This window comes from Carettochelys insculpta, chromosome 2, assembly GCF_033958435.1.
Source record: "Carettochelys insculpta isolate YL-2023 chromosome 2, ASM3395843v1, whole genome shotgun sequence".
Lineage (NCBI taxonomy): Eukaryota > Metazoa > Chordata > Testudines > Carettochelyidae > Carettochelys > Carettochelys insculpta.
The window spans coordinates 25,573,856-25,827,957 of NC_134138.1; the positions used below are offsets into that span (position 1 = coordinate 25,573,856).

General features: G+C 44.0%; 3 protein-coding genes and 2 long non-coding RNA genes across 10 annotated transcripts; 3 read left to right on the plus strand and 2 right to left on the minus strand.

Annotated features, from left to right (window-relative positions):
* Positions 1 to 46,181: 46,181 nt before the first annotated feature.
* On the minus strand, positions 46,182 to 111,463 carry FAM91A1 (family with sequence similarity 91 member A1). 2 transcript variants are annotated; one of them, XM_074986691.1, is made up of 24 exons: positions 111,324 to 111,463; positions 106,036 to 106,120; positions 103,727 to 103,878; positions 101,951 to 102,008; positions 98,824 to 98,891; positions 97,350 to 97,463; positions 95,717 to 95,807; positions 90,424 to 90,486; positions 89,164 to 89,270; positions 87,211 to 87,249; positions 86,945 to 87,057; positions 86,213 to 86,331; positions 85,614 to 85,726; positions 85,263 to 85,349; positions 84,243 to 84,375; positions 71,046 to 71,194; positions 69,038 to 69,172; positions 67,024 to 67,137; positions 62,968 to 63,040; positions 61,315 to 61,464; positions 60,501 to 60,608; positions 59,900 to 60,023; positions 57,797 to 57,866; positions 46,182 to 49,588 (listed from the first exon to the last, which is right to left on the minus strand). In XM_074986691.1, exons 1-24 carry the CDS (start codon positions 111,393 to 111,395, stop codon positions 49,397 to 49,399), a joined length of 2,529 nt encoding a protein of 842 aa, XP_074842792.1. In that variant the 5' UTR covers positions 111,396 to 111,463; the 3' UTR covers positions 46,182 to 49,396. The 2 variants fall into 2 exon arrangements, with proteins under 2 accessions (XP_074842792.1, XP_074842793.1); XM_074986692.1 differs by lacking the exon at positions 46,182 to 49,588 and adding an exon at positions 52,510 to 53,727.
* Positions 111,464 to 111,668: 205 nt separating this feature from the next.
* Positions 111,669 to 118,694, plus strand: LOC142008434 (uncharacterized). Its single transcript, XR_012644143.1, has 4 exons — positions 111,669 to 113,791; positions 114,320 to 114,405; positions 116,341 to 116,493; positions 118,037 to 118,694. It is a non-coding gene; the product is annotated as an uncharacterized LOC142008434 (long non-coding RNA).
* Positions 118,695 to 118,738: 44 nt separating this feature from the next.
* Positions 118,739 to 204,184, minus strand: LOC142009134 (uncharacterized). Of its 3 annotated transcripts, XR_012644356.1 has the most exons (6): positions 203,631 to 204,184; positions 172,099 to 172,194; positions 171,279 to 171,383; positions 168,202 to 168,324; positions 121,808 to 121,930; positions 118,739 to 119,532 (listed from the first exon to the last, which is right to left on the minus strand). It is a non-coding gene; the product is annotated as an uncharacterized LOC142009134 (long non-coding RNA). The 3 variants fall into 3 exon arrangements; XR_012644354.1 differs by lacking the exon at positions 118,739 to 119,532 and having other exon boundaries at positions 120,968 to 121,930; XR_012644355.1 differs by lacking the exons at positions 118,739 to 119,532; positions 172,099 to 172,194 and having other exon boundaries at positions 120,968 to 121,930.
* Positions 130,618 to 162,095, plus strand: ANXA13 (annexin A13). Its single transcript, XM_074986635.1, has 12 exons — positions 130,618 to 130,675; positions 131,220 to 131,368; positions 143,469 to 143,544; positions 150,011 to 150,105; positions 151,188 to 151,358; positions 152,769 to 152,802; positions 152,895 to 152,974; positions 154,947 to 155,015; positions 155,591 to 155,692; positions 158,760 to 158,835; positions 159,539 to 159,651; positions 161,595 to 162,095. The coding sequence occupies exons 1-12, from the start codon at positions 130,618 to 130,620 to the stop codon at positions 161,712 to 161,714; spliced, it is 1,143 nt and encodes a 380-aa protein (XP_074842736.1). The 3' UTR covers positions 161,715 to 162,095.
* Positions 183,837 to 201,867, plus strand: KLHL38 (kelch like family member 38). 3 transcript variants are annotated; one of them, XM_074986694.1, is made up of 4 exons: positions 183,837 to 184,388; positions 184,751 to 186,391; positions 190,996 to 191,101; positions 195,228 to 201,867. In XM_074986694.1, the coding sequence occupies exons 2-4, from the start codon at positions 185,042 to 185,044 to the stop codon at positions 195,512 to 195,514; spliced, it is 1,743 nt and encodes a 580-aa protein (XP_074842795.1). In that variant the 5' UTR covers positions 183,837 to 184,388; positions 184,751 to 185,041; the 3' UTR covers positions 195,515 to 201,867. The 3 variants fall into 3 exon arrangements, with proteins under 3 accessions (XP_074842795.1, XP_074842797.1, XP_074842798.1); XM_074986696.1 differs by having other exon boundaries at positions 184,795 to 186,391; XM_074986697.1 differs by having other exon boundaries at positions 183,838 to 184,388; positions 185,325 to 186,391.
* Positions 204,185 to 254,102: the final 49,918 nt, after the last annotated feature.

The window sequence follows — 254,102 nt, forward strand, 5'->3', positions numbered from 1 at the left end:
GGCCAGAGATCAGAAAACCTGGCACCATAAGGGCTGCTCTTTTGAAAGAGTGGCTCGCAGAGAATCCACACGTTTTCTTTTGAAAGTGTCTTTCAAAAGAAGGAGCTGTTCCTGAAACAGGAGTGGAAGAGCGCTTTCGAAAGGGAGCACTGTGTTCTTTTGATTTAATTTTGAAGGAATGCATTTTGTGTGTAGACACTCCACTAGAGTTTCAAAAGAGCCCCTTCTTTCGAAAAATATTTTGAAAGAACTTGCCAGTGTAGATGCGACCACCCTGTTTAGGCCAATTTGACATTATAACCTTAACAATCAGCCCTGCCTCCTTTATGCACTGGAAGACAGCTTGGAGGTGCTCTAGGTGTTCTTCCCATGCATCAGAGAATACAGACACATCATCAAGATAGGCTACAGCAAATTTGCCAAATCCAGCTAGTAGATTATCTACAAATCTTTAGAAGGTTGTGGGTGCATTGCACAGCCCAAAAGGAAGAATATTAGTCGTACAGCCCCACATGTGTAATGAAGGCTGACCTTTGCTTCTCTGATTCATCCAGAGGTACTTGCCAGTATCCCTTGGTTAAGTCTAAGCTGCAGATGAACTGAGCATGTCTCAGTTTCTCCAACAGGTCATCTGTACATGGTACAATTGCCTGGGTGATTTACAGCATTTAGCTTATGCAAGTTTACACAAAAGCAGATTTCTTCATGTGGTTTGGGAACTCGGACTACTGGAGAAGTCCATGTGCTCTCAGAAGGGTGAATTACACCCATTTCTAACACGTCTTTGATCTCCTTCTCTAAAGCCACTTTGGCTGAAGGATCCATTTGGTAGAATGGGGCTCTGACTGGGTGAGCATCACCTATGTTAATGGAATGGAATGCCCATTCAGTCCATCCTGGGGTGGCTGAGAACACTGGTTCTTATCTCCACAATCTGCCATCATTGCTCACAGCCAAGGTTCATGGAGAGGGTTACCTCGCCTACTGCATCCTTGCCTTTCCCATCATAGTAGGCTCCTTCAGGCTATTCAGCATCTTTCTTCTTCTGGGCAGTAAACTGAAAAACTTTGAATTCTTGGGAACAAAAGGGGTTAAATTAACGTGATATACCTTAGGCTTAAGGTCAGGGTCTGGGTAGGCCATGTGGTTATTATCTGCGCCTATGTGCTCTTGGGCTGTGAATGGTCTGTCTCAGGATGCGTCCATCTTTTTGGCCTGGAGCACCTTCAGCCATAGATCGTTCCCCCACCATAATAATTGCTGTCTGGCATGTTGACCATACCAAGTCTTCTGCACTTGCTGAGCATTCTGCAAATTCTCTTGAGCAAAGTTTGAAGAGTCTCTGATTTTATTTTATATATGTTGTACACAAAATGCAAAATGTAGCCCCCTTCCATTGATGCTTTACTAACTGCAAGAGGCCCTTAACCTCATGTCCATACACAAGTTTGAAAGGTAAGAATCCCAAGCTGGGATGTGGGACATCTCTATAGGCAAACACTAACTGTTGCAACACCAAGTCCCAATCATTGGAGTATTCGTTCACTAATTTACGCATTGTGGCTTTCAGAGTTCCATTAAATCTTTCCACCACACCATTTGTTTGCTGGGGGTAGGGGGTGGCAGCCAGGTGTTTCACCCCATGAGCTTCCTGAGGACATTTCATAGTCTCTGCTAGGAAATTAATTCCTAAGTCCATGAGAATCTCTGAGCAACAACCTACCCTGGCAAAAATATCTGTTAGTGTCTGGAGCACATTGCTGTCCATAGTGCTTCCTAGAGCTACTGCCTCATGTCATCAGATGGCCAGATCCACAAGAATCAGTATGAACTGTTTCCCTCTTGAGGTCTTTTTAGGGAAAGGACCCATAATATGCCCAGCTGCACTCTGAAATGGAACCTCAGTTATGGGGAGTGTCTGGAGAGGTGCCTTGACCTGATCTTGAGGACATAGCTAGCCACAGCCTTGCCCATTCCCTCCCAGTGGAATGACTTTCCAAGTTGGTGTTTGGTTCTGTTCACCCCAGCATGGCCACTAGGGATCACGGGTTAAGCTCAAGAGCTTTTTCCTGTACTTAGCTGGAACTACCAACTAACTCTAAGGATGCCAATCATTGTGCCCAAGAGAGATAGTCTCTTTGTATAGAAGCCCCCTTTCTACCACAAAGCTGGACTTGATATAAGAGCTAAGAGGCAGTGGGTCATTTCTGGCCACCATCCAAGCTCCCTTGAGGCTCTCATTGGCTTCCTGTTCTCCCTGAAACTGGTCCCTCGATGGTGGATACATCAGCTCCTCACTGGTTTGTGGGCTTGGGCTTGGTCCTTCTGGAAGCGATGCAGGTGAGGTGGATATCTCTGCTGATTGGGAACCACTTTCTGCTATGGGTGACCGTTCCCACCCTCTAAAGTCCAAGTTCCTGACCAGCTCTTGTATGTAACGGGCAACTTGGCTGTAAGCAGATCAAAAGTATCCACCCTGAAAGGTCGAATGGTGACTTTGGCCACGGGGTCGATGAGTTTGGTATCCACTAGGGTGCTCAAGTGTCCTGTGCTCCAGTGTCTCTCCATGCAATAACCTTCTTCCTGCCCACACTCACAATTTCCCTTTGCTCTGGAAGTATCTTAGGGGCATCTGGGCCTGAGGACTCGTATTGTGACTTCCTTCCTTGCAAGGTGGATTCTTAGGCTGCACCAAACACAAAATAAGAAAATAACCTGATCTTGTCTGACTAAACATTTCCTTCCTTCTTACTTATCTGTATTCCCAGATTTCTTTTGATATTACTGAAACCCTCCAAGCCTGACGTTAGGCTTGCTTCATCTTTGTGTCTCTCCTCTGACCACACAAAAGACTCTCTTATCATGTAAATGCGTCAATTCAAAAATCTCCCTCTCTCTTTCCATTGGCTCATGCAGCTGCTTGCCACCACAGAACCCACTATCACTGGGTTTAACCCTTTACAGCCATTCATTCATGACAAAGACAATTTACAGCATTCAAGGGTGGATCTAATGGCTAGTTATATGACTTGTTGCAATATCTCACACATCTAGAATTATGTTATCCATCACAGGCTGTGGCAAATACAATGTCCCAGCCCAGGCTGTTACTGTGTGATGAAGCGGCTTTGAGTCTCCACACTATAAGAGCTTGATCTTGCAAGGCACTGAGCACTTCCTACGGTCATCCATCACCATGAGCTGTCTTTCCTTACAGTAGGAACTGAAAGTGCTCATCACCTGGCAGGATTGATCCCCAAGTGCCTGCAGGTGCAGGCACTGATGTGAAGCATCAACGCTTTTGCCACAGATGTGATTCTAATCTGCTGACTTTACGTCCTTAAGTGCCGTGGTTTGTCATGTAGCCTTGAGTTACTGTATTTAAAGCACCTGCAAACCAAAGAAAATCAAGCATGGCAATGATCTAGTCGATTGTAATTCCTAAGAATGCTGGTGTTTCCTCCCATCTAATAACAGCCCAGTGAATGATTGCTTTTACAACACAAGCACTTGCCAAGCTGCTAACAGCATTGTTGTAATACCTGGCTACAGGAGTCCATTGTTTTCCCAAGCACAAAGACATTTTTGTATCCGTCTGGCTTCTCTCATCCATCTCCACTTTGGCATGATCCACTTCTTTTCTTGCCCACGAATATATACTCTTCTTAGAAAGTGAAGAACCAGATCAGTACAATGTGCTGAACCTGTAAGGAGAAAGAACCTAAACCCATGCCAGGGCTTCTGCTGCTTTCTGCCCTATTTCCACTTTCTCCAATCCTTCACCTCATCTGTTGGCACTTGTTAGCTAATCATGTAGCCTAATGTAGCTGGTGAGATCCTTTGGCTGTGATACCTTTTAACTGTGGCACTAAACACATGGCAAATAGCAACCAGTGCAGCAAAAGGTCTACAGAAAAACTTTCCAAAAGTCATAATTCCATTGCTATTATCAAACCCACAAGTTCAGGTATATTCACTATTAATGAAGCCTTCATGTAGCATATTAGCAAAAGATGCATAAGAACAGCCATAGAGGGTCAGACCAAGGGTCCATCTAGCCCACTATCCTGTCCCCCAAGAGTGCCCAATGTCAGGAGGCCAAAGAGAATAAGCAGAAGAGGTAGTTGTTAAGTGACCCATCCCCACATTAGACCTTCACAACATTAGGCTTCTCACATCAACGGAACAGGATATCAAGAAAAAATGCAATAAGTTTGAACAAGAATAAATAATCAAACATTCACTTAAGACTGAGTGCTCACAGGCAGGAGCATGTTTTACAGTATGATCATAAGTACTTCGTCCAGGCTGCTTTACTTCACAGTTTACTCTGCTCTAGGGAGAGGACACTCCTTACTTTCTTTCAAGATGACATCATTTGTTCATCTTACTTTATACAACTGAATTAATGTTTGGACCCCATTGCTTATGTCTGAGCACTCCAATATTATGAACTAACACTTTACAGTATATTTTTATTTCCTGCACCTTCAGCTTGCAGGAAACTGGGCTTTACTTAGTTTTCTGCTCCTAAGTTCCACTTATGCAAAGACCACTGAAACTAAGGGTACATCTACACTTATTGGAAGATTGACATACTGGCTCTTCTGGGGTTCGATTTAGCACATCTAGGCTACACCTACACTATCCCAAAACTTCAAAATGGCCATGCAAATGGCCATTTCAAAGCTTACTAATGAAGTGCGGAAACACATATTCAGCGCCTCATTAGAATGCTTGCGGCCACGGCACTTCGAAATCGCCGCAGCTTGCCACCACACAGCTCGTCCAAACGGGGATCCTTTTCGAAAAACCCTGTCCCACGAAAGCTCACCATCTAATAAACTATTTTGTTAGTCTTTAAACTGCTACTTGACTGCTTTTTTTGTTTTGCTAGTAGATAGACTACCATGGCTTTCTCTCTGTTACTAAATTAATTTAGTCTCCCTGACTGTTCATGAACTAGTATAATTTTTAAAGAACATATTTGCAAAATGATTGCCAGTGACCTGGATTGTTCATATCCTCATCTGTGTGTCTATACATATATGTTTAAGGAAAATGCATAGAAACATAGCTCTGTTGAAGCACCTGGCCTGATAAAGGTCTAACTTCATTAGATTTCCTAGATCAATGGTGGGCAACCTGCAGCCCATGGGGGTTCTAAGTGTGACCTGTGAAACACTTTGTTGCATGTTGGCCGTGCACAGGGCTCCCAGATTCTGCTGGTTTCCATCTGCAAAGTTTTGTTTTGTTTTTTTTTCCCCCTACAGGCATTACTCATGTGACACGCACGTAAAGCAAGGGCACATGAAGTGAGGGCATGTGAAGTGAGGTATGTGCTGATTGCACACAACATCGATAGTGAGAACCATGTGCTCCCTCTGCATTCAGAGTACTGCTATGGTTCCATCGGCACGTCCCAGAGATTCTAGGTATACGAGTGCAGTTAGCAAAACTACCCTATCCCAGGAGACCATCTTGGTTACAACAATTTTGTGGCCCACTGAGATGAGATTATGTCTCCACTACTGAACTTTTAGCAACATGGCCAAGTTGAGACAGCTGGGTTGCTAAAAGTCAGGCATGTGAACACAGTTTTTCAGCGCTTTCACAGACAAAAAGCTCCCACACCCATCGAGCGGTGTTTTCTGTGTCTGCAGGAGAGCGCTCCTGCAGACAATGCGCTGTTTATACTGGTATTTACCCTGGCAAAGCTTTTGGCATTCTGGGGTGTGGGGGCGGGTTTAAGAGCCTGTGAACGACAAAAGCTTTTTTCCTTCTTCCAATCTAGGCAAAGCCTCAGTTCAGAAGGTCTGATGAAAGCAACTTGAAAACAACAGATGAAAAAGACCAAGTAAATTCTCATTAATTTTAACGTCATTTTAGACACAATAGCACTAAGGCTCAGTAAATGCCAAAAAATAGCATGGGGCCAATTATTTGTTTCAAAATACTAATTTGGTTAACAAGCCGTTTGCAGAATAGTCCCAGTTCCACACACTAATTCATTTAAGCATTTGCCATACAGCTTCAATTAAGCATTTTCAGTCATGGGATAGTTTTGCCCAGTGGTGTGAGAACATATTTGCTTACAATAGGGGACCCAAAAGCTACTGAGCCCCATCACCAAATGTTTACCTCACCTCCCCTTGACTCCTGTCTGGGCTCCCCTGTCCCTCAGAGCCAGGAGCGAGGGCTGTTGCTCTGAGAGAGGTGGGATGCAGACAGGTCTAGGGTGGTCAAGGCTAGGCGTCTGTGTATGGCGCCGCAAAGAGAACCCTCGGTGCGGTGCCAATGGCAATCAGGAGCAGTGCTGGGCGCAGGGCCAGCAGGAGCCAGGACTCCACATGCAGGGCCGAGAGCAGAGCCCCAAGTGTGGGTTCAGTGGCAGCCAGGACCCCATATGCAGAGCCAACAACAGATCCCTGGGCCTGGATCCTGCATCTGGAAACCCAGAGTGCTGGAATCTTGGGCACAGGATGGCAGCTGGGAAGCTGCATAAAAACTAGGGCTTCTGCAGCACCCTCCAAGCCCCCGGCTGCTGCACTTATGGCTTTGCCCACTGTTCACTTGCACTATTCATTCATTTTTGTGTAGCTGGTCACCTAAGTCATGTGAGATTATTTCTGCACACTGACTGGATAATGTTTTCAATGAATATTCAATTAAATCAGCATTCAAGGTACCGTTTGTGACTCTTTCAAGACTTACAAACATTTGCACAAAAGTATTATGATCATAGAAGTACTCATTAAGGACTTCTCCAATTCCTAGTGGTCCAGTTCATGGAAGTATTTGTTTTCCCATCTATACACTCAGCTCAAATAAAAGGTTGGCGAGCCATTCGTTTTCCAACATCAAACCAACAACAACAGAGAGGGATATGTTCCTTCCCAATAGCAAAGACATTTGGGGCTGTGACAGGTTTTGCTAGAGGTTTTTTACTGGTATTGTCATGGCCAGATGATGACAGTGTTGCCAACGCTCATGATTTTATGGCAAGTGTTTCAATATTGGGGCATATTTTGTACAGGCCTACCTACTGGTATAACAAGAATTCAGGAGAATGTCAGCTGTCTTTAAAAAACAAGCAGTCTCTAGCCCTTATGGTTCCAGAGAAAAGTTTGCAAATATGAAGCAAATGAACCTTAATAGCTGATAAACAAGAAAATAACTGGAGGGCCCCATAGGCAAGCTGTATCTAGGACTGACCGGCTATGTTATTTTTAAGGCGGTTTACCCTAAGCAACTTAACTGTTATCGGGTCTGTATTGGAAACGAAATTGATCTGAAGAAGTGGGTCTGTCCCATGAAAGCTCATCACCAAATAAATCATTTTGTTAGTCTTTAAAGTGCCACATTTCTGCTGCTTTGTTTTGTTGGAGTACAGACTAACACCACTACCTCTCTGTTATCAGCTCAATGAATCAAATTCAGTGTTTGTAATTTAGTTCTTATGAAAATCAGTACTTTGACCCAGCCACGGTGGTCTGAAGAAGTGGGTCTGTCCCACGAAAGCTCACCCAATAAACTATTTTGCTAGTCTTTAAAGTGCTACTTGACTGCTTTTTGTTTTGACAGTTTGGGGGGTATGTGTTATGCAAATTTCATCATGCAGGTCTCAGACTGTACCTCTGGTTTCACCTGCCTCAATTCTGTTAGCTAGGGTCAACTAATTATTGCTGCTCATTTGTTTGGCTTTGGTAGCAAGCATTAAGTGATAAGTCTTATGCAAACACAAAAGGGTGCCCAACAGTACAGTGGTGAGTGCTGTGTGGACTGCAGTGACAATGGACCTGTTCCATGCACTTTTACCAGTCTAACCAAGTTTTAGAAAAAACTACTCTTTGATGGAGGTTTCATGGTCTCAGAACCACAGTCGAAGACTTCTCCTTATTGTTGATAATTGTTTATGCAAACAACAAAGCTCTGATTCTCAAATTCTAGCTTGAATGCGCATATCCAGATGCTTTGTAACCATCTGGGTGAATTCACCATCTGTGCATGAAGAAGACTTGCTCTTTATTAACTGTTCCCTAATGAGGTTTTCCGAATTCTGTCTTTGTTCTTTATACCCCTTTTCAGTCACTCATACATTTCTTTCCAAGTAAACAAGGCTGACAACCCTGCTGGTGCAGGCCCATGGTTGGGGGCTGGGGGCAAGACAAAGGGGGGCCTGGTGTTATGAAAGTGCTACCTTTTGCTTCATGCTGCTGAAGCAGCAGCCGGAGCCCCAGGCCCTTTAAATCACTGCTGGAGAGCTGCACTGCACATTCTGGGCATCTGAGTGCTGGGGGAAGGGACACACAGCATTCTCATGGGCTGATGGCTGCCTAGCTTCAGCCCCGCCCTTTCTGCCCAAGGCCCTGGTGCCTTCCAGGGCATGGAGCGCCCACCCCTGCCCCACAACACCTTGCCCAAGGGCCAGTGAGGCTGTTGGCCCCACTGGGTTGGTCTGATCACATGACCCTTGCTGTCTAACGGGACTTTGTGAGCTATTGTTGAGTGCTGGTGATTCTTCTGTATTAGCCAGCACCAATAGCATTGTGACAAAGCATTTGCTATCTAAATAAATAACATAGACAGTGGAAAAAAGGAAATAAATATCCCTATTTTATTGATGGAAGACAAGCAAAGAAAATTTACTTAGGAAATAGCAAGGTCACATAGGAAACCTGTGGCACAAGCAAAACCTGAACCCACATCTCCGGGGTCCTAGGCCATGCAATAACCACCACATCAACATCCCTCTTCCTCCAATCATATCCACTGCATCTCACCTGATCTAACAGACAGCTTTACCTGCCTTACCAGCCCCGGCTGAGGAAAGAGCAGAAACACCAGTGGTACCTTTGTGCTGCAGTATATGCAGATTCTCCCTAACAAGTCACAGCCAAAGGACCTTGAAATGCTGACACTGATGATTTTGCTCAGTGTTCTGTTCCCAGACTGTGAACTCTCCCGAGTTAGGCTTGTCTTTTTGTGTTATGTTTGTACAGCGCCTAGACCAATGGGGCCTTGTCCTCTGGGAACTAGGCTAATGCACATAGCAACATCCCTGTTCAAGTCAGTTCCATACAGGAATGTCACACAGTTGATTTACCAGCCATTTCAGGACGTAACCCTGTGAGGATCTGAGCAGAGCTGGACAAAATATAAGTCAGCGTTTTCATGAAACTTTTATCTTTGTGTGTGTGTGTGTAATTCAAAAGTGCCAAGGGACACCACATGCTTTAAACAAGGAAGCCATGTTCAAGTTACACCTAAATCCAGGAGCTGCCAAGCATAAAGGTAAGAGAGACAAGGGAGCTATTTATGGTGATGTCCATGCTGCTTTTAGTAATACTGCTACCAGTGTGCGTGGCCACAACTTAACAGGCATTGTATATGTATGGCATGCCCGCACACAGAGTACCTGCCTCAAAGCGCTTCCAATCTGAGGGGACGGCTATACTAAGAAATTAGGTCAAATTTGTTCAAGCCGATTTTTAGAACATGATTTTGTAAAGTTCAGTGTATATGTCCCCGCTGGCAGGTGAAGTTAATAAAGTGCATCCCCATTAGGGTAGGCAGCTTTGACTTGACAGCAATGTGTTGCGGGTGTCTATCCCATAGCTCCTGCTGCCCTGTTGGATTGGGGTTAAGCTCCCAGTGCTGCAAAGATGTGCACTTCTCTCCTCCCGTTCCCCTTGGAAAGCAACAGCAAAAAGTGTTTTCACACCCTTCTATTACATCCTATTTAGACACCATTACTAGCTAGCATAGACCCTGTCCAGCTTCAACTGTTATGGCATGTATTATGAGCACCTCACGCATTGTGCTGCAGTACATGCAGAGCCTAAGTAGCTGTCAGAGCAATGAAGATGCTGAGAAGGATGCGGACAGACGTGAATGTGAAGTACTAGAGAGAAGGAACAGGAAGACGCTGGCTGCACTCAATGCTTTGTGTGCAGTGGAGCCCTGGTTCTGATGCAGTGAAACAAGCTCAGACTGCTGGTATGAGACAATCAGCAGTGACTACAAAACTTCGGCATGTGTCAGGCCACTTTCATGAAACTTTGTGAATTGCTGTCAACTTCATCAAGCACAGCAGTGCCAAAGTGAGACCTGCTCTGAAAGTTCAGAGGCGAGTGGCAATGGCTCTGTGGACGCTTGCAGTGCCAGACAGCTCTTGGTCAGTGGCAAATAAGTTCGGAGTGGGAAAATCTACAGTGGGAACTGCTATGATCCAAGTAGCCAAAGCAATCAACATCCTTCTTCTGCCACAGACAGTGACTCTGGGAAGTGTGCTGGACACACTTGAACACCCACCTCTGAGTGCTCTCCTGTCCTCTCAATCCACCCGCCTGTCTTCCCGACCCACCCTCCTCTCCTCCAGCCTGATTCTCCATCTATGCATTTAACTGTGCCCTGTCCAAGCAGGTGGTTTGCATGTCCTCTAGGAACACATCTTCCCACGTTCATTTTCTCCTTCAGATCTGTGCCAGTCTAACAGCTGGAGTGGTGGTCAATGAACCCACTGTTAAACACACTGCAACAAAATATAAGGGAAGGCCAGACGTTAGTGAGATACATTTACTGGAGATGAGCTAAGTTTTACAATACACAGAGGAATTTCATGAAAAAAACCTCTGTGGAACATAATGGGGGATGTGTTCTGCGCAAGGAAAAACGTTGGCCTTAAAGCACCCTCTGTGCAGCAAGTGTGACGCAGAGATCTTAAGGGACCTTCTTGACTCAGTTTGCTTCCAGTCATGGAGAGGCACAGACTGGGGCATGCACTTTCAAGCCTGTGATTCCAAAAGCAGCATGCTGCAAGCAATTGGGTTGTGGGGAGCGGGGCTCCAGGGTGTGGCAGTTGTGGTTACTGCATGCTTTTCCTCCTCATTTTGCTGGGGCACTGAGCCTTTCTCTTTCTCCAGGCCTTAGGGAAAGAGGGGAGTGGAGGCAAGGCATGGCAGTGCAGCTTGTGCTGTGGGGCGGTGTGGCTCTCACAGTTGCCGCCTGCTTCTTTTCCCTGATCTGCTGGGACAGTGAAAGTTTCCCTTTCTCCAGCAGCCCAGGTAGGTGGGAGAGGGCCAGGGCATGACAGTGCAACTTGTGCTGTCTTCATGTGGCTGTGTGTGAGGCTCTCACAGTTGTCTGCTCTCTCCGCTCTTCAGCTCTGATATGGAAAATTTCCCTCCTTCCAGCAGCCTGTGGAAGGGAGCGGGGAGGCTAGTCCAGGCATGATGGAGCAGCCTGTGCTATCATAATAGCTTAATGCTCCTTCCCCCTGCTTCCTCTAGCTTGCAAAGACAGAATCCAGCCTCCTTAGAACACCATGGTTAAGGAATGGATGCTGACTGAATGTGGTCAGAAGGCTGGTCAGTATGATGCACTTTTCTGAGGTGCAATGACACCAGATTTCTTATTGGTGGCTGGATGTGGAATGGTGTCCTCTCAGGGAGGCCGGAACGAGACAGGCCTCCCCAGAAACCTCGTGAGAAGAATTAAAGAGTACCTGTCTGAGAGCTTTATGGAGATGTGCAAGGAGGATTGGCGCTCCATCCCCAGACACATTACCTAGTTGCTCCAGGGGCCACAGGCTGTGTAGGTACAGTGGCCGCCACAGATCATAACCAATTGCATTAGCCCACTTGCCGCATGATTAAAAAGAACTCACCAGAGGTGCCCTCCCCATCATCAGGGTCTGGCTGAGAAATGTCCTGGGAAAAGGGATGAGGTCCAAAGTTACAAAAAGTTCCTGGTTGTCAGAGAGATCAGCTGCTCCATTCACCTGCTGAGCATTGCCATTCTCCTCCTCTTCCTCATCCACCATGTCTTCCCTGCTGTTGTCGGAGCCTGCCTGAGAAATCTCTTGGGTGGTATCCACTGACTGGGGACAGTGGTTGGGTCCTGCTTAGAATCCTATGAAGCTGCTCATAGAAGTGGCATGTCTGCGGCAATGACTCAGAAATGTCCATTTGCCTCCTTTGTCTTCGGGTACAGCTGCCTGAGCTCCTCTATTTTCTTTTGGCGCTGCTGGTCACCCAGGTGTACCCTTTTCCCACCAGCCCCTGAGAGATCTTGGCATAGATATTTGTACTTCTTTTGCTGCTTTGTAGCTCTACCAGCACAGCTGCATCCCCCACACAGCAATAAGGTCCTGGATGCTCCATGCTGGAGCTCATCTGCAACCCTGGGAATTCATGACCAGATGTGCTGCTGAGGTGTGCTGCCTGCTCCACTCCCATATTTTCCAGGCTGTTTCCTGCACACCTCAGCTGTGTCTACACTGAAGAGTTCTGTCGATAGAAGGGATCTTCTGTCAACGGAATTCAGGGAGCATCTACATTCATGGGCTGTGTCTACACTGAGCCCTAGTGCTGGCAGTTTGATGCAAATAAACAGTCTCGAAAATGCAAAATGATGGGTCATTTGCATATTTGTGTGGCTAACGTGCATATTTGCAGTAGACAAAAAAAACCCGTTTTCAGCAGAATCACATCTATGGTGCTTGATATCTGCTGCAAATATGCAAGTTAGCCTAATTAATATGCATGTTAGCCACACAAATATGCAAATGAACTGGCATTTTGCATTTTCAAGATTGCTTATTTCCATCAAACTGCCAGCACTAGGGCTCAGTGTAGGCACAGCCATTAATCCTTCTGTCTACAGAGTTTCAAAAGAATTCTGCTTTTGCCTCAAGAGAGTTATCCCTCAAAAATTTGAGGCATAACACTGAGTCAACAGAGTTCTGTCAACAAATGTTTAGTGTAGACACTTCTGTCAACAGAGTGGGCTTCTGGTTCACCGGGCAGCCCTGTTTGCAGAGTTTCTGGTCACCCATTGTGTCAGCAGAGGGCAGGGCACCCTGGCTATTCTCCATCGACAGAATGGATTGCTCTGTCGATCTGCTTTTGTGTGTAGATGCACTCTGTTGACAGATGCTTCTAGTGTAGATGTAGCCCAGAGATCAGCTGAGCTGAAAGCAGTGGCCAGAGTGGTCACATTGAGGTACGCTAGGATACCTCCAAGATGCCAAGAACATCAAATTTTGCAGTTCTCCCACTACACTGACCTAAAGTCAACCATGCAAGGTCAATTTTGACTTTACTACTCGACTATTGCAGCAGATATCTACACTACAGGCATCTGTCTACAGAAGTTACTGTCAGAAGAGATAGAATCATAGAATCATAGGGCTGGAAGGGACCTCAGGAGGTCATTTAGTCCAGCCCCCTGCTTCAACAGGTTCAACCCCAACTAAGTCATCCCAGCCAGGACCTTGTCAAGCTAGGACTTGAAAAGCTCTAGGGATGGAGAATCCACCACCTCTCTAGGCAACACATTCCAGTGCTTCACCACCCACCGGATAAAGTAGTTTTTTCTAATATCCAACCTACTCCTCTCCCTCTTTAACTTCAGACCATTGCTCCTTGTTCTGATATCTGACAACACTGAGAACAGTTTTTCACCATCCTGTTTAGAGCCACCCTTCAGGAAGTTGAAGGCTCCTGTTAAATCACCCCATAGTCTTCTCTTCTGTAAGCTAAACAACCCCACATTCCTCAGCCTCTCCTCACAGGTCATGTACTCCACCAGCTTAATCATTTTTGTTACCCTCCGCTGACTCTGCTCCAGCACATCCACATCCATTTTATACTGGGGGACCCAAAACTGGACACGATATTCCAGATGTGGCCTCACCAGTGCTGAATAGAAGGGAACAACCACGTCTCTAGATCTTCTCAAAATGCTCTTCCTAATGCACCCTAATATGCCCCTAGCCTTCTTGGCTACAAGGGCACACAGTTTACTCATATCCAGCCTTTCACCCACCATAACTGCTAGATGCTTGTCCGCTGTACTGCTGCTTAGTCAGTCGGTCCCCAGCCTACAACAATGCTTGCGGTTCTTCCATCCCAAGTACAGGACTCTATGCTTCTCCTTGTTGAACCACATCAGATTTCTTTTGGTCCACTCCTCCAATTTATCCAGGTCACTCTGGATCCTCTCTCTGCACTCTAACGTATCTACCTCTCCCCCTAGCTTAGTGTCATCCACAGACTTGCTGAGGGTGCAATCCAGATCATCATCCATGTCAGTAATAATGATGTTGAACAATGCTGGCTCCAGAACACAGCCTTATGACACTCTGCTTGAAACCGACCGTCATCCAGATATTGAGCCCTTGACCATTACTCATTGGGCCCAGCCATCAAGCCAGCTTTCTATCCATCTTATAGGCCATGGATCTAATCCATACTTCCTTAACTTATGGGCAAAAATGTTGGGGGAGACTGTATCAAATGCTTTGCTGAAGTCAAGGTATATCACATCCACTGACTTCCCCATGTCCACAGAGCCTGTTACCTTGTCAAAGAAGCTAATCAGATTGGTAAGGCAGGACTTGCCCTTGGTGAATCCATGTTGGCTACTTTTGATCACTTTCCCTTCTTCCAAGTGCTCCAAAATGGATTTCTTGGGGATCCCCTCCATGATTTTCCCATAGAAGCAGATCCATCTTTTGATCTTCTCTGTCAACAAAAGGGCCCCCTGCAGCATCTACACAGCTTGTTTATTGATGGTTTCTATCAACAAAATCCATTTTGTGTGTAGACGCTCTGCGAATTTTGTCTAGAAAACCCCAGTTTTGTCTACAAAACTCTCTAGCGTAGATGTAGCCCTTGTGAAAAGCAGGAGTACAAAAGTAAACCTTAGGAGCCCTTAAAGTTGGCAGAGTAGACCCTGTAGTGTGGACTGATTACTTAGAAAAATCTATCTAAATTTGACCTAATCTAGTGTAGACCAGGCCTAAAAAAAGAAACAGCATAGGGAGAAGAGGGGGTTTTCCAAGAGAAGCGTTTAGTCTGACTCATGGTTTAGCAAGAGGCTTTTGATTTGTAAAGGGGAGGAAATGTGCCTGTGCTAAATTGTATTCCCACACTAAACACATGCTCAGTTACACCCCTTATTAAATAGAGAGGAGCACAAAAAACCAAATATCTGTACTTGTCAGTTACACCACACACAATGAAAGAGATAAAATGTCTGCACAGTGTTATAAACAAGCAGAAAACACAACTGGGCTGTGAATTTAATTACTTAAACAAATCAACATTCTGCCAGAATCAATGCAAACCCAGCTTACCGCTTCACAGTATTATTGTGGTTTAGTGAAGCACAGAAGAGCAAATTCACTCTTTTCTGGTGTGGAAGCAAATTCGTGGACCAGGAGGAGGGAAGATGTTCTGCTAGGCAGAAAAAAGCTGGTGCATTAGGATGCTTGAAAGCTACAGAAAAATTGACCTCTGGGAATGGAAAATGCAAAAATAAAAAGCTAGTGGCTCTGATATCAGCTTTTGGATTAAAGGTAAATTAAAGCATTCTTCCAAAATGTTTCACTGGGTTGGCAAATCTTACCTATACTGTACTAGACATGCACTGGAGTTGCATTTTTATTTAAATACTAATTTTAAACAACATCTGTCTGCTGCTTTATGCACACTAATACCTCATTAGTGCTACAACAAAACGCCAAGAACATTCAACTAACCAAACTGGAATGCTGGCAGACAAAAAAGAAAAAAAAAAAAAGCCCACTTCTCCATTCTGGGAAGCTCTCTCCCCTTAGCTGTCTCCAGAATTTCTGTGAAACTCGTACATGGCCACCACCTGAGAGGAATAGAGTTCCTGGTCCACGGGGCTGGTTATCAAATTATTTGCAGACAGTGATTAAGAAGACCCACAAAGTCTGAATACAGATTCAAACTCCCCAACGTTTGATGCAACTGGATGCCCTTCCCCGCACTCTATATGGATTTATTTTCAACAAATAGCTAATTAGCCATATGAAGAAAATCAGTCTGGAAATTTGATTCATAAAATGCCACATATATTTTACACACTTTGGTGCCAAATTATGCTCCAAAGCAATTAAGTAGAAAAACTCCTATTCACTTCATTGGCACATGACACATTTTTAAAGGGCTTCCTAAAATAAGTCAGTAATGTTTGTGTGTAAAAGTATGGGCCATTGTATCTACAATGCTCTGTGGACATGGGGAAATCAGTGGATGTGATATACCTTGACTTTAGCTAAGCTTTTGGTACAGTCTCCCACAATATTCTTGCCCATAAGGTAAGGAAGTATGGATTGGATCCATGGACTGTTGGGTGGATAGAAAGCTCGCTCAGTGGTTGGGCCCAACGGGTAGCAATCAATGGCTCAATGTCTGGTTGATGGTCAGTTTCAAGTGGAGTGCCCGAGGGATCAGTTCTGGGGCCAGTATTGTTTGACATCTTTATCAATGATCTGGATGAGGGGATGGATTGCACCCTCAGCAAATTTGTGGATGATACTAAGCTAGAGGGAGAAGTTGGTACATTGGAGGGTAGTGATAGGGTCCAGAGTGACTTAGACAAATTGGAGGATTAAGCCAAAAGAAATCTGATGAAGTTCAACAAGGACAAGTGCAGACTCCTGCATTTGGGACAGAAGAATCCCAAACATTGTTTTAGGCTGGGGACTGACTGGTTAAGCAGCAGAAAAGGACCTGGGAATTACAATGGATGAGAGGCTGGATTTGAGTCAACAGTGTGCTCTTGTAGCCAAGAAGGCTAATGGCATATTGGGGTGCATTCAGAGGAGCATTTCCAGCAGATCTATTCAGTACCGGTGAGGCCACTTCTGGAGTACAGTAGGGTCTCAACATTCATGAACCTAAGGTTCGTGAATTCAAGTATTTGTGACTGGCCCAGAGCGGCCACTTCCCCATGACCCCAGGCAGGAGCGCCAACAGTAGCAGCTTCCCCCAGGTTCTGGGTAGGAGCCCCAGCAGCTGGGTTCCAGGTAGAAGCGGCTGCCACACCCTACTGTATTGGCAAAATTCAACATTCATGAAGGTTCTGTACACAGAAGCCACAGAAATGTTGAGGTCCTACTGTATTTCATCTAGTACTGGGCCCCCAGTATAGAAAGGATGTGGGTGCATTGGAGCAGGTCCAGCAGAGGGCAATGAAAATGATTAAGGTTCTGGAGCATGTGACCTGTGAGGAGAAGCTGAGGGATCTGGGCTTATTTAGTTTGCAGAAGAGAAGACTGAAGGACAATTTGATAGCACCCTTCAACTCCCTGAAGGGGGGCTCTAAAGAGGATTGAGAGAGGCTGTTATCAGTAGTGACTGATGGCAGAACAAGGAGCAATGGTCTATAGTTACAGAAGGGGAGGTGTAAGGTGAATATTAGGAAAAACTACTTCACTAGGAGGGTGGTGACGAACTCGAAATGTGTTACCTAGAGAGGTGGTGGAATCTCCATCCCTAGGGGTTTTTAAATCCCAGCTTGACAAAGTCCTGGCTGGGATGATTTAGTTGGGGTTGATCCTGCTTTAGGCAGAGGGCTGGACTCCACCTCCTGAGGTCCCTTGCAGCCCTAGGATTCTATGATTCTATGAAATCACATACCAGATAAGGAAGTTGTGTGTACAAACACAGTGCTGCTCCAGCAAAGACATCACAGGAAATCTCACACTTTTTGAAAACCCATCCTTCCACATATGAACCATATTTACTATAACATTTAAAAAATTTCTTCACCTGAAATGATTATTTTCACACGAGCAAAATATTAGAGTGCAAGGGAAGCAGCACACTGATTTTGCAACAGATTAACAAATGCAATGGATTTTTAGAGAAAAGGACAATCACAAACACATTCCAGTTCATGGAGCAGTTGATAACTGCATATTGAAAATTTCTAGGGAATCTGAACCCTCTAGTTCTTCCCATTGAAAACAGGCTTAATCCAGTTTCTCCATGATTCATTTCCATTACATTCACCAGCAGCTTACATTCAAAAGAGAAATCTCATCTACAACAAAAGAAACTAACAGAACTGAAAGCCTGTTATTTATGTACCAGCTGCAGCAAGTGCAGAGTTTTGAGAGATGCATGAACCCAAAATTATACTCCTTATGATGAGGAAACAAATATCAGTCAGCCTTCTTCAGCAGCTGGTTAAAGATGTTTAAAGACTAGATTCTGAAATAGTTGCATCTATAGAGTTTCAAGAAGCCACTAGTTTCTAGAGTTGCATTTATAGAGCTTCTAGAGCCATTGTGTGATCATAATAAATTTTCATATAGAAGAGTACTGCAGAATCCCATGATCATATCCTCAAGAGCTATCACGGTGTCTCCCGGTTCAACAGCTCATCAAACAGTTAGCAGGAGCAAGGAGAACTAGGGCTACCATTGAAGGAACACTAGTACCTGGAGATCAATTTTGGAAGGAGCTATCCTGAGCAGCACTAGCAACCCCTTTAGAACTATTGGGGCACTGGGTAATATGAATTTATTTTTGGCTTGAAGACAAAGGAGAGGACTTTAGCACACAGAAAGTGGACGTATTTTCAGTGGCTCAGTTGGTGGATCAGATTATGGGGCAGTGTGGGGAATTCATACTTACAGGAACTTTGGAGAGCTTTCTGGATTTAACCCATGTGAAAAGGGTTTGGGTCTCCAGGTATTTTGTCTGTCATTAAAACTGTGTAGTGACATGCTTGGCTGTACATGCACATTATCCCTGTGTGCTGCCCTAGCTCTGTGCAGACACTTGGCACAACAGACTACAAGTGAATCACCCAATGACCACACGATGCATGAAACTACAAAAGCACCCGGCCTGGTTTATTGTCAGCAAAGCATGGTAATAGCAACCGGCAAACTCTGCAAGGGTACTAAGACATGTACGCCCATAACCATGGATGTGGCTCAATTAGTGGTTAGACTTTCCACTGCCCCCTAGGCTGAACAAAACTATTCCCTCTGAGATATATCTTTATACCTTAATACCTGTCATCCTAACCTTACCTTGAAGAAGGGGGGTCATTGTGTTTGTTACCCTGGCCTGAAAGAATGGTTTTTTGGTACCATCCTTAATATTGGATTGTTTTGGTATCATTTAATATTGGAATGTGTTTGCGTAAGTCCTCTGTATTTAGTACTTCTTAAGAATGTGTATTTTTGCAATATTAGCCCTGTTCTTGCCAGGTTCTGTGAGCAGGTCCTGCCTCCTACCAGGCCTTTGATAGCTTCAGACATAAGCTGTTGTGTGTCTACACTAGCAAAAGTAAGTTGATGGCAGATATGCAATTCTAGCTATAGCACTCATGTAGCTAGAATCGACATACCTGCAATCAACTTACCTGGCTGTCCTTGTTGAAGAAGGTCAATGGGAGAGTTTCTCCAACTGACCTCCCTTACTCCTTGCATTTTGCAAAGAGTACTGAGGTCAACTGCTGATAGGCCAATTTTTCCCATCCCTCGCAGACGTGCAAAACTGAACCCCGTTGACCCTGACTGGGTCAATGTTTCAGGGTAGAGTAGACATAGCCTCAGGCTCTTTTCCTACTAAACGGTACACAATCTGCAAGGACACGGACGCCAATTTTAAAATCTCTAAGGTATCCACCACCATCATTTTTCCCAGGAACATCATAATCTAGTGCATGGTCTTATGGGGTAGATGGAGTTTGAGCAGGGGGTTTGGTGTATCTGGTCCCAAATGTTATGACTACACACATGTCTGAAAACCCCATCGTGTGCTGGCTTTGAGTGTATAAGTGAGTCAGACAGGTGGCAGTTAAGGGTGGGTCAGCTCTTACTGACAGCTATAGAAATACTTCTTTAGCCTAAGTGGGTGAGACTGTGGCATCTGTGTTCATGAAGCTGAAGGACAAGTGTGTACCAGTTACAACTCTGGTTTCAGGACATGGATTTCTTTGCACATCATTGGGTAACTGAACATGAGTCCATTGCTAGAAGTCTCAGAGAAGGTACGAAATCTTGTTCAAAAATATTTTCTGCAGGTACACAACCCAGAAAAAATGTAATAATTATTTCTCATTATATAATATCATTATTTATGTAATAAGATAAGATAAGCTAACACACACACACACACACACACACACACACACACAACAGCTGGTGCTTCTGCCTTAGAGCTGCTACATTATCTTTGTCTCGTACAATTCCCCTGAATGCAGTAGAAAATTAGGGCAGTGACCAAACTCTCAGAGTGATCATAGAACAGTCACTCAAGTGGAGCTCCCCCACCGTACATAACCGTCATAGAGTTTGAAAAAAGCCTCTGACAGCATTGATACAGGCTGTTTGTGGAAACTGCTGCAATGCCATGGCATCCCATCCAAAATTAGTAACTTGATTCATTCAATATATGAACCATCGACGCGCCAAGTTGTTCACAACGGTGTCTTGAGAGAATCCTTCAGCATACTGTTGGGAGTGCGACAAGGGTGCCTATTGTCACCTTTCCTGTTCCTGATCACAATGGACTGGATTATGAACAGGACAACCGATGGCCATCAACGAGGCATTCAGTGAGATACTTTTCAAACAGGTAGAGGACATTGCTGATGAAGTTGCCCTCTTTTCACACTGACGTGAAAGAATGAAAAAAAAATGTCACAACACTAGATAAAACTGCCTCAATGACTGGACTGAGCATTAGCAAGGGAAAGAGCAAGACAATGAGGATCAACCAGTTCAATAGCACCACCATCGAACTAGGAGGAAATGACCTGGAAGATGTAGAGCAGTTTACCTACCTGGGGAGTATTATGGGCATAGATGGAGGAACAGATAAGGATACCAGTGCCAGGATAGGGAAAGCAACACCTGCATTCAAGACTCTCCACTCACATATTGTATCTACGAAAACAAAACTGCAGATCTTCAACACAAATGTGAAGAGTGCGCTCTTGAATGGATGCAAGACCTGGCATACTAAAATGTCTCCAAATCACAAGCTACAAACATTCATAAACAGATGCCTGAGGTACATCCTTCACATCAAATGGCAAGACTTCATCACAAATGAGGAGCTTTGGAACAGAGCAGGACACGAACCAATTGACATTGAAATCAAGAGAAGGAAGTGGGGATGGCTAGGCCACACTCTCAGAAAACCATCATCCAGCATAGTCTGTCAAGCTTTCACGTGGAACCTGGAAAGAAAATGCAAAAGAGGAAGACCTTGGACAATGTGGAGAAGATCTACTGAGACTGAAGGACAACAACGGGGTTACTCCTGGAGCCAGCTAGAAGTTTTGTCCCAAGACAGAGTGAAGTGGAGGAGACTTATAGAGACTTATGCTCCACACGGAGTACAAGGGTTAAGTAGTAATAGCAGGTCATATATTCAGCAGCTCATGTGCCTGCCTCTAACTACACTGTGCAGCAACTGCTGGGTACTAAATGCAAAGTACAAGTGCACATGTATGATTCTGTTTCATCAGAGGATAAACATCCTCATTGCTGTACTACCTCCTGATAAGCAACTCTTCAGAAGTAATTTGCATGGAAAAGCAATTTGTCAGCTCTCAAAGGTGAATACTTGCTAGATTTCTGAATGTTTTCTCTAACACATTACTTCCTACTTAGCTATTTTTCAAAGATAATTTGCATCTCCTCTAGCACAGTTGTCTAGGTTAATTTATTTAACCATATGGGAGGCAGCATGTCCTAGTGGAAAGTGGAGTGGACTGTGACTTAGGTGGCTTGAATTCTAACACAGCTTTACAGGGGCACCTTGAGCAAGTCATGTCTGGCCCTGTGCCTCAGTTTCTGCAAATACAAAATGGGATTATTGATCATGACTTCTTTTGTAAAGCACCTTGATTCCTAAGGATGAGTATGTAAGGGTCAGGTATTATGATTTATTATTTTAACCTTCTAAGTTTTAGAACTCTCCAGTGGATTAATCCCACCTTAAGGACCTTAAGTAATGCCAGCTTCTGCCAGAGTAATTCAGGCCCCAAGGCCACCAGTCGTGTACGGTTACCTCCACGGAGGGAAGCTAAGGCAGCACAAGGACTTGCCATTCCAGTTCTCCTAAAAGGCTGCCAGTGCAGGCCCAGCATGAGAGGTGGTCACTAAAGGGACATGATAGCTGAGGACACATTGATTCAGTTTAAGGCTGCCCTCCATTGACAGAACCTCAAGGTACAGCCCAGCCTTCCTTGGCACAAACTCCTCCTTTCCGCCCAGTTCTTAGGGTTCCCTATGGAGCAATAGGTGCTATTTGCACCTCCTGTTGCCAACGGGAGATGAATCAAGTTCTTTGTCTTCCCACATCTCTTTTCTGGGGCCTGCTTCCAAGCTGCCAGGGGAGCACATTTGCATCCAGAGTCTCTATTGTATGGAGCTGGCTTTCCCTTGGATATCTGTGATGTGGTGGGTGGTGGGGGGGTTCCTCTGCCACCTGTGGCGGTGGCAGGAGAGTCTCTCTCAAACAGAGATCTGCATGGATCGGAGGGTGCCAGTTGGGACTGGGCATCTTATGCAGATTTGATTCCTCTGCCCTGCTCCCTGGGCTCCTGTGCCTTCCCTATGACGGGGTGGCTCCACCATACCTGAACCTGCCCCTCACCACTGGCTGCATGGAGATTCCATTCAGAAAATGGTTTGCAGGAGTCACTTTGTGTTCCCAGCAGGAGCTGCCACATCCTCCCCTGTTCTGCCTCCACCCTGCCCTCTGAAGCTGAAGAGCTCCTCTCCCTTCTCCACGACCTGGGAAGGATGGGGGAGAATACAAGGAGAATATAAGGCAGCTGTTATGCTTCCTCACTACTTTTGATGAAAGAAGGGTAGAGGGAGGTTGAAACGTCACTACCCTGCTGAGCGCAGAGCACAGAGTGTGAGGTAGTCCTGCAGTTATTCTGCCAGTTGTCCAGTGTTCCCAAGGCTAGCTTGTCCTGATCCACGCTTGATCTCAAGTCACTAGGGCTGGATCTACACGGTGCTCTGCCCAGCGCCGCTGCCAACAGAGCTATGCAAAATGAGCTTCGCGGGATTGCAAATGGCATGCCATTTGCATACTCCTGAAGCTCATTACCATAGCCACACAAGAGTTCAGTGTCAGAAGTGGACGTGCCTCTGCCCGCTAAACCCCTCTCCTATCATTAGTCCCTTATGCCTCAAATGTTTGGGTGGCGGGGGGGTTAGCGGGCAGAGGCATGTCCACACGGCCTCTGCAGTTCCAGCACCCACCTCTGCTGACGCCGAACTCTCGTGGGGCTATGGTAGTGGGCTGTGGGAGTATGCAGATGGCACCCCATTTGCAATCCCGAGAAGCTCATTTTGCATGGCTCTGCCAGCAGCGGCACTGGGCGGAGCGCCGTGTAGACATAGCCCAGTAACTTTAGAGAATACTGACAAAATTCTACTCTGAGGCTTGGTCTAAACTAGGCAGGTAAGTCAACTGCAGAAACGCAGTTCTAGCTACCACAATTCTGTGGCTAGAATTGATATATCTGTCCAGCCTCACAGAGGGAGGATGACAGGAGAAACTCTCCCATTGACCTTCCTTACTCCTCATGATATTGAGGATAACAGGGGTCAACTGCCAATCCCACGTAGTTCAGTTTTGCGCTTCCCTACCAGGTGCACGAGATCGAACCCTGACCAGGTTGAACTTCTGCATCAGTAAGAGTCACTCCAGTGAAGTCACCAGAATTGCTCCAGCTTCACACCAGAGAGAGGGTTTCTTCCCAGGGAGTCATTTTCAAATCATCAGACAGCACAATTCTCATATTTTCACACACACTCTCTCTCTCTCCCGCAAGACTTAAATAAAACAAGCATTGTGGTACTAGCATGCGCCTGGAAGAAAACACTGGAACCCTCACAAGAAATCAGTAAATGCAAGGAAGCCCAAAATCCAATTATCCTCATTCTTGTCTCAGCTCAGATTATAGCACTAGTCTGCACTCAGCTGACAAGCAACATATTCCTCTACATTTCCTTTCACCTTGTTGTGCATGCTGGAAAAACAGGCATGTGGTTCCTTTTTTCAATCTCCATTTTAGTTTTATTGGGACAAAGTGACTAAGACTAGTCAGGCAGGGCCACATGGTTACTCAGTTATATCTGTCACTCATGCATGTGTACCGAGTCCTTACCCCTCCTGCATTTTTCACTCAGATCTGAAAGTGATGGACACAGGAAAAAGACTTGCTACTAGAATGAGTTTCCCTCTTGGTTGGCAGGAGATGAATTAGCTGTCTTTCCTTTGGACTGGAAGTAGCACAGGTCATTTCAGCTGAATGTTAGCTTTGCCATGCGCGTCTCTGAAGCTGGCCGGACAAAATCACGGTTTGAGCTTTTCTTTGGTTGCAACTCGTGAGGGGTTCCAGGGTATCTGTCTCCAGATCATCAGGGCTTTCAGAAACTAAGGTCAGAATTTTGATTCAAGCCCTGGACTTGTATCCGATGAGACTCCTGGTGTAGTTTTTCTCTCCACTCCTGTGCAATGATATGTTGCCAGTTTGTATAAATCAGGGCACAGGCTGGTGCACGTCGGACAAGGTGGTGATTTTGGTTGGCCTCAATTGGCAGCCCAAGGCAAGTGGGGAGCAGTAGTGGAGTTTAAAAATGATGAAAATATGAAACATGACTGATAGGTCTGAGGGACTGGGTGAGCTGCAAGGGTTTGAGTGAACACTTAACATTTGATTGTAAGATAGCAAAGAAGGAAAACATTAAGTGCCTGTCTGTAAAGACTGTGCCTGGTGATCACAGCTGGTCAGTTACCCCTTTTAAGAGGCCAGGTTTGTGTTTTTCCTCAGCCACTCAGTCACTTCATTAGTTTTTTTTTTTTTAATTTATGCTGGACTGAGTCCTGCTGCTTGCACTCTCATTAAAAGCTTCCTGCTAGAGTCTCTCTTATCCATGACACCCTAGTGCTCTAACTGAGGCTGCTTGGAGCATTTCCTCTTTCCCAGCAGCAATGTGAACTTCCACAGACCACCCCACTAATACGCATTAACCTTGATCCAGATGCACCACTGCTGGGGGAGAGAGGCAAATGAGTCTTCATATCATCATTCAATCCTAGGCTGATAGTAGATAGAAGATTCAAAACTTCAGCTAAGCAGAGGTCGTTTGAATTGAAAAACTAAAAGTAAAAGCCCCTTTCAGCATTGACAGGTCTGCAGCTCTAGAAAAAGGCAAGGTTATTAGTTTTCAAAGGCAAAACCCTCTTTGGTGTCAGTCAAGCCAGGAATTCTGAAGACAGAAATAGACTGGAGATAGCCAAAAACATGAAAGAAAAAGACTTCTGAGAATGTGAAATTAGTGAGAGTGAATTGAACTCTAAGAAATACTAAAATACTAATAAGACTTCAAACATTTACTGAACAGAGAAACCTAATTTGCTGTTACTAGGGATAAGAAATTGACAGAGGTACCTTCAGAGAGGCAAATAAGTTCAAAGTTGTTGGTGCTGATCAGAGCTTAACACCACACAATAAATGTCTCAGGATGATCAAGCCAACAGGACAGAGTTTGAAGTTTTAAATACACTATTCTTAAAGTTGCACAGTTCAGAAAAAATCCCTCAAGGCTAGAAAAAAGATCATCATAAGGTTAACAATTTAGGAAGTCCATGAAAATCACCCACAAAATTACATACATTAGTGAACACTGCGGTAAGTCTATTCAAATAGACCAGAATCTGGAATACTACTATATTTATAAAGGAACGATTTGATTAAAGAAAGCCAGTAGCTTTAGGGCCAAATACTAGAAGGTGGCAGGAAGCAGGACAACCACCTCCAACAGGGATATGCAAAGGTTGCAAAAGGATAGACTCTAGGAGTGGAAAAGACAACATTGGATCATCCATTCCATCCCCTGCACGTACAAAATGTTTCTGGTGTTACAATTAGAGCACGATAGTGTTTTTTATCCAATCTAATTTTTGAAACTGCTGCCCTAGGGAGATGATTTCACAAATTAATAGAAGTCACTGACAGCAAGTTTTCACAGTATTCAGCCTAATTTTTCCTTCTCTCAGTTTCTTCCCATTTCTTCTAGTTATACCTCGTTTCATGATGCTAGATAATTCCTCTCTCCCCTTCGTCATCATCATCATCAATCATCATCATCACCATCAATAACCATGGGCTCAGCGCCCGTTGGTGTCTGATGCCTCTCTCACTAGTTCCTTCCATCTTTCTCTATCCAGTGCAGAGTGGCTTAGTTTCTGTTCTCTACCCTTGGGGTTTGCTGTCATCCTTTCAACATTTATAGGCTATTTGGTCTTGACCATTAATTTCTTAGCCAATTTGTACCTATTTAGCTCTTTTAACTGTCCTTCACAAATCAGTTCCTTCCTTGCTTGTATTTGAGTCCCTCATCTCTGTTAATATTTTTCAGTACAAACGGGTCTCAAAATGAATGCCACACTCAAAGTAGGGTCACCACAGAGCTACACAGAGATAAATTATCTCCTCGTTCAGTCACATGTTGTTTCTGCAAATGCAGCCCAGAATTGCATAAGTCTTTTTTTAGCAACTACAGCTCATTGCAACCTCAGAGCCTGCTCTTATTAGGAAGTGTGATGATTTTGATTAAATATTAAAGCTGTTATCACACAGTAAATCAGTGGATCTCAAAGTGTAGTCCATGGACCATGACCATCTTGCAGTTGGGCCACAGGCTTGGGGCTTGACCATCCCAGCCCTGCATCTGGGAGCCTGCCTCCATGCCCCACTTCATGTGGTTAGAATTCCAGCTTCCTGCTGTGGGGGGTGGACCCCAAACCTAAAGGACCAGATCCAGCTCACAGGGGGAAGAAGTGGCTGCTCCTCTTTCCCCCAGCTGGTGGAACAGCAATGTAGGAAACTGCTCACCTGGAGGCTTTTCCCTGATTCTCCTATTGGCTGGAACCATGGCCAATGGGAGCAGTGGGGAGGTGGAGCCAGATAGGTGCCCTCCATCCCCCTCATACTCCACTCCCCTCATGCAGCAGTCCTACCAGGACCCCACCCCACCCCCACACACACATCCCCATCAAGACCCCACCCCACTCCACTCTCCCTCCCATACTCTCCCATTCCCAGCCCACTCCTGCACTCTCTCTCCTAGTCACAGCCCCACCACCATCACCACCTCAAGTTAACTCCTGTACCCTCCCTCCCAGGCAGTCCCCCCAACCTCCAGCCCTTTCCTGCAGCCTCCTTCCTGGCCAGACCGTCCCACCCACACTCTGCCCATTCCTGTACCCAGCTGCCCATCCAGACCCCAACCCACTTCCTGCATCCTACCTCTTCCTCTGACCCCACAACCTCAGCCTGCTCCTGCACCCTACTCTCCCGGACCCCGGGTCCCCACCCCCTACCATTCCCCAGCTGCACCCTCCTGCATACTGAACCTCTCACTTTTGACTCCACTGCACAGCCTAGGGAGCCCACAAAATCTCCTATCTCCAGGACCCCAGAAAAAATGTGACCTGTGGGAAGTCCTGAATTTTGGTCCTCTTCTCACTGTTGTGTGGCCCCCAACTGATTTCTCTGTGCTCAGTGGCTCCCACCCCTGCCATAAAGACAACGTAAAAAAATATGGACATAAGTTAATACTTTATTTAAAACAAAGTTTGATAAACTGACATGATATATGCAATAAGATCTATACATAACGCCCCCTTATGTTACAGCTGCATATTTACTGTTTGTATGTTCTAGTAGCCTAATATGTATAATTTAGTATTTAAGGTATTTAGAGATAACCAAAGGCATTTTGTCATCGTGGGTGGCTGGCTGGTAGTGTATGGAAAGGTTTGCATTGAGCAGGGTGGGACGCAGGTCAGAAAAGTTTGAGAATCACTGTAACAGAGCATACATCTGCAAGCCCTCCTCTGCACTGAAGTTTAGGAAAGGAGCACTCTGCTGCCACCTAATGGTAATGTGGAGAAAAAGATGAAATGAGCTGCACCTTATTTGTATATTTGTTATCCATCATGAATCAGCACAATATCCGACAGCCCACTAAACAAAGTGTACAAGGCTGTAGTCCTGACCAGTCTCCTGTATGGCTGTGAAACCTGGACCTCATACAGAAAACATATAAAACTGCTGGAGCGCTTCCACACACACAGCCTGAGGTCAACACTGCCCATTCGATGGCAGGACAGAGTTACAAACCTGGAAGTCCTGGACAGAGCAGGAACCACGAGCATCGGAGCCAGGATTCTGAAAGCCCAGCTTCGCTGGACAGGGCACGTCATATGAATGGAGGAGTCAAGAATCCCTAAGCAACTCCTCTACGGTGAACTCTCTGTGAATGCCCATGCTGTTCAAAGCTTGGCCTCCTCAGCCACGTGCAAGTCCACAACCAATGAGCCTGTGCAAGCTCAAGATATCATCGTCAGACATGACGGACATGTTCACAGTGGGGGCAAGGAAATTGTCCTGGTCCTGTTGGTGCGGCTGCTGCTGTTGCTTTCTTCCTCTCACGAGCATCAATGAGGTGTACGCATTGCTGCTCTTCAACGTTGTCATACACGTGTCATACAAGAGCACACCAGCCTGTTCGGTCTTTTGCATGCTGCTCTAGCTGATCTGGTTTTAAACCAGCAGGAGCAATGTTGGCCTTCAGGCACTCTTTATACCTCTTGCAAGGCCTGCCTTGATTCCTTTTGCCCTGGGAAAGTTCACCATAGGGGAGTTGTGTAGGGATTCTTGACTCCTCCATTCATATGACGTGCCCTGTCCAGCGAAGCTGGACTTTCAGAATCATGCTCCATTTATTTAAGGGGGACACATCAGGCAATAGCAGTGCTCAGAAAAGGTATGTAAATTTTCCCCAGGTTTCTGGGTGTGGGTTCAAGCCAGTGTGCTTGTTAATTTCAAGAACCCACAACTATTTCAACCTGAGCTTTTTGGCTGCTAATAACATCCAGCGCAATGGTTTCATATTCAAGTGTACACACACACACTTACACATGCATGCACACAGTGCTATTCTGAAAACACATAAACCTAAAGATAATGGAACTCATAGAAGAGCAATTGCCCATGTGAAGTTTTCTGACATTTGTGGCTAAATTCTAAGGACTATAGCTAGAAAGATTTGAGCACCAGTTAAGCTGAAGTCTCCTCTGATTCACCCCCAAGTTCTCCATCCTAAACTTAACTCAAGATCAAATCCAGGCATCACCTTCCTGACCCATCTCTACCTTTGTCAGGGACAAAGAGTCAACTTTCCATCTGACTGACTGGCTGACAGAAACTCTCTCTGGTTACAAAAAATGTCTCAGATTATACATCCTGGCTATGTCTACACTACATTCCCCTTTTGAAAGGGGAATGCAAATGAGGGAGATCAAAAACACAATTGAAGCACTGATTTACAAATCTCACACTTCATTTGCATAATCTTGTGTGATCATGCTTCCAGAAGTGACTTTTTGGAAAGCAAAAACAGCCAGGTAGATGGGGTTCCTTCAAAAATAAACCCTGTCTTAAAAAGAACCCTTCTTCCTATTTTGTTTCAGGAAGAAGGGTTCTTTAGAACCCCATCTACATGGCTGGTTTTGCTTTTGAAAAAGTCTCTTCCAAAAATGCGCCCACCCTTCTGTCAGCTGATGCAGGGAGTTCTGACTTCTGCTTACCACAGTCCCACAGGAGCAAGGGCTGAGCACTCTACAGCTGGATGGGGGTCTCTTACCCTCCTTCCGCACCTCTCAGATTCAAAGCAAAGAGGGAATATAACCCTTCTAAGTGAAAACGAGGGGAATTCCCCTCCATCCTCACTCCCCACCTGTACTTAGGTGTCTGGTGGCCCATAGGACCCAATTTAGAAAGAAACAGCTGTAAAGTACAAAGGAGACCAAAACAATCTCCATAGGAATTTGAGAGCTGGCAGCTGGCTGGAGCTGGTTCTTTCATCTGCCACTCATCTGGAGCGAATTTACACTGGACAATACTACTGGCCCTGAGCCTTAGATTCCTAACAATTAGCAGAAACACAGGACAGCTCTCCTGTCTCTGCCTCACATCATTCAGGCTTGGCTCCATACTTAACCCTCTCCATTCAGCTCACCAGATTGCTTTCTTTTAAACCTGAGAAAATAAATGTGGTTACTATCCAGTCTGACTATTTACATATAATCTGCTCAGAAAGAACCATATTTATATAAACAGGAAGAACACTGATCCATTAGTATTAGCCTAATTTTCCCTTTCTGTTGTTAAAAGTGCCTAAACTTTGTTCTGTTTCTTTTCAGTTTTAATTGCAAGCTTTCCTTTGGAATAGATGGGTTTTTGGGCTAGGTGGAAAATCCCTCTGACTCACACTTTTGAAAACTCAAGAGAACAAATTAGACATTAGTACAGGGAAGAATTACCAATACTATATACCAGTATTATACAGGTTGCGCGTCTCCAGTTTGGCACCCTTGGGAACTGACTCGCACCAAACAAGAGGTCAATATTGTTTAGCAACATTACCAACTCTTCCATTGGTTACTGGGCTCTGACAAGACATTTAGGGGTACATTAGAGGTAAATAACAGCACAGAACGCAGAGACAGGACTGGTGGTTGTAAACAAACTTTATGGGACCATGGAAACCTTAGTCACACCTGTGATAAGCGGTCATGCTGCTAACTAAATTCAAGCCAGGTTGCAGATGTCGCCAGACAAGAGAGTACCAGGCTAGAGAGGTTCAACCTATATTTTAGAAGTATGGGACAGACCTCAGATCCAGTTCTAGACTTGACCCTACAAAGACAATTCTCTTTCTCATCAAACCACATTTCCTAGAGTTTGTCTCCAGTTCTACAGAGAGCTCCTGGCCTCAAGTCCTGGGTCAGCAGCCACTGCAACTCCTGTTCAGGTTTTACTCAGGTGCCAGGAGCTGACTTGGAAGCTGCAGTTGGTGATCTCCACTTTCAGCCCCACCCTGACCTTTGATTGCAACCCAGTCTGCTTTTTCCTGCCTCAACAGCATGGAAGGGACAGAGTTGGGAGGGAATGGAAAGCTGTACCTCTGAGTACTGTCCCCTGCTGCTGAAATACAGAATAAAAGGCATCCTGTACTGATCTAGTATAGGACAGGCAATTTTCTGCTAAAATAAAGGATGCCCCTTGCAATATGGAACTGTTGGCAACCTTAGCATAGGCATGAGGGTTTTTTTTATGCAGTTTAGGAAACATATATAAAAGAATGGAAACAGAGTGGGACTGCTAATTGGCTTGCAAAATATAAACAATGCGAGTGTGAAAGCTTTAGAGAACTAAGATCACCATATAATGCAGCCCTGTTATTTTTCTTATCTTCTATTGCATATATTCATTCCAAGCAGAAGCTGACAAAAGCACAGCCAGCAGAACATGCCTGAAAGAGACGTGCAGCAGGATGAAAAGACAGTTTTGTAGAGCACAGATAACCAAATCATTACCTCCTAAATTGGTTGCACAAATTAAAGGATTGCATTTCAGTTCCCGAAAGCTCTTTGAAAATAAATGGTTCTCGGATGAAATAAAACATGGCTGCCTCGTAGCCCTAGAGCCAGATATAAAGGAGAGTTTTATACTGAGAAGAGTGAGTGAAACACACAAATATAGACAAATCACCAAATCTAAATCTTCTGGGCTGTGCTTCCATTATAGCATTTATAAAACAGCTTCTGTATAGCAACTCATTCATGAAATCCCATAAGTAAGCAGCAAGCTGTCGCAGAAAGCTTAAAAGTGGGAAATAGAATTTCATAGCTCGATAGATTCCAAGGTTAGTAGTGACCATTGTGATCATTTAGTCTGACCTGAATAACAAACCCATAGAACTTCCCCCAAGTAATTCCTAGAGCATTTATTTCAGAAAAAAAAAATCAATCTTGATTTAACAATTGCCACATTGGAGAATGAACCAAACCTCCTGGAAAATTGTTCCAATGGTTTATTGCCCTCACAGTTAAAAATTTACACCTTATTTCCAGGCTGAATATGCTTGGCAATCGTAATATCACCATGTAGTTGTAAGTCCAATGTGCATTGAAATGTTGCACCTAGAGCAGAACCTTGAATTCCAGCATGCCCTCAGTTTAGGCTATGTCAGTCTCAGATCTGCACTTTCTGCCTCAGGCCCAGCCAATTACAAGATTTGTTTCTGAGGTCTGAATTTAACACAATAAGCTTCCGGTCGACCAAGCTGCCATCCCTTTAATAACGGGTGATTTTTCATCCAGCAGACTTTTTCCAGCTGACTGCATGACGGTGTTGTAGCCATATTTGTCCCAGGTATTCTTGTGACAATAACAGGCTGCTATCTTTTAGGATTCACCGATCATTGCCTAGAAGGATAAAGCAGAGAATTCTCAGTCCTGGACACATTTGAGAAGACTGTAGGCTTAATCCTTCCCTTCTTCTGGGCACCTTGGGGAAGCGGGGACGGGAGCAGGGATTGGTGTGGTACATTAGGGAGTTAGGGTAAAATGACCTATTGACAATCACACTCATAAAACTGACTAGCAGATGTACCCAGCATTGCTTGGGTCCATGTGGGGGCTCAGGGCAGGGTGTGGCGGAGGGCTGTAGGAATTAGGGCAGGGGATGGGGGATGCAGGAGTCAGGGCAGGGGGTTGGGGGACTCAGGGCAGGCAGTGAGGCATAGGAATTGGAGCAGGGGCTGGCAGGGGCTGAGGGTCTCATGGCAGGAGATAGCAAGGTGTGGTGGGGCTCAAGACAGCCGTAAGCAGACTGGAGCTGTGCTGACCAGCTGGCAGCCGCTTCCTAGGTCAGCAGGCATTACGCTAAGGCTGGGAGGGAAGTGGTTTGGGTTGAGGCTTTGGAAAGTGGTGCCCTCCAGCTCCCCTGGCCATTGGCCTACAACATGCAGAGCCCAAGCCCCAGCTGGCCACTCCCTAACTGGTTCGACTACCCCCTGGTCGTCAGTCTGCAGTAAAACTGTCCTCTGCACTCTCTGCCCCCCGTGGCCACTCTGAATCATAAATGTCCCTCCTGTCAGACCCCTCCTTTTCTGTTTAATGAGAAACAATCAGATTCCAGGCACATCCCATTGTCCTGGCACAAGGAAACCCTGACCTTGCTTTAAGTTATGATCAGAAGCTGCATACCAAACGTAATGGCTCTGTTGTTTAGGAGGCGTTCTTGAACAAACGGACTCACAGATGGACAGACACACCAACACACACTTCTAAAATATATAGTAGATGAGCAAAACAAAAAAGCAGTCCCACTTCTTCAGACCATAGCCACACCAGAACACTATAGTAGATGAGCAGCTTCCCTTTGAATCTGAAACTTTACACTCTGAAACATCCACATGGCTGCACTGGTAGCATTCTTAATGCTGTGGGTTCCACAGCAGGTCATGGACTCGTAGCCAATGCCCATATAACAATGCAGTCATTAGGACAGCAAAAGGTTACGCTAACATGCTAACATGTTAAAATGCCTTTCCCCTCTCAAGTAGATTTCAGCTGGAGGTGAAAGGTTCCCAGGAAATAACTCAATATTACACTCACCCACCTTCCCCAATAACCATGTAAACCTTTGCCTTATCTTCGCTTTTGTTCAAACTCAGAGCTGGCCCATGTTTGTCAGAAATTTAGTTAAGGTTTGTGGTACCACAAACTCAAAGCAAAATTAAGAGATGCCAAACCACATAAACCAGAGTGGAAGCAAAGCTTTTCAGGAACGCTCTGTAAACTCACGCCAATGAGTTTCCCGTTGAGACTGTTCTTATGTGACTTAGCTGCTGGTTCATTTGTCTTTGGCGCACTGTTGGTACACAAGCAGCCGATCCCGTGTTATTTAAGTTAATTGACATTCTTCTATTGAGTTGAAGAGAAACTGGACCTCAATCTGACCATACTCCATAAAATCAGACTGCATTGTAAATCATCGACATAGCCAGAGAGCATTCAGCCCTTAATGAAAGTGGTATAAGGGATGCAGTGGGAGAAAGCAAATACCAAACAAAGGTTACAGTCAGATGGGAAATGCAAATCACATACTTTTTCTAAAAACCATAAACAGAGCCATCCCGTCCCATCCTGTGGATGGGACCCATTTGGCTCAGGGGTCATCCCTCTACAGTCACCTTTGTGGAAGCCAGAGTGACTCAACAGCCTGCTCTGCTCCACCCCACCCACTGCCTCTCTCAGCCTGCTGCACTCCACTCCACCACAGCAGCAGAATGCAGAAGCTGCCCAGACCCAGGGCACACCACTTCCCACCACCACAGCAAAGCACAGATTAGCAGGCTGGGAAAGGGAGGCAGGGTTGTCGGGAGCAGGCTGCTGGATCTCTGGCTCCTGGCACCACAGTGAGTGTGGGGAAGAGGCAAACCCTGCTGCTGTCCCCACACCAAGCATTCACTAATGCCCCAGCTCGCATTTTTTATGGAGGGGGCTTCAGGCAAGGGGGCCAAGCAGGAGTGGGGCAGTGTGGAGCATGGGTGGGGCTTGGAGAAGTTGTGGAGTAGATGCTGGGTAGAGGTGGAGCAGAGGTAGGACAGGGCCTCCGGGCAGGGGTGATGGCCTAGGCCTGGTGTTTCCCTAGGAATGGCCACGACCATAAAACAGAATTTCTCCCAAACGTTCAGTTGTAACCTCTGCTTCCACAGGGCAAATTTAAACCTCCTGAGCCAGCCTGGCCCTTTAACCCACTTTAACAAATGAGTAGCCAGTGTTGCACCTTGCAGATTCTGTCAGCCATTGGCTACTTCAATTTCTACAGAGGGACTAAGGAGAATGGACAGCAGTTGTGTGTATTACTGTACATAGAGAGAGAATCAGAGGACTGAAAGAAACTTGAGAGGTCATTAACTCCAGTCCCCTGCCCCCATGGCAGGACCAAGCACCATCAAGACCATTTCCAACAGGTGTTTGTCTAACCTGCTCTTAAAAATCTACAGTAACTGAGATTCCATAACCTCCTTAGACAATATATTCCAGTGTTTAACCACCTTGGCAGTTGGAAGTTTTTTCACCTTAAAATCTAACCTAAACCTCCACCACTACAATTTAAGCCCATTGCTTCTTGTCCTACCCTCAGATGTTCAGGACAATAATTCTTCTCTCCCGTCCTTGTAAAAACTTTTTATACACTTGAAAATTATCATCATATCTCCTCTCAGTCATCTCTTTTCCAGACTAAATAGACCCAATTCTTTCAATCTTCCCTCATAAGTAAGCATCCCTGCAAGCTGCTATACAAATGCAAATTATTATTTTAATATTAAACTTTGGAAAATAGCAACTTAACATGGATTGTGCAGAAGTTCCCTTCCCCGATGTTTGCTGTGGTGTTAATTCCTGACTGGCCTGAAAGGAATTTCATACCGTCATAATGATTTCATGAAAACGCCAATATGCCTCTACAGAGATTCCTTTACAATCAAGCAAAGCAACTTCTTCTCCAGTGAAGGTCACCAGGCCACATACTGCCCAACCACAACCTAAAGGTTCAAAAAAATCAAAGAAAAAATCCAAATTCATTGTTTTTACAACATCTGATTTTCAAGACGCTCATCATTTCAGGGGCCTGACTCATGATTTTTGATCATGTAGGCTTGGCAGAACTGATAACGTATGAGAGTTATTAGACCAACTACAGCACATGTTAACCTAACCTTTCAGGTGCATTTGATGTCATCAACTTTGAAGTGTTGTGTCACCTATAGTAAAAACTCAGGCGAGCTTCTGCACGATTAGTAGATTAAGAAATTAATTAAATCAGCAACATCCAATAAAATCTATGGGTTCCCTCCTGTACATTAATATTGCCAATGGAGTTTATGGATTGCTCTCAGAAGGTCTAAGTTTGGGCCCTGGGTGCTTTGATTTTAAATATACAAGGCATCTCTTTCTCTCTCTCTCTCTCGGACAGACATGAAACATTTGACCTGAATCCCATAGGTAAGCTTGTGATATCGCTTTTCCAATGGGATGAATCCCCAGGTTCTAGCCCTGAGGAGTTATGAGCTAAGAGACCTTCCCTCACCCCCGTTGCTGGTGTAGAGCAGAATATTACCCTGTTTGCTGGACCTTGTTAATTAAAAGATAAATATAAATCTCTCTCTCAACCTAGATAAGTATAGTTGCGTATGGAAACGCATGTCCCCCTCCCAGCTTCTGATGAAATTGCTTGAATAATTCATGAAAGTAATGCTCATAGATGTGTTCACAACAGAGTTATGTTCTTTTGGATCTTCCTAGACATCTGGGCTACATCTACCCTTGAGAGTTTTGTAGACAAAACTGGGGTTTTGTAGCTAAAATTTGTGGAGTGTCTACATATAAAATGCATTTTGTAGAAAAAATGCCAACAAAAAAGCTAGGTAGGCGCTCCTGGGGGCCTTTTTCTTGACAGAGCAGATCACAAGATTGATCTGCTTTTATGTGTAGACAGGATACATTGAGAGAAGTTTGGTTGGAACATCTCTTCCAACAGTAACTTCTATAAACAGGTGCTTCTATTGTAGACATAGCCCTAGAGGTGAGATTGGTGAAATGGGCTCAGTGCCTGCAAGAAAAAGTGTTGGAGACCCAGATTTTCTTGTTCAGGAGGATAAAAGGATGCAGATTATTGATGCCCACTGCAAGCCTGTGGTTTTCAGAGACGGAAGATTTATTTTTAATGGAGCAGGTAGTTAAGGAAGTCATCTGCAAGCACTTGGAAGGTAGTAAAGTGATAGGGAACAGCCAGCATGGTTTTGTAAAAAACAAATCATGTCAAACCAACCTGATAGCTTTTTTTGACACGATAACGAGACTCGTAGATAAGGGAGAAGCAGTGGATGTGGTATACCTAGACTTTAGTAAAGCATTTGATACTGTCTCGCATAACATTCTTATCGACAAACTAGGCAAGTCCAACTTAAATCGCGCTGCAATACGGTGGGTGCATAACTGGCTGGCTAATCGCACCCAGAGAGTAGTTGTTAATGGTGCTCAATCCAGCTGGAAAAGCATAACAAGTGGGGTTCCGCAGGGGTCTGTTTTGGGACCAGTTGTGTTCAATATCTTCATTAATGATTTGGATATTGGCATAGAAAGTACGCTTATTAAGTTTGCAGATGATACCAAGCTGGGAGGAGTTGCAACTACCTTGGAGGATAGGGTCATAATTCAGAATGATCTAGATAAATTAGAGAAATGGTCTGAAGTAAACAGGATGAAGTTTAATAAAGATAAATGTAAGGTGCTGCACTTAAGAAGGAATAATCTGTTTCACACATACAGAATGGGAAAAGACTGTCTAGGAAGGAGTACAGCAGAAAGGGACCTAGGGGTTCTAGTAGATCACAAGTTAAATATGAGTCAACAGTGTGATGCTGTTGCAAAAAAAGCAAACATGATTCTGGGATGCATTAGCAGGTGTGTTGTGAACACGGCACGAGAAATCATTCTACCGCTCTACTCTGCGCTGGTTAGACCTCAGCTGGAATATTGTGTCCAGTTCTGGGCACCCCAATTCAAGAAAGATGTGGAGAAATTAGAGAAGGTCCAGAGAAGAGCAACTAGAATGATAAAAGGTCTGGAGAACATGACTTATGAAGAAAGGCTGAAAGAATTGGGCTTGTTTAGCTTGGAAAAAAGAAGATTGAGGGGGGACATGATAGCGGTTTTCAGATATCTTAAAGGGTGTCATAAGGAGGAGGGAGAAAACTTGTTCTTCTTGGCCTCTGAGGAGAGAACAAGAGGCAATGGACTTAAGCTGCAGCAAGGGAAGTTTAGGTTGGACATTAGGAAAAAGTTCCTAACTGTCAGGGTGGTCAAGTACTGGAATAAGTTGCCAAGGGAGGCTGTGGAATCTCCCTCGCTGGAGATATTTAAGAACAGATTAGATAGATGGTCTATCAGGGATGGTGTAGATAGTGGTCGGCCCTGCCGTCGGGGCAGGGGACTGGACTCGATGGCCTCTTGAAGCCCCTTCCGGTCCTAGTGTTCTATGATTCTATGATTCTATGATTCACCTCTCCATACCTGTCATAATTTTATATACCTCTATCGTGTCCCCCCTCAGTCTCCTCTTTTCTAAACTGAAATGTCCCAATGTTTTTAGCCTCTCCTCATACGTGACCTATTCCAAGCCCCTAATCATTTTAGTAACAAAGAGAGAACTGTGCTAGTCTATATACTATCAAAACAAAAAAGCAGTCAAGTAGCAGTTTAAAGACTAACAAAATAATTTATTAGATGGTGAGCTTTCATGGGACAGACCCACTTCTTCAGACCACAGCCATACCAGAACAGACTTGATATTTAACACATAAAGAACCAAAAACAGTAATCAAAGCTGTCAAATCAGAAAAAAATTATCAAGGTGAGCAAATCAGAGAGTAGATGGGCGGTGGGGGGGGGGTCAAGAATTAGATTAAGCCAAGTATGCCAAACAGCCCCTATAAGGTCCCAGAAAATTTGCATCCTGGTTCAAACCACAAGTTAATGTGTCGACTTTGAATATGAAAGAGAGTTCAGCAGCTTCCCGTTCTAAAGCACACTGAAAATTCTTCTTCAATAAGACACAAACTCTTAAGTCATTAACAGAATGGCCCACTCCATTAAAATTGGCTTTCATGGAGTGGGCCATTCTGTTAATGACTTAAGAGTTTGTGTCTTATTGAAGAAGAATTTTCAGTCTAACTAATTTGCCCAGAACTGACGTTAGACTAACCGGTCCGTAATTGCCAGGCTCACCTCTAGAGCCCTTTTTAAATATTTGTGTCACATCAGCTATCTTTCAGTCATTAGGTACAGAAGCTGATCCAAAGGACAGGTTACAAACTAGTGTTAATAGTTCTTCAATTTCCATTTGAGTTCTTTCAGAAACCTTGGATGAATGCCATCTGGTCCCGGTGATTTGTTAACATTAAGTTTATCTATTTGTTCCAAAACCTCCTCTAATGAAATGCAATTGCCTGTTAAAACATAATTCAGTTAGCTGGTGAAAACATGGAAAAGCTGCATTTGTCATTTCACAGCAGAAAGAGTGGTTGATATTTCTCTAATTACTTTGAGTGATTTACCTTAGTCAGATCATATAATCACAATTGACCAAGACAATATGAGACCATGACAACTAGCTGTCGGTTTGTCCTTGGGATTCAAATGTGCAGAATGTTAAACTCTTTGATTCAATTAATATCAGAATACAAAACACATCAGAAGACAAATATATTCCTGACCCTGTCTACCTCTTCTTCTCTTTCTTTGTGCTCTCCCTTAGAGGATGATCTTAGATAGGCCAAATGATCTTATTACATGGCTGTATCACTTCAGCTTGCACTTCTTCACTGTCATCAGGAGATCTTCATATGACCCAAAGCACTGGGGGATGATGCTGTAGACCCTGTGATGGTTGATGTGGTCAAAAGAGGAGATATCCAAATCTCATTACAGCCTTCCAAATAAAGACCTAACTACTTAGCCCTTAGCTCTTTTCTTCTGTGAACTTTGAAAACATTACGGTTACCCTGATACCCGCACACACTTCAAAACCCTCAGCCCCAGCCTACAGCCCCCTCTTGCACCTCAAACCTCTCGTTCCCAGGCCCACCTAGTCTACACCCCAGTTGCAGCCCTCATCCTGCCCCCAAGTACCCCAATTTCCTGCCCCAGCCCTGAGATCCTCCCACACTCTCAAACCCCCTAGCCCCAGCCCAGAGCCCCCCTCCTGCTCCCTAAATCTCTCAGCTCCAGTCCGACACCTGAGTCCAAACCCGCAGCTGGAACCCTCACCCCGTTGCACTCCAACCTCCTGCCCCAGCCCTGGCCCAATGAAAAGGATCAAGTGTGTGAGGGTGGGGAGGGTGAGTAACAGAGAGAGAGAGGGATGGAGTGAGCAGGACCGGGGTCTTAGAGAGGGGGCAGGGCAAGGCTGTTTGGTTTTGTGCAGGGAGGAAGTTAACAAGCAAATAGGAATTGTCTGAACCACAGCAACAAACATGCATCAAAAATATTGAAGGATATAGATACTATACATACTAATAGCAGATCCTCAAAAGTTATTGAAGTTAGGCACCTGAATACCTTTGAGGCTCTGAGCCTAGAATCCCAATCTTATAAATGCTTTCTTGTGTGAGTAACCACATCAGCCAGAAGCCTGAAAGAGCAGACCCTGGGTTTTTTGTCATATTTGTATGTGTAAATACAAGCAATTACTGAGTAATTCACACGCAGCCAAACCCATTTTAAAATATTTGAGGCTTCCTTGCACTCTAAATGTCAATACAATTTGATCTGCTATTTTAAAGTTTGCTAAGAAAATGACATTCGTTTGTTTGGCTTGTAGGCCACAGTTTATGCCAAAGCAAACTTTAAACTGATGAGATACTGTAAGAACCAGTAAGGGCTTGTTTACCTGGGGAAATTGACTGGCATAGCTATTGAGCAGAAAAATAATTCCACTAAATCTAAGTGAGTTTAACTCCCCCCTGTGGACACAGTGTTCCAGAATTATTGCTTTATAGCAATGCTAGTCAATTTCTCTGTGAAGACAAACCCTGAGAAATTAAGGTCTTTAGGGAAATGCTTGCAGCACCTTCATTTTCGCAGCACAATCACATCACTATAGTTAAAAAGGCTTTTGGAGATTAAAACAATTAGAACTTTTTAAAAAAAAAATCTTTAAATCCTAATGCTAAGATTTTGCTAGCTTTCACAAATGGGGCGGGGGCTCGCCTCAAAAGAAAGAACACAGACTGCAGCTGTCACAAATAGCTTTGTAGCTTTGAAAGACATGATAACAAATACATATGTTTCCACAATATATGATCATCTTGTTAAAGAATCACCCTAATTCTAATGTAGTTATTAGTCCTTTTTGCTTTCTGACTGGCTGCCTAAACATAATAGATATCTCTGCAGCAATCTCAGATTACAGAATTTCCAACAAGTGCAGCTGAGATTCTTTTAAGATCCATCTATCTGGACACAGCAGGGGTTGGCAACCCCCGGCACACGCCGCTCTCAAACGTGAACCAATTTACAGCAGCATGGAGAAGAGCCCCATCCCCGCTCCTCCTCCCCCACACAGCTTGGAAGGAGGCAGGAGCACAGTGCCAGGCCTGGAGCAATACAGTGGAGACAGTGGCACAGGGCCAGGGCTAGGGTTGTAGCCCCACCCTGGAACCTATGGTGTGTGGCCAGAGCGTTAGCCGGGGCCTCTGCCAGAGTGCCGCAGAGTCCCCACCCCACTGCTGCATGGGGCTGGGGTTGGAGCCCACGGGGCTGGGGCCCCACTGGGATGTGGGGCCAGCCCCAGATTGCGGGGTGCCCACTGTGGCACAGGGGCCACTCTGTGGAGTCCCCCCCCCCCACAGCAACTGCACTCCACCCCAGAGGGCAGGGCAGTACTCCTAGGAGCGCAGGGCCCCAGCCAGACTTTAAAAAGTATCACTGGCACTTGGATCATACATAGAGATCAAAAGGTCAAATTTCGGCACTCTGCCTCTGAGTAGGTAGGTGGAGAACCCTTAGATGTTGAACCTGGGCCTGGCTGCTGCTGGCTCCACCTGGCAGAAGGGTTACACAAGCAACATGCAACTAGAAAAACTCCTGCAGCAGATGGATACCTTGTGGCTTCCATGGGTGATCCCTGTGTAGATGCTGTAGATATAACCACAGGAGATGGAAGCCGATGGGCTTCTCTTTGTTTACTTTTTATTAATTTGGTTCCACAAAAAAGCTCAGCTTTCTTCCAATGCGAAATGAAACCAATTTCAGAAGCTTAAATATTTTGGCAAAATAGAGTTCTAGAGTTCTAATTTTCCAGATAGACTTCCTCACAAAGCCAATTTTCCCCAGAAAGGGGACAGTTTGACTTTTTACAGTAATTGTAAGCACCATGTGGAAAAGCTTTGGACATGAGCTGGCCACAGTACCTAAGGAAATTTTCTATGTAGTGCACCTAACACACTGTAGTACGATTTCTGTGTTAGTTTAGAAATTAAATTCCATATCTGGCTGAAAGTATAGGTAATCTATAAACCTGCAGTGCACCCATAATAGTCATGATTGCTTCCACTATCATATATTGGATTAATGTCATCACTCACCAGATAAAATATCTGACAAAAAATCAGTTGCATTATTCACCCAGTTTTGCACTCGTAAAAGTGCAATACTCAGCAATGCTTAATTTAGCAACTATATTATCGAATAAATTATTATATCCAATAATTAAAGAGCTCTGTTCATTAATTACATGGTTATCTCAGATCAGCAGGACATTGTGTAAAAAAATGAATTTGACATATCATTATCATCATCAACCATGGGCTCAGTGCCTGTTGGTTTCTGATGCCTCCCTCACTATTTCCTTTCGTCTTTCCCTGTCCAGTACAGAGTGGCTTAGCTTCTGTAGACTAGCTCCGCAACAATCTACTATATCATCTACCCATTCTCTGTGGTGTCTGTCTCTCCTGTTCAAACCATCCATTATGCTGAATACTCAGGTCTTATTTTTTTTTGTTCATTCTGCAAATATGCCCAAATAGCTGTAACGTCCATTGTGTAACCTTCTGCAGTAGGATCTCGTTTGGCTGTATCTTCCTATATAATTCCTCATGGGTGACCTTCTGCATCCATCCTGTTCTCAGGATCTTTTAATGACAACTCTTCTCAAATGCCAATATTCTTCTCTTCAAATCTAATTTGACATATTTGAGGAAGAGGGGGCTTCTGGAAGGAGGGTTTCCTTCTGGAAGATCCCCATGGATCGCATGTCTGCACATGTATTTTGGAGGGAACTATGTGCCCATATGCTAATGAGGCATGGGACATTTACATCCACATCTCATTAGCATCTTCTGGACAGCTCATTACCATGCCGCTTCCGGAAGAAGTGGCACATGTAGACACAGCCTGAATGTTGTACTGTCCTGATGCTCCCTCATCTTATGCCTGATCAGCGAACAAACTTGCATTCCTACTGCAGGCACAATGGTTTGTATCAAAATACTATTGTTTCTATGCAAACATTGGAGGGACAGTTGGACTCAGGCAGCCTTCTGCTCCCTGCAACCCTGAGTGCTTGGGGAAAGAAAGACCGTGTCGGCATGGGTTGACATCAGTAACTGGATGTGGTGAGGCGTCATTTCTTGGGAGACAGGATTAGGTAGACAAATGGGTCAGAAGGCTAGAAACAATGTCTGCACTAGCTAAGAAAAAGGGAACATCCATGGAGCCCTTTACAATGGAAAAGATAGTAATGGAGATAATGAGTGAGGAAGACTCAGACAAGGTGAAGATTACATCATATGTGAACCCTACAAAGTAGCCAAGCCCATCCCCAATAGCGTGATACAATGTACAATAAATGATGTGCATTGTGTAAGTATATATAAAGAAAAAGGTCTGCTATGAACATTTGAATGTGTAGAAAGCCCTATCCCCATCCCCTAGGCTTGAGTCTGAAGAACTCAGCATAGCTTTGCTGTGTGATGATTAAAGATACAAGTTTGACAAGCCTGGAGCTGGACTGAATCATTGGGGACAAAGTGGAAGACATCTCAAGGGAATCAGGAAAGGAAGGGAAGCAAACAAGAAATAAACTACCAGGGCAGAGCCAACTTGGGGGAAGAGACTCAGTCAACAGGAGCAGACAAGCGAACAGCTACATCATGATGTGGAAGATGATGATATCCAGGTAGACTACACACCTTCCTCCCAAGCTCAGAATCTGACAGGGACTCTCCTCCCTACCCGTGAGGAGCCAGCTTGGGGCACAGATTTGGGCATCAGAAGCAAATAAACTAATTTCCCTGGTATATTTCATGAGAAACACGGCAACAAAGCGCAGCGGAACTCAAAATCACCTCTCTCACTAACAGAAGTTGGTCCAATACAAGATATTATTTCCCCTGAGGCAAACCTCAGCTGCACTCACTCAGCTACAATGACTCACATCATCTGGGCTGGGTGGGACACAAGGGTGTGGAAGTGAAGGTTGTGGTACATGAGCATGTGAAGCTGTTTCCTAGCAGCAGTCTGGAGGTGGGCTGGCAGCAGGTCCGCTGCTCAGATGACGTGGAATGAGACAATGGGGTGCTCACCATGCCATGAGCCCTGTTGCCCAAGTGAAGGAATCTCCACAATGTTTGCAACTGGAGTCCCACCTCTCACCTCAGCTCAGACTATAAGATCTTAACCAAGGCCATCTTGCAGTCGTCCATCCCAACCAGACCTGCAATGCTTCAGGCCCATAACATCTTTAATGACCCCTCTGGACTGGGAACTCCTCCAGTTCAGGTGTGTTGGGACAGTCTGTCATTCACCATCTTGAGGCATTTGATGGGATGGATCATGGACATCTCTGTGGGCAATCAGCTTGAGGCCCCATTTTGCAGTCTTTGTTCATGTATCAAATGCCTCTATGGAGTGTTTATTCAAGTTCAACTGGACCCTGACTGATCCCATTATTTTCAGTCAAGGACTGCATCAGGGCTGCCTGCTGTCACCTCTGCACAAGATTAACAAGGTTGGTGCACGTCAAGCCAGATTTGCAGGAGGTCTTGTTAGTATATGCAATAAAATGCTTCTTACCATAGGGTTCCTGTTCAACTTGTTCATCAATGATCTAGAAAATGAGGTAAGCAGTGAGGTGGCAAAGTTTGCAGATGACACCAAGTTGTTCAGGACAGTCAAAACCAAAAGGGATTGTGAAGAACTACAAAAAGATCTCAGCAAACTGAGTGATTGGGCAGCAAAATGGCAAATGAAATTTAATGTGGGTAAGTGTCAGGTAATGCACATTGGAAAAAATAACCCAAATTACACGTACATCATGATGGGGTCAAATTTAGCTAAGACAGATCAGGAAAGGGATCTTGGAGTTATAGTGGATAGTTCTCTGAAGACATCCACGCAGTGTGCAGTGGCAGTTAGTAAAGCAAATAGGATGTTAAGAATAATTAAAAAAGGGATCGATAATAAGACAAAAGAGATCATACTTCCCCTATATAAAACTATGGTACGCCCACATCTTGAGTACTGTGTGCAGATGTGGTCTCCTCACCTCAAAAAAGATATATTGGCATTAGAAAAGGTACAGAAAAGGGCGACTAAGATGATAAGGGGTTTGGAACAGGTCCCACATGGGGAGAGGCTAGAGAGACTGGGACTTTTCAGTCTGGAAAAGAGGCGATTGAGGGGTGATATGATAGAGGTATATAAAATCATGAATGGTGTGGGGAAAGTGAACATAGAAAAATTATTTACCTTTTCCCATAATACAAGAACTAGGGGACACCAAATGAAATTGATGGGTAGTAGGTTCAAAACTAATAAAAGGAAATTCTTCTTCACACAGCGCACAGTCAACCTGTGGAACTCCTTGCCGGAGGAGGCTGTGAAGGCCAGGACTCTATTAGGGTTTAAAAAAGAGCTCGATAAATTTTTGCAGGTTAGGTCCATAAATGGCTATTAGCCAGGGGTAAAGTATGGTGCCCTAGCCTTCAGTACAAGGGCAGGAGATGGATGGCAGGAGATAAATCACTTGATCATTGTTTTCTGTTCTCCTTCTCTGGGGCACCTGGCATTGGCCACTGTCGGTAGACGGGATACTGGGCTGGATGGACCTTTGGTCTGACCCAGTATGGCCATTCTTATGTTCTTACCATATAGGACTGAGCTACTTGGTACAGTAGGAGACCTGCCAACCCATCTAATTGGTGGCTTCCTCCAACCTGGTCAACTAGGTCAGGAGCTCCAGCCCAAAGGTCAGGAATGGGTGGCAGGTGAGCTCCAGGTTATTCAGTGGAGCACAGGCCCACTGCTCTATCTGGGTGTCTATCTTTCCACCAGCCATCCCCGTCCCAGTATGATATAATTAGGTGGGAAGAGTGACAGAGGGACATGGGAATGCTCCAGTGCCTTTCCCTGCACTCCACCCCACCCATCACTTGCAAGGCTCACCAGCCACCCATTCCAGAGCACCTCAAAAGGCTACATAACCTGCTGCACTTTCCCCTCCAGACCACACTCAGGAAGCATACCAGGGAATTGGGAATAAGGGAATTCCAAAGTCTGGGGTTTATTTCGAAGCTCCTGCACCTACATGGACAGTTTGCGTTTTGAAAGCAGCACTTTTGAAGCATGACTGGCTGCCATTATGCTAATGAGGCACTGAATATTTATACCAATGCCTCATTAACCAGTTCCAATCTGTGTCATTTAAATACCCCTTCCAAAAGGGAGCAGTAGTGTACACATGGCCCAAGTGTTGAAGATACACTGATAATATGATAGGGGGATTACTATAACTAGTTTCTGGTGCATCCGTACATAAGGACCACATTTTACTGCCATGTCTAAAAGGAACACACCTGAAAGAGAAAAGCATTTTGCCTTGTTTTGACCTACAACACATTTTATTCGTAAACATATATGTGCCAATAATTTAATTGAACACCGGATTTTGTACATTTCCATGGATACTATTAACAATGTTTAAACAGAAAAAATCAACTGTGTTGAGTTACTACTGTACTTTAAAACCTTCAGAATAAAAGCCACGTCAGACACACTGAGCAAGAAAACAAAAGGTTTCAGAACAATGCCAGAGAGGATTTCTGAGAACTGCTAGGTAACAGGAACCACAATGAAATCTTCTTAGTTGGCTCCTATATCTCAAGATAAATCCAATTAAAATACTGTTTAGGTTGACCACACTATTCCCAAACCACAGAACAAACCACTTTTTTTTCTTAACAGACTTCTTAGATGCCTAAAATAAATTTAAAATGTTATTAAGTTGATTCTCAATGATTAATAAACCATTTGAAGAAAAATTTATTATATTGTCTATAATCTTAATATAAAAGGTCATTTTGGTTTGAAAAGAGGTCTTGCCTTTGTTTAGTCAACATTTAAAGCACAATGTTCTTTGAACAAAGCCTCTGGACCATACTCAGTATTATAGCTACAGCTGAGTTTGCTGTTTTAAGGTTTTTCTTTGGTTGTCAACTAGTCAATAAAATTTCCAAGCTTGTGAGTCTTCAGTTAGGCTCCTAAATTAATCTTAAAGCACCTAAATAAGAGTGGCTTGATTCTGAAAAGCTAGCAAGTACCTCCAGTTCTCAATGTTAATAGGCAGACGTATAGCTGCTCAGCAATTCTGAAAATCAGGCTACTTTTATTTAAGAGCCTAACTTCAGGCATCCAAGTATGAGTATTTAAGCCAATAATATTGAAAAATAAAAACAATTGTTTTTAAAAAAATTCTGAAGATGCAAATGACAGACGTTTACATGAGGTACCATAACTGTACATATCTGTGTATATATACAATATACAGGTGACAGCTGACAAAGTATGTTGCTAACTGTCCTATGAAAGCTTACCACACTATTTTAAATATCTATGATATTGAAAATGTAAAGCATCACCTTCAGTATTGCTCTTCCATTGTGCTAGCTATGGATTAACTTCTATTCATGTAGGATATTAATTCTCAGATCAGTCTTCTTTCTATGATATTCCTCCCACTAATATCCATAAAGAACACATAGCATTCTTATTTTTTTATTTTTAATTTCTTTTGAGGGCAATAAGACAAACCCATACCCACTGAAAAATTATGGATACATCGTACACTTCATTGTAGTGTACACACTAATCAATCCATGAATTCAAACTCTGTAATATGTGCAGAAAAAGCTAGTTCAACTGCTGTTGGTAACATTTGGAAAGAGAAGAGACAAATGTGAGATAAGTGATGCACCGATCATGCTAAAATACTTAAAACTTCCAGTTTCTCACCCGGAGAGAAAGCTCCACATTTACACTTAATACAAACATTAACCAAATAAGAAAAAAAAGAAATAACTGAAGATTCCATTCTAATTCAAATCACTGATCTATCACGTTAGGTGCATTTTCTCCCCTTAAAACACATCACATCAAACATTTTCTTGTTAACCTTTAATAGAACAAATACAAAAACTAAACATTACTTTTTACCACATACAATTTCCACCACTGCATGTTGCACAGGTTCTTGGTCCAATAATTCCTAAAACAGCAGGCAGGTGGTGACAGCGTAGTTCAATTTCATTTGAAATATATTATATCACTGAATTCCAGTAAACAAAAAGTTATCAGAAATTGTTAGACACTAATCTTCAAAATATTCCAGAAACTTGTTGTTTTCCCAGTGCAGGTAACTGGATCTGATGTATTTCAACTGGCAGGAAGCCACCTTGTAGTTAGCATAAAAGGAAGCAACATGGCATTAACTCTTCCCACTTCTAGGGAAGAAGCCGTCTAAGCCAAGAAATGGTTAATTTGATATTTGATGCATGTAATTGATGGCCTGAGAAAAACAATGACATTTTTGTTTCTATCTGCCTATAGATTTTCTGCATTTTTTTCTCTGAGGGCACCTACATAAAACCCAAAAGCTTTATTGTTTTAGCATTAAGTCTTCTTCCAACTGTTTATTCTACCATTAAAATCTTTGGTTTGTGACATCAGTCTTTGCCATGGTGATGTTACAAACATAGATGAACAGGTTTAGCTGAGGAATAAGTAACAGACGCAAAGACGGGTGAATGAGGTAATATCTCCTATTGGAGCTACTTTTACTGATGAACTTTCAAGCTTCCACAGCGCTCTTTTTCAGATTTACTCTTTGTAAGCTCAAAAGTTTGTCTCTCTCATGTACAAAAAGTTGCCCAATGAAAGGTATTACTTCACCAATCTTTTCCCTCTAGTACCCTGGGTCCAACATGATCATAACAACACAGTATATGACAGACGCACACATGCTTAAGGTGCAAAGATCACTTTGCAAAGATTACTTCATGTAAGTGCTCCAATAAAACACGGAGCAAAAGAAATAAGCTATTATATATGTAAACAGGCTTCTATGAATAGAGGAAACCAAATAAATCCCTGGTGCAATTCCATTGCTCTCTGTGAAATTATACTGAGGATGAAACTGACCTAATCTTTTTCCAAGATTTCTGAGAGGCATCAGCAGGATTTTATGTCTTCAGAACTTAAGAACTCAAAAAAGTATCAATTCATTATTGTTATGCTGATTTATCAAACCAAATCATTATCAAGCTGACCTACATAATATACAGACATCAGCAATACCATTAATACCACCATGATACCCCAGATTTTTTTATTGGAATATTACTGAGCCTTTGCAGAGCCATGTCTGATGTCGCCAAACAGAATTCAGTAATAAAATACAAAATTAAACTGGATTTACGTCTCAGCAATGAACATATAAAATTACTATTGCAATTCTGCGGTGACAGAATAGAAATTTAACAATCATCAGAAAACCTAAAAAGGCTTGTTTACAATTATAAAAGAAATTGAGATTGTCTGAAGATAGAAACATAGTGCTGATAGCAGAAGATATTTCTGTTGCAGCAGGAAATGCACCAATGAATAACAAGTTGAATACAGTCTGTTTTCCACCGACCGCAACGTAACGCTACTTTAATATGGGCTATGCTGCAGCAGCAATACATTTCATGGTCAGCACTATAAATTAATTGTAATAGACAGAGAAAAAAGGCATTAAGTGAGCAATGCATGGTGAACCCAAACTATTTGACTTGTTCCTTAGGTAAGTTTGCAATAAGAACTGGGGAAGGGGATCGTCCATTCCATTCAGATAACATGCCCTCTTTGAATATTAGATTCTTGGCAGGAAGTGGAACACCCATGTCAGCAGAAGTAGGTTGTGAAAACAAACTTGAACTGGTGTCAGAAAGCAGATCCAGTGTTGAAATACCTTCCTAAAGACAAAAGGGAAAAAATACAATGTTTATAAACAGAAACAAAGATCAAAAAAGGTGGTTTAGTATAAATTGGAGTTGAGGGCTGGGGACAGACTTTGCCAGGCCTTGGGCAATGTGGGGAGGGGTCTGGGCTTGGCTCCAGAAGGAAGGGGCATAGCCTTGTGTGAAAAGTGAGAGCTAGGGGTAACCAGCCTTCAGGGCTCCCCAGACAGCCCCGTGCCTCCCCCAGACAGCCCTCAGCATCACCCAGACCATGCCATGTGGGGCTCTGGCAGCAATTCATAAGGACCCAGGGTCGCAGCTGCCACTGTGGCAGCATCAGTCCAGAGTCCCAGACCCTTTTAAATTGCCAGGTCCCACAACAACTGCCCCTTGGTCCCCATTGGTGGCCCTGCTAGAGTTAGTGTTGAATTTTTATATAGGTAAGAGCATACACCACTGAATGTGTCAAGCTTTACTTAACACTTCTGATACGTCTGCTTACAAAAACATAGCTGGAGCTGGTGTTTGCCCTGGTATATTTTATAAATACAAAATCATTTGTACTTTATATGCCAGATTTGTGATACATCACTCAGTAATATTCTCCATAATTTAATACTCGTAGTTCTTGCTAGTTTCCAGTGCTTCTTGCATTTGGATACAGAACTTAGAATGTTATGATCCTTCAACGTTTTGTCTCAAATTTTATCTTCTGAAATGCTACATATGTTGGAATTACGTTGAAGGACATTTGAATTAAGCAAAAAGCTCCCTCTTGCCTCCTTTTCTAATGAGTTTAAAGTAGGACCTGTGTAGGAATTCAACACCCAAATAGGTATTCTTCACAAATGGAATTTCTTTGTCCATGAAGTCAGTTCACCAGTATCAATCTTCTCATGTGCACTACAGGTTCCTAAAGGATCTCAAAGACAACTTGCACTACTGCCATCTGTGTCTGGATTGAAGCCAATTCAATGCGCGTAGTTATAACTAGTTTGATGCTCCAGCAGGAACATGCTTTAATGAGAAATGAAGGTTACTTACATAGGGTTACTTACCATCCACAACTGCTAAAAGCAAATATCTCCATCAGCTGGAGATGGACCTTTAGATAGGGAGGTTTCAAAGTTATCACAGTAAATTCTGTTCAGTTGCTTGGCTGGTAGGTCTTGTCCACATGCTCAGGGTCAAAACTGATCACACTATTTGGGATCAGGAAGATTTTTTTCCACGCCCACAGATCAGACTGGCAGAGTGGGAGGGGGAGCTTGCCTTCTGCAGCATGGGGCACAATTAATTTGCTCTTTTGAACTAAAGTAAATGGGCGATTCTCGGTAGCTTTAAATCATGATTTGAAGATTTCAGTAATACAGTCAGTGACTGGAGGTCTACTACAGGGGTGAGTGCGTGGATGGAGTTTTACGACCTGCAATGTACAGGCCAGGCTAGATGATCCCAATGATCCCTTCTGGACTTAAAGTCTAGGAGTCCATGAGATGATTCTGCATATCCGCATTTATGGATAATGCCACCCACCGGTGCAGTCCAATAGCACATCATTCCGCAGGTACTGCCTGTTACGAGCACACACGTACCCTCTCCTCATCCTTGAACGTTCGAGGGCAAGGCTATAAAAGATGAACTGGCCCTTTAGAGACTTAGTTCCAGAGAAAGGACAGAACTCCCAGAAAGTGTGTAGGATATATGAATATGCACAGTCATATTGAAGAACCCTGGTTATTAGTAAGTATCCTTAATTTCTCCTTTGAGTGGCTCTGGACATTCGTACTTTCGGGTATTTTGGAAAACAATGCTGCAAACTCAGGAGGCAGCAACAGAGTGCTAATTACATGACAAACACTGCTCTACCAAATCTAGCATCCTCTCTTGAAGCTGAATCCAATGCATGTTTAATAAACATATGGACATCCAAGTAGCAGCCTTGTAGGGTTCCCTAATATGAACGTGTTTAAGATAAGCCCTAGAACCTTACAGGCGCGCAATGTGTCATTTTTCTTGTCTGAGAGCAAGGTCTGGCCATTAAAGGGCAAATTAATTTAACTAGCTTTCTCATCTTTGTGTAATTCCTCCATTTTGAAATATTTAATAATAAAAAAAAACCCAAAAACTATGGTGCATTTCTTTAGTACTTTTCCCCAGCAGAATGTTAAGTTTAATGACATTATGGCTACGTCTACACGTGAAGCCAACATCAAAATAGCTTATTTCGATGTAGCAACATCGAAATAGGCTATTTCAATGAATAACGTCTACACGTCCTCCAGGGCTGGCAATGTCGATGTTCAACTTCGACATTGCGCGGCACCACATCGAAATAGGCGCTGCGAGGGTACGTCTACACACCAAAGTAGCACACATCGAAATAAGGGTGCCAGGCACAGCTGCAGACAGGGTCACAGAGCGGACTCAACAGCAAGCCACTCCCTTAAAGGGCCCCTCCCAGACACAGTTGCACTAAACAACACAAGATCCACAGAGCCGACAACTGGTTGCAGACCCTGTGCCTGCAGCATGGATCCCCAGCTGCCGCAGCAGCAGCCCTGGGGTAAAGGCTGCTGCCCACGGTGACCATAGAGCCCCACAGGGGCTAGAGAGAGAGCATCTCTCAACCCCCCAGCTGATGGCCGCCATGGAGGACCCGGCAATTTCGACGTTGCGGGACGCGGATTGTCTACACGGTCTCTACTTCGACGTTGAACGTCGAAGTAGGGCGCTATTCCGATCCCCTCATGAGGATAGCGACTTCAACGTCTCGCCGCCTAACGTCGAAGTTAACTTCGAAATAGCGCCCGACGCGTGTAGCCACGACGGGCGCTATTTCGAAGTTAGTGCCGCTACTTCGAAGTAGCGTGCACGTGTAGACACAGCTTATGACTGATAATACTGAATGTTTTAGCCATATTCATCTTCTGGATCAGATCCTGTGCTCCACTTAGGACTAAACTGCCTCACCCCTTCCAGTTTCTAAGACAAGCTGCTCCAAGAAGTAATTTATGGTGTCTAGAAATTTTCTCTGCATCCCTTCCTGAGTTGACATACAGCCAGTCATCAAAAAGACAGCTGAAATCCCCCATTTATTAGTGTGTTTTTGCCTCGATAGCCTTTTTAAACTCCCTTACCATTTCACAATCACTGTCACCATAAAAGTGGTCAGTACTACATCCTATTCCTGTACTCTTATGGTTCAACCACACAATTTCTACCTGTAGAGATTTACGACACAGACTAATGCATTTAAGATTTTAAATCTATGTGACTGTGCTTTTTTCCACATATAATGCCTCTCCCCGACCAGCGTGATGTACTTGGTCACTCCTGTATATTTTGTACCTTGGTATGATGGTGTCCCACTGAGTATCCTCATTCCACCAAGTTTTCACGTTGCCTACTATAGCCATATCCTCATGTACACACTGGTCCACCCATCTCAATGTTCAGTCTTCTAGGATTTATAGATAAGCACTTCTACATTTTTTTTGTATATTCAATAGTTTGCTTTAATATGTTCTCTTCCAATGGGGCTCTTACCTTTGATTTTTCCTCACGAGTTCTTACATACACTTTACAAATTTCTTTCCTCTCCTCTTTACTAATATATAGAGCTTCCCCTTTAATAAATTCATCTCTAAAGAACGTCTCTTCTTGAAACCATGTGCTCCTGTGTGCCTGTCAGTTTTTCCATGCAATCCGCTTCCACTTGGGTTTACGTGGAGCTCAACCTTCCTGTATAGGCTCATCTTTTCCCCAAAAGTTCTCTAGTTTCGAATAAAACTTTACGTATACCATTGATATATCTCTCAGGAGATCTACAACCTTTGCACCTGTCATGCAATTTCCTATGCATCACAAACCCAATCATCTGTATTTCTAACAGTTGAATCTACCATTGCTATTACCTGGTTCTTCCTGGTAACCCAGTGTCTCTCTCTGCAGGAGGGGTGCAACACTTTAATGAGGGCTCTACCTTCATCTGGAAGAGGGTCCTAACTAAGATATTGTTTCCCTTGGCTCCACCTAGTTGTTCTCCTCCATTCAGGCTTTCATCCTCTTCAACCAAACAGAGACATTTCTATTGTGTCCCAAAAAGTTTCCTCTGCATACTTCCGTCTCCCTTTGTTCTTCCAGCTCAGCCACTGCAGCATCAAGAGCATATACAGTGTCTGTAAGGACTATGAGCCACTTGCAGAACATGCACAAAAACACTACTTGCCTACAAGACAGATACTTGTACATTCTGCATTCAGTGTAATAAACGGGATAGCCTCCACTCTGCTGCTAGATTTCTGCCTGCGTAACATTTGTTCTTGCAGTGTTTTTTTATTTGTTTGGCTTTTGGGGGTAGGGGAATTGGCCCTATTGCAAAGTTTGCTTGTCATGTGAAGTTCCCTCTTCCACACTCCTCCCCCTCTCCTCCCCCACCTCACTTTCAAAATTCTCATTTGCTGCTCCTGTTCACTAACTCCTCTGGTCACTTTGGAGCTGGTTTTTTTTAAACCCTTGTTCTAACTGAGATGATCTTCTCTGATCACCTGGTAACTCATATATGTAATAATTTTCTCCACAGATGAAATTGGTAAGAGGTCATGACTGCCAGGTAATTAACTACTATAATCCCTCAAAAAACACCACCTTTTTCCCCTCTCTGTTATCTGGGGTCAAAATAGCTTGACCAGGCCTGAATCTATTATTAACTGCTGCAACCACTAAGGAGTTTGGCACAGGTGAGATGTGAACATGCCTCATGCAGTAGTTCAAAACAAGCACTAGCTTTCTTAGAGATAAGCTAACAAGAAGCAGGAACAACCCAAATTGCTCTAGGAGGTTGCATTCAATATAGGTACAAACATCCTATTCCCGAAAGAAACACCAAAAATGTCAAATACTGGACCTGATGCTGCTTCCACAGCAACTGAAGGTAAGTTTGAAGAAGATTTCATACAATACATTAATTCATAGAGTAACAAAGTATCTTCAGAAGATGACACAGAAGCAACACCCAAATGCTCATCGGGATTAAAATCAGGTTCAAATTTTTTACCCACTTGATCATATTCAAAGTGAGGAAGTAACTCCTCATCTGTTTACTCAGTGTCACGTGCACCACAGCTGAAGACAAATCTAACAGAATCAGATCCAAAGAGTCCCCAGAAGACAGATCCTTATTAGTTGGAATGTCGCTACTTGATCCATACAGTGAATGACTCAAGAACTCTCACAGCACAGCCCAACACCACCACAAACCACAGGACTGCCGGTCTATCCAACAACTGGTACCTGGGAACATACACATAGGATGAGGCAGCTCAAACTGTCCAAGAAATTGAGGAAATCCACACTTAGATGGCATGAATACAGACAATGTAAACCTTCTAATTCTCCCTCTAACCTTTTCTAATCCATTGTTGATCTCACCAAAGACAGCTATGATATTGAAGGATGCCTAACGGGAGAGAAGGATCCGTTTGGCTATCCTTAAGGAGTCTCAGGAGGAAGAGGCAAAGATAGTTCTGTGACAAGATTCACAATACCTTCCATTTTACACCTTTTTCAGGAGAAAGGGATTTAGACCTCAGAATCAAGGAAGCATTTCTCCTCACACTGATCAATTTCTCACTCGGTTACAATAAATGATTAAACGGCATACTGCAAACACTTGACACCACAATAGTAGTCTTCCAATTAGACATTGGCACTTGAGGTAATACAGGCAATGATGCTGGTCTGACATATTTAAGGATAATCAGATGAGGGGAGGGACATACTCGTGAAATGGGAAGCCAAATGTGGCTAGACTTAGGTGTCAGAGACTGAACAGCAGAAGATCTATCCAAGTCAGATGAAACCAATAAATCTGATCTAAAACATTTGGCAGTACTGAATGTGACTGCCTTCTCCCTGACTTTCTAATTTGGAACTATGATAGTTGGAAAAGAGAGTGTAAGCCTCACATTATTAGCTATCAGCTGAAGAGAGTTCAACACCCTATAGACTTTAAAAGGAAGATCTGGCGAGATGGAAACAGGAGCCCAAAATGAAAGACCTCATATCCTTTAGACATCTGATATCTTAATAGATGAGGCAGTTGACGATGAAACAGCTCTATTAGCCTTTCAATCAGACAGTCTGCAAGATCCTGATGGTTTAGCAGCAAGTGGTTCCTAACACAGAACACTTGCAATCTATTCTGCCTCTTCTTACGTGCTCTGAGTGCGAAAGTCTGACAAACAGATCATCCAGAAAGAAAATTGTTTTCTAAGTGATGTTTAGTGTGTATCTACATAGCCTGCAGAAGCAAGTGTCTTAACCCAGGTTGATAGACTTGGACTAGCAGGAATTACACTAGCACTCTAGAAATAGTTGTGCAGCAGCCCTTTGTACAAACTACAAACTCTACAAGCTACCAGCAACAATTATCTAAGGCACTAAAGTAGGAGGAAAAGCCCTGATCCAAAGGACTAGAGCAGCTCACTTCCCTCTGGAGGGAATAGCTGAAATGAACTCACACAGCCCCCTTATTTACCCCACTGCCTGAATGTTCACAGATGCAATTTGTTCACAGATGCTGAGGGAAAGAGTAGGAGGGAGCACATTATATGTTTTAACAGGCTCCGATTGGAGAATATTCTAATATAAGGCTGCACAAATAAATAAGCATTTACTCATAAGTGGGACCATCCAAAGCCACTTCGAACAGTGAGAACAGTTACTTCTGATAACAATTTGGATAAGATGTGAAAGAGGGCCAAAATAACATCTGGACGATGACAACCCACAGTGCTTCTTCCCAACAGCTATTGTCAAAACAATATACCACACTTGGGCTGCGTCTACACTAGCAAGTTCTTTTAAAGATATTTTGAAAGGGGGGCTCTTTCAAAAGATCCCACTCTTCCTTTCAGTACCCCCTTTCAAAAGATTCTTTAGAAAGAAAACGCATGTAGATGCCCCACAGGGCCCTTCTTTCGAAAGAGCAGTCCCCATGGGGCCTGATTTTTTAATCCCTGGCCCATTCTTTGAAAGAGCCAGGGCTGTGTGGATGCTCTCTTTCGAAACAAGTTCTTTTGGAAGAGATCTTCTGGAAGGGCTTCTTTCGAAAGATCTTTCTAGTGTAGACATATAGCCTTACTGTGCTATATAAAATAGTTACTAGTCTCAGAAATTAAAGGAAAGGGCAAAACCATCATTAAAAACTGACTCAGAGACGCAGGGTCACAGCAAACCAAGACAAAAATTATTTGTGAACAGAGATTCCCTTAACATATAATTTGTCATTTTCTAAGACAAACACACATACTGTATTCAGAATTTTCAGGGAGGTGGCTTCCTTTTAAAAAGCAGCATTTAAGGGCACAATTAAAAAAATCTGATTATATTATCCTCCCAAATCCCTAATCTTATTAGGATAGGTGGGCCTCCAGGGAACAAGTGGTACCAACACACACAGGAAAGAGCTGTCAACTGCTATGTATGAGGATACACATGTGCACACCATGAAATTTCAACAGCTTGGATGCTTACATGGAACCTGAGGAAATGGTGAAGCACTGTGAGGAAAATTCCAAGGCATTAATGCTACTTCTATATTCTCAAACTAAAAGTCCTACCAAAAAATAGCAGTTTGACTCATCTTCTCTAATATTAACTCATCACTACATTGTTCACATGGGGGAAAAAAAACCCAAAACAAACAAACTCCAAGTAATAGAACTAGAGTATAACAGCACATATCATCTACTATTCAGACTTGGCTAAATTTAGGACAAGAGTTTTCATTATTAAATTACCATATTAAATACAAATATTTTTCTTAAAAGGGATACAGTCAACTTGAAACCTAATTAATCTTTAGAAAACTAGTAAACAGTGCCCGAGACTACATTTGAACAGGCACCCTTTACTAGTATTTAGGATTTTGTGACCACGTTTTCTACATATAAACACACTCTCCCCCCACATTTGCTGTGGGGAAAATAATACAAGTGGGGTAAGTGACTATACACACAAGAGTGACAATATATCAAGTAATATATATTTCCCTTCTTATTTCAGAAAAGAGCAAGATTTCTAATATGGCAATGTCCTTAATAGCAGTATCATTAAATAATCAGTAAGCCACAAACGTCTATACAACAATTAACAAAACAACCTGAAACGAAAAGACAGGCCATGCAGAAGTTCTTACATTTTGATTTTTTCCCTTACCTGGAATGAATGGACAAAGTTAAGAACCTGTAGAGACAGCTTTCTGCTGGAATGTAAGAGTTTTTGAAGGCTGTCAAAATGAAAACAAAAACAAACACAAAACAAAAAGCTATAAAACAATAGTACATGTCTAAAAAAGTGCACATGTACTGGTACATATTGTTAGAGAGCTAGAATACCAAGCCCTTAATCTAAATGGATTTTTACACCTCTTGTTAAAATAAAACAATACTATAACACTATCATTGTGTAAAAGGTAAATTGCTAACTAAACTCCAATCCTCCTGCTTTTAACAGCTTGGATTTTTGTTCTGTTCAATCAAGTGAAAAACCAAATTCATTAAGTTATTTATGTTTGATACTAAAATGCTGTAAGGTGTAGTTCAAAGTTTCAGTCAGTATTTATAATGTAGCTGAAGCATAAATAATATATTCTGCTTCATTCTTGCTTTTTATGATAGACTGTTCTAGAAAGGTATGACATACAGTGATTCTCAGCATAAGTTACTTCTTCATCTGCATCACAGCAAAACTCCAATAAAGATAACATGCGACGTATGTACCTGCAAGATCCTTGCCACAGAGGCATATTAAGGCCACATTTTGAAATGGCCATAACACAGCCTCTAAAACTGTGCCCTTAAATCAAACAGATTTTGCCAAAGAAAATGTGAATTATAGTGAAAACCCACCTTCAAGATAAGGAATACAGATCAGTGGCCATCACATGAATTCATACGATTAAGTTACATGGCATAAGAACTGTCCTCCCAAAACCAAATGCAGTAAAGTTACCGCCATTAGTAGCTCTTACAGAATTTGAGTATTTCTAGTATTTTGATGACGAAAGGAAAGACTTGTGTCAGAAGTCCTTTATGGCTACTTTCCTCTGCTCTGTCCCTCTACAAAGGACTGTATTTATCCCCAGAGTAAAGACACCATTAATTTAAGAAATACAGTAAACTCTTTCATATCTGGCATTCTATTATCCAGAACTCTCAAATAACTGGCATTTTAACCATAAGTAAATTTTAGTTACATGTTCCATAAGTACAGTAAAGTGAAAGTAAATACAAATAAATACAGCAAATACAGTACAAGTTTACAGTGAACAATAGTACTGTTGCTGGTAAATAAAGTACTCTGAATACATTTTTGTTTGTTTCGTAATATCTAGTCTTGTTTTTCTTTAGTGTTATGCATCACAATAAGCATACCTCTCTATCATCCGGAATATTTGAACACTCAGTAACCTCCTGGTCCCAGGACAGCAAGATATGAAAGAGTTTACTGTATAGAAGGTGTTGTATTTCAGTGAAACTGTCACAATTTAAATTGGCTGTCAGAGAGTTCACTGAACAAGGAATAATACAAGTTGCTATCAGAAACCCAATATCTTTTATTTTAGTTTGGAGACTATAATTTATTTAAAAAATACTCCACTGTATTAACCAACTACAACGTGAAGTCTAATCTACTACAAAAATAAATTGCAAGGAAAAATTTTAAGTAGCCTATTCTGAAAATAGCAGCCAGATATTTCTAGGACTTGAACTATGATCAGTGAGCTATGGGAATGTATATTATAGCTAGTAATATTCAGGAGCCTGAGAGACCCCTGCAATTATAGGCACTGACTCCCACTCTAGTGAGGAGCATTGGACCCCCACTGTGCCCCAGACCCTGCCCCCCAACTCCACCCCTTCTTCCAAGAGCCCACCCTGCCTCTTCCTGACCAGCCCCCATTCCACCTCTTCTGCCAAGCCTCTGCTCCCACACTGCCTCCTCCACTAAGTGCAGCCTTTCCCCATTCATCTCCCAAAGCTTCCAGAATGCAGCTGATCAGCTGTTTGCAGCACTCCAGAAGCACTGTGAGGGCAGAGGAGGAACTGGCCAGCAGGGTCACTTGCGAATGAGAGGCTTGGGGAGCTTGGTTACTTGTGGATATTCAGCACCAACTAATTTTCCCCTGTGATTGCTCCAGAGTACACAAGCAGCCAGAATCTATGCTTACAATGATTCTATAGTTTCAACTTCTATTTATTGCATCACCAAAGGACAAATAAATTCTCGACAAAATGGCTGTGGCAGAAGAAAGCTCACCTCTCTTTCCTACATAGTCCGTGGGTAGCAATTTTTCTGCAGACTTTCTGATTTAATTCAGAGCTAAAGAGTGGAATTCCAAAGCATAATTCCAGGGGAACCCATTCCAGTTCTGTTGTCGATACTACAAAATGTAAACAAGAGATACTGAAAAGAATAGCAAATTGAACCTGAAAATGTAACCCTTAGATCAGTTCTCCCTAAAATAAATAAATAAATAAATAAAAATAGAAACTTGGTAGCTGATCTGTACCAAAAGGCTCCTATCTCCCATTCTTTCTTAAAACAAAAAAACTTACACAATATTTAGGAGCTAGAACCCTTCAAATGAAGCTACTAATTCTAAGGAAAAAGAAGCTTATTTTGAGGTAAGCACTAATACATATTAACAGTGTTTGTGCAATGCAGCTATGAGTCAAATACATTGCTTTTTTTTCTTAAATGTGTACTACTTAATTAAAAGGCAACACTAGAAGAGACATTAGGCACTGCTCATATTGTTTGTTGAGGTACTTTGAATACTAGATTAGTGACTGGACAGAAAAATCAAAGGGAGATTTTATTTTCCATAAAATAACACACGTCATTTGTAAAAGCTTACCTTCAGGGCTTTGCTTAGCTACAGAATCCAGAGATGTCTCTTCAATAACTATTTCAAATGATTCTGTGCTCCCATTTACATCAGATCCTGACGCCAATTCAAGTTCACCTAAATAAAGATAATTATTTAATAATATTTAGTTGAATATTACCTTCAATATCTCCTGATGTACAGAATATACAAGTCCTACTCACGGTACCTCTTCACTACAGGGAAGACTGACCCTGCTACAGTCGATCTTCCAAGGTTGATTTAGTACAGCTGGTAGGGATGCACTAAATCAAACTTACAGGGCTCCTGCCCCTCATTAGGAGTAAGGGAAGATCAATGGAAACAAATGCTCCCATCAATCTCCCTTAGTTGAGATGGCACAGAAGCCCGAATTAAGGTACATTGATTCCAGCTATGTAATTAACATTCCTGGAATTGCATACCTTAATTTGACCTCATGCTGTAGTGTAGACCTGCCCTGAGGTGTGATATCCTGATAAGGAACACAAAGTATCTTTGAAACTATTTACCTAAGGACATTAATCCATAAGATCCATAAGTAATGGCATCAAAGTAAAGAGAAAGGCAAAATTCTTACCTAGATCTGGTTTGGCACTATAATAGACAACAACTTCAAAGAGTCCTGATTGATTCTATTTAAATACAGTTTTGTTTTCAAAATAAAACATTACATAGTTGACATGGTTTTAAAAGATTTTGGTTTGTATTTTTTTTTTTTTTTTAGTATTCTACACAATAAATGTATACCCTGTGGTTTTTGTTTAAAAGAGGCCACACAAATTTAAAGACATCGTCAACTGACCTTTTCCATCAGAAGCATCACTCAGCTTTCTGTTTGTGTATCGACTGGAAGGATTCAACATGGTAATATAGCCACAAAAATGCTGCAAATCTACTTTGTCACTTAATGTTCTCAAAGCTTTATGAACACCCATATTCACACGAGAGAATTCTAGCAGAGAAAAATAGTACACAAGATTGTCTTTGCATCACTGTAAGAAAGTGGTTAAGTAACCAGATAACCAACATAGCTAATAGCTAGCGCGTTGGGGGAAGACTTCTGATGGTCTGGAGGTTCACTTAGCTATTTGATATTTCCCTTCATTCTCTAACTCCTAGGTTGGATACATGGTATGAAAACCTAGGTACATGGTTCATTCCCATTCCAACCATAATATACCACCTTAAGATACAGTAGCAAGGTGCGGGAGGGGAAGAAGGAAAAGAATGCAGGAAGTAACAGGAGCCATTTTCCCACATCTTCAGCTAGATAGCAATATGCAGCAGTTTCTGTGCTGCGCGTCACTGATATTCATCTCTTCTACTAAATTGCAATCTGAATCTTCCACAGTACTTTGGGCCAGAATTCAGTTTGAGATACATTACAAAGTACAAGAAAATCCTGCATTGCTCCCAGGTTTTGAGGCTAGTCATGGATGAACTACTGGGTTTTGACATCCAACTGTCAATGCCTAGGAGGGTGTGGGAGTCAGAAAGATTCTTCTGGTTTCAGCTTTTCACCTGTGGAGCAAGGTGAAAGGAAGTGGGCCACTCTGCCAAAGACCAGCAGATGGATAAGTAAATGTAGGAAACAGCTCATTGTAAATCTAAACAAATAAGCTGGATTTAGAAACTGGCAAATGGCTTATGCTGGTTTGTACTTTGTTCAGCAACTGCTAAGTAAATCTCAAGTTCAGACTTTGCACAGAGAGAGCTCAACTTGGAAGTAACATGGCCTATACGTTATCTTTCTCTCCACCCTCTTTAATCTTTAAAATGATCAACTAAAAAGTATAAGAAGTACTATGCAATCAGTGTACATACGCTTCACTAGAAGCAGCCATGTTTGTGCACAGCTTGAAAGTGAAGGTGAGGATATTTTAAAAAGGACAACATTAACTTGAAGGGTTTTTGGTTTTTTTTTAAACTATCTCCCAATTCTCTTTTTTTTTTTTTTTTTTTTACTGTACTGCTCCATGGTAATTATCAAGTTAGGTTAGCTGAATGTTCATCTACTGTTCAGGTGTTTTCAGCCAGCAGTCTTCTGTAGGGATCAGAGCAGTGATGAGCCTTGAGGAATGGACTTAAAGTAGAAGAAAGTAAATTTTTACAATATAAAGAGCAGCACAGAGGGGCAAGTAGAAGCAGCGATGTACGATAAAAGCTGATGTTTTCCCATTATGTCTATGCAGAGAAAGAAAGAGGGCCAGAAAATTAACTGGAAGTTGAGATTATGGTCAGACAGATCAGAGAGGAAAACGACCGTCCTCTACCTTTACAGCACTCTTTGGACTTCCAGTTTTTCTTCCTACTTTAATCAATAGCTAGTAACATTGGAGGCCTTTGCCATTAGAAAACGGGCATTACTATATCAATTTCAGCCTCGCCATAATACAAGGAAATTGTACAACAGCACTGAAGTCTTTGTTGTAAAATTCACGTTAAAGATGGTTACCTCCTTGCTGCTCTGCTTCATCAAATGGGAATGGTACATGCACAGTTTCCCCCATTCCATGCATGCCGTGTCCCTGCACACCAAGAAATTAAAAATCAGGGACAGAAATACATGTCGGCTACCAGCGCATCATTGATTTCTTGATTCCACTTGTGCTCTTTTATTTAAAAAGGGCCAGACTGGTAACAATAATTAACAAACAAGTAGACCAGATAAGATGCTTATATACTGAAGATGGTGATTAGTAATTTTAAACAAATATTAACGTAAGCAATGCAATAAAATTAAAATGTAGCAAAAGAGGAACAGTTAGCTTTGTGTTTTTCTAACCATAACTACAAAGTTTTGTGTGATTGTTGGTTTCTAAATGGCATCACAGCACGGAAACCATCACCTACAGTAATGCTCAAACAATTGATTTTCTTTTTCACTAAGAGGTGAAATATTTAGTGGCACATACACAATATGGATATTACTTATCACCCTAAATGTTCCATTTTTGAGTTATTACTTTTTCTTTCAGTTGTTTTCCAGATCTGAAAGATCGTAGCTAAACCAATGAGACATAAAAGAATTCATGCACAGTGTGATACTATGGCATTTATTTCACTAAAACATTAAACAAAGACACATTATACCTAATTTAAAAAAAAAGCAAAACAAAAAAGCCTCTATGAAGTAGAGTTAATGTCTGTAATTTCACTAAAGAACCCTTCATTTCAGAGGTTTATGAAAAGCCATAAAAATGCAAATAGTGAAATATTTTGAGCTGTTTTTGATTTAGATAAAAGAGCTAAATCCTAAGTAGTCTCTCAAGAAGTGCTTTTTCTTGGTTAAGAACATTTTCAGTCAGAACCAGTTCTTACACACACGTCACTTCAGCCTATAATTTAGTATTTTCCTTCCCCTTGAAACTGCCTTCTCACATCTCGTACATCTCTGAATCAGCATCGCACCGCTTTGCAATACTGCTCAGGTACGTTACTATATCTACACAGAGAAGTTATTTTGAATAACTTTCCTAGCATCCACACAATGCAACTATTTCAAAATAATTTCAAAATAGGATTTGCCTTATTTTGAAATAAGTAAGCCTCACTGCGGACGCATCTACACTAGCAATGAACTTCTAAATTAATTTCAAAGTTAGGGCTTACTTCAAAGTTAAGCATGGAGCGTCTACACACGTTATACATTACTTCAAAACAGTGATTGAAGTCAGGGGGCACAACTTCCAACTCCTTATTCCATTCTCCGTGCGGGAGTAGCTCCATATTTCAAAGCATAATTTTGAAATAGGACATGTGTAGACACGCCACATCCCATAACTTCAAAGAAGTGGGTCCACCACGGTGGCAGGCCACAAGAGCCCGGAGACACTTCAGCCAGCCCAGACAGGGCTCTACGGTAACGTGTAAAGATGTAACTACCCAGCAACCCCAGGCAGGAAGCTGAGAAGCATGCTAAAAGCAGGGGGAGCATTAGCTCCCTACTGCACAACTGCTCCCTGACCACACCGTAGCAACAGCCACGTCGGCCAGCCAGGAGCCCCATGCTCCCCCGGAGCCCACCGGTGAGGCCAGCCAGGGATCCAGAGCCCAAACAGCGCCAGCACAAAAGGAGCCCCTCCTGGATGGAGGATAAAGTCCAGGATCAAGGAGCTCCAGCAGGCCTACTGCTAAGCCTAGGACACCGACAGCCAGTTGGAAGCTTGGCCCACCCAGTGCCCCCACTATGAGCAGCTCCACCACCTCCTGGAGCTGAAGAAGGTGCAACCCCTGGAGCACCTCCTGGACATTGTTGCCCCCTCCGCCCCCCAAGGAGATCGAGGAGGAGCTGGGACCCTTAGGTGTCATCGGCACCCACCCAGAGACAGGGAACAGAGGCTGAGAGTGAGGATGAGGGGTCGAGCAATGGAACTCTCATCATCACCCTCCCCTCTGGGACATCGACATGATACACTTCCAGCTGGGTGTCACCAGAGCTCATGGAGGTACCAGCCAACAGGTACGGGGTGTTCAGGACCCCTAGGGGCATGGAGAGGGAAACCCTGCCCCCTGCCACAGGTGACAGGGGGCTGCATGCCCATGTGACACTTGGCACTCACCCCTGCACAGCTCCACAGTCTACACTCCTGGGAAAGGTGGGTGGGACACCAAACCCTGCCCAACCCTCACCAGGCAGGAACCCCTCTGCACCCAGGATCCCAGAAGGCTCCCTGGGACATCTGCGAGCAGGGGGGGCAGGGTGAGGGCCCAGTAAGCGGTGGGCCCCAGGCCCCGGAGTCAGGACACAGGACCCATGGGCCATCCCCCGTCCCCTTCTGTCTCCACAGGTCTGCTGTCCAGGAGCTGTTCCAGCCCCATCTGGGACCAGCCAGCAGCTGCAGAGGTCCAAGAGTCAGCCATCCCACCTAATTCTGCATCCCCCACGTGGTCACCGACGGGCCAGGCACTACCACCAACGGGGGGGACAAGAAGGCACCCGCCAACAGGGTCATCCTGCGCGAGATGACTGCAGTGCTCTAGGACTGGTTAGCAATGGAGCAGGCAGTGTGGGTGCGGGTGGCTGACAGCCTGAAAACCCTGCCTCACCCAGCTTCTTTAAAGGAGCGGTTGGCTGCAGGCCCCAGAAGGGCTTGTCAGCCATGCAACCTCCATCCACAGCATTTCCTGACCTCTTACTTCGAAACAGGGGCCATGTGCGTGCATTCGGTTCCTTTCAAAGTGCTGGGCAGCTACTTCGAAGTTGCAGATGGTGAATTCGATCCGTTTGTGTGTGTGTGCATGTGCATTTTCAAAGTTTGTTACTTCAAAGTTGAACTTCAAAATAAGTTCACTCAAAATTACGGTGTAGTGTAGATGCAGTCTGCATAAGGAATAAGCCTACTTTGAAAATTTCAAAATAGGGCCTGTGTAGACAGTAAATACAGCCTATTTCTAAACAAGCCATAGTGCGTCCAATGGCTCCATTTCGAAATAGGCTCTATTGTGTGTACATGCTGTATTCATTTTGTGCGTGGCAGCATAATTTCAAAAAAAGCTATTCCAGAATCTCTCTTCTGGAAGAGCTTATTTTTGGAATAACACTGCTGAGTAGACCTATCCTTAGACTCACTTATGCCAAAATCCTTGTTTACAACTTCATCTTGTCTTGAATATCGCATCTCTCTTTGACCTTCCCAAGTCCCAGATGTCTAAGAATCTTGATTCTGAAGCCTATTCATCAGTGGCACTACAATGCATTTTACAGTGGGAGTGCTGAAAGCGCTAAGTCATGTGTGCTTAAAGGAAATGTGGAAAATTTCAATTACTGCTCACAAAACATGGGATTTTCAAGAATCGCAAAATACTGAAGCTTCATTCTGACAGTACCAGAAAACTTTTCACTGTGAAGCCTGGGAGGTAGGACAGCACCTGCCACACCTCTAATTCTGGCCTTTATGCTACTTATATGCTTCTCCTGACATCTGAACAACCTTCTTGTCACTACCTCATGAAATTGCATCTTACCTGAAAACCCTTTTTCTTTGTTAAAATTGTTTACCTTATCCCCCTTTCCGGAGTTAATAAATATTAGTAAAGAGTTTGAGATACAGTTTGTAGGAAAATCAGTAAACAAATGTTGCACAAGAATACAAAAATATCCTAAAAAAGTTAATTATACTAAGGTACATTTATATGATCACAAAGAAATCACTGCAAACCAATAAAATTTTTTTAGTACAGAACTTTGAAAAAACAGGCAGCTACAAAGCATAACTGTGATGCATCACATACTTATTGACCACTTTGCAATACATGGACAGTGTTTTAATCCATATAGCTATATATGAAATCACACAGTGATATTGGTTCAACATTTTACTGATACAGTAATTAACAACCTACACAATCAAACTTGTCAAAAAATTTTTAAGTTCAAATTTTAAAAATTGAAAGAATTTTGAAAAAAGTCATTTTTCTCCATTTTTATTCAGCCACCTCCACTATACATTATGTATAAGAAATAATTAAATGGAAATTAAGTACATTTTATCATATTCCTATAAAATACCTGTATTAAAACCGCTGAATGTGTTAAAGCATCATTCAACATTGTCAATACACTCGAAGTTGGAACTACTCCTGGATCATGACCCCAAGATGTTATTAGTAAGCGATCATAACCCTAAAGGAAAAACAAAATAAAAAGCAGTAATAACTGATTATTCACTCGTGTAAAAGTGAAAAGAAAAAACACTGTATAAATAGTAAGTTGTCACAATTAGGTAATTACTGTCAGGATTCAGTAATGTACCATTTTATGTTGTGTCATAACATTGCTTTTATTCTTCTGCTTGCGATGGAGGTACAACTTCTGAACTTGCTAGTTTGAAGAGGAGATATGTCTCAGGAGATATGTCTCAGACATCTTTACAGCAATGAACAAATACTATAATGTTTCTTGAGCAAGAGAGATGAAAGTGTTCCCATATAAATATTGAAGATAAGAGCATGATGTGACAAACTTTAAATCTGTCAACAGGATTCAGAACGAGAAAGGTGATTTATGATTGCAGAGTACATCTTCGCAGAAAAATAATGACATAAAAGCAATTTCCTCTTTTCTAAAGATTCAGTTGTGATATGGCCTTGTTTCTAAAGATTAAGTAGGCATAAAAATGTCTCCTGAGGAAAAAGTGCATATTTCAAACAAAATGACACTGCAAGAAGCAGTAGTGGAAACAAGATCAAAAACATTTTTCATGGTAGCCAAAAAGCAGGCACAGAAAGATAAGATGTCTCCAGAAAAATGTTATTGGTATAGAAGTTGAAAATAATTGATACAATGGAAGTCCTCTACATCAGCTAGCCAATAATCTGATTCCATAAGGAAATTTACAAGGCAACTATACAGAGAGCTTTTAAAAATAGAAACTAATATAAAAAAAAACCCACTACTCATTTACTAAGTACTAAAGCTTTGAGTTAGGCCTCACACCCAGTTTGTTACATTACAGAACCTCTTTGTGGGCTGGAAATTCACATGAAACTGCCCTTTTATTACTTTATTTTTGAGAAATTATGTTTTTCACTCATGCCAATTTTAAAACAAAAAACCGGAATAAAAAATGAGGGAGACAGAGCAAAATAAGATGTCATTGTAGACACCAGGAATGAAAATAAACTGTAATGCCAGATACTGTTGCTACATCAAGGATGCATGTATCTCTTGGCCTATCTCCAGTCACTCACAAGATCAACTTTTTAAATCTTTACATGAAGAATATATAGTCCTGTTCCTCAGTTTAAACTGATATTTGAGTGAGACAAACAGTTAGAATTCCAGTATCAAATCAACCAGGAGATGCTATAACTTTTAGTCCAGCTAAGTTTACCCTGGCCATCGCAACTTTCACCACCAAGAATTGTCTGAAGGGGAGAAGGAGAAGGCAACCTTTCATAACAGACATTTTCCACTTAACTTTTGTCATGGACAAAATGGCAGGAGAACATTGCCAAACTGTCCTTTAGTGAATCCAAAACTGAGGAACAGTCATCCTAATTGCAAAACAATTCATCTCCACGAGTTTCCAAAAAAAGTCTGTCCTAGGACCAGAACAGTCGCCAAAATAAATGTGATGACCTTAACCGTCTTCCCAAACTTTGAGAGGCTGGGTGGGTGAGGGGCAGGGAGGTGCACGAACGCACACACACAGAGATTTCTGTTTGGTTTGCTTGGTGAATGATGAAAAGAGAAGATCAGATTCCCATTCCCCCAGGTACAATACCTGCACTCTGGGGTAGAAGCCTAATCTTTCCCAGCAAAGACTTTGTTGCTCCTCACAAATCTTCTGCTACTATAACCTCCAATATGTCTAGGGCATACTCCTGAACTCCCACCACTACCATCATCTGAAGTGCTCCACCACGCTAACAAGAACTGCAGTATGATATTAAATTAAAGCTGGGGAAAGTAGCGCCAAGTGTGCTGGAATGGCACAGACATGAACAGCAACAGAAGCAATGAACAGCTCCCTCTTTGGGAGAAAATTCATACTCCATTTGAAAAAAGCATATAAACATACCTGGAAAATATCTGGTAGTTTTCTAAGCCTTGTGCCTTTAGAAAGCAGTAGGGATGGTGGTCCTTGACCAGTGACATGGTAAACATACAATTTGAACCAAACTGAGCTAACTTCTGGTATAGCTGGTCCAATATGCTGAAGAAAAATTAATCAAAAAGTTAAGAAAGCATCATTTGAATTGTAACAAGTCCAATTACAGGATAGGAAAAAACTCCAGAACATTGCTATTTTACTTCAGTTTGATACAATTAAACAGTAACCCTTACAAGCAGATGGGCCTGATTTCATGGCCAGTAGCTACACTGTTGCATGGTGAATCCAAATTCTTATCTTCAAACTCGGCTGTCCCTTTATCCCCTCCGGGTTTAACAGAAGATGGGAAGGACACTCCTGCTTGAAGCCTAAATTTATTTAACTTTACTACAGTTACAGTATAGCCAGGGGGCGCCAACAGCCTCGCCAGGCTCCTGGGCAACCTGTGTGTGTGTTGGGGGAAAGGGGTGATGGCAGACAGTGGAGTCTTGGCTACACATTCCCAGAAGGGGTGGGGCTTCAGGTGGAAGGGATGAGGGCAGGACAGCCAGTCCTCAGCATCACCTGGAGTACCCCACTGGCCGACCCCAGCCACTAGTGATGCCGCCCAGAATGTGCCACGCAGCAGTCCAGTGGCGATTTAAAGGGCCAGGGCTCTGGGTGCTGCCACTGCTGCAGTAGCAGGTTCAGCAGCCAGGAGCCCTGGGCCTGTGGCCACCTCTGTCCACATTGGAAACTTGCTCAAACGCAATGTGGCAAACAAGGTGGTTGTTCTATAGAACTTGGTTACCAAGTTGTTGACATTACTTTCCCTTAGAATTTATACTGCACAGTATGTTTGGCCATTCTAACTTTCACGGAAGAAATTTGATTTGGGACGTTAAGCACTACACTAAGTAAACAAACTGAAGCAGAAAGACATAATGGCTTTTCAGAGGATAATATAATGCATTTTCCTAAAGTTTTAAAAGTTTATCCCCCATCCCCTTTCTGGATAATTAGGAGTATGGCATCCCTTCTATCAAACCCCTTTGAAAGGCATATCCCTCTTAATCATTTACCACTTGGAGCTGTTTTAGTGAATGCCTGAGAACAAATGAGAAGTTTTCTTACACCTGGCCCACACTTTGTTTTTTAGGTACCCAAAAGGGGGGACCATCCCAGCTTTGGGAAACACTGACCGAATGTATCATGTAAGGGTAAGTCAATACTTAAAAGGCTATAGCATTTTAATCAAGATGCTTCAAGTAAGTAGCTTTCAAACTCTGCGGTGTGTTTCCCATGGAAGGTGCAGAAATGCATCATGGGAGGCGAAGCAGCGGGGCTTTTTGAGGGGCAGTGGGGTGGCAGTGGCAGGTTAAATTATTAAAAGAGCTCTGGCTGTCAGCCCTGGATGGGTGGGGTTCCTGCAGAAGGACCATGCACACCTTAGAAATGGTGATGAAGGTGACAGCCAGAGTAGGTGGTACTTTATTACAGTACTCTTACTGTGATGGTGAAGTACCTTATCATGTGCTAAGCAACACAAGCATAGGGTAGTAAAAGTAGTTTCTAAATAAGAATCTCTTCTGGAATTTGGAAAATAATTATTTCCTGACATTTACGCTGAAAATAAATTAGAAAATTTTATTTCCAAAGGAAGTTCTAAGAAAATGAATTCAAAATATTAAATGTTCCTATAAAGGAACATATGTCATAGAAGATTTTAACTAGTGCAATAATTACTATGCAAACATTTAGTAAATAAATTCAGATTAATAATAAATGTGTATATTAGACCTCACTAAATTTTGATGTTCATGAAACAGTTGTAAAAAAAGGCACTACAGTTTTACAAGATTTAAAGCCAAAATTCTAGGTACGCTACTATTAAAAAGGCCCAAAGAAAGTTAGTTTAACATTAAAAGAATTATTTTTAAAAATGAAGTGCAATTTTATATCACAGACTCAGGTTCCTTTTAAAGTGGATTTTCACCTGGGGGGTACAGCTGCTGATGGGTCGAATTTCATTGGTGAGTGGTGCCATGGAGACAAGTAGCATATAGTTTTTGTTCAGAACTCTACTGCAAGTTGCAGGATCCAGGCCAAGTAAACTCTCACATCGTAAAAGATCCAAAGGAAAACCTACATTAAAAGTATCAAAAAAGGACACCAAGAGTACATCTAAAAAAAGGAAAACATACAGCTTACAGAGCATGAGATAGGAAACACGCTAATCTAAGGTTTTGTATTCTCTCATGCTCCTTCATAATTAAATTTAAAAAATATTTTAGAGTCATATTAACAGTCTGTTTTAGCATTACTATACCAGTTTTAGTGAATCTGTCAGTTGCAAAAAAACTAATACCAAGAGAATGCAATTCATTGAGGATGAGTTAAACCCTTCATTTCAGTATTTGTGGTACATTTTGTAAAACTGTATTAGTAATTAAAAACTAAGGAAGGTTTAACAAAGAAAACCAGGAAACTCAGCCAAAAGATGAAGCTTCATCCTAAAAATACTCCAGTATGCCCAGGATTTTATGGAGTGTTTTCCCAGCTGCAGCACTATCATAAGGATATGTTTTAGAATACATAAGCACAATAGACTACATATGACATTTAAATTTCACAGTATGCTCTGACTGAAGAATAAATGCAGAAATCATTCTGGCATTTAACAATTATTGTACCAATTATTTCTAAATCAAATGTGCTCACTTTACAAGTAAAAAGATGGTCTGTCAGCCTGAAAGCCATACTGTGTATCAAGTTATGCCTCACAACCAGCAACAATTGTAACACATGAACCATATGTTTTTACAGACATATTAACAATAAGAGGGGTGATGAGGGAGGGTGTGGAATCCTTACTGGATGAGGGAGGTAACCTGGTAACAGATGATGTGGGAAAACCTGAAGTAACCAATGCTTTTTTTTGCCTCTGTCTTCGCAGACAAGGTCATCTCCCAGACTACTGCATTAGGCAGTGCCATATAGCAAGAAGTTGGGCAGCCCTCAGTGGGGAAAAGAACAGGTTAAGGGCCATTTAGAAAAGCTACACATACTCAGATCCATTGGTGCAGATTTAATGCATCCAAGGGTACTGAGGGAATTGGCAGGTGCCACTGCAGAGCCTTTGGCTATTATCTTTGAAGACTCACGGAGATCAGGAGAGGTCCCAGATTGCTGGAAAAAGGCAAATGTAGTGCTCATCTTTAAAAAAGGAAAGATGCTGCTTTGACCCCTATCCTCAGCCACGTACCCCTACCCATTTAATCAGTTAACCAGTTAAACCTAGAATTTAACCAGTTAAGCAGCTCATCCCTATGGGAAACAAGGACCACTTAATGCTCATCAGGAGAAAAAGTTTAAAGAGTTTCCAACTACATTGTTTACACCACACGGCAAGATAAAGTCATTAATGCAGAAGCTGAGATAATGCATTAGGTTCTCCCTATGAAAGTCATCTGCACAGAAACCACCTGACTGTTATTTGATCCACACAGGAAATATGAATTCAAGGAGATGTTTGAAAGTGCTTATTCCTCTCTAGATGAAATAGAAATGGAGAAATGCATATCTCATAGAACTGGAAGGGACCTTAGGAGGTCATTGAGTCCAGTCCCCTACCCTCTCAGCAGGACCAAGTACCATCCTTGACAATTTTTTTTAAATCTATTTGCCCCAGACTCCTAAATGGCCTTCTCAAGGATTGAGCTCACAACCCTGGGTTTAGCAGGCTAATGCTCAAACCACTGAGCTGTCCCTCCCCTCTAATGCCAAATAGTGTCTCATATCTAACACGTGAAGTCACTGTTCACATATACTGAATACAGTTTAGAAAAGAACATTGGCAAGCAAATCACTTGGTTAGTGTGAAACTGTTGGCTTCCTGCACAAATCCCTACCCAGCTGCAGGGGGGGGGGAGGGATCACAGTACAGAGAGCTGCATACCAGCCACCCAACCTATTTTCATCAGAGAAGCTACTAAGGGAGCTTAAAATCTTCAAGCATGGATGAAGACTCCAGTACCATTCAGTTATCTAGTGATGAGGGTGACAATAGAAGTGGAGTCATTGAAATCTCCTGCTGTAATACATGATCCTATTGATACTCATCCTATTGATCCTATTGATACTCATCCTATTGAAATTGGAGGACTGGACCAAAAGAAATCTGATGTGGTTCAACAAGAAGTGTAGAGTCCTGCACTTGGGATGGAAGAATCCCAGCAATCTTACAGGCTGGGGACCGACTGACTAAGCAGCAGTACAGCGGAAAGGGACCAAGGGAATATAGTGAATGAAAGGCTGGATATGAGTAAACAGTGTACCTTGTAGCCAAGAAGGCCAATGGCATACTGGGGTGCATTAGGAAGAGCATTTTGAGCAGATCTAGAGAGGTTGTTGTTCCAATCTATTCAGCACTGGTGAGGCCACATCTGGAGTACTGCATCCAGTTTTGAGCCCCCCAGTATAGAAAGGATGTAGATATGCTGAAGCAGTTTCATCGCAGGGCAACGAAAATGATTTAAGGGGCTAAAGCACATGACCTATGAAGAGAGGCTGAAGGATCTGGGCTTATTTAGTTTGCAGAAGAGAAGACATAGGGGTGATTTAATAGCAGACTTCAACTTCCTGAAGGGGTGCTCTAAAAGGGATGGAGAGGAACTGTTTTCAGTGGTGACAGATGGCAGAACAAGGGGTAATGGTCTGAAGATACAGACGGAAAGGAGTAGGTTGGATATTACGAAAAGCTACTTCACCAGCAGGGTGGTGAAGCGCTGGAATGCATTGCCTAGAGTGGGGGTGTAATCTCCATCTCTAGAGGTTTTTAAGTCCCGGCTTGACATAGTCATGGCTGGGATGACATAGTTGTAGCTGATCCTGCTTGGGACTGGGGGCTGGACTCGATGACCTCTTGAGGTCCCTTCCAGCTCTGTGATTCTATATGAGTGGTTCCATCTGATCCTGCTACAAGGAAGCTGTAAGTTTAAATACAGGCAATGTGAGCGGCTGAGCAGATAATACTTCAGGTTGCGTGGGCAAGATAACCATGGAATAATTCAAAGATAAGGGCTGTATTAAATGCAGAACATTCCATAGAGCTACTGGGGATCGGGATATGGCAACGACAGCCAGCAGGGCACTAGGTCAGGAGTTCTCAACAGTTTTCTTTGAGTCTGTGGAAGTATAACATTGCATAAGTATAACGTTGTATAAGGGGACATGCTGGATACATTGTATATGAGAGGGCATGCCAGAACATGTTACAAAGTATCTGAGGGAGCACACGTAGGGACAGTTAGCTTTTGAATGGAGAAGCAATTAAGATGGAGCCAGCACATCTAAGAAGCAGGCATCAGAATGGAAGGTGTGAAGGGCAATTAGTTAAGTTAACTGGAAGCTGTTAAAGGAGATTGTTAAGGGTGGCAGGTAATTGAAGATACGTGACTGGTCTCAGGGATCTCGAAGGGTGGGGACTAAAATCTTTTTCTTCTTTTGTCTGTAACTCCTCTGTAACTAGTTCTCCAAAAAACTGTATAAATTAAGAGACACAAGCCCCACTCGGGGGGCTCACTTCTAAATGTATTAGCAGAGCGGCTTTGCTAATAAAACAGAGTGGTCTGATAAATTGTGAGTCTGAGTCAAACTTTGACAATTTGGAGGTTCCACCGAGATGGCAAGCGGCTTCGCTGAGGCTGTGTGATCCCTGACTGCCTTGCAGGACGATCGTGGCAGCCGGCGCCTGGACACTTAGTCCAAGCGATCCTCCACAAGACAGAAAGGTACACAGCAGCAGCGCAGTCTACGCCATTGAACTTGTTGGTTCCCACTCTGTTCGGGTAGGGGTCTTTGGATCCAGCTTCTGGAATCAGACGTCTCAGGTAATTATTATTTTTGTGCTTTAACCGGTTTGAGGACTGTCTTGTCTTTGTGTCTATCCGTCTTCCCTGTGGTGTGTGTGTGAATCTGGGAGCCATCTCTGTCCGGAGACTGGCTGACCAAGGGGTCCCCGTCCCCACGGTCTGAATAAGTGGAATCTGCACAGCTGCAGCCGCACCACACCTTGGGTATAACCCCTGGTGTGAAAGCAAGGGCAGTTGAGGCAGTAGCCTGTGGGCTCCTTCCTGTGTGTTGCACCGGGTACCGCTCTGCCGAGCCCGAATTTCCTTCTTGTGTGAGTGCTGTGTGAAGTCCTCCTGGATGGGTAATCAGAAGTCTAAGGAAGAACAGTTCCCTAAGGGAACTCCGGCTTATTTTATGTATTTTAGGAGGGGTCCAGACTCTTGTAGGTTTCTTGAAAAATGGTCCAAATTAGCTCTAGAGAACCCCAAATTACAGTGGCCACTGTTAGGTTCTTGGGACAAGGATTGAGTGGACGCTTTAAAAAGCAAACTCGTCCTCCCAAAAACCAAATTGGAGAGAGGAGAAGTAGACTGCTTCATGCAGTGGTGGGAAGAGGCAAATCGTAGATGGACTGAGTCAAAACTCACCTCTCTTAAAAAATTCTAGCAAAAAACTAAAAGTTCAATTGAATGCAGTCTCTCCCACCACTAGTCCGAGCGCTCCCCTTTGCCCAGTCCTGTGCAATGATCCGGATCAAACCCGACCCCACCATACTCCTGCGCAAATAAGAAATCAGAAAAAGAAAAATCTTCAGTGACTACAGATAATGAAAGTGAAGAAAATACCCTCATTGGCCTCGCAGCTCTGCAAAATATTATGAAGAAGAAATCCAAAGCAGACTGCAAAGATTCTCTTGACATCTCTTCTTGGAAAAGAGAACCTGATGGGAGGTTAATGAGAGACTCCGATCAAACTGTTGTGGCACCCTTACGAGTCCTTAAGATGGGAGAAAGTGAGTCCATATGGGATTATAAGCCCTGGACTCGTACGGAACTTTTATCTATAGTTAAAGGTTTTCCCAAACCACAGGAAAACTCTGTCAAATTTGCTGAGGAGTTTCTGTTAATCTGTGAAACCTATGAACCCTCTGAGACAGATCTCCTCCAACTGTGTAAATTGTTAGCTCCTGCCAGTTATTATGATAAATGGTTGGCTGCCGCAGACTGGCCAGCTGAGGCACGCCACTCAACCATAAAAAGTACTGGCCCAGATTCGGTGTACAGAGACCGGTGTATGGCTCTTTGGAAGCGCCTGCATCAAGCCATTCCCAAAGTGTGGTCTCCTAAAACAAACTGGACAGCAATACGTTGCTGTAAGCAAGGGCAAGAAGAAAGCCTAGGCGACTATAGGTCCCGGCTAACTGATATTTTCCTACAACATTCAGGAATACAAGAGCCCGATGTAAATGGGCAGGGGGCCTTGGCACATGCATTTGTTGATGGTCTTCTCCCTGCCACAGGCAGCATGTTAAAATGAATAAGTGTGGGATGGGAGACTGAAACCATGGACAAATTGCTGGCAGTAGCAGAGCATTGCCACCGCACTTTAAAAGGAAAGGAGGAACAGTCCTCCCAAAAGTTAATGGCTCTGCAGATACAGCATTATTCAGGACTAAGCAGACCACACCGGGGACAGGGACGGGGTTGCGGAAGGGGGCGGGGGGCTGGATTAACTGGGGTTTGTAACTACTGTAAACAGCCTGGACACTGGAAAAAAGAGTGTCCAAGACGACCTAATAATTGTATGGGAAATCAAGTGAACCCCCCGCTGGTTCCTCCAGCTGATCCCCAACCCTATTTTTCACCCCAACAATGACGGGATGCTGGGGAACCTCAGAAAGTTTTAGCTCCCTTATTACCTCTGTCCCCTACTGGAGAATGTGTCCTGACTGTAAATGATCTCTCTCTCCCTTTCCTTGTTGATACTGGAGCTTCTCTTTCTACAATCCGCACCACTGACTTGCCTGTGGTTCCCCGATCTGGAAAATCTGTGTCTGCTGTTGGCATTACAGGGATCCCTACCTCTTTTCCCCTCTCAAAACCTTTGTCTGTTCAGGTCGGTCCCCTCTCTGAGGAGCATGCATTCCCCCTCTCTGATTCCACCCCTGCAAACCTTCTGGGACGGGACTTGCTATGCAAACTTGGCTGTTCTATTTACTGCTCCCCAGATGGTGTCTATCTGCAAATCCCTCAGTCTTCCTTATGTGATTCTGTAGCCTCCCTGCTGTCTGAAACTTCCCTCTCCACTCCGGTCCCTTGCTGTCCCTTAACTCCGTCCCTAGAGCACCTAATCTCTCAGGTTCCTTCCTCCCTATGGCCATCTCACCCATCTGAAGTGGGCCGATTAAATACTGACCCAGTTCGGATTACTGTAGACAATTCCAAACCTCTGCCTCGCCTGTCTCAGTATCCTTTGAATCCTGAGGCAGAGGCTGGGATTGCTCCAGTTATATCTGCATTAAAAGAACAAGGAATTATTGTCCCTTGTTCCAGCCCCTGTAACACCCCTATCCTCCCAGTTCAAAAGGCTGATGGCAAATCGTGGCGATTTGTTCAAGACCTTCGAGCTATTAACCGTATTGTCACACCTTCTTTTCCAGTGGTTCCTAACCCTGCTACAATACTAGCGTCTATTCCTCCAAATGCAACCCACTTTACTGTTGTAGATTTGTGCTCCGCTTTCTTCTCTGTCCCAGTTCACTCTGAATCCCAGTATCTCTTTGCCTTCTCCTACAAGGGCCAGCAATATACATGGACTACCCTTCCCCAGGGGTATACAGAGAGTCCATCCTATTTTTCTCAAGCCCTAGCCAGGGATCTCGCTGATCTGGTTTTCCCATCAGGATCCACACTGATCCAATATGTGGACGACTTACTCCTGTGCTCCCCCTCTCTGTCTGCCTCAGAAACTGATTCACTAACACTTCTCACAGCTTTAGCGAACAAGGGTCATAAGGCTTCTCGCACAAAATTGCAGCTCTGCCAAACCTCTGTCACATACCTAGGCTTCCTTCTCTCCCAGGGCTCCCGTACACTCTCTCCAGCCCGGGTACAAGCCATCCTTAGCTTTCCCCAGCCTTGCTCTCCACGCCAGGTCAGAAAATTCTTAGGCATGACAGGGTTCTGTAGGCAATGGATTCCCCAATATGCTTCTCTGGCTAAACCACTCCAAGAACTCACTCGATCCTCTGTACCTAACCCCATGCCATGGCCACTTGAAGCAAATGCTGCTTTCATCTCCCTGAAGCAGAATTTAGCCTCTGCCCCTGCCTTAGGGTTACCTAACTATGACAAGCCTTTTACCCTTTTCTGTCACGAACAATCTGCTTGTGCCCTTGGGGTTCTTACTCAGGAGCACGGTGACAGAAATCGCCCAGTGGCTTATTTCTCTGCAACCTTGGACCCTGTAGCCCAGGGTTTACCCCCTTGCCTACACGCTGTAGCTGCTGCAGCGCGCCTGGTCGAGATGTCTAAGTCCCTTGTCCTCCGCTCTCCTCTCACTCTCATGGTTCCCCATTCTGTGGAAACTCTCCTTCTGCAACGCAACACTGCTCACCTCTCCTCTGCTCGCCTCACTAGGTATGAACTTTTGCTGCTTTCAGCCTCACATATCACTATTAAGCGCTGCTCCCGGTTAAACCCTGCTACCCTCCTTCCTTTACCTAGTGATGGTGAACCCCATGACTGCCTTGCAACTGTCTCTGCTATCACTGTCCCGCGCCCCGACCTTTCAGATGTACCTCTCCCTAACTCTGACTTGGTATTATTCACTGATGGGTCCTGTTATAGAAATGACCAAGGCCACCTTCTTGCAGGGTACGCTGTGGTCTCTCTCTCTGAAACCATAGAAGCTGCACCCTTACCCTCTGTGACCTCTGCCCAGGTGGCTGAACTGATTGCTCTAACCCGTGCCTGCTTTCTAGCCGAGGGGCTCTCTGCCACTATTTTTACTGATTCTCGGTATGCCTTTGGGGTTGTGCACGACTTTGGCACCCTCTGGCAGGCTCGAGGTTTTCTTACCTCTACTGATACCCCTATCAAGAATGGCCCCTACATTGCCGCCCTCCTGTATGCAGTTTTACTACCGTCTGCCTTGGCAATTGTTTAGTGTACTGGCCACTCAGCGGCAGACACCGAGGTGGCAAAAGGTAATGCACTTGCTGATGCTGCTGCAAAACATGCCGCCACTATAAAACCTTCACCAGAAGCGTTTCTTGGTCCCCTCTCTGTCTCTGTAACGCCACCATCCCTGTCTCATCTCGCTCAGCTCCAGGATTCTGCCCCAGAAACAGAGAAAGACTCCTGGAGTGCTTTGGGTTGCTCTTTGCATTCTGATTCCCTTTGGCGATCGCCCACCGGTACCTTTGTAGCCCCCCCTCTCACTCTACCCGTCTCTAGCCGCCCTGCTACATGGTGTTTCGCATGTCGGCAAGGAGGGGATGGTCTCTGCTATGAGTAAGGCGGGGTGGTGGGCTCCCCATTTCAGCTCCTTTGCAACCCGCCACTGTGCCACTTGTGTTACTTGTCAAAGCCACAATGTAGGCAAATCTGTAAAAGAAACACAAGGGTTCCGGGGTTTGCCTCAAGCACCTTTCCTACACTGGCAACTTGATTTTGTACAAATGCCAAAGTGTCAGAAATATGAATTCATTTTAGTTATAATATGTCTATTTTCGGGTTGGATTGAAGCCTTTCCCTGTCGCAAAGCTGATTCATTGTCTGTTGCAAAATGTCTGTTAAACCACATTATCCCTACCAAGGGAATTCCTGCCACTTTGTCTAGTGACCGGGGAACACATTTTACTGGAAAAATTGTTCAACATCTAAACCAGGTATTACATGTCACCCACCTGTTGCACTGCCCTTACCATCCACAGAGTGCAGGGGCAGTTGAAAGGCGAAATGGTGTGCTTAAAAATAAGCTGGCAAAAATCTGTAGTTCCACAGGGTTAAACTGGCCAGCTGCTTTACCACTGGCCCTTATGGAAATTCGGTCATCCCCATCTCAGAGACACAAATTGAGTCCATTTGAAATCATCATGGGACGCCCTATGTGAACAATGGCTACTATTACCCCAGCCCCAGACCTAAACCTAACTCACAGCACGCTCCTCCAGTACTGCAAAGGGTTAATGCAAGCTGTGAGCTCCTTCCATTCGCAGGTGCGAGCAGCTTGGCCGACGGAACCCACCTCTGCTGCCTATCACACTCTTGAGCCTGGTGATTGGGTCTACCTGCGGCACCACCTTCAGAAGCACGCCTTGGAACCCTGGTGGAAGGGTCCATACCAGGTACTGCTCACCACCCAGACAGCAGTGAAATTATCCGGCATCGCTGCATGGATCCACGCCTCACAGTGTAAGCCAGCGCCACCTCCAGGGGACCAAGCACCTCTGCAAGACCACGCAGAACCAGCTTCAACCCCAGAAGACAAAGAGGAACAGCCTGCAATACCTTACAATCTGCGCTCTCGTAAGGGTTGCCAGAAGCAGAGGGTAAGCAGACAGCAGGACCCAACAAACAAGAAGCAGTAGTGAGCCTAGCGCCTGCTGCCTGGTGGACGTAAAACCATGACTGCGGTTCCCTCGAAAGGGGTTGTCGGAACCAGAAAGGGTCCTGCTTCGAACATGTGTCCTTTGAGAAGCTTAATCCTCAGCTACTGTGTCCTGAGGGTCTGGGAAATCCAGAGTAACAGTGACAATTCTTTCATCCAACAACAGGTGCAGATAGCCCAGATCCTAAATATTTCTAGTTGCTGGGTCTGCAGCCACATCCCAGCTCACTCACAAGCTAGTATCCCCACCATGGCAATCCCTTTGAATTCCTCAGAGCTTGCTGAAGAACCCTATCCACTTAAAAGGACATGGAAGGAAAATAACACTTGGGGGCTGGGAAAAACATATGTTCCTAAACTTATAAGTGTGGTGAAAGGAAAGGGCCACTAGTGCTGGGTGTGTAATGGGACAGGGCTGAATCTAGGGAGGAGCAGCTGTCTCCAATACAGCGTGTCCCATGGTGTATGGAACTATTCAAACAAGGTTGAAGAATGGCAAACCGGGTATGGAAAAATAAACTTCCTCTCAACCTGGGATCAAACCAGAGTGCTAATCTAATGTTGTTAAATGTCACCAGTGAAAGTAATAAAAAAAAAAACGATTAATGTATGAAATCCAGTAAGTCGTTGGTCATGGGCGTAGCCTTGACCAAAAGGGGGGATTGTGGAAGTATAACATTGTATAAGTATAACGTTGTATAAGGGGACATGCTGGATACATTGTATATGAGAGGGGCATGCCAGAACATGTTACAAAGTATCTGAGGGAGCACACTTGGGACAGATAGCTTTTGAATGGAGAAGCAATTAAGATGGAGCCAGCACGTCTAAGAAGCAGGCATCAGAATGGAAGGTGTGAAGGGCAATTAGTTAAGTTAACTGGAAGCTGTTAAAGGAGATTGTTAAAGGTGGCAGGTAATTGAAGATATGTAACTGGTCTCAGGGATCTCGAAGGGTGGTGACTAAAATCTTTTTCTTCTTTTGTCTGTAACTTCTCTGTAACTAGTTCTCCAAAAAACTGTATAAATTAAGAGACACAAGCCCCACTCGGGGGGCTCACTTCTAAATGTATTAGCAGAGCGGCTTTGCTAATAAAACAGAGTGGTCTGATAAATTGTGAGTCTGAGTCAAACTTTGACAAGTCCCCCCTCCCCCACATCTGCTATAAAAACTCAGCAGCTCACCAGTGCCACAATCACTGGTTTTCTGCATGTAAAATCCAAAGCCAAAGTTAGGGAGTAGCAAGCAGGGCAATTGCTTGGGGCCTCATGCCATAGGAGCCCTCATGAAACTACATTGTTCAGGCTTGTCTTCAGATCCAGGTGAAGGGGCTCAGGGCTTTCTGGCTGGGGCCCCAGAAAGTCTAATGTTGGCCCTGCTTGGCAGCCCCCTGAAACTTGTTCAGCACCCGACTGGGTTCCTCAGACCCCTGGTTGAGAACCACAGCAATAGGCCAAGAGCCCATCTCTAATGTGGGAAAAGTGCCAATTCTGGTTCCAGTAGTGATCCGTTAGAAGTCTCCCTCTCATAGAAATGTGTCTCAAAGATAAGGGTGGGGTGCGGATGTCCTTGAGTTTGCGCTTGATTAATCCCCAAAGGAATCAGAAGGCGACAGACCAGTCACCCCGCATGGGGTGAACAAACATCACAGCTTCTCTGAGACACAATACTTAGGTTGTATTGGCACCAAGTCAAGAAAAGATGTCAGTGTCCCGAGTACTGGCCAGGACATCACAGTCTGTGTCAGTAACTCAGTCATCAGTGCCAAAGAAGGCAATGGTGCCAACGTACCACTCAGTACTGATAAGAAGGCACTGCTACTTTGTCTACTCTGAGCACGGAGGTAGTGCTGGCAACTGGGACGTTTGCCATCACACCACACAACACTGCACTTACCAATGGTGTTTGGGCTACTGAATGCTCTTGAGAAACAGGAAGAGAGAGAGAGAGAGAGGGAAGCAATATAAGTCTGATGCTGCCTGGTATTCAAATGGTAGTTGAATTCATGCTTCTTTGGTAGCAGAGAGCAGCTAGCCCAGCAATATCTCCCATACGTGAAGGAGCACATGCTGCACTCCTCCTGGACGAGACAGATAGCCGCTCTGAAGAGCTGCAGTCCATTTTGTGGACATAAGAAAGGAGAATGATCTGTCTTCTTCCTGGAAGAGGCAGCAGAGTCTGGCTGAGGAACATCAGCTTGCTCCAGCTCTTAAGTTGTCTGAGAGATTGGGTGATATGTGCAGGTCCACTGTCCTGAAGTGGGACTCATGGCCTGCTCTAAAAGATGCTGCTTTACACTCAAGTCCTTTCCACTTGCATTTTCTTAAGAGACTCACTGATGGAGCATCTTTTTCTAATGTACCTTTCTCTTACACACCACAAACACTACTGGGAATAGCCAACCCTCACAATGGACAGTGCTTGAAGACTTGTGAGGACACCTAACCAGCATGACAAGTTTATCTAATGATTCTTAACTAACATTAGGGGCACCATTAAACTATAACAAAAACTCAAAAGATTGAGGTAAGAAACATATTAGGTAAATATCACATAAAACATTCCAACTCTAGCTGTGGCTACTGAGAAGGAATGGAGGGAGACAGGCTACTCCACACAGGATACAAACTCTACCCCACCCCCATTACCAGAAGGCAAAGTTATCTGGCTTTGGAATGAAGGCTGCACGCTTAGGAATGGAATACACATCTGCTATCACTCAACCCATACCACACTTTTTCTGCAATATAAAAGACACTAAGATCAAATGCTTCTCCCAGGTATGTTGGTGTAAATCTGTTGACTTAAGATAGCAGAGCAGTACTTGATTCACTTACTGCCAAACAATTCTCTCCATAGAATAGAGTAATAGATATGAACAGTATGAGTCTCCCCTCCCATGACCTAATCCTGTAAGTATCAGAGGGGTAACCATCTTAATCTGTATCCACAAAAGCAACTATGCATCTAACGAAGTGGGTCTTTACTCACGAAAGTTTATGTTCCAATTAATCTGTTAGTCTATAAGGTGACACAGGCTAATCCTGTAAGGGTGCTGAACACTTAAATTTCCCCAAGTACTATTAAATATGAAAAATCTTAGCACCTCACCTATTACACAAAACAACAACAAAATCAACCTTACTGATATACTTAGTCATAACAGATTTGTAATTTGGAGGTCTATTTCAGGCCCAAGGCAATAGCTGTTTTGGGGTTTCATCTTGATTTTTGCAGTAAAGCATGTCTGGAACTTTTTTGAAGAAGAGGGGGATTTTTACAGGTATAAAGGGGAATTAAGAGAGAGAAAAACTGGGGAATGGGAGTTGTGCCTAATTCCTCTTCGTGCCTGTGAAATATCTCTACTTAGGAATATTTCTGCATTTCTACAGGTACTCCCTTATTATTCTTGAATGTGTGTGTTTTGGAACAGGCTCCTTTCCATACCCCAGCCCTATTTGTACTTGGTCTTGCAGTGAAAACAATCTAGTGCTTCAAACACTAGTCTACTGCCAAGTAAGTGACTGATGTGTCAAAAGGGAACAAGCATGGTTCCCTGGAGGTTCAAAATTGGCAGCAGTGGACTGAGAGGCCCAGTCTCAGGAAAGCACCCCATTCAGAAAGAGCACTTGATGAGAAAACTTATACATAAAGAAAACACAAAATAGATAAACAAACAATGCAAACAGATTGGACAGTTTTCCCAGAACAGTAACTTTCACTGTACCATTATTTGGTTGTTCAGGTTGTGCAGTTTGTGCCACTAGGTCCTTGTTATGCCGCAAAAACAGTATTGTGTTTCTCAGAGTAAGTGCATGATCAAAGTATCTCTGTGCCTCCCCTTCACCTGTGCTTTGAACCTAAACAAAATATATGAATAGGTACACTTTTTGTTTAATGTTTTTCTAAACACCAATTCCACAAATAGCTAAATTAATAAATTATTACAAATATTCTACAGTCAGAATTTAAAAGGTGCAATTGCTTTGAACCTTTCAGCAAGTTTGATCAAGAGCAACCATCAGGTTAAGTGAAAGCTAGAAAAGCTTGCCAAATGCTGTAATGTAAGCATACAAACAGATATTAAAACTGAGGGGGAAGGAGATCTAACAACTATACTATTGTATATTTGTACTATATTATCATGTATAACACAACTTACTACTTCAGGACCTTCTGTGAAAGGATGCCAAAATAAAATCAGAGCTACCATAGCAAGTTTTTTTTTTCCAAACATCTATAAGCATGCAACTTTGTAGTCATCTTAAGGAATTGGTTGGTTTGTTGAGATCTTACATCTAACAACTTTAAAGACGTAAAAATTATATTTAAAAAAAACAGGTCCAGCAAACAGAAAGCCTATGCTAGCACACAAGTTAGTGATTGTATGCTTGTGTATCTACAAATGCATGAACACTAGGGCATGTGAGGTTCAATGTATCAGTATATTTTCACCTTGTGACTGCACTTTTCAGCATGCACTTCTGAAAATGTAGCCCTAAAAATAAGTAATTATTGGCACAAACATACAAGATAGTCACCATTTTAATGGGACACAAACTGAGGGAGGAATATTCCCCACCCTGATATTCCTATCAATATTATTACACACACAGTGGTGTAAACACAAGGCTGCTAAAGAAAAAGCACGAAACCAAAAACACATATCAAATGCTAATACTGTAGAACACACACACATAAAAATCTGTTAAGCTCTGAAAAGCTTTAGACTGTACACGTGCGTTACCTTTTCAAGTTCCACAAGAAAACTATCCAGAGACTCATCTGACAATTTTCCAACTTCAAACATAGTTACTGCATGACTTTTCAAGTTCTGCAACAATATAATCCAAATATATTATATACAAGATTTTTATCTCATGAACATTCTTATCTCTCTGAGTGGGAGATTTAATATATGTTTTTTTATAAAATAAAAAAGGAAAATGTGCTTAATCAAATGATCATTAAACCTGCTAAACAGTTCCTACAAAGTGTACTAAAACCATTAGAGATGTATTATGCTAGGAGCCAAAAGATGTAAAAAGGTATCTATACATTTGATCTTCATATAGACAAACAAAACAATCTGACATACTGGTGAAAGATTCCCCATCATCAGAAAGGCAGTGAGAGTTGAATCAAACAGGAAGGCAATACGCTTTGTGTGTCCACTAGACATACTCAAGCTGCTCACGCTGGCTGTGTCAGCTAATAAAACAAAAAAAATGTAATCTTATTTATTTTATATAAGAATAAAGACATTTCTTTAAGCAAGCCCTAAAATCATAAAACCAGATCTACATACAAACTGAACAAGTACAACATAACACCCACTCTGTGCCATATTGAGTCTTATGCACATAACTCTGCCAATACTGCAACACTATATAACTTATCCAATTCAACATTTAATTTTGTAGTAATTTTATTTTCATTTATGAAGAATTCTACTAAAATTCAAAATGCAGATTGTATAAATATGCCTCATATTAAATATTTAGATTTTTTTTCCTTTTTTTATTCTTAAGTTACATCTCCCCACCAACCCCACATCAAAAAAGTGCTGTTTTAATCAATCTGTCTCTCTCTAAATATTCTAGTTATATCTATGAATAATTAGTAATTATATTCTCAAGGCATTTTATAAACACTACCCAACTGAATCTAACATATCAGTTCAATATGGGCACTAACCTGGATCATCTTGACTATTGGTGTCAGTATCAGTAGCTGACGAACAAGCTTCCTGTACAGGACTCCTGTTTTCACCACTGTCCCACGCAAGCAGCATCTTTTGTGGATCCAAAGTACTCCTATTAAGATAAAGTCTTTATCTATTATCACTGTAGCCCCATCACAGCAGCTCTGCATGCTAATCTCATGGTACTTAATGCGTGCTCAGTGAGAGATTATGAAAACCACTGCAAATCCTATCAACGCCAGATCAAACATTTCACACCAATATAGTAAGCATGTCTGTTGATCCAGCTTTTGCCCTCAACTACCCCTTAACCAGACATTTACATTCTCCAACTGACAGCAACAAAAGAATTCAAACAGATTTTATTTTAAAGCATTACCAGAAATTTAAGGACAAAACAGGGGCCCAAAACAGGACTGCCAGAGAGCCCAAGTACATAGTCTGTATTTTGAAATCAAAAAGTATTTTAAACCAAAATGCCAACACTTCATATTATTTGCAGCACCTATCAGCAAATTTTACCACCAATAATACATACCCAAAAGCTACATGTGTGTTATCTTTATTTTATATATGGAAAATGAAAGAAGATAATTAAGTTTTTGCAAGGACCACAGAGGATATTGATGCCAGAATCAAGGTTAAAATTTAGAAGATCCTACCCAGCAACTTGTTGTCAAAACTATACTTTTCAAACAGCTCATGGAACATGCCACAATACTTACTTCAGCCTGTTTATAGACGGAATGTTCCTCCATGATGAATGAAGATTTTCTAGATTCATTACTTGGCCTTTTTTGTGAGCAAAACCCAATCGACAATACATGGACACAGCATTCTGAGCAAACAAAGATACACAAGAAATCAGTGTAACACTTAAGTGTCATAACGTAGCTTTAGTACCGTACCTATTGAAGAAGCCATGTCGTAAAACACTGGAGGATTTTCACTTTGGACAATTAGATGCTTTGGATGTAGTGTTCAGACATACCTTCACCAGTGATAAATCTATCTCCAGAACATTTGCAAGCTGAAAGAGAGTAAATAGAGATAAAATAAGAATACTGTAATCGATAAGTGATTTCAGGACTCATTTGCTATTTGCCAGAAACACTTCTGCTAGGACAAGCTATATAATCTACTGTCATTTCACAAGCGGGTTACAGGAAATAAGGAAAAATGTTGAAACCTCAATCCAATTCTCCCTTCCTTCAGCAGTGAAAGATTCAACATTTAATCCATTGTGTTGCCTCTTTGTGCAGTCATGTACACCAGTGCCGACTATATGCAAAATGGGTGTAATAACATATTGTTTTAATTTATGTAAGCATTTTACACTCACTATACACAAGAAACAAGTACACAGGACATTGGAAAATTCGGCCTAATCTTACACTGTAATTCTGCTTTGAGAAGGAACCACGTAAGAGTGACACTCACAAAATCTACTCCATGTTATCGTTGTTCCATCTGTTCAGTTTGGTGATAAAAAAAAATTAGAATTTTTACTTCTGTTAACACAATCAATCCAGCTATGAGAAAAGGAAGTTAGATTTCATTTTTTCTGTGACTGGAACTATGAGTTTCTTCAGTGCATACTTGGCATGGCTGAACTAAGAGCATATATTGGCATACAGAATCTTTATTACACAAGACTGAACAACTCAGCTTGGCTCTCAGGAACCCCACTATGCCTTTTACAATCACTTTTCACAGGGAAATTGCACCTCTAAGTAAAAATGACAAAGTAAATAAGCAATCAGTACTATGACTATGAACTATCTGCAAGAATAACTGACTAAAGCTCCCATCCTGTGTTGTTTCTATACACTGGTCTTTTTGCTAGAGGAAAGCTAGTGCCATTTAGGCTACATCTACACACCAGCACTATTTTGAAATAAGCTGTTCCAGAATAGCTATTCCAATATTGCTAGTTCATAATAGGGCTGCTATACACAAAAATTTATTGCAAAATAGCATTTGCTATTTCGAAATACGTAGTCTGCACACATAAACCACGTCTACACTACCGTGATCTTTCAAAAGGTTACCTTTTGAAGATCTTCTTTCAAAAGAATGCATCCATATACAAAAAAGCAGATCAAAAGATTGATCTGCTCTTTCAATAGAGAGCATCCACACAGTCCGTGCTCTTTCGAAAGAATGGGCCAGGGACTGAAAAATCTAGTGCCACAGAGAGTGCTTTTTCAAAAAAAAAGGGGGCTGCAGACCATCTACGCGTGCTTTTTTTCAAAAGAAGCTTTCGAAAACAGGCACTTCTCCTGATCTGAGAGCAGAAGAGGGCTTCCAGAAGAAGAGCCACATTCTTTTGTTTTTGGATCGAAAGAGTGCATTTTGTGTGTGCATGCACCGTGTGTTCTTTGGAAAAGGGCCTGATTTTCTGACAGAACTTGCTCGTGTAGAGGCAGCCATAGTGCTTACTTCGAAACAGCACATATTTTAAAATAATTATTTTTAAATAGGTGCGGTTCAGACAGGGAATAGCGCTTATTTCTAAATAGGTGCTATTCCTCCTGCAATGAGGTATACTGATTTCAAAGTAACTCATCTGCTATTTCAAATTAATTTCAAAATAGCATTGGCATAGTGTTGACAACAGCAAAGTTATTTTGAAATAACTGGTGTTACCTTGAAATAACTTGGCTGGGTGACCATAGCTCTACAGAGGGGGAAATGTTATCTGCTTTTTAATATTTAAAAAAAAAACAAAAAAACAAAAATAAAACAACAAACACATTCCATAAACCACTGAATATTGTTTCAAACCTCTTCTCCCTAGACTCATCTCTGGAAAGCTACACATAGTAGTATGGCTGTGGAGACAGACACTGGACACTGACAATACGAAATGCATTTAGCCTGTTTCCTTACCCTTGCAATTTCTCCCACCTCCTGGATGCAGAACAAACTAAGCATTACTTACCTCGGCCACATTAGTATGTTCATCTATCGAAACAAATATCTTGTAGAGAAGAGTCTCAAAGTAATCACCTTGCACTCTGTTCATTACAAATCCTTCAAGTGGAGGCACTGGAAGGAAGAATCATTTTATTACTATGGTTCAAGAACTTCTATTTTTCAGCTTATTTTGACTGCTTAAAAGCTGGAAGATTTTTTTAAAATGTCCAAACTAAACTTCATTATAGTTTAGACTGTAGGGTAATTTACAATATTTTCCCTCCAAGTTCAAATTTATTCATTCAGCTTCTCTGGTGCTTTTTCAAACTTACACACCTCCCAAAACTACACCTGGTTAGAAATTTAAGATTTCCTGCTGATATATTCTCCCATAAAAGCTAAAGCTGCTCTGCGCAGCTGTATAATAAGATCCCAACTAAGTCATCCTTCAGTCACCAGCCTATTCATCTGTAAAAACTCCCAGCCTCCTTAAAAGGTCTATGAAATAGACCAGCTTTATAGAATGTGTGAATGGTCAGTATGTCTAGATTGTGGTGGAAAAAGAAGAGAAGTTAAGAAGCCAGCTGCAGCTTAAATGTCCTGACAGGTCTAAAATGTAGCAATGAAAGGTGCCAACCCCCCTACCCCTCAACAAGGTCCCAAACCATTTAACATGAACAACTAAAGCTGGTCCATGAAATTCTGGGGAGCTAATATAGCACTCAAAACAATACTAACTGCTCCCTGCATGTTGAACTATTTATCCAGTGGGCAGCCACACTTTATAGTAGCTCAAATGTTCACGGTGTCCTAAAGTACAACATATGACAGTAACCAAATTTCAGGGTGACAGATGTGAATGATGGAAGTGCAGTCTGAATCAGAAAGAAAACTTCCTTCTTCTAAACCAAGTTTTTAATGTGTTTAAGTTTCTACTTTCACAGTATACTCATTAATGGCAGCTACAAGGAAACACTGACAGATCTTTAAATTATACTCAAATGTCTTCAAAGACCTTGTCTGTATATATGTTACAAAAGGTTTATTACTTCAGATAGAAATAAGTTTTAAATAAATAAATACTAGCATAAGGCTAAAGAACAAATGTTTGAGCAGCAAGTTGGAAAGTTACTGAATGAAGAAGAGTTCTTCATCTTGGTTCTATGTTTAAAGGGGTCCCTTTTACAGAAATAGACGAGCAGCATCCAAAAAAGGAAACCTAAGTTATCAGAAATCAGTCTCTTCCCAAGAAAACATAGCTGCTACTGCTAAAACATACACTCACCTGCTATACAACTGTCATCAGATATTGGTACATCAAGGTAAATAAATCCTTTGTTATATAAACCTTTTGAAATAAAAAGGTATGTTTACTCAAGTATTACTAACACTAGTACACATTACATCTTTACATCAGTTTAGAAAGTTTTAAACTCTCCCACCCTATACCCCCCAAAATGATATAAAATTATACAACTATGCATAGACCAGGATACTAAACAGAACTTGAACAAGCCATTATACTGAAGCAGAATCCTAAATTATTCGCAGCACAAAGATAAGGTACAGTTTGACCCACAGCAATATATTCACCTCAAAGATAAGGATCAGGAAAGTAACAGGGCACAGGAAGAAGGGTGATCAGAAATTGAGGCAACTGTGTTCACTGCAGAAACATTGGACACGCACACAATTTATCTGGACTCTTGAGTTTTATCCTTTACCTTCCGCCATACACAAAGATCTAACATACTTTTACCTGGCTATGAGTGTGAGTTAGAGGCTGGGGTCTGTTTTAGTTGGGCAGAAACCCACAGTGACGATGCAGACTTGACTCATTTGAAAGCTGATAGTCCTCCAAAGCCTTCCCACAATCCACCCTAACCCAAAGAGCAGACAAGTTCTTCACAAATGTGTGAGAAAGTATCCTGGAGTCACGGGACAAAGAGCCATGTCATGTGCCCCCAGTATACATGGGGGCACAGAACTAATGACGACTCAGTAATAAGGATGCGTTGGAATATGTTGCCTAGAGAGGTGGTGGATTCTCCATCCCTTGAGGTTTTTAAGTCCTGGCTGGACAAGGTCCTGGCTGGGATGACTTAGTGGGGGTTTATCCTGCTTGAAGCAGGGGGCTGGACTAGATGACCTCCTGAGGTCCCTTCCAGCCCTGTGATTCTGTGATATGGCCCTGATCATCACCTCTAAGAATTGTATCATGAGTGAATAAAGCACAAACATTGATTACCAAGTGTGTTAGGTATATGACTTATTGCCTTTTGTCACCAGAGAGCCCATCTGACTTATTGCCTTTTGTCTGCCAGAGAGCCCATCTACTCCCAGTTCAGTATAGCAAAAAGAACATTCTCAGCACCTCAGCTTTAAATATGCTTGTGTGTTTTTATTTAACTCTTTATTCTGGTGCCCAAGTGTTTTATTTAGCCCACGATAGGTCTTTTGAGGATAACTATCCCAAAAAGTTGCCACCTCATAGAATCATTTTGTCACTCTTAACAAGTTGGCACTGAAAATATCCTAAGAAACAGCAGAAATTTTCAGAAATAAATTGCCAAGTCAACAGCCAATGAGGCAAGCAAGGTAAACCAGAACAGTTTTAAAAGGACAGGGATTTGAGTTGTAGCGATACAGAATATTTTAGTAATAAAGCTGAAACTGAATTCAGACTGGAATCCCGGTTTATGATAGAAACTCAACTGCCTTCCAAAAATAAAGATACATCGAATATATTATGGACTACACACTGATAAACCTGCACACAACAGGCAGCAATCCAGAAAGGCCAATAAGCACATGTAGTGCAAGATAGCCTGCTGTCATAGGCCAGGAAAACACATTGCAACCTAATGGAAACCCAAGTGGGGTGTTTTTGTCTGATTTCTCCAGATGCTGTGTTCATTGTCGGTGTAAGTTCTCACTTGCTGTGTACGGCAGCATATACACTAGAGAGTTTAGGCCAACTAACCCCTACCCATAAAAGCCCATCCCATTGGTGTTCTACATCTGCTTTTTCTACCCATGAGACAGGCAAGGAAAGATCCAATGTTAAGCACATTGCTATTTGCATATTGAGTCTGCACCCTCTTCTTTCCTCTAGCACAGGCAGCACTTCACCCTAAATACCTTGAAGGATCACTGTTCAGCATTTTCACAGGTTTTGTTTTTCCTAAACCCTCTACTGTTCTTACATCCACTCAAAAGTGTGAAATTGATCTCCACTCTTTCTCTTTCCCATTTCATTTGCTATCTTATTTGCCATCAGCAACATCAATGCCCCAATGGTTTATGTTCAGATAGCTCAGGGAAGAGGATTGGGTGGTCACACTGGGCTTCCTGTGCTGGCATGATAAGGTGATAAGTAACAGTCAGCGTGGATTTGTCAAGAACAAATCTTGTCAAAAGAACCTGATAGGGGTTTTGTGTGTTTGTTTTTGGACAGGGCAACAAGCCTTGTGGAGAGGCAGGAAGCAGTAGATGTGGTATATCTTGACTTCAGCAAAGCTGTTGATGCAATATGGCATGACCTTCTCATTAACAAACCAGGGAAATAACCTAGAATACATACAAAGTTTGTGGATAATATCAGGCTGGGGGGTGGGGGTTTTGCAAGTTATTTGGAGGGTAGGTTTAGAATTAACAATGGTATGGATAAACTGGAGAAATGGTCTGAGGTAGAAAATATGAAATTAAATAAGGACAAATGCAAGGTACTCCACTTTGGAAGGAACAACATACAAAATGGGAAATGACCACCTAAGAAAGAGTATGGTGGAAAAGGATCTAGGGATCATAGTGGATCACAACCTAAATATGAGTGAACAGTGTGACACAGTTGCCAAAAAAGCAAGCATCTTTCTGAAATGCATTAGCTCGAGTTTTGTAAGGAAGCCACGAGAAATAATTCTTACACTATATTCAAGGCCTCAACTGGACTACTATAAAACAGTTCTGGGCATTGTATTTCAGGAAAAATGTGGAGAAATTGGGAAAAGTCTAAAAAGTAACAAATTATTACAGGTCTAGATAGCATGACCTATGAGTAAGATCAAAAAAACTGCACTTATTTAGCCTGGAAAAAAGGAGACTGAGGGGGTACATGACAACAGTTTTCAAGTATCTTAAAGGCTGTTACAAAAAGGAAGGTGAAAATTTATTCTCCTTAACTTCTGATAAGAAGAAATGGGTTTAAAATTGCAGCAAGGGACGTCTGAAGTAGTTAAGCACTGGAATAAATTGCCTATGGTGATTAGGAAACTTCCATCGCTGGGGATTTTTAAGAGCTGGTTAGACAAACACCTGTCAGAGATGGTACAGAGCACTGTTTCTTAAACTCTGAGATCACAGATCACCAAGCAATCGTATTTTTTATGCACAACACCTATGAAAATTGTCTTCAAAAAATTCTTGTCAGACCAAAAAAAACCACAACACAAAAAGCAATAACAAAGTGAAGTAATTTAATCAGGTATCATGGCAAAGAAGTAGTAACATTGTACCTGGTTTTAACAACAGAAAATATATACTATCACTGTGTGATATCAAAAACGTGTGAGACGCTTGCAGCACACCTGCAAGTTGTTCAGGGAACACCAATGTTCTGCAGAAAATAGTTTCAGAAACACTGGTCTAGATGGTGCTTGGTCCTGCCATGAGTGCAGGTGACTGGACTCGATGACCTCTAGAGATCCCTTCCAGTTCTATATTACATGATGATTAGGCTCAAAATACTGTTTTAAAAAAAAAACAACAAAAAAAACAGAGTTTCTTATATCAGAGGGGTAGCCGAGTTAGTCTGTATCTGCAAAAACAACAAGAATTTCTGTGGCACCTTATAGGCTAACATATTTTGGAGCATCAGCTTCTGTGGGCAAAGACCCGCTTCATCAGATACATGAGCTGGGGGTTCCAGAGAAGGGTTTAAATATATTGCCTTATGAAAAGGAGGGAGTCCCAGTCAAGAGGAAGGCCAGAGTTGACAAGATCATTTCAGTCATGGAGGATGTGGCCCATTATCAGCAATTATTGTCAAATTGTGAACATTAAGAAAAGAGAAACCAGGTCAATTCAGTCAGGGAGGATGTGACCCATTATCAGTAGCTAATGTGGAGGTGTGAACATCAAGAGAGGAGAAACTGTTTTTGTAATTGGCCAGCCACTCCCAGTCTCTGTTCAATCCTTGGTTGATGGTGGCAAATTTGCAAATGAACTGCAGCTCTGCAGTTTCTGTTTGGAGTCTGTTTTTGAAGGTTTTTTTGTTGTAGGATGGTTACTTTTAAATTTAGTTACTGAGCATCCAGGGAGACTGAAGTGCTCTCTTACAGGTTTTTGTATGTTACCATTCCTGATGTCTGATTTGTGTCCATTTATTCTTTTACGTAAAGACTGTCCAGTTTGACCAATGTATATTGCAGTGGGGCATTGCTGGTACATGATGGCATATATTATATTAGTAGATGTGCAAGCAAAAGAGCCCCTGATGGTGTGGTTGAGGTGGTTAGGTCCTGTGATATCATCACCGGTGTAGATATGTGAGCAGAGTTGGCACCAAGGTTTGTTGCAGGGAGTGGTTCCAGGTTTAGAGTTATTGTGGTGTGGTCTACAATTGCTGGTGAGAATTTGTTTAAGGTTGATGGGCTGGCTGTAGGTGACAACTGGCCTGCCTCTCAGGCTCTGTGAGAGTGAAGGATCTTTGTTCAGGATGGGTTGTAGATAACTGATGATACGCTGGAGAGGTTTTACCTCGGGGCTGTATGTGATCGCCAGTAGTGTTCTGTTGTTTTCCTTGTTGGGCCTGTCTTGTAGCAAGTGGCTTCTGGGTATATGTCTGGCTCTGTCAATCTGTTTCTTCACTTCCTTAGGTGAGTACTGTAGTTTCAGGAAAGCCTGGTAAAAGGTCTTGTAGGTGTTTGTCACTGTCTGAAGGACTGGAGCACATGTGGTTGCACCTTAGGGCTTGGCTCTATATAATAGATCGTGTGGAGTTTCTTGGCATGAGAGAGGTAGATCTTTAATAAACCAGCAAGAGATTGTCTCCACCAGACCATAATACTCTTAAAATGGTCTCACGTTTTCTATATGATAGCGCTCTTCACAGCAGAACCAATTACTATTTTAAAAGCTCTCTGCTTCTCAAATAGTAAAACATTTGATGAACAACAGTAAATTGAAACAATGTCTCTCTTTCATTTGGGTCAATACAACCCTGATATCTCTACATTGCACTAAGTATGAAGTTTTTTAGATCTTCTAATATGTCCTATGGGAATGACCCTGTATCATTTCAAATAGAAATACAGCGACATCTGCCAAAATAAATATAGACTGCTACAAATCAGTGTATTGCTATTTATGAAACATTGTATATAGGTGATTTGGAGTTTTACTATTTTTCCTCTCCTCCACTTTTGTTTTATTCCATAACATTTTCCTTCATCTCTTATCTGTATTAAATGCTTCAAGCTCCAATGCTCTTTTTACACCTAGTTTGAAATACTGGACCTCAAATTTTATCTCTATAAATTCTACAGCAGACAGAAATGCCACATTTGTTAAATACTTACTGTGAACTACACTGTAGTCTAGAGATCCAGCAAGCTGAGGACCTGAATCAATTATCTTATCAATAATGGACTTCTCAGATGTGGTACAAATCTATGTAAAAGAAAACGTGTTAATTTCTAGAAGATTTCTCTATGCATTTTACATACAGCCACATGAAAAGAAAGTTTGCAGTTTCAAGTCAGTGAAAATTAATAAAGGCATCTTCACAGAGTCATTATATGAGCCACAGATTTCAGCTTCCCATAGTTGTCTGGATTACTACTCTTGTCTCCCTAGACATAACCTCATCAGAAGATTATGCACATGTCTGGAAGGTGTTTTTAGTTTACTGCTTGCTGAAGATTTAGCAAGTGAAGTTCAGATTAAAACTGAGATTTTAAAATTCATTGATTATACAGTTTCTTTCTACTCCAACATCCCATGACTGCAAAGTGATTTTAATACAGATGTTGTATTTAGATCCTAATTGTACATTATTTCAGAACTTTTATAGCTATACAATAAGCTGTATTGAAAATAAACACCTATGCTTACAAACTGAGCCTGTATCTGAAATGAACTGGGTTTCATCAACACACTTAATCCCTGCTTTGAACAATTTATCATCTAAATGAGACAAGCAACATAACATAGGTGTTTCTTTTTGTTTCTGTTTCTTAAGACATATGCATCATACAGTCCATAGACATTCTTTCAGGGAAAGAGGTCTTTCACAATCATACTGAAAAAAGTTTCCTTGATATCACATAATCCAAGAGTAAGAATTCATACGGTGGGGGGAGGAGTACACCAATCAAAACCCCCTTATCACTGTTTCCATAATAAATTCTAATACTTTAAGGCTGTGGCCACGCTACCCCTCCCTTTCAGAAGGGGCATGTTAACGATACAGTTTGAAAGGTGCTAATGAGGTGCTAAAACCAAATAGGAAGAAGGCGCTTTTGAAGTTCAGGGGCCCTTTCTAAAGGCCCCTGGCCACATGGGTGGCGTGCATTCTAAGAGCAGCACTTTTGAATCGTGCGCGGTCACCTTGATGCTAATGAGGTGCTGCATATTCATGTCAGTGCCTCATTAGCATCTTCCAAACTGCCTCAATAATATGCCCTTTCCAAAGGGGGGCGCGGGGGTAGCGTGGCCACAGCCTTATAGACAAAGAGTACAAATTTGCAATCCTCTCCCATTCTCTCAGGCTACATCTACAAAAGAGGTTTTTCCCAGCAAAACTGGGCTTTTGTCAGGAAAACCTGCAGAGCGTCTACACACAAAATGTGCTTTGTCGACAGTTTGTCGACAAAACCCAGCATATCCGCCAGGAGCATTATACCTCTCCCCATTCAGTGTTCTGTCAACAAAAACAGCCATGTAGATGCTTCGGGGCCCTTTTGTTGAAAAGGATTCCAGTTTGCACAGCTTCTGATCAGCTGTCCTGTCAAGAGAGGGCCTAGCAGTCTGGCTGTTCTCTTGTCAACAGAGCAGATTGCATTTACAATAAAAGCAGATCGAAAGAGCAGTCTGTCGACAGAAGTTTTGCCAGTAAATCCCTTCCAACAGTGACTTCTATCAACAGAGGCTTCTTGTGTAGATGTAGCTTCAGTGATTAGCAGGGTCTAAATTTGGTCAAACACACAATACCTTGATGTCATCCTCTGTGATGTAACCAGCCTGCACCACCCACCAGGCCTCTATGGCAATCTCCACAGGCTTTACTGGTAGCAGATCACGAGCAGTTTTCCTTCTGAAAAATTTCTGCAGTGATACAGTCCATTTGAGATTGCGCAAGTTAAATGTTGATTACTAACGTTACTCATTTTCTTTACACCCTAAAGACAGCTAGGTCTAAATGCTTATTCTCTGTATATTTTATATTCAAGCATTAAACAAACATTGCTGGAGACGTTGGTAGGTGGGAACGCTGCCAGTTTCCATTTTTAACCTCCTAAAGTCACTGAATGTACATGTATATAGCACACAGGGATATGTGTTTAAAAAAAAAAAATCCTCTCCTCTACTAAACTTGTTAGTATTAAGTCTGCTCCTGAACAACAACAGAAAAAAAAGCACAGTGGCATGTTATAAACAAAAAAAGATAAGACTGAAAATACATGATATCAAACACATCAAATGAAGTGCTTTTGTAGGCAGAATATAAAGCTAATAAGCAGTGCATCATAAGATCACGTATTGTTTATTTCTACACCATTACACTGTTCAAGAGTAGCAAGATGTTGCAAGCTACTATAAAGTTCAGTTCGTGAAAGAACAGCTAGAGGGTACTGTTGTACAGATATGGTTAAATTACTCTTCTCGTATCCTGTACAAAAGGCCCCTCATCTTTTTGTTTCACTCAGATGATACTAAATCTTTTAAATTGGACACACAACCTTTTGGCCAAAAGTACAATGTGTAACTGCAGACAGAGCACTTATGAATTATTTACTACATTGTTAAAAAGGAGAATATGTTTGTAAACTGAGCTATTAAAAGGACCAGATCGTCTGGATGTCAATCATGGGATTAGTCCTGATGTCATCAGTGGAGCTGCCCACACAAAAAAAGGGCTGCAGTATCAGATCCATACTGCATCTTCTAACAAAGGACGCGAGTAGTATACGACTAAACACAATTTACTCTAACTACTTTTGATTCTAAATTTTTGGGGCACATAGCAGGAAAAGTTCAGCTCTCGATTATACCAGAATAAATATGGCATAGCTCCAGCAATGCTATAGGAATTACCCCAGATTAACATTAGTCAAAAGGAGAATTCAGCCCAGGATGTTGTCTAGAGAGGGCCTTAGACAAAATGTACAAAATAATATAACAGAAAAATAGACATAGTAAGATAAACACAAAGCTGGAGAATTTTTTTCTAATTTTGACTTTTTTTTTGCATTTTTCCACAATTAAAGATATTTTAATGACTTTAAAGAAACAAATATATTAGTGTATTAGCACATGAAATATGCTTGATTAATCATAATTTTCCTGAAGCGGGTTATGTATCCTATCCCCACCTAGAACACTTTGATTAAGATGCACCCAAGCATGAAAAAGCAGTACCCACGCTTAGAATAGATGGAAAGAAAATTAAAAACAAAACACTTACTTTTGATGACCTACACTGGTTCATTAGATCAATGTACTGGTTTCTTCCTATACCAAGAAGCCGTAGACCTATAAAGTAAATGTTTGATTTTCCTTAGCAAAAAAAGACATGAGCATTTATTATTCACATTTTTAAAAATAATTTTGAATCCCAAGAATGCTTCAATAGTTCCTTTTTTTTCATAATGAAGTGGTAACATATCAAAAATAGCTCCAGATAACTTTGAAGGGAGCCACGTTTCTTCCCATGAACACAATTTGTTCCCATTCTTTACCTTTGCACAGACTACATTCATAAATTCCAAGGCCAGGAGGGAACTCTGTGATCATCTGGTCTACAACATGTCAGCCTTACCTTCGTCAGCTGTTAGTACTAACTATGCCAATACCAGACACAACTCAGTTAACTGGATTTTTGATAAAGCTAGACATTTAATAAGGCTGGACACTAAGAAGTGGCCTCTAAAAAATAGTTCATTTTAATTGAACAAGAACTTGCTCCAGTGGTTTTTAAACATAAAACACGTACCAATGAATTCAGTGTGATTACTTCCAGGAGTACAAGTTCCAAAACCAGGTCTCTTCAGAATACTTACAAAAAAGTTTGGAGTCTCTTGCTGTCCCTGAAAACCCTTGTAGTTGTGACTTCCTGCAGATCCTTACATTCATAAAAACAAACTTAAGGACTACAGCTACAGCTAAATATCTACTACATAATTAGCCATGTACTCAGGAATAGCTTCCAGTCATCTGTTGCTCACAAATCAGAAAGATTTTACCCTCTCCCTCCCCACCATTCCTGGCAGTCTAATAAGCCAAAAAAGTGCCCTAACACTCAAATTCTGGATCTCCTGTCCTAGCTACAAAAAATGTAATCACAGAATGGCAAAAATTTAATGCACAAAAATTAAAAATAAATCCTGTAAGCTAATTACTTACTTAGCATTTGCTTCCTGGAAAAAAATCTCTTTTTTCAAATATATTATGCTTTGTAAATGCTTCTTAAAAATATTTTACTTTTGGTAGCAACTCTGCATAATTCAGTCAGTCTTCTGCTCTTGTTACATGGAAGTATACCTCTCCATTTTCCCCAGGTTTATCTCAAAATGTGTATAGAATGAATTTGCTATTAAAATTCCCTCTGGCCACAAAACTGCCATCTTATGTTTCACCTACCATAGTCACATTCTTATTTACTGGCTTTACTAGATGTAGATTTCTGGTTTTTTAAACGGATGCCTAATGAACCCAAATACTTAGAATTTAACCCTATTGTGTATTTTTTTTGCCTTCCTGTGTCTCTCTCTTTTTTTTTTTAAGGTATATGCATACCAGACCTTTTGTGCCTCAAATATGGTATGATTAAGTAGCCCCTATGCTCTGTCACTTTTCTTTAATCTCTCTTAAACGTTAGCATTCCAGTACTAGCTTTTGTTCCAAAACTCTAATGAAGAACTTTAACATATTATACATTAGTCACCTCGTAGCTGAACTAAAATTGTTTCTCAAGTAACACACAGTTGCTGGATTGAGACTAAATTATGAATGGCTTCTCTTTTGTACTCCAAGAAATAATTCTGCGGTGTTGAACACCTCTCAACCACCTTCCTATGTAACTTATGTGCAGTTAATGAGATAATTCAAGTAAGCCATTATATTACTGTTTTATCCGACTGCAAACACCCACCCACACAGGAAACAGACAGAGGAACAACAGGAAAAAGGCAAAGAAAGCCAGTACAGAAATTTCTCAAGTTACGTGTTAACACTTAAAACATACCAATTGTTTTATTCACCACGGTTTTCCTTTCTCAGTCTCTCTGGCAGACTATCGTCCTTCATTTCACTCCCTTCCCCTACGAATGGCCCTTGGTGGTATGTGTTCACTGCAGAGCTAAGTCTTGCACTTACTCAGGTATTGCCCCACCCCTCTCCCTTCCACACATAGAACATCGGACCTGAGTTTAGAGCTCTCAAGCCAGGCTAGCTAGCTAGCAAGACCAGGGATGTGGGTTAGAACCTGAGATCTGGTTTCACTTCAGCTGACTTTGCAGCAGGGATACAAGCTAACTTGTGTACTAACAGTCCTCCAATGCCTACCTACAATCCTCCACACACACCATGGCCGCGTCTACACGTGCACGCTACTTCGAAGTAGCGGCGCCAACTTCGAAATAGCGCCCGTCATGGCTACACGTGTTGGGCGCTATTTCGAAGTTGAAATCGACGTTAGGTGGCGAGACGTCGAAGTCGCTAACCCCATGAGGGGATGGGAATAGCGCCCTACTTCGAAGTTGAACGTCGAAGTAGGGCACGTGTAGACGATCCGCGTCCCGGAACATCGAAATAGCGGGGTCCGCCATGGCAGCCATCAGCTGAGGGGTTGAGAGACGCTCTCTCGTGGTCATCGTGTGCACCAGCCCTTAGCCCAGGGCTTCTGGCTGCTGCTGCGGCAGCTGGGGATCCATGCTGCATGCACAGGGTCTGCAACCAGTTGTCGGCTCTGTGGATCTTGTGTTGTTTAGTGCAACTGTGTCTGGGAGGGGCCCTTTAAGGGAGCGGCTTGCTGTTGAGTCCGCCCTGTGACCCTGTCTGCAGCTGTTCCTGGCACCCTTATTTCGATGTGTGCTACTTTGGCATGTAGACATTCCCTCGCAGTGCCTATTTCGATGTGGTGCTGCCCAACGTCGAAGTTGAACGTCGACGTTGACACTTCTGGTGCACATGTAGACGTTATTCATTGAAATAGCTTATTTCGATGTCGCTACATCGAATTAAGCTATTTCGATGTAGCGTGCACGTGTAGACGTAGCCTATGTGTCCATAAGGATAGACAAGCTCTCCCACAATTTAGTGGGAAAAAATCATGGAGCAGCTCAAATTACAGCAGCACTAAGGACCTCGATTATGTCCCAAGAAGACCTATTAACACACACACACGAGTGTAGTATCAATCAAGAATACCAGCTCCGCTACCACTGCAGTAAAGAAATAACCCTACTTCAAAACTACTACTTAAACTACTACTTTTTAAAAGAAGCTGTGATGCAGCTGAAGACTTTAAACTGTTTCAGAAGCTTCCTTTATCTATCTCACCAAACATAAGAATGAAGCCAGATAATACTTACAGTCAGCAGCAGTAAAGTTTGGCAATGAATCGTAGCTTTTTTCACTGTTCATTATATCCTTTAAAAAGCAACATAACAGAAAGAGAAAAATTAAATGTGTTAACAAGAGACACATTTTAAACCAATGTAGCCACTACCTGAGAAACAGGAATTTCTATCAGTCTCATTTTAAAAACTAAAACACGTAAAAATCTATTCCCCAAATGGAAGATAGGAGTTTGACAAAGAAAATCTAACCTACTAAAATGTTAGCTCTTTTGAGTACAGATCCCATTTAATTAGGTAACCAGTTAAATGTTAAGTTTACCTGATTAACCAATTAAACAGGTGGAGAGACCTACCAAAAAGGGGGCCACTCAAGCTAGTGCACTCCCCTCTCACCCCCTCCGTACAGCAATGGGCTGCTCTGGCCAGGCTAAAGCACCCCAACCCACAGCATGCCCTGGGCCTGTCATAGACTAGGGCTGTTCCAGTTGGGCTGGCTCCTACTTGTGGCAGGTGAGGGGCTGCTCCAGTCCCCAACAGTTAACCATAGCTGGTAAGCCTCATCTATTTACGGTGAGGCTTACTAGTTAAATGGTTAACCATTAACATCCCTGTGTTTAAGAGATTTGCCATACTGTGAACATGACAAGAGAACTCTACTAAAAATTATGCACTTAAAATTAATGATGATCAAATCCTTAGTGTTATACTGTAAAAATGTCAGAAAGCTTGACAGGCAGACTACTAAGTCTATTTACATTAGTCTGTGGCAAAACCTCCACTGGAGATGTTCATCCAAGCAGGAGAAAAAACTAGCACTAATGAAAGCAGCTAAAAGTAATCAGTAGTAATTACCAATTTCTTCTATATTAAATTGTATGCATTTACACAAATGACAAACTATTATGTGTACTGCACCCAACAGAGATTACAGAAGGTTTCCAGGAGAGCTGGTTGGGAACTTTTTGATGAAAAATGCCAATTTGACTAAATTTTACCTTGGTTTTTGACATTTTCAAAATGAAAAAGTTCCATTTATTTCAGCACAACTTTTTTATTTTGAAATTTAAATTAATTTGTAGGAAAAAAATGTTCAAAAGGTCATAATTGAAATAAAACACTGAGTGATCCAATCTGAACCTTCTGAGACTTTCAGTTTGCAAAAATTTTCTGAGCTTTCAGTTGATTCAGGACTGGAAAACCATTTCTCATCCAGCTGCAACTGCCAAATCTTTGCTCTGCAGAGAGGCATTTGGGGAGTAGGTTGAATGGTGATTATCATAATTCTGAAGAAGCCGTGTGTGTGTGTGTGTGTGTGTGTGTGTGTGTGTGTGTGTGTGTGTGTGTGTGTGTGTGTGTGTGTGTGTGTGTGTGTGTGTGTGTGTGTGTGTGTGTGTGTGTACACACGCATACGTGTCCCATAGAACTGGAAAGGGTACGTACACATCCCATAGAACTGGAAGGGACCTTGGGAGCTCATAGAGTCCAGTACCCTGCCCTCTTGGCAGGGCCAAGCACCATCCTTTGGCTATTATAATTGTGATTATTATTAAATCTATTTGCCCCAGATCCCTAAATGGCCCCCTCACAACCCTGGGTTCAGCAGGCCAAAGCTCAAACCACTGAGCTACCCCTCTCCACTTCATGTGGCTCAGTTTAGCAGCAGTAGTGCATCCAAGAGCAAACACTAGAAGTCACATGATTGGCTGGCAGACATTACAATGGTGTAATAAGCATTTGTAGAAGTATAGAGCATGACGTGCTTTGTTCTAACTCTGTTCCCAAACTCACCTCCATTATTCCTGTATAATAGGAAAATGGTGTTATCCTCAGGCCTCTTACGATGATGTCAGACAAATGGTAAGGGTAGAGCATGAGATGTTCTCTACTGTATTTTAAAAGCTCCTCATAGTACTTTCGTTCTTCTTTCTTGACATGCTTAACTGGGGAGGAAAAAAGGTCAGGCTAATATTCTTTCATGCTGTTCCCTCAAAATGGTGCAGAGATTATATTTTTACATTTAAACTGCATGGCAACAAAAAAAAGTAAAACAGAATGAAACTGACTTAAAAATACAGGAAGGGAGCTGATCCAAAGGTGGTGAGCAGCAACATCTTTATTAACTTTAACAGGTGATATGTATGCTCAGAAACTTGTAAAGATCAAGTTGGAAATCAGGAATATTACTCAGGATAAGATTATTCAATACCTTACAAACTAATCTTCCAATTAGTGAAAAATTCAATGAAAGTAATTTAAAGCAACTTAGAACACAGCACTGAAGAATACATTGTAAAGAATAATACCATATTCTCAGCAATGATAGAGTAAGTGTACTGTTGGGTTTATTACATATCTCATTTCTAAATGGCACAAACAGACCCAATAGGAAGATAAAATCTACACTCATATTCGTGATTTGGAACCATGGAGTTACAAGCAAGCCATCTTTTCAAGCAGCGGGGGTTTTGTCCACTGCAGAAGAGGAAGTAAGTACAGTTGCAATCCAATAAGAATGTGTCAACCATCTTGGAGCACAGGCCTTACTCCATGTACCTGTCTAGTCTCCTTCTAAAGGCACACGTCCTTTAACAACATGGCTGTAAATTAATTAATTAATTAATTAACAAGTCTGTGACAAAGTCCCTCGTCAGCCTCTGTGGATCCCTGCACTTCCTGGTGGTTCTCTGTTGTGCCTCAGAGACTCACGGAGGCCCCTTATCTGCCCAGGCCTTTCCAAAGGCAGGAGTCTCGGCTTAGTGAGCCATCCTCATCATAGGAAAGTTCAGAGTTGGGAGGATAAAGCCAGTCCCCTTGCAGGACCGCACCTGCTCCAGTGGAGTGATCCCTATGGGGAAGGGTGGAGGGAGTCCAGGCCCGCCCTCTACCCTGGACTCCGGCCCAGGGTCCCTACGAGGATAAGAGATAACTGGAAGGGCCTTCACCCCTGCCCCAAAGTAGCAACCTCACCCTGGGCCACTTCGCCCACTGCTTCCCTGTGGTACCTTCTTGCTCCCTCGCTCTGCTCCTCCAGTGCGCCTTCCAAAACCTTCCCTCCTGAAACCAGCTAGGAGGAACCTTTTATAGGGAGTGCAGGGCCTCAGCTGACCAATGAGGGCTTGGGCCTAGTCAGGAACAAAAAGGCATTGGCTCACCATCCAGTATACCTTCCTTCTAGAAGGTTCCTGAAGCTTCCAGGTAGGGTTCCGCCACAAAGTCCTAAACTTGTTTGAAGGGCTCAGATGGTGCACAGGAGACTAAGTTGGCCATCAATAAACTTCACTTGGAAACCTATAAACTATGTCTACACTAGAGCGTTTTGTCAACAAAACCTGTAGCATGTCTACAGTAAAAAGCATTCTGTCAACAGTAAATCAACGGAATGTGGCACTTTTGTTGACATATTTCTGCCTCTCCCAGATGAGGCAGAATGACTTTCTCAAAAGAATCTGCCAACATAAAACCTGTATGGATGTTCCAGGGGCCCCTCTGTCAATAGACAAAACTTCCAGGTCATGGAGCAGCCTTGCCTCTTGTGCTTCAGGTTGACCGTTCAGCTGAAAGGGGGACAGGCAGTCTGGATGCTCTCTATCAACAGTACAGATCACTTCTTCAATCTGCTTTTGTGTATGGCTGCAATCTGTTGACAGAAGTTTTGTCAGAAGATATTATCCGACAGTAACTTCTGTCAACAGATCGCTGTACTGTAGACATAGCCACAGATTCTGAAGCAGGCATTCCATAAAGAAGCTGCTGCAGTTAGGTGGATTTTAAAATTAATTTACTTCTGGGGTTTTATCATTAAAAAGGTGTTTTGCTGGGATCTCTTTTGTTGCAAATTGTGTTGGTTCTGACAGGTCTATAGCAATTTCAGTGATGTACTTTTGAAAGCTATTAAACATCACAGTACATTCAAATAAACTTTATAAGTAGACTCAGGGTGTAGCCATTTTAGCATGTAGCTTCATAAACAACAAGCAGCTCTGTATCACCTTAAAGACTAAAAAAATCTTTGTTAGTCTTTAAGATGCGACAGGACTGATTGTTATTTATGAGTCATGTAAGTCATCATATTGAAGTTATCAGTCTTCCACACTTACCTAAGTTATTTCGGTATCGCAGCTGATTACGGATACTATACAGTACAACCTGCTTTTCATACTCCCTCTGAGAATTTCCAAGACCCTATGAAACAAAATATAAATGTTATTTTTAACTGAACTGTATAGTCCTTTATTCAAATCAGTGCAACCTATATGACAAACAAGTATATACTACAACAGCTAGTGAATTCTCCTAATTCGACATAGCAATTAAGTCAAGATTACCCATCTAGCCGAACTCATGCTGAGTATCTTTGAATCATATTTTCTAAAGCTATGTCTACATTACAGAACCTATGCGAGCACAGTCCCCTCAATGCAAAAGTGGCATACACCAACAGAAAGTTTTCTGCCAGTGTGGGAACACCACCCTCCCGAACAAATTTAGCTATGCCATCAGATGCTCTCTTCTGTCAGCATAGCTGCATCTAGACTGGGTGTTTTGCTGGTATAACTTAAGTCAGGCAGGTGTGTGGTTTTTTCACATCCATGACTGAAACAGTCATATGCCAATAAAGTAAACTCTTGTTTAACTGCTATTTGATTATCCGGCACACTCGAATAACCGGCATAACTCAAAGCCAAGAAGCTCTGGTTAGCGGACACCAAGCAGGACCACGGAGAGATCAGAGGAGCCTGCCAGATGCACTCAGACGCAGCATGGAGGGATGTAGGGCAGAAATGAGCAGGTTGCCCTCCCCATCCAAAGGGTTGGGGGGCATTGCTCTCATACTGTGTGTACAAACCCCAGCCCTGATGCCACATCTCCTCTGCTCAGTGGACACTGGGCGGGAGGGCAGAGAAGCAGTGTCAGGGCTGGTGTTTATGCACAGAGCATGAGAGCAATGCCCCCCTCAGGGTGGTGGGGAAGAGGGATGGCCCACTCAGCACTGTCCTGCATCCCTCCATGCTGTGTCAGAGTACACCAGACAGGCTCCTCTGCTCTCCCACCCAGTGAGAGTTACTCAGGCTGCCCAGAGCTACTCAGCTGAAGCCATGTCCTGCTGGCAGGGGTTAACAGTCTTCTAATCTATGTGGATGCTTGTGGAAAAAGACCAGGGAAAATATTCTTCATTGCTACCCATCTGCAAAATTGCTCCTCAATCCTGGTGCTGTTGAACACTGATTCTGCTTTCCTCCTATAAAACGGATGTGCCAAAAGCTGATCTTTCAGGGAGGGGAAAACCATCTAAACTGTTCTGGTTTCATCTTCAATAAAAACAGCTATAGGCAAACCAGGGTGCAGTTCAGAAGCAGACTCCACTTAATTTAAACCTCCAGAGCTGACAAAGTGGGAGACTTTTTCCACCTGAGTCCCATTTCTGCTCATTGCAGTACAATACTACTGTTGCTGGTAAATAAGTACTCTGCATACCTTTTTGTTTGTTGCTTAATATCTAATCTTATTTTTCTTTAGTGCTATGCATTGCTAGGTATACCTTTGTTATCCAGAATATTTGATACCCAGCAATCTTCTGGTCCCATGGATGCCAGGTATCAAAGAGTTTACTATAAAAGTTTTAAGTGCACCACAGATAGGAGCTGCTTCAGCCGGGCTGCTGTGGACAAGGGCTGGTCCAACCATGCTGGGCTAGAGTGGCCTCCCCAGCCACTCACACTAGAGCACCTCTGTTCCCACAGCATGCCATGAGTACAGGCACTTCAACCCAGCCGGATCAGCCCCTGTCCACTGCTGGGGGATTGCTCCAGCCCAGCTGGGCTGGAGCAGCCTCCCCAGCCACCCTCCCCCTGCCCGCCACACACGCACGCATGCACACACCTATTTAACCCATTGAACCTAGCATTTAAACAGTTACCCAATTAAATGGGATTTTACTTCCCCAGCAAATGCACACCTGCTAGGAGGCACTCGTGACATGAGTGGCCCCATTACAGCTGCTTATTTTAGTTTACTTGAAACTTGCTATTAGAGACAGATATAGTGCAAAATATCAGACTATCCTTTAGGATTGAAGATAAAGTTCCAAAAGTGACCAAATGCAAACTGATGCATTGCCTTCCCAATGCATCTCTATTGTCTCCCCACTTATAATTTTGCCAGTGTAGGCACAAAAGAATTGCTCCCACACCAACCCACAGCAAAGTGAAACTCAGGTCAGTATCACCGTCAAGAAATACCTTCCTTTCTCAGATATTCATTTCACATGTTACTGCTGAAGAAAACGAAAAGCTGCAGCAAGCAGCATTAGGGGACTGACAGAGAAACATGACCACAAGACAAAATTGGACAATAGCACAACAGAAAGAAGAGCGTACACAAACTACGTCTCTCCTCCAAAAAGGTAGAGTGCATGAAGATTAAGATGCATTACAGATCTATTAGCCTGATGTGCCTAACACAGGAGATTAAATCCTACTTCCGATAGTATTCAGGGCCAGGAACGATCAAGAAACCCTGTGCAGCAGCTGAACAGCAAGGGACCAGGACTTCTCAAAACGGTGTTGTGTTGTTTGCTGAGCATCCCCTCTTCTTTTATACACACTTCTGGCTAATATGTTCTTGGTAAGATTTTGTAGCTCTTGTTGTTTTAAAACAACAGTTTATCTAGTTACTTAAGACTATCACTGAACATAATTACATACAAAAAAGGCAAGCAAAATAAAAAACTAGTCAAAACATTTTGGTGCACAAAAAGATTCTAGTGAACATACTTTCATAAACATCTACAATTTTGCTCAACGAAACGAAGCTATAAAAGAAAAAACAACAGGGAAAATATTTTGAGGGTTTTATAGTAAGACAGTGGATGGATCAAAAGGTAGATATTTCTCTATTATGTTTTAGGGAAAGTTATTCAGTTCAAGACCTCTTTCTGTAAGTATAAGAGTTAATTCTTCATCCAATATGGTCTTCCTGAACGCTGAGCTACATACTCCTTAACAGAACTGCACTATCTGAGGAACAGAACTATAACAACTTGAAGCTCAGGAAAAAGAATGATGGTCAGTTACTACTTCAGAGAGACAATACGTTCACCAGCCTTGAAAGGCTATGGTTATGAACTGATTGATCTAATCAGCTAATTTTAATGCTCAAACAGAATAAAAACTGGTACCCATTTCACAGTTTGATTATGTTATATGTCTGGCACCAGAAACTTTATCTAGTGTTGTGGTAGAAATGTTAACTTTAGATCAGCTTCATTTTCATTGACTATTTTGTGAAGTCCAGCAATAAGTAACCATTTAAACAGAAGATACACAACAGTATAAACTGTACACACACAAAAAATACAGTAATTTCTGTGGTAACTACTTAATGTTAATCATAAAACCTGTTTGCCCTGAGGACCCTTCAGGTATTTTTTCTACGCTACAGTACACCTGTGCAGCAGTGACATTTCATTATCAGGTAATACCTTGGCATGGAAGTATTTAGAATCTTAAGTTTTACATGACACTTTGAGATCCTTAGTCAAAGGTAACATCTACTTGCACAATATTCACAGATCCAACCTTTAGGGAAGTGAATTCACACTCCACTTCAAAACACAAGCAACTAGAATAGAAATGTATTACACTGCAGAAATTGTCAACATGTTATATGTCCAGATTGAAGAGAAAGTATAACTACTGTCACTTTCACTAACAGGAACAGATACTTTTATTCAAAATTATTTTTGGAAGTGTCCTTCCAGAAGCATTGTAGAAGTTATGTTTTATGTAGTAGCAAGACTTAAATTAACATGAGACTATTTAGTCTAATTTAAATATGCATTTTCAGTTTTACACATAAAGAGAAATAAAATCACTTGTATTCCTGCTACAATCTAGTCATTGAAGTCTCATTCAGGAACTCATATACCAGGGTTTACAGTCAATGTTCAACTTTCTCCCAACACCTTTATTTCCTATCTCCTGTGTAAGAAAAGGAATTAATTTTCAGTTTCTGCTTTGAAGTAGCATAAGACTCCTAAGATCAAAAGAGATTTTCCTTCTTGACTTGAAACCTGAGCTATCAGAGCCCATTAAACATGGAACACATCAAAATTTCATGGGGTTTTCATTTTCCTTAAGACTAATTGTGACATTTCTCTTATCGCTGAAAACTAGAGCAGCGTAAGCCTTAATTCTTGAAGCCTCTTCTGATCTAGTAATACACAGCACAAGGTCTGCTGGGGTCATCCCCTGAATCTGTCCTTCCTCACAAAATAATTCCTAATCACTTAAAACTTCACTATGCGTCACACCACTATCTTATGATTGATTCTTCTCAAACTAACATGTCAAAACCATCTCTGCTTTCCTAGAGCACCTAGTGATCAAGCACCAAACAGGAAGTACTGATGATAATCACTCTTTCACCTCACTTGCTGAGATGTTTTAGAAGCACACACTATTAACAAGGCACTTACAGCACCCAGGGCACAAGCTTGAATAACACAGTTTTTCCAAGCTGATCTAGGATCTGATAAACCCCAGCTCTCCAGTGTGAAGACAGGAAGCAGATGACGCTCATAGTCCCACAAGGATGACAGCCTCGGTCACCCCTTCTTAAGGGCCAAAATGTGATAGAACCACCAGAGCCCCTGTTGGAAATGATGATGGGAGAATGTGCTCATCCTATAACTGTCATGTCCAACCTACTAGCCACATGTGGCTATTTGGCTGGTTGAGTGTGGCTAGTTGTCTTGAACAATATATTTTTAGAATTTATGTGGCTAGTTTGCTATAGTAGTAGCCACTATACTACTATCACATGGCTATTGCTTAAGAAATGGCTGGACAACACGGTTCTGTAAGATGGCATAGGAGACAAATAACGAACACCAGTGGGTGATATGAAGGGGAAAAGCAGGTGATGGGGCACAGGGAATCCCCCTCAGGGGGAAGATGAACACTGGTGATGGAGCAGCGTGGATGGGAAGATGACAGAGGTGGACAAGCTTCCCCATTTGCGGGCACTGACTGCCCAGCCCTACGGGTGGCTGGCGGTTTCCTTCCCTCCCCGCAACGCCAGTAGCTGCACAGCACTGTCCTGACACCTGTCCAACTCTTGGAGCACAGAGAGGATGGTGACCTGTACCCGGCTGATGCAGTGGGAGGGGCTTGGGTACCGTTATGCCTCCCCCACCCCGGCTACTAGCGGCTGGAGAGGCGCTGGTACCGCCCGCCTGCCCCCCAACCGCCTCGTATCAGTCAGGCGCTTGCAAGACGGGGCTTGAGAGCCAGCCCGCCACCCCTGCGCTGTGGCAGCGGGACGCTGCGCGAGAGGGGCTTGTCCGGCCCGGCCCGGCTGCACCTCTCCCCCGCCTTGCCGGTACCTGTCGGACGCTGGCAGGCAGGCGGGCCCAGGGGTAGTTGTGACGGATGTGGAACTCCACGTCTACGTTCATGGCGAGGGGCCGGGGCAGGTTGCGGCCGCCCACTTTGCTCGCAGCCCCAAGACAGGGGGAGGGGCTCCACCCGCCCGCTCCATCCACTTCCGCGTTACGCCCCTCGGAAGCACCCCCATTCTACGTCACTTCCTGCATCTGGCCGGGCTAGAGCGCCCGAACAGTTGGGCGCGGGGGTGACCAGCGGCTCGTGCACCGTGGGAAAGGTGGGACCGGCCCTTGTGGGGGCGGAGCCGCTCATGCGCAGTGTCTGATCCAACCCGGAAGCCGCGGTCCCATTCCTTCGGGTCAGGGTGTCCTAAATTTGAACCCAGCGGCGCTCGGCCTCGCCACCCCCAGGGCCGTTCCGCTGGACGGGGGACCCCTCCGGTTACATGCGGGGGTGCCGGTTGAGTCCTCGGTTGGACATCTAACTGGAAATCGGCGTCCTAACGCACGCGCCCCGCGTGAGCAAAGGGACCGCAGAGGCGAGACGGGAGGGGAAGTGGGACCACAGACTCGCTGCCGCTGTTAGTTGTGACACGGGCAGGGCGTTTGTTTGAGCCGCCGAATCCTTTCCACCTGTTGGTTGTCAGCCAGGGGCGGCTCTCCCCTGACTGTATTTACACCTGCTCTGACTGGGGCTCCGGCAGACAGCTGTGCTGGTAGTCAGGAAAATATCTCCAGTACTTTCCCGAGGCACTGCATTTGGTAGCAGACAACTTGCCCTAAATTCTCTGTCCAGGTTCTGAGGAAGTGGGTCTGCACCACCACAGCTCATCACTTAAAAATTATTTCGTTAGTCTTTAATGTGCTACATGCCTGCTTTCGGGGGCGGGGTGTCAGTTTTCACTTACTGATATGCTTTCCATAACCAATTTGCTGTAACTTTTTATGAGTGACGTACCCAACTATTTGGATTCTAGTAGCCAAACTGTATTAAATTATGTTGTTAAATTTGAGTTATTGCTGATTATATAATCCACGTATGTTTGACTATTTAAATAAACTTTGTAATTGTGGAATAGTAACAGAGAGGTAGCTGTGTTAGTCTGTACTCCAACAAAACAAAGCAGCAGAAATGTAGCACTTTAAAGACTGACAGAACAATTTATTCTGTGATGAGCTTTCCTGGGACAGACCCACTTCATCAGATCAGTTTCATTTGCAATATAGAGTGACATAAGTACAGAGGACCAAAAAAGGAAAAAAAATGTAATAAAAGCTGGCCACAGCCTTACTGTTTAATTTGTGCTAGGCTTGCCAGGGCTAAGCCCTGGCACCTCTAGGCTTGGAAGTTCAGAGCTGTGAGACCACATCAGTTACGAAAGTAAAAAACTTGCTTGAGCCCTGACAGTTCTTTCATTACAAATTAAGCACTGGTCATCCTCAGCTCAACTGCACTCCCCATGCAAGACTGGTGGCACAGCAAATAAAGTGGCCATACCATTTTTGTTGGACTACATTTTACTGATTTCAGTCTAGAGTGCTAAATTCGTGACTGAGAAAGTTATACAGGTTGAACCTCTTTAGTCTGGAACTCTCACCCAGTAACATCCATAATCTAGCATGATTTTGGTTAGCCAGAAAATCACTTATCAGGGTGTGGCCAAATTTCCTGTAGTCCCATAAAGTTTGTTGACAGCCACCAATCCTGTCTCTCAGCATTCTGTGCTGTTATCTAGATGTAATTCACCCCTACATGTCTTCAAAGAACCCAGTATGCAGTGGAAGTATTGATAATGCTGCTAGGCAATACTGATCTCCTGTGGTACAACAAATTCTCTCCTTTGGCACAGGTCAGGTCCCAAGGGTGTCAGACTACAGAGATTCAACCTGTATAAATATGTTTCCTAAAAAGCCAAAATTCAGTATTTGCCAACATTATCTCACATCATCACTATTATTATCATTATCTCAAGAAGTCATTATCTAAGAGGATTTCCAAACTAAACTTTTTATTGCTTATTATTTAAATTTTTTGTTACTTTTTATACTCCTGAGTTAAGAATGTCCATATTGGATCAGACCAATGGGCCAGCTATGCCAGTATCCTGTCTTCCAACAGTTGCTATTCCAGGTGTTTCATAGGGAATAAATAGAACAAGGAATCATCGAGTGATCCATCCCCAGTCATCCACTCCCAGCTTGTGGTTTACAGAAGCTAGGGACACTCAGAGCATGGTGTTGCATCCGTGCCCTCCTGGCTAATAGCCTTTGATGGACCTGTCCTACCTGAAATTATCTAGTTCTTTTTTGAACCTTGTTACAATGTTGGCCTTTGCTGCATCCTTGGCAAAGAGATCAATGCACAGATGACTGTGCATTGTGTGAAGAAATACTTCCTTCTGTTTATTTTAAATTTTCTACCTATTCATTTCATTGAGTGACTCCTGGTCCTTTTGTTAAACAAAGAGGTAAATAACACTTCTGTATTCATTTTCTCCACATCATTCCAGATTTAATAGACTTCTGTCACATCTGTTCTACTCATCTTTTTTCCAAATTGAAAAGTCCTATTCTTTTTAATCCAGTGGTTTTTTCGTGACAGTATGCGATGGTACAGCATATGATTACCTTTTTTCAGAGACTCTGCTGGCCCTGCAGCAGTGTGGGGCAGGGAGGCTGCCATGGGGCTGGGAAGCAGACTCCCTCACTCCACCCGCACCCCACAGCACAGCAAGGTTGGGAGCCAGAGCTGCCACCACCCCTCTGGCAGCTCCAGCCGTGGGAACCCAGTGGTGGGGCGGGGAGTGGGGAAGAGCAAATAGATAACTGCTGGATGATTTAAGGTACCTACTTAAATCCCGCCCCCTTTTTTTATGAAAAAACCCCACTGTTTTAATCTCTTCACATGTGAAATCCATTCCATACACCCTTATAATTGTTGTTGCCCTTCTCTGTACCTTTTCCAATTCCTGCGGATCTTCAACACCAATGTGAAGAGTGCGCTCTTGTATGGATGCAACACCTGGCATACTAAAAAGTCTCCAAAGCACAAGCTACAGACGTTCCTAAACAGATGCCTGAGGTATATCCTTTGCACCTAATGACAAGACTTTGTTGTAAATGAGGAATTTTAGAACAGACCTGGACAAGAACTGCTGCATTGTACCTAGTTTATACATAAGATTTTATCTGTCCTTTAGAATTGTATAGCTAATGCTAGTCAGGCTGATGCAACTTTCTGTTTAGTAATATTTGTCTTAAGCAGCTTATATATATTGTTTAAATTAGTCCTGTACTCTTATTTTTAACTTCTTGAAAATAAGAGTACAGGGCTATTTAACTTTTTATTTAGCAGCACTATATTACTATTAAAATATACCTAAAAGGTGTATTGTTTGAATTGTCTTGAACAATCAGAGCATCAATCATAATCAGAACATGCTGAAAGAAGTGCATCACTGATTACGTGCTCCATTTAATGTGCATGACCGTTACTTTTTCATGAATATTAATATTTGGTCAGTGGTAATAGTAGCTAGAAAACGAAAGTCGTAACAGTAGAAAGAGACTCAATAGCTTTTTGGTTTGCTTTCTTGGTTTGTACCTGTGATAAATTCATTTATACACGCTTATCCCTCTAAAGCAATTCTTTTTATCTTGTATCTTGCCAGTTGTTATATAAATAAACCATCACTAAGTACAAGTCTTAAGCTGGTACTCTCTGTTTGCTATTGATAAGAGTAATAGGACACACCTGATAATCACGCATGGCAATTTTCAGCTTTTGATTTGAAGTCAAATGCAGCACTATCTCCAGATCTAAAAAAGTGGGCTTGCCCCACGAAATCATCATCAGCAACAACCAGGGGCTCAGTGCCTGTGGGTGTCTGATGCCTCCCTATTTCCTTCCATCTTTACCTGTCCAGTGCAGAGTAGCTTCCTTTCTGTAGGCTACCTCTGCACCAATCTGCTATATCATCAACCTATTCTCTGTGGGATCTTCCTTTCCTATGCAAACCATCCATTAAGTGGAGTACCATGGTCTTGACTTTTCATTCATCGTTCATTCTGCAGATGTGCCCGAATAGTTGTGACTTTGCCCTACGAAACCTCATCACCTAATAAATTATTTTGTTAGTCTTAAAGTACTACATGACTGCTTTTTTTGTCAAATTCTTATGTTAGTGAACCAACATCAATGAGTTATTCCTTTGAAAATAACTAGTAAAATACATTGAAATATTGGACAGCTAGAAACTCAAAAGCTCAGACAGCACATTGGTGGGCATAATATAAAAACCTCTTAGATTGCTTAGAGGCATTGTGTTCAAATCACTGAGGATGATTTTCACACTCTACTCTGAAGAATGTGTTGGGGCTATCAGAGCCATGATTAGAAACCAAAAATGACTTTAGTTGAACATGAATGAGATTTTAACCTGCTCTAAGAATAAAACTTTATACAAAGAAAATGCAGCGTTTATCAATTTAATATTTTTGTGCAACATGGGAGCCTAAAATTAAGTTCCTTTATAAAAGTCATCTAATTTTCAGATGTGCTGAGTTTCATTTTGGATTCTGTAGAAATGTGCCTGTTTTTTTTCTGGCTTGTGCTTTCAGTTCCTTGGCCACCCATCTGCCAACTTGCCTCAGAGTTGGGGCTTCAAGGCTATTAGAAGCCACAACTCCAGCCCAACCCCATCTGGAGCCCGGGCTCCATTTCTTTTCACAGAGAATTTCAAAATCTTGGAGATCCCTTCCAAATCAGAATGAAACCAGATTTCAAAATATCAAGACCCTCTGTGAAACAGAATATCTTTCTTTGCCCAGCTATAGTCGTTTTTGTGTTTTACGGTCTGCAGATGTGATGTTGTGCCCTGTGACTTTATTATTCAATTTGTTTCAAGTAGGTAAATCATCCAGCAGTTATATATTTGCTCTTCTTGAAACCAAGAACTGAGCATTCTTATAGCACATTATTTCTGTTTTATTTTCATGTTTTGTGGATTGTGTGAAGGGTGTTTTAGCATTAAATTCTTTAAGCAAGTAGCAGCGATGGATGAAAAAAAGATGGATCCCAAGAGTATGGCCATATTCTCATTTTGCCCTGAAGATGGACTTGTTATCTTACATAGACCAGGACAAGCAGATCCAGGACACATGGACACAGGTACTTGTAAGGAGTGCGATGGTAGGACATCAGTCCTAATGAAGGAATCTGAAAACTGTGTTTTGTAGAGATGCAAATAGGAAGAGTTGTTTGGATGTATATATGCAAGTGTAAACGGGGTGTGTATATGTAAATAGTTGCATGTTTGCAAAAGCTGGTGGGAAGCAGGAAAAAGCAGTGGTGTTTCGCCTACTGTAAAAAAATTGTAAGTCGCATCTACATCTAGCCTGCTACTTGGAAGTTGCAGGCACAACTTCAGAGTAGCGCACGTCGCATCTACTCACGCTGCGCACTACTTTGAAGTTGAAATTGACGGTAGGTGCGGAGACATTGAAAGCGCTGTCCCCAGGAGAAAATGGGAATAGCGTACTACTGCGACATCTAACGTCAAAAAATGACACGTGTAGACACTCCGCATCCCACTCCTTTGAAATAGCGGTGTCCGCCTGGCGGCAATCAGCTGGGACGCGGAGATATGCTGTCCAGCCCCTGCCAGGCTTATGGTCTGTGCACACGGCGACTCTTAAAGCCCCACAGACACGGAAACCCCGTGGCAGGAAGCTGAGAATGTGCAGGCAGCAGCCATTGCATGTGCTGTCCCTGCACGCCCCAGCCAGACCCCCAACAGCCGACAGAGAGGGATGGCGACTAGCCAGCCCCCTGAGCACCCGCAGGGCTCCCCCTCCGAGCCATTGCAGGGCTGTCAAGCCTCCACCCGGGGAGCAGCAAGTGCGGTCCCTCCTTGGGACCTGCTGGGACTCTGGGGTGAGGAGGTGGTGCTCCATATGGTGGGGAGCAAGCGGTGGAAAGCAGCCGCCTTTGCCTGGCTGGCCAATGGCCTGACAACCTGGGGTCATCCTGCCTGCACTCCTACCCATGTCCGCAACAAGGTCAAGTAGCTGCGGCAGGGTTACACCCGGGCTCTGGACTCGTTCAGCCGGTTGGGAGCCACCCCTGTCGCTTGCCCCTATTACTGGGAACTCAGAGCCATCTTGGGCTCCCAGGACACTTCCTCCCCTGCCATCCATCCTGGACACTGTGGCTGAGGAGCCACAGCAGGTCCCAGAGCTGGAGCCAGACCCAGACCCAGAGGCCAGCCCCACCGCATCAGGGCTGCAGCCGGAGGTGGGTACCGAGGCAGAGTGGTCCAGCGAGGAGAGGGAGCTGGTCATTGACCTGCCGTCACACACTTCCAGCCGGGCATCCGCCCTACGGGCTTTCCCTGACCACAGCAGTGGACCCTTAGCTACATGCCCCACAGGGCACACAGCCCCGGGGCGTGGGTCAGGGGCACCATACACAACCAGGGGCGCCTGACACCCCCGGCAGACCCTGGCCCGCCCAGACAGACCACGGCCCCAGGACAGCAGCACAGCTGCCAGTGCCTCTCAGCACCCACTCCCATGGACAGCGCTGTGCCTTGCCCCCCGGGGGGGCCACCTGCAGGGCCACCGCATCCAGTGATGGGGGACAGGGAATGGGGACCCGGCACCGACGGGCTTGGTACTCACAGCCTTTTTCTCTCTTCACCCTGTTTCAACAGCCCCACCATCCAAGGGCCAGGAGAGCATGGCGCCATGCATGGTCCCAGACAGCCTTCCGGAGGTGGCAGGCAGCAGCCGCAGGGAGGAACCACCTGTGCCGGAATGGGCCCACTCTCGCCGGAGCCAGAGGTGAATAGCCAGGGACCCCTCGTGGCTGCTGCCCTCCAGCACCAGGTTGAAATCGTGGAGCAGCACCTCAGCTTTGAGGAGCAGAAGGTTGCCTGGCGCTGGGAAACCTGGGCAGCATTCATGCATACCTTCAACAACCTGGCAGCCTCATACCGGGAGCTGGTGGCCCGACTGCCCCCTCCCATTGGCCTCCCTGCTGCCCCTCCTGCTGTGTCCCCACCTGACATTCCCCCCCCCAGCGAGGAGCCTTCTGGGCCTGAACGCCGGCCCCAGGCCAAGCCACAGCCTTACTTGCCCATGCTCCCTGCTCCCACCCAGCCTTGCTGTGGACCCCAGATGGGGGGTGGGGGTGGGAACCAGAGCTGCAGGGGGTCGCTCCCCTCTACTACCGCCCCAGAGTGATGGGCCAACAGCCAGGCCATCCAAGTGCCCCCCCATGTCAATAGTTGACCCCCCATGTAAATAGTTTTCATCAGTGTTGTTTGTTAAATATAAGTTCTATTCAAAGGTTCACTAGTTTCAATATATATACAGTTTTATTTTCCTAAACCTCTGTGTGTTGTGTGCTCATTGTGGGGGTAGCATGCGGGGGTTGGGAGGCATGTTCAAGAGGCCTGCAGGGGGTGGCCAGAGTAGCGCTCCCTGGGACCTCTGCTCAAAGTACCAACGCAGGGCCTCCCATATGTGGATCCTGTCTTGGTGGACCTGGGGGCTAGGGGCAGCAGCTCGTTGGGGTAGCACATGCCGGCCTCAACCGCCCACCCATGCCCAAAGGCCTCCCCCTTACTCTCCATGATATTGTGGAGTATGCAGCAGGCATCCACGACCTGGGGGACATTGATGACTCACCACAGCCTCTTCAGGTGGCCAAAGGTGCGCTCAACCACCTGGCAGGTGTGGTTGAGCTATCCATTGAACCGCTCCTGGTTGGTGGTGAGGTGGCCCATATACGGCCGCATGAGCCAGGGCTGGAGCAGGTAAGAGGTGTCGGCCACCAGGCAGAGGGGCACGGTGGTGTCCACAGCAGGATCTCCCTCTGGGGGATGTAGGACCCCACCTCCAGCCAGTGGCACAGGTTCGAGTTGTGCAAGACCCACGCATCATGGGTGCAGCCAGGCTAGCCCACATACACATCCTAGAATTGGCCCCAGCTGTCCACCATGGCCAGCAGGACCATGGAATGGTAGCCCTTCCTGTTGATGAATTGTCCCCCACTGTGCTCCGGGGTGCAGATGGGGATGTGGGTCCCATTGAGGGCCCTGAAGCAATTTGGGCACCCCAGTGCAGCGAAGCCTGTGATGGCTGTGTCCAGGTCCCCAGTGGGGACGACCCTTGGCAGGAGCAGGGTGTTCAGCACACAGACCACCTGCAGAGAGGGGACATAGGGACCTATGAGGGTGTGAAGCGTGTGCCCAGCCCACCCCAGGCCCCCACCCCAGCCCCCCTCCCATGTCCCCACCTGCCAGTGGGTGCATGCCTGGGCCTCCTTACCTCCATCATGATGACCCCAACTGTGGCCTTGCCCACGCCAAATTAGTGCCCCATGGAATGGTAGCTGTATGGAGTGGCCAGCTGCCAGACAGCTATCACGACAGTCTTCTCCATGGGGAGGGTGTGCCACATCTGGGTGTCCCGGTGTCTCAGGGAGGGGTCAGCCATTGGCAGATCTCCATGAATGTCTGCCACCTCATCCAGAAGTTCCGGAGCCACCAGTCATCATCCCACTCCCCCATGATGAGTTGCTCCCACCACTCAGTGCTGGTAGGGACACTCCAGAGTCACCACCCGGGGAGGGGGCAGGAGGACCCGATGGTTTGGGACTGGGTAGGGCTCCCCTTCCAACAGCTGCTGGACAGCCACCCATGCTGCGGCTAGCAGGGTGCCTGCTCCCCTGGTGGTGGCCAGCAGAACGTGGAGCTGCTGCTGCTGCTGCCTTATATCCGTTCCTGCGGGCACTCTTTCTGTGGGGCTTGTGGCAACTCTGCAAGTCGAGTGTGTTTGGCAGGGGCCCTTTAAAGGAGAAGCTTGCTGTCACCCCGTCTGCAGCCTTTCCTGGCCCCTTATCTCGAAAGGGGACGCTTGTATGTGTAGACACTCTCTTTCCACATCCGGGGCGGCCCCTTTCAATGTGCTGCATTGCTATTTCGACGTTGCACGTCAACGGCACCAGCCCCGGCGCATGTGTAGACGCTACGCATGAAGGTAGGGTCTTTTGAAGTCTACTTCAAATATATGTAACTTATTTAAGAACAGGTTAGATAAATGTCTTTCAGGGATGGTCTGGACAGTATTTGGTTCTGCCATGAGGGCAGGGGGCTGGACTCGATGACCTACACACGTACTCCTCCCTCTCTGTCCCAGAGCCACCTGCACACTGCAAAACAGATGACTGTGGTGAGTGGGAAGCACTAAGGGAAGCTGAGTTAAAGCCAAATCCCACTAAGGCTGTGTCTACACTTGCCCCCAACTTCAAAGGGGGCATGGTAATCAGGGCCATGGGAGACTACTAATGAAGTGCTGCCGTGAATATGCAGCACTTCATTAGGCTAATTTTCCCCCTGCAGCAACTTGAAAGCACCAAACCTCGAAGTGCTGGCATGTGTGGGCTCAAAGGGACTTCAGAGTAGCCCAGGCACTTCGCAGTGTCCACAGCTACACGCATGCCACCACTTGGAAGTTTGACACGTTGAAGATGCCGCAGGGGAAAATTAGCCTAATAAAGTGCTGCATATGCACTGCAGCACTTCATTAGCAATCTCCTGCGGCCGTGATTACCATGCCCCCTTTCAAGTTGGGGGCAAGTGTAGAGACAGCCTAAGTGTGTGGTAGAAAAAGAAGGAGCTCATTACCCACACAAGTGGGAGAACAGAGAAGGAAAGGGAAGCAGAAAGATGTGGGGTAACAGAGCACAGCAGCCCCACTCCAGGCTGCCTCTGAGAAATAAGCATGGAGACAAAAGAAGATTGTAATTGCTGGAGTTTAAGAGTTGGTAACGTAAATTGGGTTTATGAGTTTATGGACAAGCCTAGTTGCAGATGAATTGAAGTACACCTGTTCAGAAAAAAACGAATGCCTAGAGAGACTGCACCAGAACAGCTGACACCAAACAGCAGGCAGCCTCCTGGCTCAGAAATCCTCAAGCCTGACTCTCCAATAAGTTCTGTGCCCACAAAGCATCCTTTCTGCTGCTGCTGCTGCTGCTGCTTCTGGTGGTCAGAACAGCTTTTGTTGACTTCTGCTGGTTTTGTGCAGCCCATTGGCTGGAGTTCTTGTTTTTAACATGGAAAGACTTAATTGCTCTTTCCATTTATCCAGAAAGAAGGGTACACTCACCAGGCCCACCGACAGGGAGCGGGAGAGACAAAGGGGGAAGTTGCCTGGGGCCCAGAGATACTGCAGCAGTGGCAGCAGCTGAAACCCCTGCCCTTTAAATCATTGCTGGAGCACTGCACAGCATGGTCCGCACAGCACTGATGACTGGCAGGAGTGGGGATTGCCGCGGTACTCGTGGCTCTGAGGGCTGGCCTCCCCACGCTTCCACCTTAGCCACTGCCCCTTCTGAAACTGTGGAACAGGACTCCCCTCCCCACCCCAGCATCTTGCCAAGGGGCCCATCAAGGTTGTTGCCCCCCGTCACTCACCAGCTTTAGCCGGGCTTATGAATGTCTTTGTATCAAAAAGACACGGTGGGAGAGGTAATATCTTCTGTTGAACCAACTTCAGTCCAAGCAACACAGAATTCTTCGTCATCTCTGGAAAAGATCCTAAGAATGGCACTGCTAAATATTGGAACAAACTGGTATTTTATCATAAGCATTCAGTGCATATTCCTTGGGACCAGTTGAGTTCGAGTGTTCAATTAGTACCCAGGTAGTCATAGGACAAAAGTGGGGAACAGTGGGTTACAGGTTGTTGTCAGAAGCCATAAATCCAGTGTCTTTATTAAGTGTCTAGCAAAGTTATGAATTTAAGACTCCAAGCTCATCTTTTGAAAGCATTGTGCAGGTCTCAATTGCATCATAAATTCACTTGATGACAGCCATTAACAACTCTGGTATAAAACCCTGCATCTCAGCCCTGCCCAGTTGTCCTAATAGAGTTTTAAATGTCAATACCCTGAATAATATCCCAACCAGAAAGAAAGAATTTGAAAAGTTAAAAATTATACACACAGCTATTTACATAACGATTTTCTGTCAGGACATTTTTTATCACCAACCCAAATCAATTTTACTTGCATCCGAATCTTGGAGCTTTCCAATGCTTGCCCAATTTCCTTTCCAACTGGGAGTGCCTGCTTTCAATAAGGTCCTGGAGAGTCTATTGATTCTGTGGAGTCTGCTAGATGGGAGAATCCTCACCCATTCTGCTCTGTTGAGTTCATCAGTATTACACATCTTGTTACCTCTGCTTCCACCACTACATTCTCAGCTGAGATTCTGTCCCTCTAGTACCTTCTCAGGCAGTCGTAATGTTTGTTTGTCAATACTAGCCCCAATCTGTAAATGCTAACATCTAATGTCTAATCTGAGAGTGATTCTGAAACGTGTAGATTAAGAAAAGTGCTGTCACCGGGGCCATTTGAACTGTGAAAATGCTAAATCCCTTTCTGTTGATCACTGAAATTTCCTTGTCCAAACTGTGCAACAAACTCACAAAGTTGACAAACCTACAAATAAACTTTCTAGAAAACCCTGAGCATCTGTGAGTGTCTGAGATGGGAGCTGGACACCTTTATGCAACCTCTATTTTCTTTTTATTGGTGGAAACCCTCTCCTCACTGATTGCGTGAGCCCGATGGGCGTTAAAACTCTGGGAGCTCACCTTCCCCCTTTCTCCCTTACAGTTTCTTTATATATTGACACTAACTAGGTCCACTTGTTCGCATATGCAACTGTGGTTTCCTTTTTACTATTGGTTGGTTGCAAAAATATTGAGAAAATAAATGGGAATCTGCTCCTGCTTCAACTCTGCAAGAATTTTAAAAAATAAGATTTCCCGAAGACCTTTGGTCTTAAAATAGGTATCAAACACTCCCCAGTCTTCCTCTGCTGGAAAGCTAGTGTAGCATATCATTGTTAGTATGGTTTCTGCTCTAGGAGGTAGAAGAACAGTCTGTTTACTTTCAAACCAGTTGTGTATACATCACTTGTTCTGTCTAGGCCATGCCTTTTGAAGGCATTTCCATAAACTGAACTTGTAAGGTACTTTTCCTGGTATTCATTATACCATTATTAGCCATAATGAAAAGCCAAACCGATTATTACCTCATCCACTGTCTTAGCTACATAGAATTTTTCTCAAATTGCAGAGGTCCAATTTTCAAACCCACTTTCCCTGATTTTTGGATGGGTATGTGATCCCTAGTCACTCTCTCCTTTTGAGACCAACTGGCCAGTTCAGTTTTGGATCTCTTATTCCCTGGCATTATTAGTAGAGCTGACAATTAATCACATTTAACCCAAGAAATTGACATTATTTTTAATCATTAATTGACCAGTGTTTTAAATCATTTGACAGCAGTGTTCCTTGTAAGCTGAGCACTTGGGCAGCTGCCCAAGAAAGATTCAGGTGCCACCCAGCTGGTTAGCAGAGAGCACATCGCCACCCACAGTGGGCAACGTGTGTGTCTACTGGTGGTGCATATCTCCGCATGCCTTTGTGCACATAACAAAATTTATTCTGCCCATGGATAGAAAAAAATTAGAGGGACCACTCTTTGCCAGCCCTAATTATTAGCATGCCTGCTCTAATAACTGATATGTCTGAGACAGTAGCCCTGTGAAATTGACAGACCTGGTTACCATTCAATAGCCAAATTCCCACAATTGTTTATCTGGAGCTGTTTAGCCAGATGTAAATAGAAAATGTGTGGCATATTCTTGTATCTCCAAGTGCTGAGCCTTCAGCTTGGGGTCTCCCCATTTCTGAAACTGTCTGTCTTCAGTAGGCACTTGTGAAGTTCTATCCACTTTAAATTGATAACAATCCCTTCCAAGCCTTTTTTTCCACAGTATCAGCGTTTAACTGAACAGCTTGCTCTAATGTTTGCATTGTTGCCAATCTCCCGTACTTGTTTTACAAACCAAATTTAACAGTGGCTCCTAACATTCAGAAATGACATGAACCAGACTGGAATCCTCTTTTCTATAATGCATAGGAGGCACAAAGCTGTACTTACAGGGCTCTTGGTAACCAGCTCCCCTCTTCTTCAGCAGCAGCTGTTTCTTTCTCTGCTATGCAACCTCAAGGAAGGATTCAAGTTCTGAGGTGCATTTCACAGCTTTGTGAAGTGTCATTGGCTTCTTTTCACTGACCTGAACCAGCAAGTCTGAGTCCAAATACATATCGGTAAATTTACTGGTACACTGCTAATTTATGTTGGAAGTGCTAATTTGCATAGGGATATGCCAAGAAAACAAGTCTCCACGGGTCCTCTGCCAGTTCAGGTGGTCTGTCTTCCTTCCCACTCCTTTTAGTCCGTAGTTATGCACTGACCTGCTCAGATTGATGGCTGTCTCCAACCCATATGTCAGGAGCTAATCCCAGATGTAGATAACTCAGTCTCTTCTCTGTGCGCAAGTTATTCACCGACAAAGCTGGGGCACTCAAATTGGCTTCTAGAAACTCACATCTCTGTTCATCTCTCCTACCATAGATCATTTGAATTATGACATCATATTAAGCCAAATAAGCCTCCCAGGAAGTTTCCCCCTCAAAGATAGCGGTCTTATATTACCTGAGCTGGGACAATCTAAGCTCTTGCCTCTGAGGGTTACAAACATGGAAGAAAGTGCTGTAAATGTCCTGATTTAACCAAGTTCTCTAGAGCTCTGGCTACACTGCTGCCATATTTCAAAATAAAATATTTTGAAACACCTATTTCAAATGTCTTATTCAAAATAACACAACTATGAACAAAATGTAGCTATTTTGAAATAGCATTTCTGGACGCATAGCGCTATTTCAAAATAGTGCCATTGGAGCCCATTAAGGCTTATTTTGAAATAGCGCTATTCTGGCTTACTAGCGTATATTTCAAAATAGCAGTTTCAAAATAGACATTATTCCTCCTGAGTTGAGCGTTACCAATTTCAAAATAACACACCCACTTTTTTGTTTTTATTTCAAAAGAGTGTGTGCGTAGTTTAGATGCTAGCAACGTTATTTTGAAATATCAGCTGTTATTTCCAAACAGTTCTGTAGTGTAGCCATAGCCTAGCTGGCCTAATTCCCCATGGAGACACCAACTTTCACTGTGATCCACTATCCTATACATTCCTTCTCAAACTGAATGTTTAGCTCCCTAAGATCTGGCTCAATTCATTTGTGCTAACAAGTTCCAACAGGCCAAAGTTTCCTTATCTCCTCTATTTCCTGAAAAGTCTTTTTGTGCATGATCATGAAGTTGCTGATCACTTCATCTCCCCAGCCCAGCCTGGGAATTTTACAGTGGGAACTCCCAACCCACCGGGAGAATTTGTAGCTGTTGCTCAAAGAGATTTTCTCTCTCCATGCTTTATGGGAAGTCTCCAAATTTTGTTCTCCTCCCTCTTGCAAAGTCTCCAGATTTTGTTTTAAATCATTTTGGGCATCTTTGATTTCTGCAAGAATTTCCATTATTTTTTTCCTTTGGTTGAACAGGAATATTATTTCCCGCCTTGAAACTCTATGCCACTGTCACACTAAAGTTGACCCTTTGCCTGTGCAATTAGCCAATATTCAGGACCTTGAAAAGTTGTTTCCATTTGGAGGGAGAAATTGATTATACCTCCTGCTTTATTCTTTAGCACAATCCTGCTTATTAACCAAACATGTAAGCACAGTCATGTTTCCATGAATACAGTAGAAAGAAACAACAGCAGGCATTTTCCTTGCTCAAAAATCCTCAAGCCTGTCTCTTCAATGAATTCTGTGCCCAAGAAGCTGTGTGTCTCTCCCCTCCTTGGGGTCATCCTCACTCGGGGTCTTGCTTTCTGCTAGCTCTCTGCCTCTTATGTACTTCCTACTAACCTTGTTGTCCCCCTTCTGCCATGTAGAGAGTCCTATTTATAAAGCTTCATGTGCTGTGAATTTCTAATGTCCATCTCAAGTGGCCCAGCTTCTATGGAGCTGTGTGACCCTTGACTCCAAGTTGCTCTCAGTCTCATTAAATCAGTGGTAAGTAGAAGTGGTTATATTAATCACATCAGCCCTTCACATTCCACTGCTACTGGATAGGAGTAGGAAATTGGTTGGCGCAGGCCGTCATTGGGGCTGGGGATAGAAAGAGCAGCCATACCCCCATCCCAACAGTTTGAGCACTGCACCTGTGTGGACCTGGCTGCAGAACCTTGAGTGTGGATTCAGTCTCTTGTGTGCTGGATCCCAGTTAGAATCTCTTCATCTTTTATTGTTTGTTAATCACATGACAATATTTTTAAGCATTGCCCTTACCTCCCATATAAACTAAATCCACAAAATGACTGTGGGTATAGTGCACAGCTGGATTATTTTGCTCACTAATACCATGTATACACATTCAAAATGGATATTTGCATGCACAATACAGCTGTGTACGATTCAATCCACTGATTGGTCCTCCATTTTACTTACTATTCTGCTGACACCAATGAAATTAATGGCCTCTTAGGCTGTACCTACCCAGGGGCGATTAGCAGTGCAGTGAGTGTATTCAATTCTGGTACATGTACATACAGTTCAGCTATTAAGTTCTTTGCTTTTCTCTCTCATAGTGCTCCCCCACTTACTGGGTGCTGGCTCACTTTGGGAGGAGCTCTCGAAAATATTGTGGCAGAAGTAGAGAGCTGCTAAATTGCTCATGCAATGCCAAGTGTTCAAGGTGTCCTTTGAAATTAACAAAGAGGAAAATGTATTACAATCTGGTGCATACCTTGAAAGATGAATTGCCACAATTTATTAAATTCTGGACACAAATGTTCACTGTCACAGTTTACTGTTAACTTTTTGAGTGTATTCAAACATGGTTAAAGTCTTTACAGAATGTGTCGCAGTGCAATGGTAGCTGATTAAATCTTTAAAACATGTCCTGGTATTTAAGAATGACCACACTGAATAGCAAATAAATACTGATGTTCCCAATGATACTGCTAAAGCCTGTAATACATTCTCTGTACATGCACTGAATTTGGGTTTGGTTGTTATTTTAGGATGTCCTGTATCTTAAATCAATCACTTGGATTTTTTTAGAACTATTGTAAATGCAAATTAATTTATATTAACTGCCTTATTGTTCCTTACCTCCAATTTCTTTCTGCTTATATAGCTATCCTCAGATGGGGCCTGATCCAGCAATTGTATTACATTTGAACCTCTGTAATATGGGTTTCTGTAATCTGAGAACACCCATGGCTTGGATCCTGGCAGGGGAGGATGAAGTGGTTCTGAGTGCTACTGCTTCCCTTTCTCTCCTGGCTGCGGGAATGGCAGTGCAGCAAGGTGCAGGCCTGGAGGCCCTCTCAAACCCCTCATCTCCACCCCAGAGCACTCATGCACTGTTCCTCCCTCGCAGGCTCTGCACTCCCACCGCCAGTGCTCTTCACTATTGCGATCACACAGGGTGCGGAAAATTCTATAATCCGGCATAGCCTATTTCTCAAGGTTGCCATATTACTGCAGTTCAAGTGTGTTTGTATGACTGTGGTGCCTAGGAGCCCCAGTCATGGACCAGAGCTCCATAGTACTAGGTGCTATACAGAATTGCCCCCCAAAGCGTTTATGATCTAGGATCATGGGTCATGATTTAAGCTAAAGATGCTGTGCATTTCAATGGGTCAGACCCAATGTTCCCTCTATTTTTCTCCATCCATGGGCAGAATAAATTCTGTTATGTGCACCAAGGCATGTGTGGCTGTGCACCACCAATAGCAACACATGTGGGTGGCTGGGGATGCTCAGCTAATCAGCTGGGCAACCTCGAATCTCTCCTGGGCAACTGCCCGAGTACTCAGTTTACACGGAACACTGGTCAAACCCACTGTGAATTGACAGCACGGATCATCCTTATTTAAATGTTTAGAAAGTACATATTGGCAATTACCATAATTATATATTTTAAATAATAATTTTTAAATGAAACAAAAAAGCACAGCTAACACAGCTACCTCTGATACTAATTTTTAAATGGTATGACTGATGGCTCAATCCCATATAGTGCTGATTCCCTGCTGCAAGCCACATCCAAACTTGTGCCCCTTGCAGGATTAACTGCTACATTAGATAGATGCACACAACCCCCATCTATAAATAACTCATATTACGATAATGTCAAAAGTTATTTATTAATCCAGGAACTCTCAGGGCGGGGATACTATGTAGAAACTATAATAAAACTCGACTTTTGCAAATACTTATCTTATTGAACAACAAAGCAGTGGTATCCTCCACACATTCAAAAATGGGCAACTTCCATGTAAGTAATTATTTCATTTGGATTGTATTTGTGCACCATCAGTTTAAATGCAATGATACGTATGTCAATAAGGATTTCAGATTAGAAGTATGCTTTTATATGTATTGTGGTTTTGTTGTGTTTGTGATCATTTTCACGTCATTGCATGTCTGTGTAAAACAGTAGGTATTATTCAGGTTCTGATTGGTTTAGTAGTGAGTATAACTCAGTTAAATAGATGGGATACTGTAGAACTTAAAAAAATACTCCACAAAGGAAGTGTTAAGGAAAAGCTCATTTTAACCCTATGAGCTTGTGTATGTACTTTCTGGACACTAAAAGAACTCCATAGGGATGTAGGCCAACACATCCGATGATAGAGGCCAACAGTTTCAAACTTTGGCTAAATTTGTCTTTAGGTGACTAAGTAGTAATTTACAAGTGCTTTGAGTATGGCACTGTACTCAACAGGACCTGAATCAAATCCATAAATTGAAACGTCTTAGAATTACTGTAAGGTTTTGACTGACAGAATTTTGGCTGAAATTTCCATGCTCAGATTTCCAATATTAGCCATCTAAATGCATGTTTAAGCACTGCCTACTGAAGGTAGGACAAGAAGTAATCAGCTTAATATGCAGAATAGGAGATTTAAGTTGAATAGTACAGTAAGGTGGAGTCTCTATCTATAGACATAGTTAAGAACTGGAAAAGATTACCAAGGGAGGTTACCGAGTCCCAATCATCAGAGATTTTTAAGAACAGCCTGGAAAAAATCTTGCTAGGGTTCACCAAGAGAAGCAGTTTTCACTTTGTGAGTCATGAGTAACCCTGTTTAATGGGGTTGCTTGAGCTGGAATTAGACATATGGGGGATACTGGGGTCAAAGCCCAAACACCAAGCCCGAAAGCCCATCTCCACCACAACACACACATATGCCACCTTGGGGATCATATGATAATTTTTGTTATCAGAAAGTGGGCTCCATGCAATGAAGTTTGAGAACCTCTGACCTAGAGGTATTCCTGCCTCAGTATGGTGACGGGATGGGCTAGACAACTTCCTGAGGTCCTTTCCCGCCCTGTCTTTCTATGAGTCTGTATTTTGCTAAGAACGTCAATGGGAGCTGCAAGTGCTCAATACATCTGTTAATTAAGCAGCGTGTATTGTAATAAAACATATTCTGCTTTGTATTTATATTTTTGAAATTAACAAATTACCACAACATTTATTTCTGCTGCTGCGTTTTCTTACAGAGTTAAGTTAAACTCTAATAAAAAGCATCCTTGTAACTAATACAGCTGCAGTAGATTCTCTTTAAAGAGGTGTAATACTTAATTACACTATTTTAAATAACATTACTGCAGTTCAAAATTTAGAGCCATATTCTGGCACATGCTGAGCATTTGCAGCTTTCATAAGGCCATATGCTGGGGTCTTTAACTTGTTATTTTCTCAGCCAAACACCCATTGGCCTAGACCAGTGATGGGCAGCCTGTGGCCTGCAGACACCCCACTGGCCCCTTCCCTACATGTCTCTGATGCGCCCAGCATAGGACCCCTGCAATTCCTAAGCTTCCCCTTCCCTCCCAGCACTTTCAGAGTAGCACTAATCTCCTGATCTGTGCCCATCTCCACTCCTTCTCCTCCCTCCCCTATACAGAACACCATGACTCAGCTGTTCACAGCATTCCAGCTCTGGGAGGGAGGGAGTAGGAGGAGCAGGTAAGTGTGGGGCTCCGGTGCCCCACTGTGCAAGAGGCACAAGAGGGAAGAGGGGCACATAGGGGGCTGCAGGTGGAACCCCAGTGGGCTTTGGGCTGCTGCGGCCTACTGTGGTAAAAGAGGGCCACTCATGCAGCCCACTCACAATTCCTGATTGCCCATCCCTGGCCTAGACTGTGCTGTTTGCCCAATGCCCTCTGTGGGAGCCAGTGCACAGCGTTCAGAGAGCTGATGAATCAATGCCATTAGGAACTGCCGATTCTTGCTTTGGTATGTCAGTCTCATTCCAAAAGGTTGTGTAAACATCTTGGGGAAATGGTCCCTCCATCTCCACATTCCTTTCTGGGCCATTTGTTCCCTGGGGAATCAAGAAGTAAGCAGACCTTGTTCACAGGGGTTGCTACGTCAACCACTCTTTGCACAGGCCGCACAAGGTGAGGGCAGGGAGGCTTCCTGTACACACCCAGTCTCTTCACTATACACACACTCCTGCACAACCGTGAAAGGGCAGATTACTTTTTTTTTCCTGAGTAAGGTGAGCCTAAAAGATTGATCCTGCTTTGCTTGAAGTAAATGGAAAACTCTCAGTAGGAACAATAGAAGGCCCATGTTGTTTAAGAACCTCATGACTTGGCCCATTTACACCAATGGGAAATGCAGTGCTCAGAGGTGCTAGAACTAGGGGTGCTGAGGGTGCTACAGCACCCCCGGGCTTAAAGTGGTTTTCATTATATACAGGTGTCCATGCATCCCACTGCATAAATTGTTCCAGCACCTCTGCAGGTGTTCAGCTTCCTTTGGGATTTGGCTCCAGGAGACTGAAACTGTCTTGGAAACATGCTCGACCTGATTCTGAGAACCTCTTCTGGAGCACCTGTAAAATCTGTAGCCCTAAATAAAAAGTTTTAAGCCAATAGTTTGTTCTTCACCTGTTTCTACATCTCACCATATTTTTCATTCATGCTTTGTGTTGTGTTTTTTAACTCCCCAGAGCAAGTCGTACAGCCTTACAGAAAAAGTGCGGGATTCAACAGTAGGGACGGTCAGTTTTTCAGCAGATGAGCCAGTAAGCATTTTTTTATGAAGGGTGCAAAAGGGCACACTTTACTACAGCATGTGCTGCACTGGCCTCAGACTGACTACTCTGGACTCTGCTTTATGCATTATTCTCTCTCTTCGATTAAGGCTGAGACAAGTAGAGCTGGGCGAGAACCTAAATTTCCATGGTTTCAAATAGTTTTCCCATTGTAAAACAAAACCGACCCAAAAAAGATTGAAATTTTCCACAAAATGAAATTCTAAAAATATTAATTTGGGGGGTCAATCAAAACAGCTCCATACAATGGAATGCTCTTCATAAAGCAAAACATTTATGCCCAGCTTCAAGCTTTAACTTCTTACACTTCTTTTAAATGTAAAAAATTAATTTCATGTTGGAAAGTTGCTTTTAAAAGAAAAGTCAAAGCATTCCATTCCAAATATATTGATATGGGGCATTATCAAAGTGCTTAATTTCAGGAAAGGAGAATGCAATTTTTTCAAACTACATCATTTTTGACAAAAAGGGCATTTTTATTAAAAAATATGTTTCAGTGAAAATTTTCTGGCCAGCTCTAGACATTACCTTTCGTTCATTAAGCTACTTTGGTCTATAAATCGGCCTGAACCAAAATTTCAGATTCCAGATCCTGAGACTTCAGTTCAGCTTCATTCTCTGGACAGGATCTGGTTCGTGCTTCTACAATTGACACAAAACCCTGGATCTGAACCATCTCATGTTTTAGAAGGTTCAAAGTCTATAACTGTTTCCTTCTTTCGCAATCTTGTATCCTCAGTGTTATCTATCCATTTGATTTCTCTCTTAATTGCCCCAAATGGAATCAGATGGACATGGTGGGTGAGAAATCATCTTTGGCACAAAAGATATTACCTCTGCCACCTTATCTCTGTAATATTCCAAGACTGATGTAGCTCCCACAACACAGGATTTATCAAATGGAATCAATCAGTCTAAATTCTGCATGTATGTTCTGCTGCCAATAGAAGGGCTTTGGAGAAGGTTTCAGGATAATCAGAAAAAGCGTTCTGACCATTTGAAAAACTAAGACATTTTCACTTTTGTAAAATTGGGTTAAAGATGATTTTTCTGAATGTCATCTCTCAAAAATCCCTTAGCCAAGACACTCTGGAACATGTTTATTTTGTTGTTCTCAATGATTTTTTGTGCCTTTGAATAACTTGGGGAAGGGTCAGTGATTCATTTTTAATTTGACCTATTTTTTGAGAATCGTAGGGAGTCCTATGAGGTCTCATTTCTGACTGTAATTGCTATTAGGCTTCCTCAATCCCAGAGGACTCTAAACAACATGAAGGAGAGGGAGAGTCTGGCAGGACAGGTAGTTTAAAATCATCCAAGTACCAACCACATGTTTGTATAGACAAGACTCAAACTTTAACAGCACTATCTCAAGACACAGGTCTAAGGTGAGCTAACAACAGATATAAATTTTTGAAGAATTCTTGGTATAGTAGTGAAAACACTTAAACTTTGTCTGCTATAACACTCAAACTGGTCAATCTATGCCTTTGCTCATAAAGGCCATGTCTACACTACAAAAATAACTTTGAATTTGCTTACTTCAAAGTCCAAGGCATAGTCAAGTTATGAGAATATGGTTATGTCCCATCCACACAACAAATTTTAGCCATGTCATAACCAGATCAGACACAATCCATGCTGTGACTATTTCCCAATACTCAATAATATTTGTAATCTCCTGGATCATTTCGAACAGTATGAAGAAAATGCCTACCATTGTTTCACTGGGAAACATGCCTGTAATCTGTTGATTTGATAGTTTTGATATGATCTCACACGGTCAACAAAATCTTATGGTCCCAACAAATTACAACAATGCAGGAAATGATTATCTAATCTAGCAATAATCATAAAAATGCCATAAATTGAGCAATGATTCACCCCATGTTGTTTTAAGTGAATGTTTTAAAAGCCCAGAGTTGTGTCAAAAACGTATCTTTAGACTTTGCTCACTTCAGTTTATAGGCATTGTGAAGACTTCTTTAATACTACCTTCTGGGCAAATGTGTAATTTCCATGGGGTTAGGAATACTTATCTGTTATCTCAAGAGTATATGATGCAGTACAACATTTTAGGAGGGCTACCCTACTGAAGGAGACTGTCATGTCATGTGCGATGCACAGGATTTAGAGCACAAACTCTTGAATTCCAATTCCACCTTTGTATCTGACTGAGGGTATGTCTATACTTAACTGTGAGATCAACCCATTCAGGGTTGATCTTCCAGAGGTCAATTTTTCACTTCTGGTAAAGACATGTGAAATTGATCTCTCTGTGGTTGGCAGTCGACCCCCTGTACTCCTTCTCTTGCAAGGAGTAGGGGAGGTTGATGGGAGAAATGCTCCATCAACCTCCCTCAGTGAGAATAGACCTTAAGGTCAGCTGTAGATATGTTGATTCTAGCTATGCAGTTGCCATAGCTAGAATTGTTTATCTGCAGTTGACTGTCAGGTCTAGTATACACTAAGCCTTAGTTGTTGGCCTGGCGGTTCACTTAACCTCTGTCTCAGATTCCCCATCCATAAAACTGAGATGATGATTTGTCACTTACAGGTGCTCCAAGGATTAATTAGTTAATGTACTACAGTGATTAAAAGATTAAAGTTTTAGTGCAGCAGCCAGTAGTTCTCAGACTCTGACTGAGTACTCCAAAGTGGGTTGTGCCACAAGCCAAGGGTGGTGTTAGACTTGCTAGGAACTGATGTTGAAACTGAAGACTACGCACTGCTCCCAACCCCTCCTGGGGCTGAAGTTCACCCATACCCTCTGCTCAGGGCTGAAGGCAGGACTCCGGTTCAGGCTTTCATCCACTCTGCAAATTGTTCAGTAGTTTTTGTTGTCAGAAGAGATCAGAGTGCAATGAGAACCAAGAGCAATAGAATTCTGTGTCAATAGAATTGATACAGGACGAGGGCAGGGGGACATATTCTGACCATCATTCACAAATTCATATTGTGTCTGCTTGCCATTAAATTTCTTCCTCACAGGAAATATATTTATTCATTTATGTTTTTATGAAGCCTGTAAACTGGCTTGATAAAGGCATGGGGCTCGTTCTATTTAAATACGGGCAGATACTCAGCCAGCACTCTCTCATCCAGCAACATTCCTTGTCCAGTAGGACAACAGATGTTGCTGGACCAGAGAGCACCTGCATGAGAGAGCTCCAACTGCTTGCGGACCCCTGCTGGTGGCAGGCAGCTGCACTGGCAGCTGCCTCTAGGGTGCCCTAAGGACAGCCCTGGGGAGCCGAATCAGGGAGCCTCTTTACAGGGAGCCCCAATGTGAGGAGCCCAACCAAGTCAGGGAGCATCTGGACTATGGGCCCCTGCCAGCAGCCCCACAGCAGTGGGGAGCCTAGCCAGGGCTAGGGAATCTGGCAGTGCAAGGAGGGGAGCAGGCTGGGGCACAGACCCCGCCAGCCACCCTACAGCCATGGGGACCCTGACCAGGGCTGAGGGAGCCTGTCAGCCCAACAGCAGGGAGACATACCACCAGCATGCACACCACCAGCAACCCTACAACCACAGGGAACCCAGCTAGTGCCTGGGGAGCCTGGCAGCCGTGCAGCAAGGAGCCTGGCAGAAATGGAGCCCTCCCTCAGGCAGCCAGGGGCCAGGGAGCCTGCAGTGACCAGGAGGGAACCACAGCCAGCAGACTCACAGCCCCTCACAGGGCAGCCAGGAGGCCTGACCTCCCCTCGTCCAGCAAATCCACTCCTTTGGGACCATTCATGTCCCCAGGGTGCCCGACAAGGGAGGTACAACCTGTATTATTTTAGTCATTTGAGCTACAAATTAACTACTAATGCTAGTCTGCACCCTATGGGTCATAGTTTATAGACATGAATTATAAACTCTTCAAGAACTGGAAATAATTTATTAGACGCCAAGATATATTAGCTAATGACTTGCCTAAAGTCTGTTGAAAGATGAAATGACAGATGACAATTAAATATAAAATCTAGCTACCTATGTTATCAGTTTTATGGCAGTCGTGTAGGACAGATTCTCAATTGCCTTTGCCTTGGATTGACATTTACAATATAAATGAAGAGTGGAAGCAAAGCCATGACAAATCAGAATGTTGGCATTTTACAACCATTACGCTCTCTCTTTCCCTGCTGAAAATGATTACAAAAATATGCCGGGCAATGGGCAACCACCCCCTTGAGTTCAATGAACTATGAAACAATGGCATCATTTCACAAGTCCATTGATTGTGTTCTGTCCTCAGGTACACGGAAGTAAATATGAAACCACATGAAGTTGCCCTTTAGAACAGTAAATGAGAACAAAGCTTGGACACACGATTATAGAAGCCCTGAAAGTGGTTTATGGCTTGTTGAATTCTAGCCATGGGAAGGTTTTACTTTGATAACAATCATTTCAGGCTAGATATACAAGCTTCACTTTTGTTGGGGAGCAGTTACTCTTCATCAGGACTACTGACAGGAGTGTAGTATCAGAGAGGTAGCCATGTTAGTCTGTATCCTCAAAACCAGCAAGAAGTCCTGTGGCACCTTATAGACTAACAGATATTTTGGAGCATAAGTTTTCATGGGCAAAGACCTGCTTCATCAGATACATGTACTGAAACTGCCCACTCATGCATCTGACAAAGCAGGTCTTTGCCCACGAAGCTTATGCTCCAAAATATCTGTTAGTCTACAAGGTGCCACAGGACTTCTTGTTGTGACGGGAGTGAACGTTCACGAACAGGAGTGAGCTGCACAATTGACACAGGATTCTGGACACACTGGGCCAGAGGCTGCAGAGCTCTGTGCCTTCCACTTCCAGAGCTGCACTTCATTTTGGGGCAGGGATGGGATGTGTCAGGGCAGGAATCTACTAAGCCCAATTATTTTCTGATGGAATGTCTCCTACCAGCAGTGTATGTGCAAGGGGTCCCCTCTCCTGCAAGTTAGCTGAGGCCAAGACACAAAGAACCAGGGAGACATGACTTCAGAGCCATTTTATTCTCTTCACGTGGTCACACCCTGCAGCAGTAGGATGCTAAGCACCTTCTGAGTATCAGAGACACATGGTTTGGCAATTTATCTTTTTCCAACAAAGAAATAATTTTAAAAAACTCAGTCCCAGTTGCTGCATCACATCAAAATGATAAAGCCCAGCTCAGCAATCCCTACCATGGTGGTTCTCAACCAGGTGTACATGTCCCCATGGGGGTACACCAAGGTCTTTCAGCGGGCACATCAGCCCATCTAGAAATATGCCTAGTTTTACAACAGAATACATAAAAGCCACTAGTAAAGTCAGAGAGAGATAACCGTGTTAGTCCGTACCCTAACAAAACACACAAACAGTCATGTAGCTTTTTAAAGACTAACAAAATAATTTATTAGGTGATGGGCTTTCGTAGGACAGACCCACTTCTTCAGATCTGGAAATTCTGATGAAAGTAAATTGTCACAGTGAGAATTTTACAGAAAGATAAAAAGAAAAAAAACTAAATGAAAACTGACAAATCAGCTACATAGGACAGAAGGAGCAGGGGCAAAGGGTGGGGAGCATGGGAAAGAAAATTACTTACTGCAGGTGTCTATTAAGTTAAGTGACTTGCCTGAGATGACTACGAATATCAAAGATGGGAAAACTGTCCTTGTAATGTATAAGGTAATTGCTATTGCTATTGAGACCTAAGCCCAAAGTGTCAAACTTGAGAATGAACTTCAGTTCAGACGTCTCATTTTGTAATCTGATGTTAAAGTCTCTTTGTTTTAGGATGCAGATTTTCAGGTCTTTAATGCTGTGGCCATTGAAATGGTCATTGACAGGTTTATGTGTATGCAGATTCCTGATATCTGATTTGTGTCCATTCATTCTTTGGTAAAGTGATTGTCTTGTCTATCCAACATACATAGCAGAGGGGCACTGATGGCACATGACGGCATATATAACATTAGTGGAGGTACAGGAATATGAGCCCCTGATTGTGTATAGTCAGTAAAATCTAAAAGTTCATTCAAGCAATTATTTATTTCTACTGCTTCATATGCCTTACACTGAAATGTAGGTACAATATTTCTGTTCCATTTCATCTGTTTAATAATAAGATGTTAGAAAGTCAGCAAGTTTTCAGTAGTAGTCTTCTGTGATGTTGTTGAATGTGTTTGTAATTAATTTTTAAGTGAGGTGTAACCTGGTGTTATGCAAAACAAATCTGACTCCTGAAAAGGGTACCATAATCTTGAAAGATTGAATGGCACTTGTTTCAAAATCTCAGATTACCCTAAAACCAGGTTTCTCAACCAATGGTATACAAGAGAAGTCTGGGGGCATTTTTTTTTGAAAAGGGAGTACCTTATTAAAAAGGTTGAGAAACGCTGCTATAGCAGAATAATAGTAGACAAGGACTATTTAGAATAATCGTATTTCTAAACATATTTATTTTGAAAAGGGGCATGTAGCCGCTGTTATCCCAGATATGGCATGTTGCCAAGGCAAATACATCCTTACTTGGGAAGAATAAGCAAATGAATAGTATCTTTACTGGGGCCTCTTCTTTTACTACCTTTTACGTTATTTTATTGCCTCTTGTTAGCATTTTATTATCTGTGCTAACCAGAGTCCTTGCAACTTATGGGCTTGAGGCCCCTTTCCTCACTGCAACGTGTCTTGTGTTGTCACACCTGTTTAAAGTGAGTGTATAACACAGCCATTCTCCCTGGACAGTTTATCTTGTCTACAATGCTCTCCTAAAATATCAGTCACGTGGAACGAGCTATTCCAGTGAAGATGCACCTTTGCCAACGTAACTGTGTCTGCGCTAGACTTCTACCACCATAGCTACAGCAGTCAGATCACACCTCCTCCCACCCTAACAGAAGTCTGTAAAGTAGACCTAACTTTGGCAGCCTTAGCTTGCACCCTCTTTTTTCTCACTTTGTAAGATGCCAGGCAGTGGCTAATCGGAGCCCTCACATTCCAACTAGATATCATAGGCTGAAGTGGATGCTACACTGGAAACAAAATTGTATGGGAGCATTACAAACCATATGAGCAGATAAATTAACTCATCCTTAATTACCATCTGACAAATATATATATAATATCCAACACACATAACATGTGTTAATGAGTCATGTTTTATTAACAATTGTTATTGTTGGCGATCACTTAAACAATGGTATTTGGAGATAAGGAAATAAGAAGGAAGATCAGTGTAGATGGGATTGAACTAGAGAACATAGAGAAGTTCACATATCTGGGAAGCAACATAAGATATGATCCAGACTGTAAGAAGGACATAGCGACTAGACGAGCGAAAGGAAGAGCAAGTTTGAAGGCAATGGATAAGATGTGGAAAAGCAAAGCAATTAGCTTAGGAATGAAGCTGAGTGTCTTGAAAATGTGTGTATTCAGCAGCATGTTGTACGGATGTGAGACATGGGTGATAACGAAAGACTCGAAGAGAAGAATACTGGCATTCAAGAGGATATGTTATGGAAAGATGCTGAGCGTAGGATGGATGCAGAAGGTCACCAACGAAGAATTATGTAGGAAGATACAGCCGAAAGAGAACCTACTGCAGAAGGTTATACAATGGAAGTTACAGCTATTTGGGCACATTTGCAGAATGAACGATGAGTGAAAAATCAAGACCCTGGTGTTCGGCATAATGGACGGTTCAAATAGGAGAGGCAGACCCACAGAGAAAGGGTAGATGATATAGTAGTTTGGTGCAGAGCTAGTCTACAGAAACTAAGCCACTCTGCAATGGACAGGGAAAGATGGAAGGAAATAGTGAGGGAGGCATCAGACACCAATGGGCGCTGAGCCCATGGTTACTGATGGTGATGATGATGACGATACATAAAGGTAATACACAAAGCCTTGAAAAAGTATTCCTTGCCCCAAAGATCTAATAATCTAAAACATTTACTTTGAGATAGCAAGGTCAGGGACTAAATTAAAACAGTTGTTACTTAGTTTATACTTCTACCTGAGGGCTCTGCCCCAGAATCAAAGCTTTCTTTGCCTTTTAAAAGAAATTTCTCCTCCTTACACTTGCAAAGAAATCCTTTGCAACTATGAACAGTGGAACAAAGCCAGAAACAACGGCTTTGAAAGATACGAACAGTCTCATTGGTCAATAGATGTTAATTCTAAATGTACTAATTTTGATAATTTAATGCAGTGGTGGGCAATCTGTTTTATAACTCTCAGCCCACACATGATTCATCAGGGTAAGCTGCTGGTGGGCCACCTGTTGTTTACTTGCATCTTCAGGTACTGCAGCCTGCAGTTCCAATTGGCCACGGTTGCTCTTCGTAGCCAATGGGAGTTGCTGGGAGTGTGCAGGCAACAGGGACTTGCTAGACGCCACTTCCCACAGCTCCTGTTGGCCAGGAACAGTGAACTGCAGGCAATGGGAGCAATGGATGGCCATACTTGCAGATGTAAGGTAAGCAATTTTGTCTCACAGCCTGCCAGCAGGGTACCCCGATGAGCTGCATGTGGCCCATAGATTGCCCACCACTGGTTTAACATCACCACTGTTTATTCCACTCTCCTTTATTATCAGTATACTACAATCTGCTTCCTTCTAGGCATCATAATGAAGTTGGAAGCATAGGATGTTTTGCTTGCAAATTCTGATCTGTCTGAATTAAAGAAATAATGTGAGTGCAATAACTCCTTACTTAATATTAGGTAGACACTAACACAAATTTTACATTACAGACCATATAAATATTATAATAAACTTTGTTGATTAAGAAGATTGATATCATGGAGCTGGGCCAAATCATGAGGCCATTTCTCAGTATTGTTTATTCATGCTCTTACATCACATCCATTACTGTAATATCTGGCCACCTCTCACATTAATGGGAATTTTATCTGAGTCAGGACTGAGCACGGACTTCAGAATTCAGGCCATAGAGACTTGACAGATAAGCATATAAAAAGTCCCTAGAAATATAAATACTAAGTCTGTTTGAAAGAGAGGGCTTGTATTTTAATTTGAGGAGTTCAAGAGTGCACTGCAGACATCTGGTCTATCTCCACTTTATTTACACAAGTGTGTAGCTCTGGGACAGTTTAATATTTAACTATGGAAATAGAGTATTAATAGTCCATTTGATCATTTTAAAAAGAGGCGTCCAGAATGAAGCAATGCTGGTGGAAATTATCAGAGATCTTTTTACAAAAACCTATTAAAAGGCTCAAGACACCCTAGCTATCTTACCCATACAATGTATTTATCTAATAGCATATCTCATGTAATCTGAATCTCAAAATGCTTTCTGAAAGTAATTAACACAAGACAGCTTATGGTATACAGAACAGAGTACAGTAATGAATAAACACTGTACGACAAACAACAGAAAGCATTCAGTCATAAGACCATCTAAGGACCCTATAGAATTCTGAGTAAGTCATGGTGACATTGAATCCGTTACTTGCTAAAGACAACAGGAACAAGTTATAAAACTCTTCTTGCATAGACACTGTGCATATATTATGGCTTTGATGGATAGACCCATTGCACATGCAGCTTTTGCATCATGGAGAGCAATACTCAGAACAGACTTTCATTGTGTTGTAAGATCCCATTGTTCCATTAGCCTATGCTCATTACTTAGTCTAGTTAGGTTGCTTCTCTGCAACCTGATGTTACAAAGAACAAAGGTGAATTCTAGTCTCAGAATTACTCCAGTCATCAACTGGAGGGAGAGAACATAAATGCTTTACATCAGTTTGTAAGGAATGGAGAAACTGAACACCCATTTAATTTGTCTTCTCAAGCACATATTCAAATATTTATGCCTGTGGGATGTAATTCTATCAAAGCAATAACAATCATGTACTTTCACTGCAGAAATACTTGGATACGACACCATCGGTTCAAATACAGTAACTGTGTGGGTTTTTTTCATATTTTTTTAGAATCGTATATCGGTAGAACTTAAATGAAGCACGCAACTGAAAATATTAATGTACATATGGATCTATTTTTACAGTCATTCAAAGGTTTAGTAAAGTTAACTCTAGACACTGGACTTGAGTAACTATTTGTTCATACTGTATAACATGTAACTTTAAAAATCATTATCTAGAACAGTGGTTCTAAATCTTTACTGCAGCCTGCACCCCCTTGGTTCTCAAAATATGTTTTCACACCCCTTATCAAAAATCAAAAATGGAGATGGGGGAGCCTATGCACTTTTAAACACATATGAAATCGTTAAAAAAGTATAATGTTAACATATATGTAGGTTTGATGAAACAAAGTAGTTGTACTTACATGCCTGTGCTTAATTTGTGTTTTCGATGATTTACCTTCTAAAAAGTGTGGCATGCTGTGCACCCCCAGAAAAGGCATCACGCAGCCCCAGGTTAAGAACCACTGATCTAGAATAATGGCCTGGGTGTCAGAAGTGTTATTATCTTGTGATTTAGATCTATTATCTATGGAAAGAAGACTGAGGCTATGTCTACACCAGCATGCGTCTTTCGAAGAGACACTTTAGTATATGCTAATGAGGCACTGCAATGAATATGCAGCACCTTGAAAGTGCCACTTTCAATCTCATGCGGCTCATCTACACAGGGTCCTTTTCAGGAGGACCTGGCACACTTCAAAATCCCCTTATTCCTATTTGGTTATAGGCATAAGGGGATTTTGAAGTGTGCAGGGTCCTTTCAAAAAGGACCCCATGTAGACAAGCCACGTGCAATCGAAAGCGACACTTTGAAAGTGCCGCGGCCACCATTACGCTAATGAGGCACTGCATATTCATTGCATTGCCTCATTAGCATATCCCAAAGTGTCTCATTAGCATCCCCCTTTTGAAAGGGGAGTGCTAGTGTAAATGCAGCCTGAGAGATGAAAACATTACCTTGTTATAGCACGTAATAAATTCCTGTTTTCATAAAGGGAGCTGACAACGAAGATAACTTCAGCAAATAGAAGCATGTCTAAGTCACCATTAGCACTAATTGAAATTATTTTGGGTGATCTCATTAGCAGCACCAAGGAATGAATGGCCGGTGTTGATGTCTTTAGTAAAGCATTGAGGTGGACCAGGTAGGCAGTGCAGGGAGATGTATTCTTCCATGGCACACCTGGTTTTGGACATAATAATTCATTATCCTGGACTGCCAGGCTTCTCACCAGAACTAAGAATATTTAAGCATGACAGTTTTGGAAAAGAATAACAATTAAACATGCCTCTTGCAGTTACGAGAGTGCCAAAGCATCCAAAGGGATTGTGGGACAAAGTTGCTGCCCTTTCACTTTAATGCAGAAGATCCCAATGCTTGGACCAGAGCATGACAGTGACTTAAACCCCTTTACAGATGCAACAGTTCAAATTTTTAAAAACCACATATGTGACTTAGGACTGATGTCACATTTTCAAATGTGAGTTAACCACTCAGGAGTTTAAACTGCGCTGAGTTTCCCTGGGACTTCTAGATCACTTAGGTGCTTTTGCAAATTTCACATATTGTCTCTGGGCAATGATGCTGCCATTGGGAGATATTAATCAGCTGCTACATTTTAATCATCATAAGGAGCAAGCTAACAGCTCGAAGATCCACATTCAAGTGCTCTTAACTCATGTTAGTAGGCCCATTGAAATCAATTGCATTACTTGCATGCAAAAGACTGTATGAGTAACAGTTACAAGATCAAGCACCCGTGTTTTTATTTCAGTCAGCGATCAGCTTTCTATAAATCATATTTGAAAGGCTAAATTTATTTTCCACTTTATAGATGGGCAAATGCTAAAGTACTCACTCAGGACTAGTTCACACAGTTTCCTCTCTCATGCTTCTGATCACTTATTTCCATTGGCTTGAATGGATGTATTTGTTTGAATAAATTCTTAGCAGTGTCAATAAGGTTTGCATAATTGACTTACAGATCAACACACCTAAGTCAGCCCATAAGAGTTTTTCCTGAGTAAAAAATGAGCAAAAAACAAAGTAAGGACATGGGCGCTTGTGAACGAAGATCAGATGATAACCTAGCCCCAAAGTACAGACGGTTCACTGTAGACATATTTTACACTTACTGTTGCCTCTGTTTTTCTAGCCAACTATTCGGCGCCATCATGATTTTGATGCAGAACGGGATGCCAAGAAACTGCAAAAAGCTTGCAAAGGAATGGGTAAGAATGCTATTGTTTTTTAACTTGTTGTTTAGCTGTGTTGGCACCAACAGGACAGTTCTGCATTATAGGAGTTATACATCCATGCACACATTTGTGGCAAAACAACTGCTTGATCAGTTTTGAATTAATCTTACTGTTTTCTATCAATCAAACTCCACTTGCTTACTCCAAGCACAGTTACTCTCTTTATGTAGATTTATAGCTATAGATACAATCACAACATGATATATTATATTAGCTTGGTGGGAAATAATTTTCATTAGCTACATATGAATCGTGACTACACACCAAGTTGCTTGTGAATCTAATACAGTAAACTCTCGAAATACACGGCTTAAAGTTGCACGTAACTCACTAAATGCAAATTAAGCACAACTTGAAGCTGCTCTGTGGCCCCTTCCCCCTGCCTTCCCACAACCACTAGGTTGTCAGCCTGACAGCTGGGCCACTGGAGGAAGGTGGGAAGAAGCTGCTAAGAAAATGACCAGCCCAGCAGGGTTCCGCAAGCAGAAGGGAGCTGGGAACCAAACAGAAGAACCAGGAAACTGACCAGTCATGAGCTGATCAGTTTCCCAGATCCTGCAAGTGGTGGGGTGATGGGAACCAGGCTGCCCCCGATTCCCTGCTCCCCACCACTCTGGGAGCCAGGAAACTGGCCAGCCCTCAGGAGTTGGTCAGTTTCCCAGCTCCAGCAAGCCCAAGGGAGTTGGGAACCAGGCATCTGTCTGGTTCCCTCTCCCCCGACAACTTGCACGAAAATTTGACTTATGCAGGGGTTGCAAGAACACAACCCCCATGCAACTTGAGGGTTTACTGTAAAATCACTGGCTAATCAATCAATGTTAAAGTGCCCTAACCTCATTACAGAAACGACCCAGTCCTGGAAGAGCTGGAGCATCATCTACAAAGGTGCTGAACATCCCTGATTTCCACTGAATTCTATAGGAGCTCAGAGTCCTTGGACCATCACAGAACTGAGCCTGAGCTCTGCCCATTACTCCTAGCATGTTAAATTCATGACTTCACCCCAGGGGAGTAGAATGAACATGTCATTTGTTCACTGCAATTGACCCATCAAACTGTATAATAGTAGCCAAAATAGTGAAGTCTCATTGGTCAGGGTGGGCCTTAAGGGTAGACTACAGAGGACACCTGTGTATCTGGAAGCAGCTCTTGCCTGGCCAAACCCCCCTGCCAGCACAGCTTCACAGGAAAGCACCCTATTAAAACACACACACCCGCATGTCCAGGCTGCTGTGAAAGTATCGCTCAGCATGCCAGGCTGTGGTCACAGTGCACTTGACATATAATCAGATGTGTATGATCTGACAAAGAATCCTTTTACCGTCCTAAGGGCATCTTGGCTATGTCTGTCTATTTCATGCATACATGCCCCTTAGGATATGCATTACACATGTAGGTCACCTGGCTGGAAATTATCCACCACACAACGAATTAACATGATGTGTGGCAAATGTCCATCTTGAAAGATAACGTAAGCATCAAAGCAGTTCAATTATTGACTGTCTTGCTGCAGTATCAGTGAGGGGCTAGAAAGTCCAATTCTCAAGTGACTGTCCTCATCACAAATAGTGCAGGCGTAAGGCACAGGGACATAATGAAGCCAGTGGGCTGCTAGCTCATGAAACATGCTGCACTTTATTTTTCATTTTTTTCTCTCTCTCAACTATATTTCTTCTGCCTCTTTGACTCCCTGGTGCACCACAGCCCTCCAGTGTGGCCTGTTGCTAGCTGCTTCTTCCCACCTTCCAGTTTCTATGTTGAAAGTCATCACAACACTCTTGCAATTGTCTTTGTACTTGACCCAAAGCCAAACAAGTGGCCTTAGAACATCCACAAATGCTTCATACAGGAGATCCTTTGGAATGTGTCCATTGTCTCTCTGGTGTACATAACTGAGGCAACAGAGACATTTATGTTTGAGTGATTAGACTTGGCAATTTTGCTCTCTCAGATACTTGGTGTGAGAAATTTTGGTGTTCTACTTAATGGTTAGCATACAGATGCCCATTAAATATGTAGGCCACATAGCCAGAAATTTTCAACCACATCATAGCACACAAGGGCTATGTCTACACTACAGAGATCTTTCAAAAGAAGCTTTTCCAGAAGATCTCTTCTGAAAGAACTTTTGAAAGAGAGCATCCACATTCACAAAAGCAATCTGCTCTTTCAAAAGAGAGCACCCACACAGCTCCTGCTCTTTTGAAAGAATGGGCCAAGGACCAAAAAATCAGGCCCCTGAGAACTGTGCTTTTGGGAAAAAAAGGGCCTGCGGAGCTTCTACACACATTTTCTTTCGAAAGAAGCTTTAGAAAGGAGAGCTCTTCTTGAAATGGGAAAGGAAGAGCAGCTTTGAGAGGTGCACCATATTCTTTCAATTTACTTTCGAAAGAACACTTTTTGTGTGGAGACGCTCCATGGGATATTTCAAAAGACACCCCTCCTTTTGAAAAATCTTTTGAAAGAACTTGCTAGACACAGCCAAAGAGTTTGCATCATACTTCTCCAGATACCTCTAACATTCAGAATGGTGGAGTTAAATCTTTAAGATCATTCTTGTCATCAGGCAGCCCAAGATGATCCTTTTAGATGCATGATAACGTCAACTCTTTCTGACAGATGGGCTGCACCATGATTACATGTGGTAGCTGGATTCTCATTGACACTTAGGCCTTTTTGTGCCACTGTGGCAGGGTAAAGGGGCCTAGTGTAAATGAGAAACAAGCCCTCAGGCACTGACCCACAGCTGTTTGTCTTGCCCACCAACACATTGAGCTGATTGCCCTTTCCTTGCCCCACACATTGTAACTCTCTACCCCCATTCCTGTTTGGAGTGAAAAGCTTCACCATTATCATCACTGTGAGCTGCATTTGCCTCGCCTTGTCTCCATCCCTGACACTGCACACTAATAATTGAAGCCAGGGGTCCTCACCACAGACATTACACTATGGCCCAATTCACGCATACAGAATCCATGTTGTGCTACGCTAGGCTGTCACTGGCCTGACATCTGACATCGGCCATGACGATGAACTATACCCCATGCATTGCCTCCACCCCTCCCCCAAATCGGACACATTGCAGAGGTAAAACATGGGGTGGCATATTTCTGCCTTCCATATGGTCTTGCTCCCTCCCTTAGTCCTGCCTCACCAGACCAAAGGGGCTCTGACTGACTAGAGGAATAAGTGTTCTGGGGGAGTGGGGGGTGAAGTGTTGACAACTAGGCACTCTGTGTGTCCAGATAGTTTCCCACATGGGCTGGGTATCAGCCACCCCCACTTTCAGACTGAGGTGCAGAGTCTTCAGTGCCCCCAAAGCACTGGGTGCAGTGGCCACAGGATGGCGTAGGATGGCGTGGTCCAGTGCACCCATACACACAGTGCCAACTAGGGGCTGAGCGAATTGCTGGCCCTGCAGCAGAAGCAACTCCTCAGACACAGCCCCTGCCTGTACTGAGTTACTCCCCTCACAGAACACAGGGTCTAACTAGCCCCTTCTTGCACCCTGAGACACACCCCTGCCAGCACATAGCTCCTGCCAAATCTGAATGGTGACAGTAGTAAACAGCTTAAATCAAAGCAATAAGAAGGCAAGTTCCTTTGGAGACAACATGGTGGTTGGCTTCAAAATAATTAAATGTATCAAGGTGTGCCATGGCGAAGATTGGAACCCATTGATTTAAATACTCATAATTTGCTGGTCAGTATTGTCCTGATAAACCGTGTGGCAATGCTGGGTGCGAAGTTATAAGATTGCCGTCTATGATAGATTACGAACACGTGTTCCAACCCCCACAGCCCTGCCCAAACAGAACGTGGCAAAAAGGTCTGTCCTTAACAAAGGCAAGTGTGCTTGCCTTACTTTGCATTTAAGCAGCAAACAGTCATCAAGCAGGGAGGGAAACAAAGAGAACTCAAGCAGGTGAGGAAAAAAACCAACAGCAAACATCCTCCCATATGAACTCTATCCCCTATGTCAAGCTGGAAATGATTTCCAAAAGCAGAAGTGAAGTTATAGGAGGGACAAAAGCGCCTATGGATTCCCCACTCTCCCTGCACATCATATTCACTGTACCTAAAGAGACAAAGGAAGTTGCCATGGGACTGTGGAGCACAGGTTGTAACCTACAGTGCTAAAAGTTTGTGGTGAGAAACTTTGCTTGAAACAATATAGCGTTATGGCATTAGTAAGCTTTATATCCTTTCTCTCTTGTAACCATTTCTGACTTTTAAGCATCATTACCTGAACTCACTTAAAATCTCTTTCTTTGTAGTCAATAAACTTGTTTAACTGTTTCAGCTAACCTAGAGTGTTTAAACTGAAGTGTCTGAATAACTATTTGAACTAATAAACCTGCATATTATTCCCTTAAAGAATAATGAACTTAAAATATTTGCACTGGCCAGGAGAGGGCTAGGATGGGTAATAACGGACATACTTCTTGGCAGGGGACAATGGTGAAATCTGGGGCTAGAAGTGTATTAGAGTCACGCTGCAGTATAACCAAGACTGGCATGAGACAGTCTGTAGTCCAGGTATTGTTGGCAGGCTGCAGTTATATATACCCATAGTGTGTCTTGCATGTTGCAAAGTTATTTGTGAGCAGCCTAGGTGGAAGCTTCTTAAGCATGGTATTGTAAGGATGTAGGGCAAGTGTGACGGGTCTAGACTGTACTCTGATGTGTCATAGCCATTTCTGGATCAAAGGTCAAAGTAACTAAGGCTGTGTCTACACGTGCCCCAAACTTCGAAATGGCCATTCAAATGGCCATTTCGAAGTTTACTAATGAAGCGCTGAAATGCATATTCAGTGCTTCATTAGCATGCGGGCGGCAGCCGCGCTTCGAAATTGACGCTCCTTGCCGCCACGCGGCGCGTCCAGACGGGACTCCTTTTCGAAAGGATGCTGCCTACTTCGAAGTCCCCTTATTCCCATGAGCTCATGGGAATAAGGGGACTTCGAAGTAGGCGGGGTCCTTTCGAAAAGGAGCCCCGTCTGGACGCGCCGCGTGGCGGCAAGGAGCGTCAATTTCGAAGCGCGGCTGCCGCCCGCATGCTAATGAAGCGCTGAATATGCATTTCAGTGCTTCATTAGTAAACTTCGAAATGGCCATTTGCATGGCCATTTCGAAGTTTGGGGCACATGTAGACACAGCCTAAGAGGACAAGAATTAATATATTAACTTCTCATGGGTTGTGCCATACTGGATCAGAATACTGGCACACTATTCTGCTGCTAGAGGTAATCAGTATCTGAAAAGGAGGCCAACTTCTGAACCCAACAAATAATACACTGGGCTAGTTATTCTTTCTTGTCTCTGATGAGCTTATTCCTTGAAACCTGTGATTTGGTTCCCTAATGATACCTTAGCTTGAAATGGCACTGGTTTGAGCGCACTTTATGTTCTGAGCACTGGTTGCAAATTAAAAGTCAAGTTTTTAAAATGAAAACAAAAAAACAGTCCAGTAGCACTTTAAAGACGAACAAAATAATTTATTAGGTGAAGAAGTTTTGTGGGACAGACCCACTTCTTCAGATCATAGCCATACCAGAACAGACTCAATATTTAAGGCACAGAGAACCAAAAATAGTAATCAAGGTTGACAAATCAGAAAAATATTATCAAGGTGAGCATATCAGAGAGTAGAGGGGCAGAAGGTGGCGGGGGAGTCAAAAATTAGATTACGCCAAGTATGCAAAACAGTGCCTATAATGACCTAAAAAATTCCCATCCTGGTTCAAACCATGTGTTAATGCGTCGAATTTTAATATAAAAGAGAGTTCAGCAGACTCTGTTTCCAATCTGTTGTGAAAATTCCTCTTCAGTAAGATGCAAACCTTCAGGTCATTAACAGAATGGCCCACTCCATTAAAATGCTGGTTGACCGGTTTGTGGATCAGGAGTGTTTTTATGTCTGTTTTGTGCCCATTAATTCTTTGTCTAAGAGAGTTTGAAGTCTGTCCAATATTATAGAGGCTCTTTTGCATACTTGGCTTAATCTAATTCTTGACTCCCCGCAACCTCCTGCCCCTCTACTCTCTGATTTGCTCACCTTGGTAATATTTTTCTGATCTGTCAACCTTGATTACTATTTTTGGTTCTCTGTGCCTTAAATATTGAGTCTCTTCTGGTATGGCTATGGTCTGAAGAAGTAGGTCTGTCCCACGAAAGCTCATCACCTAATAAATTATTTTGTTAGTCTTTAAAGTGCTACTGGACGGCTTTTTTGTTTTCATAGTATATAGACTAGCACGGCTTTCTCTCTGTTTTTAAAATGGTACATACTAGGAAAGTGAATATTGACACCAACAGATGTTCTGAAACTAACTTTCTACTAATTAGAAGGGAACGTGCTTGATCATTTTTTCCTCTCCCAGAAGAAATGAAATTTGTGGGCAGTTTCTGAACCGTTTCCTTGTGTACGTTTTTTTAGGAACAGATGAATCGGCAATTATTGAAATCCTATCAAATCGATCATCAGACCAGAGGCAACAAGTAAAACAGAAATACAAGACAATGTATGGCAAGGTATTAAAAAAATGGCCCTTTTATTTCAAACAGCATGAGCATTAGAAATGTACTCCTATGTTTCCTGCAATGAGTGTGGTGGTTTATAAAAAGCATGGGACTAGGAAGTTAGTTTCTCATGAAAGAATTATTAAGTGAATTAAAACACCGATTATAATAATCATTCTAAAAGATAGCTTGATAGATGGAAATCAGTAGAACTTAAACCTTAAACTTAATTTGTAATTGATTAGTGCTAACTAACTATGCAATCAATCACTAATCAATGTCAGTAATGGTGGTCATGTAGCGCTTTAAAGACTATCACAATGATTTATTAGGTGATCAGCTTTCGTGGGGCAGACCCACTTCTTCAGAAAGCTGTCCAATGAAAGCTCATCACCTAATAAATTATTTTGTTAGTCTTTAAACTGCTGCATGACTGCTTGTTTGTTTTGTGAAGATACAGACTAACACAGCTACCTCTCTGTCAGGAAGGGTGGTGGTGACCCTTCAACAGGGCAAAGTCAATAGTAGGTGCAATAAGAACAAAGATTGAATAAAGACTGTGGGATTTGTTCCACAGGGAGTATTCGAAGCAGCATATGTAAGGGAATTGACCCAAAGGGTGTGAAACAACCTATTTGAGATATAGCAGTTACAATAGTACTGATGTTGGGAATGTCTGGTTTATTTCCAGTCAAAGGACACAACTTCTGGATCTAATCACCCTTACCAAGCATACACAGTAATAATACTTGGCACTTGCCTATATAGGATGAGCCTCTTCAGACAATTTATAATAGTCCCAACTCACTTTCTCAAGGCACAGTGATGCCTGGTGGTTTACAATGAGATAAGTTTAGGGACATCAGCAAAGGGACTCCTGACGTACATTGGTGTAAGTGAAAGAAGAACCAGACCCTTGAGATTTAAAGTTATTTTTCCTCTTTTCTGATCTGAATTTTTGAAAGATTTTCTTCAGCACAGGAAATGTTAACAACTACATATACAAATAATCACCAGAAATAATAAACATTACATCTCAGTTCTTCTCCAGGGTATTTCTGTGTTACGAATGAATTTTGGGGTTCCTTTCTTAGGATTTGGAGGATGTACTGAAAGGAGAACTGAGTGGGAATTTTGAAAAGACAGCCTTGGCTCTGTTGGATCGTCCATGTGAATATGATGCCCAACAGCTTCGGAAAGCAATGAAGGGTGCAGGAACGGATGAATCGGTGCTGATTGAGATTCTCTGCACCAGAGTCAATAAGGTCTGTGGGTGTTTAGCTATTATATATTGTCTATGCTGGACTTTTTTGACTAATGTGCATATGTCAACACAGCCTTCTAGAGGAGGGCTATCTGAGTGGTTTGGGCACTGTCTTGCCAAACCCAGCATTGTGAGCTCAATCCTTGAGGGGGGCCATTTAGGGATCTGTGGCAAATAATTTTAAAAAAGAAAAAACAGGAGTTGGGGGGATGGTGCTTGGTCCTGCCAAGAGGGCAAGGGACTAGACTCAATGACTTCTGAAGGTCTCTTCCAGTTTCGTGAGATGTGTATCTCCATATATCATATTAGAGGAAGCTATATCAGTCCTGATCACCTGAATGGAGTATGTCTTCTCTTAGAAGCTGCAGACAAAAAACTGTCACCCCCTCAGACAAGGGTCAGGAAGTTTTTTAAAGGAAATGACTGAGCAGTCCTCTGATTGGGTCCAATATCAGCTGAGCAGAATGCACCACTCTGCCTCTGTCAGCATGGCCTTACACACCACACATGAAATGTCACACCAGGAAGGGGTCTCACCTGCAGGCAGGAGCCCATACCATTCCTAGAAGTACCAGCATGCCTGATATCTTGGGACTGCATGAGTCAGAGGCATTGGACCCAGGAGACCGGGGGGCAACAGGGCAGAGGGCCAGGATCCAATCTCTTTTTACCTACCTTAAAGGTGAATAACAGGGGTGGTGGAAGAGGCCAAGAGGAGCGAGGAGTGTACAAGGTTTCTGGGGAAAGAGGTGACACATGGGTAGGCTCTGAAGGTCTGACATGAGGGTGGGCACTTGGAGAGAGGGATGGCAGGGAGTTGGAGAACAGTTTGGGCGTCAGGGCCCTTCCTCTTTTAGAACACTTCCTCTGGTCCTGGCGTGAGTAGCCACCCTAGACCCAAATGCTATGTACGTATCTAAAAAACATCTCACCAAGTCATGTCAGAAAATTCCCTCTCAGCCCAGCAGCCTCCACTTCCCTCAGAACATGCACAGACTTTGAAGAGATGGCAAGAGAGATGCAGATGCCTCAGGGGTGCAACCTACACCACATGATACAGCAGTTATGCTGAGGGTGTCCTCAGCTGCCTGTTTAAGGCATTTAGGCCCAGCCAACTCAGGAAAGCAAGCCTCTTCAGGATCACAGTTAAGTATATCCTTAAACATCAAAGAGACATGAACATGCCTGGACTTCACTGCTGTCTTAAGGAGATATGAGTTTAAGCATATGCTTAAGGACTTTCCTAAGCTGAGATCTTAGAGGAAACAGAGGCTGTGACCTATTATATATTTCCCACTAAAATGTCATCATTCTATGTAGGGTCTTATCTCAGGCTCACCATCGTGGTATCTGAAGACCACATGGACATGTTACTGACCTGTATTTTTGTTTGTTTGTTTGCTTTTCCCAGCAAATTGGAGATATAAAGGATGCATACAAAAGGCGTAAGTGATATATTATTTAAAACATACTCATTTAAAGAAAATAACTCAGTCTTTAGCCATGAATAAAATCTCACAGACTTATTTCTTAATAGTCTTTGACCGGGACCTAGAGTCTGATGTAAAAAGTGACACAAGTGGCTCTCTAAGGAACATTCTGGTTTCTTTACTACAGGTAAGAGTTGGAAAAGTTCTATTACAAGCCTACATAATAGACATTTTCTTTTCTTCTGCCTCTATACTGTGGTGGTTCAACAGCTATCTGTTTTGTGCACACCATCTTTTTACAGAAAACATAGTCTTTTAACCCAATCAAGAATAATAACTAAAGACAAGCGTACAATTCAGGCTGGATGTGACCATGGCTCCAATAACATAGTAGTCATGGCACTTCCTATCTGAGGTTTATATAAATGTAAGACCTAGGCCTATTTTGTTTCAGGAAGAAAGGTTCTTTCAACAACTTTTCTTTTTTCTGAAGGAAGCCCATCAACACGGCTTTTTTTCCTTTTGGAAAAGTCTCTTCCGGAAACGCTATTGCATGAGATTATACGAATGAAGCACGAGATTTGTAAATCAGTACTTCATTTGCATTTTCAAGCTCCCTTATTTGCATTTCTCCTCTGAAAGAGGAATGTAGTGTAGACACAACCCTAAAGACACAAAAGGGGATCTTCCCCTCATCAAGAGAGATTTGATTATTACCCTGTTATCGTGAGCTCTTACTTATTTATTTCTTGATTCTATAGCCTATAGTGGTCCTTGGCTGCTCTCACAGTTTGCTCCTTGCCTTTTTCTGAGAAGGGTATACTTTACCAGTAATGGTAATTCCCCCAAGAGCTTTTAAGTCTGTCTCATTATTATTCCTCCATTGAAGTCGCTGAATTATTACTGCTTTCTTTAGTGTATTATGGTAATGCCTAATACCACCTAACCATGACTGGGATTGCTTGTGCCAAAGATGTAATTAGATACCATCCCTGTCCCCCAAGGAGCATACCATCTAAACAGAGAAAGGATGGTGGGGGACTTGTGGTTTTCCTCTCAAATGGAGCAAACATAAAATAGTTTTGTTTGACCTGCTGGGCATATTTTTCAAGGGTACAAAGCAGGGAATAACCAGCGATTTTTTTTCTTGATACACACTACCAGAAATTCCTGTTGAAAATTAAAGCAATGTTAAAAAGGCAGCTGCTAGTGCATAGTATGAATTGTTAAATAGGAAAGAAGAGTACAGGACCATGTGCTTGTTCTTAAGAAATACAAAAATGATGAAAATGGCATTTCACTGCAGATACTGGAAATATTTTTTTTTAACCTGATGGCTGTGAAAGACATGTCTCCTCATTCCCCAATTTTTGCACAAAACATTCAGATGTAGGGTCAAAATGCTACATGTTTCTGAGTGTCAGGCTTCATCTGTACAGCATTATACAACTGTCTAGGTATGTTATAGGACCTTTACTTCTTTTTCTGAAGCAACAGGTATTGAGTCTTTCAGTAGTAATGTATTAATAGCTATACCTGTTGCTTCCAAAAAAGGATACTAGCCTTGGTGAACTAACATTTCTTGGTTTATACCTTTGAAGTCAGTGAAATTGCTCAAGGTACAAAGCCGCCAAATCAACCCTGTGTAATTTGTTGATACAGTACTAGATAATGGCCAGTAGATGGCAGCAAAGAGAAGGCTTGAGCCACAAGAGGTTGAACCCCAGAATTGGAAACATCTCGACTCAGAAATACCGGTTGTTTGTACCTCTGAGCAAAATATTATGACTGTTGTGTCAAAAGTTTACAACTGAACATTGACTAACTATGACTTTGGAACTTTACTATGCAGAAGGAAAAATGCTGCTTTTAACCATCTTACATTAAATGAAGCACAGCACAGAAAGTTTCCTTCTCTTGTCAAATCTTTTTTAAACTTTCCCTTTACTTTTTTAGCAGTTAATATTTAACATAACATGAATACTACAAGTGTGTGTGTTTGAGAGACAGAGCTTGTTGTGATTGCGTATATTCAGGTCCAAAGGAGATGTGTGGTTGCCCAGTCAATTTGTAACTCTGGTGTTTGTAACTCTGAGGTGCGACAGCCGGAGAATAACCAGCACGTATTCTCTTTTTTAACACAGTGTCTCTTTCTGTAGGCTAACCGAGATGAAGGGTTGGAAATCAATGCAGAGCTTGCAGAGAAAGATGCCAAAGATCTGTATGAAGTAAGCAAAATAATAGAGAAAGCCCCAATTTTTATTTGTTTTATATGACTGTGGTGTTTCTCAGGCATCTAAATGTTGAACAACCACAACGACATTGCACCAATAAAATGGTGAGGTGGGACCAGAACTGGGTGCCTAAGAATCACTGCAATGTTTGGTTTTAAAATATATGACAAAACACAAACCATTTTTAAAAGTAACAGAGAGGTAGCCGTATTAGTCAAAACAAAAAAGCAGTCTTGTAGCACTTTGAAGATTTTGTAGTGATCTCAGGCAAGTCACTTACTGGACACTTGCAATAAGTAATTTTCTCCCTCTCCTCTGTACTCTTCCCCCCTTTGTACCTGATTTGTTGGTTTTCATTTCAATTGTTTTTGTGTTTGTATCTCTGTTACATAATTGCCATGGCAGTTCACTTTCAGCACTATTTCCAGTCCAGCACTATCTCGAGATCTGAGGACATGGGTCTGCCTCACGAAAGCTCATCACCTAATAAATTATTTTGTTAGTTTTTGAAGTGCTACATGACTGCTTTTTCATTTTCCAAAAGTTAATGTTAACATTCAATCTTCGAGGCAGGGGAAGGCTGCTGGGGAACAGATGAATTGGTTTTCAACACTGTCTTAGCAAAGAGAAACTACATGCAGCTAAGAGCAACCTTCCAAGCTTATGAAAAGGTAAGTTTTGTTGTTGTTGTTGTTATTTTGTGGGGAGACAGGTTCTGAAACAGGTAGTGTACAGTTTGAAGCTCAGTGGCAATTTAATGGAATTAATTCACACATTCGTAGAGTCCAAAGCCAGAAAGGGCCATTATGATCTAATCTGACCTCCTGCATAACATAGCCCATGGAACCTCCCCAAAGAATTCCTAGAGCAGATCTAGTTACATTTAGAACACATGATTCTTTATTTTTAATTTTAAGGACAGGTCAGACATCCTAAGCATCTAGCAACATACGTATATACAGGGCCAGATCTTCAAATGGTGTAATGGAAATTCTACATCAGTTTGCATCTGTTGAGGATATGCCCCATAACATACAGCAAAATAAGTTTGATTGTTGTCCTGTCTTTCGCCAGCACTATGACTAGCAGAGAGGAGCTTATGCTAGTCTCACTGCAAAGACCCAGCAAAGGGATACGTTGTACAGGTAATGGGCCCCGGGCCAGAGATCTTGAGGTTCTCATTTTCCAGATCTGCCCCTTTTCTCTACTGAAGCAGATATCTAATGGTTGGGAGCAGTGTCCCCTTTAATTTTTTCCATCCATGGGTGAAATAAATTTTGTTATGCGCACCACGGCATGTGCAGATAGATGTGTACCACCAATAGAAACCCATGCTGCGGGCTATGGGTGCCCTGCTAATCAGCCACTCTCTCCTGGGCAGCTGCTCAAGTGCTCGGCTCACAGGGAACACTGGGTCAGAGTCTTGGTATCTCAGCCTGACCCTCTAGCCTCAATGACAGGGAGGTTCAGAAGGAAAGGCCTTTTGAACCTAGCTCTCGCTGTTCTCCTGTGCAAGAAGTGGACCTCTTTTCACTAGAGCCTTCCGAACTAGTTTGGACTTGAGCTCCTGGAGCCTGAAGAATAATTATGAAGTAATTAGGACAGAGCAGGAGAACTTAAATGGACTCCTGCTTCTCTCCAAGTGGAAGCACACCAATGTAGCCTTGCTCTCAAAATGTATACATTAGAGAGGAGTCCAAACCCAACCCCCAGATGCAAACACCCCTGAGATCTGGGAATGCTTGAAGCTCAACTTTGCAGCTTTGTCCCATGTGAAATATAAACAGCTCTCACTTGGAACATAACAGCTACTAAAATGAAGAGCCAAACAACAAAACCCTGTTGAGTGTGCTGCATGCCTATGTAATGTTACAAGGTTTGTTTAGGCAAAGTTTGTAGCAATTTACGAGGCTGGGAGTTAAGACCAAATGCATTAGATTGAGAATTAATTTAATATTGAGATGCAATAGATAGGAGGATCATCCCCCAAAGGAAGTGGCAGTGAATCAAAGTAGTAGTGAATCTCTTACTTGCTGTATTTAAAACTGGACTGGACAAAAAACATCAGAACATACCAGACAGAATTCTCTGGCTGAAAAAGGGATAAGATGATATTTCCTATTAGGAAGGACCAATTTATGATTCTCTGATTTTATAGATAAATTCTGTTTTGAGGCTTCAGTAAGATTACCTTAAGGAAGAACTTGCATTTATTTAGCTTCCTAAACTTGTTCTGTGTTCAGCAGGTAATTAGAACAATTGAATCTCTTAATGAGGAGAAAAATCCATGAAAACATGGTTGAAAATATAGTCACAACTTACTCCAAGCCTTGATTTGTGGCTAGAGAAGCCAAAGACTGAACTGTTTATCTACACATGCACACATAGACACTACTGAAACTCTAGCAGTTTGGATAAATGAACCTCAACTGTGAAATTCCCTGAGTTTCTGCAGCAAAAGCCAAACACAGGTTATCAAAACCAACCCAGCTTCATTCTTTCTATCTGTGTATGAAATTGCAGTGGGCCCAAAACTACAGCCATGTGTCCACACATGAATCTGCTCCATATTTTGAAGGGTTTTATTTACAAGATCAGATTCAAACCAAGCCTGGTTTTCCAGCGCTCAAACCCTAAACATTCCCAGTTTTGCTGATCTCTCGTGTGACAGATATTTCAGAGTGTGAGTATTCTGCCTTACAAGGCAGTCATGGAAAATTATCTTATTTTTATCAATAGAAGATTTATTTTATTCCCCAAAATTAGAACAGATTATCAATTCAAAATATTTTCCCCTACTGCCCACAGCCTCCCCATCACAGCATGGTACAAAACTCAGGAAAAGCTCAGACCCTTATATAATATATGGATCCAAAAATACAAGTTACTAAACCCCACAAAAATGTACCTTGACTGTCTCTGACCTATCCGAGTCTTTGCTGGGCCAGAAGTAGCATGAACAGTCTCTCTCCATTGGAGGTCTCCCTAAGGAGAAACCATGAGATGATTCACTACATTCCCCATTTTACACCAGTGCAAAAGCTTCATTAAGCCCAAAGAAATCATATTATATAATCTGGGCTATCTGATTTAAATTGGTATTGTTCTATCAATGTCAATGGAGGCATGAAGAGTTACATCAGCTAAGAATCTGTTCCTTTGAGACAGAGAGACCATTGCCAGCTATAGAGATTAAAGTAATTAAAAGATTACTCCTTAAAGCCAAAGAAAGGATCAGTATGATCTAAATCAGTCAGTTGCCACGTTACATGCTAACTGATCAGAAACAGAAGTGGTTGTTCTTATACATGCTGAACCTTTCTAATCCAGAACTCTCTCATTCAGCAACATCCATAACCCAGCATGATTTAGTTACCGGGATGACCACTTCTCATGGGTGTAGCCAACTTTCCCATGGTCCCATAAAATTTGTTTCCAGACACCAGTCCTGGCTCTCAGTGTTCTGTGCTGTCATTTAGCTGTGATTTATCCTTAAGTGTCTTCTAAGAGCCCAATAAGCAGTAGAAGTGTCGGTAATGTGTCAGACAATATGCCCTCCTGTGGTCCGGCAAATTCTCTCATCCAGCACTGGTCAGATACCAAGGGTACCAGATTAGAGAGGTTCAAACCTGTGCTAGGGGGATAGTGCTGTTCTTATATTAAAGGGATAGATTTGTGCACGAATTTGTGCACGATAGGTTTGTGACTATAGTTAATTTTTGTTCATTATCTCTTTAGCTGAAGGGGAAAGACATTGAAGATGCCATTAAAAGTGAAACATCTGGAGATTTGGAAAAGGCCTTTCTCACAATTGGTAAAAGAAAGAAAGTCTGTAGCCTTTCTTTCTAGTTTTCCTCCTCACTTGTCTTTAGCCATTGGGATTCCTGTGTATATAAACAGAGTGATATGTGGTGTGTTAGAATTAGGTTGAGACTCAGCATGACCCCTGTGACAGGACCCCTGTGCTTTTACTATTGCCATAACCCAATCAATCAGTGTGGACTTGGCTTATATGCCTGTGGGGAAGTAAGACGCTGCATTAAGTCCTAGCATGGGCTACCTATCTGTTGGGTCTCTTGGCATAGAAATAATCAAATGTCATCCCACCCAGCAGTAAATAGGCAGGGAGTAGAAGTCCAGGGGGCCAAAAGAATGGAGACCATGTCCCCATGCAGGTTGTTTTCATATTGGAACATAAACATCAATCTTTCCAGAACTTCTGCGCTTACATTAAAACTGAATAAACACGTTAACATTCCCAATTATGCAACATGCTCTCTCTGCAGAGTAGTACATTTACTTTAAGGCTCCATTCCATCACCTGGCATGATGTGGGATGGTTCCAGCATTTCCACAGAGCCAGTTGCAGCACAGAGGCCCTACAACAATGCCTGTCCAGTTGGGCACGCACCTGGAGGTTGTCTAGGTTACCTTCCAGAGGGCCATTGTTCTCCTCCTGTGGAATTTGCAGTGTGGAGTACGAAATGAACAAGGTCTCTTTCACTGTTCTTCTTTAGTGAGATGTGCCAGAGATTGCCAAGGCTATTTTGCCACCCTTCTGTACGAAGCAATGAAGGGCGCTGGGACAGATGAAGAGACTTTGATTCGCATCCTGGTGACTCGGGCTGAGGTAAGAAAGGCTGGGAGCTAAGAGGCCCCAAATCTTTGGGTGAATAAGTGTGAAATTTAGAAGCAATGAATTAGCAGAGCCAGATCCTGATCTCGGTCAATCTGTTTTGCAATTTAAATTCAACGAAGCTCCATTGACTTCAGTGCTGTTTTTACTCGCTTGTAACAGAAAAAAGACTCTCACCTTGATACTGAATCTATTTATTTTTTGAAAAAGAAGGCTGCATTAGACACATTAGTAATTGCACAATGGAGCCAGAGACATCTAGATAGAGTTGGCCACCATTATTCAACAGGGGGATGAGTCGTTTGGTCCCATTTTTTTGTTTAAAAAATCCTAGTTAAATAATGACAAAGCAGCAATTCCCAAGTATGGTCAGTGGAGAACTAGGGAGGTCACATGGCAGAGGCTCTGTCTGATCCTAGATGGGAAAAACAGGGCAGAGGAGAGGGAGAGGAGGGATTTAGAGCCAAAGAAGACTGTGATTAAAGGCTTAGCAAAAAGCACAAAACACAGATGACATATTTCAGCTCCACAAATATTGTTATAACATCATTCTTCCATGAAAGTTGTCACCATGGGAACGTTGCATGTGTAATTGGGTTGGATCACAGAAGCCCCATGGGTCTATCACCCATTGTGATGGTCACACAACTGAGCCTGCCTACCCACCTCTTGGGTGTCCCACCAACCTGTTCTACTGGACCAGAAGCTATGGTCTCCCCTAACCAAGGCACAGAGTTGGGGTAACAGACCCCCACCCCAGCAGGGCAATGCAGATACTGAACCAGCTCAGCTATGGAAGGTTCAGCTATAAGGCCATTGACAGTGGCCAGAAACACAGCCCCAAAGAGGACCAAAACCCCAAATAAATCCATCTTACTCTGTATAAAAATTTTATACAGAGAAAGATTATAATTTTGCTCTCTTTATCAATTAGAGATATTCACAGTAGTTGTTCCCCGTCCCTCTGGAACAATTATTTACAAAGAACTTGATAATGAACAAAAGTGTTGTTATTAAATGTAAAAAATAGGATTTAAATGATTGCATGTAAAACAGACTGATCAAAGTAAGTTACTAAGCCAAAATAAACAAAACATCTGAGTTAATCTTAATACACTAAGATACATTGTTTTAAAATATGTTCTTCATCCCTTATCCTTGGTTCATGTAAAATCTGTCAAGACAGAGTTGGTCTCCTTTCTGGCCTGGGCCTACAGCTTTGTAGAGTTCTTTGTTTTCAGGTTTCTTCTTGTGTATTCCCTTTGAGGCAGGGATGCAACTTCAAAAGCCAGTTGAATACAACAGCCTGATTGTTTTCCATTGCCTTTGTTTAGTCTCTCTGTCCCCACAGAAAAATACTAGATTCAAGATAGATTCCAGTACCAGGTGACATGGTCACATGTCTTTCTAGGACCAACCACAGTTTGGGCTCACAGAAAAAAAAATCATTTACAGATGGTTACCTTAAGTACTAAAGCATTATGTTTCCAGAGTTTCACTGATGGCTTAAATTAGAATTATAAACAGATCCACACTTCATATTTCTAACTTAACATATGAGACCGATACATGCACAAAAATAGAATAAACAAATTCAGCAGATCGTAACTAAAAACGGCATAACACATGAAGCATTGTGCCTAAAGAATCTTGGAGTTATACATATTCACATTCAGAAGCCAGTTTTCATATGCCATGGGAGGGCTGTGACAACATGGTCATGAAGTGGAAGGGAAGATGTTCATATGACAGCGAAACAAAGCAATTATGCATAGGATTGTAGTGGTTGGGCTCAAAATTAGTCTCCAGAACAATCTCCCTGCTAAGCTGTTGCAGAGTCCCACTGACTGCCTAGGGCTTTGGATCAGGACCTAGAAATATGAGCGATTGTGCAAATCAGACCATCTCTTCTAAAAATGCTTTCCATTCCCTATCAGATTGATCTTCAAACAATAAAGGAGAAGTTCCAGGAAAAGTACAACAAGTCCTTAGCAGAGGCCATCAAATCAGACACTTCTGGGGACTTCAGAAAGCTGCTAGTGGCACTGCTACACTGAGATCACTGTCACAAAGGGAGAGATATGAGAAGAAACTACCTTTTAGACCAGCTTCCAAGTGGCATGCAAAAAATGTGGCGCTATCAATAAAAACTACCCAGTTTATTTTCATTACACCAAATGTTCTCATGAAATAAAAATGTTTTAAAAAACTAAATCTGGCCTGGCCTGTCCTCCCATCCATAATGTAAAGAGGCATTTCCAGACTCTTGTCACTGTCTTCCCCAGGGATATCTAGAGAACTCTGTTTTCTATAACCTGCATCCTAAGCCATCACACTTTCCACCAAGATGGACTGAACATTGCACCCTTCTAACCCTACCATTACAGCTGTTTATGCTTCCAGAGAGCTGCCAGTGAACAATGTATATCACCAGTGCCCTCTTGAGAGGGGCCTGTGGCAACCCGTCCCATGCCCCACATGCTCCCACCCCACAGTGCAGGCCCCACCTCTTTCCCTCTTTGCCCCCATGCTGACCCCAACCTCCTCCCTGACCAGCCTGGCTGGGGAATACCTGGGGCAGGAGGTGTGGTGGGCCACAGCAGCAGCAAGGAGTCACCTCCATTCTTCTCCCTGCCCCACCACACTCACCAGGCAGCACAAATGGCAGCGTGCTCCACCCCACCCACCATGCCCTCCCAGCCCCGCTTCTCCTTGGTGGTTGGGAGCACAGGCTGCTTCCTGCTGCCGTGGAGAAGCAGGGCTCAGTGGGCCAGGAGGACGTGGCAGAGCAAAGCAAGCTGCTGCTCATGCCGCTTGGTGGGTGGAGTGCAGGGGAAGGTAACCCCCTGCTGTCACTGCTGTTGCCATTCCCATCTGCCCCCATAGCACGCCCTGCCCCAGGTCATTTTCCTGCCTCCCATCAATAGAATGCCTGAAGTAGCTGCTGCAGGGCCTCCAAAAGTGCAGGGCTTGGGGCGGCTGCCCCACTTCATCCTATGGATGGGATGGCTCTTGCGTATCAGCCTTGGCTCTCCATCCAAAGGGAAGGCTGAAGTAATTTCCCCCTCTGAGCTATGTCTCCCATCAGCATCATGTGCACAATTATCCCACAAAAGGGCCAAAGATCTGCAGTCACCAGTGTCAGGAGAGGGCAGGGGCTGCACCTCTGGGCTACCCCTGGGGCCTAGCACAGCACAGTCGGTGGGTAGGAGGTAAGTGGGCCCCAATCTTGCCCTGCATTTGCATTGCCCATGAAGTGGGACTGGCCTGACGGGGGAGGGTGTGTTGCACTACATAAAAATGGTCCCAGGCATGAGCCTGGGCATCGAGAGGATGTCCTACCAGAACCAGGCAGCTCTGCACAGCCCCGACACAGGACTTTGTCAAATGCTCTAGGTTAAACATAATGTAGCAGGGAGAGTAGGGAGGAGTGTGAGGGAAAAGAGTGACTGATTAGGAAACGGGCTCACGAGTTTTCATGTGTGTATGTTGGTCGTTCCTTTTAATTACAATGTACTCACCTCAGAGGGCAGTACAACAAAGTCTCTCTCTCATTTATATCACACTCCCAGCAGTGGTGTCTAGGCAGCTAGAACGGTCCTTGGGCAGGAGCAAGCTCAGTTTAACTGAAAGACGGGAGGGATTTCCAGGAGCAAGGCAAGGCTGCGCAGTACACAGGCCTGACACGATGTACCGAGCACAGGAACATTTAACAGGTCTACTATTCAGCCACGCTGTCAGTAGAATTATTTTTCCTTTGGAAGCAAACTCCTAATCTGAACTCAACCCAGACGTGTGTATCCAGCTACTCTCAGAATCGAGTCAGAAAGACCACAGGGAAGCTGGAGACATGTATCTTGTACTTGTGGTTGCCATGGTTCTTTGGGAACCAAGCCCTTAAAAAATGATTAGTAAATAATTACTTAGGTGTCCAATGTTCCAAGGGATCTCTTATCATTGAGAGGTCACATTGTACCTCTGAGCCAATAAAATCCATGAAGGCAACACTATTTGGGTGATGTGGTTTTGGAAGGAGTAGAACAGGCTTCCAGTAGGAATGCAAAGGAGTTCATGCAGGGCGGGGGATGTAGCACCAATGATAAAACAGGTTTCAGCAGGATCTAGAAATGCACAGCACTGCTTAAATCAAGTCACTTATAATAAACTCATATCCAGCAGCACCGCGGCCGGGAGGTTGCTGGATGTTGAAATTTTCTTGTTAATAGAGAGGTTTACCTAGCAATGCACAACACTAAAGAAAAACAAGATTAGATATTAAGCAACAAGAAAAATGTATGCTGAGTACTTTATTTACCAACAACAGTAGTATTGTATGCTGTAAACTTATACTGTATTTGCTGTATTTAGTTGTATTTGCTTTCACTATACCGTACGTAAAAAATGTAACTAAAATTTACTTGTGGTTAAACTGCTGGATAGTGCCAGTTATTTGAGAGTTCCGGAGGATAGAATGACAGATATGAAAGAGTTTACTGTATTTAGATGCCTTAATATGAATTTTAAAGGCCTAATTTTGACCTCCAGATTTGCTGGGGCCAGACGTCTGTTTCATTCAGACTAACAGGCCTTTCTTAGAAATCAAGAAAACACACGATAGCATCTCTCTTAGCCCCTCACCTTCCAATGAGACCGGTCTGAATTAAACCGCAGGGGCCACGCTCCAGGTCCAAATTTTTGGGCCAAATTCTTCAATTACAATAGAGCAAGGGTGGCAGTGAGGCCTGTGATGTTACCCTGGGTTCATACAGACATAACAGAGCAAAATTTGGCCTTGGGTCTCTGTACTGGGTCAATGGCCAGGCTCCAAGCTCTTTCTTACGCATAGGAAGCTCAAAATTCAGATCCAAACCTAAATGTCCCAGATTTCAGAGGTGTTTAAATCTGGCCCCTTACCCAGCCTGCAAACCTAGAACCAAATGAAGAGCCAGAGCTGAGGTTTTTGTTTGATGCACGAAAGCCATTTCTGGGTGTTACATGCATACAAACGGTAGCTGTAGAGTCAGCTCGCTGTAAAGAATCATTCCTGCTGACTGGCTGTGTAGAAAATGAGTAATGCCATAGTGGGATGGGGGTATAAGATAGGTGTGGGGGTCAATGTTCTAGTGCTGAGCAGAATCAGCTCATAAGCATATCTGGACAAGCAAACCAGGAGGAAAGCAAGATAGCAGACAACAGGGAGACATAGGTTGGGCTTAGCAAGAATTAGGCTTGAGGACAAGGGGCAGCAGATTCAGAACAACTGGACAAGAGGCCAGAGAGAGATCCTTCTGGAAAGGCCAAAAGTGTTGTCTCTGTCCATGTCATGCCTTTACGATAGCCTCGGCATTGCACAGCCCTGTCTGATGCAAAATGAAGAACTTCATCCAGCTCTCACATGTGACTGTCCTCCCTCTCCTGGGATGAGCTCTGCTTACCTGTATTTTGAGCGCCACTTATTTGTTGAAGGAATGAAGGGAGGGTGCTGGTTAGTCAAATATTCTGGTTCACTAGCAGTTTGGCATGTGGGATGGGGTGTATGAGGGGGTAGAGGCTGAGGCAGATGACTGGAGCGGAGGAGGGGGCATGGGCTCCAGCGTATGGCCAGAAATAAGAGGTTCAGGGTGCAGGAGGAGGATCTGGGTGGAGGCAGAGGGTTGGGATGTGGGAGGGGATACAGGCTCTGGGCTGCACTGCTTCCTGCTTGTTGCCAGAAAGGAGGGGTTCATGTTGCAGGAGGGAGGATCTGGGCTGCACCAGGAGATTGACTGTGGAGGGTGAAGGCTGCAGGCAAAGCTGCAGGCTCTGGGGTGGGGCTGTGGATGAGGGGCTTGGGGTGCAGGAGGGAGCTCTAGGTTGGGTGTGGGCGGGCAGAGGGTGGGATGGGTTACAGGGCACAGGAGGGAGTTTGGGGGCAGGAGGCAGCTTGGGTTATTACCTCTCCCTGACTGTTACTAGAGATGTTAAATAAGACTGTAAAATGGAGCTAACGCTTCTTGTCTCCCCCCACCCTTTGTCTGGCCCAGATTCTAAGCCCTGCAGGGAAGGGGCTGTCTGGCGCTATGTACCTGTACAGAGCCTAACACAATGGAGCCCTGAGCTCACCTGGCGGCTTGCAGCCACTGCTGCAGTGCAAATAATAACAAACTAACCCCCTGGACCAAACGCCTTGGCATACAGATTAACTGTCTTTTTCACAACTTATCCTTTATCACCTGCTCTGAAAAAGCAGCTGGAGTCACAGGCCTGCTTTGCACACCTCACTGCCAACATGAGGTTCAGCATCTTATTTGAACCACACTCCCAAGAGAACGATAACCGGTATCGCTTCCTCGCGTTCCACAGTTGGTAACTGGAGAGGATGAGTCTTCTCTGGCACAAAGGGAGGGAGTGCAATGATACCAGTCTGTTCTCCACACAGCCTGCTGACCTAGCAACAAGACACTTCTGAAGCTTTTGTTACACTGGTCCAGTAAAAAGAAAGCGGAGTCCTGTGGCACCTTAAAGACTCTCAGATTTATTTGGGCATATGCTTTCATGAGTAAAAACCGCTTTGTCAGGTGCAATGGTCCAGTACTTCGGGCATTGTCGTTGGCATGACAAAACCCTGGTTTAATTCTGCATTATGCCACAGACTTCATGTCAAGTCAGGTCAAGTCACTCGGTTGCTCTGTGCCTTAGTTCCCCCATCTGTAAAATGGAGTAATAGCACATTGCTGCCTCATGGGGGTGCTCTGAGTAGATTGTGAGCTATGGGGGTGCATAGAAGCACTGGATATGGAAGAGGACTTATTTCATATGCTGCTTGAAAAATTCTTTCTACACTTACCTAATAGGAAAACCCAGTCCAAGCATTTGCTGCCAGTTCGATTGCAGGCTCTGCTCTGTGTCCTTTCAAGCTGACTTACTGGCAATGATCTGTCTGAGGCACAGAGCTCTCTGGAGTGCACTGCTGGTAGAGAGAAACTGTAACCTCCCTTCATGTGAAGGGAAGAGGTGATCAAAGATAGGCAGCGGGATCTTCCTTCTCCCAGAGGTATGGCCAGAATCATAGAACTCCTTCGTTGGGACTTTTCATTGAGTTCCAATAAAACAGGAACAAGCTACTTAAACTTAAGAGTTTGAAGTCAGGAGGATATTGTACAAGTAAGGACATTGGGGTTTGATTTTATACATGTTTTTCAAACATACACCTGTATACAGAATAGGAGGAACAGGAAAAACCCCACCTATCTAACCAGCCCACCTCAGAACACATCGATGTAAGTAACGTGCATCCCAGACAGAAGGGCTGTACTAGTTTCTTTTAAGGTTAAAAAAATAAATCCTTGGCCATTGCCAGAAAATGGCCAGAAAAGCTAAACAACTAAACAAAACCCACAGAGACAGTGCTAATACAGAGAGACACCAAGTCAAAGCAATCAGTAAAAAGAACCACCATAGGAGAAATCACACCCACATGCTCATCTGCTCTGGTTTCATGGGTTTCCATCAGCCTAGTTAATTTTCCCTGGATTTGAAGCAGAAGCTTTCATTTCAGTTTGGGAATTGCACTGTAAATATATAGGGCATGAATCAGGGGCAGCCCTTTCAGCAGCTGTATGGGCAGCAGTAACGTACCTTCCCCGAACCCAACTTGCATGGTCCACATTGCAGTGCCTATGTTCCTGAGAGTGCAGGGACTACTAATTATGCTGCTCAGGAACAACTCATTTGAAAGTGGGAGGGAAAGAGAGAAAGAGAGTAGGTAGGTCTATGGTCCTACGTACTCCTCATCGACACTGACCAGTAGGTTTGGCTGGCTGGCTGGCTGGCTGCATAGGATGGGGTTATTCAAAGCAATGCTTCCCAAACTGTGTGCCACGGCACACTGGTGTGCCACAGAGAGGGTTTAAGTGCACCACAGAAATTTTGCCATCATGAAGAGAATTTTTATTTAGTAAAGTAAATCCTTTATCAATTAATTCTATTGTTTGGATTTCATTTTTTTCTTTACATTTTCTTCAATACATTAGTAACTTCTGCCTGTTTCAGCCAGAGTGTTCTCATGCTGAGCCTCACCTTTGACCAATCCAAATTAGTTTTGATGATATATTCAGTGCGATTGATGCAGGCTTGACTTGATTTCACAGCATTTGGTTGAAAAAGTTTTTCACAGCAAAAGCAGAGAGTTATTTTTCCTCTTAAAAGAAAGGTATTTTAATAATGTGTGAAACAACAGCTACAATCTATGTATTATTGGCCATGTATGTATAATTTGCCCAAAAAATAGGGTTCTGTTTGTCTGGATGTGTGGCGCAGCTCAGGTTGCTGAGCTGCATGTTCAGTCAGTATATTGCCAACAGTAGCACATGTAAATCTGCAAGTGCAGGGAAAATACTGGCTTTAGTGGCACTTCAAAGCAGTCACGGTAATGTTTATGTAGTAGCTGTACTACACTGAATTTAATTTGCATGCATGACAACTCAAAATTTTTTTACTTTGTTCCTTCTTTCAAATTCATACACTTTTTACCACATTTAAACACTAAAAATTCAGTTTGTTTACCTTTTGTCTGTTGTTTAATTTTTTTAATCCCATTTTCTTGCAGAAATTCACCCACGATAATGGACAAATTTTTGAAAAGAGGTATTCCATCAGAGCATCTGGTGAATTTGCAAAATGACAAATCTGCCAAAAAGAAGACCAAGATACAAAACAGACAATATCACAATAATTATTTGGCATTTGTATTCACTTGGTTTTATGATCTTGCTGCATGTGAATATGCTATTTTGAAACCAGTAAACCTCATCGCAGGAGGAATAATGGCTGTTTTAAAATAGCTATTTCAAAATAGGCACCATTAAGACACAGAATAGCGTAATTTCAAAATAAACCATAATGATGTCCAGTGACACTATTTTGAAATAGTGCTATGTCTGTGGCCACACTAGCCCCTTCTTTCACAAGGGCTATAGTAATGTGGCACTTTAGAATATGCTAATGAGGCACTGCTATGAATATGCAGTGCCTCATTAATATAATGGCGACTGCAAGTGCTTCAAAACTGCCGGTTTCTAAATCCATGCCACCCGTGTAGCTGGGGGCCTTTCAAAACAGCCCCTGATTTCAAAAGCCCCTTCTTTCCATCTGGTTTTGGGAAGAAGGGGCTTTCGAAATCAGGGGGTTCCTTTCAGTTGCGCGGGTGGTGTGCATTTTGAAACTGGCAGTTTCAAAGCGTTCATGGCCATTATTATGCTAATGAGGTACTACATATTCATGTCGGTGCCTCATTAACATATTCTAACATGCCACATTACCATAGCCCCAAAAGGAGGGACTAGTGTGGCCACAGCCTATGTGTCCTAAAATGTTATTTCAAAATAGCTGGGTGCTATTTCAAAATGTATTTTGTGTGCAGCTCTGTTATTTCAAAATAAGAAATTTGAAAAAACTGATTTGAAATATTTTGAAATAACTCTGTAGTGTAGACACTGCCTAAGGGGGCTTTGTTTCTGGAGGTGGTGATGTTATACCAACAGTAAAATTCCTCCTGCTTTCCTCTGGGCTCCTCCTCCTTCCTTCTGGGCATCATTTAAGCCTAAGGGGCTATGCTGACCCACATATGTCAATTTAGGGCCTGGAGTGTCAGCACACCCTCAACTATCGTTGAAAAAGTGTTTTAAGTCTGCAGGTTTGCAGAGAAAAGGCTGAAAACACAACCCGAGTGTGTCCTCACAGCCCAGAAAACAAAGGCAAATTAAAAGATCCAAAATGAAATATACCTTAATCATTTATTTCTCTTTCATCCCATTATTTTAAGCCAGTCTCAGGTTTTCTTTAATTTGGCTCCTGAGGGTCCTAGGGTTGGTTCCTGAGCTTGGCTGTGCCCCAGGACAAAGAATTTTGCATCTATGTAGCATCTTTTAGACACTCAGATTCATTTTCTCTGTTCCATGAAATGCAGGAGGAGGCAACAGCCCACAGGAGACTACAAACTTAGTAAAAGGTTGTGTAAGTTCTGGCTGAAACAAGTGGAACATGGACACAATATTTTTGTAACAGGTTTCTTTATACAGGTGTATGTACAAATAAGAATATGACCACTTAATGGTAGGGATGCTGATGTTTGAGAGGTGCTCCCTGCATCTGGGTATTCCTGGAAATGACCTCATTTTTGGTCCTCCAATCTCTCTCCAGACAGATATTTGAAATATGGAAAACTTCCCTGAGAATCTACAACCACCTCTATGGAAGTTGTGGGAAATGGTCTGCCAAGAACTATTGGTCATGTTGGACCTCAGGGTCCTAGAAGAATCTCCTAGAGCAGCATTTCTCACCCTGGGGGTCCTAACCCAAAAGGGGGTGTCAAGGCCAGTGCAGAAGGGTCACTCATAGGGTAATTACACATTTGGGTTCTCCCAGCCATGATCTCTTCTTCAGACCTCTGATCTCTGTCCAGGCAGATTTGGAAATATGAAAACATGTCCATGAGTTTTCCTTGCCTTCAGAGCTGTGTGGCTGGAGTGGCAGCTCCCCTCAGCTGCCCAGCCTGGTAAGCATTGCCACTGCCAGCAGCAGCTCAGAAGAAAGAGTGGTCATACCAGAGCTTGTTACACTTCCTTCTGTGCTGCTTTGGTGGTGACACTGACTTCAAATCTGTGCTCCTGCTCTCTCTGGCCACCCACCTCGGCAGGTAGAAATGCCACTAGCAGTGACACAGAAGGAAGAGTGGCAATACCATGTCACACCACCCTTCCTTCTGTGCTGCTACTGCCAGCAGCACTGCCATCCGAGCCGGTCAACTCACCAAAGGCCATTGCTCTGTGGCCACTCAGCTCAGAAAGCAGCTCCACCAAAAACAACAGCACACAAGGAAAGGTGGTAATACCATACCATGTCATCTTTCCTTCTGCACTGTGGCAGGCAGCATCATTGATTTCTGAGCTGGGTGTCCTACCAGCAGCTGCTACTCTCTGGCTGCTCAACGAGGAAAGTAGTGTTGTCTCCAGCAATGGCACAGGATGAAGGGTGGCAGTCGCTCTCCATTGAACTAGAACAGCAGTCTCCAATAGGAAGTCAAAGATTCAAAGACTGACATACTTGTGGCTGTCATTTTTCCATATTCGCCATATTCCCCACCTCTAAATAAATGTGCTCCCTCACTCCAGAGTCAGGTACCCCCAGACTCCCCCTGTTGTAGCTGAATGCCCTCCCCCAGCGCCAGACACACCTAGGCCCCCCATTCTAATTCAATGCTGGTGACTCATCAGAGCTCCCAGGGCCACCACCACTGCCACCACATGCTTCTCCCACCCAGCTGTGGGGCGCACGCATGGAGAGGGCAGACGGCACTCACTGCATGTGATTTTTAGGAGGAGCCACATTTAAAAGCCCCACGAGAGTTCGAAAGCTGTATACACCTCAACACAGTGTCCTATTCACCACGTGGCAAGTGGCAAAAGTATTGGACACCCCCGAAGTAGAAAATGGAATTGACTCAAATCTAATTCTCTGCTCCACTCTGTCTTCCCAAAGGGAACGCTGCCAACCCACAGCCCCTACAGCTGCATATCCTATAGCCTGTTGGAGAGAGCTTGCCTACACCTAAAATCAGGAAGCCAGGCTCAGGGGTCACTTACCTCGAATTCAGGGAAGATAATGGTAAATCAGAATGGGACTCTGCTGCTCCTTATGGCCTTGGCTTTCTCCTGGGACACCTTGGAGCTGATGGAGATGTTGACAAGCTATGGGGGAAGGAGGCAGGTCAGGATCAATAGACCAGTGTACATGCTTTGCAAACGAGCCCAACCCCATCCCTGAGGCTGAAACGTTCTGTCCAGGTTGGATTTTCTAATCTATTTCTCATGGCACTTGAGAAGGGGATTGTCCCAATGTGTCTTTGTCTCTCTGGACTGGGACAATGGTCAGTTTCTGGGCTGGTCCCATCCTTTCTGATCTCCTGGTTCATGAACAGCTCATCAGGATAGAGACAGACTTTGTGCCCCTCCCTGGCTCAGAAGTCCTTGGTCAGATGAAGAGAGTGACGGAGAGGACAATTCCCTTTCTCCTCCTCCTCTTCCCCAGAGCTCAGTGCCAGTGGGAGAGAAGAGCTGATTCCCTTCAGGCTCACCTGGATCTCTAGGGAGGGGTCTGTGACTCTTCTGTGAGCACCATATCCTGGATCTCATGGGTGGTAGAGAGGGAATTTGGGCAGGGTGGGGGGTTCAAGCTTCTTACTCCCAAAGCCAGCCAGGGCCTTGACTTGAAGCTCCAACTCTTTCCCCTGTCCCTGAAGGAGGAAGGGAACCACAGAGCTCTGCACTGACTGCCCTGACCAAGGATGGCCTCCGGGGGAGCAGATTAGGTGGACAGATTGGAGAATGGATTTCCAGTCTCTCCTTTCCACTTCCTCTCAGCTCTAAGGTAAAACTGGCCCCTGCCCCTCCTGACCATGCTCACCTCCAGGGGGCATCACCGCCTGTCAGCGTCTGGGGACTCTGCCAACAGGTTCCCCAGCACAGCATGCCTGAGGTCAGACAAGGCCTTGTGCAGAGCCTGCAAAGGAAGGGCAGCCCTGGGTCACAATTGGGAAAACTTCTCCAACTCATCACTAGCCCCTGCTTGGACAAACAGCACTGAGACTCTGAGAAGTGGGAGGCTGAGAGGTCTCAGCAGATGTCCCAAAGGATGTCCCAGGTCACTGCCAGAGGGGATCAGTTTCAGAGCAATTCCAGACCTACCTCTTTGGGAGAGCCCCTCACAAAGCTGTAAGTGGTGGGGCAATTGTACCTCTGTCCCGCCTGGCTCATGTCAGGGTCTCTCAAGCTACGTCTACACGTCAAGCCTACATCGAAGTAGCCTATTTCGATGTAGCGACATCGAAATAGGCTATTTCGATGAATAACGTCTACACGTCCTCCAGGGCTGGCAACGTCGATGTTTAACATCGACGTTGCGCAGCACCACATTGAAATAGGCGCAGCGAGGGAACGTCTACACGCCAAAGTAGCACACATCGAAATAGGGGTGCCAGGCACAGCTGCAGACAGGGTCACAGGGCGGACTAGCGCTTCCGGGGCAACAGCTAGCCGCTCCCTTAAAGGGCCCCTCCCAGACACACTCAGCCTGCACAGCACGCGGTTTGCAGAGCCATAGGCACGCACACCTCGGGCGACGCAGTCATGGACCCCCAGCAGCAGCAGCAGCAGCAGCAGCAGCAGCCAGAGGTCCACCCAGCTGCCCCTGCAGGAGCAGTGCTCACCCTGCTCCATGCCATGCAGGAGGCAGCTGAGCACCTCCTTGCCACAGAGGAGGAGATGCCTGCAGGGGAGGAGGACGCAACCCCCAACTCTGCAGCATCCCGACCCCCGTGCTGCCTCATACGCCAGCGGCTGTGGAGCTACCCCACCAGCACCGACTGGTGGGAGCGGCTGGTGCTTGGGGAGTGGGACGACGACCGCTGGCTCAGGAACTTTCGGATGAGCCGGCAGACTTTTATGGAGCTATGCCAGTGGTTCACCCCCGCACTCAGGCACCAGGACACTGCCATGCGGCGTGCCCTCCCTGTGGAGAAACGGGTCAGCATTGCTGTCTGGAAGCTGGCCACTCCAGACAGCTACCAATCCGTGGGACAGCAGTTTGGCATCAGCAAGGCCACCGTCGGGGCTGTCCTCATGGAGGTAAGAGGACCCACGGGGGGAGGAGGGGGAGGCAGCCCTGGCAGGGCAGGGGGACCCTGGCAGGGCAGGGCAGGGGAGGGGAGGGGAGGGGGGCCTTGGCAGGGGAGGGCAGGGCAGGGCAGGGCAGGGCAGGGGAGGGGAGGAGGGCCCTGGCAGGGGAGGGCCACACACACCCTGCACACCCCTCATTGGTGCTCTCCCATGTGCTTCCCCTGCAGGTCATCCGCGCCATCAACGCCATGCTCCTCCACAGGCTCGTGAGGCTGGGGGACCCAGATGCCACCATCACGGGCTGTGCCACCCTGGGCTTCCCCAATTGCTTTGGGGCTCTGGATGGGACTCACATCCCCATCCGCACCCCGGAGCACAGTGGAGGACGGTACATCAACCGGAAGGGCTACCACACAGTGGTCCTCCAGGCCTTGGTGGACAGCCGGGGCCGTTTCCAGGACATTTATGTGGGCTGGCCTGGCAGCACCCATAATGCCCAGGTTTTCCAGAACTCGGGCCTGTGCCTCCAGCTGGAGGCGGGGACCTAAATCCCCCAGCGGGAGATCCCTGCGGGGTACACCACGATGCCCCTCTGCATCATTGCAGATGCGGCATACCCCCTCCGGCCCTGGCTCATGCACCCATACACGGGCCATCTGTCTGCCAGCCAGGAGCGCTTCAACCAGCGCCTGAACCACGCGCGCCAGGTGGTGGAGCACTCATTCGGCTGCCTCAAAGGGCGCTGGAGATGTCTCCTCACCCGCCTGGATGCGGGCCCCACCAACATCCCCCAGATTGTGGGTGCGTGCAGCGCCCTACACAATCTGGTGGAGAGCAAGGGGGAGGCCTTCTTTCGGGGCTGGGCTGTGGAGGCCGGCAGGGCCGATGTGCAGCCACCCACTGCCCCCAGTCACCAGGTGGACCCCGAAGGGACCCGGGTCCGGAAGGCCCTGCGGGCCCACTTCGATGAGGCCGCGGGGTGAATGCTGCCAGGCCCCCCACTGCCCCCCCCATCCTGCACAACACTCCCTGCCCCTACGCCCACACCATGGAGCACCCAACAGCACACCACCCCCCACTTTTCCTGGACAAATAAAAGCAGACACTTGTTTGTGAAATCAAACTTGTTTACTTTGAACTCTGTTCTAACTAATACTAACTATATATAGGAACTTCTAACTAACTTAAATATGAAAATGCGTATGTATATATTAACAAAAAAAACAGGGACAACAAGGAAGGGCAGAACTATTTACATGGGGGGGGAAGGATCAGACTGTGCAAACGGGGGTCACAAATAAATAAATACAAACTATATACAAGGCCCAACAACAAAACAGGGGGGGAATATATACAAGGGGGGGGCACGTCCTGGGCCCACGCCCCTATAGTCCTGCAATGGGGGTGGGCGTCCGGGAGCCCCGCCTCGGCCGCAGCCCTGGCTGGGGCTGGCTGGGGGCCAGGCGGACCGGTAGGTATGGCCGGCGAGTGTCAGCTGGCCCCAGGTCTCCCTCGGCGGAATGGCCCTTGGTGGCAGGGCGACGGCGGACGGCGCAGCGACGAGAGGAGCAGCGGGTGGCGCGGCGGGGGGAGCATGCAGGGCGGGTGTAGCGGCGGACGGCGCGGCATGGGAGGCCAGGTAATCCGCTATGCGGTTAAAGGTCTCCATGTAGGCCCCCCATGCCTCTTGGCGCCAGGCCAGCGCCCACTCCTGGAGGTGGAGGCGGCGTTGCTCCACCCGCAGCCGCTGCTCTGCGACCTCCACCTGCCGGTGGTGGAGGGCCAGCAGCTGGGGGTCCATCGATGGCAGCTGCTGCTGGGTCTGCCGTCTTGCCCGCCGTGGGGCCGGTCGGTCCTCCACCGAGGGGCTGGCCTGGAGTGATGGCCCCGGAGGGGATTCCGGGACCACTGACGCCTCGCCGGCGCTCTCCGGTCCTTCCGATGGTGCAGCTGCGGAACACAGGAGTGGGGGAAGAAGAGTGGAGACAGGCGTTAGTGTGGGCCCCGAGCTGTGACCCTTGTCCCCCCACCCCTGTGCTGCAGGTTCCCCATCCCCGTCCCCAGGAGATGCTGCTGTGATGGGGTTCAAGGGTCCCCCTGCACTGCACCCCGTCCCCTGGCGGGAGTGACTCTCACTTCACTCAGCAGGGTCTGACAGGAGAGGTTTCTTAGGCAACAGATGCCCAGTTTCTCCCAGAAGTGACAGTACAGCAGTCAGAGACAGTCCTTCCAACCCGTCCTGGGGAGAAGACCCCAAGGGGTGCCCCTCTGGGGTGTAGCTTTCCCCCTCCTCAGGCTGGCTGCCTTCCAGCTCTCCCTTCCCCTAGCCTCTACCTGCGGCCCCCGATTCAAAGCCAGCTCGGCTCCTTCCTCCTCTTTGTTCAGGGCAGAGGTGTAACCTGCCAGTTGTAGCCCCAGGATCATCCTTTGCCCCTGGGAGCTCTTCAGCTTGTTGCTCATATCTAGCCTGAGTCTCGCATTTGCACTCCCCCCACTCCATCACATGCTGCTGCTGCTGCTGCTGCTGCTGCTGGGTGTCCCACCCCCTCCTCCCAGGGGACCCTAGAGGTTCCGCTCCCCCCTGCCCCGGGGATGGGGCATGGCACTGTTGTGCTGGGGGGGGGCAGGGGCTGATGCAGTCCTGTGAGGGACATGCCACTGCTGTCCTTGGGGCCATGGCCATCTGGGCATGTGGAGGGCCCTGGCCACATATCTATTACCCCCACCCCTCAACCCCGGGGGTGTACACCAGGGGGGTACATACCTGTAGGTCCACTCCCATGGTCGGGGGACACCCGGGGGGGCGGACGCCCAGCTGATGCTCCTCGATGGCAGGAGGAGGATCTGGAGCCCCGTCTCTGTGGAGGAGGAGTCCCCCTCCTCCTCCTCCTCCTGCTCCGGTGCCCTGGGGGTGGGCTCCAGGGGGGGCCCCTGGGGTGCAGGGTTTGCCTCCGGGGCTGACTCCGGCTCCGGGACCTGCTGGGGCTCCTCAGCCGAGTTGTCAAGCGTGGCCGGAGGGGAGGAGGTGTGCCGGGGGCCCAGGATGTCCCTGAGCTCCCTGTAAAAGGGGCAAGTGACGGGGGCGGCCCCAGATTGGCCGGCCGCATCCCGGGCCCGGGCGTAACCCTGCCGCAGCTCCTTCACTTTACTCCGGACATGGTCCGGAGTGCGGGCAGGGTGACCCCGAGCGGCCAGGCCCTCGGCCAGACGAGCGAACGCATCCGCGTTCCGCCTCTTGCTCCCCATTACCTGGAGCACCTCCTCCTCGCTCCAGAGCCCCAGCAGATCACAAAGCTCGGCCTCCATCCAGGACGGGCCCCGCTGCCGCTTCCCGGCCTGGGTCCTGCCCTGGCTGCCCTGGCTGCCCTGGCTCCCCTTTGGGGGGGTTCCCTCAGGGCGCTGGGGAGGCTGCCGGGCGGCCATGAGGTCCTTTGGGGGTCTCGGTGGCTGAAGATGAGCATGCAGGCTAGCCGTGTGTTATTGCTGCTGCCTGCACGCTCTCTCAGCTTCCTGCACAGAAAGGGAAGGGGTGGGGACCTTTAAGGGGCCGCTCCACGCGGCCACCATTGAACTGAGGGGCTGGAGAGAGCGTCTCTCAACCCCTCAGCTGATGGCCGCCATGGAGGACCCTGCAATTTCGAAGTTGCGGGACGCGCAACGACTACACGGTCCCTACTTCGACGTTGAATGTCGAAGTAGGGCGCTATTCCCATCCCCTCATGGGGTTAGCGGCTTCGACGTCTCGCCACCTAACGTCGATGTTAACATCGAAATAGCGCCCAACACATGTAGCCGTGATGGGCGCTATTTCGAAGTTAGTGCCCCTACTTCGAAGTAGCGTGCATGTGTAGACATGGCTTCAGTGAGTTCACTGCTGCCCCACCACCTTTCCCCAGTAAGATGAGGCCCTGTAACAGGCCTTTGTGATCTCAGTGCTACCCCACCCCTTCCCTGCAAGGCTGATGTCCTGCCCCTAGACAGCTCCTTGGGACACACAGACCGATCAGAATAAAGTGTTCTCAGGTGAGCTACAGACCGACAATTGCTCATAGTCAGCAAGTATGTGAGAAGAACTGGCACATTAGAGAGAATCAGGAACTGTGAAGAAGCAATAACTGGACAAAAGAAGCTCAACCAATCTAATATATGATTGCTTGGTTGTACTTATCTGTTTGATCTTACAAGGGAACAAAGGCATGTGAGCCTTCCTTGTCAATAGCCACCTGCTTGGCCAATCAACATCAATATTCTCAGAAGTTGATGGCAGATGGGTCTCAGTAGAAGTCCTGTAGGATGGCCAAAGTCACCTCCAGAGGAGATCAATGTCAGGTCAATTCCAGCTCCAGGTCTTTGTGAGGGCCTCCCACAGTGACAGCAACCCTCCTCCCCCACCTCTGAGGTACCCCTCCTTCCTTGTTGGAGGGAGGGAAGAAAGGAAATGGGGTAAAAGAAGCAAGAGAAGAAGAGAAGGAGGGAGAGAAAGAGAAAAAGTGAAATTAAAAGGACAAACCTGCAATGTCCCCAGTAATTCTACAGGACAGAGTCTTTGGTAGGAAATCAAATCATCTTAATTGAGTGATTTCTATGCCTAGAATTGAGATGGCACCAGGTGAATCAGACAGAACAGGTTTCAAACCTCTTGGAGTCTCTTACCTTCTAAACAGGGACTAGCAAATCAGAAGGAGGGAAGGAGAAAACTCTGATGGGGTTCCATCTCATGCTCACATACATTAATCCTAATTCACTGTCACTCCCCAAGGGGAGACCTTGAGAAGGAGCCTTGCTCCTGCAGAGCCACAGGAATCTCTGAGATTGCCCCTGCCTTGTGCCTCTGTCCTGCCTGACTGTTGTCAGGGTCTCTCTATGAGGTCACCATCTCCCCCCCCCGCACCACTTTTCCCCGATAGGCTGAGGACATGCAAGAGGCCTTTGTGATGTTACTGCCAACACTGACACTCCCACCTATCTCTGCTAGCCTGGTGTCCTGACCTTGGCCAGGCTCTTTGGATGGTTGAGTTCCTTCCCCTGGATCATCCCATTTACTGGTAGTTGAGTCTAGGGATGAAGCTTGCTGCACAGCAAAGCACCTGAATCTGCTCCTTACGCCACATTCAGTTTTTCATTAATCAGTAGACTTTAAAAGGCAAGAAAGGGCCATTAGAGCATCACATGTGACCTCTGAATATACCAGCCCTCCTGTATATCTCAGTGATTAAGTTTTGATCCAAGCACATACCAGAAAGGCATCTAGTCTTCATTGGAAGACATCTAGAAATGGAGAATCCATCACTTGCTTTTGGTGGTTTGTTCCAAAGGTGCATCACCCTCACAGTGATATATTGTGCCCTGTTTCTAATACAAATTTTTCTGGTTTCACCTTCCTGCCACTGGTTTCTCTGGCCACAAAGTACTCCGGCCAGCAGCACAGCAGGGCTATGACAGTCTCCTTGCCTGCCTTGACTTTGCATGGCTCCCAGCATCAGCATTATGTCTTCTCTCCAGTTCCTACATGTAGGGGCAACCAGAGGGCTCCACATGCTGCCCCATCCCAGGTGCTGACTCTGGAGCTCCCATTCGCCAGGAACCACATCCAATGGGAGCTGCTGAGACAGCACCTGTGGATGGGGCAGTGTGTAGAGCTGTCTGACTGCTCATCCAGACAGAAGGTGGAGGGGGGACATGCCACTACTTTCAGGAATTGCTCAAGGTAAGAGCTTGAGGTTAGAGGAAAGAGGTACCTGGAGCTTGCACCCTGAGCCCCCTACCCCAGCTCTCCACCCCTCTGCACCAGTCCTGAGCCCTCTCACACACTTTGAAGCCTTCAGCCTCAGACTGAAGCCCAATTCTGTACCCCAATTCCACCATCACCAGCCCCACACTGGCAGCCTCACCCCCAGCTGGAGCCCTCACCCCCTCACACCCCAACCTTCTGCCCCACCCTGGTGAAAATGAGTGAGTGACGGTGGGGAGAGTGAATAAATGCGGGGGAGGGAGGGATGGAGTGAGCTGGGAGCTGCCCTCAGAGAAGGGGTGGAGCAGAGGCAGGGTCTCAGCAGAGGGTGGGACGGGAGATGGGGCAAAGGTGTTTGGTTTTAATGTGAGCAGAAAATTGACAACCCTAACAGGTGCTCATTACAGGGATCCACACAAGCCAGCACACTAAGCAGGAAGCCACATAAACTAGTCAGCAGGAAATGCCAAGGAGAGGAATGTATCCTAAGCCCCTCCCCGCTCACAAACTGAGGTGCCCAAGTTGATTGGACCCTCCATCTAGGAGTTAGGTACCAAAGTTGCTTCCTGTGAGAATGCATTAAGTAACTGCCTCACTCCACATACACAGCTGGAGGAGATGGACACATAGTCACTGGAGCAATGAAAATGGACCCTTCCAGCTCCAGGGCCAATATCCTAATCACCAGCCTATAGAGTCATTCTCACATGTTCTCTCTGGCTCAATGAAGCTACATATTTATCCAAAGTGGCTGAAAAGCTGGCCAGATAAGAGACTGTTGTGGGTCACAGAGAGCAGTATGACTGCTTGGAGCTCCAGTATACGGAGGGAGAAAAGCCAGTTGAGAGTCTCTGGGTTAAGCTTAGAGGCAGCAGCAAAAGAGGTGATGCTGTGGTTGGTGTCTGCTGTAGACTGCCAGAACAGGTTGAGGCTAGGTTGCAGCTGAATAGGAGGTTTAAGAATCCAACTGTTGCACTGAGGCACCTAATTTGCCTAAATTCCTTTGTGGATCAAGTCTTTCCCAAAAGTACATTAACATGAGATATTCAGGCCTTAAGGCACAATAACCATGGAGCCAGGAATGCCATCTCTTTTGTTTTCATAGAGGGACTTTCAAGTGACTTCTAAAAGTAGAAAGAACTGAAGCAATTTATGCACAGTCAGATCCAGCATGCGAATCTATTGCAAGATAAATACTGTCTGGGAAAACTGGCCTACTTGTCTGATGTATTTGAGCACCTAAGTGAATTGAATCGGAAGCTGCAAGGACACAGTGAGAACATGCTGACATGCACACACAAGTTAAGAGAGTTCCAATCAAAATTTAAACTTTGGAGAGAAGAAGTAGTTCACTCCAGATGTTCAAGTGAGCTTCTGGCTCAGACCAAGATGAAAAGCTACTCCAGCTTGCAGAGCTACATCTGAATTTGCTTCAGGACAAGTGTGGGCATTATTTCAGATCATCTGGAACAGAGCAGTTTGATTGGATTCAAAATGCTTTTGCGTCATCTTCGGAAAAATCAACCACGAGTTTATCGTCGAAGGGAAAGAAAGAATTTGTGGATGTCAGGAATGATCACACCTTTGAGCTCAAATCTAGAGAGATTCCACTGGATGAATTTTGGCTACAAGTGAGAAATGAATATCCTTTAATTTCAAATCAAGCAATAATTGTTCTACTGCCATTTTCGATGACCTACCTTTGTGAACTTTGTTTCTCTTCATTATCCTTTATAAAAAATGATGAGATCAGCTACATGTACACTGCATTCTGCTTTCAAAAGTGGAATACAAATGAGCGAGATTGGAAATGCAGATGAGGTGCCAATTTACATATTTTGTGTCGTATTTGCATATTCTCACACAATATCACTTCTGGAAGAACCTTTTCCAGAACCAAAAACAGCCATGTCGACAGGGTTCCTTCAAAAACAAACCCTGTTTACAAAAGAACCCTTCTTCTGGAAACAAAATCAAAGAAGGGTTCTTTTGAAAACGGGGTTTGTTTTTGAAGGAACCCCATCTACACAGCTGTTTTTGCTTCTGGAAAAGCCTTGTCTGGAAGCCCGATCATGCAAAAATATGCAAATGAGACACAATATACATAAATCCATGCTTCATTTGCATTTTCAGTCTCACTTATTTGCATTCCACTTCTGAAAGCAGAATGCAGTGTAGACAAAGCCATCATGTTTAAGAAGTGTGAATGAGGAGCTCTGCATGGCTCTTTCCACCATTGAATCAAATATTTAACAGTTGTGTTCATTAAAACAAGCTCATATTTCACATTAAAATTCTAGTAAAAAATGTGAAGTGAAATATTGTTTTCATTAATATTGTAACACATGTATGTTTCATTTTGAAATAAGTTATTTATTGCAATAGTTAATGCTGAATATTTCTTTTTTTTTAAATTTTGGTGTGCTATGAAAAGTTTGGGATCTTAAAATGTGCCCTGAGAGTCGCTTCTGCACTAGCCCCTCTCCTTTTGGAAGGGGCATGGTAATGAGCCAGTTGGGAAGATGCTAATGAGGCACTTCAATGAATATGCAGCATCTAATTAGCATAATGGCAGCTGTGCACAGTTCGAAAGGGTCACTATCACATCGTGCGCTGCCCATGTAGACAGGGGATCCCCCGACTTCAAAAGCTCCTTCTTCCTATGTGGTTTTAGGAAGAAGTGGCTTTTGAATTTCAGGGGGGTCCTTTCAAAAGGCTCCTGTCTACATGGGCGGTGCATGATTCAAAAGCGGTGCTTTCAAACTGTGCAAGGCTGGTATTATGCTAACGAGGTGCTGCATATTCATGGCAGTGCCTCATTAGCATCTGCCCAACTCGCTCATTACCATGCCCTTTCCTAAAGGAAGGGGCTAGTGTAAACGTAGCCAAGAAGAAAACATTTGGGAAGCACTGATTTAAAGGGATGTCACAGACTATGCTGCTTTCTGTGTTCCCAGGGAGCTTCCCACTCCTCCCACACTGCTGTTCCCAGCTCCGCAGTGCCCCAGCACAGAACTATGTCCTTATGGGACCGCCTAACCCCCAGTCATGTCAGCACTGTTTTCTATCATGTAAATCCTTAGTTGGAAACAGCCTCCTGGTGCACAGTCTGCAGTTTGAAGCAGCCTCTGTTTGTATAGGAGCAGATTGCACCAAAGCCGTGCTATCCCCTGGGGTGAAGACAACCATATGAGAGGAGGACTGGCAATGGCTCCATTGGCCTGTGGTTCCCATAGCAGAGTGGAAGCACCAAAGACTTTCACTGGTTTCTGCCTCATTGTAACTTCATGCAGACATAAGGCATTTGTGATCACTGCACTCCAACCGACCTATGGCTTCACCAATGGACTATAAAAAGCAGTCTTGTTTTTCCGGACAACCAACAATCTAATCTGACATTGGCTATGTCTTCACTAGCCAAAAACTTCAAAATGGCCTGGCCATTTTGAAGTTTACTAATGAAACACTGAAATACATATTCAGCGCCTCATTAGCATGCAGGCAGCCGCAGCACTTCAAAATTGACGCGGCTTACCGCTGCACAGCTCATCCAGACAGGGCTGCTCTTTGAAAGGACCCCAGCTACTTCGAAGTCCCCTTATTCCTATGAGCAGATGGGAATAAAGGGACTTCGAAGTAGCTGGGGTCCTTTTGAAAAGAGCCCCGTCTGGACTAACCGCACGGCGGCGAGCTGCGTCAATTTCAAAGTGCCGCAGCTGCCCGCATGCTAATGAGATGCTGAATATGTATTTCAGCACTTCATTAGTAAACTTCAAAATGGCCACTTGCACGACCATGTCGAAGTTTTTGGCTTGTGTAGATACAACCATTATCAGCAACACTGAGAGGTGCCGTGGGTCTCACATCCAGGTGGGAGGGGGACTTGGCTCTGTGCCCTTGAAGAGGTGCTGCCAAGGGCAGAAGGGGTGCGGCCTATGGCATTCAACCCTTGGGACCACCCGAAAGATGGTTCTGAGCCCCTCCCCACAAAGCAGCACTGCCACAGCAATTCAAAGGGGCCTGGGGGGATTGCATTTTTGGGTGGAGCAGCATTATTTTGAAATAAGCTATTTTGGTATAGCTATTCCAGAATAGCAAAATAATTTCTATTTTATAATATATATTTATAATTTGCTAGTCTTTAAAGTGCTACTTGACTGCTTTTTGTTTTGATAGTATATAGACTAGCACGGCTCCCTCTCTGTTACTATTCCAGAATAGTTTATTTCAGAATAAGGGTATGTCTACACAGCAGCCTTAGGCTATGTCTAGATTACAGTGATTTGTTGACAAGCTTTTGTCGGAAGATATTGTCCAACAAAACTTCTGTCGACAGATTGCAGCCAAACTACCAAGTGGATTGCAGGTGTGATCCTCTCTGTCAACAGAGAGCAGCCGGACTGCTTGGCTGCATTGTTGACAAGACGGCCTACCGGAAGCACTGCAGACAGGGCTGCCCTGTGTCCTGGAAGCCCTGTCTGTTGAGAGAGGGCCCCCCAGGAATATCTAGACAGAGACATTAAACCTCGTGGGGACAGAGATGTTATGCCTTATAGGGAGCAGGATAAGACTGCCAACAAAAGTGCTGAATTCTGTGGATTTATGGTCAACAGAACGCCTCGGGAATCTGGATTCTCCCTGGGTTCTGTCAACAAAATGCCAGTTTTGTCAACATAACCCTTTAAAGTAGACATAGCCTTAGGGAAAAATCACCAGGGCAACCTGCTTCTCCTGCCTTCCATCCTAAATCTCAGCAGAGGGTCTTTCCCATTTTCCTTACAATGGAAATACTGTCCCCTCAGAAATTCTTGATACCCCCGTGTTTCCTTCTCTCAAGATTTGACTACAGGACAGTGCATACCCAGTGGTAGGCTTTTCAGACTGTTTACAGGCTTCTAGAATTCCCAGGCACTTCAGGACAGGGCCTTCTGTCCGTTTCCAAACAGACAGCCAGGACTTTTATAAGTGTACCCTGGTTTCAGAGTCTATTTATTATCTGTATACACTTGCCAGAAAAACACCCCTTGGGCATGCTCAGTAATCTTCAGCTCCTTGCAAAAGGCAAGAGGAAAGTCACATGTGATAACAGTGAGCAGTCCATATGTGACTATTCTTAGCCCTGGAATGTATACAACGCCTCGTTGCCTGGTGGTTCTTTCACAAAGCTCCTGAAAGCAGGGAAAGTGCCTTCAGAATAAACAAATGCAGACAAGGCCCTCTATGAATCACTTACCAACAGAAAGAAACGTCTTGAGGGTATATAGCATTTACTCATATACTAGCTATGGAAAATTTCAACAGAGAATAAACGACCCAAAGTGAGTGAATGCAGTGAAGGACAACGTAAGGTAAACATTTCTACCCTGTGATTTCACTGCAGATTGAGCAGAGTCATGAAGATAGATAGCCATCTTATTGTTCTGTCTAGTAAATTGTTTAGTTGTATGTCTAATTAACAGGGAAAACAACAGCTAAGCTGAGTTAATAAATAGCCATTTTAATGCAGATTCCCAGTTTCTAGGGTTTAGCTTGCCCTGTTGCAGAGTTTAGCTCTGCCAAATTTACATTCTTCGGGAATGACTAACTTTAAGGGAAAGAGGCATACATTACTAAATTGTGATTACTTTTAAACTAGCAAAGAACAAGCTAAGTACAATTATTAGATGTGTTTAAAATAAACATACAATTTGCTTTGGGCTTTTTGCTTTAGATCGAAGTCAGCAAGATAATTTTAGTGCTTATGCTTTGTGTCAGGCTAATAAAAGACGTCACATCTGATACCTTCAAAAAACAAACATGCTGAGTGACCTCTTGGTTTGTGTACGCCTTTTCTAGTCCGCTCAACTAGTTTCCCATTTCTGTGCACAAACAGAAATAGAATATTTAGCGTAACCATCAAAGTTCTGTTCCTTGACCACTTTGAAGCTGGGCATTTAAATAAAAGCTGCTAAGAATCTGTTTTTCCTGCCAAACCCAATATTCCTCTCTCACACATATCACTATGGAGGAAGAATCTGCAAAGGACTTTCTCTTCAAAGACCAGGACTTCTCCTCTGAACTGCTGAAGCAGCTCAACGTTTTAAGGCAAAAAGGAATGTTGACTGATGTTACTCTCTGCGCTAGTGAGTTTGAAATCCCTTGCCACAGGAATGTGCTGGCTGCAAGCAGTCCTTACTTCAAGGCAATGTTCTGTAACAACTTTAAAGAGCGTTGCCAGGAGAAAGTCAACTTGAAAGGCATTGATTCCAATATTTTGTATCAGATTGTCCTTTATGTTTACACAGGAGAGATTCTTATATCACCCGAGAACGTCTTGTACCTAATGGAGGCCACTTCTATGTTACAGTACATTAAATTGTTTCAGGCCTGCTCCTCCTACCTCCAGAACCAGCTGACTCCTGATAATTGCCTGAGCATGATAAGGCTCTCTGAAATCTTGAACTGCCAGAATCTCAATAAGAAAGCCAAGGAGATGGCTCTGAAATGCTTCCCGGAAGTAGCCTCTTCTGAAGACTTGAAGGAGCTTTGTGCACTGGAGCTGATTGATTACCTTGGGGATGATGAGCTCTGTGCTGAGGAGGAACAAGTGTTTGAGACACTGATGGTCTGGATCCGGCATGACCTCCAGGCACGACAGGTCTACATCCAAGATTTGTTCAAGAAGGTCTGGCTCCAGTACGTCCACCCAACCTTCCTTTTCCACTTCATCGCCAATGACTCCCTCATTCAGTCTTCACCCGCTTGTAGAAGCATCCTGGAATCAGCCAGGAGACAGATGTTCTCGTTATATAGCACCAGTGCTCCTGACATCAAACCGATGTGGCACATTCCCCGCAGATATTCGTACCAAGAGTTCCTCATAATCATTGGTGGCAGGAAAGACAACCAGATGACAACCAGGGATGTCCTGCTGTATGACGAGAAAAACAACCAATGGCTGAGTCTCGCCAAGCATCCAGTGCGTCTTTACAAAGCCTCTGCAGTGAGCTTGCACAGCAATATCTATGTGCTAGGAGGAATGCCCGTTAGCAACGGGAAAAGTCCAGTCAGTGATAATGTTTATATTTTCTCCCTCAAGCTAAATCAGTGGAGGTTAGTTGAACCCATGCTGGTTCCACGTTATTCCCATAGGAGCATTGCCTATAAGAACTACATTTTCTCAATCGGTGGAATTGGAGAGAACCAGGAAATACTGAATTCCATGGAGAGGTATGACAGTATTTATAACATCTGGGAGAATATGGCCAACATGCCCGTTGCTGTCCTTCACCCCGCTGTTGCAGCAAGTGACCAAAGAATTTATCTCTTTGGAGGGGAAGACATTATGCAAAACCCTGTCCGTCTAATACAGGTAACTGTCAGTCCTGCTCATATTATGTGCATTTCCTCCAGGGTGTTCAGTAATTGATAACCAAGCCCAGTGGGTGAAATGAAAGCCCCATAAAGAATTGAATCTGCATTGAGTCTCATGCAGTAGAAGGCAATTATACACATGCTAAGCTGGAAAAGCTCACCCAGGGAAATCCACTATGTAGGATGGCAATGTCCAAAAGTAATTTACCAAATCAGCACAACCCCCCTCCCACGCCCCCAGCCAGGGCAAACCCCTTCCAAGATTAGTTGCTTGAGTAGCAAGGTGCAAGCTGCCCTGAGCCACTGCGTGGTGTGAGCTGTCCCCCAAGTCCCCTGAGCCTCCGTGCACCGTGAGCCACCCCCCGAGCTGCCATGCCACCCACGTCCCAAGTCACCTGAGCCACTGCATGGCATGAGCCCCCCACCTGGGTTACTTAAGCAACTGCATAGCATGAGCTGCCAGAGCCCCTTGAGTTGCCATGCGGCATGAGCTGGCTGAACTGCCACACCCCCCAAAACTGCCCCAGCCGCTGCACTACAAGAACTGTCAGGGCCGGAGGAGCTGCTGCTGCCACAAGCTGCCATGGTGTGGGGCGTGTGCATGGAGTGGCCAAAGGGGCGCCCCATGTGTGCGGCTCGTCTGAGCCGCATTCACCACAATCCACTGCCCCGTTTGCCACATGTGATGAAAAGGGAGCGTACTGGACTCCACAGATGTAGGAAATCATGTTTAAATGTTTTTATATTTCCACAAGTAGCCTTTATTATAGTTAACGTCCAAACCCTGAGGCCCTTCTGAGGTTTTACTCAATCCTTTCTCAGGCAGACTCCCATAGATGTCAATGAGATTTGCCTGATTGAATAAAACTGAGTAAAATATCTCAGGGTAGCGTCTACGTGATTTTGGTGCTCATGAAAGGTATCACATGGAAAGTCTTCCAAACTGATGCCCGCTTGGGCTCTGGCTCCAGGAACTTAACCACATGGCTAACTTTATAGGTCAGTATTCCCATTGAAGTCAGTGCTCAATATTGGTGGCTGGTTAAGTTCTTGCTTGAGTCAGCGTCTCAGTCCTTTGTCTCTCAGCGGACAGTATCAGCAAAGACACCTGTTGTAAGGGCGGTTGCTGTGATATGGATTCCTAGTCACTAGGACCAGGACTGGAACGGCCATTTCATCTCACACAAGCCAGTGGTTCCCAATGCCCCATGCACCCTCAGTGATCCCTGTGGATGGTCTGTAGGTTTCCAGTTGGTAACTCAACACTGGCTCACCACCTCTCTGCCAGCTGTAAAACTCTTAACAGAAGGCCAAAATACATGAAATACTTTTGTTTTCAATGTGTTAGTCTGGCATTAATACATTGCTTTCCAGGCAAGTGTAACCAACTGGTCAGTAGAGTTTCTGTGCCCCCTGATGTGCCTAGTCCAGAGAGCATGAGAGTCTGTTACAGCTCTAAGAGACAGCTTAGTTGTTTAGCTCAAGCTCTAGAGACTTAACACTGCTAACTCTGCAGACCCCTGGTTCAACTCATAGTAACAGCCAAGATGACAGAGGTTGCCTAGTTGGGGTTTGCCCGAGATTTAACCTCTCATGGATCTCAGATGCTCAGGGCAAGATTCCGTTAGTCACAGGAAGCATCTAATCCATGCTATCATAGAATCATAGAATACTAGGAATGGACGGGACCTCGAGAGGCCATCGAGTCCAGCCCCCTGCCCCAATGGCAGGACCAAGTACCGTCTAAACCATCCCTGATAGACATCTATCTAACCTGTTCTTAAATATCTCCAGCGATGGAGATTCCACAACCTCCCTTGGCAATTTATTCCACTGTTTGACCGCCCTAACAGTTAGGAACTTTTTCCTAATGTCCAACCTAAACCTCCCTTGCTGCAGTTTAAGTCCATTGCCTCTTGTTCTATCCTCAGCAGCCAAAAAAAAACAAGTTTTCTCCCTCTTCCTCATGACACCCTTTTAGATACCTGAAAACCACTATCATGTCACTCTGCAATCTTCTCTTTTCCAAACTAAACAAGCCCAATTCTTTCAGCCTTTCTTCATAGGTCACATTCTCTAGACCTTTAATCATTCTTGTTGCTCTTTTCTGGACCCTCTCCAATTTCTCCACATCTTTCTTGAACTGCAGTGCCCAGAACTGGACACAATACTCCAGCTGAGGCCTAACCAGCACGGAGTAGAGGGGAAGAATGACTTCTCGTGTCTTGTTCACAACACACCTGTTAATGCATCCCAGAATCATGTTTGTTTTTTTTGCAACAGCATCACACTGTTGACTCATATTTAGCTTGTGGTCCACGATAACCCCTAGATCCCTTTCTGCTGTAGTCATTCCCAGACAGTCTCTCCCCATTCCGTATGTGTGACATTGATTGTTCCTTCCCAAGTGGAGCACTTTGCATTTGTCCTTATTAAACTTCATCTTGTTTACCTCAGACCATTTCTCCAATTTATCCAGATCATTTTGAATTATGACCCTATCCTCCAAAGCAGTTGCAACCCCTCCCAGCTTGGTATCATCTGCATCATGCTATGCGTCCCTCTCAGATCCTCTGTGGTATAGGTGCTGGAACTAGGTGTACAGGGGGTGCTGCAGAATCCCTGGGCTTGAAGTGGCTTCCAGTATATACAGGGTTTAGAGTTTGCTTCAGTGGTTCTCAGCACCCCTGCTAGAAAAATTGTTCCAGCCCCACTGCTCTGTGGGTCAGGCACAGAGGCTGTTACAGCTCTCACCTACCGATCCTGGGTCTGTAACTAGGGAGATAACTGGTTCAATAACTGTTGATCAAGATGGTAGAATCACATTATCAACTCTGTGCTTGCCACAGGAATACAAGTCAAGTACAGGTTGCACCTCCCTTGTCTGGCCTACTCAGGACCCGACCACTCCCAAATTTGCTGAATGAAGGGAGGTCTCCCACTCCCCCCCACCAGCCAGCTGCCCTTCCCTGCTGCCATCCCCATGCCATGCTGCCCCCCTGCCTCTGTCCCCCGACACACACACTTCAAGCCCCTGCAGCTCCCTTACCTCTAATCTGGCCTGTGCTGGCCCTGATCCCAGATGTGACTGGGTTGCTGACTGTGGCCCCAGCCACCAGGCCTGCATAAGACAGCGGGACTGCTGACATGGTCCTGGCCCAGGCTCAAGCGGTGCTGGCTCCAGCCATGGACAGGTTAACAGCACAGCCCCAGCCTGGGCCCCAGGAGCACGAGTTTCATCCCCATCTGGGCTGCCAGCACAGTCCCAGCCCTGGGTTCCATCTCCAGGGACACCAGCTCAAGCCCTGATGGGACTAGCTCCAGCCCCAGCCAGGCTCCCCTCCTAACAGCATCATGGCCTGGAGCTCTCTGGTCCAGTAGCATCCATGGTTCTGCCGCACCATAGATGTTGCTGGACCACAGACTCCCAGTTTTGAGACGCAGAACCTGTATCAGTGGAAATTAGGTGGGGAGGTGAAGGAGGGTAAATATTCCTGAGACATTCACTTAGAAGATGTGGTTGACATCGTTGACATGCCAAACATAGGCTTGAACAGCCAGTGTCTGGTAATGGCTCTTAGTCACTAACAACAAAAGCCACATTTGAACTGGTGATACAGTTGACAGGCCAGTGTTAGATGAACGTTCACTTACTGAGCGGATGGGTCTAATGAGTACTTAAGGCAAAACGCAGTGAATAAAGATCAATTATTCAAAAGTGGGAAACTTATCAGAATGAGCTCATCACAGTCACCTCCAACACTGGGCGATAAAATGTCGACTTCCCTTTGTTAAATAAATTTATTCATACCTTTTTGTTATATTTGCTTAAACATATGTATGTTTCTTATTTTCATGTTAATTCTCCTCCCTCACCAGTACAGTTTTAATGTTAGTTCAAACCAGTTTGTTCTATCAAAACAAAAAGCAGTCAAGTAGCACTTTTAAAGACTAGCAAAATCGTTTATTAGGTGAGCTTTCATGGGACAGACCCACTTCTTGGTCTGAAGAAGTGGGTCTGTCCCACGAAAGCTCACCTAATCGATTTTGCTAGTCTTTAAAGTGCTACTTGACTGCTTTTTGTTTTGATAGTGTGTAGACTAGCACCACTTCCTCTCTGTTACAGTTTGTTCTAGTTTTTTAATTACTTTAGTTTTCCTTGTTTTCAGAAACATAATTACTTTGCAGTTTTTTACTTAGACTAGTTATGCTGTTACACGTTATCAGAACAGCCTCTTAAAATGCACAGCAGACTTCTGACAGGTCTAAATCTGCCTCTGCTCCCAACAGTTCACAGTTTCATTACCAATTCTCTCTGAAAGCCCAAACCACACTACTCAGCAGTGTGAAGACAAAGGTTGGGTTAACTGGATGGTTGTAATCAAATCTGTGTAAAATTAGGACTCAATTTTTTTCAAAGGAGACAAATTAGCAAATAATTTATGGGGAAATTTTCTTCATTTTTTAGCTGTCCAGTGTAATACATAGTTTTTTGTTCATGTTAACGAACCAACAAGCAAGAAAGCAGCCATTTCTGCAGGTGTGGCTGCCTGCTGAAATGCTGCATCCTTTACAGCATGGGTATTTTTATGCACTTGCCAGGTTTACCACATATCCAGGAACATGTGGTTTAGAATGGAGACTAGAATGGTGAAGAATGTTTGTGCACCAGCAGTGGTGATTGGAGACCGGATTATCATTGTTGGAGGTAAGAGTTATACTAGGTCATTCATAGTCTCTGAGGGGTAGCCATGTTAGTCTGTATCTTTGCAAGACAAAGCAAGCAGCCCTGTAGCATCTTAAAGACTAACAATATCATTTATTAGATAATAACCATTTGTGGGAAAGACCCACTTCTTCAGATTCTGGAGCAGAAGTGAGAGAAAAACTGAGAGAAAACTGAGGAATCAGCTAAATATAAAAGTTAAAATGTAAGGAGGGGGTTTAGCTGATTCCTCAGTTCTCTCAGATTTTCCTCTCAATTCTGCTCCCGAATCTGAAGAAGTGGATCTTTCCCACAAAAACATATTATCTAATAAATAATATTCTTAGTCCTTAAGGTAATAGAGGATTGCTTGCTTTTTTAGGTCATTTGTGTCAGCTGTGTAAGACTAACTTCCATGGAATCTGAGATACTTAGGCTATACCTAAGTCGATGCCAGAGAGTTTTGCTGACAAAACTGAGGTTTTGTCAACCACACTCACAGAGCATCCACACACAAAATGTGTTTTGTCAACAGTATGTTGACAAAACTTGGCACTTTTGTCAACAGCCTTCTGCCTCTCCCCCATGAGACAGAACACCTTTCTTAACAGCATTTGTTGACAAAATAGCTGTGTGGACATGCTGTGTGTGGCGGGGCGGAGGACAGTCTGTTGACTTACAAGGCTTCCAGGTCACAAGCAGCCCTGTCTACTGTCCTTCCTGTTGGGTGTTGTGTTGAGAGAGGGCCGGGTAACCCAGCCACTCTCTGTCAACAGAGCAGATTGATGCAGCGATCCACTTCTTTGTGTGGCTGCATGCTGTCAAAGAAGTTTTGTTGGGCTATGTCTATACTACATAATAAAGATGATTTTAAGACAGCTTGATTTTACAATGTCACTGCCTTCACTATGAATGCCATTAGGTCGATTTTAGGGAGTGCTAAGGTCAATATTATTACACCCACAAAGTGAGTCCGCCTAGTGCCAAGTTACGGTTTAAAAGGTCGGATTAATGCTAGTGTGGAAACAGCAATTATTCACATTAACTTTATTCGCCTCCAGAGGTGTCCCATATGTATTACAGAATGCCCCACGGTTGTTGGCTCTGACCCCTTCCATCTCCGCTGCTCTCCAGGTGTGCAAGAAGTAGGTAACAGGAAGTCTGCAAATTTGAATTCAGCACCAGGAAACTGAAGCAGGCACCTGGGCCCATTTTGAATTAATTTCTTTATTATCAGCACAGCGATCATATCCAGCATGAGGTGGTGGCTTCTTACCTGCTCAAGATATAGCAGAAGAGGTGAAGATTCTTTTCTCAGTGTTGGCACCACTTGCAAGGCATTTTTTTCCCCATATTGCACCAGTGAAAAGTCCAGAATGCTATGGGCTGAGGGAACTGTGGGACAGGCTCCCAAAATACACTGCTGCCACAGTCGATGTTTGGCAATTCAGTGTGGCAGCAGTGACTTGACTTTGTGGGGAGATGAGGATACTCGAAATTGAATTTATAAAACCCAGCATTACAAAATCAAATTTAATAAAATTGAATATACATCCTAGTGTAGATGTAGCCAAAGAAATAAAAACAAATTTATTAAAGTTGACTTTATACCACTAGATTTTTATAAAGTCGCTGGTGAGCGTCCACACATTTAGAAAGTCCACATAGTGTGTCCCCATTACCTTTGCTAAGTTCAACTGTGTCAGCAGTGCATTATGGGTACCTGTCCTACATTCCTGCATCCACCATTGCATTCTGGGTTTCTGTGCCAGTATATTATGGGGAAAAAATGCACCATAAGTGGTTGCGGGTGTCTGATGTCGTCACCTCAGAGTTCATTGCCCTCACACCCTGCTCCCATTGAAAACAAACTGCCAAATGCATTTTCATGCCACTTTTCTGTAGCCTGCCCCTGGCACATGCCATTACAAGGCTAGCGGGCCAATCCTGAGAACTGAAAATGCAGAAGTAAAAATTTGAAAAGTTTCAGTTTGGAGCTATTGAAAAGTTGATTTAGTTATTGTTGAAATGCTTCATTTTGATAGTGTTATTTTGATTCATTTAATTTTGACCCAGCAGCTGTGCAGTGGGCAGCCAGAGAGCATGTGGGAGGGCAGCTGCATGGTGTGGGGGGCAGCCAGAAAGCCCAGTAGCCACATGGTATGGGGGGCAAGCTGAGAGCGCGGCAGCCATGTGGTGGGGGGACTCAAGCAGGACAGCCTGGCAGCCGCATGGTGTGGGGGACAGACAGAGACCCTGCTCTGATTCCTGTTTCCTACTTCCTGCTCCCCTGGAGAGCAGCGGAGGTGAAAGCGATGGACAGAACAGACACATTGGGGGCATTGTGGGATACTTCTGGAGGCCGATAAAATCAAATAATGCTGTATCTACACTAGCATTAAGTCAACCTTGTAAATTCAAATTTGCCATTACTCCTTGTGAAAAAGCTAGAGTAGAAAAATCAATCTTAGTACTCCGTAAAATCAACCTAATGATATTTGTAGTGAGGACAGGTACATTATAAAATCAGCCCAACACTCTTAAAATCAACTTTATGCTCTACTACAGTCATAGCCTTACTTTCAGTGGATTATTTACATCTCTAGTATATTTGGAGGCAACCAACTTGCTGAGGCACTTTCCTTTATTTACCTTTGCAGTCCAGCTGGGGTGACAGGGGATATATAGTAGTTCCCATATATAAACTACTATACCACTGGTCAAAGCTGGCTTGTGGGCTCTCCCAGATGGGAGGCCAACAGCCTGTGGTTGAAGTAATCTATGTCTGGTAAAGGGCTAATGCAGAGTAATTCTCTTCTAGAATCAGGAGGGAACCAGCACAGGAACTGGATATTCTGAACATCCTCATTTAGCATTAAAGTGGCCTCAAGTCAGTGTAGCATAGTTCCCTGTAAACTAAGGCACATTGAGGTCACTTTAATTCTGAATGAGGATGTTCAGGCAGGATTTTAATGCCATGTAACTAAACCATTTTAAATTCACACATTTAGTTAAACCAAACTCATTTTCTTTGCTGTCTCCATGTAGACAAACCTTTACTGTAGACGTGAATAGCACCCTGTTTCACAATATGACCTACTGAAATCCATGTAGAGCTGCTATTGGCAGGAGCAAGTGTGGCAAAATAAGTTTGTTTTCGTAAAACATTATGGAGCTAACTTGTCCCTTCTCCCTAAGGAGTACAGTAAACCCTCGAAATACACGGCTTCAAGTTGTGTGTAACTCGTTTTAACGTGAGTTAAGCACAACTCCAAGCTGCTCTGAGGCAGGCTAACAGCCCCTAATCCCTGCCTTCCCCCAGCCACATGGCTGTCAGCCTGACAGCCACACAGCTGGGGGAAGGCAGGGAGAAGCAACCAGGAAACTGACCAGCCCAATAGGGGTCAGTTTCCTGGGTCCCACAAGTGGCAGGGAGCGGGAAACCAAGCAACAGCCTGGTTCCCAGCTCCCCCCCTGCAACTTACACAAAATTTGAGTTGCACAGGGGCTGCAGAAACACAACCCCGCGTAACTCGAGGCTTTACTGTAGCACACAGCTGCACCACCACCGAACCAAAACAGGTCAGGAACCGTGATGCTCTCATATCCAGTGCCTGTGCTGAAATTAATATTTGATACAGTGCAAAGTATGGCTCTCAGAGTGGGGATACATGGCCTTGTTCTGCCACTGATGCCAATGGGGGTTATGTGCATATTTCTGAGAGCAGCACTGGAGCCAAAGTTCATATATTCAGCAAGCAGAAATATGCAGGGATTTGAAAAACACAGGCAGAAAACTGGAAGCACAAACTGTGATTGATAGAAGCTACAGTCTGATCTGGTACAGCTAATCCTACATTCCGTCTGTATGGACTGGGAAGGGGGGGGGCGAAGACTTTTCAGCATTCACAAGAGCTCATACTATGGTTAAAGGAGAGCTTGCATAGCTGTGACATCTTACCACTTCCAGGTACCTTAGTGTAGCCCAGAATCCTGCAAAATTAACAAAACATGTCATTAGAAGACTGATAGGGGTTGTGAAAACTCTCAGGAAATGTGTCGTTATCCCTGCTGTAGGATTTGGACTTCAACTACTGTTCATCGTTCCCATTCCCTCTTTTGTCTCCAGGATACACCCGGAGAATAATCGCCTACGATATGAAAGCCAACACGTTTGTTAAGTGTGCTGACATGAAGGACAGACGGATGCATCACGGGGCTGCAGTGATCAAAAACAAGCTGTATGTGACTGGAGGGCGCTGCCTCACTACAGACAATACAATCCAAGACTCTGATTCGCTGGACTGCTATGATCCTGAGACTGACACCTGGACGTCAAAGGGGAAACTCCCACACAAACTCTTTGACCATGGATGCCTTGCTCTTCAGTGTGTCCCGTATTCCAACCTCCTGTAAAGGAATCTTGTGTTACTACTGGCCCCAGGGCCATCCTTAAGCTTTGAGAGCCCTAGGCAGTACTATGAAACTGGTGCCCCTACACCCAATGTCAGCTCGGGGCAAGGGGATGGACAATTTTTTAGAGATGTGTTTTTATAGTCTACTGCAAGACACTAATGAAATATTTTAAAGCAAATTTTTAATGAGGATCCTGTAGACAGTATCAGAGGGGTAGCCGTGTTAGTCTGTATCTTCAACAACAACAAGTCGTCCTGTGGCACCTTATAGACTAATAGATATTTTGGAGCATGAGCTTTCGTGGGCAAAGACCCACTTCATCAGATGCATAAGTCAGTAAATGCCTGTTAAATGGCTTCATTGCCACTTGAGTGGCTCTTCCACAGGTTCAGTGTTTTGCTAATAGCTCTGACAGACTTCTTCTCCTTTAAGTTAACTAGATCCTCTCAGGAAGAAGCAGAGCCACAGAACAGGGACAGCATGAGGCGGATGTGTGCGCCTTAGGACCCAGTGGTGTCCCAAATTTTCATTTGCCTATGCAACTGTGTATTGGGCATAGGGGTCAGGACATCTCAGATCGCTGGGTATGGTGTGCCCCAATCTTCTGTCAGCAAAGCAAACAAAGAGGCAGTCATCTCCAGGGTGCTGTGGGCTAAAGTTCGTGAATGCTCACGTCTATATGTATGAACTGCAGCAAAATGGGCTGTCATTTGTAGTAAAATACCAGAATACATCTTTATTACCCATCAGCCCCATCCTGAGGTCCTTACTCAGATTTTATGCAAGCAATTGAAGTAAAAACTGGACAAGCGACTAAAGATTTCACAGAGTACAAAGTGTTTTGGAAGACCAAAAGAAATTCTGAAGTCTCAGGAGAAACATGTCACACCATAGTTGCCCATGTGTTCATACCACTACCCTTTACTTGGCAGAAACAGAACTCCTCAATTGTGTGTCAGAGCCCAGATACTAACAGAATTTCTTCTTTAGTTCAGGTGGCATGGACCTTAGGAATAGGAGGATTTGAGTTATATCCCACCACACCCCTGCTCACCATGAAGTTCTGAGTATCCATGTGGTCCTCCATAGCCATGGATTTGCTACAATACTAATCCAGTAATTCAGAAAACGCTTTCTGACATCTGTTAGTGTAAAAAGGAGGCCTTTGAAAAATGAACTAATTATACAGGGAGGTAGAGGAGAAATGACTACAATGACTAGAGAGGAATGAAACCCCAATCCTTGTCTCTGAAAATCTCTTAAATGTTGGTGAGATGGACATTTGAATTTCCATAGCTGACAACCGTCCTGGTGACTGGAGGAAAGTGAGTCAAGGTCTTTTTCAGAAGGGAGGAAGGAAATGAAGAGATGGGCACAGGAAGCCCCAAAATCATCTACTTATTTCTTCTTTTTGAAGAGAAGACCATGCTTCCAGTCCTTTCTCTACACCAGAGATTACAATTAAGTCAGACATAGAATTTGGCTTGAAAGCTGCTAAACCATAGGAACACCTGTAAAGCTGGAAAAACAAGAGGGAAACAGGCAGGATGGTAAATGCAGAAGAGAAGATATATTCACAGAGAGCAAGGAGTAAACCACTACTGTCCTCCCCTTGCAAAACCAAAATCAGTACAAAACAACCCTGCTCGGAAACAAGAGGACAGAAAACCAGTATCAGGAAAGAAAATTCTTCAAACAGAACAAACTATCACTCCATCGTTTGGTTAAATGGTTCAAGTTCTGAAGACATCTTGTGGGGATCTGCCACCAAGTTTACATTTTGAAGGGGCAGAATTACCATCTGCTAGTGAAAATGCCCTGGGCTCTTGATCAATCACCACAGACTGTTGAGACAATAAGGGGGTTTTCATGATGGCAGATGGTGATTAGCATTGAGGGAAAAGGTATCCACAATACAATGCTGTTCTCACCATAACAAAGGCAAGTATGAGGAATCAATGGGCTAGCTAAGGGAAAGTTGTGGAATCAGAAGAGAAAATTACAATTCAAGTGTCTTGTTTGAATGCTGCAGCAGAAAATTGCTCCCCATAAAGCAAATTGTCATGTGATTTTGCTACACATGGCTTTTGTCAGCTCTTTCCTTCTGAGAATCTCAATACATCCGCAAAAGGGGAAATGAGCAAGAACACAGACTCCACCCATCAGCTCCAAAACTTTCCACCAAGAGCTTGCCAAGTCTACGGTTTTCCCATGGAATTGGACTACTTGTGAATGCCAGCTGAGGTATTTTTGAGCAGTCACAGGCTGTGGAATTTCTCAAAATACCATAACCCACAAGTGCTCAAAAATACCACAACTGGCATTCACAACACAAGTAACCCTTGGAACTCATCCTAACATGTCCCAGCCAGGGCAGAGGCAAACCTGGCTCTGCCTTCATGTTGTAGAGCTCTCTCAACAACCTGAATTGTCCCTCATCTGCATCTGTAGCTGGTGGACCCCCATCTGCCCTGGCCTGGCCTGATATGTAACCAGAGCTGCAAAGCATCTTTCAGCCAGAATGTCTGCCCCACTGCCGGGACTCAGAGCCTGGTCAGGAGGGGTGACAAGTCCAGGCCCTGGCTCCCTGCCCTGGGAAAGGAGAGAGATGCACAGAGAGGTTCTGACTAACCAGACAGGCACCGCCTCCTGGCCCTGCACCACCTGCCCTGACCCTTGACACTGCCCCCACCCTTGAGTGTGGGACTACAGGTATCTTCTAGCACTCCCCCAAATACCCCTCCCAGTGCACACACCCTTCCAATCTGCCCCTAAGTATACATGCACCCCCCAGTACTCCCAATACACATATATCCCTCCAGCACCCCCAAATGCCCCTCCCATTGCACACACACCCCTCCAGCCCCTACCAGCATTCATTTTGAATTCAGTTGCCATCTCATAGTTTTTTGCTGATGTGGACACACCCCTGCTGGGGCCTATGGCTTTAAAAATATCAAATCTGAACTCAGCATCCAACAAAAGGTTTTGTTTGCTATTAGACATACAGATCAATGTGCTAATAAAAAAGTACTTTCAATAAATATATTGGGTGTGACAGTTCAGCTCCCACACTTTATGAAAATTAGCTTATGAATATAAATATGTATCATTCCAAGATGCTTCAGACAAAATACGCCATGTAACCTATCAATTTTAACGTTACAGTCTACATCAGCTGTGTATCCTACTGTGGGGCATGTATCATTCTTGTATGTGAAGTTCTAATTAGGAAGTGTAAGTGTGTTTATAATTTTAAATGTACTAATGAGAGCCAATACTGGTGTTCCAGAACCCAAATGATTGGGTGATCAACTCGTTGACTTGAAAACAGCCTTGTTTGTCCTATCAGTCTAGAAGTTGGGTGGTGCTAAGAGACATGTGACCATACTACCTGGTACTGAAAGCCATTCTGAATCCAGTGTTTCTTCAGGGGATGAGAGGGATGTAAAGCAATAAATTCCCATCATGGGGGAGATTCTGTTTAAGCAATGAGAAGCTATCAGCTCTTTATCTTCAGGTGGCTTTTGAAACTGACTGGCACACTTTAAGAGGGAACAAAGAACTTTGAAGGGCTAGAGACCCAAGTCAGAGTAAAAGATCATCTTTGACTTGAAGTTTTTACCTGAGGTAAGAACAGATGCTTAGGGTAAAAAAAAGTGTATTTGTGACAAGTTTCTTAGTGAAGTTAGAGCTAGCTATAAGTTTTCTTTTCATTTTAAATTTAATCATTGTTTGATCAGTCAATTTTCACTTGTATCCACTTATATACTACTGTTTTTACTTTAAAAAAAAACAAACAATTTTGTTTCCTACCAGGCCCAGAGCAAAAAATTGTTATCTGGGGGACGCAACCACTGTACATCTCTCTTTCATTGGGAAAGGGGCCCAACCTGATGAGCTTTCACTGTATCAACATTTACACAGAGAAAGACATTAATTTGGGGTTTTAATCCCTTTGGAGATTGTTTTTTTTTTTTTGGGTGCTGTGCCCTAAAACTGTGTCCTACCAGAGCTGAAGTGATTCAGTGTCTGCATGGTTGTGCGGGGGGGTAGTAACTCTGCCTCTGTCTTGTCTGGGGAGACCAGAGGGTATGTCTCGGCTGTACAGAATGGTGAGGAGCCCTAGAGAGCCAAAAGGCAGGCATCAGTGCCATGATCAGTGCACTGTGGAACAATTCCCAGGTGTCTTCTGTGACTGCACCCCATCACATTGTATTAGCCTTTAAGTGATTTGGGGCTACTTATGCAGTAGAAATCTGGCAATCTTTCTCTCTACTGTCTTATACCACTCCATACCCCCTGTGCAAAGTAGGGGCCAAACCAAACCAGATCAGAGATCCATCTAGTTGGGTATTCCAGTCTCCTACAATGGCCAGCACCTGATACTCCAGAAGGCAAAAGAATCCCTGTAGTGAACAATTGAGGAATAATCCTCTAATGGCCAAATAATTGGTTTATGCATTGAAGCATGAGGATTTTTCAAAGCTACATAAAGTAGCTGTCAGTGATCTCTTAATCCATAAGGCTCTGCTGTACCTGACCCATATGCCAAGGGCAGGAGCAGACCACAGCAGACTTAGCCAGCAAATGCAGTGAAGCACTCAGTGATCTTCAGGGCCTGCTTTCTCCAGGATACACAATGATCCTTCTTTCTCCCCTCCACTACCAAGCGAGAACTGTGACCCTCTAGCCCTTGCTGACTGCAGGTCTGCCCCAGTATTCCTTCTGCACACACACTCTAAATCTACTGCTCATCACAAGAGGAATGCAGCACTGGGCCTTAAGTAAATGCAAAAACAGGTGTGTAACGTTTCAATAACTGAGTCTCTGTTGCATTGGGTCCTGCCCTCCCTCTAGCTTGGGTTTGAGTCACTCCTCTATCTCACTGCATAGCCCAGCAAACGAGTGATGATCCAGCATGAGAGATTTCAACCCAAAGAGTACAAATTTAAAAAAAAATCACTGTAGTCTTGGTACACTCACACTAATACTCACCTCCTCCTGAGGTTTTCAAGGTGCTTTACAAATCCGAGTGAAGCCACACAGCACGCTCTGGAAGTACTTCATACTATCACTGCTTAATAACTGCAGAATCTGAGATTTAGCAGACCTACCTTTTCAAAAGCATCTATTAATTCTGAGTTTCATTTTCTGCTGCTCCAACTGAAGCGTGTTAAGAGATGTGCATGCACAGCATTTCCTATACTTCATTTTCAGGTGTCCCAAGTTGAGCACCAAATATGTGAGCACTTAGCATAAACAGCCATTCTTACCAATTTAGGCCTCCATAACTTGCCCAGTGAATCTATGACAGATCCAGCAACTGAACTCAGCTCTCCTAGTCCTTTTTAATCAGATGACAATCTTCCTCCCTTTGTACCAGGGGCCTGACCCACTGAAATCAATAAAAGTCTCTCTAGAGAGTTTAACAATCACCTTTGGATAAGGCCCCAACTGACTAGATATTAAGAAACAAACAAAAATACAGTATATGCAGAGTACTTTATTTACCAACAGTAGAACTATATACTGCAAATGTATACTGTATTTGCTGTATTTATTTGTATTTGCTCCCACTATACTATACTTACAGAAAATGTAATGAAAATTTACTTATGGTTAAAATGCATAGATTTAACTGTACTTAGATTGGGTAATCTCTAATCCTGCTGTTTATAACAGCAATGTTTAGCGTGTGAGTCATTTTATGGTAAAGGAAAAATTTCTGACAAGCCCCCCCACCACCAAAAACTTTGTCTCTCTCTGGAATGAGAAAGAAGATAAAGTTTGCTTTTAAGCTTCCTTCTGTTTTACTCACTGCTAATTTAAATCTATGTGTTGCTGCATGGACAGTTTGTGTTATTAAGAGATTTTACTTTGATCTTAACAAAGGTCTTGGTAGGTTAAGCTTCTATTTTTTTATTATTGCTATTCGTCAAACAATATACTCAGTTCCAAGGGCTGTGTTTTTCTTGTGTAGTAATGTGTTTATAATAATAATGCATTTCCTGATGCTTTCTGATTAAACACACCTGACAAATCAGGAAAACTATCAATGCATAAACTCCAAGTTAATCTTTTTGCCATCCACTTTTTTTCAAACCGCAATGAGTTCACTAGAAGGTGAATCCTTTCTTTAAAGGCTGCTTTTTTATTAGAATGTTGCAGACCCCAGTCTAGCTTATTAAAGACTCTATTCCTTATCACCTTCCTAGAATCATTAACAGAAGAAGCAAAACAGACCTTCCTGTGCATCAGGAACTTCAGAGCTCCTAAGCAAAACTGACACAGCTCTAGCCTCAGCTGGTATAATTCAGCATCATTTCATTGACTTCCAATGAGCTATACCAAGTGTGTCAGCTGAGGATTTGATCCAGCCTAGTTAGTGGAATGATTGTCATTTATTCATCAGCTATTTTTCACTATCAAATCAAAGGTACCAATTAAATACAATATATAATGAGAAATATTGCCTCAGATGCTGTGTAATGCTCTATAAATCTGCTGAAGGCACCAGAAAGATTCAGGATTTACACCAAAGTAACTCAGAGTAGAACCAACCTATTTGTTTACTGAAGCTTCCAAAACTGAAGCAAAATAAGAGCAGAGAACACAACTGCTGTATCACTCATTCCAACTCACACATGCTTCAGCTGTCACTTGTCACTTTCCTTTACATGGATCTTTATTATTCAGGCTCCTCTCTTACCATTGCTAGAATAATTTCTTAAAAGAGCAAGCCCCAGATGTTGCAAGGGATTAGCAATGGGCTACTGAGCCTTTTAACCAGGTGATCACCCGTTCAAATCCAGAGCAACTCAGCAGAAGCTGGAAATCATTTCCATTAGGCTCTGAAATCAGTGGAAGTATTCAGCTACATCAACACTGGTATTCTTCTTTTGAAAGCATGCAAATGAAGGAAATTGAAAATGCAAATGAGGCACAGATTTACCTATCTGGCACCTCATTTGCGTATTCTTTCAAAAGAGCTTCTTTCAAAGGAAGAAAAGCACTGTAGACATGGCTCTTTGAAAGTAATCCCCATCTTTGAAAGAACACTTCTTCCTGCTGCCAATGAGAGGTGCCCACTTACACTGGTAATGGAGTTTAACTCTGCCAGCCCATGGCATAAGAACACAGGAACTGCTATACTGGGTCAGACAAAAGGTCTGTCTAGCCCAGTATCTTGTCTTCTGACAGTGGCCAATGCCAGATGCCCCAGAGGGTGTGAACAGAACAGGTAATCATCAAGTGATCCCTCTCCTGTCAGTCATTTCCAGCCGCTGACAAACAGGTGACACAGGTGTCAGTGACTACACAAAGTATAAGGCTGTAGCTCAGTGGTTCCCAAACTTTTCGGCATCACACTCCCCTTTTGATTTTTGAGTAACCCTCATGCCCCCACCTCTTCTTTGCCATCATCCAACCCCTCTTTTAACAAAAAATTCAATTCATTATTTAAAATAAACACAAAAACTTGATATAAAATATTATTTAAAATTAAAAACAAGCACAAATAGTTTTTCTTGGCCCCTTGCAGGCCACCAGAGCTGACCGCAACAGCTGACTGCCTGCCTGAGACCTGCGCTGCCAGAGCCATCCACCCGAGCCCCATGCCACCAGGGCCAGTCACCTGCTCACCAGCTGCCTGAGCCCTGCCCTGCTAGCACCAGCTGCCTGCCTACCAGCCGCCCACCAGAGCTGCTTGAGCCACCCACCCACCAAGCCCCACACTGTCAGGGCCAGCCACCTGTCTGCCATCCCAAGCTGCTCAAGCCCCACGTTGCTGGGCCCAACCACCTGCCTGCCATCCCAAGCCACCTGAGCCCTGCGCTGCTGGGGCCAGCCTTCCACCCACCAGCCTGAGCTGCCCAAGCCCCACAGTTCTGGGGTCAGCCACCAGCCCAAGCTGCCTGAACCCTGTGATGCCAGGGCCAGCTGCCCAAGCACCGAGACTCCCACAAGTCGGCTGCCCACCTGAGCCCTTCCCCCTCCACAAAGCCAGGCACCAACAGCACCCTGCTTTTACCCCACCCCCTCGCCTGAATCAGGCAACCCCAGCCTCTCATCTCATCCCATACTCCTGCTCCTCCCCCACCCAACCCACACTCACTCATCTTTGCAGAATGCAGCTAGCTCCATGTGGGTCTTATAGCAGCTGCGCCAGGTCACCCGTGAAAAATGGCAGGGGCTGAGAGCCAGAAGTAAAGGCCGGATCTTTCTTCAGGGGAGACTGATGGGGGGAGCTGGGTTGCTTCGTGTCTCCCCAGAATTTCTTCCCGCCCCCCCGGGGTGGCACACCCCCCAGTTTGGGAAACCGTGCCGCAGCTGGACCATCAGCCCCTCAAATCCTTTTAATTCAGCTGCCTGGTTGGAGCTGGTCGGAGTCTCCTACTCTGGTGAGTCAGCAGAAATAGCTCCTTGCTTTCCCTGTTACAGAAAATGGAGCTGGGAGTGCTAAGGGGAGAGCACACTCAGTCATGAGGAGCAGAACATACCACGGAGTTGATATATGACTCTAGGGTGAGATATAGCCAGAAGATGAGGGTTAAGTGCTGGGTTTCTGTAGTGCCTCACACAGAGGCTTCAGCATTAACCTCAATAAGCCGTACGGTTGACTCATCACTACTGATACACACAGGGCTGTGGATACAAAGTCCCTGGCCCAGCAGGCTTGTAACCGAAATTAAATGGTTACCACAAGGTGACAGGGGATGGAGACATGGGTGATCACCTGTTCTGTTTGTTCCCTCTGAAGCACCTGGCATTGACCACTGTCAGGGACAAGATACTTGATTGAACGGACCATTACTGTGACCCAATATGGCCATTCTTATGTTCATAAGAAAGAAGTAGAAAACTAAGGGATAAGGAAGGTGGGTCTGGGGAGATCTGCATAACCATGAACTCACACAGACAATGTCCCATTGAATTAAATAGACCCAGGCACAGGCCAGAATAAGAGCTGGGGAACTATATCTGCTTTGTGTTGTTATGACATATATATTTCCCCAAAAACAACATTAAAGAGTACCGCAGGCTGACACGCTGCTCTGTTTATGTGTTCCTCTGATAGGCCTCTCAGTCATGAGGCAGTGTAAGCACCATGGAATGTGATCCTTGTCAAGAAAATTCTGCCTTTATGGAGAGAAGAGCTGAGTAAACAAGAGCCAGGAAAAAGCCCAGATGATCAGTGGCTTAAGTAACCACTGACCTGCAGCTGCTTCGTAGGGGAAGTCCGGTGCACTCCTCTGATGACATAGGGCCTCTGTGCAGAGATGTATGTGTGCGAAAGTGTGAAGGACATGGAGATGCCACATGGAGCATAGTGAATCCATTCTGCATGCACCACATAGCACTATGAAGTGTCCTGGGGTGGGCTACTGCTGTTTCACACACGTTGGTCCCCACTCTCTGCCCCTTCCTGCCACTGTACCCCCTTCCCGCATGGCACTCCATTTCCCAAGTGGGAGCCACAGGGAAGCAGAGCAGTACTCCTAGGCCAGATTACAACACAGCTCTGACTGGGGATGGCTCCCAAGCTGTGAGCTTGAGACCCCTATTCTACGGCAGATTGTAAACCCTGGTTCAGCACCTACTACTCAATGGGAGTCTTTCTATTCAGACACATATTGGCTTCAGTTGGCTTTAGATCACGCCCTGAAAATAGATTAAACCAATGGGATTGTCCTAAAATTCTGTAGCACTTGATAGAAAATAATATCCCTTGAAAGAAAAAAAAAGCGGGGCTCAAGAGATTTTGGACCCACCATGTTCTGAGTTGAGGCCATTTGCAGCACCTACAATGAGTACCTTTTTATATATTAAAATTTGGAATAAATTAAATGAATAGCATTTTTCTAGTCCCTATATATGCTTAAGGTTCTCAGATGAAATATGGCGGTGTTCAGGGAAATAAGTGGTGATTCTGCTTACAGCACCTTTGCAGAAAGAAAAAGGGGGAATGCCTTTGGGAATCTTTGACTTTCTAGTACTCAAACATGAAATGTCATAGCAATCCAGACTGGATGAAAGTCCACTCTGTGCATTTCCTTTTGGTAGTGTTAAAGCTAATTAAAAGACAACAATGATGTGTCATTCTAACAGGCATTATGCCACATGATTAGTGGAAAGATGGTTAGGAACCCATGAATTCTAAAACCAGTGTTTCTCAACCTTTTTTTGTATAAAGTACCCTTTTAAAAAAATATTATAAGTACTCCCAGACTTCTCTCGCATACCCCTACGGGTATGCATACCACTGGTTGAGGAAAATGGTCCTAAGATAATCTGAGGTCTTGAAACAAGTGCCATTCAGCCTTTCCAAGTTACTGTACCCTTTTCAGGAGTCAGATTTGCTTTGCATACCACCAAGTTACACCTCACTTAAAAAGTACTTATTTACAAAAACATGCAAAAATGTGACAGAAGACTACTACTGAAAACTTGCTGACTTTCTACCATCTTATCATCAAATAAACAAATTGGAATAGAAATATTGTACTTACATTTCAGCATAAGGGATATGAAGCAGTGGAAACAAGTCATTGTCTGAATGAATTTTAGATTGTTCTGTCTTTACGAGTGATTTTATGTAGTCTGTTGTAAACCTTGGCAAATATGTAGATAAGTTGATGTACCCGCAGAAGACCTCGGTGTACCCCCAAGGGTGCACATACCCCTGGTTGAGAAGCAGTGCTTTAATCCAAGCTCTTGCAAAGAACTTTCTGGTTGACATGACTAAATCACTTTTCCTCTCTGTGTCTTATTTTCTTATTTGAAAAAGAATCTGGTAACATTGTAAAACGCAAAGTACTGATGTACTTGGTGTTCTCCTCCATAAACTGGCAGGGACAGCCACAACAAAATGCCAGTACTAGTGTTCATTAAAGACCCCTATGTAAAAGAACTTAGTTTTTTATCAGAGAAGGCAATGAGGCTGGTTAGGCATGACTTGCCCTTGGTGAAATCACATTGACTGTTCCTGATCACCCTCCTCTCTTCCACTTTTCAAAATGGATTCCTTGAGGGCCTGCTCCAGGATTTTTCCAGAGACTGAGATGAGGCTGACCAATCTCTAGATTCTCCTTCTTCAGATATGGGCACTGCATTAGCCTTTTTCCAGTCATCTGGGGTCTTCCCCAGTCATCATGAATTTTCAAGGACAATGGCCACAGCTCTGCAGTCACATCAGCCAGCTCTGTCAACACCCTTGGATGCATTACCAGCCACATGGAATTGTGCGTGTCCAGTTTTCCCAATTAGTCCTTAACCCGGTCTTTCTCCACAGAGGGTTGCTCACCTCCTCCCTACTGCGGATGAATAAATTTCCAATATTAGAGAAGGTAAAGTCATTCAAAATTTGACTTGGTTAAAACCGATTAGTTATAATCTTGCTTTTTTCATGCAGTGGCAGATTAGCCAATGGGGCAACGAGGCCTGTGCTTGGAGCTCCAGAAAAATGGGCACCCTGCCCCCAAAGATACCTGTGATGGAACAGCAGAATCCTGGAGCTCCGGCAGAGACTCTGGGAAGGCTGAGGGAGGGGGCACAGCGAGCACCCATGCCCTGACCCCGGCATATCTTCCAGCTGGGGCAAGCCCCAGAGCCAAACTCTGCTCCCGGGCAGAAGCATCAAGCAGGCAGGACAGGGCAGGGGAAGACCCCAGACCTCAAATCCAATCCCCAGCTGAAGAGCCAGATAGGTCGGGGGAAGCCCCAGTACCAGACCCCACCTGCAGCACCAGGAATGGAGGAACTCTCGCTCCCTGTTGTGGCACCTGGGCCCTAGCAAAGGGGACCAAGGCCATCACTAGGGATACGCAAATTGCACAGCTGCGTGGAGCAGCACAGAATTTGGTGGATGGCCCAGTGACTGTCCACTTTAGCCTCCCAGGGGAAGGTCCCCTCTCTCTGCCTCTTGGCAGAAGCCGCAGTGTGGGAAACATGGAGGCTGCCTCCCCGGCCTGCCTGCCCATGCAAGAAAGTGCCTTCTCTACCTCAGGCAGCACCAGCACCAGGAGAGGAGAGCTGCATGAGGCCTCTGGGGACAGGGCTGCTTTGTGCTCCTGAGCTTCAGCTCTCCTGCCCCCGGCACTGTACTAAGTGGGATCCCTACTCTGCACTGGCCGGGGGCAAGCCGTGGGGGAGTGGGACTGGGGAGAGGTGTGCTGGGATGGGAGGGAGCAGGAGGCACTGGGCGGCGGGGGAGATTTGTGTACTTTGGGCTGCTTGGCAATGGGGTGGGTCTGTGCAGGGTATGAGGCAATTGGGATGGGGCTGAGGACTGGGGTGCTGAGCAGGGGTGGTGTGTACAGAGCGCTTTGTATTTGGGGGCGTAGATATAGAGGGTGCTGAGTGTGGGGGTGGGGGCACTACGGATTCACTCCCACAGGAAGGGGCCAGCTGGTAGCAAAGGGCTGCTGTTTTGTAAACAGTGCTCTCTCACTGGGCCAGCAGGGTTGCCCCTGCCATGCCCCGCCCCCCGCATTGATCTTAGCCAGCCCCTTGCTCCAAAGACTCTTCCTTTGCCTCCCTAGGGCCCAGGAATCCATTTGGAGCCAGGCCTACAAAAAGTTGATCCAGCTCCGGCAGCCTCCTTCGACTCCCACCAGATTGCTCCAAGTACAGGGGGCTTACACTGGTTGGCCCTCCTGAGCAGCAGCTGGGGGGTGTGGGGCTTGAGTGAGTGTCATACTGGGGGAGACCTACCACCCCAGATCTCACTGCTGCCAGTGCTGTCCTCCCTTCTAGCCCCTCGCCCCAGCACCAGACAGCCTTCCTGCTGCACCCCAAATTCTTCATCCCTGACCCCACACAATACCTCCTTCCACACCCCAGCCCTCTGCCCCTGCCCACAGCCTGCACCCCAAATGCTCCCCCACACCCAAATTCCCTCCTAGAGCCTGCACTGCCTGAACCTCAAACCTCTGCCCCAGCCCACAGCCTGCACCCTCTCCCACACCCAAACTCCTTCTCAGAGCCCTACGCAGTTGTGAGGTGGAGAGAAGATAGGGACTTGGACCAGTTTTGGGCCTGGACCATATGAACCTGCCACTCCTGCATACATGAGTTGTAACCCTGATGTCACCATGAGACTTGAGGCTTTTTAGTTAATACTAATGATGTCTAGCTAGAATGCCATATATTCATTTTATATGCAAGTTAGCAACATCAGGCCCTACAAAAACAGCACCCAGCATTTACAGAAAACCCATCAACACACATAAAGGCTGCAGGATCTGGCCCATAACTTAGTCATCACAAGTCACAAAGCAAGCACGTTTTCTTCTGTCCATTCCGTGTTTTTGTGCCAGCTTTTCTGAGAACTTCTTCTCTCACCCACTTCTTGGCAGCTGGTTTGTTTTAAAAGTACAAAAATGCATCAGTGTTTTTCTTGTTGCTATCAAGGTTCTCTTCTTACATTATTTGTGGGAAGCCATTCAGTTCTTCTCCCCTTGGTAGCTTGAATTTCATATAGAAAGCGGTAACCCCAGTGATCTTGCAGGGTAGGGCTTTTTTTTGCTTTGAATGTATTTTGTCTGCATTATGATCAAAACTGCTTATGAACTGAGGATTGCAAGGATGTTTGGATAACTGCCACTATTCCCTAACGTTATACTGATTCTTGGAACTGGCAGTACTTAACTACTCCATTCCAAAGCCCTTGGATGCTGGAGAACTTCTTTAATCTTCTCTTCTAAGCCATTGCTTGGGTCGCAGAGATATCACTTGCATTTTCTCTTTTCTTGCTTAGCTCTACTCATCTCATAGCTATAGTTTATGGCAGGTTAATAGTGCCTTTTGCCAGCTGCTAAATTGCCCTTGGGAGTTTGTTATGAGTGGCATGTAACGCGCAGTCTGGGAATCAAATCCTGCTGTCCTTACGCCAAACAGTGACCAAAGTCTTCAAGAATGACTTTCAGGTATTTCAACCTAAGCCACTTTAGAGTGGCCTAATTGCAAGTTCCGCCTTAACGTGCTTCCGATAGAGTACCCCAAAACAGAGGTACCCCCAGTCAACTAATTGCTCTTGAAAATCTTGGCCTGTGGCCATTCCTAAGTGGCAGGCTCACCAACAGAGGGGGCTGAAGGGAAAAGTTCCCCAGAAGACTAGAGATACAAAAGGGCCAGTAGCTCCTATGACAGCTGGAGCCTTGGCCCCTAAATCACTGTGGCTGTGTCAAAACGTGCCACTTCTTCCAGAAGTGTCATGGTAATGAGCTGTCCAGAAGATGCTAATGAGGCATGAATGTAAATTTCCTGTTTCTTATTAACATATGGGCACATGGTTCAGAGTCTGGAAGAAGCTCTTCCAGACTCGAAAATACATGTGCAGACGTGCAGCCTGCAGGGATCTTCCAGAAGGAATCCCTCCCTCTGGAAGCCCCTTCTTCCCCAAAATTATGAGGAAGAAGGGGCTTCCGAAAAAAGAGTTTCCTTCTGGAAGATCCCTCTGGGCTGCATGTCTGTATGTGTATTTGGAGTCTGAACCACGTGCCCATATGCTAATGAGGCACAGGAAATTTGCATCCACACCTCATTAGCATCTTCCCAATGGCTCTCTACCATGTTGCTTCTGGAAGAAGTGGCACGTGTAGACTCAGCCTGCTACAGCACCACACTGGGCGTGCCAGAGAGCACTGGTGGGGAAGGAACCATGGCACTGAGGGCTGACTGCCTCAGACTCACCCTTTCCACGTAAGACCCCACCCCTTTCACAGTGCACAGCAGCAACCCCCTCCTGCTTTGCACAGAGGCCCACTGAGGCTGTCGCCCCATTGTCAACTGCAGATCTCCATTGGAATTAGAGAACACCTCTAATTAAATACAGAAAGCCCTTGGCTTTCATTCTACTCTCACACATGCAAACTCTCCCGCACCTTAATGTGGGCTTCTGAATTCAATGGGGCTATGTCTACACTAGAGAGCTGGGGAGACAAAACTCATGGAGCATCTACACACAAAATGCATTTTGTTGACAGAAACTGTCGACAAAAAAAAGGCATGTAGATGCTCCAGGGGGCCCTTTGGTTGACAGAGAAGCTCAAAAGATCGATCTGCTTTTATGTGTAGATGCGATCTCTCGACAGAAGTTTTGTCAGAACATCTCTTCCGACAGTAACATCTGTAGACAGATGCTTCTAGTGTAGACGTAGCCTGGGAGTTCTGACGCCAAGAAAGACCTCTGAATTTCAAATATAATCTGAGAGATTTTTTCACAGTCCTAGCTAAAAATAACATTCATTAATATTTTAAGATGGTGTTTCTTTTCACAGTTCTGTATATTTATATAAAATATTTCTGCAGGGCTTCAGCATTTCCTTTATATTTATCCAAAATAGGCAGATTGTGTTGGCTAAACAGCAGCAGCTAGCCAAACTGTGCTAGAGTGAGGCAGGTTAAAAGGTTGCCAGTGTCCATAACAATTAAGGGTAATTGTGTAATGCACACTTTTTGGAAATAAACTGATCCTTCTATATTTATAGGGCAATACAGGTCATGCCATGTGTCCCCCATGTGACTGTACAAGTTTCTACAGAGCAGAAAACAGGAGGTCAGACAGATGTACTTACAGAAATTCAAAGAGCATGCAGAGGATTGGAAGAGATTATGAAATCTACCCTGAGTTACAAGAACAGGTGGCTGAGCACTCTGTCACACCCAAGGAGGAATAACAAAAGCTACTGACACTGAAAACATACTGCTGCAGAGAACCTGGCAATACAAAAGTGGAAGATTGGTGGTTGTTTGGAGATCCTTGGAGAGTAAATTTGAGTCAGTAATGGGATTATCAGCCACCACCAATGCTGACTCTTCAATAAACTTTAAGGAAGGATGGTCAAAGGGTTAGGATTTGGGTCCAATTTCATGCTCTACCACAGATTCTCTGCATGACCATGGACAAGTCACTTTATCTCCCTGTGTTTCAGTTCCCCTAACTGTAAAATAGGTAAAAGTACTCCCCTGCTTCACAGGGCTGTTGTCAGATTAAGGCAAGTGGATCCTGGGCATGCAGAACCTGGGGTGGTATGTTCCCACATTGTCACTGGGAGGCCATGCAGAGTCACAGCCAAAAAGCACACTGGAAAATAGGCATCTCCAGGAAGCACCACCCAAGAGATCTAGGTAACAACAGTCCTCCAGCTAGCCAAGTGTCTCTGCTCAACCCCAGGGGTTAGCCTAGCAACCACTCACTGGGCAACCACACAGACTTTGGCTTGCTACAGTGCCAGAGTTCGCCTTCTCTTCTAATCTCTGACTCAGCCTGAGTTTGAGCCCCAATTTCTGCATCTTGATTTTAGCTTTGTACTGCCTCTGATTTCCAGTCCCCAGACCTGGCCTGACACTTGTTTATGGGACCTGGATTTGCAACTCCTCCAACTTCTGCCCAGCAACTTCTGCTCCTTGTGGGCAAGCCTCAAACCAACTGTGACCACTAGGCAAAACCACCTATGCCCTGGTCCCATACTATTTCAATACATTAAAGATCATGAGGGGCTCAACTGAGCCGACGGGGCCATATAAGAATAGTAGATGGCAAGCGGGTGTCCTTAATGCCTCTGTTAACAGGAAGTGATGATGCTCATCTCCTCTAAGCAAGCACTCAGCACTTTGCAGGTACAGGCCCAGCAACGGATAACCCATTGTCAATTTGTCTATGTCACTGGGTAACATCAGATAAGTGTATGAAGCTGCCAAGTCTTTTCTGCAGTAGGTAATTGTAATCAGGTGCAACTCACAGTCACAGCACCTCTGTTGAGTAAGGCCCAGTTTGCAGGGCCTATCCACTTAAATCAGGTTCTCTATAGTCTCAAGTGTCTGGTGGCTTTTAAAGTTTCTGGCATAGATGGGACGGTAGAGGAGGAGCAGTACATAAATGATTAGGGGCTTATGGGTTTTAGTCAGTTTAAACTGACTGATCCTTCTGATGTAGTCCTATGTAAACAATCCGCTGTCCACCACAGCTAAATGTCATCATACACAAATGGCTCAGTCACATTTTTCATGAAGGCGATAGTTGATGAGGTCAAAAGTGGAGATGATGGACTGACTGGCAGTAAGGGAATTAACCTGAGTTTCCCGAAGGCAGATGACAGTGATATTTATCAGGAGGCAATGTTTTCAAGAACAGAGCCTTTTGCAGGTGATTGGCCTTCCACATTCAGCTGTAGCACCTTGAGGGAATGCCCAACATTTATAGTATTTCTTGTCCTGGTCTAGGTGCACTGTAATAGATATCCAGCAGGTCTGATTCTCTGCTTGCAGGTTTAGGTTCCCCTGAAGGGTAACCAAAGGGTACACAGCAAGAATGTAGGTTCACTGTCTAGAATGGGAGTCACAGACAAAAGGGACAATTCTCATAGAATGAACACCATGCAAGCTACAGACCCTGAGGCCTAGTCTAAACTAACCTCTCCGCCCCGCTCCCCTTCAGTCTAAGCTACTCAACTTCAGCTACAAGAATAGTGTAGGTGAAGTCAACATACTTACTGTAATGCCTTATATGCAGCAAGGTTAGTGGGGGCAGCTCTCCTATCAACTCCGACTCCTCTTCACGTCCTGGTGTAGTAGCAGAGTTAACCAGAGAGTGCTCAGAGGTCAATTTATCCTGTGGTGGATCGATTGCTGCAGTGTTGATCCACCATGTAGCGAAGACAAGCCCTGAGCTTGATTCTCCACTATCATTCGTCAGGTGTAGTTATTGACATGCGAAGTGGCATTAAATGCTGCCACTCTGAGCTAATAACGAAAGATGTCTGCAAGAGAGGCCTCAGAGAGGTAGACATCGAGCTGGACAACTGGGAAGAACTAGCAGACGACCGCAGCAGATGGAGGCAGGGGTTACACAAGGGCCTTTAGAAGGGCGAGATGAGGATCAGACAGCTAAAAGAGGAGAAGCGAGCGCACAGAAAGCACACTAAGGACTTGCCAGACACCCACCACATCTGCAAGAGATGCAGCAAGGACTGTCACTCTCATGTGAGTCTTCATAGTCACAGTAGACGCTGTAAATGAAGTCCTCAATTGAAACTATAAAGGGCGCGATCCATAGTCTATGCAGACTGATGGATGCCTACCAATTGTGCCCTCAGGTGTAAAATACTCTACAACAGAGTGGAGCATTCGCCCCAGTGTGCCTTTACATACTCAAGTTAAAGAACAATCCTGGAGTATATTAAGGTTTGGATATTTTACATTTTAAAAAGTGTATGTAAACAGACCTCCCCACACCACCTACCAACCCTTTCTTCCTTAGTGGCTCACATAAGGCATGTATGGGTGTAGTGCAAACAAGTGTACAGTGGCAGTTCTTTGGCAGAGACTTAGTCCATCTTTCAGTGCTGTATTTAATAACTGTAGATGGCACTTAACAGAATAGATGTGCCAACATGTGTCAGGCCAGCACCTGAACAAAATAAGGACTTACCTCTGACATCAATCACTTATTCTTTGCCAATTCAAATGCACTGTGCTTCCAGAAAAGGCAAACCAAAGAAGCCTATTGAAACACTTTAGGTTAATCTCTCACAGTGAAGTCAGATTTATAAGCCCTCGATTTAAATGGGCAGAGATAGTCAATGAGTGGCCTTCAACACTGCTCTCCCCACCTTTGCTTCAATGGAACCTGAATTCACATACTGACAGAGTATGTTGCAAGGCTCTAAGCTGGTGTTTTTCCAGTTTTCCCTTAAAGCCAAGGATTAATTAAGGTTTTGTGATGAGTTACAAGAAGAAAGATCCATTTGGAGATTCTTTTTGGGCTAATAATTCTCTGTGAACATTTATGTACTTTAAAAGGGTTGTAAAATCCTTAGAATTCCCGATACACTGAGTTTATTAATTATAGGTGAGGTTGAGTAGTTACACCCATGGTTAAGATTCCCTAACACTTTCCATAATAAGATACCATTTTCTCTTGCTTATAACGATGCTACACTTTAATTGTTCAGGCTGAAGTTTTTCATGCCAACTAGATGTACGCCAAGTGTTTGACTTAAGTTATTTGTTTTAAGTTTCAGCTAACAAAGTCCAGTCATCTCCAAGAATAACGTTAGAAGAAAAACATTGTTTTCCCCAAGTTACAAAACGTTCTTGCAACCTTTAAATTGAGAAGTTAATCTGATAAGGGAATCTCCACAATGTCAGGGACAAGCCTTTTGTTGTCCCCATGAAAGTCCACCCACATTTTACCTGCTTTCCACCTCTGGAAAAACAATCGCAGCTCACACATGACCATTAGAGGTTTATTAGACTGTGGCAAACTAAATTATCTGAAGATTCCATCAGCACTGAAGAAGCTCTATCTCCGGACAACTCTTACATGTGACTGGATTCTCTGTGTGTGAGTGCATGTAAGTGAGATTCCCACCAAGCTACTGAGCTTGCTCCAGTTCAGGGTTCCAAGGACTGAGCAGGGCTTTCCCTGCAATTCCTTCTCTAGTATAGTTGGAGCTGCTATAGTGTCATGCTCTGGAACTAAGATCAGGGATCTCTGTTTCTGTGCATGTCTACACAGCAGCCTTATTTCAAAATAAACTATTCTGGAAGGCAGCATCTACACTAACAAGTTCTTTTGAAATATTTTTTGAAAGAAGGGAGCTCTTTCAAAAGATCCTGCGGAGCATCTACACACAAAAAGCGTTCTTTCAAAAGTAAATCAAAAGAATGCAGTGCTCCTTTTGAAAGTGCTCTTCCACTCCCATTTCAGGAATAACACCTTCTTTAGAAAGCTTCCTTAGAAAGAAAACGTGTATACGCTCCACAAGGCCCTTCTTTCTAAAGAGCTGTCCTCATGGTGCCTGATTTGATCCCTAGCCTGTTTTTTCAAAAGAGTGAGGGCTGTGTGGACACTCTCTTTGAAAGCAGATCACTCTTTTATCTGCTTTTTTGTATGCGGACACACTCTTTCAAAAGAAGTTCTGTAACAGCTCCTTTCAAAAGATTGCTGTAGTGTAGACGTAGCTGAAGAGATCTTCCAGAATAGTTTATTTAGAAATAAGACTGCTACACACAAAAATGCATTTCAAAATAGCTGAGCGCTATTATGAAATCCAGCATCCACACACAATAGAGTCTGTTTCAAAATAGAGTTACTGAATGCCCTATGGCTTATTTTGAAATAGGCCCTATTCCCTGTCCACACAGCTCCTATTTCGAAATACCTGTTTCAAAATAGGTGCTACTCCTCATATAGCCCGTGTCTACACTAGCCCAAATCTTTGAAATGGCCATACAACTAGCTGTTTCGATGATTACTAATGAGGCACTGAAATGCATATTCAGCGCCTCATTAGCTTGTCGCCGTCCGCGGCTCTTCAAAATTGCCGCTTTTTGCTGCCACACGGCTCATCCAGACAGGGGTCCTTTTCAAAAGGATCCCGGGAACTTCAAAATCTCCTTATTCCAATCAACAGATAGGACTGTAGAGGTCATCAGCACATGAGAATAAGGGGTTTTTGAAGTTCCTGGGGTCCTTTTGGAAAGGACCCCATCTGGACGAGCCGCATGGCAGCAAAAAGCGGCAATTTCAACGAGCTGCAGCTGACGGCATGCTAATGAGGCACTGAATATGCATTTCAGCGCCTCATTAGTAATCTTCGAAATGGCCATTTGCATGGCTATTTTGAAGATTTGGGCTAGTGCAGATGTAGCCACAACGGCTACATCTACACTAGCATTCCTCTTTCAAAACTGGCATGCAAATGAGGGAAATCAAAAATGCAAATGAGGCACAGATTTACATATCTGGTGCCTCATTTGCATATTCTTCTTTCAAAAGAAGAAAAGCAGTGTAGATGTGGCTCTTTTGAAAGTAAACCCCATCTTCAAAAGAACCATTCTTCCTATATTTTTTTCAAGGAAGAAGGGTTCTTTCAAAGATGGGGTTCAGTTTCTAGAGAGCTGCATCTACACTGCTTTTTTTCTTCTGAAAGAAGCTCCGTCGAAAGAATAATATGCAAATGAGGTGCCTGATACGTAAATATGTGCCTCATTTGCTTTTTCAATTTCCTTCATTTGCATGCCTCTTTTGAAAGAAGAGTGCAAGTATAGCCACAGCCCCAGAGGTTTACCCATTTCAAAATAAGCTGTAGACTCTCGCAAAGTTATTTTGAAATAACTTTGTTGTGTAGACATGCCCTCAGTGCCCACCTTCAGTGCCCAGATGGTCAGGCATAGAAGAGAAAGCAGCTTTGACTAGGATGCAGACCAGCAATGGGCAACCTAGGCTAGAGACAGCCCTGCATGAGCAGCCCCCCTTCATCTCAGTGAGCCACAAGATTGTCATAACCAAGGTGGTTTCCCAGGATAGGGTAGTTTTGCTAATTGCATTTGCATGCCTAGAATTTGTGGGGTTTGTCAACTGAACCGTGGCAGCTCTTTGATTGGATGAAGAAGCAGCACACAGCTGTCACAGTCAATGTTATGAGCAATTAGCACACACCTCATTTCACCTGCCCTTGTTTTTTGTTTGTGAATCGCTTGAGTATTATGGTAAGGACTCAGTAGAAAGAGTCATTAGGAAATATATAATTCTGTATCCAGTACAGAGTTTGGATGATATGGTAAACGTGTTCAGGCAATATCTTGAATAATGACTGTAAAAAGCAATATTGACTAATTATCCTTTCAGTGAACACCATGTCAGTACATTGTGTTTGGGGTTTAATCCTCCATGTCCATTGCTGAGTACAGTCTATTCCTGAGCCTGTGGCGAGTCGCTCAATTTTCTCCCAGGATCGAACACATTTTCAATCATTGCTTTTTTATGAGGAATCTTGTATGTGGGTTACTTTTACAGTTCTGCAGGGCAGCTTCCTTTTGACCTTCCCTACCACACTTCATACTCAATCTGTGTAGACTGACAACTTCTCCCAAGACACAAGTAGTTGCAGGTTTCTTTGTAGATGAATCTGTAACTTTTGGTTTTTACGGATACGGTTGTTAACCCTAAATCAACCCCTTTTACCTCGGGAGAGCTGGTCTAAATTTGTCTGGTTTCTCCCCTTTTACCTGTCCAGTTTGGGTGACCCTTCCAGGAGCTGTATTTCCACTGGCATAGCCTTCCAGGTCATTGAGACACACAAGCCATCTCAGGATGTGGAGAAGATCTACTCAGATTGAAGGACAACAACTGGAGTACTCCTGGAGTCAGTGAGCAGTGAGTCAGAGGAGACCTATGTGCCACTTGGGATATAAGGATTTAAGTCAAGTAAGTTAAGTCAGTTTTACAGTTCTTGATACAAAGGATGGTCCTTCTTTGCAAAAATTCCCAAGCTGGCCACTCCTGAAGTAGGACAAATTCAGTGCCAGCAGAGACTAGCCAAGATGAGTCATGGAGCGGGCCAGAGGAAATCCAAACTCAGACCCAGAGTCAGATTTTGCAGCTGCCCCCCTGTCTTTATATAATAGACTGAACCAAAAACCTGGATCCCATTTCCAGATTTTTTGTTGCTTGCGATCCACATCCTTAGTTTATGGTCTGCAACCATCTCTACGAATGATGCCAGAATGCACTTTATTGTACTTCCTAGGAAAGTATATATTTTTACAAATGTTTAGTCCCTTTTACCCATTAGTTAGTCATTTTCAACATGAGTTAGTCTTATCTGCACCAGTCCCAGATTGCTCCTAAACGGCAAATTCTGTATAATCCGTACCATTTGTGCACAGCCAGTTTCCCTTACTTGCCTTTTGGTTTTCAATACATCATTGTTATGAAAGGCCTGCTCATCCTCTGTGGTGTCTGGCTTAGTGGGTGGGTGAAGTTTTGGCCACTGAGCCTAACACTCAAAGAAGAAGAGGTGAGAGTGATCATTCAGACTATGAGTCAGAGCAGCTGTACAGCACATGGTCAAGACTAAAGCTTGTGGTGGGTTGTCCACCCCAACAATGTTTAAATTAAGATTGAATGTTTCTCTATAAAATAAGCTCTAGTTCAAACAAAAATTAATTCAGAGAATTTCTGTGACCCGTGCGCCAGAGGATATGAGAGTGAATGATCACCAGGGATCCTAGAAATCTGTTTGCTGTGGAAAAACCTGGAATTTGCATTTTTTACAGAGAATCTTTTGTTTTTACATTTTGTGAAGAAAAAAAAAAACCCAAATACAGTAGTCCCCCATTTAGCCAGGCTTCCGTTATCCAGTTCTCCATATTAACCAGACTGGGGCTGACAGCCCAAACCCCACTGGCTGGCACTCAAATCTCCAGATTATCCAAATTATTGCTTATCTGACCTGGACCGATCCCAGTTAGGGCCGATAAATGGGGTTCCACTGGATTGTGGGTAAAGAAACTAAAATTCTGATTCCATTTTAATCACCTATTTTAAATGGCTTTTATCTGAGAGGTTTTTTTAATCATGGAAAATTAGGACCACTGCTGATCACCGATGATCTGGAATAATACGCAATAAATCTGTGAAATCTTTGCTTGTGCAAGATAATGTGTGTAGTCTATGATGGATATTCTGTCACTGCAAGTTGCCACATGACGATATCCTCTGCCCTTTCCTTGCCCTGAGGGATGTTCATCTTACCACAACTGGTCTATCTTGTTTTTCACTGCATGTCCTAAAAGGAAGCCTTTGACTGGTCACTGCCAGAGAAACGTCCTGATACTCTTTCCAGAGACAGCAGTTCTTCAGACTGCCACAGAGTTCTATCTTTCCTTTCTCTGCCGTTTGTGGCTGCTCTGCCCTGTCACAGTTGGCATCTCGTAGCGCATAATTCTATTCTGAAAAGCACCTGTGTAAAATAGACGTTGTAAGGGTTCTACTGTTACTGCCTCCTAATAATTTGAGTCCAATGTACTCACAGACACAAAGGTTTTTTTCTAGCTGCCAGCCCTGCAGACTTCACCTGAGATCTGTGAGTTCAGCTGCAGCCTTACCCTCTCACATAGGATTACCAGCAGCAAGGGTTCTGCATTGCCAGTGTTACCTATGTAACCCCAGAGGCACTGAGGCCACTGGCAAGGGAGAGTGAAGTGTCTGCTCTACAACCTTAGCTGAGTGGCAGCTGGCTGTCAGTTCATGCTGTAGAGGCACATGGCTTTAGCCCCTAAGCAGGCCCCCGATGGTGGGGGGTGGGGTGCAAAGAGGGGCAATTGCCCCAGAGCCTGGCATTTGAAAGGGGCTTTGCGCTCTGGCCACTACCACAACTACTCTGGTGGTGGCAGTGGCCGAAGCTCCAGGCTCCTTTGAAATGCTGTGACAGCACTGTGCTCTGAGGAAGTGTGGGAGCCAGCGCCTTAGCACTTGGCAGCACCTTAGTGCTAAGGACTGACTGCTCTAGGCCCACACCCTTCCACCCTAGGCTCCACCCCTTCCAGGGTATGGAGCTGGGACCCCCTCCCACCTTGCTCCTAGGCCCAAGGTGGGTGTCGACCTGGCTGCGCCTCAGGTGGCAGGCTCATTCACACGTATAATTCCACTGTCTTTCAGGGACATCTGTGTGATTTCATTCTCTCCACAGGGTTTGCACAACTGTACCTGTCTTTGCATTTATAATTCACTTGGATGAACAGGGTACTATACACCTTTCTCTAGGATGAGGTCAGAATCCATTCTGAGTCCTTTAAGTAATTGTTCCCTTTGACTCTTCTGTTTAATTTTTCAGCATTCAAAAAATATCTCCCCAAAGAATATATCTGCTCAAAGAATATACCATATACTTCATGGATCTTTCCGTGCGCAATGTAAAAGTGCATGTTCCCATTGAAATCAATTGTTAAATATAGATTTCTAGACTATTTCTCGTAACATACTTCTCATAACATAAATGAGGGAATGGGGAGCTGTAAGTTTCCCATAAGAATTTATTCATGCAGAAGGATCATATCTTAACCTCAGATGTATGAGAGTTGTTCCTATTAACAACAGGAGCTGTCTATGCACAGCTGAGGCCACACTTAAGCCTTCCGTGTATCTGATCTTCGTCAAACACTCAAGTCAAGCTCAGGACGACAGGATCTGGAGGCATCTGGATGGGAGCCACTTTTGGTGGTTTTATGCTGTTTTCTTCCTGTTGAAACTTTCAAGAGAAACCAAACAAGCCTGTGATTTCTTATTCTTCTTTCTATTTTGGGAAATAACCTTTGCCACAATTACAGAGATTTGCAGGACAGAGAGCCAAACTCTACCATTAGATCTGTAGGGCTGATCTCAGATAAGCACTGGAGTTGAAGTATTTTTTGGCTAAAACATGTAACTGAGGATCCATGGGATTCTTGCATGCACCGAACATTGTTTTCAACTGGATCAAGGCCATTCATGCATTTGGGATACTTGAGGTTTGGCCAAAAGGGGGCAGTTTCAGCACAGTACACTACTATGGCAGACTCCAGGACTGTAGAATTTAGCTCTCAGTCCATACAATGGGGATGTCTAATAGCTCAAGAACAAACCAATGTTAGAGAGTCAAACATATTTTTATCAGTCACGGTTGTCATTTGCAAAAACAACAAGGAGTCCTGTGGTACCTTAGCAACTAACAGATTCACTTGGGCATCAGCCATGTCATCTGCCCAGTAAAAGTAATCTTCTATAATTTCACAATGAAGCAATATCTCACCCAATGCAGCTGCTACAGCATTCCGCCTTTTAGGTGAATTAAAGTGTCGGTAGAGATGGGGAAAAGACATTCCCTAGATCCAAACACCCATGAACTTTGGGGAAGTTCAGTTCCAGACCTGAACTTTGAGGTCTAGGCCCAGCTTCTGTTGCAATGAACCACCCCCAGTCCTTGACCATGAGGGACTGTGGTTGTCTTTGTCTTTGGGGGTGTGTCCCAGTGCTCAGGGGCTTAGGTCCCTCAGCCTGCAGAAGGAGGATTAGTAGGGGAGCCTGAGACCTTCCACTCCACCAGGATCTGGCCCAGGGTCCTATGAGGGCAAAAAAGGGAGCTGACACTCAGAAGTACCACAAGAGTGCCCTCCGTAGGCTGCTTCCTACTGCCCTGCTATTGTCCAATGTTAGTTGTCTGTAACAGGAGAATGTGAAGGGGCTCAGCTTAGCACCTGGCACCTCTTTGCAGCCAGGCATGGCATGGTAATTCTCTCCTTCCTAGCGCACCAGTGGGCTCTTTCAGACCTTGGCTCTGTAACCAGGTCAGTTTCTAATCTCTCCCATTTGGGGTAATCTATAAATAAAACCTGAGGAATCAATACAAATAAACTAGGTTAGCATGGCTGGGGGGAGGAAATTCCTCCTCTCAGGGTCTATCAGTTGCCAACTATTAAGCATACAAAACTGAATTCCTTTGCCAATCCCCTGCCCTGCCTCTTCTGCAAGGTTCTGCTCCTGCTTGGCCCCTTCTCTGAGGCCCCATCCCCGCCTTATTTGCTGTCACCAGCCACCCCTCCTTCATTTTAATGGGCTGGAGTGGGGGGTGCAGCAGGCCACTAGGGCTCTGGTTGGGGATGGAGGCTCCAAGGTGGGACCAGAAATGAAGGGTTCTGGGTGAATGATGGGGCTTCAGGATTGGGCAGGAGGATGAGGTGCAGGCTCTGCAGTGGGGCTGGTGATGAAGAGTTTGGGGTGTAGAAAAGGGCTCCAGGATGGGGGCTGGGACTGAGGTGTTCAGTGTTCAGAGTGTGGGAGGGGCCTCCAGGCTGAGGCAAACGATTGGTGCATATGGGCTCTGAGCTGGAGCTGTGAGTTCTGGGGTGGGGCCAGAAATCAGGGGTTCAGGGTATGGGAGGAGGCTCTGGGCTAGGGAAAGGAGGTTGAGAGAGGATGCAGGGAACAGGCACAGGGAGGGGGCTCAGGGCTGGGGTAGGCATTTGAGGTATGGGAGGGGTGAAGACTCTGGGAGGGAGAGTGGTAGTGGGAGGGGACCCCAGGCTGTGATAGGAGGTTGGGGTGCAGGCTTTGGCAGCACTTACCTCAGGAGGTGCCCAATAAACTGTGACATATCCCTCAGTTCCTAGGCTTAGGGAATAGCCAGGCAGCTCTGCATGGTGCATGCTGTCTTCGTGCACAGGCACTACCTCCGCTGCTCCCTGGCCAGTTGGAGCTGTGGAGCCTCTTTGGACACACCTGCACCTCAGAACCAGAGGGATATGATGCCACTTCCAGAAGCCATGCAGAGCAACACAGGGAGCTTGCTAGCCCTGCCAGCTAGACTTTTAATGGCAATGCTGATTGGAACCACCAAGGTACCTTTTTGACTGAATGTTCCAGTTGTAAACTGGAGACCTGTCAGTCCCATCTATCAGAGAGAAGTGTCCCCCCACCCCACCGTCACCACCACTTCCCTCAGGAAGAGGCCTTCAGGCATTTGTTAAGAGGCAAAATCTTGTTTCTCCTCCACCCTTTCTTCAGAAGCTGCAAGATCCTTTCTTTTCCCTGGCCTACCCTCAGGTGAGTTGTTTTGCTCCCTTTTTCCTCCTCACCCAGTCTGTTTAGCTATTTCAATCTCAGAGGGGTAACCGTGTTAGTCTGTCACTTCACAAATAACAAGCAGTCCTGTAGCACCTAGGAGACTAACATGAGCTTTTGTGGCTAAGACCCACTTCTTCAGACTCAGTCTCTATTTGTCTACTCCAATCATCTGAAGAAGTGGGGCTTACCCACGAAAGCTCATGACCTAATACATTTGTTAGTCTCTAAGGTGCTACAGGACTGTTTGCCATCTATTTCAGGTGTGGCAAGACAGACTGAGCTCAGAGCAGCTCTTTAACCCCTTCTTGCCCAGCATGCAGTGGACATACCCCATCACAGAGATATGTACTGATGGTTTTAAAAGGATGGTAACTCACAGGTTTTCAGGAACACCATGGGAAAATGGACTAAAAGCATGGGAGTTGATGTTTAGCAGCTACCGACCAACACACCCAGATTTCTCTTTATTATTACCCATGTGGGCGGCTGGATCACTTAAGCCTGGAAAGTCTGAGGGCCAAAAGTTTACTAAAGAATCTTGCCCCCACCAGCTAGTACTCTTCCTGTTCATATTGTCCAACAGTAACAATCACATAGATAACAGGTATGGTAGGGGGGTGGCCACTGATATTTTTTACTTAGACCAAAAAACCAAATCTGGAATATTTTGATTTGGAAATGCTGCTACCATGCCTCATGCTCACAGTCCCTTCCAAAGACCATCTTCCCCGGGTAGACTGCATGCCCTATGAAGCACGGCAGTCTTCCCTCTTGGTGAAGGGGCAGTGTTAGGAATCTGGGGCAAATAGGTTAAAAAAAAGTGGGGGATGGTGCTTGGCCCTGCCAAGAGGGGAGGAGACTGGACTCAATGACCTTCCAAGGTCTCTTCCAGTTCTATGAGATGTGCATCTCCATCTTTGGAGTCCCTGGCTGTGGTGCCTCATGGGAGATGTAGTCTGTTGAAGAGCCAGGCTCAGAGAGAGGAAAATGGGACATGATGCATTCATACTGTGAGGCACTTTGGCACGGAGTCAAAATATCTCAACTCTTGGTTAAAAAAAGAAAACAGTTCATTTTTCCAGTGAAAATTTTAAAAATCCACAGAAAATGGACACTTTTGGTTAAAATAATTTATTCAGTCAAAAATCCACTTTTTCACTGGAAAAAGCAGTTTCAGTGGAAGATTTTCACCCATCCCTATTATAAACCAATAAGAATGTCTTTTTTAAAACATTTGCTGATTATAAAAACACTTAAAACAACTCCGGATTACAACTGGCAGAGACTACGCTATACCCAGCTGTGCCTCACTGTCCTCCCCTGCTCTCTTCCTGCCTCGGAAACAAGGGGGATATTTTGGGAATATTATTTTAAATAGCTCCAGCTATCCAGTTTCATTTCATATGGTGATTCTGAAATGTGGTGTGAGCTGAATTGGCAAAGACTGAAATGTGGGCTACTGTGTGATAAGTTGAAAGGCCATGCCAAGAAGACAATTCCTTTTCTTCTCAGATTCAGACTGAGCCAGACCACTTTGTGTTTCACCATCAAGACTGCACAGTTGCCATGGGCTCGCCTTGACCTCCCTCTGAAAGCTATCTCAGCACTACACTGCAATAGCCTACTTTTTTTAAAAGTGAGTGGGAAGGGATAATTGTTACTTTTTTAAGGGAACTGTTGTCCTTCTAAATGTATGTAGTGACGTCCAGATTTTACAGGCATAGGTGATTGAGTTCATGTCATGTGGGAAGGGAGAGCTCAGGGGTTTGAGCATTGGCCTACTAAACCCAGAGTTAGGAGCTCAATCCTTGAGGTGGCCATTTAGGGATGGGGGGCAAATAGATTAAAAAAAAGAAAGATGGTTGGTCCTACCAAGAGGGCAGAGGACTGGACTTGATGACCTCCTAAGGTCCCTTCTAGCTCTATGAAATGCATATCGCCATATATTATATCACATCTGCACTAGAGGGAAAACCACAGCACAATAACTGTCAGCATAACCGAATTGTGTAGGAGCAGACGCCAGCAAGAGAAGGAATTTAACCATTTCTATAGGAACTCTAATAGTAGAATCATTCTTCTGCCAACCTACCTGCATCCACATAAGGGATTAGGTCAGCATACCTACTGTGGTGAGAGAATTGGATTTGTCTGAGCACCAAAAATGGGTCAACCCACAATTTAAAAGTAGGCCAAATCCTGAAGACCTTTGTCAAGGCCCAATTGTGTTGACCATGAGATCCGTATGTCTGGGGACCATACACTGGCAAATCTCTTTCCCATGCAGAAGAAGAGCTCAGACTGTTTTTCAGCTCCCCTCACCAACTCCCCCAAACTCCACAGAGGACTCCTTGTGCTTTTCTGGAAAGGGAGAAAAGTGGGGAAGGGGCAATTTTTGGGCAATGAGGGGGATAAGGGTGAAGATGAAGAACAGTGGTTGGACCAGGTGAGAGGAACATGCATCATCCACTCACAGGTCCATAGAAATTTTGCTGGAATTTAGGGATGTTAAAATGGTTAACCAGCTGCATCGATCCAGTGTGGCTAGCCACTGAAAGAGTTCAACAGCAAGGGTTGGTTAACCACTTAACATCCCTACTGGAACTATAATCGAGCCTCTGTCTGTGTTACATTCCCTCCCCCCCCAACTTCCCCATGATTTACAAATCTTGCAATATTCTCACTCTAATTCCTGCTAATGGAACTGCTGATGTCACACCATTTCAATATGTGATGAACAGAGCTAGAAACGGACAGAGAATTCAGTGTTTACCTCAGATAATGTTTGGTCAGGGGATCAGCTCTCAGGACAACTCAGGGAAAGGGGTTCAAAGATGCTGAAATCGTGCTGGCTGGTCTCCTGAATCTTTGGCCCAAAATGTCAGAAATTTGTCTCAAACCTTGCATGAGTCCCAGCATCCTGGAGCATCTAATGGGCTTAGCTGTTCTTTTGGGGTCAGTCACTCTTGCAAGATTTCAGCTGGGCTGAAATGAGAGCCAAGGGCTGGACTTGGCCTGGCTTTGTATGGTACCAATTGCATAAGACTGTGCTGGAGTCTGGGGATTACAATTCAAACAGACCCTCACTCCCACCACCTACATTCAAAGTTGTTTCCAGTTTGGGCCTTTTTTCTTACTGAGACCAAAGATGCTATTTGTACGTTCACAATAAGGTAAGAATACTCATTCCAAAACTTTTACAACATTATTTTTGGGGAGAAAATTATACATTTTGATGCAAATGATACATAGGCTTCTGCCAACAATGGTGGGGTTTGAGGGATGCATTATTTTAGTAACCTAATATATTAGGAATAGAAGCTCTAACATTCATACACCAAGGTTAAAATATGAAGGTTAAAACTGTTTCAGCGAAGCCTACCCAGCTACGGGGTTACAAAGCTAAGTTACAGTGCACAGACACAGGAGAAGATGTTTGAGTAGAACTGCAGTGCAGGCCAGTTCAGAGCATGCTGGTGTTTATGATGTCTCTTTGCTGTTACTAAGGGTTCAGGAGCTTACTAATTCAGCTGTTCAATCAGCTGTGATCTATTCATGGTTTCATAATTCTCATATGTTACAAACGGTAACTTAGGCAAGAGTTATTTTCCACAAACACATGTGATAGGACTTCAGTGAGGCCTCATCTGTCTGTCTCTGTCACCCACTCCAAAGCTCAGTGATGACCTTGTCAGAACAGACTTTTTTTACTTTCCAGTTACACAAGTTCACTGGTCTGTTTTTCTGCAATTAATCTCCGTTGGTTAGCAGTCACTGAGTCTACAAACTGCACTGACTCTGACTAGCATATGCATTTACACTAGCGAGGGTCATGCTGCAGAGCAATAGATCACCATCTTTCCTCCTCTGTGTTCTCCCCTGTGTCTTTCCTCCCCTGTGTTCTATATTGCATACTGATAGTGGTCACCAGTGTTCCCTGTAAGCTGTGCACATGTGTGGCTGCTTGTGAGAAATCGAATTCCATCCAGCTGATTAGAACAGTGCCCACAGCTAGGTTTTTGTTTCCAGCATTGGTGCTCGTTCACACATGCCTCAGTGCACATTACAATTATTCCACACATGGATTGAAAAATCGTCAAATGGATGGAAAAGATTAGAGGGAACATTGGCGGTCACCATGTAAGAATCAATGTGTTCTGCACAGGTCAAGCTGAAACAACACCATTTCCCCTCCAGAAATTAGAATAGGAAATAACTTTGATATTGATTGGTAAATGCTGCCTTTTGAATGGCCGTCCAATCTGAACATGGATACCGCAGCACTGGCCACATCTGGAGACAGATGGGCCATTAGTCCAGTCCAGTCCACTTGTTCCTGTATGACTCAGAGCCAACACACATCAGCAGTAATCTTCACTGCTGTGGTGCTTCAAGCTGTGCTGTCCCCTCAGGCCATGCATTGCAAGCTAAGGGAACCAACCCTCCTCCCACTGACAGCAATGGAGACAGCACTGTGATTTTCCATTGGACATGTACGGCTCCACTGAATACATCCATGAGTCCACTTATATCTCCTCTAAGGTGCAATGCTGTTTGGCAAAGGTCTGATGGAACAAACTGGAAGAACCTTCAAATTAACCAAACACGTTTGAGAATTCTATTGCTTTAAGGACTGAAGATATAGCTCCATATTGGCTCCATGGTGACAGAATACTTTGTTCTGAAAAGAGGCAACAAACACAGTTCCTGCACCAAGAAACTTTGAATCTAAGGAGAAGCCAAAACATACTGAAAAGCTATGGAACGGTACGTACCCTTCACTAACCCTGAAGGAGTAAATGGAGGCCAGAAGTGCCAATTAATCTTTTAGACTGCAAGATGTGGGAATTAAGACTGAGGGACAAGTCCTAATTATGGGAAGTTCACCTGTGCAGGAATAGCTTCGGTAAAGCCAGGCACCTGAAAGTCAAATATCAGAGAGGTAGCTGAGTTAGTCTGTATCTTCAAAAACAAGAAGTCCTGTGGCACCTTATAGACTAATAGAGATTTTGGAGCATAAGCTTTTGTGGGCAAAGACCCGCTTCGTCAGATGCATCTGACGAAGCGGGTCGTTTCCCATGAAAGCTTATGCTCCAAAATTTCTGTTAGTCTATAAGGTACCACAGGACTTCTTGTTGTTTCTGGTAGTCAAATGTGATGAAGGGGAAATGTCTGCTGCACTATTGGAAAGGGAGGTGTGTTGAGGGCTATGGAAATTAGTCTGCAGTTACTTGCTGGGCAGAGGATGTTTGGGCTTGCAAACTCAGCATGAGGAGCTAGGAGGAAAGGCTCAGGCAAAGAGCAGTGGGATCCAGGGTGATGCAGACTTGGGTGTTAAGTAGGGTGTCCCTGAGCTGGAAGATGAAGTAGACCCAGATGTGCCTCTGTTCCTCTGGCAGCCAGTGGGAAAGTGGTACCCCAGGGTTAGTGAATGAGCAGAGTGTCTAAGATTGCTGGTAAGGCAAGACTTTGATCCCCTGAAACAAGCAAACATGCAAAATGACCTGTCCAGATGGCCAAGTCTCTGAGAGGGAGCACCCTGAGCTGCAGAGAGCAAGTGGCAACAGGACACAAAGCCAACAACAGACGGGAACCTTGAGACTGGAAAAAGCTAATCCCCAAAGCGGCTGGGAAGAGAGGCCACCTCCTAGGAGTAGGCCTCCTTCCCCCCACCGATTTCAAGCAGGTCTTGCGGTTGTTTGGGTAAATGAGTGAGTGGCTGTATTTTAATCCTGAATGGGCTTGCCCTGCAAGAAAGGAGAGAGCACATCTCCACTCACACCCCAGACAGCAGGGCAGGTAGACTTTTTTTTTTAATCTTTAAATAGATGATTGGTGGTAGCTGGCAACAGAGCAGCGAGCAACTGCTCAGAGAGTTCAAAGGCTGTTAATTCAGAACAGCTACCTCCAAAAGACAATCTGTTCTAGCGATGCAGGTGGCCTGTTTTCAGTTTAATCTGAATTATGAGTCCATGGGGCTCACTGAACTACTCTGAACTCTGCAGCCTGAAATCTATGACATGAAAGCAGGGCTAAATTACATTTCCACCCACCCAAAGCCCCTTTTACAGTGCCAGGGAAGCATAAAGGGGCCTTAGTGTAACTGAAAATTCAAACCTTTGTGCCTCAACTTCTGGGAAAGGAACTTTGAACACTGCCACAAAAAAATGTTTCTGTGGCCTGGCCAAACTGTGGGATGAACACTATGGGTGCACCTACACTTGCATTCCCCTGTCAAACAAGGTATGCAAATGAGGTAAATCAAAAATGCAAATGAGGTATAAATTGCATATTTGGTGCCTCATTTGCATATTCTGATTTCAACAGAGCTTCTTTCAAAAGAAGAAAGCCAGTGTAGATGCTGCTCTTTCGTAAGTAAACCGCATCTTCGAAAGAATCTTTCTTCCCATTAAATAAAGGGAAGAAGGATTCTTTCGAAGATGGGTTTACTTTTGAAAGAGCAGCATCTACACCGGCTTTCTTCTTTAGAAAGAAGCTCTTTCGAAATCAGAATACGTAAATGAGGTGCCAGATATGCAAATTTATACCTCATTTGCATTTTGATTTACCTTATTTGCATACCTCTTTCAAAAGAAAATGCAAGTGTAGATCCACCCAATGCATGGTGTTCTGTAATTGCAAAAGCAGTGGGAGACAGCAGACATGATCACTCAGAACAAAACAAAAAAAAGCACCTTTTTTCCCTTTAAATGGTGTTTTAAACAGTTTAAAACAGCTTAAACAGCTTTAAACAGTATTTTAAACATGCTTAAATCTTTGTTAGTAAATACAGTTAGCGCTGACATTACCTTTCTCATATACATGGGGCAAATCACACCCGAGCGAGAGGCAACTATATGTTAGCAGGATCTGAATGCACGTTTCTCCAACAGCTAGCTGTAAAGGTGGAGAGATCCTAGGAGTGTTTATGTAAATAATTTACTCCTGCTTTGTTTAGATTCGTAAGGTATTCTGCAGATGGAGTGACATTTTGCTCATTATAATCAATTTCTGACCCAATGCCAACTAGGGTTGTATCAAATGCAGGGATAGCTAATATATGGTTAGCAATGTTTGTAATTATTGTGGAAATACAGAAAGTAGAACTGTGGCAAGTCTGTTCCAAAGGAAAGGGCTCACAGTTTGCAGAAACAACCTTGTTACCCGGAGCTTGACTTTCAGTGCTTTGAGCATAAAAAGCGTTAGGGTAAATTATTCTGCTTAGGAGATTGTATAACCTTTCCCTGACAGATTGCCTGGACTGGTTTGACCTGTCCCTCTTCTGCACACTGCTCGAAAAATAGAGCTAGATACACTTCATTAGAAGCCACTTATGGTAATTGTGGTAGAGCTCTGTGTTTTCTATCCTGCTAAACCCTGTAATTGAAAGGGAGGTTTTAATAAGTTAAAATCATCAGAAACTGAACTAACTTGAGAGTAAGGGTTTGTTTTCACTACATGGCAGATCAATGCTGCATAGATCCACTGGTGGTCAATTTACTGTGTTTGCTTAGATGGGATAAATTGACCTTTGAGTGCTCCCCTGTCAATGCTGGTACTCCACCAGGATGAGAAGAGGAGCCAGGATCAACAGGAGACCAGCGTCCGCCAACCTCAGCACATAGAAGACACCACAGTAAGTATGTTGACAGGTAAGACTGACTGGGGTGTAGTGTAGACTAGGACTCAGTGCAGAGGTCACAGCTGAGATATGGATGGTCACTGATTCCCTGAAGCGTGACAGCAGAGAGGCACAATGAGCAGACAGCAGCGCAGCAGCAGATAGCAGTGGGCAGGTGGATGGTGAGGAGACAGCAGAGCAAGTAAGACGCCTCACTACCTTCTCCCACCCAGGGCTGGAGCTGGACTCCCCAGATGCACCTCTGAACTCTGGGTCCCCACTGACCAAGGGCAGCAGCTTGTGAGTGGGTCTCAGGGAAGGGTCAGGCATGTGAAGGGACATTGAGGTAGCTGTAATTAAGACCTGAGGGGAAAGGATGGTGCTTAATCTCCTTGAGGTGAGACTTTTACTCATGGTTTATGTTTATGAACCCTTTTTGTGGTGGATTCCCAAGTTAATGCCGTTACTTCCCTCTTTTTCAATAAAAGTTTATTTTCTTCACTCAGACTCTGTGCTTGTGAGTGAGGAAGTATTGCCTCCTGGAGGCATCCAGAGTGGTTACTGGGAGATTGCTTGAGGTGGTTCTGTGTTGGGTGGATGAAAAGGCACCCCCAGATATTGAACCCAGCCGTGACTGGAGCTGAGTCCACCTGGCAGACGGATTACATATATAACTCTGTTCTGCACCCCTCACAGCTGAAACATGCTGCCCCTACTGCTGCAGTTCCTAGCTCTGGGCTGTTGATACACATCCTGCTCTAAGCAGTCTCACTCTAGGGACTCTAAACTGAAGCTGCTCTGAGACTACCTTTAAGAATGGGGTTCCCCAGCATGGAGGGAACCAGAAGATAATAGGGCCTGAGCCCTTTCCATGGTAACCTCTGCAGGGCTGCTGGGGAGGTTTAATATACAAGTCAATAGCCTGAGCCATGCAATAAATGTGACACCTCAGTAAACTTTTTCCAGTTCTCTGCAAACCCATTGGATTCCAGGGAAACTCAACAGCTTTTAGACCACAGCCATGTTTTCACCCAGACTGAGGGATTCAGGAGGCTTCATTTGCTCCATGATTGTGCAGTAATGAATTTGTTACTGAGACCATGTAGCAACAATGCAACACACAGGAGAACTGGGAGGACATTGATCTTTACTCCTAATGTGACTCGTCTGTCCTGGGTTAGGGCTGCAAAGAATAATAACATATGGCAGAGTTCATTAATCACTGACTCTGGCAGTTCCTACTACAAACAAGAGCTGCTCTGATTTTTCTCTGTAATGTATGGAGCATTGCACACCTGGAAGCCACCAAAGGGCAGTCAGAAAGACAAGACTGTCCATTGTGCAATTTTGTCCACACGAAGCAAAGGGAAGACACATACGGCTGGAGGAAAGCTCTCGTCACTGAACCACATGGCCCTCGTTACCGAGGCAAGACCTAGCAGGGCTGAGACAAAGCAGAGACCACCCACACAGATCGGTATATGATGTACTGTAAGGGAGAGATTCATCAGGAAAATACCATGTTATTTGGAATGAAAAGATGGACGCTCTACTGACCCAAGATTACAATCCAGAACATCTTGATGGCTTTGAGGTCAAGGCCACATATGGAAAGACGGTTTCAAAGCCAAGAGAAGGAGTTGGACTGAGTCTCAAGCACTGTAATGGCCTTTATAAAATAACAGGACTGAAATGCTGAATTGTCAGATCACTGCTAAAGCCTGAAATTGAAGGGGAGGTTTTAATAAGTTTTCTGGAGAGCTGAATCCAAGGAATCATGAAAATGAAAGTTGTCCTGAATCTTCCACCTTTTGCCAGACTCCCCCCCCTGCACAACATTCAAAAATCATGAGTCAGATTTTAAACAGTTATGAGATTGGCTTAAAAATCCTGAGATTTAAAACAAATACATTTGGGGTTCTGGTTTATTCCCCTTCTGAATTCTGAGCCCCTAGGGTGTGCACAGGTCATGTTTTCTAGCTTTTCTCCACAACTCTGAGGGCAAAGGAGGGACTAGGAGGCAATATCAAAGCCAGCACCCAACATTTCAAAGGGGCCTGGAACTCCAGCCGCTGCCATGGCTGAAGCTTCAGTCCCCTCTGGAATGCCACAGAATGATGTGCACCCTTCCACAGGTGACTCAGCGGGAGTGTGGGAGAGGCCCGGTCTGACTGCCCCAAGCCCTGCCCCTCCCACCTTGCCCCCAAGCCTGTGCTGCCAATAGGCTCTACTGACTTTTTATAACTGAAAGCTGACATGGTCCCCCCCACCTCACATTCCACAAGCTAGGCCTTTAGAATAACAGCAAATATTGGTACTTCTGTGCTAAAACCACTAGAGTAACTCTACTAGAGTTCGCAACGCTGATTCCCACAGAATATTCTTTGTAGTGACAAGTCACCAGCTGACTCTTACTTTTGCAGTATCAGAGATGGAACCCAGGGCCTCTAGCTATATCAGAAGAATGCTCTACCATGCTAACGCAAGAAGAATGTCTTGTTGCCATTATTAGTTCATGTCCTCAGTGGGCCAACCATTGGAGCATGAAATAAACAAACACTTTAGCAAATCTAATATTGTGTCCTGCAGAGGGCCATGATACATGCACAATTGGTCATATACGCAGTAATTGCCAGTACATTCAATCATGCAGAAAATAAAAATGAAAGGCTAATATTTGCTGTAAGAGATAATGACTAAATTATAGTTGCAAAACAGTCCAGAGACTTGACCTATAACCATGCTAACAGGCTTTGCTTCTTTCCTTAAATGAGCCCAGTCTCTCAGGCCAAATGGCTGACTCTGCTCAATTGAAGATGACCTGAGGGCTATATTCCATTTGAAGCCACAGCACTATTTCTGGCCAAGTTCTGGTGAGCCTTGCAAGCAAAGTATGTACGTTTTAGGGATCCAACTATGCTGAAAAGAACTTAGGAAAAGTTGAGTGTTCTACAAACAGTGGAGATCAGAATGCTTTAATAATAATGATCCTAAGTTAATGGTATATTTTACATCCAGCGCAGTCCCAGAATCACTTACAATCTGATGTACTAACTATATATGAATTGCTGTCCACCAGCAAAAAGCAGCCACCCACGGAATTCAATGATTGAGTAACACACAGCAACCCTGCACAACCTTCCCAGATGAATTGGGATGATTGCTGTATCCAACTGAGAGCAGAAATAATTTTTGGATAAGCCAAATATAATGACTCATGTTGGAAACTGCCCAAGATGCCAAAGTTAACGTTTGCTTCTGAAATGTACGATGGGCGCTTTACCGACCACCTTGGCTTTTAAACATCTGAAAGACATCAGTTCTAGTAGCATACTATGTAAGAATACGCTCTAATAGAAGAAGGTGGCAAAGAGTTGGCTATCACTCTACAACAGTGTTTCCCAATTTTATTTGGCCACAGAACACTTAAACTCAAAAGAATTATGCTGAACTCCTAATAACAGTCTTATATAGAGAGCTGAAAAAGTAGACCACAAATAGGTAAGGATAATAATAAACAAATGCTAAACAAGGTCGTTAGAGCACCATTTAGTTTAATTGCACATATTTAAAAACAAAAATCACCTTTAATGTGTACAAAACATGAAACTCAAAAACTAAAATGCATTATATTGGCAGTTTTCAATGTGAAGAATGTTTTTTTCTTCTTTTCTTGACAAATTCTTTTAATATTTGGTTTAATACCAAGAAGTTGAATTTACATATCTGGCACGGCATTCAGTCGATTGCTGTGTTTCATTTTTGTTGCTGAGAAATTCGAGAACCCAGTTTTACACACGAATGTGCTGGTGAAGGGTAACAACTGACGAATTGCACGTCTTGATAAAGCTGAATATTCTTGACATGAAATCACTCCAAAACGATCCATGCTCCCTGAGAGCGAGTATGGGGATTTACGGTGGTATACAACAGGCAACCGCACCACTGAGTGACTGTGCGTGCAGCGCTGAATAGTGACATCACCATCCCCACCCTCTGGCTAAGCTGGCATTACACAGGGACGCTTATGGCAAACACAGATAAAAACTGTTTTTAATAAAATTCACAAATGCTTATTTTTAAATCATAAAATGTTTTTGGAATGGAATTGTCTTGTGGAGCCCTTATTTTCACTTCACAGAACCCCGGGGTTCTGTGGAACACCTCTTGGGAAACACTGCTCTATAAATATCTAATATACAGGAATAGCTAAGGCAGGGGTGGGCAAATACAGCCCCATGGGCTGCATATATCCTGCAAGCCACCAGATCCAGCCCATGGATCGCCCAAGACACAGAGCAGCCAGCCACCACTTTAAGCAGCTTGCTGTTCCATGTAGCTCTCTGCTACTGATGGTGGGAGGGTTGAGGGGTGGGGTGCTCCTACCCCCTTTGCAAGATATCTCAGCTCCCATTGGTCGGTTTACAGTTTCCTGGCAATAGGGGCCAAGAGATTTTTGCTTAGGGGGACAGAGCAGAGCGTGAAGCCTCCCTCTCCCCTTGGCATTGGAGCACAGAGCCATGTGGAGCATTGAGCAGTTTTGAGTGTCTGGGGCTGCAGCAGGCAGAAGAGCTATCTCAGGGCCCTGCTGGGCTGCCTCCTTAGAGTTGTCCAGGTAAGTCTCCCAGCCACAGCCTGCTTCTGGCACTCCAGACCTTCCCTCTCCTGCCCAGGTCATAACCCAAACCCTGCACTCCCTCCTGCATCCCAGGCTCCTGTCTCAGTCACAACTGCCCCCTCCACCCAAACCCCACACCCCCTCCTGCACCCCATTCCCTTACCCCAAGGTCCCTTCTGCACCCAGCCTCCATCCCAGATGCTGCAGCTCCTCCATTAATGTCACAGAAGAGCATGGCTCTTCACCGCTTTCCTAATTCTTGGCATGGCCTCCCATCATAAATTACTGCCCAACCAATGCTAAGGAAATAAGTTATGAGCAAATCTAATCAGTAAGTAATTTCTAAACCAGCGTCCTTGTTTACAGCATTACTAACTTTGACCGATGTGTGTAAGACATTATTGTCCTCTTTAGAGACTGTGAAACAGGGGGTATGTGTTGTACTTGGTTACTGGTGAGCAAGGGGTTAACTTCAGTTTATCTTTCCCCTGTCCCGTAGCACTGGTGCTCAAATGAATACATCTGACGAAGTGGGTCTTTGCCCACAAAAGCTTATGCTCCAAAAAATCTTAGCCTATAAGGTTTTGTTTTTAGAGGAATACATGTCTGCCTGGAAGACAGGGGAGGAGAGTGTCTTTGGAAATTTTAAGCATGTAAATTTATTTATTATTTTGTCAGAAGCTGGAGATGGACGGCAGGAGAGAGAATGTTACCTGTTCAGTTCACTCCCTCTAGGGCACCTAGTATTGGCCACTGTCGACAGACAGGATACTGAGCTAGTTGGACCTTTGGTCTGAGCCAGTATGGCCATTCTAATGTTCTTATATTCTAAGTGGCATAACCCCGAAGGCACCTTCTGTGACCCAGCTGGGGATTACTACCCAGAGGTTGGGAGACTTCTTTACCAAATAACAGTTTTTCATCAAATAAGCTGATTCACACAGCTGCTTTCTCCCAGTAGGTAGGGAAACTTGAGGGTAGGAATCTCACACTCTGCTACATGAGTCTATAGTCTTCCTTTCCCATAGGGAAAATTAATTGTGATTGAATCCATACTGTATTCTACTTATTCTATTAAAAGTACCTCCTTACTGTGTGGTTTCTTTCTTCCATGGACCTCAAAGTGCAACATAAACATTAAACGTGAATCCCTGCCATGTGAGGAAAGCATGTGTTTTACCCATTTTAGAGTTAGTTATAGTAGCACTAAACTTTTGATCACACAAATAGGTTAAACTGAATATGAATTGCTGGCTGGCTGCTACCCATATCTTTCAAAATCCACCGCTCAGCCCGAGGAGGGGGACACCTCCTGTAACAGCTGCTGACGTGGAAGATGTACACTTTCTAGAGAACTAAATCCTTAAGTGAGCCATCTGCAATGATGTATGGGAACTTAATATAAACTAATTCTAATTCCTTCTAAAATATGCAGCAGACACTCTGTCTGCACCTCTCCACCTATTTACAGTGGGCTTGTATTACATTTGTTCTTAGCTTACTTTCTCCTTTAAAGCTGCCCCCAGTGCACGCAGGAGGGATACATGAGCCTGTCAGTTACAAAGAGCATTTAGTGAAATGGGCCTAAAGACACGGCTTCTGCACCATCGTTTATAGGCAGTGGGGTGGCAATAGATTAGGGGCATATCTTCTTTTTTCTTCTATAACTAAGAGTGTCAGTATTTTTTATTTCAAGCTGGTGGTTTGTGTTGGGAGGTTTGGTCTTGGGCTCTTTTAGGTGTTCATAATAGGTATAAGTACTTCGATCATTTCTTTAAAAAAGTTGATTTTTTTTTAACCTTTACATCTGAACTGGTCAGAAAGTATTTATCCAGGAATACTTAATGTTCTGCACCAGTTTTTCTCGAGATCTTTGATACCACAGACTAGCTTTTGCTGCCTTTCTAAACTGTATCTGAAAGATCTCAATATCCAAAGTATGCCTACCTTTGCCTCTCTCATTTCATTTCTGCCTTGGCTGTAGCGGAAGGAGATCAGGTAACTTGCCCAAGATCTAAAAGTGAGAGTGTGCCTGAGAAAGACTTAGATCCCAGCTTCCTGCTCTAGCCTGAATCATTAGTGATTTACTACAGCACAGTCCTCAGGGGTACAAAAGCCAGAGTTATGAATTAACCAGTCCATCACACATGTCATGTGGACCTGGAAGTACACAGGCAGGCAGCAGCAGAGACTGGGCTGAAGAGTTACGCAAATACAATACAGCACTGTATTAAGATGTGAACTATGGTATACAAAGGAAACTTTAAAACACTCTGATGAGATAAATAAGCCGTTCTGTGCTCATTTCATTTAAATTAAGAGGGTTAAATGTTACATTTGTCTTCTGAACAGCAAAGTTTCAAAGCTGTATTACATGAGTGTTCAGTTGTAACCCTGTGAAAGAACAGCTAGAATACTTAGTTCAGAGTTCAAACACCCTCCATGGCTGGGGTGCTCCTAACTCTGCCTTTCTATTGTATTAGTATTTTTGCTAACATTTCTAATGCCCCTTCACCATCACACCTCTGTGCCTTACAGGACCTAAAGGAGACCTAAATGAGGCTGGGAGTTTCAAAGAAGGCAAGGTGAATTAAGCACCCAAAGCTTATTGAAATCCACTGGGAGCTAGAGCCCAGATCATGAAAGGTGCCCAAATGCCTTTATGGATCTGGTCTTGGTTCCTAACTCCCTTAGCCTCCTGTGAAAATACCTCCACAACTCATTTCCTCACTGAAAGCCTTGAACTTGAAAGAGACTGAGAGCAAGCAGAAAGAGACGGGCCTGGCACTCCACTCAAGCTATTCCATGGACACCTACTTTAAAAAGTGACTATTATTCCAGCAGTTCCTCCCTGCCTGCTAGCACAAATCTTCTTGGAAAGATTTCAGTCACTAAGCTCACTGTGACCCTATATCACCTGAGGATTCTGCCCACTCATTTGATGACTACATGTAGGTACAGGACAGGCAGCCAGGACTTAATCCCAGCTCTGACACAGACTCACCCTTTGAGAGGCCTTGGACTAATCATTTAATCTTACTATCCAAGTGAAGCTAATTATACTTACTGACCTGCCTGGAGCGGGGATTTATTAATGTTTGTGATTGAAAAGTATTATTGATGTGCTTGATCTGAAAATAAAAAGTGCTATATGATGTGCTAATTGTATTATTGTTACTGTTGAAAAAAGATCCATACTGTGAACACTTTATTAACAGGCTTTTGCAGTAAAATGGCTCAGAAGTCTATGAAAAGAGATATTATCTAACAACATGTATGAAGCTGCAGGATCCATAAGAGGTTTATTAGCTGTGTATGCAAGGGATCACAACATTCACCAGTAAAAGGTAGTCAGTGCCATGGTAGAAAGCAACACCCATTATGTGCCAATGTGAGCAAATCTGAGCAGGTGAGGAAGGGGTCACTGGAGGTGGTTTGAGGGTGGAGGACTAAAGAACACCTAACAGAGACATATTTTACCTTTGGTGAATGTAATTACCCAGGTGCTTAGGCCTTATCTGTTTGGGAAAGTTTCACCACTTATTCTGATATAGTTATTCAGGTGTTTTTATATCACAATGACCATTGGTGTGGACATTCTTATTCTGCTACAGGGATCAGCAACCCCCAGCACAGGTGCCAAGAGTGGCATGCAAGCTGATTTTCATCAGCACGCAAGCCAGGAGCTCAGCTCCACCCCTCCTCCCACATACAACCAGGGATTCGGTCAAAGCCATGCTTCCTGCGGGCTAACAAAAGACCAGCTAATGGTACCAACCACAACCTAAACAGTAGAGCTCTGCATCTTAATTTATTTATTAATGAAGCTGTTGTAAGTAGGACTATTAGTGACTTTAAAAAAGTATCACCGGCACTCAGACTGTGCATAAAGGTCAAAAACTCAAATTTCAGCACTCCACCTTAGAAAGGTTGCTGGCTCTTGGTATAAGAAGAGGCATTGAATTTGTTTGTGTGTGTATGTGCTTGCATTAGGTTAAATATCTTCCAAAAAAAGCTTAACTGTTTTAAAAATTGGGGAGAGGAATATTTCTTACGCTCTTTTTACATTTGAAAGGGTGTGCCAGGACAGCTATGCTGGCAAACTCTCCAAGTGGGAACTGAGCTTACACTGCCAAAAGAATTTTTCTGCGTGCACAGCTGAAATCAGGTCCCCAAAGGGAATTAGATACATCAGCAAAGGGATGTTTTTTCCTATGTAACTGCATTTACATCGGGACTCCTACTGGCACAGCTATAACAGCTAGGAGACTGATATTTTTAACACTCCTTACTGACATGGCTACACATTGTATCGTGCAAGCAAGGTACTAGCAAACTTCAACAGAAGTTTATTTACAAAGGTGAAACCTATTGACAAAGCTGCTGCGACATTCTGTAGCTCACTCCAGTCCCAGCTCATCTCCTCCCTTCTCCTTCTTGTTTCCTGCGCCTCCAGTGAGCTCAGTTCCAGCAATTGCAAATGGTATTACATCTAAAACACCATACTACAATGGTAAAACTTTCTCCTAGAGTAAGCAGTTTCTCAGATTGAATTCAGGAGGGGAGATCTGGATGCTGGGAGGTTCTCAGGAGGGGTGGGTCAGGAAGGTTTTGATATCCAAATGAGACAGGGAGCTGGTTCTGCTATTCAAGTACTGGTCTCAACAGTGGCAAGAACCACTAACAGAGACAGCAACTTCTCCCGCTATGGGAGGGACAGGTCCAGGTAGGTGGCAGGAGTTTCCTTCTCCCTCAACAAGGGGATGTCAGCAGGAGGCAACTGCCAGTGGACCCAGGCTTGCAACGGAGGAGCCAGCAGGTGCAGGAGGAGAGATGGTAGTCTCCAGAACACTGAGGAAAACTAGCCACCAATAATCAAAAATTGCCTTTATCTACCACCACACCTCCTCAGCACGCTCTGCAGACATTAACTCACGAATGAGCACAACATCCCAGGAGGTGAACAAATAGGGTTAGCCCCAGATTTACTTATAAGAAAACAAAACTTCAACAAGGTTAAGTGACTGGCCCCAGGCCCACAGTATATCAGTGATGGAGCCCATGCCAGAACTGAGGACAGGAGCCTCTGGCTCCAAGCCCCATGCTATTTCACTGGATAGAAAGCCGCCTTCTCACACTGCACATGATCCTGCGTGGATGGGGAAAGGATGGATTTCCCCATGTACCTCTGTACTGTCATTACAGACTGACTCATCTGCTCCAGCACAAATGACAAGGCATGGATGTGCCCTCAGGCTTGTCATTCTGGGAAGATCTCTCCCATGTGAGAATTGATTCATTTTCAGGCAGGGCAGGGCGTGTTCGCATCTAAGGCTCAATGTACTGGCACAGCACATCACACAGACCCACAAGTGCTGCAGGCATTCCTGATCCCTCATATCCCAATGATGGAACAGAGCTGGGACAGCCTAAACTTCTGGAATGGACAAGAGTTTCACAAAACTGACAACTACCCTCAGCTTAGAGGCATCCCTGGATCCTGCAATAGCTCAGAGATGAGGGGACCTATGTTTTTTCTCTGTCAGGTCATCATCTGGGTTTTTAGCTGCAGGAAGGCTTCTTGCAAAGAGCTCTCTCACACGTTTTGACACGGAAGAGCTGAGATGCACTTGGCATTATCCACATACCAGAAATGCATCTTTGACTGCACAATTGTAATTTGCTAGTTAATGTGGTGATGTAATACACACATGCTTCAGCTATTACCTTGCAGATGATTTTCATCATTAGGGACTTCAGATTTTCATTGTCAATCAGAAAGTATGGATATTGTAGCCTAAACCAAGGTGAAGACCTCACATATGGAGTTCAAAGCCAACATATCACCAGCACCCACAGTCCTAAACAGCCATGGTTACAGAACTACTGTAGAAGTACCAGAAGGAGAACAATCTTTGGCCACCTAGCATTTCATGACTATCACTACATTGTATTCCACAGTTACTCGATAATTAATGACAACAGCAGAATTAGCACTCACAGCCACCAGTTCCAAAAACATGTGCCTTCACCACAGGACCCAGAGTAGATCCACCCTCATGTGTTCAGGCCTTATTCCATCTGGTTGTGGACACTGGGACAATCCCACACTGGCCAGATCACATACTCTCTAATTAAATATAGCTTATCCCTGAGTGCTAGGGATTCACGGAATTCTGGTTTCCTAATTGTCAACATGAACATCTGCAACTTGATGGCAACAGCAGGGTAACTTCCTCTTTCTTCAGAAGTACAGCGTCTTCCAAGAAGAAGTAAGAATGAATCAGCTTTGGAAGTTAACTGTGTAGAGTCTATGACACAAAATAAAGTAGTTCTGGGTCTGTCCAGAAGAGGGCAGTACACACAGCACAGTTCATTACAATTCAGGGAGAGGGAATTTCTAAACTTCTCACTAACATGATATGTAAATATAGGCCCCTGTGATTGCCTTGATTCTAACAGTAAAGTCCTAAAAAATGCACACCATTTGAAATCTCAAAGCCTGGCATAGCACATGAGGTGACCTAGTGATGTGCACAGACTAAGAGGCACACCAATTTATCCATCTGACAAAATGAGGAAATCACACTCTTCCCACCCCACCATTTGCCAGGCTAAGATCTCTCTGAAGAAGAACTTGTTGCTACAGCTCTTGAGTCAGAGCCCCATGATAGCATGATTCACTCCATAATACATACCATGCTCAAATACACACAGTGCAAATGTATGTGTGACAGGTATGTAATAGACTCTGAGCCAGTCACGACATTCCTTATTCTCTCTTTGACAAGGTACATGATAGCAATTCATTTCCTTTATTCTGACTTATGTAAAATGCACCCCCAAATCATTAGTTCATGTGTAATATACTGCTAGCTTCGCCTCCACCTAGCAGATGCCCCCAACAAAAATAATAAGCTGCTATACTACTACTACTACTACATAACCCTTGTACTCTGTGTAGAGCATAGGTCATCTACAAGTCTCCTCCATTTCACTCTGTCTTGGGACAAAACTTCTAGCTGGCTCCAGAAGTACCCCAGGTGTTGTCCTTCAGTCTCAGGAGACATTCTCCATGCTATCCAAGGACTTCTTCTTTTGCGTTTTCCTTCAGAGTTCCATGTGAGAATTTGACAAACTATGCTGGATGATGGCTTTCTGAGAGTGTGGCCTAGCCATCCCCACTTTCTTCTCTTGATTTCAGTGTCAGGTTGTTCTTGTCCTGCTCTGTTCCAGAGTTCCTCATTTCTAAGGAAGAATTGCCATTTGATGTGAAGGATGTACCTCAGGCATCTGTTTATGAATGTCTGTAGCTTGTGATTTGAAGATTTTTTAGTATGCCAAGTCTCGCATCCATTCGAGAGCACACTTTTCACATTTGTGTTGAAGATCCGCAGTTTTGTCTTCACAGATATTATTTGTGAACTCCATAGGGGACGGAGAGTCTTGAATGCTGCTGTTGCTTTCCCTATCCTGGCATTGATATCCTAATCTGTTCCTCCATCTAGGCTCACAATACTCCTCAAGTAGGTGAACTACTCCATATCTTATAGGTCATCCCCTCCCAATGTGATGGTGGCGGTTCTGCACTCGTTGATCCTCATTGTCTTGGTCTTTCCCTTGCTAATGCTCAGTCCAGGCACTGAGGCAGTTTTGTCTAGTGTTGTGACCTTTCCTTTCATGCTTTCATGTTGGCATGAAAGGAGGGCGACATCATCAGCAAGATCAATGTCCTCTAGCTGTTTGAAAAGTGTCCACTGAATGCCTCATTGATGGCCATCTGTTGTCCTGTTCATAATCCAGTCCATTGTGATCAAGAACAGGAAAGGTGACAATAGGCACCCTTGTTGCACTCCCAACAGTATGCTGAAAGATTTTGCCAAGACACCATTGTGAACAACTTGGCATGTTGAGTGTTCATACATTGAACGAATCAAGGTAATAATTTTTGAAGGGATGCCACAGTGTTGCAGCAGTTTCCACAAAGTGTCTCTATCAATGCTCTTAAAGGCTTTTTCAAAGTCTATGAAGGTTATGTACAAGGGGGGGAGCTCCACTTGAGTGACTCTTCTATGATCACTCTGAGAGCTGCTGTTTGGTCAGTACATGATCTCTCACTTTGGAAGCCAGCCTGGTCTTCCCTGAGCTGTCTGTCGATTTCTGTCTTCATTCTCTCCAAGAGAATCCTATTAAACACCTTTCCTGGAATAGACAGTAATGTGATGCCCATCCAGTTCTTGTATAACGTCAGGTTGCCTTTCTTTGGAAGCTTGATAAGGTACCTATGTTTCCAGTCTTGTGGGATCTCTTCAGTGGCCCAAATTTTCCCACCCAGTTTTGTACATGGAATGTTCGGACCATGCATCAATGGGGAAGACAGCACAGACTGCAGCGGAGATGAAGCAGTACAAGCTTGCAGTTTTGGGCTTGTGTGAGACAAGGTGGACACAATCTGGGCAGCTATATCTTGCAACAGATGAAACCCTCATTTACTCAGGACATGAAGAAAAGGGTGCACCACACACAGAAGGTGTGGGCTTTATGTTATCAAGAGAAGCATCTGGTGCTTTAATGGAGTGGACAGCAGTATCATTACACATCATCACAGTCAGATTCTACACCAATGTGCAAAAGATACTAATTGTACAATGTTACACACCAACCAATGAAGCAGCTGAGGAATGTAAAACAAACTTCTATGAGAACCTACAAAGTGTGGTGAACCAGAAAGCAAAGAAGGATATGTTTATGTTAATGGGTGACTTCAATGCGAAAATTGGAAGCATAATTACAGGCAGAGAACAGACCATGGGAAAAGAAGGCTTAGGCAACATGAATGAAAATAGAGATCACTTTAGTGACTTTTATTCCACCAGTGGACTAGTGGTAGGTGGTAGTGTTTTTTCCACATAAAATGATCCATAAGGTCGCTTGGGTTTCACCGGACCACCTGTCAGAAAACAAGATTGATCACATCTGTATCAGCAGTTCTTTCAGAAGATCAGTGCAGGACATCTGCTCTAGAAGAGGAGCGGATATAGGTTCAGACCACCATTTGGTCATGGTAAAACTCAAGGTCAAGCTCAAGAGGTACACCACAACAATGATCAAGCTAGGATTGAGATTCAACATGGAGCAGCTGAAGGATTTAGAGACAAGAGACAGTTTCCAAGTGGAACTGTCCAACAGATATGCACTTCTGGCAAACCTCATCCCAAAAGATGCTACCGTGGAACAAATTTGGGAACACACCCAAACAGCCTGGAAAGACACCTGCAGTAAAAACATTGGGAAAGAGGAGAAGGTGTCACAAAGAATCAATCACAGCAGAAACTCTGAGAAAAGTGAAGGAACGAAAGAACAGAAAAGCAGCAGTCAATGACAGCAAAACAAGAGCAGCCAAGGTGGAAGCTCACGGACAGCATTCAGAAGCCAACAAAGAAGTTAAAAATGCTGTAAAAGGGAAGAAGAACTTTGTGGAAAACCTTGCACAACCAGCTGAACTAACTGCAGGACAGAGAAACTTAAAAGAGCTCTATACCATCACACAGAAGCTAGCTGGGTCACAGCATACAGTGGCTCAGCCAGTACAGGATAAGGAGGGGTGTATGCTAACAAACCCAAGGGAGAAGCTCAGTAGATGGAAGGAACACTCTGAAGAGCTACTGAACCACCCTGCCCACATGGAACCTCCCGAGTCACTACCTGCAAACATACTGCTGCAAATTAACAGCAGCAGATGTACAACAGAAGAAATCAGAAAAGCCATTCATCATCATCACCATCATCATCGATACCTGTGGTCTCAGCGCCCGTTGGTGTCTGATGCCTCTCTCACTATTTCCTTCCATCTTTCCCTATCCAGTGCAGAGTGGCGTAGTTTCTGTTGACTGTTTCTGCACCAATCTACTACATCATCTACCCATTCTCTGTGGGGTCTGCCTCTCCTATTCTAACCATCCATTATGCCGAATACCAGGGTCTTGATTTTTCATTCATTGTTCATTCTGCAAATATGTCCAAACGGTTATAGCTTCCGTTTTATAACCTTCTGCAGCAGGTTCTCTTTCAGCTGTATCTTCCCATATAATTCCTCATTGGTGACATTCTGCATCCATCCTATTCTCAGCATCTTTCTGTAACAACTCCTTTAGAATGCCAATATTCTTCTTTTCGAATCTTTCATTATCACCCATGTCTCACATCCATAAAACATGCTGCTGAATACACACGTTTTCAGGATGCCCAGCTTCGTTCTTAAGCTAATTGCTTTGCTTTTCCAGATCTTATCCATTGCCTTCAAACTTGCTCTTGCTTTCGCTATTCAAGTCGCTATTTCCTTATTACAGTCTAGATCATACATTATGTTGCTCCCCAGATATGTGAACTTCTCTACATTTTCTAGTTCCATACCATCGACACTGATCTTCCTTCCTATTTCCTTATCTCCAAATATCACTGTTTTTGTTTTATTAATGTTCATAATCAGTCCCTATTGCATCCCTTCTCAGTTTAACACCTGCACCATTTTTGCTAGCTTCTCCTTATCTTCCTCAATGATAACTATATCCCCTGCGAACCTCAAGTTATTAATTCTTTTCCCATGCACAGATATCTCTTCTACCTCTTCCTTGATCTTGTCCATCACTCTCTCCAGATGTGCGATGAACATACTTGGCGATATTGGATCTCCTTGTCTCGTACCTCTACTTGTTTTAAACCAACTTCCCAACTCCCTGCATGTTCTCACCGCTGCCTCAGCATTATCATTGATATCTTTCAACAATTGTATTAGTCTGCTATCCACTCCGTATGACTCCAACACCGCCCCAGTCACTTTCTGATGTATACTGTCAAATGCCTTTTGAAAATCGACAAAGCAAGTGTGTACGTTTTTGTTCTTTCGCCGAGCTTTCTCCGCTATCAGTCTTGGTGCCAATATCTGCTGTATGGTACTTCTATCTTTTCTGAACCCTGCTTGCTCGTCTGCTATATGTTCTTCTATGTGCGATCTTAATCTCTCAGTCAGTATCATCATCAGCACCTTACCTAGATGACTCATTAGGGCAATCGTTCTGTAGTTCTTGCACTCCAATGTACTTCCTTTCTTGGGTATTGTCACTAGCACAGATCTTGTCCATTCCTTAGGTGCCTTCCCTTCTTTCCATGCTATATTACATAGTTGGTGCATTTCCTGAATCATGCTTTCTCCACTGTATTTGATCATCTCTCCTGTGATCTTATCATTTCCAGTGCTCTTGGTGTTCTTTAATCATTTCACTGCTTTTTCTACTTCCTCCTTCGAAATATCAGTCTCGCTGTCCATGCTTGGGGGGGGTATATCTCTTCCAATTCTTCAATCAGTCTCTCCGAGACACTTGGGTCCAACTGTGCTTTGTATAGATCAGTGCAATATCTTGTCCATTGCTGCACAGTCTTCTCCCTGTTCATGAGCACTTCTTCGTTCTCATCTTTGATCGCCATCTGCTTCGGTTGCCATTTCCTATTAACATTCCTAATTGTCTCATACACCTTCCCAGTCTTACATTTGCCACAATACCTCTCGATATCTTCACATTGTTCCTCTAGCCATTTCTCCTTATCCTTTCTGGCTGCTTTCCTTACCTTATTGCATTTCATCCTATATTTCTGTTCTGCCATCTCAGAAACATCTCTTCTGATCTTCAATGCTCTTTTCTCCTGAGCTAACTTCAGTGTCTTCTGGGTAATCCACTTCTTATTGACCTTTTCTTCTTCTGGAACAGTCTGCTCAATTGCCTCTTCTATAGCAATGGCTATCCCTGCAACTCTCTTATCTAGGTCTTTCTCTGTGGCAATATTCTTAATCTTCTCTTCGAGCGCAGTTCTGTATGCATTCCCTGTTTCTTCCTCACATAGCTTCGCCACATCTCTTCTTTTCTTAAACTGTGTCTTACATTTTCTTTTGAGTTTTATTTTGATGTTTGTGATCACTAGACAGTGGTCTGAGTCTATATCCGCTCCTTGGAAAGTTCGGCACTGCTGTACTGATGTTATCCATCTTCTTCTTCTCAAAATTGTATCTATCATGTTCTTGGACTTCGCGTCATTCAATCGCCATGTTCACTTCCTACAGTCCTTTTGTTGGAATCTCGTGTTGCAAATCACCTTCTCATGCTCTGTAGCAAACTCTAACAGTTTCTCACCTCGTTCACTTCTTTCTCCATATCCCAACCTTCCCATGACTCTCTCCCAATGTTCATTATCTGTTCCAAACTTCGCATTCCAATCTCCTCCGATGAGCAACACATCTTTCTTCGGTATCTCCTCCACCGTCTTTGTCAAGTCTTTATAGAATAGCTCAATCTCTTCCTCCTTACTGTCCAACGTGGGTGCATACACCTGAATGACTGAGATGTTGAATGGTTTTGCTTTGAATCACGCGACCATCATTCTTGCACTCACCGGTTTGTATCCTAATAATGCTCTTCAGGCTGTTTTGCTAAGAAGGAATCCAACTCCTGCTTCATGCTTTGTTTCATTTCCTGACCAAATGACTTCGCAACCACATCTCTCTCCTGATCCCATCCAACGCATCTCTGCCATTCCAAGTATATCACTTCAGTATCTCTCCATCTCCTTCCAAAGCAGCTCTAATTTTCCAGTTGCCCAGTGTTCGGACATTCCATGTTCCAATGGATAGCACATGTGTTAGGTGTAATTTTCTTTCGGTAGCCAACTTATTGACCCAACCACTCGATTGGTATCGCGGATCTTGTTTATCCAGGCAACATCTAAGCTGGCATCTTTTAACACTTAGTTGTACTGGCATCAGATTTCATTCGTATTGTTGTTTGACGGTCAGTGCATCGACACACACCTGACCAACTCTCCTCTTTCATCCAGGCTTGGGACTGGCATGGAGCTCTCAGTGCCTTCATGGCAGAATTAGAAACGCCATTGCCCATCTGAAAAGAGGAAAAGCACCTGGTCTAGACAACATTCCCGCAGAAGCAATCAAGGCAGATAGTGAGACATCAGGCAACATGATGTAAAAAGAAACCTACAATAATCTGCTATGCAGCCACCGAAGACACTTGCTCATTCACTTCAAGTAGTAAGATCTTCTTTTGATGTTGAAGGTCCCAGATTCAATCCTCACTGACAACAGTGGCGTCTGCAGGCATTACATCTCTACAAACTTTGTCACTAAAACAATACTGTTGCATAGCTCATTTGTTAATCTTGGTACTGTCTCTTATTTTCACAGGGTTTTTTAATCTTTGCATATCAACATCCAGACAGAGAAGAAGAGCTCTGCAATTTCATATCTACAGTAGTTGAATGCCAAAGAGTGACACAGTGTTTCATAAAAGAAAATATTCAGTTTCTCTCTCCCCGTCCTTCCTTTCTTCTTTTCACCCAATTCAGCCAGACCAGCATGCAGACTGGCCACCATTGTCCTCATTTGGATGGAATCAGAGTTTCTCAACTGTGAATAGTTCTATTTTGGCTTCAGTGGAAGAGGATTATGCTTTTAGAGCAGGTGGCTCTGACATCTATCCACAGTGGTGCCCCCACTAAGTTCTGAATTGGCATGGTGTGCAGAACAGTGTAAACCAGGAGTTCAGTCAAGCACATGGATTGAGGGCTTGATTTTCTCACTTTTTTCTAATTAAAACAATATAATAATAACCTTATGTTTTCAGACAGGGGTCAGCAGTCCCCAGCACAGGTGCCAAGAGTGGCACGTGAGCCAATTTTCAATAGCACGTGAGGTGGGAACTCACCCCACTCCTCCTCCCCCAAGCAGCCAGGAGCTTGGTCAAAGCCATGCCACCTGTGGATTGACAAAAGACCAGCTAATGCTACTAACTACCACCTAAACAGCAAAGCTCTGCATCTTAATTTATTTATTAATGACGATGCTGTAAGTAGGACTACAAGTAAGTTTAAAAGTATCACAGGCACTCAGACTGTGCATAGAGATCAAAAGGTCAAAGTTCAGCACTCCGCCTCGGAAAGGTTGGTGAGCCCTGTTTTAAGATCAGGTGGCCCAGCTATTTTCAGCTCTGATGTAATTAACTAGTACAGTAGTCCTCTTGTCATGCCACATTGAGAACTCAGAAGCATTTGGCGTACCGTCTTTCTCATTTTAATCATAATGGGTTCTTACGTGGATACCATTCCTTAAATCACCCAGCATGTTATTTAATCAATATGTCTTTATATTCAGCATTTATTATCCCTAAATATTAATATTTCAGAATCATTTTAAAATATATTATAGATTACATTTTAAAATACATACATACAGATGTGCTTCAAAATGTGGACTAAATACAAAATAACTTACATGAAAGTGGAATGTATGTTGTATTAGATATTGTTTGTTTCTGTCTCTGTCCCATTCTAGAGCACCGATCAGACTTGCATGAAAGAGTTGCCAAATAATCCTCATTAAGAGGATAAACATATTTTCAGTCACATATGTCTGACCGACTTAACTTACTTAGCTCAATACCGCAGTCAGAGATACCAAAATAACATACAGCTGGCAGTCTTTGTTCAACTACACTGAAATTAAGTTTAATGCCATTAAAAGGTAGCCTCACACTGCGGTAGGTTTAAGGTCATCTGCAAATCACTGTGGTGTTAATCACCCTTACTGGGCCTTACAAGAGTTGCATTGATTGTTATGTATATAGTTCCTCATTATTCAAATACACATAATTTAAAACACACAAGCTGGCAGGTCTCAAGTTTGATTTCTATTGCCCTAGATTTATATGTAAAGTAGAAATGGCTGATAACCCTTTTCATGATTACAAATGTACTTCGCCCACAACTTGGTGTAAGAGAGATTTCAGAGAATCACATCTCACATGTTATCTTGCATCTACACAATCCACACAATACAGCATCATAGGATTGCACAGAACTTTGAGAGGTCATGTAGTCCAGCCCCTACACTCATGGCAGGGCTCACTCCAAGACCAGCTCTGACAGGTGTGTATCTCACCTGCTCTTAAAAATCACTAGTGCTGGAGATTCTACAGCCTTCCTAGGCTGTGTATGCCACTGCTTAACTACACTGATAGTAAGGAAATTGGGTTTTTTGTTTGTTTTTTTTCTCATGTCCAGCCTAAACTGCCCTTGATGCAATTTAAGCCCATTACTTCTTGTCTTATCCTCTGAGATTAAGGTGTTTTTCTCTCTCCTTGTAATAACCTCGTATGTACTTGAAAACTATCATCATGTCCTCTCTCAGGCTATGTCTACACTAAACTGAAACAAAAAGGCAATCTAGTAACACTTTAAAGACAAAAAATATATAATTTATTAGGTGATCAGCTTTCGTGGGACAGACCCACTTCTTCAGACCATAGCCATACCAGAACAGACTCAATATTTAAGGCACAGAGAACCAATATTGAGTCTGTTCTGGTATGGCTATGGTCTGAAGAAGTCAGTCTGACCCATGAAAGCTCACCACCACAATACATTATTTTGTTAGTCTTTAAAGTGCAATTGGACTGCCTTTTCGTTTTGATAGAATATAGACTAACATGGCTTTCTCTCTGTTTCTACACTAGACTAAGAAAGTCAACCACAGACACCAATTGCGCAGCTAAAATTGATGTATCAGTGCTCAGTTAACTTGGCTGTCGATATAGGGGAAGGTCGACAGGAGAGTTTCTCCCGTCAATCTCCCTTACTCCTCACATCTTGCAAGGCGTACAGGGGTCAACGGCGACCCCTAAGCGGTCAATTTCGCACTTCTGTACTAGACACATGAAATCGAACCTGGAAGATCGATCCTGAGTGGGTTAATCTCCCAGGGTAGTGTACACCAGTCCTCAGTCTTCTCTTCTCCAGTCCAAGCAAATCCATGTTTTTTCAATTGTCCCTCACTGGTCATGTTTTCTAGACCTTTAATCATTTGTGTTGTTCTTCTCTGGATGTTCTTTAATTTGTCCACATTTTTCATGAAACGTGGCACCCAAAACTGAGCAAAAACATCCTGTCTCCATGCCCAATATGAACTGGATACTCCTGTCTACCTTCCAATGTTGGTCAGAATTGAAAAAGGAGAACTACCAAGCGATCACTTTCTCTCATCTCTATATCACCAGGTAAAACCCTGAGGCCAGTTTCTCTCTACATGCTGCCAGCTATCTCGTTGAAGTGTTGGTACAACAAATTGTTTCTGAGACATCATGTTATAACAACTACTACAGCACTGCCCCTGTACCAGCACACAGCAAAGCACTACCTGCCTTGGTGAACTTCCAATCCAAATAGAACAGACTAAGAAAAGAAATACTATTGTTCTCATTTTCCAGATAGGGACAGAAGCACAGAGAGATTACGTGACTTGTCCAAGGTCACACAGGAAGTCAGTCTCAGTCTCTCTCTTCCCCCAGAGCCAGGCTAGTGTCTTCCTCCATGTACAGCAAAGTCTCTTGTAAGTTCCCAGGGTTGGATTCTGGAAGCAAAAGCAAAGCTACAGCCAGGGCCTACAAGAGCAGGGAAAGGAAAGGGCAATTGTATGAGGCCCTGAGCTCAGTGTAAATAGAGCGAAATAGGATGAGGGGCCCCAAACCTCCATCAGTAGACCTGGGTTGACCTGAGGCCAGACTTATAACTGAAGTTTTAACTGAGCTGCTCAAACTAGCTGGTACTCAAGGTTTGATTTTTTTTTCTTAATTTCAATAGTCCAGGTTCACCATTTGCAAATATTTCTTATGTATCCTTCATCCCCAATTCCCCCACTTTCAAGTACTTGTTTCATTTTGACCCATAGTGTCTGAATAATGATGCCTTACATGAATATGTCTCTATTTACAACCTGAGCTCTGTGTGTATGTGTAAGAGAGAAAGAACACATAACACCTTCTCTAGCAAGTTTCAGTTGTTGCAATCCCACAAGTCAGCAGATAGCTCAGCTCCCTCAGGAAAGGTTGACAATGTGACCCAGATTATGACACATAGGCCACTGCGAGGGTGTTTATCTCTCTTGCACACATTATACAAGCAGCCTAGCTCCTTTATTTATTTATTTACCACAGAACACTGAAGTGCAGTGAAATCATCAGCGAATCAGAGCACTGGCCTGTCTAGTATGGTTTAACATACAACAGCAGCTGTTCCCGACCTAGAGAGAAACATGGAACACCTGACAAACAACAATGCAAGGACAGTTATTCACGTTTTCTTCCCTTGGCACTTCAGATTCTTTTACTGGCAGAATTTCAAAACACACTCACACACCACAAAATGCAAAGAATACAAACAGGAGACCATTATTTCAAATTCACTGTTATCTAATGACACTGGTTTGTTAATATATTTATTTTCACTGATTTCAATGATTCATTCTTCATCTGAGGTGCTTTTTTAAAAAACCCACTAAAACAAACGTTATACACATGCAAATCATTATCTCTATAAAACCACAGGCCTTAATTTTAAAAAAATGTGTTCAAGTTCTGTTTATGATCATAGATGTCAAATTCTCAAGAAACAAGCAGGTCAGCCACCCAAAAGTTCAGAAATACAGATGACATACAAGTACTGGCATCATCTGAAAATCCAGTGCTGGAGCATGGGAATATTTATGCTCAGTTATTATGCTCTCTCTTCACCATCCATCATTTTAGCTAGTCCCCAATTCCATCTAATCTGCTCATCTCTGTAGCTGTCCCTATCTACTCAATCCCCACCTCTATCAATCTAGACAATCAAGCTACAGATTGAACCTGTGTAATCCAGAACTCTCTCATCTGGCAACATCTGTAATCCGTCATGATTTCAGTTAGCTGGACGACCACTTATCTTGGGTGTGGCCAAGTTTCCTATGGTCCCATACAGTTTATTTACAGCCACCACTCCTAGCTCTCGTGTCCTGTGCTGTTATTTAGCTGTAATTTACCCCAAATGTCTTCTAAAACACCAGTACACAGTGGAAGTGTTAGTAATGCTGCTAGAAAAGTGGTTCCCAACCTTTTCACTAGTGTAGACCCCCACAGACACCCAAAAACATTTACAGACCTTCATTAAAGCCAATTTAATTTTCTATTATAATTTTTATTTATTTTTTTCAAGGACCCCCTGCAATATCCTTGTGGACCCCCAAGGGTCCATGGACCCCAGGTTGGGAACCACTCTACTGAACAATATTGACCTCCTCTGGGTCAGTGAATTCTCTTGTTGGGCACATGTCAGGTCCTGAGGGTGCAGGACTAGAGAGGTTTAACCTGTAAGTAGCTACATGTAGCTCTGCATCTAAGGCTATGTCTATGCTACCAGATAATTTTGATTTTATTAAATTTGATTTTATAACTCTGGGTTTTATAAATTTGATTCTGAGTATCCTTATTTCCCACAAAGACCACACAAAGTCGAGTTAGTGCTGTCACGCTAGAAAGGCCAAGCATTGAGGGTTGCAGCAGTGCATGCAAGAACCTATCCCACAGGTCCCTCAGGCTACGTCTACACGTGCAGCCAACATCGAAATAGCTTATTTCGATGTTGCGACATCGAAATAGTCTATTTCGATGAATAACGTCTACACATCCTCCAGGGCCAGCAACGTCGATGTTCAACTTCGACGTTGCTCAGCCCAACATCGAACTAGGCGCAGCAAGGGAACGTCTACACGTCAAAGTAGCACACATCGAAATAGGGATGCCAGGCACAGCTGCAGACAGGGTCACAGGGCGGACTCAACAGCAAGCCGCTCCCTTAAAGGGCCCCTCCCAGACACAGTTGCACTAAACAACACAAGATACACAGAGCTGACAACTGGTTGCAGACCCTGTGCCTGCAGCATAGATCCCCAGCTGCCGCAGAAGCAGCCAGAAGCCCTGGGCTAAGGGCTGCTGCCCACGGTGACCACAGAGCCCCGCAGGGGCTGGAGAGAGAGCATCTCTCAACCCCCCAGCTGATGGCCGCCATGGAGGACCCAGCAATTTCG

Excerpts from the sequence above, each read along its gene's own strand:
- FAM91A1 (XM_074986691.1), bottom strand. The coding sequence starts at position 111,395 with ATGAACGTAGACGTGGAGTTCCACATCCGTCACAACTACCCCTGGGCC. Across the intron at positions 95,808-97,349 it reads TCACAGAGGATGACATCAAG|ATTTGTACCACATCTGAGAA; the intron begins GTATTGTGTGTT and ends TCTTTTACATAG. Across the intron at positions 84,376-85,262 it reads TTCTTGTGGAACTTGAAAAG|GTTCAAAGCACAGGTGAAGG; the intron begins GTAACGCACGTG and ends TATTTTGTTTAG.
- ANXA13 (XM_074986635.1), top strand. The coding sequence starts at position 130,618 with ATGGTCCCTCCATCTCCACATTCCTTTCTGGGCCATTTGTTCCCTGGG. Across the intron at positions 131,369-143,468 it reads GTTTTTCAGCAGATGAGCCA|CCAACTATTCGGCGCCATCA; the intron begins GTAAGCATTTTT and ends CTGTTTTTCTAG. Across the intron at positions 155,693-158,759 it reads CCTTCCAAGCTTATGAAAAG|CTGAAGGGGAAAGACATTGA; the intron begins GTAAGTTTTGTT and ends TTATCTCTTTAG.
- KLHL38 (XM_074986694.1), top strand. The coding sequence starts at position 185,042 with ATGGAGGAAGAATCTGCAAAGGACTTTCTCTTCAAAGACCAGGACTTC. Across the intron at positions 186,392-190,995 it reads ACCCTGTCCGTCTAATACAG|GTTTACCACATATCCAGGAA; the intron begins GTAACTGTCAGT and ends TGCACTTGCCAG. Across the intron at positions 191,102-195,227 it reads CCGGATTATCATTGTTGGAG|GATACACCCGGAGAATAATC; the intron begins GTAAGAGTTATA and ends TTTTGTCTCCAG.